Below are 265974 nucleotides of genomic sequence, written 5' to 3'. Positions count from 1 at the left end.
AAAACCGGATGGACCATCCAACTTGTCTTAGGCATTGAAAACCAAAATGGCAAACACAGCCCTATCAACCTTGCAAAGACCATCTTACTGATTATCTGGAAGCTTGTGCCAAAATTGGGAGAGCTGTCCCACAGACTAGCCAACAACTGTTTGACATAGTCATACTCATTTAATCGTATCTTATGGACAATGGCCGGAAGTTTACCACCCTGCCCGTCACGGGAATCGGAGCGGGCAAGGGGCCTACACAGAAAGCTCCATTGACTTTGGGTGTGATTTTATGTTTTCAGGACAAGCGAGGCCATAAAGTCCCATGAAGTATCTCAGACACCACCACCAACAAGACAGACCCAGCAGAGGTGGTGGCACAGTGATATACAGTCAGGAGGGAATTTCCCTAGGAGTTCTTAACATCAACTCACGGTCCCTGAAGTCTCTGCGTATCAGGTCAAACATGGGCAAGGAAATCACTTTCTTATTATCACTAAGCAAAGCACACTTTCCTTCCAATTATCACAGCCCTCAGCTGATGTATCCATTGAATAATGAATCAGTTCCATTGAACAAGAATTGGAGGAAGCACTGAGGATGGAAAGCTACAGAATGTACTCTGGGTGGGGATCATGGTTGGCTTGGTAGCACCGTTACACACCAAGCTGGCCAAATCCACAGGACATAGCTGCTAGACTGGGTTTGTAACAGGTGGTGAATGAACCATCAAGAAGGAAAAACATACCTGATCTCATCCTCACCAAACTGTCTGCTGCAGATGCATTATGATATAGAGATGCCGGCTTTTGACTAGGGTAAACACAGTAAGAAGTCTCACAACACCAGGTTAAAGTCCAACAGGTTTATTTAGTAGTAAACACCACTAGCTTTTGGGGTTTGCCCCTTCATCAGGTGATAGCCACTCACCTGATGAGGGGGCAAACCCCGAAAACTAGCAGTGTTTACTACCAAATAAACCTGTTGGACTTTAACCTGGTGTTGTGAGACTTCTTGCAGATGCACCTGTCCATGACAGTATTGGTCAGTCATTGTGAAGACAAAGTCCTATCTTCATATTGAGGATCCCTTCCCTCTTTTAGTGTGACAATTCCACCATGTTAAATGTGATAGATAAAAGTGGACATTCATGTTTGTGTGGTAACCTGAGACCACACTAAAGGTAGTTAATTGTGTTGTTTGAAAGAAAGATCTTCTTTACAGAAAAACAAAGTTTAACAATAGCAGTAACTCAGCAGAACAGTAACAGTAATAACAATGAAAAGAGGAGCACGAGTAAAACAGGTCTTCTTTGCAGGGCGCTCTCTTACAGAATGAAAAGCACACCCAAAGCCCACACATGCTAAGGACCCTCAATAAATGCCAGGAGAAAGGCTTATAAGAACACTCAGTAACAATTGTAAAAGCCCATTTGGTTCATGAATGTTCTTCAGCGAAAAAAAACTGCCATCATCACCTGGTCTGGCCTACATATGACTGCAAACCAATAGCAATGTGGTTTACTCTTAACTGACCTCTGAAATGATGTAGCAAGCCACTCAAGGACAATTAGGGAATGGTAATAAATGCTGGCCCAGCCAGTGATGCCCTCATTCCATGAATGAATATTTAATGGCAAATAAGAATCATGCAACAAAAATCCCTTCTGTAACATTGTTGTTTGACTATGTGCAGCTTTTCTCTTTTTGTTTTATCATAGGTAGTCCAAAAAGTTAAGGGGGGAAGGAGTGTGGTACCGTGATTCCTTTAATAGGCGTGGGCCACATGACTGGAGTATGAGCTTGTGAATCAGGGCCAATGGGGAACAAGGGTGCACATTGCTGGGGCTGGAAGATTGCAGTTGGAATCTCCAATAAGAGAGAATACAACCGTCTCCCTTTGACATTCAACAGCATCACAATTGTTAAATCTCCCACTATCAACATTCTGGGGGTCACTAGTGACCAGATACTAAACTATTAATATTGTGGTTGCAAGACCAGGCCAGAGGCTGGGAACCCTGCAGCGGATAATTCCCAAAGCCCGCCCACAAAACATGAGTTAGAAGTATGGTAGAATTCTCTCTACCTGCCTGGATGAGTGCGGCTCCAACAATACTCAAGAAACTCAACATTATCCAAGAAAAAGTAGCATCTCTGATTGGGACCCCATCCTCCTCCTTCAACACCTACTCCCTCCACCACAGTGCCTGCAGTGTACCATCTATAAGATGCACTGCAGCAACATTCCTTTGACAATACATTCCAAATCTGCAACCAAGGCCACTTAGATGTACAAGGGCACCAAATGCTTGGGAATAACACAATTTGCGTGCTCCCTCCAAGCTACACAACATCCTGACTTGGAACTACAATGCTTTTCTTTTTTTTCACTGTTGCTAGAACTCTTCCCTAACAGCACTGTGAGTGTACCTACAATACATGGATTACAGTGATTCAAAATGGTGGCTCACAACCACCTTCTCAAGGGCGATAAGGAATGAACAAAAAATGCTGGCCTAGCCAGCGACACCAATGTCCTGTGAAAGATTTTTTTAATTCAGGAAATATCATTGGAGTATAGTCTATAATAGAGTAGACTGTATATGGTCTGTGGAAGGGGTGTCCAGGAAGGATGTCAAGCTTTCCTTCCAGACCTATATCCCGTAGGAACCAGTCAGCTCAGCTAACCATCATGGTGATTGAAGGACAGAACTGGTTAAAACTGATAAAGCCGGAAACATTTAATGTCCAGGATGAGGGATTCAAAGAACTTCTATGAAATATCAGTAGATATTCCAGATAGAATTAGTTTCCCCAACTTTGTCAGGGAGGATGGAGGCCAGGTAAGCCTCTCAGAAAGAGTGTTGTGATACTCAGAAAGGAGACAGATCATTTCACGTGGATGACCTTGTTTTGGCAAGGAATTTTGCTGACAGACCTACCTGGGTACCAGGGAGAGTTGTGGAGAAGATAGGGCCAGTCTCATAGGTGGTGGAGCCACAGCGTTGTTGAGCAAAGAAGCATGTTGACAACTGATGCAAGAGAGTTGAGCTAACTCCAGGAGTCATACAAGTAGAACCTGCATCCAGTTTATAAGTACCAGCCTATGAATTAGAGATCTGGATGCCCAGAGAGGGGCCTCTGGCTCTAGTGGCTGAGGTAGAGGAAGGGGTCTGCACGGGCATATCTCCAGAGATGTCTAGCATGTCAATTCCATTAGTGGATCCTGTGTGATTGGCCAGTCAAATAGGTTTATGGTGTTCCACAGGGGTCCAAATCTCTGGACGGGCTGATGTTTTGATTTGTCTTTCCCTGGCATCCCTTCTGTAACATTGTTGTTTGACTATGTGCAGCTTTTCTCTTTTTGTTTTACCATAGGTAGTCCAAGAAGTTAGGGGGGGAAGGAGTGTGATACCGTGATCCCTTTAATGGGCGTGGGCCATGTGACTGGAATATGAGCTTGCGAATCAAGGCCAATGGGGAGCAAAGGGGCACATTCCTGGGGCTGGAAGATTGTAGTTGGAGTCAGGGCATTATTGGGAGTAGATCTGTATAGTTGTGCTATTGTAATGGCATGGTAGTACACAATTAGCACTGTTGCCTCACAGTGCTAGGCACCCGGAATCAATTCCCAGCTTGGGCCACCAACTGTGTGGAGTCTGCACATTCTCCCTGTGTCTGCATGGGTTTCCTCCAGGTGCTCCGATTTCCTCCCACAGTCTGAAAGACATGCTGGTTGAGTGCACTGGTCATGCTAATTTCTCCCTCAGTGTGCCCGAGCAGGTGCCGGAGTGTGGGAATAAGGGGATTTTCACAGTAACTTCATTGCAGTGTCAAGGTAAGCTAACTTCTGACACTAATAAAGAAACTTAAACTTTAAACTGTTAAATCCTTAGTTGTACATCATCTTTTCAGTCAAAAAATCTTTCATTTTGTCACTTGTTGCATCAAGTCACCTTGAGTTACGACAATGACACATTAATCTTTCCCTTTGTTTCTATTGGGTTATAAATTCTATCAATGAAAATAAATTTGAGTTCAAGAATACAGAACAAAAATGGAAATGTTTTCATTACTTTTACCCATGGAGATTGACATGAATGCAAGAGAACAACACCAGCCATGTCAGCTGGTGGTTGTAGTTCAATAATGTTTTTCACCCTGTGAAAAGGATCTTAATAGTACTATCTTTCTTTTGTTATTTTAACAGTGACTGCTTAATCATAACAATTAAACTTGCTAATAACTGTTAACATAAGTTAACATAAGTTCTTCACTGGTGTCGAAATCTCGACTTCTGAGTTTGACTTTAACACAAGATACTTAACTGACAGATTGTCCTTATTTACTTGATAGCAAGGGGCTACAATAGCCATAGACACCACTCCACTGGACAAAGGAAATCATTCTGGTTCAATAAATTCTGCAGCTCACAGTCAGTTGGACACAATCCAATTAACTCTGTTACAAATGACATATTTTACATATTGATCCAATAGAAAAATCTATGAGATCACGATACCTCATGGGATACCCCAATATATCACCCCTAAGCCTGTCCTCTAATTTCTTAGTCAGATACCATGTCCCTATTTTGATAGTAGCCTTGCAAAGCATCTTCATTAAAACAGTCTCACGTGCGTATCTCTTAATTGATAAAGGCGGTCAACAAAAGCCATATGGCCTTGTCAGTGAACATAAGAACATAAGAACATAAGAAATAGGAGCAGGAGTAGGCCATCCAGCCCTTCGAGCCTGCCCCGCCATTCAATAAGATCATGGCTGATCTGTCGTTGCTCAGATCCACTTTCCCGCCCTCTCCCCATAACCCTTAATCCCCTCTCTTATCAAAAACCCATCAACCCGCGTCTTAAAAATATTTAGCGAGGCAGCCTCCACCACTTCAACGGGCAGAGAATTCCAGAGATTCACCACCCTTTGAGTGAAGAAGTTCCTCCTCAACTCCGTTCTAAACCGCCCCCCCTTTATCTTGAGGCTGTGCCCCCTAGTCCTACTGTCTTTTTTGAGCGGGAAGAGTCTTTCCACCTCTATCCTATCCATCCCATTCATCATCTTATACGTCTCAATGAGATCTCCTCTCATTCTTCTAAACTCTAACGAGTACAAGCCCAGTTTATTCAGCCTCTCCTCATAGCTCAACCCCCTCAACTCCGGTATCAGCCTAGTAAACCTCCTCTGCACTCCCTCCAAGGCCAAAATATCTTTGCGCAGGTGCGGCGCCCAAAAATGTACACAGTACTCCAGTTGTGGCCTCACCAATGCCCTATACAGCTGCAGCAAGACCTCCCTACTTTTATATTCAATCCCCCTCGCTATGAAGGCCAGCATCCCATTCGCCTTCCTGACCACCTGTTGCACCTGCAAGCTGGGTTTTTGCGACTCATGCACAAGGACCCCGAGGTCCCTCTGCACCGTCTCCTGCTGCAGTTTTTCGCCACGTAAGTAATAGTCCTTCCTACCATTCTTCCTACCAAAGTGGACCACCTCACACTTGCCAACATTAAATTCCATTTGCCATTTCCTGGCCCATTCGCCCAGCCTATCTAGATCCTTCTGCAGACTCTCCACACCCTCCGCACAATTTGCCATTCCCCCAATCTTGGTGTCATCAGCAAATTTCGGCACTCTACACTCAGTTCCCTCCTCCAGATCATCTATATAAATGGTAAAAAGCTGAGGCCCCAGCACCGACCCCTGGGGCACTCCACTGAGGTTAACTGAATCTCTAAGGGATGTGGTCAACTCAACTTTTTTTCAGAGTATTCCCTGATTATAGATCTGATAAGTTGTTTATTGCCCACATAATGAAACACATGTCTATATTGCTTGTCAATTCAATGACTGAGCTTTTTATCACTACCTACAATTTCAAGGGGTGTCATCATGTTACCATTAATTCTTGTCAGTTCGCACTAAGCCCCACACCATAACTCATTCTTTAGCTAAGACATTAATGTCTTTCCGACTCTGTTTTGATTAGAAACTGTGAAGGCAGTTTCTAATTAAAACTCACTCTTATATCAATTATTTCTAATAGGTGTCTGGGTGAGGCAATTAAGTCTCCTTTATGGCCTTGTGATTCCAACAATTGGATGCTTTAAAGGAATGTATCTAACATATGTTTGGTATCAAAGGGGCACTCTGTAACTGTGCATCAAAGTTTCTTTGTTTAACTTCTGAAAATATATGAAGATAAATTTATATGTATGGACTACTGAAAGGTATTACATGTACCTTTAAAACTATAAAATATTTAAAACACCTAACTATAATTACTAACAAACTTGCTCCCCATTAACAAGTAAATTCTACATCTAAGTTGATTAAACAAAAGCCCGAGCAGAGTCTGGAAATTTTACAGTAGCCCTTTTCTTTTCAATCTTTCAACACTGGCCTTAATTGGCCTTTCATGGGAGAAAGAGGGCAGAGCAGATGCAATAATTTTAAAAGAGTATTCATTTCCAACCATGACAGCATCCACTAAGACCAAAGAACGCCTATTGAAATCTAAAGGGCCAACAGTGCATGCAAAATCTGTGGTTGTCCATAGAAATGGTTACCGACGTGTGCCATCTTTGAATCAATGAGCTGCAGGAACAATCTTCAATTAGCACTGCCCTTTTCCTGAAAGTCAAGGGAATGATAGCTTTCAATTTCCATATCACAGGTACTTTATAGGCCCCATTAGAGGATAGCACAAGTGAGCTGCTTTCTGCTCCACTGAGCCATTAACCAGGTGACTGATGTACTGTTCAACTGTTCCTAACAACACTTCAACTTTGGCACAGAGCAACTTCATCACTTTCAAAGGCAGCAGGATTTCCCCACGAGCATGTTTCTTTAGGATTCATAGAATAATCATCAATGGAATGATGCTATCAGAATATTGTTCAGCAATTTCAAAGCAAAAGGCTTTCAATCCTATAATGTGCTGGTGGGATGCGTTCCCAAATTTGAGATATTTATATTAGTATCTGCTTTCATTGTACTCATGATTCATACAATCTGTATCAACTCAAGTTTATTAAGATTTTTTTCTAAAACAGCAGAAATGTTCAATCTGCTGTGAGATGGCACGGTAGCACAGTTGTTAGCACTGCTGCCTCATAGTGCTACGGACCTGGGTTTGATTCACAGCTTGGATCAATGTCTGTATGGACTTTATACGTTCTCTGCATGTCTGCAGCAGGAGCAAAAGACATCTGCACACTGGCTTTATTTAAATATTATGAACAATTACAGAAAATAATCATAAAGGCTATTGAAATGCTAGTTTGTATATACACAGGTCAAGAATACAAAAGAAAAGTCAGACACTGAACTTATACAAAGTCCTGCATAGATCACACCTGGAGTACTGTCGGTAGTTTTGGACACCACACTTTAGAAAGGACATGTTGGCCTTGGAGACAGTGCAATGTTGATTACCAAGATGATGTCTGGACCCTGTGTGTTAAATTGGAAGTGAGTTTACACAAGACTAAAGGGCATAATTGAAAGCATAGAATCAAATTTTGGAATGAAATTACGAAACATTTTATGCAAAGGATGGTAGACATCTGGAACTCTCTTCTTCAAATGATAATAGTTCATTTTTAAATTCAAGATTGCTAGATTTATGTTAGCCAAAGAAATTAAGATATGTGGGGCAAAGGTATGTGGAGTCACGGTATGTTGCAACTCATCATCTCATTGAATGGTGTAACAAGCTTGAGGAAACTAGATAGTCTACTCTTGTTCTAACAATCCTTTTTTCAAGGATTGATAGGCCAGCCGGTCTTTTCTTGCCTGTCATCTTTGTACATGGATTGTACCACTGTCAGATCACAAAAGACTTGGCAATGGGGATGAAGTCAAAGAAACGTTAATGTTTCTGATGTTCCAGCTAAGCTTAACATGGAGTTGTGAATTTCAATTCAATCCAAGAGACACGTTGAACACAGTCCAGTTATTCCCGTGATACATATGTCATTAAGCCCATCTCAGTTCAGCCATCCAAACTAATCATAAATTCCAATTGCCTCACCATTACAGTGTCCATTTCCTTTTAAAAAATTTCAGGATGTTGACTTCCAATACTCTTCTTGATCACTCTACTTGCAAAGAATAAATACTCACTTTCAATCCTAAATTAACTTTTAATCTATCTATGCCAATTTGTGATTCCTGCAATTTAAAAGAAGGTATATTCTGGGTTTATCATTTTCATTCCCTTAGCCAGATTTTGTGCCTGTATAAGATTATCGGGTCAATGGCTCTTTTCTAGGAAGCATAGCCCAAGTTTTGAGTTGAAGTCATTGAAAAACGAAAAACACTTATCATTCCTTCAGTTACTAATGATGTGGAGATGCTAGCATTGATCTCTACATCATGTTACCACCAACACTGCAAACTGCTGGCACAAAGTGGAGAGGATCTCCAAGAAGATTGCGCATATCGACACAGACACCAAGTTTCCACGAAAATGCAAGAAAGCAGACAAGATACCGACTTCTTCAGTCACTAAGGTAGTGGCCTATGTCAATCTGAAGGGCAATTTGGTTACAAATCTGAAACAGGGAAAGCAAAACCTAAGAATGAACCCATTGGATTCTGTAAGGGATGGACACACGCAAGGGCTCGCACCCACTGATGACTGCACTAACAAAGTGCCAATTGTCAAAAATCAGAAATATTGCCGAATTTTTGAAAATAGTCTAATATGGCCGAACAGGAAAGAAAGCCGGGACCTGCACAAAGCTCTATTTGTCTTGTTCTTTTCTTTATAGATTTGGAAAAAGATGGTGCAGGGTGAGAGAGTGAACCAACATCATAACTTTCAATGTCTGTTCGTGATTGCAGAGAAAGTGGCCCATTCTGTCAAGAGCCCAATCATCTTTGTTCGCAATCCCAAAAAGATAAACTTCAGATTGTATGGATAACCTAGATGAGCAATTGACGCAGGATGATTGGCCAGAAAATGAAGATTGGGAGGTTAAACATGATATAACTGAGTAGAGGATTAGGAGATATCAGACTTCACTGTGAGGATTCAGACAATTATCTCAACGGCTTTTCCATGTTAAAGGAGATAAAATATTCAGACTTGAAAGCTGGGCCTATAAATACATTTTGGATTCATCTTACTGCTTACCTGATAGTTCTTGGGAATTACAATTGAGCCCATGTTAATGATAATTCTCTTACATAAAGGGATGAGGTTTTTTAATGTTCACTCATCATTTCTCAACCCCCATGCCCACCCCTCTCATTTTGATGCTCAAAGCAAAACAAGACACTATGAAGTCCTCATTTTGCGACAATATTTGGTGCTAGTAAGAAATCTTAACAGCGAGATAACTGGATCATATGATGTTCACGTAACTATTTGTTACTTAGCGAATCGTTCAGGCTAGTTTTCTCACTTTTTCATCATTACGCTAGAGGAATATACTGACATTTATCCAAAGTTCGAACATCTAGGAAATAAAATGTATTCATAATGTTGGCATCTTGTGTTTAGATGGTGTTGAAAAATCATGGAAATTTGTTGCTAAGCTAATTTGCAGATTTGCTTTTAACAGACATCATTACTTGGATTTTGCGGCTTCATGTACGCGTCGGATATTCAGAAATTCGAGAATTAGCCCATACTTTGAGATTTGTTGATAAACAAAAACTGTGATATGAAAGCAGAAAACTAGAACACAATTTCACACAGTGATAGGACACAAAGTCCTGATGTTAACTCACGAGAGTGAAATCTAGTGGCGGGATGTGTGTATGGTGTCAGCACGATGTCCCCATGCTGCCTCAAGCAAGAGGCTTGCGCAACCTTAACTCCTGGGCCTCATTTTAGTATGATGACTGGACTATCCACCCTATCACATCAACAAACAAGTGGTGCAACCATTTTTTCTGCACAATATCTAGCAGGGATTCTGAAGCCTATGTGAAGCAGAAATGAACCTCTTAAAGAAATGTTGCATTAGCTACTTTCAAATTTCAATGACATACTGCTGCAGGGAAGAGAATCTCTGAAATGAGTTGCATAGCCAGTCCCAGATATCTCCCTGGAGAAGGATATCAGAGTACTCTTTCTCATCACCTTCAAGTGCAGCCCCAGGCTGACTATCTGTCATGTCTGAATAGGGTATACACAGTAAAAAGTCTGACAACACCAGGTTTAAGTCCAACCGATTTATTTGATAGTAAACTCACTAGCTTTTGAGCTTTCCCTCTTCCTCAGGTGAAACCTTGAAAGCTAGTGAGTTTACTATCAAATAAATCGGTCGGACTTAAACCTGGTGTTGTCAGGCTTTTTACTGTGTATACCCCAGTCCAACACTGGCATATCCACATCATGAACAGGGTATTACAGAGCATTGTCAATAGTGTCAACCTGTGGTGCTAACTTCTTTATTGGAAGAGCTTCAGTGGTCATACAAGGGTGAATATTGCTCTTCATCTCATATTCTAGAGTCAAAGAACAAAGAACAAAGAACAGCACAGCACAGGAAACAGGCCCTTTGGCCCTACAAGCTCAGTGAGTGCCTTATTCCAGTCTTTTGTCGATCATCAACGTTTTTGTCTACCTCTAGTGGAACTCCACAATAAAGGGGTGAAAATTTTGGGAATTATATGTATGCCAGGTTAAGGGGGATCCAATTCAGGGACAATTTATTGACACCAATCAGCCTAAAAAGCACGTTTTTGGGATGTGGGAGGAAACCGGACCACCCAGAGAAAACCCACGCAAGCACGGGGAGAACGTGCAAACTCCCACAGACATTGACCCAAACCGGAGATCCAACCGGGGTCCCTGTAACTGCACAGCAGACAGTGATAGTCGCTGAGCTGACGTGTTGCCCGTCAGTTGGTCCAGATTAAGCATATACTAACGGACGTGAAGCACTAGGCAACTCTCGAAGCAACATCCAAGAGCAACCCTCGCATGACCCACTACGTGTATGCCCCTTGTTGGCCAACAAGGTGGACTGAATCACTTGTGGATGTAAAAGGAGACATCAATAAACATAAATAGACATACATAGTCATAACCACCAGACTGAATACCACCATACGCTCACCTCTGGTGAATCTATTCTGCCAGTAGGATAGGATGTGTCTAGAGATGTCCATTTTCAAGAACTTGGAACTGTAACAATTACAATCATGATGTTAAGATTTAGAATCTTTATATTTACGCGTGTCACTCCTACTCTTCCAGCTCCATATTAAAAAAAACATACTTTCTTCCTGCTCTCTCAGACACAGAAGTATACAGAAAATCTGAGTGGAACAAGCCAAAGCTATTCCTACAATTTTAACCTGTGTTTTATACCACACTTTGCATAACAAAACACTTTAAGGCACTTAACAAGAACAAATTAAAATGCTGACAGAAAAGCCACAGAATGTAATATAGGACAGGTGGTCAAAAGCTTTGTCAAAGAGGTGGGTTGTAAAGACTATCTTAAATAAGGAGGCAGAGGCAGAGAGGTTTCTAGTGGGAATTCCAGAAATTAGGACCATCTCAAGCTGTAGGCAACTAGTCATGGGAAAGCTTAAGATGGGGGACAAATATAATGCCAGGAATGGAAGAGCAGAGTGATCTCAAAAGCTAATAGAGCTGCAGGAGGTCACAGAGTTAGGAAGGTGGAGCCAGGAAGGAATCGAAGATGAGGATGAGGATTCTAAAGTTGACCTGCTATCAGATTGGAAACTGGTGTACGTCTGCAAGCACTGTGATGTGGGTTGAACAGGATTTGGTGTGAGTTCAGATATGGGTAACAAGAGTTGCTCATAAGCAAGGAACTAATGCTTACTTAAACCAGCTGCCCGTAAAGACTAAAGGATTTCCCTGAAAGATTTAGCAGGTTATCCTATTGCTAAACATGCACCAGTTTCTAAGCCAAAAGGACTCAATACTCTGGCAATTGTACCAAATTAAGTTTGGCTGTGACTTCTATGAATAAATCGATTCTTAATTAAAGAATCCAGCATCATGCTACTCTTAGACAAACACACTTTTTTTGTACTTGTTCTGTACAATGATCTGCACCAGACATTTACTAGCAGGAATAAGTTTAGGACAAAGGACAAAAATGAGCAACTCTTCTATTAATACTATGGTACAGCATTACTGCAAATTAACATATATAATTAGTGCATATGCTCCTCTTAATCCATAAAGCACTTAACCCTTTGCTGCTTCTTCACAATGGCAAATGCAAAGCCACCACTTTGGAACTCAAACTTGCATTTTGTCACTTCATTAATGGCTCTCTGGTGGGGTGGGGGCAGGGGCGATGGAGGTGGGTCAGATAGCTGTCTGGTGGGGATGGGGGGGTAGGGTGGCGAGAGGGCAGGGACAGGGGGGTCCACTACCACTCTGTGTGATCGGTGGGGGGAAGGAGGGTCCACTGCCACTCTGCTGTGATTAGTAGGGGGGGGGAAAGGTGGGGTCCACTTCCACTCTGCATGTGATCAGTGGGGGGAAGGGGGCAGGGGACCATGATCGGTCTAGGTAGCAGGTGAGTGGGGGGATAAGGAGGTCAGTTATGTTGTGCAGATGGGACAATGTCTGTGGGGCCAGGGAAAGGCATTATCTAGCCCAGGAGTGATGTGGCAGCGGGGCATTTTTTCTATTTTTTTTGCTGCGCATGCGCAGTTGAAGGCTCCGATCATAGCTGCCGTGTTTTGGGCACGATAAGCCCCACTCATAGGCTTCTGCAGCACGATTCAGAATCACTGCTATTTTTTTCAGGCAGAGTGCGTATGGGAGCACCTGAGAACGGGTCTAAAAGGCAGATCTGAAACACTCCCAGTTTCAAGTCCGCCCAGCACTTAGAATCAAAATGGTAAAATAGGGGCCATTGTGTAAGGAAATCCCTCCAAATCCCCAACGAACATTTTTAATAATGCTGAAATTTATAAAGTGCACTGTCACACATACTCAGAGTGGGAATACAGTCTTCACAACAGAAAGAGGTTCTTAATCAGTTTAGACTAGAAAGGATCATTTTAAGTATCACTTCCTGCAAGTAGATCGTTGATATCCATTGCAGCAAAAGAACTGCGGTCTGGCAGCCTTTGACACTGTGGGACTATTGCATGAACAAATGAGAAAACACAAATCTGTTTAAATGTTTTGACAGCTTTAGAGTAAGATTTAACAAAAGTTTTTTTTTGATATGTTTATGAAAATGTTCTTATATTTTACACAGCAAGCAAACACAGTTACAGATCCATGCAGTGCTTGCGTGTACATTCCAACATTCTGGCTCCCCGTGGCCAGGGGACAAGCCCCTGATACCCTAGCACCCACCCTGCCTAAGTCCCGTCTAACTGCACCGGTAATGACAGTAATAATATAAAAACAAAAAGGCAGAGGAACGCCACTGGAGAACCAACTGAGCACCCAAACAACCCAGGCTACAAACTAGCGAGCGGAGAAAAGAAAGAGAGAAAGCAAAGGAGAGAGGAGAAAAAGAGTGAAAGGGAAAAGAGAAAAGTTCTTGTGTTGGTCCCCACACCTCCGCAGAGCTGGTGAGTGTACTCAAGTAAAGGCCCAGGGCACGTCCAGCAATTGGTGGAGGTTGGTTCTGTGGGAGCACCCAGGGTCCTGGGGCCATCGGGTATCTACTCACCTGGCTCCAGCTGCAGCGTCCCAACATGCACTATAAATGGTTGCCAGGTCTTACAGAACTCATGTAGCATGCACCTCATCTTTTCCAGCTTAATGGTATGTACCACCTCCTTCACCCACTGTGAATGCGTCGGGGGGTGCACCTGATTTCTACCTGAACAGGGATTTGTCGTCTTGCCAAGAGTGCAGTGAAAGCTACAAAATCCACTTGGAATTTCAGCAGCGGCCGATTTAAAGGCATGGCACTACAGAGCAGCCTGTCCCGATCCAGAGTCTCAAATGTAGTTATACAGTGACGGGCAAGACCAGAACATATGTAAGAGGGTGGTGGGAACGTGCCGATACTGTTCATAAATGGGGCTTATGCCTGGGTACATCCTAGGAGTCTAACCCTAGTTAGATATGCTCTGTGAAGGAGTTTACACTATACCACACCCAGCTTGGCACATATTGAGGAGGAATGTACTTGATGCAGTACCATATCCCAAACCTCCTCCGAGAACTCCTCCCATAGATCTCGTTCCCATAAAGATTTAACCACTGATGGAGAGTTTTGTTGGGACAGAATCTGAGAATAAAAAACATAAATTATACCACGCATGGTAATAGGAGGCACTAAGAAGACGGCAGTGGAGGCAAAAGGTGGGAGCATCAGAAATTGGGGATCGGCCTACACACAAAGTCTCGAATTTGCAAATATCTGAAAAAGTGCATTGCAGGTAAAGCAAACTTATCCACCACCTACTGGAATGATGCAAACACGTCGCCCATGTACAAGTCCCGGAATGTTCTGATCCCATTTTTGACCCATATGTTGAGGGCACCATCCAACACAGACTGAGCAAGAAAATGGTTAGCCGATACTGGGGAGGCCAGCGGCCAAGCCTGAAACCCAAAGTGGCGTCTAAATTGCATCCAAACTCTAAGAGTTGACTTGACAAGTGCACCCCTAGTATTCTGGGAGGACGGAAAATTTACCGGGGACATATCAAGGCTGTGGATCAAGCTTTCTCTCACACCAGCACCATCTTCGATTCCACCACAAAAGATTTTTTAATTGTTTTGATTCCACCAGAACTTTGAATTTTCCCCAAAGAAATCAGTGGATGGAGAAAATTTGAGCTCCAGAAAAGTTAAGCCACGATTAGATAAACCGATGCACAAATAAAGCATCGGTGGGACTCCTAACCAGTTTACCTATATGGGGAGAGGGTAATGCAAACTGAAAACTGCACTGCTTCACATCTACAAAGCAAGTACTCAAGCTAATGTGATAAAAAGAACCTTGGTGACTAGCCACACCCAACTATATAGAACGTTAAGATCCTTGAATTGCGGGGAGGGAAAGAGTTGTTAAAGCCCATTTTCACAAATGCAGATTGTGACTGATGATTAAGCCGCATTTGATTAACTTTAGGTTTATTTATTAATGTCACAAGTAGGCCTACATTAACACTGCATTGAAGTTACTGTGAAAATATCCTAATCGCCACACTCAGGCACCTGTTCGGGAACACTGAGGGAGAATTTAGCATGGCCAATGCACCTAACTGACACGGACTGTGGGAGGAAACCGGAGCATCCAGAGGAAACGCATGCAGACATGAGGAGAAGGGGCAGACTCTGCAAAGACAGTGACCCAAGCCGGGAATGGAACCTGGGTCCCTGGCACTATAAGCTCCAGTCCTAACCACTGTGTTACTATGCCACCCATTATCTGACAGTATCAAGGCACATAAACTTCATGCTGCCTCCTCATCTAAAAGATTTCAATTTAGAGCTCAGTGCAAAGCACACTGTGGACTGTCAGCGTGTTTTAATAAGAAGCCCAGTAATGTGCTTGAATAGCATGATGTATGGCTCTGAAAGGCAGCCTCCACTGTAACTTGGAGAAAGTGCCAGATCACTGAGGTCGGCCCGTTGCCCAGTCCACCTCTGCACGCGGCATTCAATGCTATCTCCAAACTGTCTCTGGGTTCATTGCACCCAAATCGCATTGCACCCCACACACTCCAAAAAAAAAATCTGGGGTTGTTTCTCAGGAATCAAGTTGTTGGAGCTGGGAATTCTTCTGATTCTGCGCTCCCGACTCGGGAGAGAAAATTCAGGACATAGGCTGGAATTTTACTGCCAAGCCTGCCCTGGCTTGCAGAGCGCAATTCTCCGTTGGCCTCGGGTGGGATTTTGCGAGCGAGGTCGTAAAATGCTGGCCATAAACTTCATTTGCTTCACTGCAGTTTGTGCACTAACATACTGATAATGAACTCCAACCTATTCATCAAAAATAAAACTAGCCGATTGAATTTGTTCCAACTGGGCATCTTTAGGTAAGTGGAAACATTATTTTCAATCATTTTCGAAGCAAGAACTGTTTATAACAGCTAAGGAAAAGCCTTCTGTTAAATAGGTCATTAAAGTGTCTAAAAGCAAAATAGCAGATTCTGGAAATTTGAAATAGAAACACAAGATGCAATGTGTACTCAACATGTTGCAGGGCATCTGTGGAGAGAGAAACAGAGGATTGAGGTGATAGAGTCATAGAGATTTACAGTATGGAAAAAGGCCCTTCGGCCCAACCTGTTCATGCCGCCCTTTTTTTTAACACCAAAGCTAGTCCCAATTGCCCGCATTTGGCCTGTATTCGTCTATACCCATCTTACCCATGTAACTGTCTAAATACTTTTTAAAAGACAAAATTGCATCCACCTCTACTACTACTTGTTCCAGACGCCATTATCCGCTGTGTGAAAAAATTGCCCCTCTGGACATTTTTGTATCTCTCCCTCTCACTTTAAACCTCTGCCCTCTAGTTTTAGACTCCCCTACCTTTGAGAAAAGATATTGACTATCCAGCTGATCTATGCCCCTCATTATTTTATAGATCTCCATAAGATCACCCCTCAGCCTTTTACACTCCAGAGAAAAAAGTCCCAGTCTATCCATCCTCTCTTTATAAACTCAATGACCTGACCATTCATTAACAGATCAAAAATATCAACCCACATCAATCAGCAATTAACAAAAATGACTTGATGCACACAAGCAAGAAAAAGAAAGTTATGCTGATAGGATTGGATGATGGAAACATGGGGTGGGTAGGGGTGGGGGGGGGGCAGGGGAGGTGGTGGTTCTTGTGATGCAGTGCCCCTATCTCTGACTTCAAGTCCCATCACAGAACTTTATGACCACAGGAGGTACATTTGTGGTGTGGTTAAGCAGGATAATTGCCATCCTGTAAATATTTCTGCTGTGGCCATGGAGAGTGGGAGAGGTTCCTGCTCATCCGCAACCATGTGATTGCTGCAGCATAACAGCCTCCTCACGTTAATTGTGAAGTGTGAACCGTCCTCCTCTCTCTGAGGGACTGCTAGAGAGAGAGAGAGCAAGAGAGAGTGAAAGAAGGTGGGAAGAGGCTTGTTTGGAACATAAAGGATGGAATGGATGAGATGGGCTGAAATGCCGGTTTCTATTCAGTAAATTCTATCTGATACTTTATAACTTAAATAGAATCTCTGTAACAAAGCAAATACCGGCCGGAATTCTCCAGTTTCACACCAGCCAAATCTTCACTCACAGCAGTGGGCCAGATCGGAGAATTCCAGCCACAGAATTGAAATCTATGACAAGTTATTTCTGTGCTTTCTCTTGAGAAGTTCTAGTAATCTGTTCTTCCCCAAGCACAAGTTCTTTTTAAATCATTTTGAATTCTACTAGACTTGCAAATTTGGTGACAGTCTGCAAACTTTAAACTAATTCAAGTGTACATGGTACTGGCTATTGGCAATTGGCTGATGGCACTTCATTACATTATCCATGAACTAAGACTGTGAATGATTAAAGGGAAAAATATCTTTGGTCTCGACTCAACTGCAACTTCAATTTCCAGGGTAAAACCTCAGCTGAAAAGCTTATTCCCAAAGACTGAAGGAAGAACACAAAATCTCTTACAGATTTGATGCCTGAAAGTGTTGAGCCTGCAAGGAGAGCAACAAGTCTAACCCCGAGCTCTCACAAACATTTCAAGGGGCAAATTTCACCATCAGGACCCTTTGATGCCAACATTAAGACCCCCTTTGAGTGTTTTAATTTTGTTTCTGATTAATTGTGCATGCTGGTGAAAGCTTTGAGGGATAGCAGTGAAGAAATATGCACTGCTCCAATGGCTTTCTCAAAGCTTGTGAATTGATGTTGGACTGTTCATTTCCCACAACTGACATTAGACTAAGTGCTCTATAATCACAGAAGTATTACATGGTCTACCCTTCATTCTCCAGTTAGTGTATTGAAAGAAGGTTGAAAAATTGCAGTCAACAAGTCTCTGCTATCTCTTTCCTAACTTCCTTTACATGCTATTGATGTAGCAATTTATGCACCATGTTTGGAGGAGTTACTAGACTAAAAATGTGAAGGAATTGAATTAGCACAAAACTGAACTATTCTAAATTAACAATGGTGGTGCAATGATTTGGAAAAATCAAAAATGGTTTCCAAGATTTGAGAAACTAATGTATTTCTAAAATGGTGTCACACTTAAATAGAAGCACAGAATTTTCCAACATGTCAGTAGGATTTTGCTCATTCTTTCTCTTCCCATATGCTTGCATTTTTGTAACAAGACACATAAACATTTAGAAAAGTCTTCTAAATATTTACGTGCATGATACAAGCTGCATTCCTGTTATCTATTCAATTAGCCATTTCTCCAAAGAACTCAACTACATTTTTCAAAGGATAGCAGTGAAGAAATATGCACTGCTCCAATGGCTTTCTCAAGGCTTGCTAATTGATGTTGGACTCTTCATTCTAAGAGATTTCCCACAACTGACATTAGACTAAGTGCTCTATAATCACAGAAGTATAACATGGTCTACCCTTCATTCTCCAGTTAGTGTGTCAAAAGAAGGTTGAAAAATTGCAATCAACAGTCTCTGCTATCTCTTCCTTAACTTCCTTTAATGCTATTGACATAGCAATTTATGCACCATGTATTTTTTTCAAAACCAATTCAACCAAATCTCACCATACACAGCGACCCTTAATTTTCAAAATTAAGACAAAGACCCCAGTTTTATGCAGGAAGGGATTCTTCTGCATGAGTAATCTTGAGAGCCTGGGTGAGCAACAATGCAACACAGTGAAGTACAAAGAGTAAACATGGAAATAATTTGTCATAGATTTCAGCTCCGTAGCTTGAATTCTCTGACCTGGCCCACTGCTGTGAGTGGAGATTTGGCTGGTGTGGAATTAGAGAATTCTGGCCAGTATTTGCTATGTTACAGAGACTCTATTTAAGTTATAAAGTACCAGATAGAATTTACTGAACGGAAATCGGCAATTCAGCTCATCTTGTCCATTGCATGCTTTGAACTCCTGAAGATTGTTCCCTTTATGAGGTCCCAATTTTCACCCAAAACCCAGCTAAAAGTGTTGATTGGCTAGCATGCAGGTAGATAAGTTAGGGTGGCAGAGATATGATGCTGGGATAGTCCCTGGCAGTTAGGTAAGTGCGTGCCAGGGGCTGGGAGGCTGAGGGTTGGTGGGGCAATGTTGTGGAGGAAGATTAGCCCGAGACAATGGAAACCTAAAATGCTTTTTATGGATCTCAGAAGTCAACACAGAAAGATATTATGAACCATGAATCAGGGAAAAAAATCTGACAAATTAAAAAATGCAATTATAAAAGGCAAGCCATATGCTGAAACACGATTGTAACTACCTGGTACAGAAGAATCAGGTGTTTTCTGTGCGAGAAAACAATACCTAATAGGGCATTTTAAAGTCGGGAATATACTTTATAGGGCACACATGGACAGTATTTAATTAAGGCAATGGGGCCTCACCTGCCAGCTGGAGAACCAGCAAGAGCCCTGTGTCGCCTCCCTTGCAAGGTCCATCATACTAAATGCCACACTGAGAATGTAGGCAAAGAACAAGCAAGCAAGGCTCTATCCAAATGCAAGCATTATCTGTTTGGCAGTCTTTGAACAGATCCTGGTGTTGAGGCAGGTCCCTGAGAAGAGAGCAGATGTGGTGTGTCATGCCGTTGGAAAGAACAGAGAACAGAAGATAGAAAAGGCGAAGGATTGTGGATTTGATTAGATGGATTGCTGCTGTTTCAATGTTGCCAGGGCCTACCAGAGTGTTTAAAGGGATTGGAGAAAGGAGTCTCGAGGGATTCTGTTCCACTTCCCTGACCTGAGTGAGAGAGCATTGATAGCTCTGTGCTTTGTTAATGGTTACAATGTCCAGGAATGTGTTTGATGATGAACATGACTCAATGCCCAAAACAATTGGTTGCAAAGTAAGAGATCCTACACAGTGGAAACAGAGTCAAAAAGACTGTGAGTTGTCCCATGGTGCAGCAAGTATTGTGAGTACTCATAACTACAAGGTGCATCTTTGTTGCATCGATAGGTGAAAGTGAAAAGTATTGCTTTGTTTGAAATATCCTTCGCCTGTTAATAAGTATTTGAATTATGTTGATTTTAGTTGGCTTGTTTACAATAATTCTTTTTCATAGAAACCCTACAGTGTAGAAGGAGGCCATTCAGTTCATCAAGCCTGCACCGACGACAATCCCACTCAGGCCCTATCCCCATAACCCGACATATTTACTCTGCTAATCCCCCTGACACTAAGGGTCAATTTAATATGGTCAATCAACCTAACCTGCACATCTTTGGATTGTGGGAGGAAACTGATGCATCTGGAGAAACCCATGCAGGTGCAGGAAGAACATGCAAATTCTACACAGACAGTCACCTGAGGCTGGAATTAAACCCAGGTCCCTGAAGCAGTGCTAACAACTGTGCCACCATGCCATCCAAAAATATAAATTCTTGGTCAGTGGTTTTCTTTCCATTGACATCACAGAGATTCCTTTATTTTTAAGGGTTGTTGGAATTGACGGGGATCGTGACATGTTACAGTGAAATAGCACACCAGTCCATAAAGCCAATAATATTTTATGGAATTACTAGATAGGCATAATCATCGTCATGAGGATTATTTCAAAAATCTGTCTTTTAATTGGTGAGAGCGAGGAGCTGCAGTTATTTCTTGTGATGATGAGATGACGCCCGAGTAATGAAACAATGCACCACGGTCTGATTTACTCATTTGTGTGTCTGTCTTTGTTATCAGATGAAAAGTGTCTATCACTTATTCATAAAGACTCTGCCCTTTCAAGAAGCAATATCCCAAATGTAGCATTTAAAGAAGAAACTGATTGGATGTTTTATTTGTGCACTAACTTGAAGACGTGAGCCGAGGAACAGGTTTGTGGAGGTTACAGACTGATAATTGAATAGCTGTGAACAGCCTCAACAGTTACTATAGTAACAGAGTGCCCACGATGCTACTCTGAATACTAAACGTGGAGACCTTATTGGAGTCAAAGGTGGTGCAGAAAAATATGCACTATATTTATTTATATGATGATTATGCAGATTTTCACAGGTCTGCACCAAGGCTTTTCTATAAAATTCATTATTGTAAAACTTCCCTATCCTTGCAAGACAAAAATATTCATTGCATATTTTCTGTTGATTTTTCTGCTAACAGAAAACTGACTGCTCTCAGCATCAGTAATGGTTATTTACATTACCAACTGTTTCACTTATTAGAGCCTACTTGTCCCCCACTCCAACTGTTGCACTTAACTGTTGCAAGATTCTCGTCCTCATCTTTAAATTCCTTCCTAGCCTCACCCCAGCTCAGTGATCTCTTCCAGCCATACAGACATGCATACACTCAGTCATGGCAGCTTATTCCTTGATGTTTCTCTACAGCATCAACCTCCATTTCACTTACAATGCCCATGCTCACTGCGGTTCCCTTTACTTGCGTCTCCACCTCAATCTTCCCATTTTTGAATACATCCTGAAGATCTTTATTCTGACCATTTATCACTCTCTCTCCTGGTTCAGTGTTCAGTTTTATGTACTGCACTGCAATTCGGTTTGAAATGTCTGTAATGTGAGCAGCATTATAAAAATCTAAATGTTCTTGTTGCCATTACTTTCTGCAACCTCCTTTTTTCTTTTGCAATAACATAGTATCCCCTGTGAAATCCCCTTGTATATATTATATACAAATGTTATATTACATAACAAGTTTTTTAAAAATGTGATGTGAGCTTTGCTGGCTATGCCAGAATTCATTGCCCATCCCTAATTTCCCTTGAGAAGGTAGTGGTGAGCTGCCTTCTTGAACTGCTGCAGTCCATATGATGTAGCTACACTCACAGTGCTGCTAGGGAAGGAGTTTCATGATTTTGATCCAGTGACAGTGAAGGAACATTGATATACTTCCATGGTGATATACACCATGGTGAGCTGCTTGGAGGAGCACTTCCAGGTGGTGGTGTTCTCACTTATCTGATGCCTTTGTTCTTCTGGATGGTAGCAGTTGAGGGATTGGAAGGTGCTGTCTAAGGTGCCTTGGTGAGATTGTTCTGTGTTTATAACATATTTTGAGGTTAAAATGAAATGTGTAAAATAGAATTAAATTGTTCAGCACAGTTATATTTAACAAAGTATTTTGATGTAAATATTTTATGTGATCTTCTTGGAACATAAATCATAAATCATATTTTGGAAACTTAAAACAATTCAGCACATTGTGTTTACGATTGCTATTTGAAAGAGCAGCAGTGTTTAGTCCCATACTCCACCTTTTATTTGTAAACCTACAAGTTCCTCAGCTTGAAATAACTGTTCGAATCCCTTTCAAAGTTAATAATAGAAAGAGTTTCCATTAACACTTCAGGTAAAATATTTCACATGTTTATAACTCTCTGAATGAAAAAAAAATTCTGAATCTCCCCTCTAGGTGCTTTGCCAATGATTATAAATCTATGAGCTCTAGTTATTGTCTCACTCAAATAGAGGGAATAGTTTTTCTCTATCTACTCTATCAAACTCCCTCATCATTTTGAAACCTCGATTAGGTTACCTCTTAATCTTTTTGCTCCAAGGAGAACAGACCTAATCTTTCCACTCTTCTCATAATTGAAGTCTCTCATGCCTGGTAACATCTTGGTAAACAACATAAATGTCCACAATACCCTTTCCATTACTGCCTTGTTAACATTTCAATTTATCGGTTATCCTAAATATGTCAGTATTGTACTTCAGATTATGTTACCTTATACATGTGACATACTCCCTAGTCCTGTAGCATTCTTCACATACTTTTTTAAAGCTATATGTTGTTCTGTTGCTAAAATAATCCAGTCTATGTGTTATACTACGTATATCATATGTATTATACTATATGTCTTATACTACGTCTATCATTGACCTCTGATTTACTCTCCAATATTCCAGAGTGATATCTGGAGACTGTAAGCAATAATACAAGCAATTTTTTAAGGGTAGTACTTCTGAGCAACGCATATCACATATAAATACTTTACACCTTTGCATTACAATCTGGGTGCTTTGTTAAGGCAGTTATTAATCACTGCTTCAAAGTAGCTCATGATGGAATTCACTATCAATATGCTAACCATTCACACATCACTTTCTGCTGGGGCATTCTACCTGCGTTTTATGTGTGAACAATTTAATAAGCAAACAGAATGCTACAATAAATAACCAGAACAGTAAAAGACAAGACAGCATAGTCATGCTCAGGGCAATTGATCAAACTTCAGTTGGTTAATTATTTTACATGAATAATGCATACTCATCCTCAGAACAAAGGGTGGGAAGTGATGGAAAGCAACACTTTCATTTCTGCTACTGTACAAATTAGGTGCGAGGCAAGGTTTTGTTACCTTAAGCATCAGTCTCTTTACATAAACAATGATTGAGATGTGAAGAATGTGCTGATCCGGAAAGAACAGGCAAGGTGTGATTTGATTCAACAGAATGCAGTGGCACTGGAACGAACTCAGCAATGTTATCAAAGTTGACGAGTTCCTAGACAATGCGTGACTGCAGGAAAGGACGAGTTGATCTTATGTTCTTCATTGATGCAGGAGACGAAATCTGCTGCACCATAAAAGGAAACTTGAAACATCTGCAAATCAACCCAATTCTACAGTCAAAATTCTGCTATCAATCCACACCAAGAATAACAGTGTACTAAGGGAGGAGCTTCATGTGTAGCATCACATTGAGTGAGCACAAATCCTGACACAGTGCTTAGGGGAGGCAGTGGTGCTGTGGTATTGTCACTGGTGTAGTTTTCCAGTAGACCCAGGGAAAAGCTCTGGGGACTCAGGTTCCAATCCCAGCACAGCAGATAGTGAAATGTGAATCAAATGAAGAAAATTGTAAAAACCCCTCTGCTACCCTCACATCCCTCAGGGAAATAAATCTGCTATTCTTATCTAATATGGCCTACATGTGACTCCAGGTCCACAGCAACATGGATGATGCTTAATGCCCCCTCAAGGGCAATTAGGGATGGGCAATAAATGCAGTGATGCCCACATTCCATGAAAGATTTTTTTAAACAGCCAATTGGATTAATGCACCTGTTTCTCCGCTGTAATTGCTTTGTAACCTTTGTTTCACTGCAACTTTCCAATTTCTTGAATGGCACGGTGGCACAGTGGTTAGCACTGCTGCCCCAAGCTCCAGGACCTGGGTTTGATTCCTGGCTTGGATCATTGTCCGTATGGAGTTAGCACGTTCTCCCTGTGTCTGTGTGGGTTTCTTCCCATAATCCAAAGAAGTGTGGGTTAGGTTGATTGGCCATGCTGAATTGCTTCTTACTGTCCTGGGATGCATAGGTTAAAGAGATTAACAGGTAAATATGTGGAGTTACGGGGACAAGGCCTGGGTGGGATTGTTGTTAATGCAGACCTGATGGGCCAAATGGCCTCCTTCTGCATTGTAGGGTGTCTATGATTCTGGGGTTTTTAACGATTTCCTAACAAAATGACAATGGTGATCCTTCCGGGCATGTCTAACAAATACTTTTCAATCTGTTAAATTATGGACCAATCTGTTGTAACCGCACAACGATCAGTTGACCAGCTGTGGCTCAGTCAATTGGTCAGTTGCACTCTTGCCCCTGAGTCAGGTGGTTCAAGTCCCACTCCAAACACAATCAAAAAAATTCATATCAGGGCTGATACTCTATTGCATACTGAGAGAGTGTTGCCTTGTTGGAGGTGCTGTCTTTCAGATGCAGTCTTTAACTGAGGATCTATGTGCCCACTCAGTTGTAATGGAAATTCAGCAAGATGTCCTTGGTGTCCTGGTCAATGTTTTTCCCTGAATCAACATAAAACATGACATGGTCATTACCACATTGCTGTTTGTGGGAGTTTGTTATTAATACATTGGCTGCCCGGTTTCTGACATTACAAAAGTTGTTGCGTTTCAAAAGTGCTACATTGATTATAAAGCACTTTTGAGGTCATGAAAGGCACAATATAAATTGAAGTCTTTCTTTAATAACTGGATTGTTCTTATAGAGCTCTACAGTGCAGAAGGAGGCTATTTGGCCCATCGAGTCTGCACTGAACACAATCCCACCCACAACCCTATGTATTTATCCTAGTTAGTCCCCTGACACTGAGGGGCAATTTACCTAACTCACGCATCTTTGGACTGTGGGAGGAAATGGGATCACCCACAGGAATCCCACGCATACATGGGGAGAATGTGCAAACTCCACACAGACAGTGACCCAAGCTGGGAGTCAAACCTAGGTCCCCGCTGCTGTAGGGCAGCAGTGCCACTGTGCTGCTAAAACCCACACAAACATGGGGAGAATGTGCAAACCCCCTACAGACAGTCATCCAAGGCTGGAATTGAACCTGAGCCCTTGGCGCTGTGAGGCAGCAGTGCGGACCACCGTGTCAGCGTGCTGCCCAGACAAAGCTGTTGTGGCTGCTTCAGTCGCAATCCCCCCTGTCAGGAAAGCTGTTCGGCCATGATCCCAGGATCTTTGAATCATTATCCATATTTAGCTGAACGCTTCCCTCACGTTCAATCTGAAGTGACAAGCACTTTAAAAAAATGTTGCTGCCTAAATTGTCACGAAATGCTAATTTCTTAACTTCTATATGCTGAAACAGATCTTGGTTGGCTTTGAATGAAAGTTTCGCATCCTGTGTAATAAAGGGCTGTTGTGTTCGTTCAAGGTCACCCCCAAACAGTTTCGCGAAATGTCACTCAGCAGCAGGCAAACCCGCCTTGTTGAGTTCCCTTGTCAAGAAAGAAACAAGCTGAGGACATTTTCACTGCCTCGACGCATGTATTTTGTCATAAAACGCTGAATATTGTGTAGAGTCGCGGTTATACCGCACAGTGCCATCCTTACACGGCGCACGTGTCTAAAATGCTTAGAGGGGAAAAATGAAATTGAAATCCCGAAGACTTTATCATCAGGTAAAAATCGAATTTAGTCTGGCCATCCGTTCATTGTGTAAATAGATTGCGAACGCGGTGTGAATACAAACGCAGCCTTTGCAGAGGACGCCCCCAAATTGATTTATGCTCTTCGAGTCATTCTATTAAAGCTTTCTGATCTTATTTTTTGAATTATTTTTGTTACCCTGATATCTTTTCATCCCGTTCAGTCACAGGCTGGGAATTTGTCAATTGCAATGTTATGGCAGCGATAGTTGCTGTAATCTGATTACACCAGACGATCGACGCATTGAAGTATTATAGAAAAATCATTTTAACCCCCATCCCTATGGTGAGTCAAAGAGGTTTGTAATTCACCCCCACAACCCCCTCAAAATTGGAGCTGGAATCTTCTCGATTCCATTAGGAGGCGCTAGTACAAAGCGGCATGGCTTTAACTTATTCAAAGATTAAAATAACAACGCCGAATTGTTGTTATAAATCTGTAGGAACATGTGCAAAGTCTATAAAACCTTGGAAGATGACCACCAATGCGTCCATTATTTCTAGGGTCACTTCCTTAAGTACTCTGGAATGTAGATTATCAGGCCCTGGAGATTGATCCACCTTCAATCCCATCAGTTCCCCCCAACACCATTTGTCTAATAAAACTGACCTCCTTCAGTTCCTCCCTCTCACTGAACCCTGTGTTCCCTAACATTTCTTATCGGTGTTCCCCTTTGTGAAAACAGAACCAAAGTATGTACTCAGTTGGTCGACCATTACAAATTCCTGTCTGAGCTTGAGATGAAGTCAGGATCAACTGAGACTTTCAAAAGGGAATTGGATCAAGATTATAGGGAAAAAAAAGGGGACTGACACAAAATGAAATGCTCCTTTAGGGGGTCAGCACAGAGATGACCAGGCAGAATCAACCCACCCCCCGCCGACTTTTGTGCTGAACTATTTCATAATCTGCTCTCTATTCTAGCCTCTAAACATACATGCAATGTTCGTCACTGATCTGCAGGCTGTAGGAGTTGGAGCAAGAGACCATATCTCTTCATCTTCACTGTCTTCTTCCACCGACGGGGGAGACTATTTTGTGTATTGGAAATGGAAAATGGACAAGAGCTGGGTTATGGTGAGGGGAGAGGAGTCAGTGAAAAGTACATGCTCACACCATTCACAGTTTGAGAGTCAGAAGAGATTGAGAGAGGAGGGGGAAATGGAATGAGAAAAGGGGGGGGGGGCATGAGGTAAACAGAGACCCTCATTATCAATCCCTTCAGCACTGCCTACGTCCATAGATTCAGTGATGATCCTTCCCACAATATCGTCTCCGTGATGGTTGAAAAACCGTCGGTGCACTTGTCCTGTTCTGTTCTTTGCTGCTCGATCTTGTTCTCCTGAAAAAGAAACCCTTAAGTTTGTTAGTGATTATCCTGCAATATGTTTGCTAGGAGGTTGGATAGCTGCCAGTATATGCGAGCTGTGAGTTATGAGTGTAAGCCTTGCTATAGCGTGAAGTATGTGAAGGCGAGGTAAGGCATGTGAATGTTAAGCTTGAGTGTTGATTAATTGAGATCCTTGGTAAACGGGTGATGGGGATAGTGGATGAGGCTACACATGCATTTAATAGGATGTGCGATTTGAAAATATCTTGCTTGCTTTTGACAACTCATCAGATCATTAAACTTTTTCCTGCATGGAGAAACACTCCAGATATGATCTGTACCACTATGTGCTTGCCCTTTCTGGTTGCTGCATGCCTCACCTTATCACCTCTCCTATCCAAGGTTTCTTCCATATTATTTGTAAATTTTGAAACTTGCTGTCTCACAGGTTCAGCCACTTCTCAAAGTATCACAGCTTAGCTTGATTTTTGACAGTATGCTTCCCCTTGAGAATGTGCGTGCTGTCTTTAAGTGGCTACTTAGTGTAGCAGGGCTCCTCCTGATGTGTGAGGCCAATGAACAGGTCAGGGCGGAGGTTGGGAAGGTCCGGTGCAGGCTTGATGCAGCAAACTCTATAAACAGTAGGCAATAGGAACTTACTGCGAAGTTTCCACTTAACCCCACTGGAAATATCAGCAGCATTCCAGTGGAATCAACCAAACCCAGGCAAAAAGTGAAAAAAATTTAAACTCGTGAGTTATGCTAAAATAATTCAAATTTGTGTTTCCCATGAGTTTTTCACTGGTTTGAAGGTTTAATTCAGAGGATCAAGTTCCATCCATGATACCAGCCATAATACCCAGGTCAAAATTACCAAATGTCATTTGAAACAATTATTAAACTGATGCCCTCTCCGGCAAACTTTAAAAATTGCATGTTCATTATTTGAAGGCGGCTAGAGAAAATATGCATGGTAGCACAGTGGTTAGCACTGCTCACACAGCATCAGGGACCCGGGTTCAATTCCGGCCTCTACACTGTCGGTGTGGATTCTGCACATTCTCCCCATGTCTGTGTAGGTTTCCTTTGGGTGCCCTGGTTTCCTTACACTGTCCAAAGTTGTGCAGGTTAGGTTGATTGGACATGCTAAATTAACTCTAGTGTTGGGACATATGGGGAAACTGCTGGCTAATCAAAGGTTGGTAGCTCTCTGCTCAACAACAGCTCCCATCCCCAGAGACCAATATGCTGTGGACATATCACTGACTTAATGAGATGTGTGCACCATGCGCTGTGACTGTGCCCTAATTCAGGCACAATTCTTTTTCTACACCCTTGTTCTAATTAGTAGTTATCTGATTAATCATTTTGAATGCAAAGATAGCAAGTATCTGGATAAAGTTTTTTTTAAAATAAATGATTGGCAATGAATATCCTGTTTTAGCTGAGAACCAGGGTGTGAATTAGAACAGTTAGCTTAATTCAAATTGTTAATGAACTGTCTGATTCTATCCTTCCGACACACAATGATGCTATATTAAGATATAACATTCGGATACAGTTTATGTGAAAATCCAAAATAATCCTGTTGATTTATTAAATGTAGTTTGATTTCTCAGTGAAAGAATTTATATTTCCAAGAACACTAGGATCAATACACTTACAGGAATATTCATCTCGGGCACTAGATGAAGATTTAGCTTCTTTGCATTAAATCTTATTCAAAAAAAAATTTGTGGTTTGCCATACAAGTTATACTTAAGAATGAAAACGTCTTACGTCTGGATTGTTGGACTGTCTTACGACAACCAATTCAACTACTAATCTTGGAGATGTAAAAGCTACTGAGTGAATGACTTAACCCTTTATTTTAAGCAATTATCAAAGAAAAGTTTAGAGCCTTAAGCTTAAATAAAGGAAATTACAAGTGAATAAAGATGGAATTGGCTTATTTTGAGTGAGTAATTGGATTAAGGTAAAACAGCAAGGAAGCAGTGGCAGAAGTTTGAGGAGATATTTCATAACTCTCAACAAAGATATATTCCATTGAGGAAGAAAGACTCTGAGAAGGACAGAGCATCCAATGCTATATAAAGAAATTGAGGATAGTATCAAATTGAAAGAAAAGATGTACAATGCTTTTGATTTGATTTATTGTCACATGCATTGGGATATAGTGACAAGTATTGTGTCTTGAGCACTATACCGACATAACATAGCATTCATAGAATACTTAGGGGAAAAGGAAAGCAGAGGGTGCAGAATACAGTTTTACAGTCATAGCTAGGTTGTAGAGAAAGATTCACTTAATATACGGTAGGTCTATTCAGAAGTTTGATGGCAGCAGGGAAGAAGCTATTCTTGAGTCTGTTGGTGCCTGTTTTCAGACTCTTGTATCTTTTTTGTGATGGAAGAAGATGGAAGAGAGTATGCCTGGTGTGCATAGAGTCCTTGATTATGGTGGCTGCTTTTCTAAGGCAGTGGGAAATGTAGACAGAGTTAATGGATGGGAGACTGGTTTGCGTGATGGACTGAACTACGGTCACATCCCTTTGAAGTTTCTTGCGGTCCAGGCCAAAGCAAGAGCCATACAAAGTTGTGACACAACCAGAAAGGATGTTTTCTATGGTGTATCTGTTAAAAATGATTTGTCGTGGGCCAGACATTTGGGAAAGCTTTTGAAATCCAGCAAAGGATAGTTTGAAAAAATAGAGGGAGATATTGAAGTATGAGAGAAAACTAAAAACAGACAGTAAAAGCATCTGCAAGCATATAAAAAGGAAAGAGTAGCAACTGTGAATGTTGGTCCCTTAGAAAACTAGACTGGGGAATTAATAATAAAAAACAAGGAGCCGGCAGAGACTTTGAAGAATTATTTTGTCTCTAGCTTCACAATAGAAGACACAAAAAGCATTCCAAGAATAGTAGAAAAGCAAGAAGCCAAAGGCGGGGAGAAGCTTAAAACAATAACAATCACTGAAGAAAAAGTAATGGGAATTAGAGGTGGATAAGTCTGCTGGACTTGATGGCTGTAGATGGATTATTTTCAGTTTCATAACCTGTAATGCCACAGGGATCAATGCTGGGGCCTCAATTATATTTACAATCTATATTAAAGACTTAGATGAAGGGACTGTATTATAGTCTCATTTGCTGATGATACAATGATAGGTAGGATGCCAAGTTGTGAGGAGGACATAAGAGTTTGCTAAGGGATTTGGATTGGTTAAGTGAGCATGCATACAGTTGGCAATGGTGCATAATACGGAAAAATATGAACTTGTTCACTTTGGCAGGCAGAATAAAAAAAATTGCTTAAAGGGAGAAAGACTGCAGAATACTATGGTTCAGAGAGATCTAGATGTCCTTGTATTTGAATCATAAAATGTTAGTGTGCAGGTACAGGTCACTCAGAAGGCAAATAAAATGTTGATATTTATTTCAAGAGTTGGAATATATAAATAGGGATGTCTTGCAGCAAGTATACACGGCATTTGTGAGATTGCACATAGTGTACTGTGTACAGTTTCACTCTTCTTACTTAAGCAGGGATATCCTTGCAATGAAAACAGTTCAAAGAAGGTTCATTAGGCTGATTCCTGGGATGAAGAGATAGTCTTATGAGGAAAGGTTAAACAGTTTGAGACTATACTGATTGGAGGTTAGAAGAATGAGAGATGATTTATTGAAGCACTTACAATTCTAAGGGAGCTTGACAGGGTAGATGCTGTAAAGATGTTTCCCCGTATGGGGGAATCTAGAACTAGGGGGCTCTTGTTAAAAATAAGGGGTCTCCCATTTAGGATTGTTTAGGAATAACTTATTCTCTCAGAAAATTCTCTTCCACAGGGAGCAATGGGGGCTGGATCATTCAATATATTCAAGGCTGATTTAGACAGATCTTTGATCTGCAAGTGAATCAAGAATTACGAAGAATAAGTAGAAATGTGGCATTCAGGCTAAATAAGATCAGCTGTGACCTTATTGAATGGTGGAGCAGGCTTGATGGGTCAAATGGCTGAATTCTATTCCCATTTTGCATGATCTTATAAGAAGTCAGACAAAACAAAACATGAAATAATTGTTTCCTAACCTTAAAATTATTGTTAACAGCATTTGAATGTTGATTGTACAAAAAGTAACAGGTAATAATTGGGCCTAATTGAAAAAATAAATAATAAAGGATACAAAGACTATTCTGTTATGCCGTTGTAATTCAGCTGTAACTGATTGCTGATTATAATTTAAATTGAGATCAGTGTCTGAGAATGATATAAATTCGTAAGATTTTTATAGGATTAAATTTGTTAGTTGACAAATCAGCAGTATTTGATAGCCAATCTTGTGAAGAGATTAAAAGATGTGTGTTTGCAGTGAGTAATGATTGCTGAAAGCAAACAACCTCATCCTTCTAAGCAAGTGCAAATGAACTGCTTGGTTTGCCTTTCTCTATGAAGATGTTATTATTCTTCCAAGATATCAGAATGATGAACCTCCTTCATAGAGATCCTATTCATTACTCATGGGTCAATTGATCTTCCATATTGATAGCACAATCTGGACCAGATAATTTGAATCTCAGCTCCCTTGATCTCAAAGTAACTCGCACATCTAAATGATAAACCTATATCTGGCTGTATCTTTCATTTGCTCTGTTTGAATTAGCAATTTTGATTTTACAGAGACATTGGTGGCAATTCTCCCATTGCGACCTGCAACTTTTCTGGCGGGTCGTGGTGGGAGATGTGCGTCGCTAGCCTTATACCAGGATTTGCGCATGCGCTGGGAATGCATGCGCATCTCCCAGAGCCGGAGAACAATTGCCAGTCAGACCACACTGAAAACTGACGGGAAGGCAGGTAAGTAATTTTAATCTTTTTTAAATGTATTTTAAATATGTTTAGCAGTTCATTATTGGGAAATTTCAAGTCCCAATTGAATCTCCCATCCCGCCAAGAGTACTTCATTCCGGTGGGGTTTAGAGTAGCTCCCCATGTTCGGGGAACTAGCTGGAATGAAAGGTGGGGGGCAGTTAGGGCCCTCCCAGGGTGCCTGGTAGGGGGTGGTGCCCCCTGGGCATGGGTGTCCTGGCAGTGCCAGCCTATGCCCTGGCACTACCCAAGTGGCACCATGTCCATGTTCAGGAGGCACCTTGGCACTGCCCATTGGGCTTTGGGCAGTGCCAAGGGGGCAGGGCCTATTTTGGGCAGGGCCTGGGGCGATCGGTGGGTTGGGATGTCTTGCTGCCACTCGGCAGACAGGATTGGTTTGGGATGGAGGGAAGCCAGCGATTGGGGCGGGCTGGAAGAGGGGGCGGAGATCTGCCGGGTGGAGGAGCCTGCCTCCCAGGGGTTCTGACCCCAGAGTGGGGTTGGGGGGGGAAATCAGCAGGGGTGGGGGCTACCAGGGTGAGGGGGGAAATCGCCATTGCTGGGCGTTGAACATCAGGGTGCCCTGGGGCTGGGGTGGGGATCAGGGCTGGCATGGGATTTGTTGTGGGGGATGTGGATTGGCCAGGGGGGTTGCGAGAGGGGCAGCACTGCAGAGGCCCCGGGCTGGCCAGCAAACGAGGAGATTGACAGATCGGGACCAATGTCCATGCGCAGAGTTCCAGAGCTATCAAACTCCTGCGTGAATAGGCCCCAACCCCTTGGTTTTCAGTGATATTCCCGATTGTGATCTCTGCAATGCACAGAGTGGGGAGATTTACTGAGAAGCAGAACTAACAAAACAGCCAGGATTTCGAACAAGTCAGTACTTTTGGGAGAATTGCGGCCATTATTTCATATGAACTAAACAAAGAACATCTATAACTGTATTAAAGGGCAAAGAGAACAAAAGAAAAGTACAGCATAGGAACGAGGCCTTCAGCCCCCCAAGCCCATGCTGACCATGATGCCCTAACTAAACTAAAAAAAACCTTCTACCCTTATTCGACCCATATTCCTCTATTCCCTCCCTACTCACGTACCCATCCTTTGTTGCCTCTCAACAACAAGTTAATTATTAAAGTTAAAGCTTCTTTACTGATCGCAAGTAAGGCTTACATTAACACTGCAATGAAGTTACTGTGAAATTCTCCTAGTTGCCACACTCTGGTGCCTGTTCGGGTCAATGCATCTAATCAGCACATCTTTTAGAGGAAACGGGAGCACCTGGAGGAAACCCATGTAGATATGGGGAGAATGTGCAAACTCCACATAGACAGTGGCCTAAGCTGTGAATTGAACCTGGATCCTGGCACTGTGAGGCAGCAGTGCTAGCCATTCTGCCACCATACCACCACGTGGAGACAACTGAAGGCTAATATGTCAAAAACACCATCATAGGTATTCTTAATTTTCAAAGAAAAATCCTGAAATCAATTTTCTTCTCGAGTAACGTTGAGAACAGTTTAGTTTCTTTGGTACAGTCGTTTGGTAACCCTGATGATCTCCTGATTATAATTGTGGAGACATTGAGTGCAGCCAGTTTGCATACTGCAAATTTTCCTATTCATGGATAATCTTTTTTGTTTCTGTCTGCTAAGGAACAAATGTTCTCGAAGTCATTGCTACTCTTCAGAAAATGCTATGGAGCCTTTTAGGACCACATGAACGGGCAGATAGGACATGGTTAATGTTTCATCAAGAAGATGAGATGAAGATAACCTTTTATCAAGGATGTTAAACCAGTTTTTCTTGAGTTTCCCCTCCGGTCCAAGCAATATTGTGCCATTACTGTATCTTTAAGAATTTTTTAAAAAACTCATGTTCTTTGCTGTTCTCATAGTTTCAGTTGTTTTCATTATGGCACCAGCCGTCGGCTAGAAGTCCTTTTATTGCTACTTCAATGACTTAGATGCAGTTTTGTTTATTTTCACTCTGGGATCTTTTATGACCTAACATTGTGAGGGGGAAAGTGGATTGACAAGTCAAAGTCAGGTGGTTCCTCCCTCGGGAAAAGAATGTAAGGATTAATTTTCAGTTTTAGTTTAGAAGAGGGTGAACATCAGATCAAAAGTGGTGTTTCTCTCTCTCACCCTGGTATTATAGAGTCTGCTGGCTAGCTGGAAGCAAGGTTCTTGGCCTTCCTGGAGTGGAGAATCTACTGTTGGTGGTTAGCTTACCTGGAGTCTCTCGGTCCCTGCTGTTTTGGAAAACTGTTTGGACTTCAAGCTGTTCTGGGTGTATCAAGAGAGCTGCTACAAATTACAAGACTGGGAAGTCAGATTTTCAAATTCTTCACCCAGGGATCTGGGTTCCAGCATCACATGAACATTCATGTTTTGCCGTGTTAAACCTGTGGCAAGGGCTATTTATGGAATGTGTTTGATTGGAACATTTCTTATATCCATTAAGAGTTATACTGCATCATGATTTTTTTTCTTGTTTGTAATTGGTAAAAGTTATTGATAATTTTCTTTCTATACATGTTAACTGTGTTCTAAAATAAACTTTGTTTGATAAAAGCTCCTTAGTGGGTCATTCGAATCATACCTGAAGTGAAATAGCTCATGCTCACCCCAGCCAAAGTCAAAGTTCAAAACTTATGATCCAGGCGGACTTCATAAAACACTTTGGAGTTTCTGACCTGAATTATAACAACTGGGGGCTCTTTTGGGATTAAAATCTATATTTCTTGATTGATTTGGGATTACTGAACTCAATGGCAGTGAGTGATGAACATATTGGTGTTTTCTTATTGGGTGTTGTACTCAGGTTTTAATTGGGAGTGCTGTGTGGAATCATGGCTCTTTCAGAAGCTAAGAAGCTCCTGCACGTGGATGAAGTTACACACAGTAGTGTATAAAAGATGATTAAAACAAAACTTCTGGAATTGGAGAAAAAGTTTCAGTTGACATTACCTCATGCCGTAAGGAATGGGGAGATAATTGTGGCGACAGCTCAGCATTTAAAATAGCCAGAAACAAAGTCAGAATAATTGGAAATGGCTTAAACTCAATTACAAATGAAACTGCTTGAACATGAACAAGAATAAAAGCAGCTTGAATTTGAAATAAAGGAAAGAGAGAGAGTAGCAAAAGCTAAAGGAAGAGAAAGGGAAACCATTGCTGCAGAAAAAGCCAAAGGAAGGGAAGAACAGCAAACAAAAGAATTGAAACAGTTTGAATTGCAACAAGGAAAAGAAATAAAACTGCTTGAATTACAGGTAAGGGAAAACGAAGGGAAGGGACAGCCCTCGTGAAACAAAGAGAGAACAGGTAAAAAGCGAGAGAATTTGAATTTCAGAAACTGGCAATGGAACTGAACATCAGTTAAAATTGGTGGAGGTAAAAGGAAAAGTACAATGTGAATATAGTGATGAGGAAGATGAAAAGGAGCAAGAGCTTCATAGTCAAAGATTTGGTTGGATCTCTTTAAATATGTTCAAGCATTGCCAGGGTTTGATGAGAAGTACGTAGAAGCCTTTTTCATTTCATTTAAGAAAGTGCCTAAGCAAATAAAACGGTCACAGACCATGTGGGAATTACTGATTCAAACAAAGTTGGTAGTAGAACTAGTTAGGTGTTTGCATCATTACTAGAAGAGACATCTGGGAAGTATGTTGAAGTGAAAAAGTCCATTTTGGGTGCATGTGAACTATTAACTGAAACCTACAGACAACGGTTTAGAAACCTAAGGAAAGAACCTGGTCAAACATACATAGAATTTGAAAGGATAGAGTAATTTTGATAGGTGAATTAGGACTTTGAAAGTAGACCCGACGTCTGAAGTTCTTAGAGAAATGATTATTTTGGAGGAGTTTAAAAATTCACCTCCTGATGTAATGAGGACACATGTGCAAGAGCAGAGGGTTAAAACTGAGTGGTTAGCAGCAGAAATGGCAGATGATTATGAATTAGTTCATAAATCAAAGTTTGGTTTCCGACATCAGTCTCAGTCTGTGAGGGATAGAAACTGGAGAAAAGAGAAATCTTCAGATGGTAAAGATAAAGGCGATCTTGTGGGAGATAATGAAGTAAGAAGTCTCACAACACCAGGTTAAAGTCCAACAGGTTTATTTGGTAGCAAATGCAACCAGCTTTCAGAGTGCTGCTCCTTTGTCAGCACTCATCTGACGAAGGAGCAGCGCTCTGAAAGCTAGTGGCATTTGCTACCAAATAAACCTGCTGAATTTTAACCTAGTGTTGCTGGACATCTTACTGTGTTTACCCAAGTCCAATGCCAGCATCTCCACATCAGGAGTTAATGAAGACAGAATACCTCAGCTTAAAAAGGAAATACAGGAAGATGGAAAAGAAATGAAAAGCCTCAGATGTTTTCAATGTAATAATTAGACCACGTAAAGTCACAGTGTTGGTGGTTTATGAGAAGCATTACCAAGACTGACTTGGTAAAACAAGATAAGCAGTGGGGTTTGTTTAAGTGGTAAAGGAAAGCCCAGTTGAAGCAAAAGAGTTTCCAGTCATATTCTAAAGGCTCTCAGGGTGGAAGAAGACAACTTTAACCACTCCTGCCTTGCTCATCCATGAATCCTAATTAGCAACACTCTTACTATTGGCAATTTGAAATGTACACAAATTAAGCACCAGATCTTTCTCAGGGCAAGTGAAAAACTGACCTGCGCAATTTACTGGACCCGATCCATGTGGATGTCACATGCCAGTGAGTTTTTTGTTTTTTCACACAGGAGTCAGGTTCACAGAGAAGTTTGTGAACCATGTTGGAGATCATGAGGATTGTGGTCCCTGAAACGGGCTAATTAGAAGGCCCACTTTAATTCTCCAACATAGCATCTCAGCTCTGAACAGTTTTCAAAGACCCCTACACCTCATCCTTTACCTCCCTCAGACCCATCCACTTGCCCCCTCAGATTTTTCATCCCATATGTATCCTCCACTTCCCTTCAGAGCACCCATTCCACTCCTTGCCAACACTATGCACCCCATATATTCTGAATAGCTGTAGATTCTGTGCAATATCACTGGAAATGTATTACACCTCCATCAAATAAAAGCCCATATGTCATTGATCCTAGGGAAAAATGCATTCTGCCATGTGAACAAAAACCTTTTAATACTTGAAATCTTAAAAGCTTGCAAAAATCAACAAATCACAAACCACATCATAGGGGCAATCTGTTATTACAACTGATTGAAACTGTCATTCATTCTCAATTGAATTTAGTGCCTATTGTGCTGAAAGTCAATGCTGAAACTCAACCAAGTATTAATAATGGTTGCCACTATCCAAACAATAGAAAAGTCGCTGGGAAGGCAAGCACATACTATATTCATTTCAATTTCAAAGCAGTGTGTCGGTCAATTAATGTGAGTGAGTGGGTGGTTAGAATGTTTTAAAGTATCAAAACCAGCTTTTGTTGAAACAGCCAATTGCCATATAAATCACATTAGACAAGATGACAGCATGGCCTGACATAATAATTTACAATGTTTTTCACAGATTATGGCACTTTTTCCATAATGGAAAAGTTCTGAAATGCATGTGAACAAATGCACAAGCTGGTGAGTGTAGGGGACAACTTACCTTGAATAGGCATGTTCCTCTGATGAATCAGTGCATTAATAAACAGTTACATTATAATCCAGCATCGCATAGTGACTTCTGAAGGTGTGAAAACAATTACCTTTCAGAATGCTCCAGACTCCTCAGCTGAATTTCCACTTTCTTCGTGAGCCTTTCTTCTAAACCATCAGACAAAAATAGTGTGTGGGAGGAAATCGGGAAAACTCTGCCTCAGTAGGGTGGCTGTGTGTGTTTTGCACACTAGATATTTCCGAATGCAAAAAGGCCAAAGGAAAATGTGGAAGCTTTTGGAATGAGAAGGAAAATCAGATTTTCTCTGAAAAGAAACTAATTTTAGGCTGGAATTTTACCGCCTTGCCCACCCTGGAATCAGGGTGGGTGCAGCTCGCAGAACGGAATCCTCCATTGGCCTCGGGCAAGGTTGTAAAATCCCAATGTAAGTACGGTCATTCACAGACCGAATCGTGCTTCTAGACATAGGTGAAAATTTGGCCTGATGAAACCATGGATTTAAGAACTCCTAAGATTTAGCACATAATTTGTGGCCTCTTGCTATGAAAAAAAAAAGTCTAATTGACTGTGGGAAGTATCAGATTTGATCTCAATTGTGTCTTTATTTGTGGCACACAAGAATACCTAGTCTAACAGGATAGAAAGGTCATGGGTTGAAGGTCTGGCTCATTTTCCTTTCCCTATCTGACAACATTAGGGTTTTTTGTAGCACTTCCAGTGCTGAGGTGAGGTAACTCATCAGAGAACCAAGGGTATTTGCAGAAATCGGAAACGTCACGGACAGTTTAATGGCTAATGCAGGCAAAAAAACAAAAATTAAGCATTAGAAGCGAAGCAGGAACTCTCGCATTACAACACAACACAACATCTGATCACCATCCAAATGGTAAATTAACCAGACAGACCTAATTTATGTATGGAGCCGAGATATATTTCAGTCACATATCTGAGTGTTTTCCAATTAAAATTTAATTGATTTTTCCAATCAAGTTATTCTAACTGAATTGAAGTCAGAATGTTTTGGTACTTTTAGATTACCTTCACTTCATGTAGCAAGAGAAAAACATAGTTAATTCAAGTTGACATTTGTAGGAGAACATTGCTTTTGTTTAAACTGTTGACCATGGTCCTCAGATACCTCAAAGGCATCGAGCTGAATTCAAAGTCTAGAGAGGTTAAGCTCACTTTGTACATTTCCAGAGGAATTGCTATTGTTCACCCTAAGAAAAACAAAGACAGAGTCTGAATCCAATCTCACAGCTGGCATTCCCCAGCTCATGGCCAACACAGTGACAAACTCATTTAGAATCCAGGGAAAAGAAGCATTGCCAAAAATAGGTGCTGGCACAGGAGCCTCTTAAAAAAAAATCTACAAATCAGTTCCCCTCCTGCAAACCCTTTCCTATAATTGTTTTCAAAATCATACCCTGACCACTCAGTCACAAAAATGTTACTGCATAAATTAGGAGTGAGGATCAGACTTTATTTCAAAGGGACATGAACTAACTAAAAAATTCTATTTTTTAAATAATTGATTGACTGCAAAATTGGAGCCAGAGGCAAAGGGACGAAGCCCGCCATTCACCACGCAAGCAACTATGCGCACAGATTCTGGCCTTTGAATGGAGCCTTCACTCACCTGATCCAACACATAGTGGATCTACGGGGGGGGGACGAAGGAGAAAAGCAAGGTTCCTTAACCATCAGTTTAAACCAGTAAGTATTTATTTATTTAGTGTGTGCATAATTACAGAGATAAGCAATAGCCTTGTGAGTGAATCAGTGGAGTTCTTTAAGTCCACCTTAAAGTTTAGTCAGCTGGCACTCGTCGACAATGGGTCATTAATTGGACTGCATTACAGCTGCACCCTGGGTGGTCTTGGTGACCTCACTGATGTTGGGTGGCTGCACAGAGGCCTTATTCAGAAATGGTGCTTTTCCCATGTGAAGGCTAGCTCCCTGTTTGGCATCAACAGACTGGCGGCTAAAGTTAATGGGCATTGGTCTACTTCAAGGTGGCGTTAGGCTGTCTAACATTTTCAAGTCTAAGTTGTTTGTTGTCTCTCCGTATTGGCCGAGAGGGCACAGTCCAGGAATTCAATCAGATAGTCTGCCACATCTGCTCACCAATGGACTCATATTGTTGGAATAGTGAAGCAGACCTCTCTCCCAGGCAAGGTACATACATACACAGGGGTATGTCCCCTTGGACTGGTTCGGATGGCTGCTTTGTAGATGGCTGTGCTGAAGCAACTATATAGCAGCTTTGTGGGGATGTTTTGGGAAGGTATCATTTTAAAATTTTATCCAAGATCTTGCTGTATTTTTCCCAGTTGGCTTTTTGTAAGTACTGTCGCTTCTTTTTTGAGCTGATGATGATCAGTAGTTGATCCAGTCTGGATCAGAGATGGCCTGTGCTGGCTGTGTGGAAAGCTGAGCGGGATTTGATGTGATGCAGGAAGTGGATTACTGCATATTGAGCTGACCCAGTTCAAATCAGGAGAGGAGTCAATTTTCCATCTAGCAGAGTGAAAACTTGCTGGCTGTTTGGATCATGGATGAGAGCAGGTTATGCTGGCTGCCAGATCCAATTTGCAGGTTTTACACCATCTGCATTAACCGCTTGGTAACCCATGTATGTATGGTGGCCATTATGGTTGCCAGCTTAGACAGCTGGGTGTGACTGGATTGGGAGGACCTGTTGATGCCAACTAGCACCAGGGGGCTTGTAGATGTTTGCTGTTCGGAAGGTACTATCTTTGACAAATGTGGCATGGCTGTGCTTTGGCGTGTGCAGTATGACAAACCAGTCTATCTTGTACTCCATAGAATCCCTACAGTGCAGAAGGAGGCCATTAGGCTCATCAAGCCTGTACTGACAACAATCCCACCCAAGCCTTATCTTCAAAGCCCTGCTAATTCCCCTGAATCTAAGAGACAATTTAGCGTGGCCAATTAACTTAACTTGCTCATCTTTGGAGAGTGGGAGGAAACCAGAGCACCTGGAGGGAACCCACGCAGATGTGGGGAAAACATGCAAACTCCACACAGACAGTCACCTGAGGCCAGAATTGAGCTTGGCCCATGAGGCAGCAGTGCTAACACCTGTGCCACCATTCCACTCTTCCTGGCTTCATCTAATCGAAGATATGTTTCTTGCCTGCTGATCACTTAGATGGCACGCTGTTTAGTGAGGATGTTGACCAGGTATCTCTTCTCAGGTATATGTGGAAGGCATATTGGATGTAATTCATGTTCGTCAGAAAGTGAAGTAGAGATTGGAAAATATAGATGGGAGAGATAAAAAGCTGGCAGTAAAAGTAAAATAAACAATTTCAAATAATCTCCAACACCAACTAAGTTCTGAAGGATCGAGACTCCACACTTATAAAATTGAATTTTCTGGACCAGCACAGTTGTTTGGCAATAATTATCATGTTGTTAAAATTCACTTACTTCTGAATGCACCATCCTAACTTTTACTGGCACTTTTAGTGGGTAACTATTGAATAAGTACTGCAACCTCATTCCATTATCTTAATTTCAGTGTACGGTCTATAGTTGAGGAAAGCTACAGAAGAACCTGTAGAGTAGCAAGGTTTCTCTGACAATAACTTCTGGATTTCGCACTTAAATGTGGATGCGGAGACACCAGAAGTTGCTGTCTGGTTTACTCAGGAACAACAATGAGCATTGTTAGCCTCACCATTGTCTTAACCCCAAATTCTGGGCCGTTATCTTTGCATTATATCCAACTACTGTTGTAACATTTACAAATTTGCAAAGTGGGCTGAGAGGAGATTTCACTGATACTAATACAATTTCACATGCAGGATCGAGCATAAGAATTAGAGATGAAACTAAGCGGCCTAATCTAATACTGTGTGGCAATTTTAGGTTTTGAATAATATTAAAGCTGCAGAACAACACCATTTTTTTGTATGTGTAGGAGAAGGTTAAATGAATCACATATGTGGGAGTCCTCACACTGTGCTTTGAAATATATTCCAGACCCCAAGTGAGGAAAAATATTGAGTTGTTTCTTTCATTAAGAAACTCAAACCACATATTCTTCTTTCTGAAATACAGGGAAATTTAACTTTAAAAAAAAATCATCTCCAGTTTGTAGGCGTCACTGGCTAGGCCAGTATTTATTGCCCTTGGTGGTGATTTGTCTTCTTGAACTGCCGCAGTCACTGAGAAGTAGGTACACTCACTGTGCTGTTAAGGAGGAAGTTCCATGATTTTGACCCAGCGACAATGAAGGAATAGCAAAGAACAAAGAAAATTACAGCACAAGAACAGGCCCTTTGGGCCTCCAAGTTTGCACTGACGTGCTGCCCAACAGTACTAAAATCCCCTACTCTTTTGGGGACCATATTCCTCTATTTCCACCCTATTCATGTATTTGTCAAAACGCCTGTTAAAAGTCACTATCATATCTGTTTCCACGGCCTCCCCCAGCAGCGAGTTCCAGGCACCCACCACCCTCCGTATAAAAAACTTGCCTCATTCATCTCCTTTAAACCTTGCCGCTCGCACCTTAAAGCTGTGCCCTCTGGCAATTGACTCTTCCACTCCAAGAAAAAGCTTCTCACTATCCAATAGCAATATATTTCCAAATCAGGATGGTGAGTGATTTGGAGAGGAACCTCCAGCTGGTGGCATTCCCAGGCTGCTGTTGTCCTACTAGATGGTGATGGTCTTTGGTTTGGAAAGTGGTGCCTAAGGAACCTTGATGACTTCCTGAAGTGCATCTTGTAGATGGTACACACAGCTACCACTGTTTATTGGTGGTGGGGGAATTGAATGTTTGTGGAAGGGGTAGCAATCAAGCAGGCTGCTTTGTCCTGGATGTTGAGCTTCTTGAGTGTTGTTGGAGCTGCACTCACTATGGCAAGGGGAGAGTATTCCACCACACCCCGGCTTGCAACTTGTAGATTGTGGACAAGCTTTGGGGAGGTAGGAGGTGAGTTACTCATCACAGGATTCCTGGCTTTTGACCTGCTTTTGTGGCCACAATGTTTATATGACTAGTTTGATCAGATATCTCCCGGCAGTATGGGGTAACTAATAGTAGATTCAGGGACAAAACTATGAGATCCCACTTCCCTTATCATTGCCGGATAAATGACTCTCTTCATCGATATATCCAAAATAATAAAAACAATGAGATGTCCAACTGAAACATTAATATTTCCGCAGATAATGCTTGGAATGCTGAATATTTACAGCATTTTGTTTGGTTTTATTTCAGATTTCTGGCACCTGCTGTCTTATACTTATCTAATAAAGGACTTTCTTTTATTATGGCCACAATTTTCCCAAAAAAAGGGCATGATTTTCTGATTCCACCCACCTTGGGAACTGTGGCAGATGGGACAGAAAATTTGGTGGACCTTTTAAAGATGTGTTGACCTCAGGCAGGAACTTCCGATCTTTTGGCACGCGCAGATGGAAAATCCCTCCCAATGTGTGAGAAAACCGGAGCGGTCAGCACAGTCCGGACTGCAATTTTCCCTCTCTGAGTCATTTTTTGGGAGAGCGGTGAGTTGCACACCAATTCTGGGAGGGTCTGTGCCTAAACACATTGGTGAGCCTGGCTGCAAAGTGATTGGGCATTGTTTTTAGAAGGGCACCCCGATCTCACAACGCACAGGGAAACCCCTTTCCTCCCACATCCCCATGGACATTGGGACTGCTCCCCACGTCATCGGTGGCATGCACACCCATGACCTTCCCAATATGGATCGCTGGCATCGGGGCATTAGGGCCCTCCAACTGGGACCCCATTCATGATCCATGACATGCTTCACCCCTGCATGACCCCCCTTGTAAGCCCCCCTCCCCCACATAGCCCTTCTGTATAATCCCCCCGGCATAGTCCCTCCATCAACTTCCAACCTCCCCACACAGCCCTTCTGCATAGCACCTCTGACATAGTCTGCCCATCACTGCCCCACTCCCTGCATACCCCCTCTGCAGAGTACCCCCCCCGGCATAGTCTCCCCATCATATCCCCCACTCCTGCCCCATCCTCTTGGCACTGCCCCTGGCATGCCTGCAGCACGCAACTGGAACAGTTGGTTTGGCAGGTGGGTACTGCCAGCTAGGCACTGCTCAGCCATATCCCTGACCGCTCAAGGGCTTCAATAGGCTCCGAGAAACCCAGTGTGGCCCATCACACCTGGTCTCTGCTGGTGGAAACCCATGGTGATTCTTGCACCTGAAGGTCAGTAGGTCCCAACAGCTGAGAGAATCTGTGCATGTAGAACAAAGAATAAAGAAAATTATAGCAAAGGAAAAGGCCCTTCGGCCCTCCAAGCCTGCACCGAACATGCTGCCCGATTGAGCTAAAACCTCCTGCCCTTCCAGGGACCAGATCCCTCTGTTCCCATCCTATTCATGTATTTATCAAGACGCCCCTTAAAAATCACCACCATATCGGCTTCCACTACCTCCCCGGTAATGAGTTCCAGGCACCCACCACCCTCTGTGTACAAAATCTGCCTCGTACATCTTCTTTAAACCTTGCCCCTCGCACTTTAAACCTGTGCCCCTTAGTATTTGACTTTCCACCTTGGGGAAAACTTCTGACTATCCATTCTGTCCATGCCTCTCATAATCTTGTAGACTTTTATCAGGTCGCCCCTCAACCTCTGTCATGAGAACAAACCAAGTTTCTCCAACCTCTCCTCATAGCTAATGCCCTCCTTACCAGGCAGCATCCTGGTAAATCTTTTCTGTAACCTCTCCAAAACCTCCACATCCTTCTGATGGTGTGGCAACCAGAATTGAACACTGTATTCCAAGTGCGGCCTACCTAAAGTTCCATAATTTCTATATATTAGAAAGGGACTGGATCCATTACCAGGTGTGAAACAGATTTTTAGGCCCACATGCTATCTTCCGGGACTGTTGCAATCTACACCAGGTGCGGCGAGGTCAGAAAATCATCCCCAATGTGTCCTTTCCTGAAGCCATAAAAAGGACAAATAAATTACACTCCAAACACGTCAGTAATTAAACAATGTGTCCAATATCCTGGAAGAGATTAGAATAGTAACAACTGCAGGTTGAATACGCCTTCATTCAAAGAGCAACTTCAATAATGCACTTTTTCTTCGTAATTCATTATCCACTATGTATTGGCACTGCCTTGTTTAAAAGAACGACAGCATTTTGGATTTAAACTAAATGTATAAACAGTCCTGCAAAATCATTCACAGTTGATAAAAGCCAAAGTGTTAATTACTATAGTTAATTATCTTGAATCTACTGAGAGAAGAACAGATAACTAATTGAAGCACCAATCACTATTTTCAGGTGCTTGAGTATTGCAGAACAAAATGAGACATTTTGTTGTTGAAGCTGTTGATCTTGAACTCATCAGGACAGTTTGCAAGAATAGCAATATCAGGTGAAACAACAATTTATACTTTAAGAGAGGAGAGTGCTGATTGGTGGGCTAGTGGACTCTTATTTGTAGACACGTTGCCATGGAGAATGCACCAATTGATAGTAACTGACAGTGTAAATACAGTGCAAATCAGATTTACTCTCAAAGGCCATCAGTAGCTGAAAGGAATTTTGAAAACTATCTGATTGATGGAATAATGGAATTTGCAAGAAACCTCTTTACCTTCACATGGCAAAACAAACCCTTCTTTTTTAAAAAGGAGAACATTTTCTAAGTTTGCAGCTAAAATTTATTTGACACTCTGTCCTATCATTAGCAAGAAATATTTATTATTAAATTGCTTATGAAGAAATGCTCAGATTTTTATCCAAGCTAGGAACAAAACTGCCTTCCATGATGCATATTTAACCTACCTTCAATTGAAACATATGACCCAGAACTTCAAATCTCCAGGGGTTGGGTGGGTGGGGGCAGGGGGATGGGTGGTTGTACCAGAAGCTTCCTCACATACATACACACACACACACACACACACACACACATGCAGAATTCCAATGCAAAGGCTGTAGGGAAATTGTTCAGCAAGTTGAAACATTAGATGGACAATCACCCTGTTCCAAAAAATGATTTGATACTCTGATTTAAATTGGGGACTTTGGATAGTTCTGACTGTCTTATCAGGAAAAGTTAGATGAACTAAGCCATTTCTAACTCCTGGATAACGATAATACTGACCACTTGACTGCCCACCCGAACCCCTGATTACCCTTCTCATCCCTGACTGAACCCCACCACAAACCATCCCAACCAACGACCCCGTCAATTACCTCTTCCACCCTTGACTGACCACTTGACCCACCCTCCATTCAACCCCAACTGACCACCTGAACTTCTAATTGTTGCAAGTATGATGTCAAAGTGGTAATGGCCCAAGAACCATATTATCAGGTAAGGCATTAGTTGTTACACATTTGCTGCTAAGATTCTAATTATTGATCTTCAGTGAGATCTCGAATAAATATATTATTCAGTGTACCGTATTTTGGATAGAGTGCAACAGTGTTTGAGTGGAAGCAGCACACAGAATTTTAAAATTCAAATCTGAAGAGAAGTAACAGCTTATGTTTTTTGTTCCCTTTTTGTAATTAGTAAGTGTAAAGTCTGAGATTACCAGGGAGGTAGCTCCAAAGAAGTTACATCAAAGGCAAACCACAGGAACAATCGGGTTTATTCAAGAACTGTGCTCCTCGCACTGCAACCCTCAGGTGGCTGTAGGGGTGGCTTCTTGCCAGGTCACTGCCCCCTCTGGGTCACCTGACCCATTCTCTTAAACAGGCTATGTCCTGCATACATAAAAATAACTTCAAAACATATCAATAACATACCAGAGAATGAACAACATCAATTGAAATTTATTCATTACAATTAGTAAGTCTTTTCTCTTTCACTACAGTTGCTTCTTCTTTCTCCTCCTTTGTCCATTCCTTTTTTCTTTCTCCAACCTTCCATGCTTTTCTTTTTCTTTTCATCCATTTACTCTACTTTTTCTGTTTTTCTTCTTTGCCCCCTCTCTCTCTTTTCGTCTACCTCACATTCAAATGCACACTTTTATTGTTTGAATGTTTCCAGGCTGGTTGTCTGACACTCAGTGATGGAAGAGCCATTATTTCCTGCAATTAATCATTAGGAAGGCCAAATCTGTTACTTTTGGTCCTGTCACAGTCTATACAATGAGCACAGTCTCTATTCCCTTACTTAGCTTCTGTCCTTGTTTATATCAGACTGCTCACAATTTACCTTATTCAACTCTTGAGTTAAGCTTTTGACCTCCTATTTTCTCCTTCAGAAAGATTGTCTATTTCCACCCTTGTAACATAACCTGCCTTTACATTCAATTCACCTCAACTACTATTGAAACTTTCATCTGCAATTTTGTCACCTCCAGACTCAACTATTATAATTTTTTCCTCCCATTCACAACCCTCTGTGAATTTTGGTTCATTCAAAGCTCTCCCATCTTGCTCAAATTGTTACCTCTGTCATCACTGACCAGCCTCCCAAATTTTGAAAATCTCATCCATAAGTTTCAATTTCTCCAGGATCTTGCCCCTTCTCTGTCTTTGGAAGCTTCTCCATTTACTTGCCTCCTGAATTTTCTGCTCTGCTGACTGTGCCCTCTTGTGCAACCAACTGCTTTATCCACCATTGGTGGGCATACCGTCAGCTGCTTAGGTCTCATCTCTGGCATTTTGCTCTCTAAACCACACATTTTTTTTTCCTGATGCCTCTCAGATCCAAGTTGGGACATGACTATGTTTAAAGAGCTATATGAGTGCAAGTTCTTATTATGGTCATTATGGACATTCAAAGTTTGATCTGGAGTTATAATTTTTGGCAATAGAAGATTATGTACTGTTGTTAAACTCCACTCCACTAGGGGACAAAGATTTAAGATGCTTCGGGAAAAATTTAGAGGGGATATGCAAGGCACGTTTTTTACACAGAAGGTGGTGAATGTCTGGAACACACTACTTGGGGAGGTGGTGGGAGCAGATGTTATAGCAGCATTTAAGGGGCAACTAGATGAGTACGTGAATAGGATGGGAATGGAAGGATATGAACTCCATAAGTGCATATGGTTTTAGTTTAGGCAGGCTTCATGATTGGTGCAGGCTTGGAGGGCCGAAGAGTCTGTTTCTTTGTTCTTTGTTCGGGTATGTTTTGCACTTATTTCTAACTATTTGTGACTAAGTTGCACCATGCTGGGATAGAATTGTATTAAAGCGTGCCACAGTAAGTGAACACTGCACTACCTCTGGCCATCCAAGTTCAGTTTGGAATCAATCCACCATTACCACTCATCATTACCTTTAGAGTTAAATAGAGAATACTTGCTTCAGTAATGCATGTCCAAGCACTTTGATATTTTACTCAATATTCGACAACCAATTGGGCAGCTATTTTAATTAATTCCACATATCAGCTTTACAGCTGATAGTGAGATGATCAACCAAGGAGGAGCTTTTTCCACAAATAAAAGAGAAAGATGATTATTATAGAAATGTTATTAGAAAATCAGACCCCTCAAGTACTGAGAGTCGTGATCAAAAGACAAGAAGAAATTGTAAAATATCAACTTTAGGGTCGGGCGAGAAATTCACAAAAGGATTAACACAAAAACATCTTTCAGATTCATAATATAAAAGGAATACTTCAAAGGCAGTGGGTTTCTAAAGGAAAAATCATTGGTGAGATTGTAAACGAGAGCAAGTTTTAACTGTGTGATAGCATGAGTGTTAATGGATCAGTAGCGTACTGTATATTTATCCTGATGCCATCAATGAGGGAGGAGGAGTCCCAGTGTCTTTGCCGAGAGGGAGGCGGGTATTCAATTTCACTTTGAGATCAGGGTGCTGTTTTTAAAGGGTGCCTAATCTTTGGGAAGCCGGGCTTGCTGGCATGTTTAGCCTCCCCCCACCTCTCCAAACTGGGGCAAATCCCACCCCCCCCCCGCCCCCAAGAAATGACTAATAGACTGATAGATTCATGCCTGACATGCCAGTGTGAATCACATTGGTTTTCTTGCCCAAAATGACACGTAGAGTTAGAGAAAATGTATTAGCATGGATTGAAGGCTAACTGTCATATAGAAAACAGAGAGTTGGACTAAATGGGTCCTTTTTAGAGTGGAAAGTTGCAACTAGTGGACTACCGCAGGGATATGTTCCTGGCCCGCAATTGTTCACTATTTACTTTAATGACCTGGAGGAAGGAACAGGAAATAAGCTTTACAAATTTACCGATGATATAAAACTAGGTGGAAGGGCCAGGTTGTGATGAGGATGTTGTATTCTGCAACGGGATATAAATATATTGGGTGACTGGGTGAAAACCTGGCAAATGGAGTTTAATGTGGGGAAGTGTGAGGTGATGCCCTTGGATAGGAGGAATCTTAAGGCAGATCATTATTTAAATGGAGAAAGAGACTGCAGGTGAGTGAAGTACAGAGGGATCTAGGTGTTCTCGTGCACGAATTACAAAAAGTTAGCAGGCAGGTCCAACAAACAGTTAAGAAGGCAAATAGCATTTTGGCCTTTATTGCGAAGGGGTTGGAGTTTAAAAACAGGGAGGTTTTGTTGCAATTGTACAGGATGTTGGTGAGGCCTCACCTGGAATATTGTGTACAGTTTTGGTCTCCTTCCCTAAAAAGGGATAACACTGGAGGCAGTTGAAAGGAGATTCACCAGGCTAATTCCTGTGATTTGCTGGTAAATTGGTGGGTACAATGCTGTGGGCATCATGTGGCTGCAAGGGGTTCAGGGCTGTGAGCTAAATATCCAAGGGTATGTATCCTATCGATAAGACAGGCAAAGGGGGCAGAGTTGCCTTGTTAGTAAGAAATGAAACGAAATTGATAGCAAGAAGCGATGTAGAAGATGCAAGAAGCAGGTCAGAAGATGTAGAATCTGTGTGGGTAGAGTTAAGAAACTGTAAAAGTAAAAAGACCCTGATGGGAGTTATGTACAGGCCTCCAAACAGCCATCAGGATGTAGGGTACAAAATACACCAGGAAATAGAAAAGGCGTTTAAGAAAGGCAATGTTACAATGAGCATGGCGGACTTCAATATGCAGGTGCACTGGGAAAATCAGGTTGGTTGTGGATCCCATGGAAAGGAATTTGTGGAATGTCTATGAGCTTTTTGGAACAGCTCATAGTAGAGCCCACTAGGGAACAGGCAATTCTGAATTTTGTGATGTGTAGTAAGGCAGACTTGATAAGAGAGCTTAAGGTGAAGGAATCCTTAGGAGGCAGTGACCATAATATGAGAGAATTACAGGCCGGTTAGCCTGACCTGGGTCATTGGTAAGTTTTTAGAGTCCATTATTAAGGATGAGATTTTGGAGAATTTGGAAGTTCATGATAAAATTGGGCAAAGTCGGCATGGTCTCATCAAGGGGAGGTGGTAAGTGACAAATCTGTTAGAATTTATTGAGGAGGTAACAAGCAGGTTAGACAAAGGAGAACCAGTGGACATTACCTACTTGGATTTCCAGATAGCCTTTGAAAGGTGCCGCACAGGAGGCTGCTGATAAACATAAGAACCCATGGTGTGGATAGAAGATAGGCTGACTGGCAGAAGGTAGAGAGCAGGGACAAAGGGGTCCCTTTTCAGGATGGCATCCATTGACTAATGGAGAGCTGCAGGGGGATAGATTGAGGAATAGATGGTGATGAGGAAATGTTACAGAAAAGGAGTTGAGGCCGACATAGATCAACCATGATCATATTGAATGGTGGGGCAGGCTTGAAAGACTCAGTGGCCTATTCCAGCTTCTATTTTTTGTGTTTTTGTGTCATTTTTTTGGGAAAATTCTGCCTGTTGTCTTTGACTGATGTAGACTGGGAATTGAAGTCTTCCATCAGCGTATAACTATCAATATGGTAGTTAAAGGTAGAGAGGGACTGATTAGAGATCAGTAAGGGATCTACACATAGAGGTAAAAGGCATGGCTGAATTACTAACTGAATTCTTTACCAAGTCATGTTGAAGGCATAGTGAAAGAATAAGTAGTTGAGGCACTGGGTGGGCTAAAAATGATAAAGGGGAGATAACAGTTACGCTTTAATGAGTTTATCCATTGCTCACATTCATGTCTATTTTAACAAAGAGCACTTGACTTCTTACAGTAGGAACCTTACTGTAGAATAATAGGTTAATAGTTATGATAATGAGCTAATGATGTGTATCATGATGTAGTGCTGACATGAGCTGTTATGAAGGGGGATGTTTACCGAAATGCTTATTTTGAATATGGTGTAAATGAAGTAGTTTTGGAAGAAATCTACCTGAGTCAGAACTGAATCACTCATGAGCAAAAGGAAACCTTTTAACATAGATTAGTCCACAAAATACATGAAGAAACAGCCAAGTACTATTACTAGTGAGGACCTAACCACAGACAAAACTAACAAAAATTAGATACTATTGAACACCTATGGGGAAAAATTGGTAGAAGACTTATTCAGAGGAAGAATCAGAAGACTTATCTGGGTGAGATGCACACTGAGAACCGATAGCAATGTCAGCACCAGTCAAGCAATCACCTCTTGCACAGCCACTCAAAGACATTGAGGATTCTCAGAGAGACCAGCATTGGAAAATCTGTAAAAAGTACTTCCTGAGGTATCGAACAATGTTAGATTTGCATGCCAAAAAGTAGAAGCACTGGGTTAGTTAACTTTTCTACATAGTGGGGTCTGTGGCCAACAATGATCTAATGAAACAGATGGTAGAAGAGATCTCTGCAAACATTGAAACTGTCCTAAGAGGGTTCGATACATGCTTCAGCCCAAAAGAGATCCTCATAATTGAAAGACCGCGATTCAATCAGAGATCCCTAAGGCCAGGGGAACTCATTGAATTGTTCCTTAGAAAGCAGGCAAGTCCGTTGCAATGGGTGTGGTGCAATGAAAGATGAACCTATTGGGACCACATTGTAATTGGAGTTTGTGATAAAGAGCTTCAATTTTTTTTACAGACAAACGAAGGCCTAACACTCAGTCAAGCAGTTCAATATGTTAGGGAGGTTGAATTTAGCAAGCAAAATCAGGCTATAATTCATGGAAAAACTGAGACTTTGGATGAGTCTGCTAGTTGGATAAACATAAAGACGGCAGGTGTACCTACTCAGAAGCTGGCCAAAACAGGTAAATGGGTCAGAAACTCGACAGTAGCCATGTTAAAATGCCCATGGTGTGATGCTAAAAAGCAGCACAGAAGGCAGGATTACCCAGCAGGATGTTTCTCGTGTAAAAGGATAGGACATTTCAAGCAGTCCTGTGAATCTAACAGTTTCTTCAAAGGATGAAAACAAGGTGCAGACAATCCAGTAAATTGAGAACAAGGAAAGGAATGAGATTGCAGATTTCCTACAAGACGTATAGGATCAAGAACAGGAGTTTTGGTTAATCACTTTGGAAATCAGGCTTTGAAACTGACTTCAAACTTGTTACAAGAGCCAGTGTTACAGTAATAGCTGATCAGTTGGAATGTCTCAGGCACCCAGCCATCAAGTATTAAATTGTAAAGTCCAGGTGGTCCAGATCTTTAAGTAAACCCAGTCACATAACCACCACTCTTCACCAAAACAGGTGACAGATTACAGAGACAATTTAGAATCAGAGAATCACTATAGCGCAGGAGGTCATCATTTGGCCCATGGAGCCTGTACCGACACTCACTCAGGCTCTATCCATGCAACCCCACATATTTACCCTGCTAATCCCCCTGATACGAAAGGGGCAATTTATCATGGCCAATCAACCTAACTTTCACATCTTTGAACTGTAGGAAGAAACCAGAATATCCAGAGGAAACCCATGCAGACATGGGGAGAATGTGCAAACTCCACACAGACAGTCACCCGAGGCTGGAATTGATCCTGAGTTCCTGGCGCTGTGAGACAGCAGTGCTAACCACTGTGCCATCGTGCCATGGTGGCCAAGGGCATCAAACTGATTTTACTGGACCTTACATTGTCAGTGCAATGGTAGAGCCTTTTAATTTGTCTGAAATTAAGTTGGTGTCCACACTTCAATGCTATCAGATATTTGGCCTTCCACTAATGTAGTCTTAATGGTGCATAATCAAAGACAATCTTTACTGAACAGAACGTGTGTATGCAACTGGGAATTCTGGAAATAGTAATGAAATCCAACTGTAGGACAATCAGATATTTTTCATGGAAGGATGTCCAAAATCAGGAGCAGAACCCATAGATTTGAATTTAATAGCAGCTGGTGAGATTTACTCATCAAGTGGTTGGTTAGTTTCCATTACAGAGGCAGCTGTCACTGGATCCCAGAAGGAGAGTGTAAATCTCGCCATTCTTTTTGAGAACAGGCTGTAAAACTGAAGAAGATGCTGACCATCCACCGGAGGAGCTTCTAGATCTAGGCTGGCTCTTTCTGAAGAAAGTTATGTGAAAGAATCAGAGAATCCCGGCAGTGCAGGAGGAGGCCATTCAGCCCATTTAGTCTGTACCGACCATGATCCCACTCAGGCCCTATCTCCGTAATCCCACGTATTTATCTGGCTAACCTAACATCCCAGGAGATTAAGGGGCAATTTAGCATGGCCAATGCATCTAACCTACACACCTTTGGACTATGAGAGGAAACCAGAGCACCTGGAGGAAACTCATGCAGACACAGGGAGAATGTGCAAACTCCACACAGACAGTGACCCAAGCCAGGAATCACACCCAAGCCCTTGGAGCTGCGAGGCAGCAGTGCTAACCACTGTGCCACTGTGCCATCCAAGAGACTATTGTAGCAATGAGTGATCTGTTGGGAAATGCAAACCTGGTGATTGGTACACTTTTTGAATCTACTGCTGAAGCAGAAAAAGTCTCTGTTGCCTTATTTGTGGTTTATCTATGTCTTTTGTTGCACATTTGTTCCATTGACCCCACCAATAAGATGCATTGTAGATCGCTGGCTGAACAAGGTGAACTGTCCAAGGACAACAAACTACCTGATTCCATTGCAGCTTACACTGCCAGTGCAATGGTAGAGCCTTTTACTTTGTCTGAAATTAATTTGGCACCCACATTTCAATGCCATCAGAAAATTGTTCTTTCACTAATATTATCTTTCAATCTAAAAGCAGAGACCAGAATTACTGAGCTCTTACAGCTGAAATGACGTGTAGATGCTGGTGTTGGGCTGGAGTAGGCGCAGTAGGAAGTTTCACAACACCAGGTTAAAGTCCAACAGTTTTATTTGGTAGCACACACTTTCGGAGCACTGCTCCTTCATCACCTGCTGAAGAAGCTCGTGCTACCAAATGAACCTGTTGGACTTTAACTTGGTGTTGTGAGACTTCTTACTGTGTCTACAGCTGAAGAGTCCTAAACAGAAATTCCCTCTACATTCAGTCCTAGAGGTTCATTCCACTGTTGAAAATGGTGTGGTCTTATCTTTCTATACTCACACAGCCATCTCATTGTCTACAATGGAGCAGCCTCATGATGAGGCAAGTGTGGCACTATTGCCATGTTACCACTATCTATGGAATGTGCAAGTATTATCCTGTTGTAGGAAAGCCATATTTTCTTCATATCCTCTAATACCTACAGGATTTTCTTCATTCTTCTTCTCACCTTCTGGATTTGTTCATCTTTTAGAGGCTGAATACCTTTCTTGTCCTCGATGCATTAGTGCCTGATTCAGTTATACAATTCTTTGTTGAAGTTGAAGTTACTACATCTCTTCAGATCTTTAAACAGCGTGCTATTAGGGAGAAGGCTATTGCTTAGTCCTCATCCTGCTCAGTGTGGTTCTCCATATCCTGAAATCATCTCTCTTGAATTAGCCGTTCACTTTTCACGACCCTTACAGCTCAATTGCCATAGAGAGCACAGCCCAGTTGCCAGCAGTCATGGAAATCTGCTATCCCACTACACCAATGGTCTAGGCCATGAAGGATTGCATATGTCCACAATGCCCTCCTAAATAGGCAAGCACACTGTGGGAGATTGAAAGTCTTTAAGACAGTGACTTTTAAGGAGTGGAGTGAATGGGATGGGGGGAGGGGGGTGGGGTGTAGAATTGGGATTGGATAAAACCCATAATTATAAAGGAGAGTGCCACAAGTTCTAGAATATAATATAAAGAATTTACAAAATAGATTAACGTTATCATTTTAAAAATGAGATTATACTTGGGGAAGATTTAGAATAAAGGGATAGATATTGTAGAATAATAGGGTGATAGTTATGGCAATGAGATAGTCATGACATAATGGTAACATCAGCAGTCACATGCAGGAGCTGTGAAGAAAGATGGAATGGTCTGTGCATAGCAAAAATATAGAGGCTTATTATGTATAAAGTGTCAATAAAGTAAACTATCTGAGTCATTTGTCATGAGTCACTCATGAATAGAGGGAAACTCTCCAAATACAGACTTGGGCACGAGATAACCAAAGAGACATGCAAGTATTCTTCTAAATAGAACCAAGCCACAAACTACTTACCTCTTCCAAGACCTCTCTTAATGACTCTGGTAGCTTTAGAATCTTTTGTTCAAATGTCTAAAACCCACCAGTCTGATTTACACATTCCACTAATGTAAATTGCAGTTGCTTGAAGGTAGCTGCTTCTATGAACTCTGGAGCAAAAAACTATCTGCCCCCATTTCCAACCACACTCCCCTGATGAGAAAGGTAAGTACTGTATTGGGGGTGGGACTTCTGGAATCAGGGCGTGACATAATTTTGGCTAAGCCAGAGTTCCCTTTCCATTGGAAAATTCAAGTCTACGACTCACAAATGTTATTTTATGAATGTATCTTCAGTCAATTTAAGTAAAGAAGAAGACAAAATCAACCTTGAACTTGGAGCCAAAGCAGCAGGACATTGAAATTAAAATAATGAAGTTGAACTTTAAGGATGATGAAGCTAAATGAATTGTCCAAAGATGTGCAGGTTAGGTGGATAGGCCAGGGGAACTAGCTAGGGTAATGCATGGAGTTATGGGGAAAGGGCCTGGATGGGATTGTGGTCGGTACAGACTTGATGGGCTGAATGGCTCCTTCTGCACTGTAGGATTCTAAGTGAATTTGCCCCCCCAACCCTTTCCTATATTGGAGGTAATTAGAAGTAGGCAGAAAATGGTCATTACAAATGATAAAAATATAATTCAACATGGACAGTACAAGGCAATGTGTAATGAGCTGCAGTAATAAAATCCTGTTGTGAAATTTCCCTTCAGCTTAATCAAGTACTGTAAACCTCAATCAACCCCAAAAAATATTGGCCAAAATGTGTGGCTAACTTCCTCACATTCAAGCTCCAGCATGATTCAAACTTTATGGGCAAGGGACAGATAAAAAGGCACACCAATATTGTCGATCTATATTACAGATAATGGTATTATTGATTGAATTATCTTCCATCAAGTTCAAGAAAGCATTCCTTACCATATGATGGTACAAAGATATTTTTCACATTGTGCAGATGTGTGAATTGTGCAGATTATGTGAATCTTTAATTATTGAGTGATTTTTCGTTAACATGGGAACATTGATATTTGCAAGAGAAATTAGTTCCATAGGCTGTTCCTTTTCATTTTTGTAAAATAACTTGGTGTAATTCTTTCATGCAGTGCTTATAACTTCCTGAAAAACATGCTTGCTTTAATGTTATTTCAATATTTACATAAATTTGAATAAAACACTTTGAAACTCTATGGGCAGCTGAAATTGTTCCAGACTGATAACATTTTACTGAGGAATGAACCAAACATAATATTTGTTATGTTTAAATTGGGCTAAATAATGCAAAGCATTTGCATATCTTAAAGTTTATTTCAGAATTCAAATTTTGCTCTAATTATAGCTTTCAAATGAACTACATTGTGACAATGTGCATTCTTTGCCAAGTGGCTCCATGTGATACGCTCCAATAAGCTTTAGTCTATTGGGAAGGATCCTCTATTCAGCCCTACACCTTGCTACAGATACCTAGATACTGGCCTGGTAAAGACATAGTTTGGCTCATGCGGAATGCAATTTCTCTTTAGGAAGGTAACGAGAGACACTGATCCTAAGGAGAATATTTAGCGTAAAAGCCCAGAGGCTAATCAAATGTTCTAAATTTACATAAGCTGAGCTGTAGAAACAACAGTTCTACAAACTACCTCAAAGGCTTACAAAGATTTGGTGTGTTAGAGTGAACCTGCTTGGCTCCAAAGGAAGAAGACAATGGCAGAAACTCTACGACCTTGCCTGCCATGGAGTCAGCTCGGGTGCATGGCTGGCAACGAAAATCTCCATTGGCTTCAGGCGGGAGTTTCTGGTCTTTCTCGCACGAGGCCACAAAATCCCACCCAATGGGTAAAATGTACCTTTTGGAAGAACAATATTGGAAATAGCAGTTCAGACAGCATCTGTGGATAGAAGAGCAGTAAAGGTAAGATAAGAGCAGTAAGATCGACATATGTATGGACATATGAATTAGAAACAAGAATAGGCCCCTTGGCCCCATTCTACCACTCAGTAAAATTATGGCTGATCTGATTGTAACCTCAATCCCACATTCCCACCTCTGCCCCATAACCTTTCACCCCCTCGCTTATCAATAATGCTCCTGGATATACCAATTAGAATTATTGGTACTGGAGCCAGGAGGAATGTTGGAAACTCAAACAGGCAAAGGAAAACAGCAAATTAAAGACTGGTTCATTGAGGAAGATAGGAGAGGAAAGTGGCATCCCATTGTGCACTTGAACTTGGAGAGGAATGAATATTATCAGCAAGCATTTTCTAAATTAGGGTAAAGATAATCTAGACATAATGAAAGAAGCCATGGTTTCAGCACCCAGGGTATTCCAGGTATCAAATACAGAATAAGTTGGATAATGAATGAGTTAAAACCAGCTTGCTTACTGGGGCTGGACAGATCTGGGATGCAGGCTTTGTTAGTTCAGGGTAGTGGTTCAAATTGATGGCTGATGTGGTGGTGCAGGCTCATAGGCTGCAGCAACCCAAAAAAAATCAGAGGCCACCATAGATTCAGATGGAGCACAGGAAAGGTTTTCAAATTAGGGCCAAGTTTGATGGAAAAAGACATTTGGGATGTAACTGCTCAGGCAAACCGAGGCAATGTAAATGAAAAGAAAGTGAAATGGGTGCAGTTAGCTCATTCTACTTCAGGGATTGGGAAAAAGCAAGTGAGCATTCAAACCTCTCAATACAGTCTAGGTTCAAATATCCATCCTAGATTTGAAACATCTTACCAGATCACTTACACGCCTGACAGGGTCCAGGAATATTGTGGCATCACACCGTATACATCTTGTTTGCTCAAGGAAGACAATTTTTTTTAATCTATTGGCTAATATTTGCAGCTAAAGAGCCTTAAAGCCCAAGTTAATTCATGACTGCATCATAGTTGGTACGCTCAATGACTCGCTATCAGACGTCTTTCAATCCAAAGAGGAATTGACTTTAGAGAGGGTCAAACATGTCATGAGAACTACACCATAGCTAGGGGAAATATGATCTTTTTGCTTGGTGTGGTTGGATCTGCAAAGTGAAGGACAAAGGTGAAAGAATACACTGTGCAATGACCAAAAATTGTTGAGGGTAGTGTAAAACTGTTTGGTAAATGGGTTTAGGGAGACAATTAAATGCACAAGTCTGTACAAAAGCAAGGTGTAGAGTAAAGGCTTCCTGGTTATGTTACTGAGACAATGATGCTAATAATGATATAGGCATGACGTCAAGAGTCAGGTGACTATGAGGCTCCAAGAGAGCAAGATTCAGAGTAACCTGTGTCCTGGAAATTGTATCTATATCCTGAAAAAATAATTTCAAAAAAATGTTATGTACTGGCTATCTCACACTACTCGGAGAACATCTCAAAACATGGTGGCAGCGCTGGAGGCCACAGATTGTAATGTACAGTAAAAGCCTTTGAACAGCTCACCTTCACAACAAAGAAGTACAAAACCAAAACGTACCTTGGCAAGGGATAGAGAGCCTTGTGCAGTGTTGACAAACATCCAACAGCCACCACCCCTTCCACAGCAGAGTCTTGGAGGCGACAGTTTGAAAGGTATTGGATGGTTTCATGTTTGCAAGAAAAAGTTGATGATTACAAAGTCTGCACCGTTGTCATTGTATTTTGAGTCATAGTTGATGATGGTCAAGGCATCAAGGACACCTTGGTGTCTTATGATGAGCTTATGGGGGCTTTACTAAGTATTTAGTAAATACTAAGTATTTTACCTCTAAGAAAAATTTAATCATTGAAAGAGCCAAAGGTTGAATGAATCCATAGACTAGCTTCTTTTATCAATTGGCTAGTACTTGCAGCTAAGGAGTCTTAAAGCACAAGTTCATTCATTACTTCATCGTAGTCAGCATGCTCAATGACTCACAAGCAGATGTCTTTCAATCCAAAGAGGAATTGACCTTAGAGAAGGCCAAACAGTTTGCAAAGCAAGTGAAATTAAGGTGTAATCCAAGGAGATGTCGAGGCTTGGGAGGGGTCGATCCAGGATGTAGGCCTACAGCTGGGAGTCCTGCCCACCAAAAGGCCCACAAATTAACTCACTAAAACCAATGAAGTGATGGGAGAAATTCTCCCACCTTTGTTCCAGACGTGGGCCAAAAGATAATTGCCCAGCAGGGAGAATCAAATGTTTTAGCTGTGGTAAGATCTGCAGATCAGAAATGCAATTCAAAGGAACAAACCTAGAACATCTTCTCAACCATTCTGAAGTCCAGGAGATAGGAATTCCTACCTGATAATTTCCAAACAGAAATTAAAGATTCCAATGAGCAGTTCCTGTCCACAGAGCTGGAAGTCATAGAAATCATAGAAACCCTACAGTGCAGAAGTAGGCCATTCAGCCCATTGAGTCTGCACCGACAACAGTCCCAGCCAGGCTCTATTCCCCAAAACCCCACAAAATTATCATGCTAATCCCTCTAACATACACATCCCAGGACACTAAGGGGCAATATAACATGGCCAATCTACCTAATCTGCACATCTTTGGACAGTGGGAAGAAACCGGAGCACCCAGAGGAAACCTACGCAGACATGAGGAGAATGTGCAAACTCCACATAGACAGTGACCCGAGCCAGGAATCAAACCCAGGTCCCTGGAACTGTGAGGCAGCAGTGCTAACCAATGTGCTGCTCCTAAAATTACAGCATCCAAAGTGGGGCTCGAACCCACGACCCTGACATTAGAGGTCTCATTCTCTACTGACTGAGCAAGCTAGGCATAAATTCCAGTGATACAAAACAGAATTTAAACTGAACACCAGGACAAGAGTCACAATCTTATCAGACAAATTGGACTGGCTTCAGAACTGGCTTAAGAAAGTAAAAATCCAGTCCTTCAAATTAATGCTGCAAGGGCCAGAGGCGCAGATCTCAAGTGAAGGATCAGTTAACTACAACCTTTAGGTGTAAAGTTCAAGATGTTTTTTACAGAACCAGCACCTCACTGAGCTCGGCAGCTCAACGTGTTTAAGTCATTGCTGTTTAAGTCGACAGTCAATGGGGTCACAATAAAGATAGAGAAGCAATACACAGGAGTGAATTTCTGAAGTTAGCTAGAGGATTGACAGACCTCGAAACTTCAGTAGCAATTGAAACTTGCTTATTACACAGTGAGTCACTTTATATTGTAAATGAAACACTGTCCACTGGACCACAGGAGAAGATTACAGATCTCTCACTTCTCTTTGCAAACAGGCTAGAAAAGGCAGAAAGTGGAGACACTGAAAAAGATGGTAACTATCTGCTACAGCACCTTCTAGACCTTAGTTGGCTCTTTCTGCACAGAGCTCAGGAGAATTAAACTATTGCTGAAGCTAATAATCTGCTGGAAAAAGAGGTCCGAGATCTTATTACGCTCTTTGACTCCATTTTTAAAGTTACAGATCCCATTCTCTGACCAGACCAGGTTGACCCAAATCCATTCCATGCTTGTTCCAAAATCCAAATTCAAAATCCAATTGAATCCAATTCAAAGTCCCCAGAAGGGAGACAAACAAAGATCATAAGAACATAAGAAGTAGGTGCAGGAGTAGGCCATCTAGCCCTTCGAGCCTGCTTGGCCATTCAATAAGATCATGGCTGATCTGAAGTGGCTCAGTTCCACTTTGCTGCTTTCTCCCCATAACCCTTAATTCCCATGCCTACCAAAAACCTATCTACCCGTGTCCTAAATATATTTAGCGAGGTAGCCTCCACCACTTCAACGGGCAGAGAATTCCAGAGATTCACCACCCTTTGAGTGAAGAGGTTCCTTCTCAACTCCGTTCTAAATTGCCCCTCCCTTATCTTGAGTCTGTGCCCTCTAGTCCTGTTGTCCTTTCTGAGCGGGAAGAATCTCTCTACCTCTACCCTATCCATCCCCTTCATTATCTTATACGTCTCTATAAGATCCCCCCTCATCCTTCTAAACTCCAACGAGTATAGACCCAGTCTATTTAGTCTGTCTTCATAGTCCAACCCCCTCATCTCCGGTATCAGCCTAGTGAACCTCCTCCGCACTCCCTCCAAGGCCAAAATATCCTTGCGCAAGTGCGGCGACCAAAACTGCACACAGTACTCCAGCTACTCTTGCTGCCCTGTACAGTTGCAGCAAGACCTCCCTGCTTTTATATTCTATCCCCCTCACTATAAAGGCCAGCATCCCATTCGCCTTCTTGATCACCTGCTGCATCTGCAGGCTGAGTTTTCGCGACTCATGCACAAGGACCCCCAGGTCCCTCTGCACCGTAGCATGCTGCAGCTTTTCACCCTTTAAATAGTAATCCCTCCTACTATTATTCCTGCCAAAGTGGATAACCTCACACTTGCTAACATTGTACTCCATCTGCCAGGTCCTCGCCCACTCGCTCAGCCTACCTAGATCCCTCTGCAGACTTTCCACACCCTCTGCGCAATTTGCTTTTCCACTCATCTTTGTGTCATCAGCAAATTTCAACACCCTACACTCAGCTCCCTCCTCCAGATCATCTATATAAATGGTAAATAGCTGAGGCCTCAGCACCGATCCCTGGGGCACTCCACTAGTCACCAACTGCCAATCAGAATAGCACCCATTGATACCAACTCTCTGCCTCCTATTAGACAGCCAATCCTCTATCCACGCTATCACCTTACCCCCAACTCCATGACCCCTTACCTTCTGAAGCAACCTTTTGTGCTGCAATCCCACCATGGCAGCTGGTGGAATTTGAATTCAATTTAAAAAATCTGGAATTAATGATCTCCTGATGACCATGAAACCATTGTCGATTGTTGGAAAAATCCATCTGGTTCACTAATGTCCTTTAGGGAAGGAAATCTGCCGTCCTTACCTGGTCTGGCCTACATGTAAGTCCAGAGCCACAGCAATGTGGTTGACAACTGCCCTCCAAGGGCAACTAAGAATGGGCAATAAATGCTGGCCAGCCAGCAACGGCCATGCCCCATGAATGAGCAAAAGATCCAAGCTGTTTTAGTTATAAGAAGATGCTGGATAAACTGGGACTTTTTTCTCTGGAGCGTAGAAGGCTGAGGGGTAATCTTATAGAGGTCTATAAAATAATGAGAGGCATAGATCGGCTAGCCAGTCAATATCTTTTCCCAAAGGTAGGGGAAACTAGAGGCCATAGGGGAGAGAGGGAAGAGATACAAAAGTGTCCAGAGGGGCAATTTTTTCACACAGAGTGTGGTGATTGTCTGGAACAAACTGCCAGGAGCATAGTAGAGGTGGGTATAATTTTGTCTTTTAAAAAGCATTTAGACAGTTACATGGTAAGATGTGTATAGAAGGATATGGGCCAAATGCGGGCAATATTGATTAGCTTAGGGGTTTAAAAAGAAAGGCGGCATGGACAAGTTGGGCCAAAGGGCCTGTTTCCATGCTGTAAACCTCTATGACTCTGACAAGATGAGGCATTGCACACCACCCTGGGCTTAATCTGATGCTTGATTTCAGGGCCAAAAGGTCATAAGAACATAAGAACATAAGAAATAGGAGCAGGAGTAGGCCATCTAGCCCTTCGAGCCTGCCCCGCCATTCAATAAGATCATGGCTGATCTGTTGTGGCTCAGTTCCACTTTCCCGCCCTCTCCCCATAACCCTTAATCCCCTCTCTTATCAAGAACCCATCAACCCGCTTCTTAAAAATATTTAGCGAGGCAGCCTCCACCACTTCAACGGGCAGAGAATTCCAGAGATTCACCACCCTTTGAGTGAAGAAGTTCCTCCTCAACTCCGTTCTAAACCGCCTCCCCTTTATCTTGAGGCTGTGCCCCCTAGTCCTACTGTCTTTTTTGAGCGGGAAGAGTCTTTCCACCTCTATCCTATCCATCCCATTCATCATCTTATACGTCTCAATGAGATCTCCCCTCATTCTTCTAAACTCTAACGAGTACAAGCCTAGTTTATTCAGCCTCTCCTCATAGCTCAATCCCCTCAACTCCGGTATCAGCCTAGTAAACCTCCTCTGCACTCCCTCCAGGGCCAAAATATCCTTGCGCAGGTGCGGCGCCCAAAACTGCACACAGTACTCCAGCTGCGGCCTCACCAATGCCCTATACAGCTGCAGCAAGACCTCCCTACTTTTATATTCAATCCCCCTCGCTATGAAGGCCAGCATCCCATTCGCCTTCCTGACCACCTGCTGCACCTGCAAGCTGGGTTTTTGCGACTCATGCACAAGGACCCCGAGGTCCCTCTGCACCGTCGCCTGCTGCAGTTTTTCGCCACGTAAGTAATAGTCCTTCCTACCATTCTTCCTACCAAAGTGGACCACCTCACACTTGCCAACATTAAATTCCATTTGCCATTTCCTGGCCCATTCGCCCAGCCTATCTAGATCCTTCTGCAGACTCTCCACACCCTCCGCACAATTTGCCTTTCCCCCAATCTTGGTGTCATCAGCAAATTTCGACACCCAGCACTCGGTTCCCTCCTCCAGATCATCTATATAAATGGTAAATAGCTGATGCCCCAGCACCGACCCCTGGGGCACCCCACTAGTCACCAACCGCCAATCCGAATAGCACCCATTGACCCCCACTCTCTGCCTCCTATTTGACAACCAATCCTCTATCCACGCTAACACCCTACCCCCAACTCCATGTCCCCTGACCTTCTGCAATAACCTCTTGTGAGGTACCTCGTCAAACGCCTTCTGAAAATCCAGAAAGACCACATCCACCGGCTCTCCTCTATCCACTGCCCTAGACACATCCTCATAGAACTCCAGTAAATTTGTCAGACACGACTTCCCTTTAATGAAACCGTGTTGCGTCCGCCCTATCAAGCAATTCCCTTCAAGATGGCTCGCAATTTCCTCCTTAATGACGGATTCTAACATTTTACCTACCACAGACGTTAAACTAACCGGCCTATAATTCCCCGCCTTTTGCCTGGCACCCTTCTTAAACAACGGCGTAACATTAGCCGTTTTCCAATCTTCCGGCACTTCAAGACTCCACTGCCAATGCCTCTGAAATCTCTCTTAATATTGACCCTTAAATACCCAATCAAAAGGCCCAGAAAGTTACTCAGCTAAAAATTCTGATGGAACTGCAACTGGACAGCCCACCTGGCAATGAACTAGGGATTGGAAACGACAATGGCAAACTCAGCTCTCTCAACCCTGTAAAACTTACACCACATGGGCTGCAGCAGTTCAAGAAGGCAGCTCACCACCCAAGGGAATTTAGAAATGAGCATTAAATGCTGGCCCAAGCCAGTGAAGCTAACATCCCAAGAACTAACTTGAAGTCAATTTAGCTTTTTGTTGATGATAATAAAGGGGTGAATATGTCTAGTATTAAACCCACTGATGTCATGCATCAACACGCAAGAAGGCTACAGGAAAATTGTTGGTTGGTTTGCTTCCTTTTCAAGGGGTCACGATTGTCTAAATACTGAAAATTTCACTCTTGAATCAGTTTCCCTTAAATGTTTTTCACAGTCTTTACACCCTGGCCTTCACAAGGATCACATCCCAGAAGTCAACAGTCATGGGAGCTGATATCCTACTTCAATAATGTTTTTGCCTTCCGAGGAGTGGATAATGAGATACCTAAGTCCTTACATGCCCTTCAAAATGGTCAAAAACACTGAGGAAATGAAGCTTTTGGTGATGGCGACTTGGAGTGGGGAGATAGGAATAGGAAGGAAACTATAAATAGCACGTAAGGTTTACAGACAGTTGGAATGTAATGTGAATAGTTTAACAAAAGAAGGTAACAGATGGGGTTTATGCTATGCTTATACCATTAAGTAAGTAGTTAGATAGAATAAATAAAAAGAGGTGCTGCTTCAAATGGCTGATGGGTCACCAACCAAAGGGTGCATAAAAAAGATGATAAACAAACAAAAAGGTGACATGAGGAAAAACATCTTTATGCAAGATGTGGCTAGGTTTTGGAATGAACTGTCTTATTGAGCAGTAAAAATACATCCAAGTAGTAGATTTGAAAAGGGAATTGGATAGATACTTCAGGGAGAAACAAGTTGAAGAATGTGGGAAAAGAACCAGGAACTGAGACAAATTAGCTTATATGACAGTGTGGAGTTTGCATCTTCTCCCCGTGTCGGCATGGGGTTCCTCCAGGTCCTCCAGTTTCCCCCATAGTCCAAAGGTGTGCAGGTTAGGTGGATTGGCCATCTTAAATTGCCTCTTAATGTCCAAAAATGTGTAGGTTAGGGGGATTAGCAGGGTAAATGGGTCGGGCTACTGGGATAGGGCCTTGGATGCTCTGTTGGAAAGTTGGTGCAAGCACAATGTATCAAGTGGCCTCCTTCTACACTGTAGGGATTTTATGACTATTTGTTGAAAGAGCAAGCACAAACTAGATGGATCCAAATGCCTCCTCCTACGCTGTACTATTCCATGATTTTGAAAACATCACATTATGAATAAATGATATCCATTGATATCTAGCCATAAACATAACATTCTGTTCTCCTTCATGGCAACTGCAAATTGGGCAGTTTCAGTAACAAGGAGTTGATCTGCAACATTGGTTTGATGCTAAGATGCTGTTACACAGAAAGACTCACAGTGGCAAGGTGGTCAAGTAAAAGCAACAAAGGTTTTAAACGGGTTTTAGATATTGAACTTTGAAGGCAGAAGAAAGAAGTTATTCTCACTTGAACAAAAGACACGATTAATTTTATTCAACAAAGATCTCGTTGGGTGCAAGGAGAACAAAAATAAAATACTGTGAAGGGTTGGAAATCTGAAACAGAAACCAAAAATGCTGGAAACATACAGCAGGTCAGGCAGCACCTGTAATAAGGGGAACAATTTCAAATCAATGGCTTTTTATCAGGACTCTTATATTTGATGCACGGAATCATATTGTGCAGAGCTGGTTTAATGGAAGCAGTGAAAGTAATTAGAAGGGAAGGAATCCACAAACTACATGTAAATTAAGATATATTAATAATTATTTATTCATCCAGTTGTGGAATTTACTGGCGCTTAACTGTATTGAGTGATGGCCCATCTTTAGCACTCAAAATGGAAATAGGTACAGTGCTGATTTAACAAGAGTTGAGGGATTCATCCAAGAAAGAAGATCAGTGAAGGAGTAAGATGCGATGAATAATTTTTTTTTTAAACACAGTATAATAATCAACACCAATAAGTGTATTACATAAGAACATAAGAAATAGGAGTAGGAGTAGGCAATCCAGCCCTTCGAGCCTGCCCTGCCATTCAACAAGATCATGGCTGATCTGAAGTGGATCAGTTCCACTTTCACGCTTTCTCCCCATAACCCTTAATTCCCTTGCCTATCAGAAACCTATCTACCCGTGACTTAAATATATTCAGTGAGGTAGCCTCCACCACTTCAACGGGCAGAGACTTCCAGAGACTCACCACCCTTTGAGTGAAGAAGTTCCTCCTCAACGCCGATCTAAACTGCGTGTCCCCCCCCCCCCCCCCCCCATCTTGAGGCTGTGCCTGCTAGCTCTGCTATCCTTTCTAAGCAGGAAGAATCTCTCTACCTCTACCCTATCTAGCCCCTTCATTATCTTATATGTCTCTATAAGATCCCCCCTCAGCCTTCTAAACTCCAAACTCAAGGCTGACTTTCGTCAGCTTGTTCCTTTAAAGTGAATCATTATTCCAAAGAAAATGATGAGATTTACTTCTTACTTACTCAGTCTGCATTTTTCTTTTGTTTTTTGAAGGCTATTGTCTTTTTCATTGCACAAACCACTCCACAGCTTCAATGACCTTCGTCAGTTTGTTCCTTTAAAGTGAATCATTATTCCAAAAAAGATGATGAGATTCACTTCTTAACATCCTTTTCAGTGTAATTGTGAGACGATAACATTTACTGTAAATTACTTGCAATTTTAGCTTGATGGGAAGCCCACTCTCCAATCTGTGATGATTACTTTGGGCTTTAAGCATGTTATGTAGAAACAAACATCTCAAGAAGTTTAGATTGTCATAAGTGTACCATGCAGTCTCAGATCAAGTTGTAAGATTGGCAGATTTCTACAAGTATTTTCAACAAAACTAAAACTAGCAGCAAGTCAGGAGGCAGAACTTTAAATTGATGATTAATTTGTGTGAAAATCTTTGTGCTCATTGAGGCAAGCAAAGATTTTCATTGCTAGGTTTAGAAAAAAAAACTTCAATAGAACCAAATGGGCAGAAATTTCCTCCAACTAAATATTGGGAAATTGTCTTTGGTGCTGATAACAAACTCCATTCCTAAACCATTCACTCCATTCCTCTCCCTTTTAACCTCAGTTTGTTCTGCTGCTGAAACCATATTCATGTCTTTGTAACATTAACTATTCCAATCGCCTCCTAGCCAACCTCTTACATTCTCGCTTCTTAAATTTGAGGTCATCCAAAAGCCTGCTGCCCGTGCCTTTACTTGCCCTATATTCTATTTATCCATCAATTCTGTGCTTGCTGACCTACACTGGCTCCTAGTTAAACAATACTCCAATTTATAAAAAAAACTCATTCTTCTTTTCAAATGGCCTCACCACTCCGTACCTCTATAATCTCTTCCAGACCCATAACTCTCTGAGATATCTATACATCTGTAACTTCAATCTGTTAATCACCATTGAGTTTCCTCACTCCATCATTAGTTATTGGGCCTCCTGCTACCTGGTTGCTAAGGTCTGGAATTCCCTCAATAAGCAGCAGAACAAATTGAAGCAGGGACACAAGCGGATGATGTTACGGAAGTGAAAAAAGGGGATTCTTAGTGATAATGTGGCTAAGTGGGTGAAAGCTCATGGCAGGGTCAAATGTAACAGTAACCAATGGTTGTGAAGAGATTGGTTCAATTTCTACCTCACTTTCCTGCTTTGAGACGATCCTCGAAACTTAGCCCTTTGGCCAAGGTTTCCAATATCTGCCCTGATAGCTCCTGATATGGTTCAGTGCCAGGTTTTGTTTTCTTATGCTCCTGAGTAATTTTTTGAGACATTTTATTATATCAATGATGCTCTGTAAGTACACACTATTGTTGATCTGCTTGGAAAGAAGAATGATCTGAACCTTAGTTTCAGAGGAGCACCACTTTCTCCACAGATATGACAAACTTTTGATTTCTTATATGAGCAAAACTTCAGCTTTTCTGAATTGCTTACAAAGCTACAGCAGCTTTGTTTTTTTTTCAGTCCATTGTTCCAAAGTTGAGTTTGTGAAGTTGGAATGTGATGTTGATAAAGATGTAAAAAAATTATAAAAATGCTAGAGGAAAAAATATTATGTGGTCCTTTTAAAAGCTGGTATGTTTTGTTTCAGTGCTTGAGGTTTAAAATGCAAAGTACATGCTGAATCTAACCTGAAACATTCATATCAAAGGTCAGGCAACAGGGTTGCTTTGGTAACAGACTTCAGGCATTTGAATGTTTGAAATTTTCCCAATCAATTTAAAACAGACACTCAGCTACCAAGAATGTATAAGATTTGAATTTGATGATATTTAAAAAATCAGGCCAATCCTATTATAGGAAAATTGATAGGTCATCACAGGTATAAAAGAGAGTGCAAAGGGAGTAAAACATCAGATAGCAACTGCCACCTTTCAAGTCTTGAGAGGGGGAGAGAAACTCTCCACTCTGCCAGTTTTGTGTATGTTTTAAGAGAATGCACCATCTGACCAACAAAAGAACTACAGACAGGGAAATAAACTGAGAAACTCCAGAAGATTCCAAAAGACACAAAACTTGGTTGTATATTTTTTTGAGAGTGACTAATTTCTATTTTTGTTTTGGTTAATGAATGGATATTGTATTTATTTGAACAGCATTCCAGTAGAATCGTATTTTTTGATATGTTGCTTGTTTAGTTAAAGTTCCCTGTTAGTTAAATAAATTACTAAGTGTGAGTGTCAGGTATTTCTGTTAGTTAGCCATTAAACGTTACTGAAGGACAGTTCACCTTCCCACACACTTTTAACAATTACGAGGCGAGGTACTACTGTTTGGGGGAATTTGGCATCACGTCTCAAAAGGGAGACAACCTCTGATTCGCAACACCATACCCTCAAGAGCTTGGTCAGAAATTGTCCAAATACGTTTCACATAGAGACATCCAGCTCTGGATTTGACCCAGAGGTGAGTGGATCATGTTTACCTTCCTGTACTACTCACTACCTTAGTGCAGCTTCAAAGTAACAGTTTGTATTCCAGACCAATTTGTAACTATTAGACTCAGTAAAAATCTACTCCACAACCATTGGCAACATCCTTCCAAATGCTGCTATCTGTTGAGGTTATTTGTGCTCTTGTGCATCTAATGAGGTCTATGGCTCTTGCATTTTGGAATTGGAATACAACAATTTGTGGATGTTTCATGGGTGATCCTGATAATTTAGACTTCTAGGTTTCTAATGGGGTTAGAACACAGAAATATGCTCAGTTTCCTTGGAACTATGATGACGCAGTCTGGATATTGGATGGGAGATGTACATTGCAACAAATTGAGTAGTTTGCTACAGAGATTTGCAGAGAAACACCCTCAATGCTGAATCTGAAGTTAATAGGAAGTATGCACAAATTGACCTTTTGTGTAAATAATAAAGAAATCAATGGTGCACCATGAAAGAAGGTATGCCAAAGTGAACAAGATCCAGTGTAGATTTTTAGCATCATCAGTCAAGATACTATTAACCATTTTTAAAAGGTCTGGCACACCTATTAGACAATGACCAAGCTGAACTGTGTTCCCTAGGTGTGGGTTAGACTTCTGCTACAGGATCTTCTATAGTTATCACCACAATATATTGTGGTTCATTTGGCAGTAACTTGCAGAAAAGACCCAGAGCAACTCTAGCAGGCATTGCTGAAATGTCTCCAGTGTCTTTTGGTTGAAGCTGCCACTTTCCTTCCTTAATCCTCGAAAGCACTGGTTCCTTTATTCCCCAAAATAATGCTCCTCCTCGCTTCTATCACATTTCAGGCTGTGAGCATCATCAAGAATGACTGCTTCTAGCTCTTGTCCTCATTCTCCATTCCCATTTAACACTCCTCTCCTCTTCCACTCTATTTCACAAAACATACTTTTTCCCTTCTCTCCCCCTCCTGCCCAAAACATTGCTTCAAACATTTGCCACAAAAAATAGTTTTGTATCCAACATTGGATGCAGTGTGTCTTCCCTTCCCTCACCGTTCAAATAGGCTGCAATTATGTCACCCAAAATGTGGGCAGCATGAATGGGAAATTTGCAGATGACACAAAAATTGGCCATGCAGTTGATAGTGAAGAGAATAGCTGTCAACTTCAGAATTCTGTCAATGGTTTAGTTGAGTGGGCAGAAAGGTAACAAATGGAATTCAGTCTGGAATGTGTGAGTTGATACACTTGGGGAGAGCAAACAATGCAAAAAAATTTCAAGAAATGGAAATATATTGAGAGAGGTTGAGGAAGTGAGAGACGTTGGAGCGCATATCCACAGGTCTTTGAAGGTGGCAGGACAGGTGGACAAGATGGTCAAGAAAGCATAAAAAAGCTGCCCTTCATTGGGAGAGGTATTGTAGACAAAAACAGGGATGTAATGATGGAACTCTATAAAACGTTGGTTAGGCCACTACTGGAATTTTATGTGCAGTTCTGGTCATTAAGTTACGGCAAGGGCACAGTTGCTCTGGAGAGAGTGCATAGTAGATTTACAAGAATGTTGCCAGGGCTTGAAAATTACAGCTATGAGGAGAGACTGAATGGACTAGGTTTGTTTTTGTAAGAACAGAGGAGGCTAAGGGATGACCTTATTGAGGTGCGGAAAATTATTGAGGTGCCTCGGTAGGGTAGACAGGAAAGACTTATTGTTGTTGTTCTTTGTTATTTCCCTGGGTTGAGAGGTCAGTTACCAGGGGGCATAGATGTGAGGTAATTGTAGAAGGATTAGAGGGGACATGAGAGAAAACCTTTCACCCAGAGGGTGATGGACATTTGGAATTCACTGTCTAAACCAATGGCTAAGGTTGAAACACTCAACTCATTTAAAGGGTACCTGGATCTGCATCTGAAGTGCTGTAACCTGCAAGGCTGGAAATTGGGATTAAAATTAATGGTTAGTTTCTTTTTTGGCCGGTGGGCTGAATGGCACCATAACTTTTCTATGGTTCCAACTAACTCCAAAACCTGGCTTGTGATGCGGTGAACTCACCCAGCAAATCATTATTTCAACAGACAGCAAAGATCCTACAGGAGTGCTCATTAAAGGACTATTCTCCTCCGTAAGGATAGTTGCCGCTTTTAATTCTAGGCTGCTGCTTGACTTCTAGACCATTTATCTCCAATCCACTATTGACTTGTGAGTTCTGGGAGCACCATTTCACTGGCGCAAGACTTTGGCCTTTAGAAATATTTGATTCCACTCAAGCGTTGTCTGTCAGGTTTGCAGAAGCAGAGGGCTCAGCAAAGAAGATAGCAGTGGGAGCAAGAAGAAAGAAAGATTTGTATTTACGTAACACTTTTCATAATCACCAGATGTCTCAAAGTGCTTTACAGCAAATGAACTACCATTGTAGAGTGCTTACTGTCGACAGGCGGGAAACAAACTGACACAAACGTCAACAAGAAAGTCACAAGACAATCTTTTTTTGTGATGTTGTTTGAGGGTTAAATATTGACCGGGACAGCAGGGATAATTTCCCATATTTTCTTCAAAATTATGGCTCGGCATCTTTTACATTCATCTGGTCAGGCAGATGAGGCTGAATTTTAAAATCTCATCCAAAAGACTGTTGTTGAAATTTTCTGGAAGTTCACGCCAGTTGGATTCCTTGGTCCTGCTGCAGCGAATGGAGGTTTGACTGAGCACCAGGTTTTCAGTCCTCGCTTGCAGTGATCAGCTGGAAAATTCCGGTCTGCATTCCAAACTTTGCAGCAACCCCCTCGGTTCAGCAGGAGAGTATCAGCTTTGATTTTCATACTCAAGCCACGGAGTGGGACGTTAGCTTGTAAACTTGTGACTCGGAGGCAAGAGTCTGACATCAACTGGGCCATGGCTAAAGGTTAAACAAGGACAGTGATTGCATTAGTTGTTGCTGTCTAGGTCATTGTGGCCCTTATCCTTTGTTCCAGGGGATCATGCCAGGCTGCAGCATGTGACATCAGTGACATCAACTAGTTCACTGAATATCAAGAGGCACATCAAACCTACTTGACAAACCTACACATCAATTCTGATGGATAAGTGGGCAGCATGGTGACACAATGGGTAGCACTGCTGCTTCACAGCGCCAGAGATCCGAGGTCGATCCCTGGCTTGGGTCACTGTTTGTGTGGAGTTTGCACATTCTCTCCATGTCTGTGTGGGCTTCCTCTGGTTTCCTCCCACAGTCCGAAAGATGTACTGGTTAGCTGCATTAGCCGTGCTAAATTCTCCCACAGTGTACCCGAACAGATGCCGGAGTGTGGCGACTAGGGGATTTTCGCAGTAACTTCATTGCAGTGTTAATGTAAGCCTCCTTGTGACTTACAAATTAACTTTAACTTTTAACTTTAGATGTAGCAGGATGATACATCGTTCACTGAGGGTTTCTAGAGTCCAAGAAGTGAGATTGTGCGCTCCCCATCACTAGCCTGGAAGAAAGGGATACCACTCCTTCAATGTATAACATTTTGGTGGCTGCAGGAAGAGCATCATGCAGTGCTTTGTCCAGTTTTGTTGAAGCAGCTTTGAAACTTTCACCCTGTGCCTGTCCTCCCATTCACTTCTATCCTAACCGAGCGTTCAGGTCACTGGCTGGCTCCTTGGCAACAGAAATAACCCCACCAGACATAGCTCATGACCTCTGACAGGAACCTGGGTACAGACCCTAAGGTGGCTTCCAATGAATGCCGTGCTACCACCGGAAACCTTATTGAGGAGATCATGCTGAAACGTTAATTCCATTGTCCCTTCTGGTGGAGCCAGCCAGACAGCCATTCTCAAACTGCGTCATTTTAAAATACAATCGGAACGGCCCTTTACCACTTCCTGAGGAGAAAATGAAGGAGGGGAAGGAAAAAATAACACATAAAGAGAGTAGGGCAAGAATCTATCGGCGCCAATAGCTACCAGGCCTCTCCAACAATAACTCATGCAACAGCACTTCACCTGAATTATCTCTTCCTAAAGCACCAGCAGGGGCTTCAGGTTCCTGTTAATTTATGCTAGATTTAGCAGTGGAATTTGTGTGAAATCTGATAAAGCAGCATAGAAAAGTGTGCAAAATCAAACACAAGTTCATCAAGCCTCAGTGGGCCTCAACCTTTTGAAGATTCAAATTAATTAATCAGATCAGTGCAGTTTTTTAAATCAATTTGCACAATACTTAGATTGAAACCATTCACTACCACTGTGTATTAAATTAATCAATCAGTTTAGTCAGGCCAAATGGCATTTTTCTACAGAAGGAGAGTTGTATCCTTTTCCATCTTTAGCCTCGCACTGAAGGTAACATTGCCTCACTGGCTTATTATACCACTACTCCCCAGGTAAAGTTTTTTAAAGCTTATTTATTAGTGTCACAAATAGGCTTATATTAACACTACAGTGAAGTTACTGTGAAAATCCCTTGGTTGCCACACTCCAGCGCCTGTTTGGAAACACTGAGGGAGAATCGAGCCTGGCCAATGCATGTAACCAGCACGTCTATCAGATTGTGGGAGGAAACTGGAGCACCTGGAGGAAACCCATGATCCCTGAGGCTCATTGACTCTGTTTCCAGTTATTTGAAGAGGTCTCTCTCAGGTTAAGTGGAATCAAAGATTAGCAGGCAAAACTATCACAGAACATTACACAGAACCTGCCATTAAGAGCAAATGGTTTGGGTAAGGTCAAGGCACGTTCCTTCGAGAGGAAAAGGGGGGACCAACAAAGCCAGGGATACTGGGATGATGAAACTGAGGGTAAGGTGAAGCAGAAAAACACGCACATGATAGATAGCAGACTGATAACACAAGTGAGAACCAAGCTGATACGCGAAAGTTCGTAGGGGGATTGAAAAGAAGTAATAAGAGAAGCAAAGAACAAGTATGGGAAGAGGCTGGCAACTAAGATAAAATGAATGAAAAGTACTTTTGTAGGAATATAAGGTGGTAAGAGGATGAATGTGACTAATTAGGGATCAACAGGAAGATCTACTAATGGAGGTAGTGGGCATGGCAGAGCTACTGATGAGTACTTTACATCTACGTTTATCATAGGAGAAAATGATGCTGAAGTCAGAGTTAAAGAGGAGATAATTGAGATAGTGAATAGACTAAAATTTGATAAAAGAGGAGGTATTAGAAAGGCGAGCTGCATTGAATGCTGAGGTGTTCAAAATAATGCTGGATCTGGATAGAGTTGATGGGAGAAACTGTCCATTGGAAGGATTGAAAACTCGAGATCGCTGATTTAAGCTAATGACAAAAAAAATCAAAGATGACACAAGGAAAACTGTTTTACACAGTGAGCGGTCAGGCCCTGGACTGCACTGTCTGGTGGAGGCAGATTCAATCACACTTTTGAAAATGATATTGGTAATCATCTGAAGAGAAAAAAATTGCATGTCTATGGAGAAAAGGCAGGGAAGTGGTGCTAGCTGAGTTGTTCTTGCAGAGAGCTGGCGTGGACATGATGGGCTGAATGGCCTCCTCTGTGCTGTGTAACCATTCTATTATTTTGAGGTAAAGATATAACAGCAATACAAGCTGGCAAGGAAATTGTCTCCAGAAGATCCATCCTGGCAAGGACCCTCAATACAAGTTGGATTTTTCCCATGCTTCAACATTGTGTGAAGATTCACTGGCAGTGTTCTGAGCATTTCCATGTCTAGGGCCACCAGCTTTCTTCGATTGTCTAGGTCCTCAAAGACAACATCTGAGTCTTAGCAGCAGAGTTATTATGTGATCTTAGGTTTGGGAGCATTGACTTCTATATTGCTCCATTCCCTCAGCCTGGTTACTGCCCAATGTGTGATTGTGTGAAGACCCCTCCTTTGGCCTATGCTCAAACACACCCACTGTGCCATTCTCTGAGTTGGTGCTTGCTTTGGCCAGCTCAATTGACACAACACCTTCAGGAAGGTTGCCCTCTCCTTCCTCAAGTCTCATCTGAGCCTCAACATTTTTTTGCACCTGAAGTGAAAGAGGGGGATGAGGGTTAGCTTTTGGCATTAGGGGGAGCAGAGAAAGCAATTGGAGTTTGTCATTGCAGAATATATCAGGTGAGACTGAAGAGGGAAGAGAAAGATGGGAAGGTGTGAGGACGTTGTGCAATACATGTCCTCGGGTATTTCCTCATGCTGCAGTCATAACTCACCTTGTGTCTGTCAGATCGAATTCCCGTTTCTCCACTGGGAAAAAAAAATGTATGCACAGTTTTTGGCCTATTCCAGCAGTGGCCTACCCCTTCATGTTCTCTAACATCTTCTCTTGCAAGAAATATAGGAGTGTCTTGGTGGTAGCTTTCTTCAACTGTTTTGAGAATGTATCTTTTAGGCCAAAAGCTGCAGATGTTATGCGCAAGGAATCAGGTCAGATAAAGTGAGGATTGCAATAATATTGAGAGTAGGAGGTGAACAGTGTGTGTGAGTAGGAACAGAAAGAGGAGGCACAGCGATTATTGGAAAGTAGAAATCTGAGGGAGAGGAGGGTTGTGAGTAATCAGACTGTGGGTGGTGTAGGTGTGAGGACAAATAGAATATTTGAACTGAGAGTTGGAATTTTGATCTTGACAAATTTGGTAAAGTTTTTAAAATTATTTTACTGTTGCAACCAGGGTTTGGGAGTTGAGTTGTCTACATTGAACTCCTCAGCTATCTCCTCTTACTTTTAAAGCAATGCTCTCTGTTTATTGGTTAGAAAACTGATTGTAATTTTACCACATCACTGTTCAGATTGGAATTAACCAAGCACAGGTTGAATCTGGAATCTTTCAAGCTGTATGCATCAAAGACTGAGCTATATGGGCAGCATGGTGGCACAGTATTTAGCACTGCTGCCTCAAATCTCCAGGGACCAGGTTCCATTCCTGACTTGGGTCACTGTCTGTGCGGAGTCTGCATGTTTGCCCCATGTGGGTTTCCTCCGGGTACTCTGGTTTCCTCCCACTGTCTGAAAGATGTGCTGGTTATATGCATTGGCCATGCTCGAACAGGCGTTGGATTGTAGCGACTAGGGGCTTTTCACAGTTACATCATTACCGTAAGCCTACTTGAGACTAATAAATAAACTTTAAACTATTTGCCTAACTTGTGATAGACACATGCTTCCAATTGATGTTAATTATTACCAACACAAAAGGTCATTGCTGAAAAAAAAAACTTTTTTCCAAACTTATAATAGTTTGATTGTTAAAAAGAATACAGATCCACATTCGAAATAGGGTCTCCTTATTTAAGTTCTATTTTTCTGGAACACAGTGTATAACTTAATGATCAAATCAACCAGACTCTGCAATCACAAAGGAATTAAAGTTGAATGAGTACACTTGCAGATCAAGCTTTTTCAAATCCCTCGCATACTGAAATATTTATACCGCTCCACAGTAGGTATTGTACTTTGAAAGCAAAGACACTAAAATTACCAACAGAAGTGACATCAATGTCATGTACCAACATCTACTGAATGACTGCAATAGCACTTAGACTCGACAAACTGCGATAGTTGGGGACACAAGAAAAAAAACAAAAGAAGAAACCTCTTGAGTATAAAAATCTGTACTGCATTGTCATCTTAGGTTGCAGGTAAGCCATTCCAATCACTTAAGCAAATATTCCATTACATAATTGTTTTCAAACACTTAACAAGAAGGATAAATTCATTGTCAATTATATTGCCTTCATAGATTTTCCTGTTAATTGTTATAAAAATTATTTCATAAAAAGAAAGATAGAATAAAGATGCAGGAGTAGGCCATTCGGCCCTTCGAGCCTGCTCCACCATTCATTGTGATCACAGTTGGCCATCACAATCAATATCCTGATCCCACATTAAGTTTTGGCTGCTTAATGGCTGAAACGTGTATACTAAATACAAAATGGTACTTCATACAAGATCCAAAAAGCAAAACAACTTAATTCAAAAGGAAACAATAAATTTATCTAAATTACATTGTGGGGGAAATCTTCCAGCTGTTCACTCCAGCGGGGATGGCGCACCCCTGCTGCGGGTTTCCTGGTGACGAGGAGCAGATTCAGTGGTAAATCCCACTGGTAGCAGCTGGATCAGAAGATTCTGCCACCAATATTGGAATCCTCTTGCCACCAAGAAACACATCGTGGGAGACGGGGTCATCACTGGCTGGCCAACATCCATTGCCCATTCCTAGTTGCCCTTAGACGGCAGTGAGAATCAACCATATTGCTGTGGCTCTGGAGTCATGTGTCGGCCAGGCCAGGTAAGAACAGCAGGTTCCCTTCCCAAAAGGACATTAGTGAACCAGATGTGTTTGTCCAACAATTGACAATCGTTTCATCGTAATCAGTAGATTCTTAATTCCAGATTTTTTTTTGAATTCAAATTTCATCATCTGCCATGGCGGGACCCAAACCCGAGCCCCCAGAACATTCGCTGAGTCTCTGGATTAATAGTCTAGCGATAATGCAGACTCGGCTATCACCTCCCACCCATCCGGCAGAATTTTCTCCTTTTTTGACAATGTGTCAAGTCAAGTGTGAAAAGCAGTGTGCTGCCCGCCAGCCAGACTGCTAGCTTTGCCCACCACATTTTTTGACACAATGTCAAAAGAAATCCTAGTGGTAGGTGTGACATCACACCGGCAGAGCCCATCCTGCCAGCAACCTCGACCCCTGACAGGTCGGAGTGCTGTTTTTATCTGAAAACAATAAAAATAAAATAAAAACACAATTACCCCATGGAGCCAACTCCTATGGACCCGGAGCCCTCCCCCACTTCAAACCGCCCCAGCTGAAGCCTCCCGGCAGTGCCCTTGGCAATGCTTGGGAACTGCTGGGGACAGTGCCAGGGTACTGTCCAAGCATGACCCTCTTTCCCCTAGGGACTGTACTTATGGCAGGGACTGTTTTCCAGATCCCCATTTGTCAGAAACAAGGACAAAGGACATCAGAAAAACTCAACAAGTCTGTCAGCATCTATTAAGAGAAAAACAGAGTAAACGTTTTGAGTTCTTTGACTCTTCATCAGAACTGAAGGGAGGGAGAATATATTAAACTGTAGAAACTGCAACAAAAAGTAACAACTTTAAACAGAAGACAAATGGCCTGGTGTGAGAGAGGAAAGCGGGGGGTGGGGGGGGGTGGTGGCAGTGTTTGCATTGAGGCAATACATGTATGGGATATTCATCCCTCCATCAACAACACAATAACGACAAATTATGAGGTTACTATCACATAGCTGTTTGTGGGAAGTCACCGTGTGCACTGGCTGCCACATTTCCTACTTTACAGCAGAGATTATGTTTTAAAGATACATCATTGGTTGTAAAGCAATTGTAAAGTCCTGGCATCGTGTAAGGTGTTATCTAAATGTCAGTATCTTTTTTTTAATCTTTGAAATTTTAAAGGATTAACCAAAAAGAGGCATTCTTTAATGCAGAGATAACTTGCTTTTATAATCAGGATTTTGTGCTGATGAAGATTACGTCAGTGCCTGCAAAGGAACAATGTTGGTGAAGTTATTTAGTATGCAGGACCTAGTGCAAGAAGCTAATAAAGAAGCTTAACTTTATCTAAGAATTGCACAGTGGTGCAAACAAGAAAACTTAAACATGAGTCAAAGCTATTAAGTTGTATGATGCATTACAATTTACATGTCAATTTAAAGCAGTTTCCACTTGAAAACCACTGTATATTTTATAACTTGGATCCATGCTGAGGTGACATGAGTTTCTATGTGTGGAACAGTTTTTATTGACAGTGTTTCTTAAAATGTCTGCTACATGCTTCAGCAATAGCTTTGGGATTTCTTCTACTATTATGCTGGCATGCTTGTTGGACATGGCATCTGTGATGGTTTAAGAATGGTCAGCGGATGTGAAAGTTTCAATCTATCATATATTTGGTGAATGTCCTTCCAGTCAGAGTGCATGTGTGAAGTAGGATATAAATGGAGAGTTGAAATGTTGTCCCCTTCCACATACCAACTCCCAGAATGTCCTTTGTCACCCCATGAATTGCTTGTTGCCACTATTCAGTCGTGGGTTGTATGACCATGTCAAATGGTGGAAAATTCCATTGCTTGATAGGAACTCTGTGAACAAACTGTGTTCTACTGGCTCTATTGATAATCTCCACCAAATCCCATTTTGTAAATGGCACGTAGCCTTCAGCTACATAAAATACAAACTTGTCTTAGGTGTTTTTGTGATATATTGGAACCACGATCATTCCCTGAACCAGAATAATTGAGTAATTGTACCTAACTGTGATGAAGTCCTCTTCTTTGAAGACCTGCACTTTTTTGCAAAATGGTTTTATTTTAAGTATAAGTTACAATTTTCCCCCCTCGAATTATACATGGCATTTGGAATCAATGAGTATTTCCACAACTTAGGCATGGTTGTTAAGGCATCTGACCATGATGTATTGATGAGATTCCTTTGGGAGGTCTTTAAGCCCATAGTCCCTGCATTGAACTAGTTGGAGAAGTTGTGTCTGCAATCCCGAGTGTCAGGATTTTCTGTATAATCTCCTTAAGATATGGTAGATTCGATTTTGACTGCCACATTATCCAGGGTTTTTTTTTCCAGGGTTAAATCATCATCCTATACAGGGAACCATTTTGTAATTTATGGATCTTTTCAATTAATTGCCCATTAATTGAGTTCGCTGGTTAGTAATCCAAATTTATACGTAAAAGCCAATTGCAACACTGGCATGTATACTTTAATTTGCTCACCATTTCCCTGGGATGGCTGGTGGAGTATATATTGTTCAATCATCACCTTTTTCTTTGGCTCAAAGTATTTTTTGAGCACACTTACTGCTATATCAAGCAGATTGTGGCTTATTTGAGCTGCTTGAATATTTTTTGTTATTTGTTTATGGGATTTGGGCATTATTGGTTGGGCCAGCATTTATTGTCCATCCTTGCTAAGGATCTGGAGTCACATTTGGCCAGACCAAGTAAGGACAGCAGAATTCCTTCTCTAAAGGACATTAATGAACCATTTGGTTTTTATGACAATGATTTCATGGTCATCATTAGACTTTTAATTCTAGATTTTTATTAAATTCAAATTTCAACATCTACCCTGGTAGCATTGAAAACCTGGTTGGTCGCCAGAATATAACCTGCACTTCTGAATTATTAATCCAGTGACAATACCACTGTGCCACTGCCACCCTTGTCATCTGCCTACTTTGCTCTGAGCATACACGCAGCATTACCCAATTAAGAACAGTGAACATAGGTCAGTTACCAGACTTGCATAATCAAACACAGGACAATTAAACCATTAAAGGGATATTTTGGAATACACAGAAAAGATACATTCCACAGAAAGAAAAAATATCAAGGGGTAGAACCACTATCTGTGGTTAACTAAAAATGTTAAAGACAGTGTCAAATTTAAAGAAAAAAAATATAACTGCACAAGACAGGTGGAAAGTCAGGAGATTGGATAGAATATAAAGAACATCAAAGAATTTCTTGATGCCATCATTCAATTGTGGGTCGTATTGCCATGTCAAATGGGGGTAAATTCCATTGCTTGATAGGAAATCTGTGAACAAACTGTGTTCTATTGTCTCTATTGATAGTCTCCACCAAGCCCCACTTTGTAAATAGCATATAACCTTTTGCTACATAAAATGTAAACTTGTCTAAGGTTTTTTTTTGTAATGTATTGGAACCACGATCATTCCCTGAACCAGAATAATTGAATAATTGTACTTAATTATGACAAAAAGATTAATAAAGAGGGAAAAATTAAAGCACAAAAGGAAGTTAGCTAGAAATATAAAGATGTACTAAGATGCTCTATCGATATTTAAAGGAAAAAAGAGTCAACAAAGTAATTGTTGGTCTGATGGAAAGCGTGTCTGGGGAATTGCTAATGGAAACTGGTGAGATGGCAGATGAATTAAACAATTATTTTGTGTCAGTCTTCATTATTGAGGATATAATGAACATCCAGAAATGGTTGTAAATCAAAAAAATGGGAGGGATATAGAACATAGAACATAGAACATAGAACATTACAGCGCAGAACAGGCCCTTCGGCCCACGATGTTGCGCCGACCAGTTACAAAAACAATGACCCACTAGCCTATACCAATCCCTTTTCGTCCATAAACCTATCCAGAGATCTCTTAAACGCCCCCAAACTAGACGCATTTACAACTGCAGCAGGCAGGGCATTCCAATCCCTCACCACCCTCTGGGTAAAGAACCTACCCCTGACATCCGTCCTGTAGCTACCCCCCCTTAATTTAAAGCCATGCCCCCTCGTGCTAGCTTTCTCCATCCGAGGAAAAAGGCTATCACTATCCACCCTATCTAAACCTCTAATCATCTTATATGTTTCAATAAGATCCCCTCTTAGCCACCTTCTTTCCAACGAAAACAACCCTAAATCCCTCAGTCTCTCCTCATAGGACCTCCCCACCATACCAGGCAACATCCTAGTAAACCTGGCAACATCCTAGTAAACCTGAATGAATTCAAGAAAACAACAATCATCAGGGTGTCAACTTTTGCACCCTTTTTTGGGCATGAGACTTGTCTTGCCAGAAATCTGGGCCTGGTAAGATTGTGATAGGCAAGAAATTAGGCGCGAACCTGATTTTCTATCCAACTCACAACCTTACTGGCTCGCCCCACCCGATGACCAGCCAGATGAGAAGGTAAGATCACCCCGTCTGAATATTTTTAAGGTGGAGCTCAATAGATTCTTGATTAACAAGGGGGTGAAAGATTATTGGAGGATAGACAGGAATGCTGAGTTCAGGTTACAATCACATCTAATTGAATAACAGAGCAGGCTCAAAGAAGCTAGTGGCCTACTTCTGCTCCTAATTTGTTGAACACTACATATACTGAACTGTCTGTACAAAGCAAATTCAACTCACACAGCTGGACAAAAATAATGGCACAGATCTTTTGATCCCTGAATAGTCGTAATCCAAAGGTACCCTGGAAGATACGTTTCAATGCAGGGACCCCATTGGAATTGCCTGGGAAGTTTGAACGTCCAATGGTAAATTCCTCTATTTCCAGAAGCTTCCAAAAAAATTCTCCAACTCTGAGTTAGAGTCAGAGGTTCTGAACTGTTTCAGCATACTAACTGGATAGCAATGCAGAAAATGTTAGACAAAAAAAAAGTCGAACTCATGGGTGACTATATAGCTGACCCCCAGTTACTCACATTGAACCCCTGACAGAGAATTGGCATAAATGGGTCATTTGTGGTTGGCAGGATGTAACAGGTCGTGTGGCACAGGGACATACAAACCCCTCAACTGCACGGTGAGCAATCCCTTGACACCCTCACTCAACCATCCTGACTAACCCAACCCAACCTGATTAGCCCCCAACCTGACTCCTCTCCCTGATCCGACCTCACTTTCTGACTCCCTTACCCCCTTTCCTCTGAATACCCTTAACTCATTCTGACTAGCCCCAATCGGACCTAACCACCCTATCGGCTATCTTGAACTATCAGCTCCATCCAGCCTGACCACCTCTGATCAACCTAACCATTTCACTCTCCTACCATGTCCTATTCTACACTTTTACCCTCCCTACCCCCTTACACACACCTTATCCACCAAACCCCCTCATTCGCCCTGCGTGTTCACCAACCCGAGCCCCTTACCTACTTGTTTTGTACACTTACCTTCTGTCCATAAGCTGTTTTCAAAAATGACCTGGGACATTTAAACACTATTGGTATAAGGCAACAGTAAAAAAGAGGTTTTGTGTGTGCAATCATTCTCCGTGCTGCCCCCTACAAGATTTGCTGCGCTTAGCCAGATGTGAAGGATCCTCCATTGGAAGGCTACTCACAAAAATCAGGGGAAGGAAAGTCTTTATTTTTTGGTCTAATCAAGGTCAATAGTAGGGGCGGAATTTTCCTCCCCATCTGCGGCATGTTTTGCAGTGTCAGGAGGCACAATGTTGCCCTCAGTGGTGGGATTTTATGGTCCTACCGTTGCCAATGGGGTTTCCCAATGAACACATCCCTCACTGCTGGGAAACCCCATAGTGGTGGTGTGCTGTTGGTGGGAGTGTAAAACTAGAACTAGGGGCCTCAAAATAGGGGGAAGCAGATATAGGACTGAGTTGAGGAGGAACTTCTTCACCCAAAGGGTTGTGAATCCGTGGAATTCCCTGCCCAGTGAAGCAGTTGAGACCACCTCATTGAATGTTTTTAAGGCAAGGATAGATAAAACTTTTGAACAATAAGGGAATTAAGGGTTATGGTGAGCAGTCGGGTAAGTGGAGCTGAGTCCATGAAAAGGTCAGCCAAGATCTTATTGAATGGCGGAGCAGATTCGAGGGGACAGATGGTCTACTCCTGCTCCCATTTCTCATGTTCTAAATCCTGCTGGTGTAAATGCCAGCAAGATTTTGGAGAGGGTTTCCAATCCTGATGAATAAATCTCAGCCAATAAGTCCAAGGCCCAGCTATAGAGAGAGAGTAAATCCTTTAGCAAAGCCTGATCAAGGCATCAAAAATGACCAAAGAGAGTTCAGCATATAACTCTTAACATGCCATAGTGAAATACATTTATTTGGACAATTCGTTAAATCCTTATTTCGGGCATTGTAGATTTTAGTTACAGCGCTAATAAATTTTAAAGAGAAGTGTTTTGAGTGGTTTGTGGGAATTTGGCAGTCAGATATGCTCTCATTATAAAATTGCAGCAATGCATGTCACATTGAGTGCCTTCTTTAATGCAGGAGCAATGATACTTATATTGAAGTTTAATACAACAACAACTTAGGTAGTACCTTTAACATAAGCAAACATCCTAAGACATTTCAGAGGAGTATTTAAAAACAAAATATGACACTAGACCAAATAAGGAGATGTTAGGTCAGATGTTCAAAGAGTTTAGATTTTAAGGAGTGACTTAAAGGTGGAAAATTAGGTAGAGAGGCAGAGAAATGTAGGGAGGGTATTCCAGAGCCTGAGACATGGGTAACTGAAAGGATGAGCAACAAGATGGCATGATCGAAATCGGGGTGCTCGAGAGGCCAAAACTAAAGGAGTACAGATATCCTAGAGGTCTGTGGAGCTGGCAGAAATTACAGTTGTGGCGTGGGAAGAGGTCATGGATGAATTTGAAAAGGAGGCTAAGAATTTTAAGATCACTAGGCGGCTAAACTGAAAGCCAATGTAGGTTAGTGAACACAAGGGCGATACATGAATGGGATTTGGTGTGAGTTAGACATGAGCAAAAGGGTTTTGGATGACCTCAATTTCCAGGAGGATAGACGCTGGAATTCTACCGCCCTATCCGCCACAGAATCGGAACGGGCAAGGGGCAGACAATGGAAATGTCCGTTAACCACACGGCCTCGCTCAACCCGAGTCTGGAACATCCTGCCAAGAATGTGAGAGACCAGCCAGAGGTGCACTAAAATAGTCTAGGCTAGGGATAATAGGTGAGATTTTATGGCCTTGCTCGACCCGAGACTGGAAAATCCTGCCCAAGGTCAACGATTTTCCCACTGTCTGCCCTCGCCTGCTCCAATTCCCGTGGTGGGTGGGGCAATTGAATTTGGTAAACAAGTTTCAGCAGCAAATTAGCTGAGTCAGGGCAAAGTCAGGTGATGCTCAAGAGATAGAAATAGACAATTTTAGTGATGGCCCAAATATGAGGCCTGAAGCTCACCTGCGAACAAATGTGACACCAAGTTTGCGAACAGTATCACTTATCCTCAGACTGTTACCAGAGAGAGGGATAGATTCCAAAACTAGGGAATGGTTTTTGGAGTAGGGACCAAAATTGATCACTTCAGTCTTCCAAATATTTACCTGTTGGCAATTTCTACTCAAATGGCAGAGAATGTCGAACAAGCAATCTGATAGCTTAGCAACAGTAGAGGAGTTGAGACAGATGATAGTGAGGTAGACATTGATTTCATCAGCATATGTGTGAAACTAATGCCATTGTTTAGAATGATATCACCAAGGGATAGCATTGAGATAAGAAATAGGATGGGGCTAAGGATAGATCTTTGGGATGTAGGAGAGATACAGGTGCAGAAACAGAAAGAGGAGCCATTTACCATGTACAAACTGCACACCCCCATGTGCCATATTTAACATGAATGATTGATTGCAGTTATAAAGCGGTTATTGACACCTAATGGCAGGTCATCAATATTGCACAAACCTTAACCACTTTATTGGATTTTCAGAGCATTACAGCTGCAGAATGCAGTTATGTGAAGGTAGGGTAGAAGAGATTAATATCTTAACTTATGTGCACAAAATGAAAAATCAGCCAAACATTACAAGTGTCAATATGCTTCAGTGCTGTGAGACATGGGAATGGCATCAATCATTGTGCTGAACATGTCATTCACTTTCAAGCATTGAAGCTAATTTTTTAAAATTGCAAATAATGCATGCAGCTCTGTAACATTCCAGATATCCATACTGTGTGGTATTCAAAATATTCCTTATAGCACAAGCCATGGCATTTTATCTGCAACATACATATAGCTAGGCCATAGAAAGAAAGTTTTACATTTATGGAATTTCATGACTTTAAAATCACACAAACATCTTGGTGGCCAATTAAATACTTTTGAAATGTAATCACTGTTGTGATGTAAGAAACATGATGAGGATAACTATAACATAAGGTTGAAGGATACCAATGTACCATGCAAAATTAGGTGCAATTCACATGCCTATTGACTGGAGGATGAATTGCTTTTTTAAAATTCACTTGCAGGAACAAACAACTTTATTTACCATACTTTTTGAAGGTACAGATGTATTAAGCTGTGTTAAAAATAGCTCTGAACTGATAGGCCAATCTGAAAGTACCTGCAATAATTCTGCTTAATTAGTTACCTGGCTATTTAATCAATACAAATATGAATTGCAGCCCAGTTTAATCGTGATGTGAGCAATTCTTGCTATAAATGGACGGCCTCATCTCAACATTGTTGGAATTGATGATGGGGAACTGGCCAAGTGGAGCATCTGCTCAACAAATCCTGTACAGAGGCAGGTGGGTGGGCAGAGGTTGGGAAATGGCAAATGTGGGGGAGGTAGAGTGTGATTGGGTGCGGGGGGTGGTGGTTTGGGAAATAGAGCAGATGAGGGGTGTGGTGAGGGCCTAATGGGGGGAGTGGGAATGCTGTGGCTCCCATACTTAGGCAGTCTATGCCTAATCGAAGGACATCGTTCTGAGGAAAAAAGGCACAGCGCAAAGCCACCCTCATCACATTCTATCAGCTCTGCCCCTCGCAGGTAAACACCTCCAATGCCCACTCTGTTTACCCAAATGGTACCTTTCGGAACACACTTATCTCTCTTTAGGACCACATTGTCAATTCTTGGTGAAGATCCCAGTATGCAACCAGCAGTGAATCACAAGCTACAAGGAAAATATTCACAGGCAATTTCAACATACCACTAAGCATTACAAAGATATTAGTATATCCTCCTTTTCATAAGTGACTATTCTCAGCAACTCAAGAAACAGAAATATGAAATAATATGCTTCTACAGACAGAGAAGATAGCTAGCTTACTTCAATTCCTATGCAGGCCCAACATTTCTGTCATAGATCTCACATATTTCCAAGCCACTGGAAAATAATTAGGTCTTAAGCTCCTGTAAGTCTTTCCTCTTTAACTTCATAGTCCATAGTTTGCTGAAAAGCATTGTAATGTTCTATGTATGCTGTTTGTAATGGTAATGATTGAATTCATTTCCAGCTTGAAATCAGCTAATGAGTTAGGTCATTAATAATACCTCACCATAATTTCCTGGGACATTTGCTACCTTTGCTGCTGAAACCTGGTAAATTTGTTCATAATAGCTCAATTTCCATTCAAGTCAGTGCATTCACAAATCTTCTTGATTTACACTGGGCTACAGCAATTTAGTTTGAAAAGTAATGATGTCAGTGTATGTATTTAAATTTGTGAGTTCAAAATAACTAAATGGAAGATTCTTTCTTGACATTGTAATTCTGTCTTGAATGCCAGACTTATCTGCTAATTAAGAGTGAAGGTTGGGAACTTCAAATCCTAACACCTCGGCATTTTGGCACATGTACCTACCGGGAGCAGGCTGCAATTCAGCACATGAGGTGGCATGCTTCGTAGTGCTAGGGACCTGGGTTCGATTCCTGGCTTGGGTCACTGTTTGTGTGGAGTTTGCATATTCACCCTTTGTCTGAACGGGTTTCCTCTGGGTGCTCCAGTTTCCTTCCACATTCTGGAAGACGTGCTGGTTAGGTGCATTGTCCTGAATACATGCCGGAGTGTGGCAACTAGGGGAATTTCACAGTAACATTGCAGCATTAATGTAAGCCTTACTTGCGACTAATAAGTAAACTTTTAACCTTAATGTAGATTCATTTGGCTGAGGCTGGGGCCAACACACCTGTATGGAGATGAAAAATGTCACAGAGACCTGGATCATGTGACTGGGAGCAGACTACAATTGAAAATAAGAGTCCCAGGCAGGGGCAGGGAGAAGTCCCAAAGGGAGAAGAGACATGGATTGGTACCAAAATAAGAAGCTCAGACAGGGGAAAGAATGAGGAAGAGGTCCCAGTTAAGTTAAAAGTAGGAGATGGGCTCTGGTTAGCAGACCTTAGGTGAGGAGAGCTCTGAAGATCCAAGAAGGCAGCAGGAGTTTGTTGTATGAGTTGTTTGCCACTAAGGGCAAAGATAAACCTTTGGAGCAGTGGTGTTTTGATTAGCTTGGCTGAAGAGCTAAAGCTGCGATTGTGAATTGGTGTTTGAATGCATACTCAGAAATCCAGAGGAATGGAGTCTTAGGGACAGGATTGAAACCCTGCGAGATGGTCCATCATTGAGGCAGTTTGACTTGGTGCGAATTTTTGGAGAGAATTCCAAGGATAGATCTTTGTACATGAAATCAGGAATCCCTCATAAGAGAGAGAGAATCTCAGTGAGACTGATCAACTCACAGTGCTTACTGACCTCTAAGTGGGTTGTTGAGAAATCCGTGGATTTTGCCTTGGTTGCATTTGCCATTTATTGTGTAGTATGGTGTATTCGACCACAGTTACGCTGTTAACATGTACCTGATATTAACTTTGAATTTTAGAATATAAAAGGGACATTGTAAATTATTTTATCTTTCTAACCTTGTATAATAAACTTCGAAAACCAAGAAATCTGATAGCTCTATTTTTTTAACATCTGTCTTGAATCTCAAACATTCTCTGCTTTAAACAAAGCTTTATTGGTCTCTAACTGAACCTTAACAAAAATTTGTTGATCTGGTCAAGAATCATAACAATTCTCTGTTTTAAGATCCATCAAAACATTTCTTGGTCACTGCTATGTATTAGGTTGAGCGTATATTGTATGCAGAGCATGGGACACTGTAAATCCAGAAAATACGATTGATGACAGTGAGAGTGGGGAGAAGTTTATTTGGACAAGTTCTCATGTAGTTTGGAATTCTCTCCTTGTCTGAATTATTGCAGTGAAGTGGTTTCCCTGAAGCAGCTTGTTTTTTCCTCTCTCTGAGCTGTTTTGGGCTGTCTACGACAACAAAGTCTTGGGAAGGATTAGAGTCGGACAGAAGTGGGTGGTGAAAATAGGCCAGTTTTATTGTCAAGAGGCAGGCTGCTACTCTTCTTGGATACATACTAACATCAGTTAAGAAAGTAATGCTAAGTAAACTTTGCATTCTGTTGGTGACCTCTGGTATCCCCAAGGAACCGTAAAAGCTGTATATCATGTCTGGCCACATATTACATTTTGTCTCACAGCAATTTCAGGTTGGGTTCTCTTCTCTTCTTAGTGTATTCAAAGGATCTAATGCCTGCTTAATGCAGATGCTATGGATGCCTGAATATCACCTGAATCAATGCAGCAGTTCAGCATTGCTTTGGATGCAGAAACCTGTCCTCTGAAATTGAACCCTTTTGCAGCTGAGAAATGAGCAAAGAGAGGAATAAATTTGGCACTTGTTTGTTTCATATTCCTGAAAACTGACTGTAACTGATGATAACAAAGTAGGTTCTGATCACATTCAACATCATGACATTATTCCAGATGCAACATTATCAAATTGAAGTGAATTATCTGTCATGACACTCTCAATCTGCATTCACGCTGTTTGTTTAAGAGCTAAAATGATATTGATTTCATGGTTTCCTCAACCACCTTAAAATGTTCTAATGATTTAAGCGGATTTTCAGTGGCAGAATCATTTTCACAATAGGTGTGTGAACCTCATAAGCTACAAAGTGTATTTCTCTTCATATTCAATGCAATCATCATATCCTAGACATTGATTTACTTTCAACTTACCTGTGGAATAAAGTCTTCTGGATATTTTTATTGCAACACAGTTGGAAGGGAGACTGGTGGCACTGATGCAAAGTGTTCTTCTTATGGGCAAATATGTATTTGATTTCTGAATTTTGGCTGAACTGCTGTCCCAACATAATGATTAATGTGAAAGACAAGCCAGTTAGGTGCATTGGTCATGCTAAATTCCCCCTCAGTATACCCAAAACAGGCACCAGAGTGTGGTAACTAAGAGATTTTCATAGTAACTTCATTGCAGTGAAAATGTAAATCTACTTGTGATACTAATAAATAAGCCTAAAACTTAAACTTCTCCAAACATAAAGAATTGCTTAGCATAGGAATAAGTAGAGATCTTGAAGAAAGAATTATCAAGACTGTGATTTGTAATGTCTTATTGTTTGAGGCTGAAACATGGATCTTGGGAAAAGTGGACGTCCAAAGGCAAGAAATGTGGTTCTGGAGATGGATGAAGCGGGTCAGTTGAAAATAACACAGGAGCCATGAAGAAAAAATCTCAAAGGATAAAAGATCACCATCAAGAAAAGACAAGAAGCTTGGATTTGCCAGATGCTGAAGGAGGTGATTGAATGAAGATTCAAAGGATGTAAGCTGGGAGGGAGAATTATAACATTAGACAACTTGAAATTGAAAATCAGAGACACATTCTAGCGAGAAAAGTGCAAGATCGCGAAGCGTGGATAAATGACCTCAAGCAGATCATATTACTAACTGTTCATAAGTGGAATTGGCATTTGTCATTTTTTTTAGTCTGCTTTAGTCTCAACTAGTTTAAAGTTTATGAATTCTTTAAGCAGATTTGACAACCATGGCAATTGAGGCCAACTTTCAAGCACCTGAATAAGAGATATAGTGAAGGTTTAATATATAGTGGAAAATTAAATGAAAATTCAGTGCCATCTAGAATTGTTCATACATTCTCATGTGTAGCATTCGTCCAACCATAGGTCACTGCCCCCTGCCTTCAATTGGATCTCCTTCATGAAAACCCTCGGCAAAGTCTCCCGTAGGAACCTTTAGCTAGCAGTCAAGCACCCAAACTGAAATAAGTTGGCTTCACAAATGGGGAGAGATATGGGATCAATCTCCCATTTCCTATCTCTTGACAGATGGCAACAAGATGTATATTAAAAGGAGAGTTTTAACCCGTTGAGTGCTGTGACTATTTTCTCAACACCTGAAATCCTAGAAGGATAAAACAGTTTGAACCAATATTCTTATTTCCCCATTTTACTTGTGATTCATTTTGAAGTATACAAGACTAGTCCAAACAAGTATTCTTATTTTCCTGTTTTACTGTTTTTTTCTCCTCTGTGATGCAATCACAAGAACAGTCACTCCTCATTTACGCAAGACACACACACAAGAAAAGACGCACTATTATCTTTTTAACAAAAAAATGAACATCATGTTATGCTGATTCTTCAAGATAATAGTTGGAAATATTGCAGGCCTGAGGCTTTCTCTTTGGTGCACTGAGTGGATGGTGGAAATTAGAAATGGCTGCTGATGAACTCACAATGGCTGAATACCTGCAACTGCTGGTCCCTGACATTGCTCCAAATGAAGTTGTAGACAAGCTCCAGTGGTGAAGAAATGTTTTGCAGGTAAAATGAAATAGCCCCACTCTTCTGCCTTTCTAGACAGGATCCTCCATTTTACTGGATGAACTCTCTTCCCTCTGTGTTGCTTGTCACAGACTGCATGCTGCTTCTCCAATATATTGGTTAATAAGGCTTATTTTGCATAAGCCAGTTTCGGCCACGCGCCCATTGTATCAACGATTCCGTTATCTGCACAAAAGGGCTGCTTGCTAAACAATTTGAGACACAATGGAGGATATTTGATATCCCATCAACATTTCAGCTATGAATAGTCTCCAAATGTCTTCATTTGTACTTGTATTGCCTTGTGCCCTATATGTTCGAGCAGCCATTTTCACTTTGAGGGGGGCAGGCAAGTCATTAACACCTGTCAGAATAGTCTGTATTTTAAGTGTCTTCCTCGAGGTACATCATGACCTTTCTGTCTTTGTGGCTCTCCAAAACGCACAAAGTACCTGAACCACCCCCCTGCCCCAATGCACCCACCTACCCCACCCCCATCCCACCCTAACCATCCCCAGACTCCATCTTGTGAAGGAGTAAATTGTCATTTCATTCTGTTCTTTTTAAAAATTAGCATGTCCATTTATAAATAATTTTGCTGCCACATTATATAAATATAACATCAGCAATAACTTTATTCATTTCAATGTGAGGGCTGTTATAAGGCGTTGGTTATCAGGTGTTCTTGACGATTCTCTGAGGTCTGTTAAGGAAGTTTATGCTGTCACAATGCACTAAATGCTGCGATTAAGCCATCCCAATTTTTGCATCCATTTCTCATTGCAGTGTCCATTATTTTGCAACCCAGTTTGCTTTCCTTATGCTTTATAGCTGTGTTCATTACAAAAGTGAGCAAAGACTTGTCTTTGTGTATTTATATGTATAGTGTTCTGCAGGGCATGTAATTTGCTCTTGTGTTGTTTTTAGATGAGAAGTGGCATGCAATACTATAATGTGCTCCTAATTTCTCTGATAGACTCAAAAACATTATGCTACCATAGACTGTTACTTGTCAAAACCAGCTTTTTACCATTTATATAGATGATCTGGAGGAGGGAACCGAGTGTAGGGTGTCGAAATTTGCTGATGACACCAAGATTGGGGGAACGGCAAATTGTGCGGAGGGTGTGGAGAGTCTGCAGAAGGATCTAGATAGGCTGGGCGAATGGGCCAGGAAATGGCAAATGGAATTTAATGTTGGCAAGTGTGAGGTGGTTCACTTTGGTAGGAAGAATGGTAGGAAGGACTATTACTTACGGGGCGAAAAACTGCAGCAGGCGACGGTGCAGAGGGACCTCGGGGTCCTTGTGCATGAGTCGCAAAAACCCAGCTTGTAGGTGCAGCAGGTGGTCAGGAAGGCGAATGGGATGCTGGCCTTCATAGCGAGGGGGATTGAATATAAAAGTAGGGAGGTCTTGCTGCAGCTGTATAGGGCATTGGTGAGGCCGCAGCTGGAGTACTGTGTGCAGTTTTGGGCGCCGCACCTGCGCAAAGATATTTTGGCCTTGGAGGGAGTGCAGAGGAGGTTTACTAGGCTGATACCGGAGTTGAGGGGGTTGAGCTATGAGGAGAGGCTGAATAAACTGGGCTTGTACTCATTAGAGTTTAGAAGAATGAGGGGAGATCTCATTGAGACGTATAAGATGATGAATGGGATGGATAGGATAGAGGTGGAGAGACTCTTCCCGCTCAAAAAAGACAGTAGGACTAGGGGGCACAGCCTCAAGATAAAAGGGGGGCGGTTTAGAACGGAGTTGAGGAGGAACTTCTTCACTCAAAGGGTGGTGAATCTCTGGAATTCTCTGCCCGTTGAAGTGGTGGAGGCTGCCTCGCTAAATATTTTTAAGATGCGGGTTGATGGGTTTTTGATAAGAGAGGGGATTAAGGGTTATGGGGAGAGGGCGGGAAAGTGGAACTGAGCAGCGACAGATCAGTCATGATCTTATTGAATGGCGGGGCAGGCTCGAAGGGCTAGATGGCCTACTCCTGCTCCTATTTCTTATGTTCTTATGTTCTTATTCTCGTGTACTTACAGATCTATGTACCTCTCAGTGCTCTACACAGATTGGTACTTTTGCTTCGCACCACATCGCTGTCATGTGACATTGCATCATAATTACAACAATAGTGCCAGGTACATCTTTACTCCACAATAGGTGAAACCAAATACTTAACTTTCGCCATCTCTAGACTGATTCAAAACAATAAACATATCCAAATCTTACCAGCTCTGACAAAGGGTCATCCAGACTCAAAACATAAGCTCTGTTCTCCCTCCACAGAGGGTGTCGAACCTGCTGAGTTTCTCCTGAATTCTCTGTTTTGGTCCAAGTCTTACTAATTATTTTTGAATGCAAGTCCATAATGGAAAGCAAACTGGCAGATTAAAAAGTATCTTAACAATAATCAAAACTGCGTCATGTCAAATTATTTCCCATCAACAGTCCATGAACTTGACAATATAAACAACTTCAGCAACTAAACTCTCACCAAACAATCTCTGATTTAATTAGATTCAAATTCCAGCCAGCTTTGCATATTTTCCACCACTGACAGGTTAATCAAAGGTCAAGGTCTAAAAATACCTCAAATTGTAGCTATCAAACTTTTATGTTTTAAATGTTGGTGCTCTGACCTTTCCCAAGTTTGTGTAAGAAATAATGGATTATGATAAGAATTTATGTAATTTGAAACATAGACAAATTTCAACCCACCAGGTAACTATTGTCTGAGGCTGATGGTTACTTCTGGGGCTGATGAACACCTTGCTAATGGCAGCGTACAGTGAATGTAAGGACTTCCCATTACAAGTGCAATGTTTGTATGCAATCTTCCCTGCATGACGCGCCTCCTTTGCACCTCACACCTGCATCTTATTTTTCTGTTCTTATTAGCATTGTCAACTGTGACTAAATGTTTCATCTTATAACTTGTTGCCCCCTCCCACCCCAGTCATTCATGAGCCAACACTTCCCTCCTTGTGCTTTGCCGACTCCTTACGCCAATTGGAAAGTAAAATACTCATTACCCAATTGGATGGTGTCCACCAAGCAGCTTTCAATATTTTTTATAGAGAAATAGTCAAAGATTTTTTTTAACTATCATTTTTAATGTACTTATGATTTTTCTCCAGGGAGTCACACACAACAGTATCCTGGAGATTGATCTTTAATTCCTGGAGACACCACAGGGTTTGCAAGCCGAGCTCTCATGCAGTGCAGGATGAGGGATACCAGGTTTGCCTGGCTGGGATTCAATGGTTGTCAATCAAATAGGCTCACAGAGCCAGTTCTGTTCGGCAATTGTGATTAAGGGCAAAGAAAATACTACACAGCTTTTTGATGCATAGCTGCTACACAGCCAATTAAAAAAAGGAACATGCTGGAAATACTAAGCAGATCAAATCAGGTGGCAACTGAAACAGAATTAAAGCTTTAGGTCAATGACCTTTCCTCAGACTTCCTTTGGCTGTTTTGCCTTCCATGATACAAAGAACAAAGAAAAGTACAGCACAGGAACAGGCCCTTCGGCCCTTCAAGTCTGTGCTGAGCATGATACCCTAATTGGAATTAAAACCTTCTGTCCTTACTCAGTCCATAACCCCCTATTTCCTCCCCATTCAGATGCCTCTTAAATGTTGCTAATGTGCCTGCTTCCACCACATCATCTGGCAGCACGTTCCAGGTACTCACCACTCTCTGCATGAAAGACTTACCCCATACATCTCCTTAAACTTTCCCCTCTCAACTCGAACCTGTGTCCTTTTGTAATTGACACTTCCACCCTTGGAAAAAGCCTTTGACTATCTACCCTGTCTATGCCTCTCATAATTTTGTCGACCTCTATCAGGTCTCCCCTCAACCTCTGTCTTTCCAGTGAAAACAATCCTAGTTTATTCAACCTCTCCTCATAGCCAACACCCTCGAGACCAGGCAACATCCTGGTGAGCCTTCTTTGCACTCTCTCCAAAGCTTCCACATCCTTCTGATAATGTGGTGACCAGAATTGCCCAAATACTCCAAATGTGGCAAAACGAAGGTTTTATATCGCTGCAACATGATTTCCCAACTTCTGTACTCAATGTCCTGGCTGATGAAGGCAAGTGACTGGTTACTAAGTGACTGGTTAAAGTACCAATTATGCAAATCCTGACTTTATTTCATAAGCAGCCAAAACTTTCAAGGCTAACTCACCATGAGATAAAGCAGTTTTGAATCAGTATCATGCTTTATTGACTGTTATTGATTAGAGAATAATACATTCTCTGAAAGGAATGACCCAGTAAATTCTGTGGACCGTCAGGTCCGTGCACTCTGGTTGCTTCCACTGTCCCATACATGTTGAATTCCTTTAGTTACGTCCAAGTCTGGATTGCATTACCTACAAAACTATGAAAAGGGGAATCTATATACTGAGAGCTCTATACCAGATACACCTCATCTATGTATGAGTACATCACACAAGCCTTTTGTTAGCCAGTCATTCACTGTGATTGGAAGCAAGAATGGTGCCTGATTCCTTACTTTCAGAGTCAATGCACATTCATGTCTCACAGCAGCAGATATTGCCCAATTGCTTTCAGACCAGCAATTTTCTTTGTGCATCACCTTATTCCATCTATGACATTTAACTTAGCTTGCATCACCCTTCTGTAATTTATTTGGCTGTATTGTTATATTATTAGATTATGAGCAAGAGAATTATTAGCATTTAACATGATTATTAGAAACTAACACCTAACCTTCATTAGAAACATACCTCAGTCGTAAGGTAGGATGAGGAAATTTAAGAAATAGGGAAGAGTATAGAATCATAGAATTCCTATAGTGCAGAAGGAGGCCATTCAGCCATTTGGATCTGCACCAACCACGATTCCACCCAAGCTCTATCCCCATAAGCCTTTGCATTTACCCTAGTGAGTCCTATTGACACTAAGGGTCAATTTAGCAAGACCAATCCAGCTAACCTGCATGTCTTTGGACTGTGGGAGGAAACCAGAGCAACCAGAGGAAACCCACACAGGCACGGGGAGAATGTGCAAACTCCACACAGACAGTAACCTAAGCTGGGAATCAAAGTCAGGTTCCTGGCACTGTGAGGCAGCAATGCTAACCACTGCGCCACCGTGCCACCCATAAAGACAAGAGACTCTGGGGGTTATGTCGCATTTCAAAAAGCTAGAAGTTGAATAACAACAATGGCTGTGCAAGAGACAGAAGTGAAATGCAGAGGTCTCTCTATGCAATGAGATACAGTGGTGAATATGAGGGTTATTGGGTATGGTTATTAACAGCCACTTGACCTGTACTGGGTTGATGAAGAAAAGCATGCTCAGGGCATGGGCATCACGGTGCTGAAGATGACTGGGCAGAGAGGGATTAATTGGATAAGAGCCAGAATAAAAGAACCCCTTATGATGAATACTGTATGGTGGAGAGAAACTAGAATTAGTAAATAAAGAGAGAGAAGTTTAAAGAATAAAGAACCATGCTATTGAAGCAGTGAGAATTCCTTTTTGCACTGTACCATCCAGTTCCCAACATGAGTAGTATAATCTGTGTTAAACTGTAAATCACCGCCCAAGTGAATCATTGTAATTTGTTTGAAACTAGATGAACATGTCCTGATATTGATACTCAACTAAGCTGTGTTAGCTGCTAAGTCTGTTCCTGCTTCAAAAGGGGAGCAAACCGTCAAAACTCACAGGAACAACATGGGATAACAGGTTGCAAGGTGAAACTACAGGGTCGAAGAATCTGCCTTTTCATCTACTTGTTGCTTTCTTTCTGCCCATGGTATCACAACATGATTTGCTTACTGACATCCTATTAGGCATTGTTTATTCCTGGGCCAGAAATCATTTTAAACTGTTTCCTGAAACCATTCTTATAATCAATTACATTGTACATCACTATTCACAGTTTCTGTTTTTCCTGTGTAGTATCATAGGAGCAGGAGTCAGCCATTCAGCCCATTAAGCCTGTCTGCCATTCAATATGATCATGGTTGATCAACCACCTTGATGCCTTTGTCCTACATTATCCCCATATCCCTTTCTGTTATTGGCAGTTAGGAATCTCTCAATTTCTACTTTAAAAATATTCATTGACTAAGACACTCCTCTGGAGTAGAGAATTTCAAAGATTCACAACTATCTGAGCAAATCAATTTATCCTCATATCTGTCCTAAGTGATTGTCCCTTTATTTTAAATTGTGCCCCTGGTTCTAGACTGTCTAACCAAAGGAAGCATCTTAACTGCATCCATCTTGTCTATTCTTTCAATATTTCAGATTTTAATGAGATCATCTCTCATTCTTGGAGAATACAGGCCCAGTTTCCCCAATCTCTCTGGATAGGACAGCCCTAGCATCCATGGAGCAAACCTGGTGAACCTTCAATGCACTCCATCTATGGCAAAATATTGTTCTTAAGGCAAGAGGACCAAAACTGCAGACAGTACTCCAGGTGTGGCCTAATCAAGGTTTTATACAATTGAAGCAAGACTTCGCTACTGCTGTACATAAAGCAATAAAACCCAACATAGCACTTGCCTTCCTCATTGTCTGCTGTACCTGCACGTTAACCTTCAGTTCCTTATTGATGAGGACATCCAGCAGATTTTATACATCTGTACTTTCTAATCTCTTACCATTCAAGAAATACTCTGCATATCTGTTCCTCCTACTAAAGTGAATAATCTAACTTTTTTCCACATTATATTCCATCTGACACATTCTTGCCCACTCACCAAGTCTGTCCAAAGCCCCTTGGAGTCCCCTTGCATCTTCCTCACAACACATTCCCACCTATCTTTGTGTCGTCCATGAACTTAAAATATTACGTTTAGTTCCTGCATCCAAATCATTGGTATATATTGTGAACAGTTGGGGTCAGAGTACTGACCCACTAGTCATTGCATGCCAATGCAAGAATAACCTACATTTTCTTGCTCTTTGTTTACTGCCTGTTAGCCAATACTTGCGAGTATATTACCTCCTATGCGCCTTAATTTTGTTAAACAATCTACTGTGGGGGACTTAATCAAAAAGTATTCTGAATATTCAATTATACTACATTCACAGACTTCCCTTTGTCAATTATGTTAGCAACATCCTCATAAAACTCCAATAGGTTCGTCAGACATGACCTCCCATTCATAAATCCATGTTGGCTCTGTTGACCAGATCAATATTATCTGAGTGTCCATTTATCACATCCTTTATAATACATTCTAACATTTTCCCTATGACCAACATAAAGCTATAGTTCACTGCATTCTCTCTCCCTCCCTTCTTAAATAGTGGAGTAGTATCATTTGCTACCTTCCAAGGATTTAGAGGATTTTTAAAGATGATCACCAATTCATCCACTATTTCCATAGCTACATTTTTCGACACTCTGGGGTATAAATAATCAGAACTCAGACTTATCAACTTCATTTATTCTTCTTATTAGTAGAATTTTCTGTCAATTATTCATAATCCCTCATCCTGAAGATTTCTTGTACCTTCCTCAGTGAAGACAGACACAAAGTAATTATTTAGCTATTCTGCCATTTCTCTATTCCCCATTATAAATTCTCTTGTCTCTGCCTGTAATGGACTCACATTTATCTTGGGCAAACTTTTCCTTTTAACGTACTTACGGAAGCTTTTTACGTTTTTTGCTAGTTTACATTCATATGCTATTTTCCTTTCTTTATCAGTTTTTTGGTCCTCCTTTACTATATTCTAAAATTCTCTCAATCCTGAGGTTCATTCCTATTTCTGACAACATTCTAGGCCATTCCTTTTAATCTTATACATTCCTGAACTTGCTTTCTTGGTCACAATTGACTGACATTTCTTTTTGAGTTTTTGTGCCTGAAAGGAAGGTATAATTACTGCAAACTATGGAATAATTCTTTAAAGACCGGCCATTGCCTTTTTACCATCATATCTTTTAATGCATTTTCCCAATTCACCTCAGCTATTTTTCCCCACAATCCTTCATAACTTTCTTTGTTCAAATTTATCACCCTTCAAGATGTGTAGGTTGGATGGATTAGCTATGGTACGTGCGTGGGGTTATGAGGATAGGGCAGGAGAGAGGGCCTGTGTAAGATACTCTATCAGAGAGTCCGAGCAGACTTGATGGGTCAAATGGCCTCTTCTGCATTGTAGGAATTCTATGATAATATAAATTTCTATCATACTGTGGTGACTCATCACAAGGACCATAGATTAACCTATGTCTATTTCCAGTTCTCTGAACTTTCAGTAATCTTTAAAAGCATATATATTAATGTAATTATGAGAAATTTTCACTTTACAATATGACAATCTGACTATTCTTAAGGTTTACAGTCGAAAATATATTCGGTGTTTTACAACTAAATGATGGTTGTGTCTTTTTGACAAGCATTCTTTATCCTATGTTTATTGGTTTGCTAATAATTCAAAAGCTATAAAAGATATGCTCTCTTCTTACTTTCAAATAAAGTTAAATATGTGCTGTAGTGTAATGAGCTGCAGCACCTGGATTCTCCCTTATATAATCCTCAGACCAATGTCCAAGGCTGGACAAGTAATCTTCAGTTACTTCATTAATGGCCTACGCTCTATTATAAGGGACAGTACACTAATGATGGTACATTGTTCAGCTGTATTCAGGATTTTGGCCCAACGATGGTGAAGGAATAGCAATATATTTATATATCAGGATGGTGGGTGACTTGGAAGGGAACCTCCAGATGATGATGTTTCCAGGTATCTGCTGGTCTTTCTGGCTAGATGGTCAGGGGTTTGGAAGGTGTTGCTTAGTGTGTGCACTACTGCCACAGTCTGTCGATGATGGAGGGATTGAATGTTTGTAGAAGGGGTAGAAATCAAGCAAGCTGCTTTTGTAATGGCATTACTATTGCCAAGTCCCCCCACCATCAACATCTGAGGGATCATTACTGAATAAGCTCAAGTAGAATAGCTACATAAATATCACTCTAATTAAACCAAGTCAGAGGTCTGAATTCAGTAAGGCTCCCCAGAGCCTTTCCACCATTTATAAGGTGCAAGTAAGGACTATGATAGAATACTCTTTACTTAACTGTATGGCTGCAACTGCAAAAGCAACAATGCTCATGAATCTCCAGACCATCCAGAATAAAGCAATCAGCACCCTATCCACAAGTTAAAACATGCCCTGAAGTTTCCCATTCCTGGAACCATTCTTGTAAACTTCTTCTGCACCCTTTCCAATGTGTTCACATCCTTTCTGTAGTATAGCACCCAGAACTATACATAATACTCCATTTGAGGTCTTATTAGCAACTTACGTAAGTTCAGCATAACCTCCTTGCTGTTGTACGCTATGTCCCTTTTAATAAAGCCCATAATACTATATTAGCTGCTTTCTCCACCTGCCCTGCCACCTTCAATGATCTATGCACATATACGTTTGAGTATTGTGTGCAGTTTTGGTCTCCCCTTCTGAGGAAGGATGTTCTTGCTCTCGAAGAGTACAGCGAAGGTTTACTAGGTTGGTTCTGGGGATGGTGGGACTGATGTGTGAGGAGAGACTGACTAGGTTAGGGTTGTTTTGGGTGCAGTTCAGATGAATGAGAGGGGATCTCATAGAGACATAAAATTCTAACAGGACTAGACAGGATAGATGTGGGGGGAATGTTCTCGATGGTGGGGGAGCCCAGAACCAGGGGTCACAGTCTGAGGATATAGGGTAGGACAGAGGTGAGGAGACATTTCTTTACCCAAAGAGTGGTGAACCTGTGGAATTCATTGCCACAAGAAGTAGTTGATGCCAAAACATTGAATGTATTCAAGAGGTGGCCAGATATAGCTCTTGGGGTGAATGGGGCCAAATGTTATGGGTAGAAAGCAGGATTAGGCAATTGAGTTGGACCATCAGTCATGATTGAGATGAATTAGGGAGCAGGCTGGAAGGGCCAAATGGCCTCCTCCTGTTCCTATTTTCTATGTTTCTATATACATCTTTAAAAAGTTACCCCTTAATTTATATTGCCTCTTACTGGGAGATGTCTAGAAATGTCATGATTACTCCAAGAAAATTTAACATTATTTGGATAAACATAATTAAGCTAAATCCATCCTAAGTGATAGTTGAGCGCTTGTGTTCTTGGACAGCTGCTGTCAACAGTTAGAGTGACCTCAACAAATTAACTTTTCTTTTACAAAGCCCTGTGTGTGTATTGACTGCAAACCTGCTTAAATTGAAAAAAGATCATCTCAGTCAAAACTGAAAGAGGCTTATTTAGAAAACAGTCAGCACTTGAGGTGGGGAGCGTGGAATCAGCTCCAGAGACACATTCATTTAATCAAATCACCTCACTCGCCCTGTCGCTGTCTGTCATTGGGGATTACATTGCAAACGGGCTTGTCACAGAGATAATGGGACTGGAGTCTGAAAGCCAGAGGTGGACGTCAGTCAGTGTTTTTAAGTGGTTCAGACCACTTGACATACCAATCCGTAATGGAATGGGATGAGGATGGCACAGACCTTTGGGGGAATAGTCGGGGAGTTGTTGCCACACTGCTGGCGCTGAATACAATCACCACCTTTCCCTGTATTAGGATGGGAAGGAGGGAATGTGGTGGAGATTTAAGGCAGTGTTTAAACTTGAATCACAGGAGGTTGCTATGACACACTTCGCCCTCTGTACTGCTGCTGCTGCTCTCCCTCTATCTCTCTATTTTGCTTTCACGCATCCATTACAGTTAGAGCAGCGACCAAGCTAAAAAAAAACAGCCAAATCAGCAACCATACTGGGGGGGCTTGTGACGATCAGGAAACGTCGTGGATTTTATTGGTTTGCAGAAGGGAAGGTTCCTATAATATCTGGACTAGTGTCACAATTCTAAACAAAAAGCCGGGAATATAAGGTAAATGTAACACATGTAATAAAGAGACATCATTTTACACAGCACATTAAAGAAACCTGGATGCTTCCAGTAGGGTGACTGCCCCGGTTATATGAATTGTATGTGTGTGTGTGGGGGGGTTAAAACATAATAAACTTATTTCTCCACTTGTAATTGTGTCATTGCCTGGGAGACGCTTTGGGCTGTATGGGCTGACGTTTGGATTGTCTTTAAGCAGGCTGCCCGCTCCTTGTGCCGCCCGCCAGGAAGCCAGCACAAGCTGCTGTGTGCTATGCTTCTCAGTCAACATCGGCGGTGAGAGAGAGAGAGAGAGGGAGGCAGCCGACCACACGGATGAAAAGGCGAGATGGCTTCTCGCACCACACATCTCCAACGTCCCGTCGCCTCGAACACCGTCTCTTTCCCCAGAAAGGTAATCTTCTGGACATTTCTGATCGCGTGTCTCCCACCCTGGTAAGTATTTGCCAATTGTTTTTTTTTCTCTCGTGTGTGTGTGCATTTAACATCTTGACAGTATGATTAGAATTGGAAACCCCTCTATCCCCCCCCCCCCGCTTCTCCTCCTGCTCTCTCTAATCGGCGATTACTGCATTACTAACATTCCTCAATCGCCACACATTACATTCCTATCAGGTGTTCCACAGTTCCCGTTGTTATGAATGGTCAGGACTGTTCACATTTAAACTTATGTTTTTTTCTCTCTGTCTGAATATCGTAATATGTAAAACATCACATTTCAATGCACGCCTTTGGGCACAAAATTCGGGATTCCATCATCCACGTATATCCTTCAAAGGGGATCATAAGGTTTATCTGCATGGCTCCTCTCTCTCTCTATATTGCTTAAAACATGGTTTGACATGGAAGGGTTTGTAGAGGATGTCAGAAAGGAGGGTTATTCGATCCTAGCCGCGTCGCTGTCCGTGTACAGGTTTTACTGTGGTCGCCTTCACTTGCCTATTCCCCATGCCCATGTGTGCTCTCCTATGTAGGTCACAGTTAGCTTCATACCTGCACATACATATGAAGGCACCCTCTTAGTAAAGGTGGATTCAGTGCATCCTTACTTACATACTTTTGACAAATAAGCAGCAGTTGATACACACATACTTGCACACAACCCAGTGGCACAAACGTATGTGCCTGCAGAGACACACACACAACGCACGTAGATGCTTTGTTTGACAGCTATTCAACATGGAGTGCAAAGTATCCATGAATTCAGGTTGCACATCGTCCACCCAAAAGTGAGGTCAAATGGAAAAGTAGAGCAAAGTTTCTTTTTTTAAAAAAGAATGGCTCAGAGGGAATGCAGGCCCTGTCAGCTTTCTAGCTTTGGAAATCTGCCATGTGGTTTGGGATTTCCAAGTTTATTGATGATAGGGTGAGGACATGAGATGAGTGAGTGTTGCATCCAATTTCTCCTCATGCTTAATAGATTAAATACATCATGTGTGGCTGTCCACAACAATTAATAGGAAAAAAAGCATTTGCAAAACTAGGCAACACAACACAAGTTTCCCTGTATTGGGGTTACAGAGGACAAGTACTAGATTAAATTGATTTGATGGTTGAATATTGTAATTGCACTTTGTAGTTAGTCCACAATGTAGGCTACAAGTAGCTCCCATCTAACTATGCTCAGATCTCCATAACACAAACAATGATGTAGGGATATTTGCAGTTAAAACATTTGTGTAGGGATTGGTGAGAAGTACGCATGTTACTTTCCAAAATCAGTTCGCTCTTTGTGGATTGACTACAGAGCTTGACAAAAGCAGAAAAGTGGCCTGACATCACACCATTGCATTCTAGAGCATGTTGCTGATCTCTAGGCCTGGGGCCAGATAATGCATTCATTTTATTTGATGTCTTTTTTTAAAATCCCCCCAAAAAAGAGAAGACAAGCAATTTTCTTTGCAATAAAGCCTTTGGATACGAGATCAACATTCAGAGCTGCCTTTCCCTCCACCACACTACACACATAATTTAGAAGTACTTTCTTTAAGTTGGGTGAGGATAAAGACACATGGAAACTTTGAACAATGTTACACACTGAACAGTTTTCAAAAATAAGCAAATGTTAATGTGCTGCACTGTATATTTTTACAGAAACACTGAGACATCTAATACAATATTTTATTAGTTTCTGTGCTGCTTTTGGGCCGAAACTTACAACCTGACAACTTTAATGCTGAACCTCATATTTTAAAAATCCTACTTCATTTTTTTGATAATTTTAAGTTGTGCTTGATTAAGCATTAACATCATGGTGCCTATCAAGAATAAAGGAAAGCTGATCATTTTTTGACATAGTATTTAACTCAGTTATGACTGTGTCTATTACATAGTATTTAAAAGATTGTAAGACTATACAGTGGCTTTTTTTTTCATTAGTGAGTGCTAAAGCCAGGCAATAGCTTCTACAGTAGCTAAATGAAGCTCCCTGAGTCCTCTGTCAAATTTTGTCAGGGGCAGTCTTCAAAGATATGAGTCATTGGTCGTGCAATTGTCTCTTTATTACAGATGTAATGGTGTACTGAAGATTGACTATGACCATTTCCAGTCTCATATAATAACTAATATCTTAAACTAATATAATTTGATGTAATAATTTAAATCCAAAGATGTGCAGGTTAGGTTGATTGGCCATGATAAATGCCCCTTAGTGTCAGGGGAATTAGGAGGATAAATGTGTGGGATTACAGGGATGGGATCTGGGTGGGATTGTTCGGTGCAGACTTGATGGGCCAAATGGCCCATATGATTCTATGAAATTTACATAAAGTGATTTTAATAAGTTATGTAGTGCGCTGGGTGATGACTGAAGTTTGTACTGTAACTTTACCAATATGCTTTCAATTACAAAACAAACCATGCCATAAATTATGCAAAACTACAGTTCATAATCCACTTTTGACAGGTCTCCACAGTTGACCTACAACCTTTAGTTTTGTTTACGTAATGCTTTGTAGCCATGGCTCAGGAAATGGCACTTCTGCTTTGAAAGGACATTCATGTGTTAGTATGAAGTAAGTTAAGCAGTCAAGTTATCCTAAAAATAAATGGGAGAATGTATATAAAAGTTAATGTTATATATTCATTGGTCGCTCCATGTCTTCAGAGTCAACATCTTGCATGGTAATTACAAAAGCATATTCTGGAGCCTTGAATTTCACACTCCAGCACAGTACTGAGGAAGAGCACTGTCCAAGGTACTCCCTTCTGTATGAAGAATTAGACACAAATCTCACCTCCCCTTTTAGATGGTCATAAAAGATCACATGGCACTTTATCAACAGTTTTTCTTTGTATCCTGGTCAAAATCTATTCCTCAGCCAACATCACAATCAGATCATCTGCTCATGATCTCATTTGTGTTTGTGGGACCTTGCTGTGCGCAAACTGGCTGTCACTTCTCCAACATCAAAACTGTGACCACACTCTGCCAGTACTTCACTGGCTATAAGGCGTTCGGAGATTTCCCGAGGTTGTGAAAGACACTGTGTAAAATGTAAGACTTTCTCAATCAGACCTTCCATTCTTTTACTTGAAATTTTGTTGCTGAACCGTAAGGAATATGATTCATCCATCAAGGGTAATTAGTAATACTTTCATGTGCTGGTGTGAAATAAGACAAGTGGCAGAATGATCTAAGGATGAACAGCAACATAAAAGAAAAACTGAATGATAAATTAAAACAGAAAATTATGTAAATACTCGGCAGACCAAAGAAACAGGAGAGAAACAAAGTTAACATTTTAGGTCGGTTACCTTTCATTAGAGAAAGTTAGAAATAGGTTAATAGGTTTTAAATAGGTCAAATGAGGGAGGGTGGAAAAAGAAGGAAAGGGAAGGGTTACTGACTTGAAAAGTTAACTCTGTTTTCCCCCCCACAGATGTCAGCTGACCTACTGACTTCTGCAGCATTTTCTGTTTTTATTACAAAATGGGAGGTCTGTGATAGGGCAGAAGATGGAGAACATTCAAGGACAAGTTACTTGAGACAAATGATGTTGGAGCAGAACCGAAGAGAGCAGTAATGGGATAAACAAAGAAACAAAAGAAATAAAAACAAATTGCTGGATGAACTCAATGGGTTTGGTAGCGTCTGTGGAGAGAGAAACAGAGTTATTCTGTAGAGAAATCATATGGACTAGAAATATGGGTGGGATTTTATGGCCTCACTCGTCCCGAAACTGTAAAATACCATCTGAGGTCAACAGACCTTCCAATGCTCCATCCATCACCTGCTCAGATTCCCCTGGTGGGCAGGCCACTATTCACCCCACCGGAGAAGGAAAGTCAGTCTCAAATGGACCAATTTTTTTAAGGTCTGTCCCAAAGTGGTCACATGTGCTAGAACTCAGTAATGTGTGCTACTGGGACTGCAAGGATTTACAGGAAGAAGAGTGATGGCTGGAGACAGATACATCCCGGGCTTTTAGAAAAGGAAAGGATTGGAGATCTAAGGGAGGGGGAGGGGTGGGCTGGAGTGGTGGGCTTTGGAGGGCATGCAATGACGAACAACAGGAAGGTGATATCTTGGAAGTGCCCTGGATTGATGTGCTTTCCTTCACCCCCTCCTTCACCTGCCACTGCCCAGCCTTTTCTATCAATGGGGAGGATTGACTGCCCACAGATTGTCAACAAGTTGAGCAATTTAAGTCTTCACTGGGCCTAGGGGCGGGTGGTCTAATACGTGGCCTACCCACCCTCTGTATTGTGGGGAACAGGTTGGGGTGGGAGGGAGTAGAGCTGGGTGCAGCACATGACACCCTTTACATGCTCCTTGTAGAAAATACTTTGAGTGGGTTGCTGTAAAACCCAGCCCAAGAAAAATGAGATTAAAATTAATACATGCAAGGAAAAGGAAAGAAAATGTAAGAAAGAGATTATGGTTTGAAATTGTTAATCTCAATGTTAATTCAAAGAGTCAGAATGTACAGAATGAAGTGCTGCTCCTTGAGCTTACATTTACCTTCATAGGAACACTGCAGTAAGTCGAAGACCGAGATGTCAGTGTGAGCACCAGGTGGAGAATTGAAACAGCCACTCACAGAAATTGGTGTTCACAGTGCAGATTGAATGGAGGGTTCCATAAAATGGTCACTGTGGTTAACACTGTTGCTTCACACTGCCAGGAACCTGGGTTTGATTCCTGGCTTGTGTCACTGTCTGTATGGAGACTGCACATTCTCCCCGTGTCTGCATGGGTTTCCTCCGGGTGTTCTGGTTTCCTCCCACTTTCTGACAGACAGGCTGGTTAGGTGCATTGACCCAAACAGGCATGCAATTGTTGTGACTAGGGGAATTTCACAGTAACTTCATTGCAGTGTTAATGTAAGTCTCACTTGTGACTAATAAATAAACTTTACTTTATTTGGCCTCCCACAGAGCAGAATAGCGCAGACCGTATTGTTAGCAGTGATCATGGTGTGAACATTTGAAAGCAGTACACTTAAATTGCTGTTTCAAGTGGAAGGAATATTTGGGGCCTTGAAAGATGAGAAGAGAGGAGGTAAAAGTGCAGGTCTTATATCTCATATAAAACCGAGTGGAATAATGGATCACACTGTGCGGCATGGTGGCACAGTGGTTAGCACTGCTGCCTCACAGCACCAGGGACCCGGGTTCGATTCTGGCCTTGGGTGACTGTCTATGTGGAGTTTGCGTATTCTCCCCGTGTCTGCGTGGGTTTTCCTCTGGTGCTCCAGTTTCCTCCCACACTCCAAACATGTGCAGGTTGGGTTGATTAGCCAAGCTAAATTGACCCTAGTGTCAGTGGATTAGCAGGGTAAATTTATGGGTTTGCGGAAATGGTGCCTGGGTATGATTACGGTTGATGCAGACTCGATGGACCAAATGGCCTCTTCCTGTGCTGTAGGGATTCAGTGAATCTCGTGCGCTTGCAAGGAAAGGTGTTTTGGAAAAGGGATATTAAGGAGTGGGCCAGAGCATCGCAGATGGTCTTTTGGAATACCGAAAGGGAAGGGGAGGGATGTGTTTGGCTGCACCAGGCTGGGGGTGGCAGAAATAGTGGAGGATCATCCATTGAATACGGAGGCTGGTGGGGTGCAAGGCGAGGACAAAGTGAAGCCTATCATCGCTCCGGGAGGGAGGGAAAGGGGTGAAAGCAGAAGTGCGAAATGGGACAGACACAGTCACGGATCCTGTCATCCATGATGGGGGGGGTGTGCGGGAGAGTTGGGGTGGTGGGTGGGGGTGCAGGGAACAGTTGAGAAAAAAGTATATATCAGAAGCACTGATATGGAATGTTGCATCTAGACAAAAGATGTAATGAAAATGGAGAGACTAGGAGAATGGAGTGGAGTCCTCACTGAATCAGTCAGAAAATGTGGACAAGGTAGCTGAGGAAAATGAGTGGGATTATGGTGATTATTTGCTGATAGTCTCTCTCCTGAAATGGAAAAAGAGAGGTTGAGGAGGGGAAGAGAACAAGGAATCTTCCACATATCCTACAAAAAGGCAGACATAGCCATGAGTCAGTCGTGGCAAGACCTTTTATTTGGAGAAATTGAGATGAGGTGAATGAGAAGTTGTTCAAGGAGAGAACATATTTAGCTTGCAGAGCTTGGGGAAGGGTGGATGGAAACTGGTTGGACTATTCAAGAGAAAATGGAGAGCCTTCAGATTGCTCCGATGGGGATGGAGGTGTAGAGATGTCGGCAGCCCATCATGAAAAGGGGACAGTGAGGGCCATGAAATTAAAAAATGTTAAAGTAACAGAAGGGCATCAGAAGAGTCACAGATGTAGATGGGGAAAGACTGGACAAGGGGAGAAGGAAAAATAGAGTCAAGATTTGAAGGAATCAGTACATTGGAGCAGCAGCAGGATAAAACAAGAGGTCTAACAAAACTGTCCAATTTATAAATATGGGATGAAGGGCAGAAGCCAGCAGTTCAGTGTTAGTGTCTATGAGTTTTAAAAAGAATATCAATGTTATTTCATCATTGTGTATTCCATATCATAAATTCATCATTTTTACATTAACTAAATTAATAATTTGGTGTATTATTTTCCTGTTGCCTTCTGAATATCGAATGAAGTAATTCTTCTCAGGAGCTTTCTCACCATCAGCTGTTTGCCTTCTCACATATCCTTATTATTTCTCTCTCTCTTCTGGCTGCCCTAATATATTGTGTGAAACAGCAGATGTAATGTGAAAACTGTGGGCAGGAAATCTAACATAACTGGCTTGTGGCAGTAAATTTCCCAAAAAAGAATATCTCTTTCCTGTTGTATCTCACTATTGATTGGTGACTTCTTTCTTCGTATTTTTTGATCTCTTTATTTTCCAAGTTCTGGCAAAAATGAAGATGAAGACTATGAAGATTTGATACTTAACAAAACATGGGTATTGACTCCAAAAGTTTATGAAAGCGATGTTACTCTTATTTTAAACAATTTATTGGAAGGGTATGACAATAAACTCAGGCCTGATATAGGAGGTACGTGTACCTGAGGCTCCATTTAGATATATTTTCACTTTTAAATTAATCTTCCATTTATTTTCAAAATTTCATTTGCGTGACTCTAAATGAGAGATCTCATCCTGACAACTTGCTATGTTTTATTGCAGTGAAACCAACAATAATTGGTACTGACATGTATATAAATAGCATTGGTCCAGTGAATGCTATCAATATGGTAAGTGATACCAATATCAGTCTTCGCTTTTGTATTATTAAAGCTGTAATTCTAATATGTGCATTTCTGAATGATTTGGAACTTTGAGTCTTGAATAATTTTTTGGTCATTAGAACATAAGAAATAGGAGCTGGAGCAGGTCATTCAACTTCTCAAGCCTGACTTACCATTTGATAAAATCAGGCTGATCTGATTTTGACTTCAACTCCACTTTCCTGCCTGTCCCTCCCCCCTTCCTCCTTCCACCGTCCCTCCGCACCTGCCTCCATAATCCTTGACACTTTCATAAATTACCTGATAAAGGAGCAGTGCTCCTGTTGGACTTTAACCTCACGTTGTGAGACTTCTTACCCGAGTCCAACACCGGTATGTCCACATCATTCATAGATTTAAAAAGCTCAGTCCTGGTTATATTCAATGAGCCAGCCTCCACTGCTCCCTGGGAAAGAGCACTGCAAAGATTAACCACTCTCAGAGGGAAAAAAAAATCCCTTATTCTGATTCTGAAACTGTCTGTCGTCCTTCTAGATTCTCCCAGGAGGGGAAGCATCTTCTCAGCATCTAAGCTATCGACCTCCCACAAATGGGGAGGCACTGGCTTGTGGTATTGTGACTGGCTGAATAATCCAGAGATCAGGGTAATGCTCTGGGGATCCACTGCTGTCACATGTTTCCAATTGTTCACACTCTCCACTATCTGAGAACCTGCGGCAGGGGCATGCCATCAATGGGTCTGGATGGTCCTGTTGGTGGCGGCCAGAAAATCCTACCCTTTGTATCCTCCTCACAACTTGCTTTCCTACCTATCCTCCGGAAATTTGGTGACTTTCTGTGGTCAAACTCCACAAAACTATTTTGATAGACTAACGTTTCACACGCTAGAGGTACTGGCAACAATAAGCCTGGCTAAAGTTTATCATTCTTTAAATTCTTTAAATTTAAATTCAATCATGGGATGATTGGAGGGGGGAGGGGGGGAGGGACAGGCAGGAAAGTGGAGTTGAAGTCAAAATCAGATCAGCCTGATCTTATTGAATGGTAAGTCAGGCTTGAGAAGCTGAATGGCCTGCTCCAGCTCCTATTTTTTATGTTCTAATAACCAAAAAATTATTCAATCATGGTGCTTTATGGCAAGGATGGTATTTATTGTCCACATCTAATTGCCCTTAAATCACTGCAGCCCATGTGGTGTAGGTGCACCCACAGTATTGTTAGGTAAGGGATGTCAGGATTTTCACCCCGTGACAATGAAGGAATGGCAACACAGTTCCAAAGGAGGATGTTATATGATCTGGAGGGGAATCTGTGCATGCTGATATTCCTGTGTGCCACAACCTAGGGAACAGAGTTTGTAGGTTTGGAACAAGTTGTCAAAGGAGCCCTGGTGAGTTCCTGCAGTGGATCTTGTAGATGGCATGCCTGGCAGATGTGGTACGCCTGTTGTTGAGGGAATAAATGGCAGATGGGTTGCCAATCAAGTGGACTGCTCTAGATGGTGTCTTGTGTATCGGAGCTACAAGCATTCAGTGAGGAGTATTCTATCACACTTCCTACTTACGCCTTGAAGAGGGTGAAAAGATTTTGGGAGTTGGTGATATAACCCAAAAGTTGATAAAGGGTAGAACTGGAATCTGTTCGAACATACTTTTAAAAGATTTATTTAAAGGCTGATATGACAAATGTAGATCTGCTCACCCAACTACCACAACTTAAGTGTGAACTTTGTTATGAAAGCCCAAGTGAATCCCAGTAATTGTCCACCATCAGCATAGAATGAATATAACTAAAATACAATTAACAATCAAAAGGTAAGCTGCTTACCACAAAATACCCAGACTTTGACGTAATCTTGTACCCACAGAGTGTTTATGTGGCAGGACCATTTTATATCTAAGCACACCGGATGTTTTACCTTTTTGACATCAGTGCAGAAAAGCTTATCTTGCATGGGTAATTCAGATTCCTTGAATGTTCAAGTTACTCAGGGAAGCTAACTTTCATGTTTCCCAGCTGGCAAATCAATTTTCATGATTTAGTTTCTACTTTTGTTTTTCTTTGCACCTCTGTGCACCATACTTAGATAAGCCTATTGGCATACTTGAGACAGGTGTCCAGAAATTTGGATTTGCAGCACCTATATTTCAGGCTTTACCAGTCCTGAGGCCAAATAAGGCAGGCAGGAAGTGTTCACATTTTCTGACCAGAAATACACCATCACACTTATTTGAAAATTACATTGTACTGATGGTTGAGTCACACGCCAGCAACATTTAAAGCAATTTCTGGAGGTGTGGAAAACTTCTTTCTGGCATCATCCAAATAAAAGATTGAACTATTCAGTTGGCAGTTGCTGGAACATTATAAATTAATAACATCAGTCATCAAATTGAGCAGGAGAGATTGTGCCAGTCACGAGTTGATCAACTTCCTTTTGGAACATACAGTCAGCATGGAGACAGGTCATGTGATACAGCCTTTTGTGTGGATGTTAAATTTGGGATTTGACAGAGATGTTTTAGTCGCTGGAGGGAGAGGCTGTCTTTTGCTCTGACTCGGTCTCTCCACAGAATTCCATCTGAGCTTTGAAACCTATTTTCCTGAGATAAATGTGTATCTACATTACTACATCAAACAGAAATTCTCCATCAAAATCCCTGGATCTCTGCAACAGTGTTTCAAAAAGAAAACCGACATACTAAATGCGACTTTAAACAACCTTTATTGACTTTGCTTTTTCTTAATCTGCATTTAAACTTGGCCAAGTTTAACATCTGACACTCTGTAAAACTGTATTCTTTCTGCATGCTTTGGATTTGAGTGTGTGTTTGTGTGTGTGTGTTAGTTGGAAGCAGGACAAATTTAACATTTTTAATATTTTTGTGTGGGAGGGTTTTAGCTCAATATAACTAATCCCTTGCATGTTGAATGGACTCAGTCAAGTAAACACTGAATTGACAAAACAGTATCCTTTTAAAAACCAGAGCCATTGTTATAACCAAATGGGGAGAGGGAAAAGATGAAAAAGTCTACCCCTCCTCCCTTGGTCATGGGGTTATTATCAGCACAGACTTGATGGGCCAAATGGCCTCCTTTTGCACTGTAGAGATTTTGTGATTCTAAGATCTGGGGACTCGGGTTCAAATCCTGCCACAGCAGATGGTGAAATTTGAATTCAAGTTAAAAGCCTAATCAGGAAAGAAATTGGCCATCCTTACCTGATCTATCCTATATGGACAGCACGGTGACACAGTAGCCCTGCTGCCTCACAGCTTCAGGGACTCAGGTTCAATTCTGGCCTTGGGTGACTGTCTGCGTGCACATTTGTACGTTCTCCCTGATTTCCTTTGGGTGCTCCAGTTTCCTCCCAGAGTCCAAAGATGTACAGGTTAGGTGGATTGATCATGTCAAATTGCCCCTTAGTGTCCTAAAATATGTAGGTTAGATGGATTAGCCATGGGAAATGTGTGAGGTTATAGAGATAGTAAGATATTCTCTGTCAGAGAGTTGGTGCAGACTTGATAAGTGACAGTTTACTAAAGTGGTACAGTGCCACAGTGGTTAGTGCTGCTGTCTAACAGCACCAGGGACCTGGATTCAATTCTGACCTTGGGTCACTGTGGAGTTTGCATAATCCTCCACAATCATTCTCAACACGATGTCCCACAAGGATATGTTCTCAGCCCCCTACTATACTCCTTATACACCTATGACTGTGTGGCCAAAGTCCCCTCCAATTCGATTTTCAAGTTTGTTGACGACACCACTGTAATGGGTCAGATCTGAAACAATGACGAGATAGAGTGCAGGAATGAGATAGAGAATCTGCTGAACTGGTTCGGTGACAATAATCTCCCCCTCAGTGTCAACAAAATGAAGAAAATTGTCATCGACTTCATGAAGCATAAAGGAGACAATGCCCTTGTCTACATCAATGGGGACAAAGAAGAAAGGGTCAAGAGCTTCAAGTTTTTAGGTGTCTAGATCACCAACAACCTGTCCTGGATCCACCCCCCCATGCCAACATTGCAGTTAAGAAAGTCCACCAACTCTACTTTCTCAGAAGACTAAGAAAATTTGGCATGTCAGCTACGACTCTCATCAACTTTTACAGGTGCACCATAGAAAACAATCTTTCTGGTTATATCGCAGCTTGGGATGGCTCCTGCTCCATCCAAGACCGCAGGAAAGGACCGCAACAAAAGGTCGTGAGTGCAGCCCAATCCATCACGTAAACCAGCCTCCCATCCATTGACTCTGTCTGCACTTCCCGCTACCTCGGCAAAGCAGCCAGAATAATTAAGGATCCCATGCAGCCCAGACATTCTCTCTTCCACCTTCTTCCATCGGGAAAAAGATAAAAAAGCCCGAGGGCACGTAACAATCGACTCAAGGATACCTTCTTCCCTGCTGCCGTCAGACCTTTGAATGGACCTACCTTGCATTAAGTTGATTTTTCTCTACACCCCAGTTATGATTGTAACATTACATTCAGCACTCTCTCATTTCCTTCTCTATGAACAGTATGCTTTGTCTGTATAGCACGCAAGAAACAATACTTTTCTCTGTATGTTAAGACATGTGATTATAATAAATCAAATCAAATCAAGTGTTCTCCCGCATCTGCGTGGATTTCTTCGGGGTGCTCTGGTTTCCTGGCACTCCAAAGATGTGCGGGTTAGGTTGATTGGCTATGACAAATTTTTTCCCTTCGTGTCAGGAGGTCTAAGAGGGTAAATATATAGCATCGTGGGGATAGGACCTGGGTGGGATTGTTGTTAGTACAGGCTAGAAGGGCCAAATGGCCCCCTTCTGCACTGTAGATTCTACGATTCTTCAGAACAGCGATTTACTATATAAAGCATTTTGAGATATTCTGATATTTCTTTATAATTGATGCATAATGGCTTCCTTGTTGAGATATTACCTTATTACAGTTTATCAGAATCAAATCTGCACTTGATAACTAGGAAACAAAATTGGCATAATTAATGGCATGGAGATACAGCAGAATACGGAATTGCACAGATGAGGATGATCCAGTGATTCAGAACTGATGGTGCACGAAAACTTGGTCTGATATGTAATATTAGGAGGTGGACAAGATATTTTGTGTTATAAATAGATGCTGTGTCATAGATGGCTGTGGAATGTGATAAATATAAGCACAATTTGACTCGATAATCTGTGAAGTTGTGAGTGGGCTATGATGCACCTCACAACTATAGATATTTATCACATCACAGTCGCCCAAACACATTCAGTTTTTCTGCCACGCGCTTTATTTGTTCAGCCCTTAAAAGGACTCCCACATGGATTTCATTGAGACCTTGGACACCTGACATTGTACAAATTGTGAAACTATTAGGCAGGGAGGTGAAACATTTTGATGTACATTCTGATTATTGCACACCCTATTCAATATGATGATCTTGTACAGAATTTATTCTGTACAGGTCGATCGTCCCTTGGGAAAAATTGGCTGAGGGATGAAATGTTAAGAGATCTTTAAGGTAATGAGACGGTAAAAGTGGAGAAGAATAGTTCCACTTGTCATACGCACAAGATAGTCACTAATAAATCCAACAGGGAATTCAGAAGAGAGTCTTTCTTTAATCCAGGGAATGGTAAGAATGTGGAAATCGCAGGCATGAAGAGTAGTTGAGGTGAATACAAATGTAAGAATAAGAGCAGAAGTAAACCATTTGGCCCCTTTGGGCTTGCACTGACTTTTCACAAGGTGATGATTGATCTGTTTGTGTTCCGAATTCCACCCAAGCACCTGCTGCCTGATAACCTTTGATTCCCTTGCCCAACAGGAATCTATCTATCTTTGCCTTGAAAATACTCAAAGCCCCCACCTTTTGAGCCAGAGGCTGGAATTTTACCATTCTGCCCACCACAGGAATCGGAGCAGGCGTGGGAGGGACCGTGGAAACGTCTGTTGACCTCGGTGGGACTTTACGGTTTTGGAATGAGCGAGGCTGTAAAAACCCACCTAGAGAGTTTCAAAGTCGCACAACTCTCTGGTAGAGAAAAATTTTCCTCATCTCTGTCCTGAAAGGACAACCCCTAACTTTAAAAAAAAGTGTCTCCTAATCCTAGGCTTACCAGTATCGTATACTTAAAGGGTCAATTTAGCTTACTTGACTGATGGGTTGTTAATGCCGCAGAGCAACACCAATAGCGTGGGTTCAATTCCCGTGATTATAAGTTTTTCATGCAGACCCTGCCTTCTCAACCTTGCCCCTTGACTGAGGTGTGCTGATCCTCAGGTTAAATCACCACCTTCCACTCAAAGGGAAAAGTAGCCAATGATCACCTGGAACTATGGTGACTTTACCTTTACCTTACATTTAAGGTCTGGCTAAATAAATATGAGAAGGAGAAAAGAATAGAGAGTAATGCAGATCGTTAGGTAAAGAAGGGTGAGAGGAGGCTAATGTGGAGCATAAACACTGGTATGGACCATTTGGGTCAAATGGCCTGAATCAATGAATAAGAATGTTGAGCCTCATTTCTAATTATAATTATGTATTTATGTATAATATTTACATATTTTATTATCTATTTATAAGAAACATGCAGTTGATATGAATTTTGGTTGCTGTCATTGTTAGCATTAGGTTGAAATGCAGATGTATTCACTTACCTTGATCACCCAATTGAGGTCATTACACTTCTTTCAGCACTGCTGCCATGTCCTGAGGGAGATGCTTTGGGCATTAACACCCTTTCCACCTGATCCCATTCCTTTCTGAGTCTCTGGAAGGCTTCCGGGCTCCCCGTGGAAATATAGCATTTCTCCCAGTCTTCACTTGTGCCAAGGCCGCATCACTAAAGTGGGGACCGCTTTCCCAAGCACAATTTGACACAGAGTTACCCAGCAGTCTGCAGTGCATTAGTGCAGTTTCCCTCTTACAGGGACAGTGTCTATAAAAAGGGAAGGTTGCCTGGAGCATGTGTTTTGTGAACCACAGAACTCACTGAAAGTATTGCAGAAAGAAGCAAAGTGCCAAATTTGCTTGGGGGCACACTGAAAGTGAGATGTGCACACGAAGGATATGGTTTCACCAGCTTGCAAAATGTAACATCCACAGCCCCCCCGCTCCCGTCTCCACTCAATTAAAATACAGCACTATCCAATTACTAGCCCATTCAGTCTTTCACTTAGTTACTGGTTGGATTCCCCTCTGCAACCCCACACAAAGTCAGACCTGTACAGAAGAGGAAGGAATCTTCGGATAGTGAGTGTTGCAGCTGCCTCGAATCTTTAAGCTGGATTTCCCTTCCCTGCTGTTTGCACGACAGCCTCTCATGTAGTAGCATGTTGTTGGGCTGAATGTCTTACCTTTGCACATAATCTCATGCAATCCCACAGTTGCAGATTATAAATGTTATTGCAGGTGGAGTGCAGGTTTTTGCTCTTGCGCACCTCACACACCGGCCATGAGGGTTGGCTCCCAAGGGCAGCAGTAACAGTTCTGAAACCTTATATTTGAGGTAGGAGGCTCTGTAGCTGTGTCCTTCCCCTGATCTTCTACCAGCATACCTCCTTTTGTGGGCTTTGGTTTTCGCTGAGGCTCAAAGGTCGAGTTTGCTCAGCAATTAGTCTTTTATGTTCTTTTTTCAATGCCGGACCATCTCACCTGGTGCTGTTATGTTGGTCCTTGTTGCAGAACCCAGTGAATTCTTTGGGTTCTTGTTGCGCATCGCAAAAGGATTTCAAAATAGAAGGTCTTAGTTGACCAACTTTAATGAATTTTTGAGGCATTAACAGAGTTTAAAGTTTATTTATTAGTGTCACAAGTAGACTTATGTTAACACAGCAATGAAGTTACTGTGGAAATCCCCTAATCATCACACTCCAGCTCCTGTTCGGGTACACTGAGAGAGAATTTTGCATGGCCACTGCACCTAACCAGCATGTCTTAACAGAGACAGAAGTCTTTGGTAATACTGTGGACGTAATTCATTGGATTTTCAGAAGGCCCCCTGATAAGCTGCAGAGAGTGTAAATAAAAAGGTAGTTATTCAGAGTGCCAGAAGTTAGGAAGTGGTGTTCCACATGGATCAGTGCTGGGACCACATTAACAATTTGGACTTTGGAATCAAAAACAATTTCTATGTTTGAAGATGATACAAGACTTTGAGGAATAGTCAATACCAAAGAGGTTTGCAACAAATTACAGGAGGGTGTGAGTAAATTTGCAGAATGGGCAAATGATTGGCAAACGAAGTTCAGCACAGATAAATATGAGGCAGTTATATTTTGATAGGAAGAACAGGGAGGTCACTAATTACTTGGAAGCCTCAAGTCTCAGTGGGTTTGAGGAACAATGGGGTCCTGGGGTGCAAATATACTAATCACCAAAGGTTGTGCTATATGTTAGTTAGCAAGTCCATGCAAATACAAACCAAGAACTCAATTTTATTTCTAAAGAGATAGACTTGAAAAACAGAGAAATCATCCTAAAAGTGTTGAACCTTGGTTATTTCACATTTCAAGTTCTGCGTGCAGATCTGGCTGCCATATTATTAAAATGATGTATGGGCACTAGAGATGAAGAGCATGATTTACAAGGCTGACACCAGAACTGCCTGAGTATCCATCTCAGGAAAAGGATTGACAGGCTGGGTCTGTTCTCTCTTGATAAGTTAAATTTGAGGGGTGAACTAATGAAGATTCTTAAAATTATGAAACATTCTGACAGAATGGGGACAACTCAGGGATAGGTATGTAGACAATGGCTAGCCATCCATTTTATTACATGTTCCTCCCCACCTGCCACATCTTCTTCTATGTTGACAGTGGAACTGTAAAACTCTACCTACTATTTCAGCAATTCTAGACACAATCTGATCCTACAAATTCCGACTCATTTCACTGAAGATCCGGTGGACTGAGTCAGCTCTGCCCATGAGACATCAATTTTTAAGCAGGCTTTTAAAATCCTAATTGGATTTGACAATAGTAGATAAAGTTCATGTCAATATATAACCGCTTCCTTGTTTCTGGCTATGAAGGAAGGGGCCTGTTCATTTGAAGTGTACCAGCTGAATGGGTTGAATCCCAATTGTAGCTGAGATGGGTCTTGAGGCCTCCCTCTTCTGATTAAAGTGTGACACCATCCTTGGACTACCCGGAGGCTGTGTAGAGTTCAATACGTCAACTTAAATTTCTGATTGATCTGCAGTTAAACTGACTAGTGGCCTCCTGCTGATCCCACTTATTTTTGTTTAAAAAAATATATTTACACGTTTCATACTTGTCTTATTAACATAGTCTGCAAAATATTTACCCTGAGTGAATTTTTGAAATTATACACATGTAGGTTGCCTTCCAAGATTTCACTTCCAGAAATAAATTATCCCATCCACTTGTTGAATTATAAATGTATTTAGTATTTTTAAATTGTGTACAATTTTCTTGGATAAATGCAATTTTCTCAGGGGATAAATACAGATGTAATGCTTATTGCAGCGGATGGATGTCATCTTCATTATTGAAATAATTTGTGATTGCTCTGCTCCCTGTTCTGTGCCTCTGCCATGTGTGATGATCATTAAAGCTGATCTGTTCTTAAATTATTTTACAAGTGCGAAGGATATTTACTAATTCCCGTTGTAATTTATGAACGAGCTCCCAGCTCTCCCCAGAGGTGACTGACCATCTATCTCTTGAAAGTACTTTGTGCAGCAATGATTCAATTCACGCGGCCTTCACAGCCTCATTTCTTTCAGAATGATTCAGGAGTTTCTCCATGAATCAAAAACATGAGAGAAGTATGTCATATGACAAAGCCTCCACTGCCTGTTATAGGGAGAGAAATCTCTCTGTTTTATTTCAGTTTAGTAAAGCAGGTCATAGGGTCCCCCATCCTTCCATTAATGCCTCGACCTAACAGACTTTATGACAGAAGTGGTCCTGACACATTTATCGCACCCAGATATATCACTCGTGTGAGATAAGTGCAGAAGCATTACTACTTATAAATACGAATGTACATTGTATCAATTCAATACAATACTGTCCTAGAAGGTTAATTTGTTTGATGTTATTCAGGCTTTTAATCTCAACTTTTATTTGGATGCAAAGCTGAATATGCAGTTTTTCTTTGATGTTTCAATGACAAAAATGACAGACATTAAATCATATGATTGGAGACCGCCCCCCCCCCCCCCCCCCCCCCCCTCCCCCATGGCATGTTTCTCAGTAGTGCACTGTTGAATCACCCATTGCATCCAGTCCCTGCTACTGGGAAACCTGCGACGGAGGGGTTGCATTGGTGAGACCGGGAGATGCGGTTGCCGGCCAATGGCTTGCAAATCCTGCCCATATTAACTGTTGGGCTAAACGTTAAGGATTGATTTTGAAATTTGCACCTAGGCATAACATTCCTGATTGGCCACCAGTTATATATTTGTTTTGACATTAGCAGCAGAATGCAAACTTGTGCCCTTTCACGGGATGTAAAGTATCTTTCTTCACTGAATGGTTGAAAAATAGATGGCAGTTTTAACTAATGGATCATGTCTCCATTTGCTTGATTACTTAATTGTTAAAATTGTTGGAGGCAGATATTTCATGTCTTATAATTTGAGAATCAAGGTATATATAATATATGGCATCACAGTTACGTTTGCAGCTAATTTTGTCCATACATTACCAATTCTATAATTGCTCATGACTCATACTATAGAAGTGAAGGAAGATTTGCAAAGCTCCTGCTGGTCTGTAAATCTGGCTTTATCAGACTGAATGTCGATAGAGTAAGTTCAAGAATGCTAAATGCCTTGAATCCAACTTAAAGGAGCTCAGTATGAAAGCAGCTTAGTGAGAAGACTAGCACTATGTTTACTTAAATAAATAGATTGTTACTGACCCTATAGAACCAGATAATTCTCAATATGTGTGCTGGGTCAACAGACTTATCATTTGAACTCAAGCAAAATACTATTCATGATCTATACAGTATTTTACAAGGGGTCATGGCTGGTGAACTACCCTCTTAAGGAGATCTGACTCCCACTGCCCAAATTTCATGGGTGGCGGGAGACACCTGCACCCAATGTGTAGGCTGATAGGTTCATCCCTGTGGCCCAGTAAAAAGTTGGAGGGGTGTTGGTATGCCTCCTTTCTGGGTTCACAATACCAACTGGAGGTCACCCCTTACACTTTTCCCTCTTCACTCTACCCTCTGCTCCTCGGCCTATCCAATATGCACCTCCCCCACCTCCACCATCCACCAAACCCTCCCCCCTCCCTCCACCACCACCACCACCCCACCCAACCTTCCCCCCTCCTCACTTCACCTGGCTGCAAAACAGGCAGTGGCCACTACCTCTGGTGATACGTGTAGTACTGTAGAACTTACTACATCTGATGGGTCTAAGGCTGTACAATGTGGGACTTCGTCCTGAAGAGAGGCAGATGTCCTGCCTCATAACAACTCATGGACCCTTGCCTGAAAAATTAAAGTGGGGGGAGGAGGCAGTCAACCAGAGGTGAACTTGCCTCTGACATTTATACTAGGAAGCGGGGAAACTATCATCAGTTTTTAATTCACTCTAATGTTTCAGACTCTCTGTTCTGAATTGACAGTTGAGGTAACTCCATGGCTTTAACATTATGGGAAAGATAGTAATGTTTTAAAAGCTTTGTGTATAATATTGAAACTTCATCCTGAATACAAAGATTGATTACTTCACACATATTTGATCTCTTCAACAGGAGTATACCATTGACATATTTTTTGCTCAAACGTGGTATGACAGACGTCTCAAATTTAACAGCACTATGAAGGTTCTCAGACTCAATAGCAACATGGTTGGCAAAATATGGATACCGGATACATTCTTTAGAAATTCCAAGAAGGCTGATGCCCATTGGATAACAACTCCAAACAGAATGCTGAGGATATGGAATGATGGAAGAATATTATATACACTCAGGTAATTTAAGTTAACTTGTCAATATTTTTGCTAAAAGAAATAGGAAAAAAAATTAACTTGTTTCCAGGCTAACTGAATGCACTTTTTAAGAGTTGTAGAACAAATTCAACCATTTCATTTGCTTATTTTTTTAATGCCAGTAAATTTTCATTTTGTTGTAATTATTCCCATGGAGAAGGTAGAGAATAGGCTTTGATTCAATTCAAGATTATTTGTTTTGAACATGACCTGTGAAATTGAGATTTGTTTTTATTAATGACTGTGCAGAATAAGTCCCCTGTTCATTGCACTGCTAAGCAGAATCCTGCAGTAAGTGGCACATTCATACAGAACAGGGATGCCACAGATTGAATCACAAAATAATGATGATCAAGGTGGCATCAAGGACACTGTGATTGGTTTCAGAGTTCCTGGGTTAGAGAGAAAAAAGAATCATCCAGGGACCCTGCTCCTGAGCATTGCCCACGTCAAAGTGCGTGGGTATTGACTGAGGGCAGGACCAGGTTTAGCTGTGAACAGCTCACTGGCATTGACAGTCAAGGCTGCTTAATGAACACTGGCAAGGTGCTGCATAGTTGCTATGTGAAGCATGTTAAACCTTTGCTGCATCCTCCCTACGATGAACAATCTTTGTAATAATCTAATAATCCTAGTTTGCAGAACTTAATCATGACCCCACATTAGCTGAGAAATACAAAAAAAATCTGATTATTTTAGCTTTGAATTTCCTCAAGTTTGTCACTGTTTAACTGCAGTGTACATGTTGGAAGCCCTATTTACATGCATAAACAGGGTTCCATCACACTTTCATTCCAAAGAAATCATTGGCACAGAATATTTTGGAACACATTAGTTCGACTTTGTAACTTATTATTTAGCTTGTGAAAAAAAATAGGTTGCTGGAAATGTGAAGCCAACAGGGTACTTGGAACATAGGAATGTACGAACTCAGCCCCTTGAGCTTGCTGTGCCATTCAATAAGATCATAGCTGATCTGGTTGTAACCTCAACTCCGCATTCCTGTCTGCTTTTGACAATCTTTCACCCCCTTACTTGTCTTGAAATTATCTAGTTCAAAAGTATTCAAACACTCTGCTTCAACTGCCATTTTCACAGTAGCATCTATGCAGTGTTCATGTGAGTCTACTTATGACACTAATAGATGAACTTTTAGCCTTTTAGGAATGAAGTTCTAAATACTCACCACCCTCTGAGAGCAAAATATTCTCCTTGTCTCCAACTGAAATAAGCAACCCCTTATTTTAAAACAGTGACCCCTAGTTCTAGGTTCTCCCACAAGAGCAAATATCCTCTCTACTTTCACCCTGTCAAAAGCACTCAGGATTTTAAAGGTTTCAACCAGGCCGACTCTTAACCTGCTAAATTCTAAATTAACCTTCTACAAGCCTAGCCTGTCCAAGCTTTCCTCATAAGGCAACTCACTCATTCCAGGTATTAAAACACAAAACGCTGGATAAATGCAACAAGTCTGGCAGAGTCTGTGTAGCGAGAAACACAGTTAATGTTTCAAATCCACATGATCCTTCTACAGAATTGTTGGATGAAGTCCATCCACATGGATTTGTCAGCCTGCGGCTCCAACAATTGGCTCAATATCACTTCCCTGGTGATTGCAATTTTCCTGAGTTCCCTCCTCCATTCACTTCCTGATTTACAGCTATTTCTGGGATATTACTTGTATCCTCTATAGTGAAGGCTGTTCAATTCATCTGCCATCTCCTTATTTTCCATTACTAATTCCCAGACTCATTTCTTATCAGGTGAACACTCACTTTGTTAACTCTTCTTATTTAAATATCTATAGAAACTCTTACCACCCATATTTATATTTTTAGCCAGCTTACCCTTATACTCTAATTTTTCCCTCCTTACTAATCGTTTTCTCATTTTTTTGCTGTTCTTTATACCCTATCCAATTTTCTGACCTGCCTATCCCCCCAGTGCAAATATATGCTTTTTCTTTAAATTTTTAACTTCTTTCATTAGCCACGGAGAGTGGCTTCTACCCTCACATTGTTTTCTGAAATATCCCTTTAATTGTCTGCCACTGCATCTCGAGTGACCTAATTTGTCAGTTCACTTTCACTACCTCTGCTTTCATCTCCTTTATTTAAGCTTAAAATACTAGTTTTGAGTCCACTCGTCGCTCCCTCAAACTGAATGTAAAATTCAATCTTGGTGAAAAATAACATGAACAGAATATCTCCTCAACCAGTGTGATTTAAACATTAAGAAAGAAACCTAGGAATGTGCGAGAGGGGAATAGGCTGATTTACAATCAAATCAAGTATAGAAGGTGAAATGAAAAGGGGGAAGGAAAGATGGTATTAAGATTCAGAAAAGTAGGAAAAGATAATTTTGATTTTGAAAGTTTTGTATCTCAAAGAAGAATTTGTTGAGTGTAGGAATGGGACTCGATAGTTTAAGTTGTTCCCTTTCTGGGCCAGAATGTTTGATTGGCATTGTATTACTGTTAGAACATCATTAAAATGGTATTTGTCGCGTTCTAAATATGTATTCTAACTTTCTGCGGTGAGTTCAGTGTAGGTTTAATTTTCAAAATCTAGCAAATTCCCGAAAGAAAATTGTGAAATGGAGGGCAAGTGGCCATTTTTGCAAACCTAATGACAGAGCACCACAAATTGTCCAGCACCACGTGATGTTCTGCAATTCATGAGGTATTTCTTACTGGTCACGAGCTGCTAGATCATTTACACATGAAGAATGATGAGTGCTATTAAGCCTGTTGTTAGTTTGGCAGCAAATTCTGGGCCATTATATCTGTTCTCTCTTGCTTAGGTAATCATAAAGCACCATTCAATAATGAAGCCATAATGAAGTGGTATTGAGAGTTATGGCCTTTAACATGCTTTAGTTGGTTAGGTGATGGTATATTCATTCACAGCCTAATCAAGACCACAGCAAATTCCAACAAGCAACCATGGATATTTTTGCAGAAGGTTTAGATATTTTGACTAGTAATTTGAATTATTCAAATCTGTAACTTCAGGGCACTTCATTTATGGTAATGACTATTAATAAAGAATAATGAATGTGATATAGTATGCTGCTGGTAATAAATCAATGTTTAGATAGTAACAATCATGCTACAGAAGTGTGAAACAAGGCCCATCTTCAACAAAACGTCCCCTTGACATTCAATGGCATTTCTATTGCTGAGTCAACATTATCATCATCCTGGGGGTTATCATTGACCAGAAACTGAACTGGACTAGCCAGATTTATACCACGACAACAAGGGCAGGTCAGATGCTGGAATTTTGTGGAGAGTAACTCACCTCCTGACTCCCCAGAGCTTGTCCACCATCTACATGGCACAAGCCAAGAGTGTGATGGAAGACTCTCCGCTCAAGAACAAAGAACAAAGAACAACCCAGCACGGGAAACAGGCCCTTCGGCCCAACGAGCCCGTGCTGCCATCTTAACAAAGCATTTTCCTACACCTACCTTGCCCCGTGTGTATGCTAATTGTACCCCTATTGTCACGATTCAGGGGAGAATAGTGTAGGGTCAATTTGGTACACCAATCAGCCTAAAAGCACATCTTTGGGGTGTGGGAGGAAACTGGAGCACCCAGAGGAAACCCACGCAACCACAGGAAGAATGCGCAAACTCCCACAGACACCGGCCCAAATCCGTGTATCTGCACAGCTAGCAGTGATAGTCACTGAGCTGTTGTGGTGCCCATCTGCTGGTCCTGGTTTAAGCACACAACATGACGCGAAGTACTAGGCCACTCTCAAAACATCCAAGAGCAGCTCACGCACGACCCACCGTGTGCATGCCCCTTGTTTGACAACAAGGTGGACTGACACACCTGCGGATTAAAAGAGACAAAACATTAACATGTAGTATTACATTTCCAGTATCGTCCCGAGGCTCTGACCCTTTTTAAAACTGTCGCCTATAACCCTCCACCCCTGTGTCACTCATGTGCCCATCTAAGTAAACCTTAAACAAGAAGCTTGACACCATCCAGGAAAAAACAGCCTGCATGATTAGCACTCCATCCACCACTTTCAACATTTATTCCGTTCACAATGACGCACAGTGGCAGCAGTGTACTATGTACAAAATGCACCACGGCAACTCACCAAGGTTCCTTCCACAATACCTTCTCAACCCATGACCTCTACCATCTCGAAGAACAAGAGCAACAAATGCATGGGAGTACCACCAACTACAAGTTCCTCTGCAGGTTACGTACCATCATGACTTGAAACTGTATTGCTGTTCCTTCATTGCCATTAGGTCAAAATCCTAAAACTCTCTCTGACAGCACTGGGTGTACCTACACATGATGTGGAAATGCCAGCGTTGGACTGGGATAAGTACACTAAGAAGTCTCACAACACCAGGTTAAAGTCCTTTGGTAGTAAACGCCACTAGCTTTCGGAATGCTGTTCTTTTATCATGTGAGTGGAGAGTTCTGATTGCAAACAGGGCATATAAAGGCATACACATTTTACAGAATACAGATTAGAATGTGAGTTTTTGCAACTAATCTGCTATTCAAGTCTTAAAGGTTCGGACAATGTGAGTGGAGATAGCATTAAGCATAGGTTAAAGAGATGTGTATTGTCTCCAGACAGGGCAGTAAGTGAGAACTTGCCTGAACTTGCAACATCTCACTTATTGTCCTGTCTGGAGACAATACACATCTCTTTAACCTATGCTTAATGCTATCTCCACTCACATTGTCTGAACCTTTAAGACTTGAATAGCAGATTAGCTGCAAAGACTCACATTCTAATAAGTATTCTGTAATGTGTATGCCTTTATATGCTCTGTTTGCAATCAGAACTCTGTACTCACCTGACGAAGGACAGCGCTCCGAAAGCTAGTGGCATTTACTAACACATAAACCTGTTGGACTTTAACCTGTTGTTGTGAGACTTCTTACCGTGTATACCTACACATGATCAGCAGCAGTTCAGGACGATGATTCACTCTCATCTTCTCGAGGGCAATTAGAGATGGGCAACAAATGCTGATCTTGCCAGTGAAATGATGTCCTGTGAAAAAATATTTGTGAAAAGATTATCTTTCCCTTAATCCTAGAGCATTCCAATTATGTTTAAAATCTAAGAAATTTATCACATTAGACATGCAGCATGTTAAAGTATTTTAATGGTGATCTAGACAACTGGCAGATACTGTCTTATTTCCTTTAAGGGAAAATCTTAGAAAATAAAATTAGTTATATCAACAAGACTTATCTTTGATAATCTGATACAATCCCAATGTTATGATTGATTGCTAAAGATATCATGAAGTATAAGATTTAAATTTCTCCTTGTCTAAATAAAATTTGAGTACGAGTTGTGTGCAACATTCCCACCATTTGGGTTTTGCATAATACTTTGTTTTGTGGAATCTACCATCTCTTGTGTACCTTATGAAGCATCCCAAGTTAACTATTTGGTTGGAATTCTCCGGCCGTTCACACTAGCGGGATTCTCCAGTCCTGCTGGCAGCGCACCCCTACTGGCGGGTTTCCCACTTGTGTGTGGTGACATCAGTGTGAATTCCCACTGACAGCACTGGGACCAAAGAATCTCGCTGCTAACAAACAACTGCCACTTCATGCTGGCAAAAAACACATGGCTGGGAGGCCAGAGAATCTCACCGTTTATGTCCTCTGTGTCTTAATTGTGCAACACATGCCCATATCTTTGATTCATACCTGGCCCAGAATTTTACATGTGTCATATGAAGGTGAATACATTTCTTTTCAATGAGAGTCTTTCTGTCATAACGAAATTGCCCTCTCAATTAGTTTGATGCATACAATGACCTTTTACTATTTATAGGTTGACAATTGACGCTGAATGCCAGCTTCAACTGCATAACTTCCCAATGGATGAGCATTCATGTCCTTTGGTATTCTCAAGCTGTACGTATAAGTTTACAATATATAATTTAACTTCACACTTATAAAGTAGCACCGTCATCTGTTAAAATTGTGGAATGTTTGAAAGAGTATTTTGTCACAAAGAAAGCTGTAAAAGATTGATTTCAGAATTTTAGTGCATAGCAACATTTTCTGAGCTAATTTGTAGCAAATACAGTAGAAAGGGACGTGTTAATCTGTGGGATTTGTCAATAACTAACAGTTCAACGCTTCATTTAAACATAGAATCATAGAATCCCTACAGTGCAGAAGGAGGCCATTCAGCCCATCGAGTCTGCGCCAACCACAATCCCACCCAGGTCCTACTCCCATAACCCCACATATTTACCCTGCTAAACCTCCTGATATTCGAGTCAATTTAGCATGGCCAGTCAACCTAACCCGCACATCTTTGGACTATGGGAGGAAACTGGAGCACCCAGAGGAAACCTACTGAGAGAATGTGCCATCTCCATACAGATAGTGACTGGAGGCCAGAATTGAACGTGGGTCCCTGGCACCGTAAGGCAGCAGTGCTAACCACTGTGCCACCTTGCTGCCCCTTAGTGCAATGGAAACTCCCAGTTGTTCTTTATTAGTGATATCCATGCTCATCTCGAGATGCTCCTAGTTTTGAATCTGCCCGCATCTGGGATCAACAATGCAGAGGAAGAATATGGCGGGAGGATGGTGGGGCTGTGGGGCGGGGGTGGGAGAGGGGAAAGTAGATTTGTTACTTGCTCCTGCCTTCTAATTCTTTTACTGGCCTGTCTTCAGGCACAAGAAGATTAACCACACCAGAGACACGGAGGCACAATTTAAATTGCGGCTCATGCCTTGATGACATTTCGGGGATGTGCATGTTATTTTAATTGCGTGCCTTTCACAGTTTCCCAGCTTCAGCATAGCTGACAGAGCAAGTATGTAAGGCCCCATTCTTTTTTTGGAGTTACCATTCCTTGTGGGCCAAGAGGATAACATGGTCCTTTCACATCCATGGCTTCTCTCCTCCACTGATCAACTTGCCAACCTCACCAAACTCTTTTTTATCTTACCTTCTGTAGACTTGAAGCCCCCAACCAGTTTTGACTCTTGCCCACCAATGGTGACGTCATGCTTTAGTCCTTGCATGCCCATTCTCCTCCCAAGTTAAAATAGATCCTGTAATAGATTGTTCCCATGTACATGAAGTGATGGTGCCTGTACCCAATAGGTTTGATTCTCTGACCTCACCACAGCTGTCATTCAATGGTCCCACTGCAGTGAAAGGAGATTAGGCTGAGTGTCAAATTCTTTTCTCCTGCTGGCAGCAGCAGCATGGTGTGAATGCCCAGAGAATTCCGGCAAATAACATGTTCCATTTAATAGCTTTGTGTTTATAATACTAAATAGTTTTGCTTCACAAACACATGATACTGGTAACTGTAAAGATTTATTTCATAATCATGCTTCATCACCAACACATAAGTATTTGGGCTACTAAAGCAGTTCAGTGACTGTGCTTACAACATATTAGTTTGTTTCCTGCCTTTGCAAAGCTTTTTCTCCACAAAAAAGCACGTTAGACATGTGACAGTATACTGTCAACTTCCCTAGTTGGATGTAGTTGTAAACAAAATTTGAATCTTGACACTATCCAGAATAAAGCCGACTAATTGATCAGCACTCATCCATTAACCTAAATTTCGAACCCCATGTCTCTGATATGCACTATCTATTGGAATAACTCACCAAGGACCCTTCTGCAGCACCTTGCAAACTGACAACCTATATCAACTAGGAAAAGGGCAGCGGGTCCATGAATACAACTGTCCTTCCAAGCTCCCTTCCAATTCACACAACCATCCTAAATTGGACCTATATCACCATTCCTAATTATTGCTGAAGGAAAATCATAGTGCTCACTCCTTGATGGCACTATGTAAGGACGTTCACCAAATGGACTGCATTGGTCCAAAGAAGAAGGTCCATCTTCACTTTCTCAACTAGGGATGGGTAATAAATGCTGGACTTATCAGCAACACCAAGAATTAACTTAAAATATAATAATCTTTATGAATATATATATATATCTGGTTGTGTAATTATAATTACTCATTGTAATACACTGCTGACATTCATTAGACAGAAGGGCAGTGGGGAGTTTAATGGCACTTGTGAATTGCAATAGACAAGGGTAGAATAGTATTGTTGCTGGATTAGGTAAATATTCTGAAATTTTGCTCAATTGAATATTAATAAATGTTTATGCAGAATGAAACAATACCGTTAAGGCACAAAGCAAATGAACTCAGGTTCAGGATAAAGAAGCCAAGTTTAGGACATAGGCCAGGTGGAGGGACTTAATAAAATAAATTAGATGTTTGTTTTAGTTGTTGCCACCATGGGAAGATTTTGGCAGAATTCATGCTAAAAATACTGTTATTTAGCTAAATATAGTTCTCAAGGGGTTACATTCACAAAACATTAGAGAAAAGGAACAGAAATTTGAATCCAGGTGAACCAGTTTGCATTAGAAAATTGAAGTTCTTTCAGATACCCCAGTGAATACCTGTACTTTCAGCCTTTGCAGTGACCTATATATTTGAGCCCAGCGTACCGATAATATACATTAGGGAGGGGGATCTTGTTAGGTTCATAGAAAGGCTAATGGTGTATCCAACAATTAAGAAGATTAAGAAGATATACCTGCAATTTTACTTTAAATTAACTTGTAAGAATCGCTGACAAGAGTGCACAGGTTCATGCTGATAGAAGTTAAATTCCCACCTGATATCAGAAAGTTCTTCACACCAAGAATGATCAATCTTCAGATCGAGAAGTGGAGGCAAAGAAAAAACTTCAAAGCCTTTTAAGAAAGAATTAGGTGAAGCAATCATAAGACTGCAGTGTCTTTCTGAATAGATGGTGGGCTGAATGGCATTACTCATCCATAATTACATTTTGATTGAAGCTCTCCTCTGATTATTTGCTTCTGGATATTGAATAGATGGGCTAGTGCTGATGGTAGGGTGGTGTACTTGGTTTGTGGATTTAGCCATCTTTTCTTCCTTCATGATTTCTTCCCGAATAAAAGATGGTATGCTCACTCAAAACTGCTGTCTTAATAGAAAAATAGTGAACTATTTTTTAATCCAATTTTTAGATGGCTACCCCAAGGATGAAATCATATATCAGTGGGCGAGATACCATTCTATTATCTTTGGAGAGCCGCGCTTTTGGAGGCTGTATCAGTTTGCGTTTCTTGGATTGAGAAATACGACAGACCTTGTCAGGACGACTTCTGGTGAGTCACTTTCTGAAACTGTGAGCCAGCAAAATAATTCTTCCCATCAAAGGACATTGAGATTTGAGTACTTGTGCAGGCTCTAGCAGAGAGTCTTTGAGAACTGTGGACTGAAATATTTGTTTAACAAGAGTATTAGTAACAAGTTGGTTTATCCTGTGGAGTTTTTGTTCTGCGGTTGATAAAACTTGGTATTTACAATTGGAAGTGTCTGCAGTCATGCGCTGAGGCATGTAATGTGTGAGAATGTGAAAGATAACTGAGGATTAGTTTGTTGCTTTGGAACAAGCGAAGTATAGTCAAAACTTATGGGAAACTATCTGGATGTGACATGCCACTTTTGGCATGTATACGTGATGCAAGATGTCACTCTCTAGATGGCAGTTTTTATACACCTCTGTTTTGAAGTTGTATGAGTAATGTTGGGTTGCTGTGATGTCAGGTATGACAGGTATCAGCACACTTAGCATGAAGTGTTGTACTGATATGCTATGAAACAAATGGAACTGAACCGAAAATACATAAATTCAAGCATAATGATTAAGTGAGTCTGTACCATACCTGAAACCTTTGCCTGGCTGATCTTCTAGAAGCTCAAAATGGTTTGGAAATCAATTTGAGTTTGCCTTAAGGTGAATGTTGGCAAACATTCACAAATCACAGTTGCAATCTATGGCTGATGATAACGGAGTTCAAAATTATAATTTAACTAATACCTGTGGCAGGCACATGTAGTTGACTTGAGTTAAAGCTGGAGTTTCTTCATGGACAATTCATGCAGTACTGCCTGCTCCCACCTTGAACTCTTCTTATACAATGTACATGTTTTAATCGACCTGAAAGAGGTCTTGCCCACTGGGAGATGAACCAGTTGAGAATCCTGGTCAGCTCCATACAGGAGGCCCAATGGTTTTATAGGTGCCCATCAGGGACTTATGTGACCATCATTACACCTTCCCTGGGATTCAGAAAGCTGCAGCGGAAGTCAGATAGGCCAAGAGTTGCCAGCCTACCAGAGGCTAAACTTATCTCTGACCTTATCTTGCCTTTCCCAGTCCCAGACTTTGAACTGGGGTCCTTTGGTGACCCTTCAGTCTGTCCCAGTGGTCCTGCCAGCAATGAGGAACTGCAACCCTCCTGTACCCCCATCCATGCCCATCCATGTTTCTATCTCCCAAATGCCGCATCCTTTGATTGGGCACAGAGTGCTTGATAACAAGCGACTCATCCCTGGGAGGCCACTAGTAAACTCAACAGTTTTGTTGGGCCACCTTCCAGAGGTGTGGGAAAGCCTTCTGACTCCCATTTAATCCCTGAGCCACTGTTGAACTACAATAGGCTCAGGGCTAATGCTTCATGAATGAACCTCACTGACATCCTGTTGCTGGCGGCTAAGAATCATGTGTCAGCCCTTCCCACCCTCTATTTTAATAGGGGACTGGGAGGTTACCTTTGCTGGGAGACTGGGAGATCTTTACCATAGTAAAATAATAAGAAGTCTCACAACACCAGGTTGGGGTGGCAAGGTGGCACAGTGGTTAGCACTGCTGCCTCGCAACACCAAGGACCTGGGTTTGATTCCCGGCTTGGGGTCACTATCTGTGTGAAGTTTGCACGTTCTCCTCATGTCTGTGTGGGTTTCCTTCAGGTGCTCCTGTTTCCTCCCATAGCCTGAAGGATGTGCCGGTTAGGGTGCATTGGCCATGCTAAATTCTCCCTCAGTGTATTTGAACAGGCACTGGAGTGTGGCGACTAGGGGATGTTCACAGTAACTTCATTGCAGTGTTAATGTATTATCCTTAAATATAATCAAGCTACATTGTAATATAGAAAATAGAAAATCTAACAGATTGCCTTGGAGGTCCTCTTCCTTCATTTGGTAACATTCTTATTTCTTAATATCCTTTCTCTAAGTGATTCACTGATACTCAATGGCCTTTCATCCCATTGATGGAAGTCACGGACACAGTTCTCGTGATGTTCACAGATCAAGTAGGAACGTATACAGTGGGATTTGTAACTGCTGCGCTTATGTAAAGTGGACATTACCATGGCTGAGTGGAAAATATCAATGGAGTTTCTGGAAATATATAGATAGTGGTCAATTTTTAGCTCTTTAATATTGAATCTTTTGAATGGTAACCATATCATGAGGCAGTTAATGTACTAGTTTAATTCCAGTTGCAGCAGATTTCATCATTACCACCTTTCTTGTATGGTGGTTTTGATTTGGTATCTGCCTGTAGGACATTGCTTACTGTTTTGGTTGTTTGATTTTTTTAACTAAGGATGTGAGTTTTAATTTGGAAATGCCTCATTGCTTCAAATATCTGCCTTGGGGATTCAGAATGGTGTTAGACTCAGTGTAAATATAGTTCTCTGGAAATCAAAAAAACTTACCTAATTTCCATACAGTGTAATGCCACAACACTACTGTTTTTGCACTGTCTTTTTACTACTGTATGTCTATGCAGTGATGTTATAGCTTGGCATAGTAACCATTCTACACCATGCTAGAGTGGTATCATGGCTCAATCAGCTATAACTGCAATTCAAGCTTCAATATTGTATCTTTCTTACAGCTTTCTCTCAGGTCTCTGTTTTTGGAAGGTATATTGTTTCTTTGAGATGGCAGCACTCACAGGTTTGTTTAATGAGGCTTAAAATTAAAACTGAAAGGCATTGAGTTTTTTGAACACTCAAGTAATTTTTGGTAATTTATGAACATAGAACTACCTGTTTACAGGAATGAATCATTAATATATATTTGTACAGAACTATATGAGTATAAATGTTGCTTCAGTGATGCCTAATCATAATGCATAATAAACACCATTACAATGGTTAAATAATTAAAGCTTTATTTTTCTTTTATTTAGTTGATTGTACTTATTAAATTGCTTGTTGTGGTAGTGAAATGAAGTAAAGTAAACAGCATGTTATAGGTAGTGGTTTTGTTAATCAGGAGATGTATCTAGATAGTTTATAAAACATGTATTATTCTGGTATCTTTATATGTGGTCCCCCAGAGACAAGAAATCTTTTGTTTTATGTATAGATTGACTTGTCGACTTGTGGAATGGAAAAGCTTAAATTCTGAAAGGAAAGTTTGTAGGTATAAAGTTTTTAAAAATGTAATTGCTCTACTGCACAACCCCTTAGCACTGATTAGTATTGACACGTTATGTAGTGAGTCAAATTATATTACTGCTATGGTGTCTGGGATAATTGGAACTGTATCCCACAGAAATTTCCACAAACAGTAGGTGTTTAGATACCAGAAACACAGACGTAAATTATATTTGACCCATGGCTATTAGTGTGCATGCTGAGTGATTCAAGTACCAATTCAAGTGAATCGCCTGAATGTCTTTCCTTCTGGACACATGGCAATTTGCAGTTAATCTTCAGTAAATCCAATCCCCAGAGACTGATTCAGGTTCATTTAACAACTGTTGAATGAGCTTTGCTATAAATTTTATCAGCAATTTTATGGGCAAAACCCACCTATATGACACTCATTCTGGTTTAGTCTGTGATTTTCCTAAGTATTACATCCTTTGGGTTAGCATCAGTCCATTAGTGATTCTCCTGAATGACACTCCCATTGGGCTAGCCCTAGTCTTTCAGTCACCTTTCTTAATGATGCATCTACTGGTCTAGTGCCAGTACAGTGATGAGCTTCACGTGTGACACTCTTTTCTGTGCTACCACTAGTCTTTCAGTGGAGCTAATTGATAAGAAGATTTGTTCCCCAGATATAATACTGCCTTCATTATCTTTCAACCTTCCAGTCAGTACAGTGCCTCTAGAAGCTATTGAGAATAACAATCATTTTGAAGAATACTAACAGAACTTCCCTGAATAGTACAATGGATTTTGAAAATAACCAAGAAAAATTACCTAACACAAATTTAGTGCCAATGTTTAGCTCCATTTTGGTCACCTACTCTAAGGTTATCCAGAACACTGACATAAATAACATTATCGCTAGGTCTTCACTCCAGCAACCCACAAAGTGACAAAATATTGCAACTGTTGCATTGTATCTTGAATTATTTGAATGTGACCTATTCAGGAGTATAGTGATACCATGCAATATAACAAGTTCAATGCATCAATTCTACCCGTCAGCACAGGGTATTAAAAGTTTGGAATTTTTTCTACATTTAGAATGATGTTATTTAGTAAAGTTAAGTGATGATAGGCTGCGCATTTTAAAACAGGCAGGAATGTCATCCTCAGCTTCCTGGTGCAATGCAGACAAAAGTCCATTATTACATTCCATCACTCCCTGGCCTTTCTGATTTTCCCCTAGTGAATGCCTGTTATACATTGCTCTCTACCTGCCAGGAAATGAGGTCCAGTTTCAGTAAGCATTTTTATGGTGCTGTTTGTTTCTTTTAGTAATAGATTCTCTGGAATATAAGACAGTTGAATACTTTTGTTGCTGCGCAGAGGTTGATTTGCACATTATATAGACTTTGAACTTCAAGGGGAGAAGAAACAAAGAAAGGGAAGAACCTGCCTTTGCATTGTTGTATTGCTTGTGAAGGAATGCATTGAGATATGAGGAGAAAATTATTTGGAATTTTCATTTTCTACTCCACTGGCAATTGGAGTTGGCTTGTAAATATTACCTTTATTTATTAACACAGCACAGATGAATTTACTCGTTTGGATGTATATTCATCAGCAGCCCATCCTGTGGTGAATGGCAGGCCATTTTTAAAATGTCAGTGTCTCTCCTATCTCTGGAATGGATGGTAGCTGACACAAAATCAGCTCCATAAAGTGAATTGAGTAAAATTGAAAGAGTTTGGAGGGCTAGCAAGAAAGTAGGATTAGATTAAGTAGCCCTACTGGGAGAAAAAGACCAACACAGACTTTATAGATTGAATTGCTTGTTTCTGCGCTGTAACATTCGACAATTTTATGAAGTTAAGGAGTGTAAATAGAAGAGAGGGGAAATTAGTTATATTCGGAAAGCAGAAACTAATTGTTTAGCTCAAAAGCCACTTCAAATAAAAATAATCACTCTTGCGTACCTGAAGTCATTATTATTGAGTAGCAAATCTTTTCTCAGCAGTTGAGTTGTTTTCTTACAGTAATATTAATTGTTAGTTCCATTTAATGATTATTTCTCAAACAGGTTAAGGTTAAAATCAGAAGATTAACACATTATTAATTTTATTTGAATTTCTTTGAGATATGATTGAGACATGCTGAACATTCTGATATAAAGTAATTCAGCACTGCTGAAACTGAAGCACTTTGAATTGATTACAAAATCTTTTGTGAGGTTCATTCAATTCATCCCCCCCAATTCAGTGAGTTAACAATTTTCTTTTTGCAACTAACTAACTTCAAACAAAAGATTTTTGTTGCTCCCTCCCTCAGGTGAATTGACCACATCTCTGAATTTGGTTTTTAGTTTCAGCTGTTAGTCAGCTCATACGCAGAATGACTTTTAAACAGCTCATGTTGTTTGTTTTCTTTTCCCCTGTGGGAAAGATGAAAATAAAACATTTTAGCCTCAGTTGATGGGAAGGTGCATATTTTAAACTGAGTGTGTAACAACATACAAGTGTCGCGTGTGCTCCTTGTTTTACTCCAGTGCAGTTTTTTATTTGTTATCGGGGAAAACTTATTATCCCCATAATACTGATTCCACCTTGCTTGCCCTTTATTCATAATATTGCACGCATGCATCTTGAAAGTTTATTTATTAGTATCACAAGAAAGCTTACATTAACACTGCAATGAAGTCATTGTGAAAATCTTCTAGTTGCCGCACTTCTTCGGGTACACCAAGGGAGAATTTAGCATGGCCAATGCACCTAACCAGCACGTCTTTCAGACTGTGGCAGGAATCTGGAGCACTCAGAGGAAACACACTCAGACACAGGCAGAACATGCAGACTCCAGACAGACAGTGACCCAATCCAGGAATCAAACCCGGGTGCCTGCCGCTGTGAGGCAGCAGTGCTAACCACTGTGCCAACGTGCCACCCAATCACAATTGATACGTGTACTTTGGTAGTAAAATCACATAGCTATGTTATCATTGGAGTGAGATTGGCAGACAATCATCCCTTCAGACATGAATAAATGAGATGTATTTTGTTTAAATCTTTAGATTTCCCTTTAAGGCGATTTTGGGCTTTTGGTAATAATTGCCCAATCAGCACTATTCTAAGTGCACTGCTCATTATAGCATTCCACCTAGAAGTTGACTATTTTAGTTTCATAATGAGATTTGCAACATATCTGAAGTGCCTGCAGAAAACAGAGGATGCATAGGAACAATTCAGCATCCAGGGCAAATTTGGAAGCCTTATTAAAGAGTTGCTGTTATCACAGCAAGACTTATAATTGAAGGTGGTGAAAAACAGCTACTTTTATTATTGGCAGCCTTATAATGAGGCTGGGTTATACAAGAGATGTTCCTACTATAAAAATCAGGTCTGAAATTCACTTGTCAGGATCGCTTGTTTCACCAAGAGTTCTTCAATTGTCAGGGAGTTTATCTATGTGAAAGCCATATACTATATTTTCTTTCTAAATTCAAGGTATCACAGGCATTTAGATCATGACATTAGGGTCTACAGGCACTTTTTTTTCAGCTTTGAATGTATGATAGTACTTTTCCCATTGGAAAAGTAACCCATACGCTTCAACACCAACACAACAGTAATCAATGTAAGGGTCCATTTTCCTTTGCAGGAGGGAGTGGTAAGGTTAATTAATTACTGCAGCAAAAACACCTTAACTTTGTAATAAAGCATCTAATGTCAAAATACTCATGCCAGAATTTCCTAACTCCTTGGTAGGCTTCTTTTAAGATTCCCAAGCTCTCAATCAAGGCCAGACTTCAAATATTGTCCAATACCTCCCTGAACTCAAGAACAGCTCCTTCCCTGCTGCCATCAGACTTTTGAATGGACGTACCTTATATTAAGTTGATCTTTCACTACACCTTAGCTATAACTGTAACACTACATTTTGCACCCTCTCCTTTCCTTCTCTATGAACGCTATGTTTTGTCTGTATAGCATGCAATAAACAAAACTTTTCATTGTACATCGATACATTTGACAATAATAAATCAAATCAGTGCCCAAAGGATGGTCAGCTTACTGCTGTTAGATCTGTTCTGAATCTATTCCATTTAGCACAATTGTACACACAGCACAATGGAGGCTGTCCTCAGTATGAAGGCACCAAACACAAGGACTATGTAGTGGTCACTTCCAATAATACTATGGTGGTCAGATGCACCTGCAGCAGATAAATGAGGACAAGGTTAAGTTAGTGTTGGTGCCCTCACCACCACCTAGAATGGCAGCTGTGTTCATCAGAACTTGACGAACACAATGATTAGTAGAACTACTGAGCCAATCTTAAGTGATAGATGCTGAAGTCTCCCAGCCAGAATAGATTCTGTGAACTTGCTTCTCTTTGTTCTCTTTCCAACTAGTGTTCATTCATCATCTAAGGGTGAATGTTGGATGGCAATCAGCTCATATTTCCCTTTCCCATGCTTGACATAATGCCATCAGACCTCTTGGGAACGAGAGTCACAATTAATGTCTCCCATAGAGACCACCTCTTTATTATATACCCACAGTTCCACCTTATCTGGTGGATCTCCTCTTTTGCTGGATGAGGTCATGGTAAAATAGTACATCAGGAATGGTGATGGAGGAATCTGGAGCTGTAGCTGATACAAATAATTCTGAGAGTGTGACTGACTAGTTTGCTGAGTAACTCTCTCGATTTTGGCACAAGTCCCCGGATGTTAGTAAGGTATACTGATGGGTGGGTGGGTAAAATGGGCTGTGTGTCCAAACAACCTGGGTTTTATGGACTCCTCCTGTGGGGTAATTGCTCTGTGGTCTAGGTTATACATGGTTGGAACACTGTTTTTCCATTACTTAGGAAATTAACTTTAGCACATATACAGGACGCCCCTGCGTGTTCAGTCCTGGCTGCCTGATACGACAGGTTTGTCAATGCACATCCCCCCGCACAGGTTTCCCATGCCAAAGTTCCCTTAAGCGTTTCTGTGGGTGTTGGTCACCCTGGCAGGGATGCCTTTATTTTGTCCAAATCCAATGTGTAAGGTAATGTTAACTGGTTTTATTCTTTTCGTATTTCTTTGCTACATCTTTTCAGAGAGCAGTTAGGAGTTAAACACATTGCTGTCCGTCTGTAGTGCCATCTAGGCCAAATATGGATGGCACCATGGTGCAGTTGTTAGTACTGCTGCTTCACAAGACCAGGAACCCAGACTTGATTCCCGACTTGGATTGTTGCCTTTGTGGCTTTCCTCCGGGTTCTCCGATTTCCTCCCACAGTCCAAAAGACTATACCTGGTTAAGTGCATTGACCATGCTACATTTTCCCTCAGTGTACGCAACGAGGGAGTGTGGCGACCAGAGCATTTTCACAGTAACTTCATTGCAGTGTCAGTGTAAGCTTTCTCATGACACTAACAAATAAACTTAAACTTAAATAGATCATGAAGACAAGCTTCTTCCTTTAAAGAGCATTAGTGAACAGTTGAATTTTTGCTGCAGTCCAGCAACTTCATGGACATAATTACTGAAGCTAGCTTTATGTTCCAGATTTATTTAATTTAAATTCACAATTTGTGATGGTGAGATTTGAACTCACTGCTCCGGACTATTAACCCAGACCTCTGGATCGCAACCACTGTACTACTGCATCCAATAACTATAATGTCTAATGAATTAGCAGAGAGTAACTGAAGCAACTGCAAAGATGAGCTAAGTGTTTAACTTAATTAAGTTAAAATAAATTTTTAAAACTGCACAAAAAATGGGAAAAGTGGAGAATTGGAAAGGATATGAAAACAAGGCCAAATATGCTAAACAAGAGAATTAAGAAATCGTTCAACAAAGAGTGAGACCATTCAGTCAATCAGGCTTATACTGTCTCTTTGAAATCTATTCAATTAATCCTATAGCCTTATCTGTGTTTCTTCAAATTTTCCCACAATAAACAGAAATTTACAGTGATTTGTCGGTATAGCTTTTCTGAATTATGGAAATCAAGACTGAAAAGTATTGAAGAATGAAATTCGGAGGCACATGGAAAGACAGAGAAAAATAGTGAAAGGATTTGATTAGGCATATTCAGGCAAAATGGCACATTTAAGAAAAAATGAGAGTATGCAACCTAAAAATTGTAACTAAATATGGAAATCAGGCAGCATTTTTTTTGGAAAGATGAATAAATATATGGAATAAATTAGTAGAATTAATTGAACCTTCTCATCCCAGAGACCACCCTTTTTGCTCTACTATCTCCCATGAGAGCATATCTTTCCTTAAGTATGCTGCAGGTACAGACTTACCAAAACTTCCTTACTCTTGTACTTCAGTTCCCTTGCAATAAAAGCCAACATGCCATCTGCTTTCCTAATTGCTTGCATACTTATTTTCTGTGTGCCTTGTACAAATACAACTAAGCCCATCTGAATGTCAGCATTTATAAATTTCAAGTCTTTCTTGCTACCAGTGAATAACCTCACATTTCCCCCCATTATGTTTCATCTGCCTCCTTGTTGCCTATTTAATCTGTCTTGATCTTATTACAGCTTCTTTGTGTCCTCCTCTCAGTTTACATTCCCATCTAGCTTTGCATTGTTAGCTAACTTAGATACATAACTCTGTCTTTGGCTGAGGCCCCAGTGCTAATCCTTGCAGTATCCCACTAGTCACAGACTGCTAATTTAAAAATGCTCATCTTATCACTACTCTTTGAATCCTGTCCATTGACCAATCCCCTATCTATACTAATATATTACCCCCAAATCCATGAATCTTTACCTTGCATTTTTTTTTGTCTGGCATATTATTGAATGCCTTTTGGAAATCCAAGTACACTACATCTACCATTTTCCCTTTATCCTACTACATCTTCAACAAACTCTAAAATAAATTTATCACATGCTATTTCTGTTTACTAAAACCATGTTAACTTTTTAAAATCATGCTATGATTGTCTAAGCACATTGTTAAGGATATAAGCAAATTACTATGGATTCTGGAATCTGAAACCAGAAGAGAAAAGCTTTGACAAAGAGTCATCAGGACTCAAAACGTCAGCTTTTTTCTCTCCTTACCGATGCTGCCAGGCCTGCTGAGATTTTTCAGCATTTTGTATTTTGGTTTCAGATTCCAGCATCCACAGTAATTTGCTTTTATCCAATACTTGACTCACTGCCACTCCACTTCCAGGTATGCCTACCCTGAAGAAATACTGCTCTTCTCTCCAACAGGATTTCCATATGTCCATTCCCCCTCTATCCACCTTCACTGCTTTCCATTTCTCTCTTAGTGTTGGACAATGTATTTACCAAGACTCGCATCCACAGTCACATTTCATTCCTCAATAACTGTCTTCACCTCTGACTTACCCCATGTGAAAATTTCAACTCAAATTCCACCCCACATGTAACTTCTAGGATTACAGGTATCTCCAGGATATACAACATTCTTTGAACTGCTGTTCTCACTGCATCTTGAAAGCCACACTCACTGCCATGCGCCACCACAGGAAGACACTCAAATCTCTCTCCGACAACACAGCCTTACTCTCCCTCAAAGCTGTCCCTGTCCCCAGTTTCATTTCATCCTCTGCATCATTTGATGTCTTAACAAAAAACTTTTTCTGTTTCTTGCAACTGTTAAGAAACGCAAGCTTCAACAGCTTATCAACATCACTGCCCATCCCAGTCCCTCCACCAGTCCCTATCTCTCGACCTCCAACTCTTCTAGCCCTAGCCCTTGCCGTGCATTCACCATATCCTCCAACCTTCCCCTCTCTGAGACGAACAACTCAGCTTTGTACCCTTACGTCCCCACCTCAATGAATTCTGGTGTCGACATGATTTTGAACTCTTCTGAGTTTTGACAAAGGGTTATCTGGACTCAAAACATCAGCTCTTTTCTCTCCTTACAGATGCTGCCAGTCCTGTTGAGACTTTCCATCATTTTCTCTTTTGGATTGTTGAGGATATAATGCTTAATAATAGATTCAAAGATTTTCCTTGTGATTGATGTCAGGCAAACTGGCCTGCAGTTTCCTGTTTTCTCTGTCCTTTCTTGAATGTCAGTATTACATTTGCTAATTTCCAATCTGCTGGACTGATCTAATATCTGGGGAACTTTTGAAAAATCATAACAATGGCATTCACTATCATAGTAAGAAGTCTCACAACACCAGGTTAAAGTCCAAAGGTTTATTTGACAGCACAAGCTTTCGGAATCTCGCGCCTTCTTCAGGTGAGTGAGGAGTTACGCTCACAAACAGGACATATACAGACGCAAACTCAATCGACAACATAATGGTTGGAATGTGAGTCTTTACAGGTAATCAAGTCTTAAAAGTACAGACAATGTGAGTGGAGAGAGGGTTAAGCACAGGTTAAAGAGATGTATATTGTCTCCAGCCAGGACAGTTAGTGAGATTTTACATGCCTGGGCAAGCTGTGGGGGTTACAGATTGTGTGACATGAACCCAAGATCCCGGTTGAGACCTCCTCATGTGTGCGGAACTTGGCTATCAGTTTCTGCTCACCAACTCTGCATTTTCATATGTTGTGAAAACCGCCTTGAAGAACACTTACCTGAAAATCAGAGGCTAAATGCCAGTGACTGCTGAAGTATTCCCTGACTGAAAGGGAACACTCCTGCCTAGTGATTATCAAGCGGTGTTCATTCATCCGTTGTTATAGCGCCTGCACGGTCTCCCCAAAGTACTATGCTTCGGGACATCCTGTCCTGCAACTTATCAGGTAGACAACATTGGCCGAGTTGCAAGGTATGTACTGTGTACCTGGTGGATGGTGTTCTCACATGAGATGATGGCATCCATGTCAATATTCCGGCACATCTTTCAGAGGTTGCTGTGGCAGGGTTGTGTGGTGTTGTGATCACTGTTCTCCAGAAGCCTGGGTAATTTGCTGTGGACAGTAGTCTGTTTGAGGTTGTGCAGTTGTTTGAAGGCAAAAAGTGGGGGTGTCAGGATGGCCTTGGCAAAATGTTCGTCTTCATCGATGACATGTTGAAGGCTCCGGAGCAGATGTCGTAGCTTCTTCGCTCCAGGAAGTACTGGATGATGAAGGGTAGTCTGTCCGCCTTGTCCCATGTTTGTCTTCTGAGGAGGTGTATGCGGTTTTTCGCTGTGGCATGTTGGAATGTTGATCGATAAGTAGCACGCCATATCCTGTTCTTATGAGGGCGTCTTTCAGCTTCTGTATGTGTCTGTTGCAATCTTCCTCCTCATCTGAGCAGATCCTGTGTAAATGGAGGGTTTGTCTTTCGACCAATGCTATAAACTAGATCCTTGATGACATGTTTCTTCCTTCAGACTCATGGTGAACAATCATTGAAACAACCATTTGATGACATTAACAAGTTCCAGCCCACCATCAGACTCACCATGGACTACTCTCAGGAATCGGTTGCATTATCGGACACATGCATCTCCATCAAAGATGGTCACCTCAGAACCTCACTGTACCACAAGCCTACAGATAACCTCACGATGCTCCACTTCTCCAGCTTCCACCCTAAACACGTTAAAGAAGCCATCCCCTATGGACAAGCCCTTCGTATACACAGGATCTGCTTAGATGAGGAGGATCACAACAGACACCTACAGACGCTGAAAGATGCCCTCACAAGAACAGGATATAGTGCTCGACTTATCAGTCAACAGTTCCGAAGTGCCACAGTGAAAAACCGCACCAGCCTCCTTGGAAGACAAACATGGGACATGGTGGGCAGAGTACCCTTCGTCGTCCAGTACTTCCCCAGAGCGGAGAAGCTATGACATCTTCTCTGGAGCCTTTAACATGTCATTGATGAAGGTGAACATCTTGCCAAGGCCACCCCCGCCCTCCCACTTCTTGCCTTCAAACAACGCACAACCTCAAACAGACCATTGTCTGCAGCAAATTACCCAGCCTTCAGGAGAACAGTGACCACAACACCACACAACCCTGCCACAGCAACCTCTGCAAGATGTGCCGGATCATCGACCCAGATGCCATCATCTCACGTGAGAACACCATCCCCAAGGAACACAGTACATACTTTTGCAACTCAGCCAGTGTTGTCCACCTGATACACTGCAGGAAAGGATGCCCCGAGGCATAGTAGCATGGCACATTGGGGAGACCATGCAAACGCTATGACAACGGTTGAATGAACACCGCTTGATAATCACTAGGCAAGATGTTCCCTTCCAGTCGGGGACCACTTCAGCAGTCACGGGCATTCAGCCTCTGATCTTTGCGTAAGCATTCTCCAAGGCAGTCTTCACGACACACGACAAGGCAGAATCGCTGAGCAGAGACTGATAGCTACGTTCCGCATACACGAGGACGGCCTCAACCGGGACTTTAGGTTCATGTAACACCATCTGTAACCCCCATGACATGCCTGGGCTTTCATACTCTCATTAACTGTCCTGACTGGAGACAATACACACCTTTTAAACCTGTGCTTGGCCCTCTCTCCACTCACATTGTCTGTACGTTTAAGACTTGATTACTTGTAAAGACTCTCATTCCAGCCATTATCTTGTAATTTGAGTTTGTGTATGCCCTGTTTGTGAACACAGCTCCTCACTCACCTGATGAAGGATCAAGATTCCAAAAGCTTGTGCTGCCAAATAAACGCGTTGGACTTTAACTCGATGTTGTGAGACTTCCTACTGTGCTTACCCCAGTCCAACGCCGGCATCTCCACATCATTCACTATCACTGCAGCTACCCCTTTTAGAACCCTAGGATATAGGCCATCAAGTCCTGGGGATTTGTTGTATTTTAATCCCTTACGTTTCTCTAGTATTTTTTTCCCTGCTGATATTAATTACTTTCATTTCCACACTCCTGTTAGCCACTTGGAAATGCTTTATTTCTGGTTTGCAATTTGTGCTTTCTACTGTGAAGACAGACACAAAATATCTGTTCACAATTTCTCCATTCCCCTTGATAATTGTTCTCATCTCTGTCTCTAAGTTATCAATGATTACTCCAGCTACTCTTTTTGTTCACTGGAGAAAGCTCTTCCAATCTGCTTTTATATTCCTGGCTAATTTACTTTCATTCTACTTTTTCCTTTTTATCGACCTTTGTTAGCCAGTTGTTGGTTTTTGTAACCACTTCCGCAATCGTCAGATTTATTGCTATTTTTTGCAGGATTACAAGTCTCATTTTTAAAATCTAACTCCTTTAGTAAGCCATGGATAGATTTTCCTTATTGCATTTTTATTTTTTAATGGAATATATTTTTGTTGAACATTTTGAATTATTTCTTTAAAGGTTTGCCACTGTTTATTTATCACCAAACTTTTTGGTGTATTTACCCAATCAACCTTTGCCAGCACTCCCCTCATTCCTATGTTGTTGTCTTTGTTTACATTTAAGGTGGTTGTTTTGGACTGGAACTTTCAGACTTAATGTGGGGTTCAATGGTATTATGATCAATAATATCTATGTGAGATTACTGATCAACCCTGCTTCATTGCACAACACTAAATCTAAAATAGCTTTATCCCTAGTTACAGTGGAGGACTTTTGTTTAACTCATTCATGGGATGTAGGTATTAAGGGCAGGGCCATTAATTATTGTCCATTATTAATTTCCCATTGGAGTGGCTTGCTCAGCCACTTTCAGAAGGTTATTAAAGACAACCAATGTTGCTCTATGTCCAGATTCACATATGGACCAGAATGGGTACAGGTGTTAGATTTCCCTCCCTGAAGAATTCCAACTTATTAAATAGATTCCTGATGGGAAATAAAAGAGGGCAGTACCAAAGGTAATTTTAAGTGTCATATGGTAGCATTATTGCTTCTGAGTTAAAAATCCGCAGGTTCAAGATTCATTCCAAGACCTGAATATATGATCTAATTTGACATGCCACTGCAACACAGGCATTTACCTTCACTGTTTCACTGCAGACTTAATTCCATCAGGTTTTCCAAAAATGGCCAAGCCATAAATCTGATGGTACCTTCTGATAATGCTTTTGGCAATGCTTTGACATCTGCAGTGGGTAAGTTGTTGGAAGGTATTTTGAGAGACAGGATCTACAGTCATTTAGAAATGTAAGGACTGATTAGGAACAGTCAGTATGGCTTTGTGAGTGGAAAATCATGTCTCACAAATTTGATTGAGTTTTTTGAAGGGGGGTAACCAAGAAGGTAGATGAGGGCAGTGTAGTTGATGTTGTCTACCTGGATTTTAGCAAGGCCTTTGACAAGGTACCACATGGTAGGTTGTTCCATAAGGTTAAATCTCACAGGATCCAGGGTGAGGTAGCTAAATGGATACAAAGTTGGCTTGACAACAGAAGCCAAAGGGTGATTGTAGAGCGTTGTTTTTCAGACTGGAGATCTGTGACCAGTGGTGTGCCTCAGAGATTAGTGCTGGGTCCACTGTTATTTGCCACTTATATTAATGATTTGGATGAGAATCTAGGAGGCATGGTTAGTAAGTTTGCAGATGACACCAAGATTGGTGGTATAGTGGACAGTGAAGAAGGTTATCTCGGACTGCAACGGGATCTTGATCAATTGGGCCAGTGGGCTGATGAATGGCAGATGGAGTTTAATTTAGACAAATGCAAGGTGATGCATTTTGGTAGACTGAAACAGGGCAGGACTTGGGAAGAGCTACAGAGCAAAGAGATCTAGGGGTACAGGTTCATAGCTCCTTGAAAGTGGAGTCACAGGTGGACAGAGTGGTGAAGAAGGCATTCAATATACTTGGTTTCATTGGTCAGAACATTGAATACAGGAGTTGGGACATCTTGTTGAAGTTGTACAGGACATTGGTACACCACACTTGGAATACTGTGTACAGTTCTGGTCATCCTGTTATAGAAAATATATTTTTAAACTAGAAAGAGTGCAAAAAAGATTTACTAGGATGCTACCAGGACTTGATAGTTTGAGTTATGAGGAGAGGCTTGATAGACTGGGACTTTTTTCTCTGGAGCATAGAAGGCTGAGGGGTGATCTTATAGAGGTCTATAAAATAATGAGGGGCATAGATCAGCTAGATAATCAATATCTTTTCCCAAAGTAGCGGAGTCTAAAACTAGAGGGCATAGGTTTAAGGTGAGAGGGAAGAGATAAAAAAGTGTCCAGAGGGCCAATTTTTTCACAGAGGGTGGTGAGTGGCTGGAACAAGCTGCCAGAGGTAGTAGTAGAGGTGGGTACAATTTTGTCTTTTAAAAAGCATTTAGACAGCTACATGGGTAAGATGGATATAGAGGGATATGTGCCAAATGTGGGCAATTGGAACTAGCTTAGTTCTTTAAAAAAAAGAGTGGCATGTATAAGTTGGGCTGAAGCGCCTGTTTCCATGCTGGAAACCTCTGTGACCTCTTTGCTGCTCTCCCTCTATGTTGCAATGGAATGTCAAATTAGATTAAATATCAAGTCATGGAATTAACCTTGAACCTACGTCTTTTTTAATTCAGAATAAGAATACTGCCATCTAAGTTAAAATTACACTTAAATTACCTTTCTTATTGCCCTCTTTTATTTCAAATCTAGTTAACAAGCCAATTAGTCATTTTAATGTATATGTACAATTGTTTAAGCACAAAAATAACATTGATATATGTAAACCATATATAGACACCGATATCTGTATTTGTGGTGATTTGTATAAGGGCAGTCTATCTGACATTTGTATGGGAGAAGTCTGCTGTTTGTACATAACAACAATTGTTTGCTGTTTCTAAAAGGATTGTCTGCATTGTAGTAAGCATGTTTGCCATTTGTGGAAGAACTGTTGATAATCTGTTGAAAAAGATTAGATGAATCTACCACTTGTAAAAATGCTGTTGGTGATTTTAATAGGATTTGTCTGCCATTTGTCTTTGAGTTGATCTGGGCTCCTGAAAGATAAATATTACCTATTTGTGCCATAGATCTCTGTGTTCTCCAATTTTGAGGTTTTGAGATGGTGAACTGACAGAACCTCTATTCATTTTAAATTATTTGTAAAGCAGTACCTAAAACCCATTCCCATCAATGTAATTAGAGAACACTGATACATTATTCTTTCTCTACAATGAGTCCAGGATATATTAGCTTATCAAATCCTAGTAACCCACAGGATCGCTACAACTGGACAGTAATGCTTACATCAAACTGCCAGGGACCGCATGCTAGTACTGTTCCTAATTCTCTATTATAGTACAGCTGCAGCTATGAGTACTATTATTCAGGATTTCTGTTGCTGAAGAGAGACTAATGGCTGCCAAGGCTGCAGACAATTATTTTCTTCTTTGCTTGCCTTGTTCTGTTTTTTTTGGCAAGATCAATTGACAGTGGGATGTAAGCTCAGATTCCATCCCTCCCCATAGTTGCCTGTATTCCAACAGCCAGACCTTGGAGAGCTCACTAATCGTACTCCCCTGACTATAACTAGGGTCCCTACCTAACGTTAGCGGCAGATGTACTTGCCTCCAGCAATTCCAGCAACAACCACTGCGAAGTTCATCTAAGTGGAGCTGCTAAAAAGAGAGCTTTGATGTTTAAATTTGCTTCCATGCCACTGAGTGGAATGTCTGCTGCACGCAATGTCAGCTTGCAAAGAAATATTCAAAACATGTGTCAGTCAATGTCACAAATGTCTGGTTAAGTAGACTGAGTCTCTGTTGATTTTAAAATTGCCAACTCAACGGCTCTGATTTTAACAGAGGCCACTGAAGGTGAGTGCGTGCCACTTGGAATGTTCACCTTCATGAGCCCTTGGGCTTGTGAGTGAAGGCAGGTGAGCAATTTTTCTGGCTTTTTCATATCTTGCAGCTGGAGTCTTGAGCAAAGGCAGGAGAGGACTTTGAGTTGGGTTATCATTTTAGACTGTTTTAAATTGACCAAATGTGATGTTATTATTGGTAATAGCAGTGGCAGTTAAATGAGATAGCAAAGGTTTCATGCATCATAGTACTTAAAAGTTGAGAATGATGCTGCCCCAGTGTTCCTTGGGTAAAGGTTGTGACTGTTGTTCCACGTTGCCTCTATAGTTAAGTCTTGCTAACCTGCCAGATGCTCTCTGTTATATTTACATTTATCATTTAAATCCAGAGTGGTTTCAAGCCCCCTGGACACATCATAAAAACAAAAACTGCATCAGAATGTGTTCAATCACATTTTCTCCTACACTCCCCCAAAGCTAACCAGTTGTATTGGTGATGTGTACCTGTGTAGACACAAACAGTGTTTGGCCTGTATTCCCCCCCCATCCATTATTATCCCTTCAGTCTCAACGCAAGCTTCTGTTGTCTCTGATTTAATCTTGTAGACTTTGAAACTAAAGACCCCGCTGAACTGTAATCAAGTCTTAAAATATTGCTTTCTTTAGCTAGAGAATGAATGTAACTATGGCCTCTCAAAGCTAAGAAATAAATGTAGTCTACGAAGGCCCAATTCTCTAAAATAATTAAAGAGATTGTAAATTGAGCAAAGGAATAAGAATTCTATAGTGCACATGACTGCTGGTGGGGAGGCAATATTAAGATAGTTAGTTCCCCCTTTGCTTAGAAACAAAACACTCATTAGTCTGGTGAAGCATATCATTAGTTGCTACTAGATCTGCTGTTCCAGGCAAGGTTGTAGTTTTTTTAAATTTATGCCAAATACCTTCTGCATCCCTGTATCCTTACAGCTAGAATATCTTATGTGCAATTAGATCTGTCAGACCCAGAGAATCTCGTGAATCAGAGGAGCATTGCTGGAGAGGTGAACATAAGAAATCAGAGCCATAGGAGGCCATCCATTCCTTTGAGCCTTCTCCCCAGTCAATAAGATCTTGGATCATCTTTACCTCAACTCCACCATCCTACACTATCCCATTGTTACTTGATCCCCTTTATCCAAAAAATATGCCAACCTCTATCTTGAGTATGCTCAACAACTGATCATTCCCAGTTCTCTGGGGCAGTGAATCCCAAAGATTTACCTATCTTTGCATGAAGAAATATCTCATTTTACTCTGGAATGATTGAACCCTTATCTTGAGACTGTGCATCATGCCCCAGATATCCCAGCCACAAATTCAGCCAGCATCTACTGTGTCAAGTCTCAAGTCTCCTCAGAACAGCGGAGATTTATTGAGATTGTTTTATTGAGATTGCCTCTCATTCTTCTAAATTCTAGATGTGGTCTACTAAATTTTTCTTCAAAGGACAAACCCCTTATCTCAGTATCCACCAGTTTCCACAATCTTCGAGTAAAGAGCCTTCACTATGGTGGATAATTGATTCTAATGTATCGAAAGGTAAACTGTTATACCACTTGTTTTGTCACAATGGGTGGGATTTTTCTCCCTCTCTGCAACATGTTTAGTGATGGTAGAAGGTGGTATGCCACTCGCCATCCTGAGACTGTGCATTATGTCCTAGATATCCCAGCCACAAATTCAGCTAGTGTCTACTATGTCAAGTCTCAAGTCTCCTCAGAACTGGCGGGATGTTATGGTCTTATGGTTATCATTGGGCTTTCCCAATGAATACATTCCTCCCCACCAGGAAACCTATGGTAGGACTATGCTGTCAGCGGGACCGTAAACTCCCACTGGCAGAACGGCAACAAGATTTTGGTTTATATGTTTTTTTCAGAAGTGCCAGTTTTTCTGCTGTTGAAAGCAGATATGTCATCTAGCAGGTCGGCATGATTTGCACTATGCTGACCGAAATTGACTCCCAGTTTCCCAGCACTTTAATATTAAAATTTCCAGCTAAAAGCTTGGCCAGTAATAGTAAGCATAAAGGGAGAGAATGCGCAAAGCCCTGGTGTGAATGGGGCAAGCTTCAACCAATGAGAACAGAAACTCATTAAACTCAAACCCTTTTTTTTGTGATTAATCGATAGCTTTACTGACAGAATATACATGCTGGTAAAGGGCAAAACATTTAGATTATTTGTTACAATTTACAGTTGAACATAAATAAGAACCTGGTTCGAGCAAATAGAAGATTGTAGGACCCATCTTGTATTCCATATATTCATTTAATTATGGCGTAGAAAGGGAATTCCAGTTTGTGCGGCCTAGATAACTAAAGGGAATGGCCATCAATAGTGTTTTTACAAAAGTGAATGCTCAAAGGCATCGAGTCGGAGAAGCTTAAAGTTTGATATAGAATACAGTGCTGGTGAAAATTACAGTGACAGAGAGGTACGAGATATTGAAGAAATTTAAGCAGGAGGATGAACATCTTAAAATTAACTAGGAAGCAATGCATGTCAGCAAGGAAAGAAATGCTGGGAGAACGGATTTTGCCGACAATATGCACACAGCAGAGTTCTGAGCGAGCCGAGAAGGATTGGAAGCCAGGGATCAAAGAATTGTTTTAATTGAGTCTGGAGATGATATCTGATGATGGTTGAAGCAGGTTTATTAGGAGCAGAGGCAGGGAATTTTAACGGAGGTGGAGAAAGCTAATATTTGTGATTGAGATATTACAAGATCAGAAGATTGGCTTGCTGTTAAATAGAGGGTGAATATGTGAATAGTTCAGGCTTAGGCTGAAACAGTTGCTGTCAAGAGGGTGCAATAGAGGTGGCCAGTCTTCAAAGAAATCTTTAAACTTCCACAGACAACTAATCGACTGATGGATGTGTTGATAGTTAAATGTTTTTGAAAGAATGAGAGAACTGACAGAATTAACAAAGTCTATGTTTGATGTGGAGTTGCTAACACAGTGTGAGAACTCTTAAAAGATGTGTGAAAAGAGGTTGCAAGAGTGAATACCAGTTAGGGAGATTTGTACAGCATGCCAACATCACAGTTTGTTTGAGAAATGCTGTGAAAACCCCCAAAGCTTGGAGTATTGTTTGTTCTTGGCCCATTTTTACAGCCATGTCATAAACCTGTCACACCAATTGATGCTATATATACTAAAAGCTGCACAAGTATGGATCCCTATACAAAAAGAAACACACAAGTCTATATCACGCATGAAAATTACTTAGCACTGCTTTTCCAAATCAGTTTGCCACCGGAGTTAGAAACAGTGGATACAATTCTCCCAAAAAATTTCAGAGTGTTCTGAGAAACGATCCCCCCCTCACCCCACCACACCCAAATGAGCAAAACACACCTATCAGGTCACCAAAGGCACTCCCTTCAACCCCCTTTGTGAATCTCCACCCTCGCCCTTCAGGGCCCCCCCATTTTCAGCCTCCACCACCCCGCCATTTCCTCCTTCATGCCCCTTCTCTGGCAGTGCCAATCTGGTGGTGTCATCCTGACGATGCCAGCTGCCAGGGTGCCAGGAGCCAATTCCAGGATTCTGTCCAGCCACAGGACACTGTCCAGCTATGTCCCTGACCACCTGGGGGGCTCCAAGGGCTCCCATGCACTCTGGTGTGGTCACCACATCTGATCTCCATTTGTGGAGACCAGTCGCAATCCCCGCTGGTGCAACGTGAAGCTGGCAGGTGGGTGAATTCTGGGAGCCGGGTAAATCCAGCTTAAAATAGCAAATGCATATTTAAATAAAGATGTAAATATGTTAATTGGGTTTGCACTCTGAACTTCAGAATTCTCCCCAACACAAATTTCATTATGGCCCCTCTGGCAATAGTCTCGCCTGTGCGTGTGGGGCCGGAGAATCATTCCCAGTGGTTTTTAAATATTCATTTTCATCAAGCATTGCTGTTTTAAGTTTAGTGAACATTGGACATAGAATAAAATTCCCTGTAAACTCAGACAACTTGCATAAGTTTACTGAATTTCATATGAAATATATTTCTGAGATGCAATCAGATAAAAATTGGACATTGCAGGACATATTAGGAGCAAAAGCTTGTTTAAACCAATAGACATCCCAAGAAAAGTTTTAAAAAAGGGATAAGGTGGCGGAGAGGTAAAAATATTTATAGAGAATTGCCTCACTTACATTCTCCTCCCAAAAATGTCTAACTGCTCTGCTTACCTTGCTCTTTATTTTCTTATCAGCAAGATGAAAAAGAAAAGTTTCCCAATTGTAAAGATGTCCTAATTTGCCAGAGTTACACTATTTTTATTAGATTCCCGTTCTATATCCTAATTATGAAAGAACTAGGGAGAAAATGTAAAACCTGATTTATTCCAAACCTTTGTAATCATCCAAGAAAATAAGGTTATGCTAGGATTTTAACTTGGGGCCCAACGATAAAGAGATAGCACTCTAAACAATGGCATTGTGTTAAATATTTTAAGTAAAATGTGGTAATAACAATATTGATCTTACGTCAGCAATTAGCACAGTAAAGTTGCTGTTTGGTATATATTTTGATTATTTGTTTGCTTTCCAACTGAACGGCTGTCCATGGTGCTGAAATTTCAAACAACTATTACAGAAAAGGACAAGGGTATATTAGCATAGATTGAAGATTGATTAACAGTCAAAGCAGAGCGGGTCATTTTCAGGTTGGCAGGCAGTGACGAGTGGGGTATCACAAGGATCAACATTTGAGCCCCAGCTTTTAAAAATCTGTACTAATGATTTGGATGTGAGGACTAGTAAAATATTTCCACATTCGCCAATGACACAATGATTGGAGGAAATGTAAGTTGTAAGGATGATGCAGAAAGGCTTTCAAGGGGATTCAGACAGGCTAGTGAGTGGCCAGGAACATGGCAGATTGAATCTAATATGGTAAAATGTGGAGTTATCCAGTCTGTTAGGAGAAACAGAAATGCAGATTCTTTTCTTAAATTGTCAGAGATTGGGAAATGCTGATGACCAAAAGGACTTGGATGTCCTTGTTCATAAGTCACTGAAAACTAACATGCAGATGCAGCAAGCAATCATAGAATCACGACAGTACAGAAGAAGGCCATTTGGCCCATCAAGTCTGTACCGACAACAATCCTACCCAGCTACTATTCCCGTAACCCTCATTTACCCTGCTAATCCCTCTGACATTAGGGTCAATTTAGCCGATCAATCTTTGGACTGTGGGAGGAAACCCATGAAGACCGTGGGGAGAAAGTGCAAACTCCACACAGACAATGACCCAAGCTGGGAATCAAACCTGGGTCCCTGACACTGTGAGGCAGCAGTGCTAACCACTGTGCCACTGTGCTGCCCCAATCAGGAAGGCAAACTGTATTTTGGGCTTTATTTCATAAGGATTTGAATACAGGGGTAAAGAAGTATTGCTGCAATTGTACAAAGCCATGGTAAAGTCACACGTGGAGTTTTGTGTACAGTTTTGACCTCTTTACCTAAGGAAGGATATACTTAACATAGAGGGAGTGCAACAAATGTTCACTAATCCCTGAGATGGCATATTTTTCTTCTGAGAAGAGATTGAGTCAGTTAAGTTTATATTCTTTATCATTTATAAGTATGAGAGGTGATCTCTTTAAAGCAGACAGCAATCTTACAGTGCTCGACAGGGTAGATGTGTTACTAGAACTTGGGGACACAATCTCAGTATAAGAGATAGGCCATTTAGAACTGAGATGAGGAGAATTGCTTCACTCAAAGGATGGTGAATCTTTGGAATTTTCAATCACAGGGCATTGAGGCTGAATTATTGAGAATATTCAAGACAGAGATCAATAAATTTGTAGATATTAAAGATATCAAGGGATATGTAGATTGTGCAGGAAAATGCGATAGTAGATCAGCCATGATCTAGTTGAATGGCTAAGAAACCTCGAGTGACTCACTCCTGCTCCTATTTCCTATGTTCCTATAGTGTGGATATCTATGAAAGAGTTTAAAGGATCTACATATTGTTTGGACAATTTGTTTTAAGGGAGCTATTTTAATCTCTTGTGCATTGATTCTATCTTTGATATTTTCTGAGAAATATGCCTTTTGTGTCTAAAAGTATCACACTGCTTCCACCTGTAAATCAATTAACCTATTCATTTTAGCCTCACAGCTTAGCCCAGTGATATTTTCAGCCTTTCAAAATGCACAGGAAAATATGGTGCAATGGTTACATGTGATTTTCAGCGTACTATGCACCTCAGCTAAACTTTAAATTTTATGTTTTAGCATCACAAGTTAGCTTACATTATCACTACAATGAAGTTAATGTGAAATTTCCCTAGTCACTACACTCCAGCCCCTGTTCGGGTATATTGAGAAGATCTGCCATGATCTAGTTGATTGGATAGAAAACTCAAGTGACCCACTCTTGCTCTTATTTCCTATATTATGGAAATCTATGAGAGTTCTTCACTTAAAAGGCCTATTTATTGTTTGGGAAACTTGTTTTGAGAAAGGTATTTTAATCTCTTGTGTACCTAACCACATCTGTGGGAGGGAACCGGAGCACCTGGAGGAATCCCACAAAGACATGAGGAGAATGTGCAGGCTCTGCACAGACAGTGACCCAAGCCGGGAATTGATTCTGAGTCCCTGGCACTGTGAGGCAGCAGTGCTAACAACTGTGCCACTGTGCTGCCGGTTAACAACAGAGTCTGTGGCATGCTGACTTGTAAGGAGACCATTTTTGGTTCATTGTTTAGAACAGAGTGAGTTTGGCTCAACAGCAACATTTTTGTGCTGATCCATTTTTCCTGAGGTGACCAAGAGCATAAGTATGTCAGAACATAAGAAATAGGAGCACAAGGTCACGTGGTCCTATGCCTGGTCTACCATTCAGTAAGTAATGACTGATCTTCAACCTCAGATCCATTTTCCTGCCCTTTTGCCATAACCCTTACTTTAATACCATACAATACGCTATGGAGATGTTTATAAGAATGCTATTGAAAATGTAAATGTATTTGCAAGCACTTTTTATTAAGGGTTGAGTGCTGGTGTAATTATTGGCAGAATGGCTGGTAGGAGTGTTAATACGCCTGATGCATGCAGGGTTAATGATTATCCGTATTGATGTTTATTCAGCTCCTTTGTATTCGATAATCCTTGCAGACAATTTCCACGGTCGTGTTGCTCCACTCATTACTTGGACGAAAATATTCAAACAAAATATTACTGCAGAGAAAAAGGAACAGAAGCATGTTAAATTTAATGCTAATTAATTACCTCTGTTAAATTTTTGAAAGGGCACTCAGAACAAGAGGTTGGAATGAAAAGGGGTTGGTAAATGTTACTGGACTAACAATCCAGAGAAATGAGTTCAAACCGGACAATTTAAATTCAGCTGATGAAATCAATGCGGAAATAAATAGTATTGGTAATAGTGACCATTTAACAACTGGAGTGTTGTGAAAATCTGCCTGGTTCACTAATGTTCTTAGCAAATAAAATCTACCATCTTTACCTGGACTTGTCCATCTGTGACTGCCCTCTGAAATGATCTAGCAAGCCATTCAGTTGTCAAGAAGGAAGCTCACCACCTTCTCAGGTGCAATTAGATATGCAGAATATATGCTGACACTGCCAGTGATGCCCACATCATATGAATGAATAAAGAAGATATTGTTATAAGTGATCAAACTGATGAGATCACAAAGGAGTATTGAGATTCTTTTGTTCATTGACCATAACCCCATTGAACTGCTGCGGTCTGTGTGGTGAAGATACTTTCAGAGTGCAGTTGGGGAGGAAAATCTATGGTTTTGACATTGCAGCCCTGAAGGAGTAGCAGTGTTCTTAAGTTCTTTAACCCCTCCATGGTTTTGCCAATCCATACTGTTTCATCACCAGTCAATGTCTCAAAAGGACTTAAACTAATGGATTGTTGAAGTAAGGAATCTGGAATTGTTTCCCTTACTGTAGGGATGTTTCTCTTATTCTGTACTGTTGTGCACCCCAATTTTAACCACTTTGCCACTAGTCACCACACCTTCAGCTGTCTAAGCCCCAGGATCTGGAATTCCACCCCCTCACCCCACCACCGCCCCCCCCGCCACCCCCCCCCCCCCCATTTACTTTGCTGCCTCATTTTCTTCAAGACACTCCCTAAAACCTACCTGTGATCAAGTATTTGAACATCCATTTCAATATTTCTTCATGTGACTTGGTGTCATTACTTGGTTTTATAAAGTGCCTTGCGACATTTCACTATGCACTGAAATTGCTGTTTAACTCTAAATTGTGGTTTTTTTCTGTAGGAAACATGAATTACAGAAGCATGAAAATGATGAGGGGTTTGGTAGCGTATGTAAGAAGAGATGGTTTCCACTGTTGGACAGCCAGTAACTAGAGGACAGAGATTTAAAATAATTGGTAAATAAGCCAGAGGATAAGGAGAATTATTTCATTCATCAAGTTGTTATGAATTGGAATGCACTTACAGACAAGGAGGTAGAAGCAGATTTAGTAGTAACTTTCAAAAGAGAATTGGATATATATTTGAAAATGAGAAATTTACAAGGCTATGGGGAAGAACTTTTGTTTTAAAATACTTTCACATAATGTGGATGTCACTGGCAAAGCTAGCATTTACTTCCCATATCTAATTGCTCTTGAGAAGATGATAGTGAGAGTCTTCTTGAACAACTTATTATGAGTGCACGACAGTGGGAAGTTCCAAGATTTTGATCCAGCAATGATGAAGGAACTACAATACATTTCAAAGTCAGGGTACTGTGATGTGATGAGGAAGTTACAAGTGGATGGTGTTGGCATGCTTCTGCTTTTGCCTTCCTACACAGTAGATATGGGAGATGCTATTGAGGAATCCTCAGCGGATTGTCACAGTACATCTTTCAGATGGTAAGCACTGTTGCCATCATCTGCTGGAGGGAGTGGATGTTTAATGTGCTGAATATGTGCCAATAAGGCAGACTGCTTTGTCCTGGATTGTGTCAAATTCCTTGAATATTGCAAAAACTGCAATTCTCCTGACTTACCTCTTGGAGATGATGGAAAGAGTTTGAGGAATCAGGAGATGAGTCACTTGCTGCAAAATATCCAGTCTCTGACCTGCTTTTGCAATCACATTATTTATGTAGCTGGTCCAGTTGGGAATTGCAAATCAATTAATGTTAGTTCTGCTCTGTTGCACTGTTTGGGACAGTAATGCTGTTTAACTAGAATGTATATCTTAATCAACACGCATTGCTATAATTGGACTTTGTAATGACTTCAGTCAGGCCATTGAATTTGGCCTATTGGAATATGAACTCGCTGATTGAGGAGTCAACTGCCCAATCAGGGAGTCTTTTCCTTGTATTTAACTGGGAGTGTCAGTTCCTCTGACAGTCCGGAAAGTAGACTGCTGACTGATAGCCCTCTGTGTACTGCTGTTGGAATTATAAATAAAGGGATGTTGATGAAAGGACTTCTGCCTCTGACTTACAAAAAAAATGATTATTAACCAGAATTCTTTTTAGCTGTTTGGCTAAAGTGAGGCAACTAGGGTAACTCTACAACTTTAACAAATAGGAATAAATTGCCCAAATCTCTGCACAATTCATGGGGCTTCCGTTGTTAGCTCAGATAATTGACCATTGAACCTCACATCCATTATTCAGTTGATCGATTAAAAACGCTTACTTGTTGTATGTGAATCAATTGTTTTGTACAGTGGAATTATGTAAATCACTACCCGTGCTGGATTTTTCAGTATGTTTGGGTGCTGGGGATAAGACTGGGGAGGGTGAATGGGCGCACTGTCCCCTCAGTGACTTGGTCACTATTATATAACAGAGTATTTATTTGATAGCACCCAGACTGTTTTGAAGCTCACCTTAAAGGTGGCTTGCCACAGTTTGAGTTGCCACAATTTCAACACACAACTTAACTCGCTAAGCATTTACTGTCTGTACTGGAGATTTTGCATATTATAAGGAATTTATTTTTGGCCTTGCTGGCAAAAAAGTTGAAATTTTACCAATCACGTTGACCTGGACTTCTGGTTCCTGTTGCTGCCACTGAAAGGATAAGAATCCCCCTGGGGATACCAACTAGGCTTTCATGACTTGGATGGAAATAAACAATTTATGAGGTCGAAGTATCTCTGAATGCAGGAGTACTGCAGAGGCTAAGTTAACTCTGTCAGCATCCCTGGGGCCAAAATACAGGATGTAGTAGCCCTTCCTAGGCATGTCTGAGTAAACTTGTTTTCAGTATTGCCACTTCAAAGAGAGGCAGTGGCGAAGCTGTGCTACTTGCTACAGGCTGATCGATTGGCTACCTCCAGGAATGCAGTTGCTTCTCAGTAGCTATAAATGTCGCAACAGCTTTAACTTTATTTTCTGATGCAGGATATTTCCAGAGCACGTCAGAGGGAATCAGTCAGATCAGTGCAGAAATGCATCAAGCTCATCGCAGTTGGCAGCTTTACCAGGAAGGACACCTTTAGCAATTGCCAGTGAGGGGAAGAATCCACCAGCTATAGACTGTGTCAAACTTTTTCAGAAAGGCGGCTGTCCATGATTGAAGGGGCATTATTCATGGAATCAGTCAGACCATTAGCGATTTACTTGAGAACCAAATGTTTTTATGAATAGGAATGCCCTCCATTCTATAAAGGTGAAAATCAATTGGGGCAGCACAATGGCACAGTGGTTAGCACTGCTGCCTCTCGAGACCAGGGTTCGATTTCCAGCTTGGGTCACTGTCTGTGCAGAGTTGGCACATTCTCCCCGTGTCTGCATATGTTTCCTCCCAGCGCTCCAGTTTCCTCCCACAGTCCAAAGGTGTGCAAGTTAGTTGGATTGGCAATACTAAATTGTCCATTAGTGTCAGGGGACTAACTAGGGTAAATATTGTGGGATTGTGGTCGGTGCAGACTCGATGGGCTGTATAGCTTCCTTCTGCACTATAGGATTCTATGATTCTCTAAATAGTGACAACAGATATATAATCCTGCATGTGAACACTTGTTTCCCAAGGTGTATGACTTATTTATTTTGCAACGCTCAACTATTTTGCAACTCTCTTGCAGGTTGAGATTGCTGGCTTTTAGAATTGAATATCACTGCCCTCATCACTCTGACATTAATCAAAAACCTGTAAAATGCAACAAAGTATAGAGATCCAGACCATCACACACCCTTAATGAAGTATATCATTGACAGGATGAAGGAAGACTATAAAGGAACAAGGGACCAAAGCAGATGGATGGAGTTAAGTTTCAAAAACATTATTATCTAACTGATTCATAGAACAGGCTCATGTGACAGAATGGCCTGCTTAGTTCCTTCGTACCTAACAATATCTGATTTGGATTTTCCCTTTAAATCATTAGGCATAAGCTAGGCCATTTTCAAACATCTATTCAGCCTGCCCCTGTTGATATAGTTGCCAGTATGGCCTCATCCTGAATGCTTGGCTGAGCACCAAGGATGAAAAATTGACTCAATTCTGTAGGCTATATTTGCACTGTTGCAAAGTGAAATGCTAACTTTGTCTGATAGCTTTACAAAGTTAGAATAATAATTATTTTATACGATTCTCGAATGCCCGATTCCTTATTTGGACAAGATTAAGAGGTATTAAAAGCATTAAAGTGTTTGCATTAATATAACAAATGACTGTTTGATTGACTTGCCATTATTATTATTATAATATGGCACTTTGAGCTGTTCATAGTGAATACCTGAAGAGTAGGTGTGGAGGATAAATGGAGAAGGGGAGGTGAATAGGGGTAATGAAAGGGGTATGGAGCGGATATGATGGCTATGTCAGGGCATTGGCAAGGCATACTAAAACTAACTGTTCAAAGGTTCCTGATTGCACAGCAGTTTTAAGAATAGACTTAACTGGTGGGGTTCCTGCAGCCTTCAGGAATCCACCCACCTCAGGGAGAATGCCATGGGAAGGGAAACTTGAATGTTCAGTAGGGATTTAAATTGTGAATCAAACATCATATTAAATGCACGTTGGGTCGCAAGCCCCGCTCCTCACTGCTCATGTTCCCCGACCGAGGGAAAATGGCAAATAGCAGGAGTTGCTTTGAAATTGCAGTCTCGCGTGCTTGTTTCGGCCTCCTGAACAGGCTTGCTCAGCATCGGGAGGGGAAACTCCGGCCCTCTGCCTTTGGAAGGATCGGAAAGGGCCCAGCTGCACAATTCAACCAAAGGGCAAACTGAAAATGTGGTAGTATGCATGCAGCAACCTGATTCCAGGACTCAAAAAATTTAGGCTGGCCAGCCTCCTTCCGCCTCTGGGTGAGCAGATGGTTAACCTACCATTTTGTTACAGTTGGAAAGTCAATAATTCTCACTCACGGTAAAGGAAAAAAAGCACGTTAAACTTGCTGTTGGTGTTGCTTCTCAAATTTTCCTTAGTTTTTATTTTGGTGGATTCCCTGTCGTTTTTTTTCTTGCCATTTGATGGAATAGAGTGGCAGGCAAAGAAATGAATAATTCATTTTCAGGTCACTTCACAAGGCAGGAATCTGATGTCTGCTGTTGACTTCAGCAGTCAGATATTGTGTATTGTTCATTATTTGAAATGTGCCTTTGGAAAAGCTTGTCAAGTTACAACTGTTTTCTCAGGCTCACGAAACTGTGCTTGTGCTATTTCATTTCCCTTCTGCGGGCAGCTGCACTGGAAGCTCACACTGTGCTGTCAACCACTTCTTAGAAATGGATAGATTTTTAAAAATGAATGATAGACAGCTAGCTAAGAAAAAATATTTTCTGTTTCCTACGCTTCGCAAAGAATTACACGCAGTTCCAACTAAATCTCATTTATAAAATGGAAAACAGTAAAGTTCATTTTGGTGCAATTTCTCCATGCAAGGATGAATTTCAAAATGAATAATTCTATCTGCATAATATAATCCAAAGTAAAACTAATTCCAAACAGAATGCATAGTACTGGCAATGTTATGAAGGAGTGATTAAGTGGTTCAGTTCAGTTTTATGAAGTGGAGAATTAAAAATGTTATATTAATAAATCATATGGAAAGTCATGACCTAATTAAGGTCGTTTTAACTGAAAGAATCACTGGAATGCTTATATTTAGCATTTTCTAGCACTAGGATCTGTTTTACACAACTCTCAAAGCTGTAGATAACTTATAAAAATGTAGGATTTAGCAGCCGGATAGGCTGTTTGCTACTTTGACCCTACTTCAACTACCTATAGGCGGCATGGTGGCACAGTGGTTAGCAGTGCTGCCTTACGGCACCAAGGACCCAGGTTTAATTATAGCTTTGAATTATTGTGTGCACATTCTCCCCATGTCCTCCAGATGCTCTGGTCTCCTCCCACAGTTCAAAGATGTGAAGGGTAGGTTGATTGGCCATGTTAAGTTGTTCATTGGTGTCAGGGGGAATTAGCAGGCTAAATACATGGGGTCACGGCGACACGGCCTGGTTGGAATTGTCGTTGGTGCAGGCTTGATGGACCGAATGGCCTCCTTCTGTACTGTAGGGATTCTGTGATTCATCATTCAACAAGATTATGGCTGATATGATTATGGCCTCAACTCACTTTCCCTGTCCTCCTCCCATAGCCCTCTATTCCCTTGCCCATCAAAAATTTATTTCACTCAGCTATAAATAAATGCAGTGACCCAGCCTCCACTGCTTTGTGGGGAATAGAATTCCACAGATGAATGCCCCTGTGAGGGAAAGAAATTCTCACCCTCATCTTAACAGGGAAACGTCTTATTTTTATACTGTTCCCTCATGATCTTCCTTGTATCCATCCTATCAAGTCCCCTAAGGATATCATATGTTTCAACAAGTTCACTTCTCGTTCATCTGAATCCTAATGGGTATTGGCCCAATCTGTTCAAACTTTCTTCATTAATCCTTTATCCCAGAACTGAATCAAGTGAACCTTCTATGAACTGTTTCGAACACAAGTGTTTTCTTCTTCAAGTAAAGAGACCAAAACAGAACACAGTACATCATATATTGCCTCACCAAAGCCCTTTACAGCTGCTAAATAAAACTTAAGCTATTTTTATATTCCGTTCCCCTTGTAATAAATGCTACCATTAATTTGCCTTCAGAATCATTTGCTGTACCTGTATACTGGGGGGACCTTACCAAAAAATGGCAGAGTGTTGATTCCAGTGAGAAAACTGTGTGCTTCTCTCCAGCGAAACATGCCGGTTTTCTCTCCGGATCCTACTACACTCTGCCATATAAAAAGAGGTGATGTGTTTCACTCTGTCATGTGGAGAGCGGGGACCCAATATGCCAGCAAAGCTCGGCTGTACTGAGATTGGGGCACCATGTTTAAAGGGCGTCCCAATCAGACAAAGCAATGAGCTCCCTCACCCTCTCAATCAGAGATGGCACCCTTCCTCACAAACATTAGACCTCTTCCCCCAACCCCTCAACAGCCAGACAGCCAGTGCCACATCCGCACCTCACTTTCACTCCAAACCTTGGACCCTTTTCCCCCCACCCAAACACCCATCACTGGTATCCCCCCCAAACTTCCATTGCCGGCACTCCCTGGCCAAACGGCTAACATTGGCACCCCCTGCTCGCACGCCTGATCTCCACCACCACAAATAAATGAATCCATCCACCCCCTTCCCCATGAGGCTCCCACTGAGGTCTGCCCCTGCCACTGTCCCTGGCAAGGGTTGGTTCTGCTGGTTGGCACTGCCAGGTTGGTACATCCATGTTGGTGCATCCAGGTTGGCATGGATCCAATACAAACCAGTGCCAGGGCCAGGGATTAGGCCAGGTCACTGCCAGACCATGGCTCTCCCCAGGAGTCCTATACTCACCTTTATGCCCTGGGTGGAATCTCCACAACAGGTTCACGTCTGGGTGAACCTGCTGTAAACCTCGCCAATGTGACATCGCATCAGTGAGGTTTGAAAATACGTTGGGGCTCAATATCTGGCAGGGACGGGGGGGTTCTTTATTGATATGGAAATACATTAAAATGCATGTAAATAAAGTTCTTGCCCATTGCGGACATGAATCTGGCAAGTCTTGCAACTGCCAGGTTTCGCTGGATATTGAGGCCCACCACTGATCCCGTGGACGGTGAATGTGGACTAGAGATCCCGCCCACTAGCTTTTTGTGATTTATGTACCAGGACACCCAGATCCCTCTGTTTCATCAAGTTCTGCAATTTCTCTCCATTTACGTACAATGCTGTTTTTCTATCTTTTTGTCAAAGTGGTAAAGTTCGCATTATATTCCTTCTGCCAGATTTTTTCCCAGTCACTGAAATTGTTTACATGCATTCACCTTCTCTTGACCATTTACTTTTCGACCAATCTTTGTGCCATTAGAAAATATAACTACCATGCATTTAATTCATTCAGTCCAGTCATTTATATAGATTTTGCCGATCTGAAACAGACCCATCTATCCGTACTCTCTGCATCCTATTAGCAAACTAATCCTTTATCTGTATTAATATGTTACCCCTACACAGTGAGCTTTTACTTTGATCAGTAAACGTTGATGTGGCCCTTTATCAAATTTCTTTTAAAAATCCAAGTACAACACAAATACAGGTTTCCCTTGATCAATCTTTCTTGTTAATTCCTCAAGGAGCATTACAAATAAGTTGAACACGATTTCCTTTTCAAAAAACCATGTTGACTAAGCCCAATCCCGTTATGATTTTCCAAGAATCCTGCTGTGACCTCTGTAATCACTGATTTCAGCAATTTCCCTGCGGCAGATGTTTAGCTGACCTATAGTTTCCTGCTTTCTGCCTCTCTCCTTTCTTGAGTAAAGGCATTGCCCTAACTATTTATTAATCTGCTGGGACCCTTCCAGAATCTAAGGAATTTTGGAAGAAGATAACCAATGTCTCCACAATTTCAGCAACCATTTCTTTGAAGGATGCAGGCCATCAGGTCCTGTGGACTAATCATTTTCTCTGTACGTTTTCCCTGATGATTATGATTGTTTTATGTTCCTCCATGATTTTCAAGGATCTTAGGAATTTCTCTTAGGCTTCTGCAGTGAAGACAGCCACAAAATACCTGTTCAACACTTTTGCCATTTTCCTCTTTTCCATTATTAATTCCCAGCAGCCAGCGCTCGCTTTAGTTACTTTTTTTTCCCTTTTTCAATAATTGTAGAAACTCTTAATACCTGTTTTATATTTCTGCACTCTAATTAATCCAGCTTTAGTTTATTACTCAGTCTTTGTTGGTTCTTAACATCTATCCAATCTTCTAACTTGTCTCTAATTTTTCACAGACTTACACAGTCTTTTTTTAAAAATTGATACTATCCTTACTCCCTCTTTTAGCCATGGATAACGTATCCTTTGCAAAGATTCTTTCTCACTGGGATAAATCTTTGCTGTGAATTATTAAATATAACCTTCAAAGTCTGCCACTGCATTTTTGCTGACTTACTTCATAATTTAGGTTCCCAGTTTATTTAGAGGAAGGCGATGGCCTTGTGGTATCACTAGACTATTACCCCTGAAACTCAGCTAACATTCTGGGGAACCGTGTTCGAATCCCACTGCAGTAGATGGTAGAATTGAACTCAATAAAAAAATCTGGAATTAAGAATCGATGGATAACCATGAAACCATTGTCAATTGTTGGCACGACCCATCTGCTTCACTAATGTCCTTTAGGGAAGGAAAACTGCTGTCTTTATCTGGTCTGGCCTACATGTGACTCCAAAAGCACAGCAATGTGATTGTAACTGTGGATGAGTAATAAATGCTGGCCAGCCAGCAATGCCCCTGGCCCTCGAATGAATACAAAAAATTAGTCATAAAAAGTTGTATCTGTATTTAAGTTTAAAACATTAGTCATGGATGTACGCTTCTCACCTTCAAACTGAATGTGAAATTTTATCATGTTATGAACACTGTCCTTTACTGAACAAAGAACAAAGAACAAAAACAGCCCAGGAAACAGGCCCTTCGGCCCAACGAGCCCATGCTGCCATTTTAACATTACCAGTCCCCCCTCCACCCATGACCCTTATCTATGCTTATGGCATTTCACATTGAGGGAAAACTAATTTAGGGACAATTTATTACCTCCAATCAGCCTAATAGCACATCTTTGCTGCAAGGTTATTAATTAATTCTGTCTCATTGCACACTACCAGGTCTAAGAAACTAAGTTGGTTAGGAATATATTCACTGGAGTTTAGAAGAGTGAGAGGGGACCTTACAGAAATGTACAAAATTCTAACAGGGTGAGTCAGGGTAGGTTCAGAAAGAATAAGAACATAAGAAATAGGAGCAGGAGTAGGCCAACTAACCCTTCGAGCCTGCCCCGCCATTCAATAAGATCATGGCTGATCTGTCTTGGCTCAGTTCCACATACCCGCCCTCTCCCCATAACCCTTAATCCCCTCTCTTATGTCCCAATGGTGGGGAATTAGGGGTTGTAGTTTGAGGATAAGGGGTAAACCTTTTAGGACTGAGGTGAGGAAATTTTCTCCACCCAGAGGGTAAAGAATGTGTGGAATCACTACCACAGAAAGTATCTCAAGTCAATACATTGTCTGATTTCAAGAAGAAATTAGATAAAGCTTTTGGTGATAAAGGGTTCAAGGAATATGGGGAAGAGGTGGACCAGGATATTGATTCCAATGATCAGCCATGATCAAAATGAATGGCGGAGAAGGCTCGAGGGCTGAATGACCAACTCCTGCCTCTAGTTTCTACGTTTCTAAGCCCAGAATATCTGGCTCCCTGGTTGGCACTAGAATATACTGCTGTAAGAAATTGCATCAAATATATTCTATGAATTCATTTTTCCGGCTACTTTTGCCAATTTCAGTCAGTAGAGCTACCCCACCATCTTTTCCCAGCTTGCTGTCTTTCCAAAATATCTGATCCATTTTGAGTGCTAAAGAAGAGTATCTACTCAAAACATTTGCTCTGTTTCTCTCTCCAGAGATGCTGCCAGAGCTGCCCAATATTTCCAGTACTTTCTATTATTATTTCTGTATTTCTTTGCTTTTATATAAACTCTACTTCTAGGCTGTCCAGCATCAGTGTGGGCTAAGTGAAGGCCTGTCCCTTCTTAATAAAATAATGGGTAGCCCATAAAGGAAACCATCATGATGCAGCATCTAAAGACTCACTCTGGGGCTGTAAATAATACTTACTGCACCATTTAGGCTTAATGTGAATGCGATAACATGAACTCCATAGGGAATCTCTAATTGATCTTCCTGTGGGCCTCTTTGAATACAAGTTCCCTCAGTAATAGGCAATGACTGATCCAGGGTTTTATTTTATTTGTTATTGTTATAAATAGGCTTATATTCACACTGCAATGAAATTACTGTGAAAAATCCCCTAATCGCCACACTCTGGCGCCCCTTTGGGTACACTGAGGGAGAATTTAGCATGGCACCTAACCCGCACATCTTGGACTATAGGTGGAAACCGGGGCACCCGAAGGAAACCCACACAGACAAGGGTAGAACGTGCAGACTCCGCAGACAATGGCCCAAGCTGAGAATCAAACCTGCGTCTCTGTTGGTGTGAGGTAGCAGTGCTAAACACTGTACCGCCGTGCCGCCCTATTGGAACTTGTCACTTGAGCACTTCATAAGGCAGACTTTGGGAAGGGATTTATGTATGTACACCATAGAATAGTGGCTTTATTTTGTGTTTGACAATAAATATCATTCTTTTCCAGTCAGGCTTCCGGAGTTATTACAGTCAGGTTGTCTATTCATCAACTCAGTGAAAGCTTTATATAATCTGGACAGGTTTAGTGTCAACCGACTTGTGTTCGTAATGAACCGCATTGTCCAGGTAAAATATCAGACCAACTTCATTGTCAAGGAGACCAAAGGAATCGTGCAATATGAGGTTTCATTTTAGCATTCCTATGACAGTCCAAGTCTGCGAGGAGCAAACAAAGGCAGGTGAATTGTACCAGAGGTGTTGTCAACCAAGATGAATGCATTTAAGCCTGGCTTTGTCTGTAGGGGCCTGTCTTCATTGTTTATGCTTTGCATGGCATGCTGTCATTGCATAGGACACCAAGACAAGTTCCATCAAGGGCCAACCTGTGACTAAGAAGGTGAACACAGCATTCAGTTTTCTTTTGATATTGGATCCTCCCTAGCCATCACTGTTGACATTTGTTAAATTGATTTGCCTTCTGTGCATTGCTGTATTAAAAAAATGACAGAAACCTTCTTTGCCAAACAAAATGCCTATTTTTTTTACACAGTGGAAAGAGGCCAGCATTTGTACCAAGTGGCAGGTTTTCCAAAGTGCAGGTTCTTGTTTACAGCATACACGTGGCCACCTGCTCCTCTAACAACAGTTTTATGGTTTGCAAAAATAGACAATGACTTCATTCCATTAATGTGCAGGTAACTGACAACAAGAATTTCAAGCTTCTAGAAATAATTATTTGAGATAACATTCGTAATCACATGGAAAATTGTGGGTTGATTAGGTAAAAGCTGCATGGAATGCTAAAGGGGAAATTATGTTTAACTAACTTGTTGGAGACTTTTGAGGAGGTAACAGAAAGGTTCCATGGGAGTAATGCTGTACATTTCAGAAAGCATTCGTTACAGTACCACAACAGACTTGTGAGAAAAGTTATAGCTAATGGAATTAAAGGGAGGGCAGAAGCATGGATATAACTTTGGCTGCATAATAGGAAGCAGAGATTAATGGGCAATTTTTCAGGTCAGAGGAAGATTTGTAGTGGTGTTCCCCAGGGATTGTTACTGGAACCCTTGCTTTTTCTAATATATATTATAAATGACCTAGATCTTGATGTGCAGGGTACAGTTTCAAAATTTGCAGATGATACAAAACACATAGTATTATAAACTGTGAAGAGAACAGTGTAGAACTTCAAAAAGTGAAGTGGGGCAGATTGGTGACCGATGAAGTTCAATGTAGAGAAGCGTGAGATCATGCATTTAGGCCTGAAGAACAGGGAGCGACAATATAAAACAAAGGGTAAAATTCTTAAAGAGGTGCAGGAGCAGAGAGACCTTGGCGTATTTTTGCACAGATCATTGAAGGTGGCAGAACTAGTGAAAAGCAGTAAATAAAGCATATTGTATTCTGGGCTTTATTCATAGGGGCAGAGGATACAAGAGTAAGGAGGCTATGCTGAATTTATACAAGACACTGGTTAGACCTCAGCTGAAATATTGTGTATATGTCTACATACCACGCTATAGGAGGGATGAGAACGCACTGGAGAGGGTGCAGAAAATGTTTACAAGAATGGTTCCAGGGATAAGAAAATTCAGTTATGGGGATAGACTGAAGCGTTTGGGATTGTTCTCCTTGAAGAGAAGGAGGTTAAGATAAGATTTAATAGGGATGTTCAAAATCATGAGGGTTGGACAGAGTAGATAGGGATATGTTGCCTATAAAAGGATGAAGGACAAGTGGGCAAAGACTTAAAGTGATTTGGAAAAGAAGCAAATGTGATGCAAGGAAAAAGTGTTTTTGCACGCCAAGTAGTTCAGGAAGGCACTGCCTGGAAGCATTCAAGAGGGCGTTAGATGATTACTTGAATCGAAACAATGTGCAGGGTATGAGGAAAAGGCAAGAGAATGGGAGTAAAGAAAGTTTAAATATTTAAAGTTTAAAGCTTATTTATTTAAGTCATGATGCTTGTGAAGAGCTGGTGCAGGCACGATGGACCAAATGACCTCCCTCTGCGCTGTATTAATTGTGCGATTCTGTGAAGAATCAATCCATACCGGTGCCCTCATTCTGCAATGTACAGAAATCATTTGCGATATTACTATTTTTATCCGTCAGATACAAATTTCTGCTTGCATGATGACAGATATGGAAATTTGGATGTGGAGGATTATGCTGCACCATATTTGGAGCACTTGTGGCCTACATACTATAACCATAGACATAATTAAATGTGACAAACTGTGGCATGATTTCCTTTGGCAACAAAGATCAGGGAACTTTATTCCTAATCTGCTTCCAAGGTCCACCGTCATGGTTGGAAAAGCATTGACACAATAATCTGCCATTTGTCATTCTTGTACAAGGTGACACAGAAGGCGGTCTTTCCTCTGTTCTGAATATAGATTATTCTGAATATGTAACTACGTTAGTAACTTACTGCTATGTGTATTCAGAATCTTTGGGTCACATTCTCTTGTCTTGCTATCATTGGGCACATGGCAGCTTTACTGCGAACAGCAGGTAGCAGCTTTTGGAAAGCTGTTGTTCTCAGGATATCCTCCTCTAATCAATCCCAGTACTCACTGCACACATGCAAATCTTGTAGAGGGAATATTCATCAGATTGTTGTGATCTGACCTTGTTGACTCTGGTGAGCTCAACTGTCTATGGGGACAGTACAATAAGATCTGCAATCTTCTAGAAGCAATAATCTGAGTTCAGTAGAGACAGTTTTAGAATAAGTATAAATCTATGACTGCGACCAGCACCCACCCTATTCATGAAATTAATGGAAATGAACGTTGCTGACAAAACTCTTGCCAAATATCATGCGTTAAAATAATCTTTTGCCAACAAATCATTTTATAGATAGCTGACTTATAGGGTTAGTAACTCGGATGAATAGTGAGGCATCCACTTTAACTGTTTGTACACGGTGATTTATATCATGTTCAAGTCCAAAATCATATCCTTGTAAAGGAAAGATGATTAGGTTGAGGGCTGAGGAATTGTTTCAGATTATATCAATTCCCAATTTTGTTTTATGACAGAGAGGCAAATGTTTGCAAAGTCTGAATGCATTATACTTTTCTCATCTAGTTTAGTCAATTTGATTGATTAACTTTGAATCAAAAGACCCTTGAGACATATTAACTTCTTACAGAACCACAAAGTGGTGATCACGTGGTATGTTGATGTGAAACATCTGGAGGCAGTTTTCCTGAAGAAACAAAAATAGCTGAACAATAAATGATTGTGGTTTTTAAAAAGTTCTTTAAATTTGCTTCGGTTTTTATTTTAGAAGGGGGTCCTCCAGTTGTATTCCATTCACTGTTCACTGTACAACTTTTGATTAGTTGTAATATTTCTACCTTAGAGTTAGAAGAGAAGGGTTTTAGTGCTACTCTGGAAACCTCAGGAGAGTGAAGACTGGACTATTGGTCTTTAAATGCTGGGATTAATATCTAGAGTGGTATCCAATGGTGTTACCATTGTTGAATGCCCCACTGTCAACATCCTTGGAGTTACATTGATCAGAAAGTCAACTGGACTCGCCACATAAACACAGTGGCTACGTGAGCAAGTCAGAGGCTAGAAATATTGCAGTGAGTAATTCACCACCTAACTCTCCAAAGCCTGATCACCATCTACAAGGCACAAGTCAGGAGTGTGATGGAATGCTCCCCACTTGCCTGGATGGGTGCAGCTTCAACGACACTCACAAAGCTTGACATCATCCAAGACAAAGCAGCCCACTTGATTGACACCACATCCACAAACATCTGCTCTCGCCACCATTGATGCTCAGTAGCAGCAGTATGAGCTATCAACAAAATACGCTGTAGAAATTCACCAAAGATTCTTAGATCTTTCCAAACCCACAAAGAGAATCTGGTGGAATGGTGCGATGACAATAATCTTGCCCTCAATGTCAGTAAAATGAAGGAGATAGTCATCAATTTCAGAAAGCCTAATGGAGGACATGCCCCTGTCTACACCAATAGGGATGAAGTGGAAATGGTTGAGAGCTTCAGGTTTCTAGATGTCCACATCACCAATGATCTGTGCTGGCCCCTCCATGCCAAGACTATAAATAAGGAAACCTACCAATGCCTCTATTTTCTCAGGAGGCAAAGGAAATTTGGCATGTTTGCCCCTTCTCTCACCAATGTTTATAGATGCACCATAGAAAACATACTTTTTGGATGTATCACAGCTTGGTATGGCTCCTGCTCCGTCCAAGACTGCAAGAAACTACAAAGGATTGTGAACATAACACAGTCCATCATGCAAACCAACCTCCAATCCATTGACTTCGTCTACACTTCCAGCTACCTCGGAAAATCAGACAGCGTAATCAAGAACCCCACGCACCTGGGCATGCTGTCTTCCACCTTCTTTCATGAGGATAAAGATACAAAATTCTGACATCATGTACCAATCGACTGAAAAACAGCTTTTTCCCTGCTGTCATTTTGAATGGACCTACATTATATGAAGTTAATCTTTCTCTACACCATGCAACATCTTTCCTTCTTCCTATGTACTCCATGAATGGTATGCTTTGTCTGTATAGTGCGCAAGAAACAATACTTTCATTGTATACCAATAGATATGACAATAATACATCAAATCAAAACCAAGGGCAGCAGATACATGGGAATACCACCACCTGCAGGTTCTCCCCTAAGCCACTCACTATCCTGACTTGGAAATATGTCACCAGTGCTGGGTCAAGGTCTTGGAATTCCCTCCTTAATGGCATTATGGGACAACCCGCAGCACGTGGACTGCAGCAATTCAAGAAGGCAGCTCACCGCCACATTCTCAAGGGCAACCAGCGATGGACAATAAATGCTGACCAGCCACTGATTCCCATGTCCCACGAATGAATTAAAAAAATCCCCATCTGTGTAAAGCGACACTCGCTCAATGGTAGTATTCAAACTTTGAGACGGGAGGCCGCAATCTAGACCCTCTGGTGAATAGAGATCAGAATACCTACTCTCGACTTTCGATTAATCTCCCATCGGCATTCTGAGGATTGACAGTTGGACTTTGCATTCATAAGTGATAAAGCGAGTTCTTTAATCTTAGTGCAAACTCATCTAAGAGAAGGTACTCCAGCCAAAAACTGAGGAAGATGTTAATAAATGCCTCAGCACCTATTTCCCATAAGTGATTCAAGAATTTTATGTGAGAGGCTTGAGTTAGGATTTGTCTGGAGCTAAATAGAATATGATGTGGAGTTGCTGGCATTGAACTGGGGTAAACACAATAAGAAGTCTCACAACATCAGGTTAAAGTCCAACAGATTTATTTGTAACAAACATCACTAGCTTTTGGACCAGTTCCAAATAAACTATTGGACTTTGACCTGGTGTTGTGAGACTTCTTGCTGAATAGAATAGACAGGTAGATGAAGGGAGTTAAACAACATTTATTTTCTATTACAATTTTCCAGTTGATATACCAATAAAAATATGTTGTGACCAGTTACTTATCCCTGTAAATGTACAATCGAGTAAATAGTGAGCCTGTGCTAAATTAGCTGATCTCACCATGGGCTATAGTGGAATCTACTCCTGACCTTAGGATCTCAGGGCTAATGAGGGCAAAAATGAGCCAGAGTTATGGACTTGATGGTTATCAAGGGACTCATGTAGGAAGGCATACATGTGGGGATCCAGGTGAGGTCAGGATAAGACAGAATTGAATTGTGAAGTGTAATAGATATCTGAAAATGCTCTGATATATTTAATAATGTTCCTGGAAACAGCAACAAAAAAAATCTCGTGGGTGAAATCTTACCAAAAAATTGCAAAGTGTTGTTTCTGGTGAGAAAACCAGCAAGCTTCTTTCCGGAGAAACCGGTCGGTCTTCTGTCCAGATTCTACCACTCTGCCAAAAAAACATGAGGGGGGGGAGGGGGTGATTCATGGCATCACAGAGGGGGCAGGGCTTAAACATGCCGACAAAACATGAAGCATAAAAAAAATGTTATTTATTCTCACAAAATTACCCCAAATTATTTTAACATGTCACACTTTGTTTCACACATACCCCAGCTGCAAAAAAGATTAGATACAGGTAAAGATAGTAAATGCTTCCAGATTGTAGATTTCTGATCACTCATGGCAGTTCTGATTTCTTGAATGGATTTGATGCTTTATTGTTGAAGTTAGGGTCTTGTACTTGTTCACAGCAGGTTGTGAGGTTTCTTGTAGTCAAATATCCAGGAAGTTGGTTCATTGGTGAACTTTGGAAACTGTAAATATTTTGGCTGGTTGATGTCATGCAGCAAGTTTCTGAGTCTGATTCACAAATTAGCTGAATTGATGGTTCTGTTGGATCTGGTCAGTGAACTGCTATCATCTGATCTTTGAAAAAGACAAAAGAAACATAGATGTCTCATCATGTGGCTTTTCACAAGTTCAAGATCTTTTCCGAATAAGATGCTGTGGTCATGCAGATTCCACATCCTGTGCTGGGGGTTAACATTTCTGAGGCCCACCTAGCCTAATTTTGATGGGGGAGGGCATTATGATACAATGGGGGATTAATAGAAGTCATCTGCCAAAAATTGTGTTTCAATCTTCTCTTTTGTCTGGTATGAAACAATGGGACAGGCAGCCTGCAAGCTCCATAATGTTTTGTGTTGGCCCATCCTTAAGCAAAGAGAAGTGCAAATTCCCTGGATGGCTATGAAGTGACCTCAACTAAATCCATATCAAGTACTCATCAGAGACGTGACACTGACTAGCTCAAATGCCAAAGTGCAGATGATTTGCAGCATCACTTTTAATAGTTATTAATAGTTATTTAATAGTTAAAAGTATTCAACTTTTAAAAATATTGTCTGAAACTTCATAATATGATGTCCCTGTATTGGGCATGGCACTTGCCATAAAATGAGAAAGAGAGAAAAGAACAATTTAAGCAGTTGCTATCCAATTCCTAAAAATCTTGTTAGCTTGGAATGTCCAGTTTCAATGACAAAGTAAGCATTAAGTAAGAACAGCTCTGTACAATACGAAACCCCATGGTTTCCTTATGCATTTTTCTGAATATATTTGCCTGAGCAAGGCCAACAACAATGACTAGTAGTCATGCCTCACCTTTGACATACTAACACATTTCAAGACACTTCACAAAAGCGGCATGGTGGCGCAGCGGTTAGCGCTGCTGCCTCACAGCCGCAGGGACCTGGGTTTGATTCCCGGCTTGGCTCACTGTGCAGAGTCTGCACTTTCTACCCATGTTGGCATGGATTTCCTCTGGGTGCTGCAGTTTCCTCCCAAATGCGAAAGACGTGCTGGTTAGGTACATTGACACAATGTACCTAACCAGCACGTGCTGGTTAGGTGACACAAATAAATTAACTTTTAAAAAATGCGTCATAAAACAAAACATGGTGCCGAGTCACGTGAGGAGATATTAAAATGGATGATTGAAATCTTGGTCAAAGCGTTTAGCTTTGAGGAGCCTTTTAGAGAAGAAAAGCAAGGTTGAGATATCTTCCTCATGTTCCACAGAGAACTACTTCACTTCACTCATTCTTTGTATATCCAGGACGCTATTTACATGCTCAACTTGCCCACTGAGTGCTTATCTTTGAACTGTTCTTGTGAGGGAGCTGGTGAATAATGGCTCATGCTGTGAAGTGCTGGAATAGCAGCATTCAGAGAGACCCAGCAATTCTTCATCCATTGCTTCTCTGGGCAAATATAGGAAAAAAAACAGAAAGAATAGATTGTTGAACAGGGTGCTTTCATTAGATTTCACTGTGCAGTTTCCTGAGAGCTAGCGCAAAAAAATAGCAAGAAGAGAATAGGGTTTAGGATAAATCTGCAGCTTACTCTGACCGACTCTATGGGTGGGGTTTTCCTGCCTTTCCCGCGAACCAGACCTTCCAGTCCTGCTGATTGCACGCCCCCCGCCGAGGGTTTCCTGGTGGACTCAATGGGCAATCCCATTGACAGTGGTGGGACCAGAAGATTCTGTTGCTGGCCAACAGCGGGCCACCTCCCGCTGCTGAGAATCATACCATGGTGGGGGGAGGCGTGGGGCGGGGGGGTGCTAATGGGCAGAGAATCCCGCCCCTGTTTTCTAACCCCAGGAAAGAAAAGGTCTTTCCTTAGAAAAGGTGACAAGATAAAAGGTTAACCATCAATCACAATTATCTTGTACTTAAACAGGAAGCAGAACAGTTAATAATCTTTGGCGTACAGTGTAATACAACTTGAGGCATAGCTTTCAACACTAATGACAGACATAGGCAGCGAGCGTGAGGGTTTTTAATGGGAATGTAACAGGTCAGGCTCTGAATCAAGGATCTAACCGAGATAAAGGCAGTATTGCTCTGTAATTTAAGTACTTTAATAGAGTTTGAAGGGAGGTTACTGCAAATATCTAACATGTTTGGCATATTTCCAGTGTTGAAACGTTTAGCCTGCACCATTCAGTATCTCCATCCTGGCCAGATCAATAAACTTTTCTCAAGCATTAAATTGCCATCCATAGGGTGATTGATTGGAGCTAAATGTTCTGGCCATCTCCTTGAGGACCTGTGTCACTCTACGTAAAATAATGCTTAACTTGATAAAGAAATGCATCTCCACCTTCATTGGTAACCTTGGGAGTTTTGAATTTTCCTGCAGACCTCAACTTTCAAGGCATTCTTCAATAAACTAGCTTTCTATTGTGCATCGAACATGACTTTTGTATTGTGCAGATTTTTAAATCATGCAGTAATGTGTTCCTTCATGCAACCACCCCCACCCCACCCACCTCTCCCACCCTGTTCCCCCATTGTAATAGGAAACTCCCAAAGACTGGTATTTATAATGACATAAGTGCTAATGATTAAACTCTGGAAATAATGGAAAGATCAGATAATTTCTCAATGTGTGAGTCAAAATTGAATGTTACCATTTTTCACTCTGGCATCCACCTGAACAGTAAATCCAGCCTGGGGCTGGATTTTCCACACTCCCACTGTGTGCGTTGCAGTGATGGAGATTGCCCTCCATTGGCCAGCAGCAGGATCTTCCAGTCCTGCCGCTATCAATGGGTCTTCTCATTGTTCACCACCGAGGAACCTGTGGTAAGGCGTTGCTGTTGGCAGGACCAAAATATCAGCCGGCGGGAACAGCCATAAAATTTTGGCTATTGTATTGGCACTATTGGCTTTTCTGCCTTTGAGATATTCACTTAAAAAAACCTTTACAGATTATTGATATTTTAATGATGATGGAGATTTCTGTGGCTCATTAACCACAAACAAATTAAATTATCGAAGGACTTGCTAAAGATCCCAGTGGAGGAACAGATGTTCGACAAATTGCTGCCCAAAGACCAGTTAATCTCTATATGCCCCATCCATTAATTATCCAGATTTGTTTCCAAGCATTTAATCGTGTAAAACCTCGAACAGGAAAGGATTACTATTAGAGATCATTGCTGAATCTTCTTTTCCCCAGTAAACTTATGTAAATCCATTCAGTGAGAATATTAATCTATAAGAAAGTATTAAATTGCAATTAAATTTGCATTTTGTCAGAAGCAAACTTTTATTCGAGAACTTGGGAAGATAGTTACAGCAATTTCATAGTCGGAGGAAAGAGGAGAATATTGCAACATTACTTACTCTAATGTAATCATCATAAATCTAATAGACACTATTGTAAAATTTCAAATTCCACATTGACAAAGTAGCATTAAGTTTATAGCAGTCCAAAAAATAAGCTTCTTGATCCAATGAAGTAACCTGTAATAAGGCTATGAGTAATATCATAAAAGCAAAATACTGTGGTTGCTGGAAATCTGAAATGAAACTGAAAGTGCTGGAAATTGACAGGAGATGTGGAGGAGAAACAGAGTAAATGTTTTGAATTGAATATGACTCTGAGGAAACCTTGGGCCGGATTTTCTTTGAACGGGGTTTCCCGTTTTTTGTTTCCCTCCCCCTTGCTGGGAACACCGCAGTGAGGGTTCACCATTGGCAGGACCAGACCATGGGCAGCATGGTGGCACAATGGTTAGCACTGCTGCCTCACAGCACCAGGGACCCGGGTTCAATTCCCAGAGTTCCCTGTCTGTGTGGAGTTTGCACATTCTCCCCGTGTTTGTGTGGTTTCGTTCCGGTTTCCTCCCACCTTCTGAAAGACATGCTGGTTAGATGCTTTGACCTGGACACACACCAGGCTGTGGCGACTAGGAGAATCTCACAGTAACTTCATTGCGGTGTTAAAGTGAGCCTTACTTATTAATAAGTAAACTTTAATTTTTAACTTTAATAGAAGATCCCACTGGCGGAAAGGGCCAAAAAATTTCGGCTCATAACTCTGCTTTCCTCTCTCCACATTAACAATATCATGGGGCCAGAACTTTACATTGGTTGGACTGCCACTGGAAGTACAGGAAATAGCAGAGAAAGGCGTCAGACACGTGCCCTTATTTTACCGCGCAATACTTTGGTTGGTGAGCAGAGGCAAGTGTGCACGCCAACAGTCAAGCAGGAAACTTAACCCATTAAAGGACTAATAGAATACAATTTTACCTGGCCTGTCTGCTTTCACTGTTGGCGGAAGGGCCAGTTGGTCAGGCAGCCTTTATGTTCCAGCTGCAACCTTTATCCAGGGAGGGATGAACTTTCCAGGCTGAAACCAGGTTTGAAAAGGTGCCTGTGGATGGAGGCTTGTGTTTGAATTTGCTGCCTGAACATTCTTTGTGGCATTTTTCCATCGCAATTTATTTTTTACATGTTTTTAGCTTCCTCAGACCATCCCACAGCAGCCGTTCCACTGAGGAGCACATTAGAGGCATCAGCCCACACCCTGCATTTTCTCGCTGCCCATCCTTTTCCTGTACTCCTGGCAGGCTGTGTGCACATGTTTCCAGGTCCGCCGAGTACGTGTCCGGTGGGTCAAGAATTCAAGCCCGTGATTTATTCTGTAATGTCATCATTATAGGGCTATACTTTGCCGACAACAATTCTTGAAACTTTCATTTTTGAAACATTAAATAATTTAAGTTTAAAAACAACACCACAAAAGTCTTATCTGAACTGCAATTGGTCTGAAAGTCAAAGTGATAAAAAAGGTTCCAATGCAGATGATCCCAAGAATGACCCTGCCTGAAGTCTTCATTGCTATTGCAGGCTGATGTCTGGCGTTGAGTGCAAAGTTAGCTGCGGTGCAAATGCATGGCCTAGCCAAAACTGAAGGACATCTAAATATTCTGAGAAAACTGCAGCTTGCCCATCTGTAGCATCAAATTCCATTTTAGCTAAGTGGTGGGAAGGGAAAAAATAGCAAGAGGAGGATAATTGTATGCTCAGTGAATGTTTAATTATGTTCAGTTGCTGGGCATTAACTGAGGATTCACTTGTGCTTCTAAATTTGTGTTTCATAAGTCTGGAGGTGTATGTTTTACAAAGTGCATCTCTCTAAGTTAAAGGCTTATAATGTGAAGATTAGCTTCTAGTTCTGTTCTTCACCCCCGGCTCTCTAGAATGGAAAAGAGGGAAGGACCAAATGAGGCCTCACTTGTCCTGTGGAGCTTGGAGAAGCAGGCCTGTTCCTTATGGTTTCATATCAAAATTTGTTTTCAATGTTTGACCTATTAAGGGGTGGTAGTTATAGGACGGATGTCAGGGGTAGGTTCTTTACCCAGAGGGTGGTGAGGGATTGGAATGCCCTGCCTGCTGCAGTTGTAAATGCGCCTAGTTTGGGGGCGTTTAAGAGATCCGTGGATAGGTTTATGGATGGAAAGGGTTTGGTTTAGGTTAGAGGGTCATTGCTTTTTAACTGGTCGGTGCAACATCGTGGGCCGAAGGGCCTGTTCTGCGCTGTAATGTTCTATGTTCTATGTTCTATATTTTTGTCAGTGTCATTTATGCTATATCCATCACCATTTTAATAAAACAGGCTTGCATCTGCTGTGTTCAAGGCAACACATTGCACCGATAGATCCAAAAGCGAATGTTTGGTATATGCAGAGTCTAATTTTATTCAGTTGTCTCTGATAACTGGAAAAATAAAAATGCTTTGTTTCAGTATCAGGTCAAAGATTTTTCAGGTCCCCCAATCGCAGGGTTGTGATTCCTGAAATTGCACCCTGTAGCATCCACTTTAGACCCATAAAGTGGGTGGGGAGGTGATGGCCTCATGGTATTATCGCCAGACTATTAATCCAGACACTCAGCTGATGTTCTGGAGACCCGCGTTCGAATCCCACCACAGCAGATGGTGGAATTTGAATTCAATAAATATCTGGAATTAAGAATTGACTGATGACCATGAAACCATTGTAAATTGTTGGAAAAGCTCATCTGGTTCACTAATATTCCTTAGGGAAGGAAATCTGCCATCCTTACCCGGTCTGGTCTACATATGACTGCAGAACCACAACAATGTGGTTGACTCTCAACTGTCCTCTGAACAAGGTCAACCATGGATGGGCAATAAATGCTAGCCAGCCAGTGACACCCATGTCTCATGAATGAATTAAAAAAAATGTGTTTAATAATGTTCAGTTCCTAGGCTTATACTTATGGTTTACTTTGCAGCAAACTATTTGACATTCTGTGTATCATGTTGGCTTTCAGGACACAAGAAAACATAACAGAAAGGTGATTTGGCCAGCAAACTCACTCCTGCCGTGTATTCAAATGTAGGCTTTTCATATTTAATCTCTTTTGGCTAGGGATTGCAATTTATTTCACTCTGTCACCACAAAGGTAATTAAACTGAAGTCTGGAATATTGATCTTTACATCCCTGTTGTACAGCACTGGATTTTCTTTTCCCTGCAAATCACGTATTAGAGCTGTCAGCAGCCCAGAAACTGTAATAGTCCAGGAGTACTTTAATCATATTTGCTTAAACTTGTCCACACGATCTTTCATCTAACCAGGTACTTACATAAGGCTCTTATGAACTTTTCTCAAAATAGCATTAACTATTTTCTCAGACAATCTGTTCCACTCCTGAAGACAGTGTCTTCTAATCTTTTGCGTCATGTTTCAAAATTGTAAGATTGTTAATTTTATCCCAGTCCTTTGTTTTGGTGTTATCTATACCTTCTCAGCATTTGGTGCTGTTTATTTTTAACCTCCAGTTTGTTTTTTTCTGCCTGTTCTCTTTACCTACTACCTCTCTAGAAACCATTAATGCTGCACTGGATCATGGTTCTCTCAGCTTTGGTTAAATTGAAAATAAATGCCAGTGGGATTTTTGACTGAAAATGGGGACTCAAGGCCAAGCCTGATCTTGTCCCTACCTGGCCTGTATGCACATGGACTATCAGCAGAAGTCACTAGTCATTAGAAGAATTGAAAACACAGGCTACACTTTTCCAGCTCAAATCAGGTCACTGATGCTAATGACTAATCTCCTTCAGACTAACTCACTCAGCACATACTCATTGCCAAACTTGGTTAGTGCTATTAAGTTAATGCTTTGAAAAATGTGTTTCAACTTAAAGAGCGTAATTTTTTTTTTAAAAACTGCTTTGATATACAATACCGAACAAACTTGCAAAGATATTATAAAAAGGTGCAAGAATTCTGATATGGGTATAATGGACAGCTTTAATTATCCTAACATAGACTGAATAGTAAGAGTTTAGGGGTCGGGGGTGGGGGTTGGGGAAGTTCAGGCTTTTTAGATTGTGTTCAGGAGAATTTTCACCATCAAGCTATTTTCAGTCCAATGAACCTGGTTCTGAGGAATGAGGGGGAGTCATAGAATCATAGAAACCCTTCAGTGCAGAAGGTCCTAACACAACAACTCCAGACATTTACCCAGCTAACCTACACAACCTGGGACACTGTGGACAAGTTTGCATGGCCAATCAACCTAACCCGCACATCTTTGGACTGTGGGAGGAAACCAGAGCACCCGGAGGAAACACACACAGACATGGGGAGAACGTGCAAACTCCACATACACAGTGACCCAAGCTGGGAATCGAACTCAGGTCCCTGGAGCTGTGAGGCAGCAGCGCTAACCACTGTGTTACCATGTTGTCCAACTGAGCTAACTGAAATATGTATCAGGAGGGGAACATTTAGGAGTGCAGTGATCAGAATATTGTATGGTTTAAGTTAGCAGTGGCAAAGGGCAAGGAGCAATCCAGGGGAAAAACTAATTATCTGGGAGAAAACCCAACTTCAATGGAGTGAGAAAGGATCTGCCCAGGTAAATTGGAATTAAGGATAGCCAAACAAAGCTGTAACAGAACAATGGATTGCCTTTAAAGAGGATATAGTTCAGTCACAGTCAAGGTACACTTCCACAGGGGGAAAGGTAGGATAAAGAAATCTGGAAGCCCCTGAATGATGAAAGAAACAGAGACTAAGATGAAGCATCTGATGGTGTCGGGCTGAATCTAGAAGATTGAGACACATTCACATTAACCAATAAGGAGAATATGACAGCGAGTAGTGTCAAGGTAAACAGAATACATGAAGCATTTGATCGAATTAGACTCAGCAATAGTGAATCATTGGATAGGGTCAGATAAAAAGGAAAGTAAAAAAGCATAAATCAGGATTAATGTGCACATATATGAAAGCATGGTGGGTAGTTAATCAGATTGGTGAACTACACACACGAGTTGACAAATAGAACTATGATATTATTGCCAAAACAAAGACCCGAGCTCAAAGAAGGACAATACTAAATGTTAAATATTCCTGGGTACAAGGTGTTTCAGAGAGACAGGAAAGAAAGTAAAGGGCGAACTGACATTATTGATTAAAGATGGTATTACAGTATTGAAGAGAGAGGGTGTTCCAGAGGGGTCAAGGGCAGAATCTCTCTGGCTTGAGGTAAGGAATGAAACAGCTGCAATAACATTGATCAATATCGTATAGAGATTGTCAACTAATGAAAGGATGCAGAGAATCAATTTTATAAAGAAATTACAGAGAGGTGCAAGAATTGCAGAGTAATTGTAATGGGGAACTTCAATTATCCAAACATAGACTGGGATAGGAATAGTGCAAAGGGACAAGATGTGTGTGAGTTTCTGGAATTTATTCAAGGTAGTTTCCTGCAGCAATATATTTCTGGTCCAACAAGTGGACAGGCACTGTTGGACCTGGCTCTGGAGAATGAGTTGTCCCAAGTGGATTAAATATCAGTGGGAGAGCATCTAAGGGACAGTGACCATTGTATCATCAGGTTTAGGTTGGCCATGAAAAAGGACAAGGAGCAATCCAGAGCAAGGATAATTAATAGGGAGAAAGCCAACTTCAGTGGGCTGAGAATGCATTGGAGTCGAGTGAGTTGGAATCAACTGTTGCCTACAAAGATGATGGCTGAACAATGGGCCACGATCAGAGAAAAAGTATTGCAGGTGATGTCAAGGTATATTCCCTTGAAAGAGAAAGCTGGGACAAATAAATGCAGAGTGCCCTGGATGATGAGGAAGATAGAGGTGAGAATGAAAAGGAAGAAGTACGCGTACAACAGACGTCAGTTAGAAATGCAGTGGAGATTCAGGCTGAATGTAGAATGATTAGAGTGGGAGTGAAAAAACAAAGAAAAGCAAGGAGAGAGCATGAAAAGAGACTGGCAGCTAACACAAATGGTAATCCTGAGTCTTCTGCAAGCATATAAATAACAAAAGGGTGGTAAAAGAAAGAATGGGTCTAATTAGATATACAAAGGGCGACTTGCACGTCGCGCTGGGACAAATAGTGGAAGGATTTAATAAATACTTTACATCTGTCGTTACGAAGCAAGAAGATGCTATCCAGGCCCAGGTGAGAGAGAGAGTAATTGGTACACTAGAAGAAATTAAAATTGAGAAAGAAGAAGTTTTAGAAAAGCTATCTTTACTTATAATAGATAATGTGCAAGGAGCAGATGAGATGGATCCAAGGATACTGAGGGAAGATGGAAGTAGCAAATCTTCAAATCCTCCTGATACATAGGAGTGGTGCCAGAGGACTGGAGAATTGTGAATATTACATCCTTGTTCAAAAAGGATAAATCTGGCAACTACAGACCAATCAGTTTGACTTGAGTGGTGAGGAAAGTTCTAGAAACCATCGTTGAAGACAAAATCAATAGCCACTTAGACAAGTGCAGGATAGTTAGGGGAATTCATTAAGGGAAAATCATGTTTAACTAACTTGCTGAAGTTTTTTTCAGGAGGTAACAGAGAATGTTGATGAGGGCAATGTTGCTTGATGTGGTGTATATGGATTTTCAAAATGCATTTGATTTGGTGCCGCACAACAGACTTGTGGTAAAATTCTAGCCCATGGAATAACTAAGAAATTAGGCACTTGAATAATAAATCGAGTTATAGGAAACAGTTCAATTCATGATAACTAGTTTTTTTTCAGATTGGAAGGAGGTTTGTAGTGAAGTTCCCCAGCGATCACTGTTTGGACCTTTGTTCTTCATGTTGCATATTGATGACCTAGACTGTGGTGTTCAGGGATTGATTTCAAAAATAAGATAGTCTGTAGATTAGAACCATTATCAATTGTAATCAGGATAGCCTTGCACTTCAAGAGAGTATAGCCACGCTGATGGATTGATTAATTAAGTGGCAGATGAAGTTCAATGCAGAGAAGTGTGAGGCGATGCGTTTTAGCAGAATGAACATGGAGAAACAGAATGAAAATAAATAGAGAAATTCTAAAGGAGGTGTGGGATATTGGTGTATAGGTAAATGAATCATTGAAGATGGCAGGGCATGTTGAGAGAGCAGTTAATAAAGCACACAGTATCCTAGGTTAAAAGGGGCATTGAGTATGCAAGTAAGGAGATCATGTTGAACTTGTATAAGACAATAGTTCGATAATATCTGGAGAACTGGATTCAGGCTTAAACATCATACTTTAGGAAGACATTGGAGATTCACAAGAATGATTCCAGAGTTAAAGAATTGTAGCTATGAGGGTAGATTGGAGAGATTGTGAGTGTTTTCTTTGGGGAAAAGGTGTCTGAGAAGAGATTTGTAGAGTTATTCACGATCCTAAGGGCAATGAGTAGGTTAAATAGTGAGAACCATTTTCCACTCACGACAGCATCAAGAATTAAAGGGCACAGATTTAAAATAATTGACAGAAGGAGTAAAAATGATGTCAGGAAGTTTTTATACCCAGAGAGTGCTTAGAGTCTGAAATGAAGATCCAGGGAGGGTAGTGGAGGCAGGTTCGATTGAGGTACTCAAAAGCAAGTTGGATTGCAGAAAGAAAGAATGTGCAAGGTTATAGGGTTTAGGTAGAGAAGTGAGACTAAGTTGAATGCTCTTTCAGAGAGTCAGTGCAAATATGATGGGCCAAATGGCCTCCTTCTGCACAGCAAATAATCTGTGGCTCCTGTGTTCAATAAGCTTTGCTACCCTAATACTTTGTCAAGAGATTCAGTGTTAAAGCATAAGGAGGACATGAAATTATGGAACTTATCCACCAGTTCCCCATTGAATACACCAGAGAAAGCTAGGGTTCATGCATTCAGAAGTGGATAGTGTGATGATACTGTGCCTTTAAGAAATGTGTTTGTATGACCTTTCTTGTGCAGGATTTGTTTTAGCAGTTTGCTTCATTATCACTGCCATTTTGCCTCTACCTGGCAGCCTATGTTGTTACTGTGGCAGCATAATTAATCTTAAATGTAGAAATGGTTGTTTTAATCTGGACTAATGCTATTATTTTAATGTTTTTCAGAGTGGGGCTTCATTAGGTCAAGTAAGGTCATATGACATGGTGAGGCTAGCCTCACAGAGAGAAATCCAGCTCAGTTGCTGTTTGAGAACTGTAGAGGGAAGAAATAGCACCCAGTCTCTGGATCTGAAAACTGGGATCTGACAAAAATTAGGTCTTTTCCCCTGAAGTTCTGCTGCTAAGGTAGATCTTTCTCTGGGAACTGTTGTATGGGAGTCAGAAAACAGGTATATTTCTATATCTGTTCAGAGGGATCAAAAACCTGGAAATCTAGCATCCAAGTGAGCATATCTGTTTACTTGGTGCCCATTTGTTCTGAAGTAAAATGTATGCCTTTGGGGATATTGCTTAAATTGGAGCTACAGAGGTAGATAGCTGTTAAGAATTAGATTTTGTCATGTTCAAGTATTTTAATTGGCAAAAGTTATGCTAATTCTTTTTTATTATATACTAATTGTATTCTTTGAGCAAGCTTATTTTGATATCTACTACCTAGTGGGTCAGTAGAATCACACCCTGGAGTGAAATACCTTATGCTTGTACTAACGCCAAAATCAAGTAAAGTTGAAGTGTAAGCCAACTTCATAATAAACTTGGGATTTCTGATCTGGTCCCAAACAATATTCAATTGTGTGATATGTTTTAATTATTATCAAACAAACTGCATTTTGTACTGAAAAGGTACTTTTACAAATATGGAGACCTGTCCTTCAGATTTTAATTATTGCTGGAGATTTTTAAACTTAAAATTAAAGTTTTTTTACTAATCATACGAGCAGAATTTATGATTCCCTGGCCTGCTGGTTTAAAGGCAAGGAAACCTGTAGACTTTCCAGATGGCTTCCACTGCCCTCCCATCCACCCCACCTGTCCACAAGTTTACAATAGGCCTGCCCCATCTTTGCTCCAATTGAGACCTTTAAGTGGGTAATAAATAACACTGAAGGGTCATTTTCTGCCTGGCCTCAATTTTGATGCTATTGGGAGGAGTTTAGGAGCAGGAGAAAACTAGGCATGTCATCTACTCCGACCTCCCTCAACTGTTTCCTTTCCTTATTTGGCACAAGCTACAAGACCTGTCCCTTATAGATACTTCCTTAATTCCAGCTTCTCTATCTAGAGCCCATCCCTTTCCCCTCGCCTCTCTTGGCCTGACCTCCTTACACTGTGTGCGACCACCCTCACCTTACCCAGTCCTGGACTCTGGCACATTGACTGTGGGGACTGTTTGTAGTCCTAGTCTTGGCCAATGTGACCAAAGGCACTGCTTCTAAGCCAGCAATTCTCTGAATCAGGGTTTCTTCCTGAGTGAGAAACAGAAGTCCCATCTCCAGGTAACTAAAGTCCTTGGAGCATTAAGTGGCTGTAGATCACTGGGCATTCATTTCCTGTTGACTCTTTGTGTGCGAGGCGGATAATCCCAACATCTGAAAAATCCTGTACATACCTTTTTAATATCTTTTCAATATCTCTCTCTCTCTTTTACTGATCCCATTTTTCATTCTGTTTTGTTCCATTTTCTATATATGATTACATTGAATTACATATTATAGCTTGTGCTTAGAGTACATGTCACAGTGAGGTTCTTCAGTCTGACTGGTGGAAGAGACATGCCATTGTTGCCTTTCTCTTAGAGGTCCACAGTGCCATGTTGAGGGTGCTGCACTGAAATGGTTTCCGATTATCTTTGGTCGTTTCACCAAAGATTTCAATAAAATGGCGGTGCGGGCTCGTTGGGCCGAAGGGCCTGTTTCCCGTGCTGTATTGTTCTTTGTTTTGTTTTAAAGCTCATTCAAAGTATATTTAAAAGTTTATTTATTCGTGTCACAAGTAGACTTGCATTAACGCTGCAATGAAGGTACTGTCATCTGAAAATGCTAGCGAAACTCAGCAGATCTGATAACATCTGTGGAGAGAGAATGGAGCCAACCCAAGGGTCATCCAGACTCAATGTTTTCTGCGTTTTCTGTTTTTGTTTCAGATTCCAACATTTGGCCTTTATCTTATTGCGAAAATCCCCTAGACGCCACACTCCAGTGCCTGTTCGGGTACACTGAGGGAGAACTTAGCATGGCCAGTTCACCTAATCAGCACATCTTTCGGGCGGTGGGAAGAAACCAGAGCACCTGGAGGAAACTTGTGCAGACAGGGGGGAGAATGAGCAGACTCCACCATGACAAGCCGGGAATTGAACCCGAGTCCCTGGCACTATGAGGCAGCAGTGCTAATCACTGTGCCACCATGCCACCCTTAGAGCTGTATGCGTAATGAGCTGTTGGCATTGTTCATTCAGCACTGGTCAGAAAATCAACACTAATGTTGTTTTATTATGGGCGGAGGACTGATTTGCCACATTCATTTTTCTTTTGTAGGAGATTACGTTGTGATGTCCGTGTACTTTGATCTAAGCAGACGAATGGGCTACTTCACCATTCAGACCTACATCCCTTGCACGTTGACTGTTGTTTTATCCTGGGTATCATTTTGGATCAACAAGGATGCAGTACCGGCTAGAACATCGTTAGGTAATTATATCACGACAACAATTTATTTTTAAGATGTAAAAATAACTATTTTTATCCCTTCTAATTTTTTTTTAATATACTGGGGAAGAAATTACTTTGCATGACACCATTTGTCACTGCACAGACGTATCTAGTCTGAGTGCGAAGACAGTACTAAGATTGATATCAGCACAGCCAAAGCAGTGATCTTTGATAATATTAATGAAGATCGCCGAGTGAGCACGCAGACCATGACCCACAACACTGCCTGCCCAGGGTTTTGACTTGTATGCATTGTGCTGTCAAGAGGAGATGCTGTCGTGGTGATGTCACTGGACTAGTAATCTAAAGGCTTAGGCTAATATTCTGGGGATATGGATTCAAATTTCACTGCAGCAGCTTATGGAATTTGAATCCAATCAATAAAATTTAGAATCGAAAGGTTGGGGGGGCAATCCTCGACAGGAGCGGGGTCCGTGTAGAAGGTTTCCGGCTTCCGACCGTCTCTGGCCACCAGATTGCTGGCATCGTGAGCTCCATGCCAGAAAACCGCATGGAGCTGAGTTGAATATTATATTTCTGATTTCAATCTTATTAGCGGGCCTGGGACTGAAGTGCCTGGGCCCCCTAGCGTCTCTCTCTCTCTCTCCACCCCCTCCCCACACTTAGCTGCCTCCGCCGGAGTGTTTCACTCCAGTCGGGGTCACAACTGCTGCCTACTAACTGGGAGCTGGCAGCCCGACCCCACTGGAGTGAAGGGAGGCCATGGAGACCCCTCAGGAGGTCAGGGGTAAGGGAGGTGCCACCTGGTAGTGCCAGCCTGGCCCCTTGGTACAGTCCAAGGGGAAATGTCCAGGGGCACTTCGGCATTGCCCAGTGGGCATTGGGCAGTGCCAAGAGGGCAGGGCCTGTGGCGGGGGGGGCCGATCAGTAGAGGTAGGGTGTCTCACTGTCATTCTGTAGTTGGGTCAGTGACAGAGAGAGGGTGGACTGTGATCGGAGCTGGCCATCGAGGTAGTGGTAGTGTCGGGGCTGGGGAATAGGGGAGGGACTCATCTAGACATGTCCAGGAGGCCAGCGATCAGGGCACGGTGGAGTCAGGGACAGTGATAGGGAGTTGCTGCGCAGGCCAGTGATTGAGCTGACCAGTGATTGGGAGGCCGGGAGTCCAAGAGTATTGCACATGCTCCGATCTCCATTATGAGAGATCAGCGCATGCGCAGTGGTCCACTCAATACTATGCTGCTGGCCTCTCCAGTGGAAATAGACCCCGCCACCTGATTCTTATTGAGATTCACGCTAGTGCACTCTGTGATACACAGAATGTGGGAGGTTCATTTTGAAAATCCTGCTTAAAAAATCAGCGGGATTTACTCCAGTTTTTACGAGAATTCGGGCACTTAGAATTTTTTTGGAAGAATCTCGGGCCTAGTCTTGGTCATGATGATCGTGGAAACAACTGTTGGAAAAACCCATCTGGTTCACTGATGTCCTTTGGCGATGGAAATCGGTTGTCCTTACCTAGTCTGGCCGCAGCAGTTTGGTTAACTCTTAACTGCCCTCTGAATAGCATAATGGCCAACCTCCCATCTCTTAATTTTCTGCTGCCTTGACAAAGCAGTCAGCATAATTAAGGATCCCATGCACCCCGGACATTCTGCCTTCCACCTTCCTCCCTTGGGAAAAAGATACAAAAGTCTGAGGTTATATACCAACCAACTGAAGAACAGCTTCTTCCCTGCTGCTATCAGACTTTTGAATGGACTTACCTTGCATTACGGGTGGGGGCAAGAGACTAGCAGGCCCAGAGACTTCAGCCCCGGACCCACCGAGATTGCAATTATATTCAAATCTGCATCTAATATGCAGCTCGGCACCGATTTCTGGTGTGCAGCTGACGGCTCTGGAAATCCTGCGCTGGGAGGCACATGGAGGTCTTGGCGCCCAGCGGGGACCCCACGAAACAGCCTCCGCTAGGGTCTCCCAGCTTGCTGCACTACGAAAGCAGCATAACAAGATGCGAGAATCACCCTTATAATTTTGTCAGCAAGGGCACTGAATTTTGAATGAATGCCAGAGATTGTCTCATGACCTCACAGCATTTGTTTTCTTTATTTTTATATCCTGTGGAGTTTATGGCATATTCTACAGAGCACAAAAAATCAAGAGAAAATATCCTTCAATCCTTCAAATCCATTCTATTCAAAGATTATGCACAATTTAAATTTTATGAAGTAGGCAATTAACCACAGAATGGAAAACTCATTTTTTTCATAATTGGTCAAAAAATTTCCCAGAATATTAATTTAACATTGCAATCAAAATTTACTTAATTTCCTTTTTGTTTACAGTCCATTTGATATTGGTGGTAGTGAGCATCAGCAGGGCCCCAGTTAATAAATTCATGACTGAGTTTATACATAATGTATGAAAATAATATAGCCAGATAGACTGCTGTACTACGCCAAAAAACTGCTGAAGATCGGCCATTATTGTAAATTAATTATACATAACGGAAGTGTAAAATTTGATACCACGTCAGTATATGCCGCCTGGGCAACACAGTGGCACAGTGGTTAGCACTGCTGCCTCACAGTGACAGGGATCTGAGTTTGATTCCCGGCTTGGATCACTGTCTGTGTGGAGTTTGCACGTTCTCACTGTGTCTGCGTGGGTTTCCTGCAGGTGCTCTGGTTTCCTTCCACGCCCAAAGATGTGCAAGTTAGGTGGACTGACCATGTTAAATTGCCCCTTTGTGCCAGGAGGACTAGCTAGGGTAAATGCATGGGCTTACAGGAATAGGTCCTAGATGGGATTGAGGTCGGTGCAGGCTTGATGAGCCAAATGACCTCCTCCTACACTATAGGGATTCTATATTCTATAACTTGTGATAGCTACATGATTTGCGCTGATTCTTATCAATCAACTGTTTCAGCAATCTCAAGCTGAAACAGCAACCTTGACCTTAAAAGTGAAATGTGTGGAGCATTAACATGTCAAATTTCAACATTCCAGACAATATTTCAGTTCTGAACAGTTTTTATTGTTTGTTTATTCTGTGTTGTGGAGGTATTTTGGTGTGATTCTTGCTTGTATAAAATCATTATTAATATATTATCCCCATATAAAGGCATTTTTAAAAGCACCAAATAACCCGAGGACACCTGAAACAGTTTTCGTCCAGTGAAGTACTTATAATTGTATTCTCTGTCATATTAGGAAACATGCAAACCCATTTTCACACAGCAAGCTCCTACACACAGCAATGGAACGAGTTACCCGAGTATCAGTTTTTAGGCATCAGTTGAAGGATATAAACGTCAGCCAGGACATTGGGAAATCTCCTCCATTCTCCTTTGAATAATGCCGTGTGATTTTTTTTTCCCAACCATCTGAAAAGGACAATCTGCTTTGGCGTAGCACTTGAAATATGGCACCTCTGATTGTGCCATGCTCACTCAGTGATGCGCTGAACTGCCGGCCGAGATTACGTGCTCAGGTATTTTGACTGGAACCTGAACCCACAACCTGCCACAGAGGGGAGAGTGCCAAGGCTGGATCTATATTTATACCACTGTGCAGCCACAGGCCTATTGTAAATTGACCGACAGTCTGCACAAATTAGTCCACTCTAGCACCTTGACACAGCGTCACCATTCTGCATTATAACAATGACCTTTCTGTCTGTACTCGCCTATTACTTGGTCTTGTGTGGCCAGAACATCAGTCACTATTCCTGACTTCAACTGGACACAGTTCTTCACAATTTATAGCATAATTCCCAGAACATAAACATATTTTAGAGCACGGTGATAAAGATGGAAGTCCCTCTGGGTCTAATGTTTATCCACTGAGCAGAATGAATTCGTAACACACTGAGGACTTTATTATCATGTGTTGCTGGCCAGTTATGTTCATGGGATGAATGTTAAATCCAGTGGGACCACCAGCACTTATCCTTTACATAGGAGCTGAATAGTTTCTGTGATGTGCAGAACTCAATTGCCATGCAATCTGATTTCAGTTTTAATCCTGTGGGACCTATTACAGACAGTCATTTAGCTTTTAAAGTGGGGTCCAAATGGGTAGTTATGTCTCCCTATGCTGGTAAATTTTTTGACAGGCATTTAGTCTCATCGATTTGTCACTTAGCACATCGCCAGAAAACAATTGAGTAAATAAATGTCAATACTGTCTTTGTAAAAGGCATTGCATGTGCCATCACTCACAAGCTGTGACTTAAACTTTACGTGTCCATTTTTTCCAGAATCATACTGTGAATTGACTGCAATAATTAGTAAAATATTTTAGTTTTACTGTTGCAGGATCTAATGAGACCATTGAACTTCATTTCATGAGCAATTGCCGGGGAAGAGAAGGGTGATATATTTAGCTGCCAAACCAAAAAGCACAAACATCCATTATAATAGGTATATAATTAATCTTCCTGAGAAAGCAGTTAATGCAAATCATTTGAAAATAATATTCAACATTAGTGATGACAGCTCATTAAAAGAAAAGATTTCGTAGAATGATACAGCACAGGAGGCCAGTCAGCCCATTGTGCTCATGCCAGCTCTTTGACAAAGCTATCCAATTAGTCCCATTTCCCAACTCTGTCCCCATGACCTGGTAATTATTTTTCCTTTAAATATTTATCTGATTCCCTTTGGGAAGCTGATTCTACCACCCTTTCATGCACTGCATTCAAGGTTATGTCAACTTGAGACGGACAAATTATGTCGTTATTTTGTCCATCACTTGAAACCTACGTTCTCATGGTTACCGGCCCTTCTACTACTGAAAACATTTACCCCATTAGAGCTATTCATGCTTTGGAACGTCTCTGTCAAATCCCACCTCAAAGTTTTTTACTCCAAGGAGAACAAATCCAACTTCTCCTGTCCCTCCACATAATTGATTTGCTTTATCCCTGGAACCATACTCGTAAATCCCTTCTGTATCTTCCCTAAAGTCTGGGCATTGTTGTTGTAGTGTTGTTTCCAGAATTGAACACAATACTCCAGGTGAGCCCAAGCCTGTGTTATATAAAGGTTTAGCTGAATGTCATTGTTTTCGTACTGTATGGACCGGATTTGCACAACTGAGGTAGATAACTTGCCCACTTGGCCAAAAAGTACACAGAAATGCACAGTTTTCACTCTGGCAGGTGGGTGGGAACGGGGTGTGTATGCAACAGACGTGAGATAGAGCAGTGCCCATTGACTCTGGGAGCAGATCGAAGGCCCACAGGGGCAGGCGAGTACGAAGATGGGTTAGCCTCAGTTCTCTAGGACATTGCCCCTCTTGGTTTGAAAGGCATTAACCTCTTTCACCCTCACCTCCTCCCAACACTCCCTTTACCTACCCCCAGGTAGCTCCACATAATCTTCATGCCACCCCCATATCCAGTTACCCAGTATCCATCATGGGTGCAAGTCAGGAGTCTACAGTGATGAAAAAATAAACTTCTAGCAATCTAATGCAGATCTCAATCTTTCACAATTGATAGTGAAAAAATTCCCATTCAGAAGTTCTATTCAGAACTTTTAAATCTGCTCAAGTGGATAATTTCTTATAAAAGCAAACAAACTTCTATTCAGTCGCATCAAAGCCTGCTAACAGGGCAGCACAGTGGCACAGTGATTAGCACTGCTGCCTCACAGCTCCAGGGACCTGAGTTCACTTCCTGGTTTAGGTCACTAACTGAGCAGAATCTGCACATCTTCTCTGTGTCTGCATGGGTTTCCTCCGGGTGTTCTGCTTTCCTCCAAAACATGTGCTGGTTAGGTGCATTGCAAAGCTAACTTTTCCCTCAGTGTACCCAAACAGTCAGCAGAGTGTGGTGACTAGGAGATTTTCACAGTAACTTCATTACAGTATTAATGTAAGGTGAGTTATGGCACTAATAAACTAAAACTTTAAACTTTTATTCTTTAATAGCCTTTTTAAACGGTCAGTCAAACTGTGAATGCAGAATGCCTGTTGAAATAATTGTAGCTTTATATTTCAATCACCATCATTCTCCATAGCAATGTCACTACCAATTAGAGTCCACTTACCAACCAATCTTCAGTACAAATTGTTGTTTTCCCCTTATACTGATATTCTTATGAAGTGTCCTGATGAGTGCAGGATGAAAAGTTTTGACATGTCTCTGTTTTCAACAATACTCAAATAGCTTCTTTCACTCCTTAACCACATCATCACTTTCCAATGCTGAAATGATTTATTTGATAAATACTGCTGCCCCCTCTATTTGTTCTTTAAAATTTCCTGAATACTCTGCAGTCAAGAATATTAAGCTGTCAGTCCTCCCCTTCTATTTTTCCTCTATTTCATGATCCGAGATTATGAATTGTATCGACGCTTACCAGCCTGATTTATCATGCTGCATGCACTTATGCAGTCCAAACCCATATTGGACTGCTCACATCTATCTGCTTTCTAATCCTTCCTACTCCATTTGCCATTCATGTTTCCTAGTCCCATGCGTACCATTTTCTCCTTGAAAACATTTCATCCTGGTGCTTATATATTGGCCAAATTAGTTTATATCCTCCTCTATACTAGTTTGAGATGTCCAGGCACACTTTGATCCAAACTTACCTTTGTAATTGGCATGTGACGCATCACCTTATGGAGTGGAGGTGGTGGTTTCTCACAAAATGCCCAATGGTGAAGAGAAGCTTTGCATCAAGATCCTTGAACAAAGCACAAATGAACAATGCACAGATAGAGAAAGAAGCTCTAGGAATCAGTTTTGGAATCAAACATTTTTACCAATACGTTAATGGAAGGAAATTTACTCTATTAATGGATCATTGACCAATACTGAAATTGAGTACGTGTTCACCTTGTGCAAAAGTTCAGAAACTGCTGCCACTAGTGCCATTATGATGTGAGAGCAGGACTAAGCATTTTTTTATATAAAGTCAAGAAGGATTAGCGAGGAACTAGATTACCAGTGAGAAGTGGATATGTACCATTGTCAGGACCAGTCTCCTACACCACACAAACCTGAGACAATGTAATATAGAGAAGACATGTGGACCCGATTTTGGCAACCAAGCAGTTTGGCAGAGACAGAATCAGTCTAGAGTCCACAACACGCTGTGCCAAGTGAAGACCTGGACAATCTCTAAACAATTGGGAAAGACAATAACTCAGTACTTCAACACTGACTGTGTAAACAACCAAACTAAACCAAAAACACAAGAGGCTGCAGTCAACAAAAGCAGACACCCAAGGTTCATGACCAACCACCCAGAAATCAGTCCTCCGAAACATCGAAACTATTGACTGTTGTGTTTATTAATTATTCATACTGAGAATTTTCATTGTTAATGTTATACGGTGTTTCGTCTCAGGAACGTTTGATATGAAGGGGGAGGAAAGTGTTATGTATTTTAGTTGTTCCTAGATGGAACAACTAGGAACCAACTTAAGGACCAACCATATCACGTCCTGATGACATCATTGGCTGTTTATTCGGGCAAATGGGCAGTCTATTCTAACAGCCTGTAAAGTAAACACCTTTCCAATAAAGCTCTTGTTAGTTTGTTTGTACCTTTATGGTCTGCAGGCTTGTCCTTTAAAAATGCCACATTTCTTGAGTTATTTATTTAGTTTTCTGGTTAGCAACTGTTTCTTCTTGCTAAATAAGGCCTTTTCCCATTGCTCCCTTTGTTCTTATTTCTTTCTGCACCGTCCATCTGCAAATACTTATGCTTTCTAAATATTTGATTTCTCACATCAGTTTATTTCCTTTGATGAATATACAAATATTTCTTGATGATTTTGAGATGTGCATTACTTTGATTTTGCCAATGTTGATTTTCATTCCAAAGTTCATGGCTGCTAATCTATCTACTGGTTCTTATATTTCTTCTGTGCTTTCTACAAATGCTTTGACATCTATAAAGCTAATTGTGGTTATCATTTGCCTCCCGCAATCTTAATGTCAGATTTTGTGCCTTCAAAGGCCTCTAATACCATTATGTCTGCATAGATATTGAAGAGGACAGGTGATAAACAATACCCTTGTCAAACTCCTCATTCAATTCAGAGATGTTTTCAGGGGAAAACACATCAAGAAACCATGGGTACAATTGCAGTGTTGCAAAAGGTGGAAGAAAAGAGAAAGTGGGCTGTTGGTGAATAGAGAGACGTGATAGAGGATACTGATGTGGGTTCTGAACTATTTTGATCCAGTGGAACTGGAGTGAAAGGGACTGTCTACATTGTAGCTTCACTTTCCTCTTTATGTTCCTCCTCTTCCATTTTTTCTTTCCCTCCTTATAATCCCGCTGCTCAGCTATAGACCAGTGAGTCATCCATCGTGGCAAAGTTGCTCAAGTGTATTACCAAAGATTTCCTGGTTCAGCATTTGGAAAGCAGTGGTATAATTAGACAAAGTTAGTATAGATTTACAAAAGAGAAGTCATGCTTGACGAATCTATTGGAATTCTTTGAGGATGTAACTAGTAGAATTGACCGAGGAGAACTGGTGGATGTGGTTTATTTAGACTTCCAGAAAGCTTTTGACAAGATCTCAAATAGCAGACTACTATGTGAAGTTAAAGCCTGTGGGATTTGCAGGTAATGTCTTGAGATAGATAGAAAACTGGTTAGCAGATAGGAAGCAAAGAATTGACATAAATGGGTCATTTTATGATTCGCAGGCAGTGACTGATACGATACCGCAGGGATTTGTGCTAGGACCCCAACTATTTACATCACATATTAATCATTTGTAAGAGGGAACTAAATGTATTATCTCCAAGTTTGCAGATGACACAAAGTTGGGTGGTGATGAGCATGAAACTGTTATTACAATTGTGAAATTCATTGTGACTTCTAGCATCTGCATGTGTGCAGAAATCCAGAAGACTCTGTCAGTGGTTTTCTCGTTGCTCTACTGGGTACGCTGTTGAAGTCCCAACAGTTGGAGATCAATTAGAAGTTACTGAACTGGTGGGAAATTCTCTTTTCTTGTGCTGTAATATCAATGTTACCCTCCTCCCCAAAAAAATCCTGCCTTATTAATGAGGTGTAACTACTCCTCTCCGGTCCTGGCAAATCAATTTTGTAATTTTGCTCTGCCTAAGTTTCCCACTATGATAAAAGATCTGTGGTTTTCACATATCATGAAAAATGATTTCATTTCTGCTTTCATTCTGCATGCCCCAACCTTTATTTCTTGCTCTGTAAAATTGAAAAAAAAATGAAGGGTAATCAGTGCATTTTACTTCCTGGTTTGTTGTCTGTGAGAATTCTTCAATGTGATTTGCTGCTTACCCTGTTTGCTGATATTACTGTTATTGGATGTTCAGTGTCAGATTCAACTTTGATTTGATTTGATTTATTATTGTCACATACGTTAGTATACAATGAAAAGTATTGTTTCTTGTACGTTATACAGACAAAGCATACAGTTCATAGAGAAGGAAAGGGGACAATGCAAAATGTAGTGTTATAGTCATAGCTAGGGTGTAGAGAAAGATCAACTTAGTGCAAGGTATTTCCATTCAGAAGTCTGGTGGCAGCAGGGAAGAAGCTGTTCTTGATTCAGTTAACATGACATGACATCAGACTTCTGTATCTTTTTCCTGACGGAAGAAGGTGAAAGAGACCATGTCTGGGGTATGTGGGGTCCTTAATTATGTTGGCTGCTTTTCCAAGGCAGCAGGAAGTGTAGAATGGATGGGAGGCTAGTTTGCGTGATGGATTGGGCTACACTCACGACCTTTTATAGTTTCTTGTGGTCTTGGGCAGAGCAGTAGCCACACCAAGTTGTGATACAGCCAAAAAGAATGTTTTCTATGGTGCATCTGCAAAAGTTGGTGAGAATCATAGCTGATGTGCTAAATTTCCTTAGTCTTCTAAGAAAGTAGAGGCAGGAAAGATAAAATCCAGATCGCAACGATCATTAACTCTTTGCAGGTGGCTTTCTTCAAATCAGCAACAAGTTTCTTCACCACTAAATCCACACCAATATGTTTTAAAGAGTCCCTACACAATAACAGCAATGTATCAATTTTAGTTTCCTGGGATTGAAATTATTTGCCAGATGACGTGTTTGTGAAAGAAATATTGGGATATACTTAAGTTCAGTAAAATGTCATTACTAAAATGCAATTTGTTTAACATCAAGCAAATGTTAACATGAAGGTGAAAGGCATAAACAAATAGAACCTTTCATTATCATTTTTCTACAGCAAGTTATAGTTTTAAATACTGAATAAGGGAGTTTGACCACTTATCATTCTTCATGGTCTTACTTTCATTGCAGGCATCACAACCGTCTTGACCATGACTACACTGAGTACGATCGCTCGTAAATCCCTACCCAAAGTTTCCTATGTGACCGCTATGGACCTCTTTGTGTCTGTTTGCTTTATCTTTGTGTTTGCTGCACTGATTGAATATGGGACCTTGCACTATTTTGTCAGTAACAGAAAGCCCAGTAAAGACAAGGACAAGAAGAAGAAGAATCGAGTATGTACCCTTATCATACTAATATTCTTAGACACAATTATTGATGATTGGATTTATAAATGTGATAAAACTATGCTGCATAATAGGTGTAAGCGCAGTAAGTAGTCTCACAACACCAGGTTAAAGTCCAACAGCTTTATTTGGTAGCAACCTGATGTTGTGAGACTACTTACTGTGCCTACTCTAGTCCAACACTGGCAACTCCACATAATAGGTATAAGGCATGGAAGCACATCTTCAAAAGCTTTGTCATAGCTTCTTGCTGTAGCACTGACTCCGTCAAAGATTGTGATGCTGCACATTTTTTGAAAAAAAAAGGTCACTATACTGAAATATAGCATATGTTTGGAAGAGAAATTTTCTTTGGGCGCAAATATGGCACATTTTGACCTTCATAAGCCCTTGTTCTTTTTCCATTTAGAATGGAAATGTAGCCCATTTTATGAAATATGGTCATTTAATTAAATGATTTGTTCATCCTTTTCTGTGGCATTGTAGTGATCTAACCTTGAATTGCCATGAGGAAATGCAAAGTATGTGTTGTTAAAGTTTGATGCCATCACATGTTTCATGTTTACATCTCTATCAAACCTTTCACTGGACCCAAACCAGTTTTTACAATCTTTGACATGAGAGTTAACCAATGTACCTGTTGGCTGTTCATTGTACCAAAATAATTGTGTTAATCATACCATCATACTTTTCAATTAATGCATTCAAAATAACTTTTACACATTTATTACTTATGAGCAGCAATAAAAAATAAGGAAATGTACTCATGCTCTGTATAACTAATAAGATGCATTTTATGAAGTTGTCAACACCATGCGTTCAATTCCAAATGCCCTCAATGTATTCCATCCATGAATGTGCCAGATTATTCAGCAGGAACATTTGTTACCTGTTCTACAATGAATTTCTTACTACTTGTTAATTCTTTGAGTTGTCTGCACTTCTTTCTACTGTATTTCCAGATTTTATTTGCCTTGTCTTCATAATATGTCCCTTTAAGCTTTCATTAAATATTTTTATTCTGTTTTGTTTTCTTAAACAAAAAGCTTCTTCGGATGTTTTCATCAAAGGTACTTTATATTTATTTTTACAATAAAAATAAATATATTTAATTTTTGAATGTATGTTTGTTTCTAGAACAATGTTTATTGCTCAAATGTGTGTCCTCTCTGCCAGAGATAGGATCTGTCTATGTCTATATTCACCAATGAGTTGATGTTATTACTATCACAAGGAAAATGTATCTTCTTTGCCTTTTGAGGTGGGGTTCAGAATAATTGGAGGTTCTTTGCTCAGGTTTTATTTCTTTCTGTTTCCAATGCGCACCTTTAATAGCTAACAAAACAGAACAGGATGCACAAACTTGCAACATGTTTCCAAAGCCCAGCACAGCTTTGGAGGCATGGATGGTGTCACATAAAGGAAATCTCATAACTTTGCAAGTGTATTTCTCTATTCTTTATGCATCTTTGTGATTACATGTTTATCACTGCAGCTGAACATTCTTCTATCTCCCATCACCATTCTCTTCCCCTCCCTATGTGACTATTTCTTGTTGTCATTGTAAACTGATACCAAAAAACTTTATTTAAATGGTTGACATTTTGAATATAGAACATAGAACAATACAGCATAGGAACAAGCCTTTTGGCCCACAATGTTAAGCCGAACATGAGGTCAAGTTAAATTAATCCCTTCTGCCTGCCCTGGGTCCATATCCCTCTATTCATTGCATTTTCATGTGCTTATTTAAAAGCCCCTTAAATTCCCTTATCATATTTGCCTCCACCACCACCTCATAGTAGATAGAAATTCTGATCTGCCAGTTAAAACCACATTTGAGTTCACATAACTTGCCTAATTGTACTAAGATTGTCCTTCTTATATCATTTATGTAATTATGTTGATTTAGGACGAGCTGCAATATTTAATAATATATGCATGAAATCACCAGAAGTGACCTCAGTAATTGCTAGCGCAGGTAACTGTGCGGAGTACAGAAGCAGTCTGTACTCAACACACCTCGTCAATAAAACGCCTTTAGCTTGTCAGCCTCCATGCCTCCCAGCATCAACCTTGCGGACACAACTGAGAAATTGGTGATAGGGGCGTTGAATAGTTCTTGCTAGCCACTGAGGGAGCAGGAAAATATCTTTGAGAGAAAGGAGCTCTCCACGTGTTCCGGATAGAACGGGCTCAGTGGCCATGAGTCACGATCGCCCTCCGAGGTGATTAAACAGCAATTGCAGAAGCAAGAATAGTGCTGGAGGTATGTAAAATACGGATTGAAGCTTGGGTTGTTCCCTGTTTTAAAAGAGAAATGTAAGGTAGCTGCTGAAAATACACTGCAAACTGCGCACTAAGTGGTCCTCCCGTCAGGAAGAAAATAACAGGAGTTTTCAGCGCCGTGGGACCCTTCGATAAAAGTGTGAAGCAATGGAGCTCCGATGCCAAGCAGGTTCGAATATTTTGTGCAAGCAAATAAAATAACCGAAGATAGTAAGTTCCCCACATGCTTGAGCATAATGGCGGGGAAAAAGTTTCAGAAGTGTATTGCAGCCAGAGAAGCTAGGCACTAAGATGTATGAAGAAATCAAAGAGATTCTGCAAGCGCACTATTCACCAAAGCCTTTAGTGATTGCAAAGCACTTCTGATTTCATAAACATGAAGAAATGAAAAAGAAAAATCAATTGTACAATTCATGGCTGTATGAAAAAAGACTTGCCGAGCGCTGTGAGTTTGGTGATGTATTAAATGATACAATTCGGGACAGACTGGTCTGTGGTCTAAGAAGTGAGGAAATACAGAAACTGTTGCTAACCGAGAGTAACCTTGCACTAAAAGAAGCCATAGAAATTGGTGTTTTGATGGAGCTGTCTGCAAAAGAAGTTCAGCAACTGAGTTTGAATATTCGAGTATACAAAATGTCAGCTGAAGCGAGAACTAAGAGTTTTGAAACTCAAAGTCATACATGCCACAGATGCCTGAAGACAGGACTGTCAGCTGTGGGATGCTGGTGCAAGGATATTGAACGCAGAAGCTGTGGAAAAAAGGTGACATCAACTGTGCATGCTGGATCAAAAAGCAAGTGTTGGGCAAAAAGTATTAAGAAGCAAGAGCAGAACAAAGCAGCATGTAAACAGAACAAAGAAAAAGCATTTTATTCTGTGCAAAATATTTGAGAGAAGTGAGACGCTTGGCAGTCTAAGGATGAATTGTCATTGAATGTGTTAGCCATTTCTGGTTCTATGGATAGATACTGCAGAACAGGCAGCCAGTAAAGATGGACGTTGACACCAGACAGCAGTCTCGCTGGTGCCAGAGACTATCAACGAACAATATTTCAAGATACATTCCTTTTGAAACCTTCAAAAGTAATGTTGAAGATATACACTGATGAAGTGGTTCCATCGAAGGGCCACATTGACATAGCTGTACAACTGAATGGACAAATGGTAGATTTGTCTTTACCTGTAGTAAAAGACAATGATCTGGCATTGATGGGTCGAGCATGGTTGGAAAAGATTTGACTCAATTGGGCCGAAGTTAACTTGATGGCTGATGCAGAATCAGGTTTCCAAGAATGCTCAAGAAATATGACAGTGTGTTTGATGGAGAACTGGGAAGAAATGAAAGACATCACAGTTAAATTGAAGAATAAAGAAGGAAGCTCAGCAAAAACAAGATAGAGATTAACTTGGGACAATTGGTGAAGACGGGAGTCTTGAAACCTGTCAATAGTAGTGAATGAGCTCCACCTACTGTACCAGTTATTACAAAAGATGAATCAATACGGATTTGCGGAGATTTCAAAGTCAATCTAAATCCAATATTGTATGTAAAACATTGACCCCATTTCAATGACTTGTTTGCAGGATTGGCAGAAGGGCAGCATACAAAATTGACTTAAGTCAGGCATACCTACAAATGAGTGTAGACCAGCAGCCTCAAGAACCACTGATGATTGTGACACATAGATCAGAACTTTACCGCCCCGCTTGCCACAGGAATCGGAGCAGGTGAGGGGGTAGACCATGAAAGGTCCGTTGACCTCGGGCAGGATTCTAATGTTTTGGGATGAGCAAGGCTGTAAAATCCCACCCATAAGGTTTTGTGTCAGTACCAAAGATTACCATTTGATATCATATCAACTCAGGCATTGTTCCAGAGAGCAATGGATCAAACCTTGAATGGGCTACGTGGAGTCCAGTGTTATTTGGATGACATTCTGGTTACTAGTAAAGACAAATAAGAACATTTTGGAATCAGGATGCCATTCTTCAAAACTTGGAGGACTACAGACTGACAGTCTTCAAGGACAAACGCAAACTCTTTCAGTCTTCAGTCAAGTATTTGGGACATGTGTTAGATGCCACGGGTCTTCACAAATCTTCAAAGATAAAGGCTCTTATAGAAGCATCCGCACTCCCAAATGTTAACCAGTTGTAACCCTTCCTAGGGTTCTAGAACTATTACAGATTTGTTTCAAATTTAGTGATTATTTTATAGACTGTTTGCCAAAATACAAAGTGGAAGTGGTCAGATCAGTGCAACAATGTGTCATGGTGGCACAGCGGTTAGCACTGCTGCCTCATAGCAGCAGGGACCTGGATTCGATTGCCAGCCTTGGGTCACTATCTGTGTGGACACTGCATGTTCTCCCCGTATCTGTGTGGGTTTCCTCAGGGTGTTCTGGTTTCGTCTCACAGTGCAAAAGACATACTGGTTAGGTTGATTGGCCATGCTAAATTGACCCTAGTATCGGGGGGATTGGCAGGGTGAATACGTAGGGTTATGGGGATAAGTTGGGATTGTTGTCAGTGCAGGCTCAAACGGCCTAATGACCTCCTTCTGTACTGTAGGGTTTCTATGATTCTATGCTTCTATGCTTTTGTGCAAGCCAAAGAGGGGTTGTTCAAACCTGAATTCCTGACACATTTTGATCCAACACCACCTCCACAGTTCGTATCTGACACATCTCCCTATGGTGTTGGGCAGATGGTATTCCACGTCGTGCTGTTGGGTGAAGAGAAACCCATTGCCTTTGCATCCAAAGCATTGAGCAAAGCTGAAAATAACTATACACAAATTGAAAGAGAAGTCTGAAGAATTATCTTTGGATTAAGGAGATTCTGCTAATTCTTGTATAGAAGAAAGTTCACACTGTTGACAGACAATCATCCATTAACAACAATTTTCAGACCATACACAGGAATTCCATCATTGGCAGCAGGTAGAATGCAGAGATGGGCATTGCTTTTGTTTGCACGAACTTACACCATTAAGTACTGATAATCAAGTCTTCATTGTAATGCTGATGGGCTTTCTCGATTATGATTATCAAGTCTCTCATCAGCAAGTAGTTTGAGTGGAAGCATCTACTAGTTTGAACAGATAGACCATGCACCTGTCACTTAAGGACAAGATAAGAAGGAGACCCAGCGTGATCCAATGTTCTCTGAGATAATGGAGATAGTGCTAAGACGCAAGACCTCAGAACCAAAACCTGACTTGAACTGTACTCCACTAGAAGATTGGAGTTATCTGTATTTTCTCTGGGGACTCAGAGTAATCATTCTGTCACCATTGGGAAGATGAGTATTGAACAAATTATATGAGGGGCATTGTGGAATTGTGAGAATGAAGGAGATAGAGAGGTGTTATTCCTGGTGGCCTGGATCGGACGCAGAAATAAAGGGTAAGGCAGGAACATGTACAATCCTGAAGGTGTGAACCCTGCCCTGTTAGCACTGTTACATTCTTGGGAGTGATCAGAAGAGGTTGTCAATAGATACACACTGACCTTTTGATTCAGGACCTCTTGAAGGAGACATGTTCCTAGTCACAGAGAGAGTGATCATTGTATGGTGGAGTTTCTGTTGCAGATGGAGGAGGAGAAAGTGGGTTCCCGGACACGCGTCCTTTGTTTGAATAGAGGGGAGTATGGTAGGATGAGAGAAGAATTGGCGAATGTGGACTGGGGGAGCGCGTTGGAAGGTAGGTCTGCTGAGGAGCAGTGGAGGATCTTTAAGGAGATCTTGGTGCTCAGCGGAAATTTATTCCGATGGTCAAAAAGGACCGTAGGAGGAGAGGTAATAAGCTGTGGATAACGAAGGAGGTGAAGGAAAGAGTTAAATTAAAAGCGGAGGAATTTAGAGTAGCTAAGAGCAGTGGGCGAGAAGAGGATTGGGAAAGGTTTAAATGTCAACAAAGATTGACAAAGAAGTTGATAAAGGAGGGTAGGAGAAGCTATGAAGCTGGGCTAGCACTTAATATAAAAAAGGATAGCAAGAGTTTTTATAAATATATAAAAAGGAAGAGGCTGGCTAGGGTGAACGTTGGTCCTTTGGAGGATGAGAAAGGGGACCTAGTGGTAGGGGATGGGGATATGGCTAAGGTCTTGAATAACTTTTTTGTTTCTGTCTTCACGGAGGAGGACGTGAATAATTTGCCGGGTGTTAGCGATGGAAAGGTGGTAGGACTGGAGGGTCTTAATGACATTACTGTTACTAGAGAGGTGGTGCTCGACAGACTGGAGGGGCTGATTGTGGACAAGTCCCCAGGACTGGATGGAATGCATCCGAGGGTTCTGAAAGAAATGGCGGAGGTTATAGTGGATGCCTTGGTGGTTATTTTCCAGACGTCGCTGGATTCCGGGGAAGTGCCGGAAGATTGGAAAACGGCTAATGTTACGCCGTTGTTTAAGAAGGGTGCCAGGCAAAAGGCGGGGAATTATAGGCCGGTTAGTTTAACGTCTGTGTTAGGTAAAATGTTAGAATCCGTCATTAAGGAAGAAATTGCGAGGCATCTTGAAGAGAATTGCTTGATAGGGCAGACGCAACACGGTTTCATTAAAGGGAAGTCGTGTCTGACAAATTTACTGGAGTTCTATGAGGATGTGTCTAGGGCGGTGGATAGAGGAGAGCCGGTGGATGTGGTCTTTCTGGATTTTCAGAAGGCGTTTGACAAGGTACCTCACAAGAGGTTATTGCAGAAGGTCAGGGGACATGGAGTTGGGGGTAGGGTGTTAGCGTGGATAGAGGATTGGTTGTCAAATAGGAGGCAGAGAGTGGGGGTCAATGGGTGCTATTCGGATTGGCGGTTGGTGACTAGTGGGGTGCCCCAGGGGTCGGTGCTGGGGCCTCAGCTATTTACCATTTATATAGATGATCTGGAGGAGGGAACCGAGTGTAGGGTGTCGAAATTTGCTGATGACACCAAGATTGGGGGAAAGGCAAATTGTGCGGAGGGTGTGGAGAGTCTGCAGAAGGATCTAGATAGGCTGGGCGAATGGGCCAGGAAATGGCAAATGGAATTTAATGTTGGCAAGTGTGAGGTGGTCCACTTTGGTAGGAAGAATGGTAGGAAGGACTATTACTTATGTGGCGAAAAACTGCAGCAGGCGACGGTGCAGAGGGACCTCGGGGTCCTTGTGCATGAGTCGCAAAAACCCAGCTTGCAGGTGCAGCAGGTGGTCAGGAAGGCGAATGGGATGCTGGCCTTCATAGCGAGGGGGATTGAATATAAAAGTAGGGAGGTCTTGCTGCAGCTGTATAGGGCATTGGTGAGGTCGCAGCTGGAGTACTGTGTGCAGTTTTGGGCGCCGCACCTGCGCAAGGATATTTTGGCCTTGGAGGGAGTGCAGAGGAGGTTTACTAGGCTGATACCGGAGTTGAGGGGGTTGAGCTATGAGGAGAGGCTGAATAAACTAGGCTTGTACTCGTTAGAGTTTAGAAGAATGAGGGGAGATCTCATTGAGACGTATAAGATGATGAATGGGATGGATAGGATAGAGGTGGAGAGACTCTTCCCGCTCAAAAAAGACAGTAGGACTAGGGGGCACAGCATCAAGATAAAGGGGAGGCGGTTTAGAACGGAGTTGAGGAGGAACTTCTTCACTCAAAGGGTGGTGAATCTCTGGAATTCTCTGCCCGTTGAAGTGGTGGAGGCTGCCTCGCTAAGTATTTTTAAGAAGCGGGTTGATGGGTTCTTGATAAGAGAGGGGATTAAGGGTTATGGGGAGAGGGCGGGAAAGTGGAACTGAGCCACGACAGATCAGCCATGATCTTATTGAATGGCGGGGCAGGCTCGAAGGGCTAGATGGCCTACTCCTGCTCCTATTTCTTATGTTCTTATGTTCTTATGTTCATTGAAAGTGGCCAGCAGTTGTCATAATGAAGTCAACTTCATCAGAAAAGATGATTGAGAGATTAGGAGAAATCTTTGGTAGATTTTGCTCTTCTGAGCAATTAATGTGTGATAAAGGACTGCAGTTTGTCTCTCAAGAATTTGAAAGTTTCTTGAAACAGAATGGTGTACAACATATTAGGTCTGCACTGTACCATCCTGGTACAAACAGATTAGTGCTGCGTTTTGTGCAAACAATTAAGCAAACATTACAGGCTCCCGGAGAACAAGGTGTGTTGACCAAATGTCTATATCAATTACAACTCACATAAAGGAGTACTGCTCAATCAATGACAACATTTTCTCCAGCATTACTGATGATGAAACAATTACATTCAGCATTCAAAGGCAAAGGAAATCATCCAAAAGAAACAACAAGTTCAGATCGAGCAGTGGGAAAACAAAGCTAAATATTGTATCTTCTGCCAAGGACAAAATGGTCTGGCTCAGAACGACTACAGGAGTTACTGCCACTATCATCGGAGAGACTGGACCTGTCTCATATACCGTCCAGACCTGGGATGCTGTCTTCTGGAAAAGGCATGTGGACCAGCTATTGGTGGAGAGAGCTGATCCATTGGAGATACAACCTGCAGTGAATCCAAATTCATCCTACAAGGTTCTAACCTAAAATCGTGACATTGACAGAACCTATTAAAGAAGACAACTCCTGAATTTCAGACCAAGCACAGAGTCAACTTCTAGTTACAGTGTTGACATTCATCAAAACAACCATTGGCAACAGTTGTAAAAAGCCGAAAACACCCACAAGTTACAAATAGTGCCAAGAAGCAGACGCCTGATGTCCACTGGCAACCACTCAGAGAATGACGACCTCCAATCCATCTGACTTATTGATTATTGCTGGATTATTCTTCATGTTGCACATGTTTAAATTTGTTGTAGATGTTCAATTTAAAGAGGGAGGAAATATGTATTCATGCAGATTTCGGAGAAGCAGCACTGTAGCTGCACCGAGCACTGTATAATAAAAATGCATGACGTCACCGGAAGTAACATCATCAATCGCTAGCGTAGGTAACTAGAGTACAGAGTAAAGGAGCAGTCTGTACTGAACACACCTCATTAATAAAGCTCCTTTAGTTTGTCAGCCTCCATGCCTCCTGGCATCAATCCTGTGGATACAACAATGACCTCCTTGGTAATTGACTCCAGCATTTTCACTATGACAGATGTTAGGCTAACTGGCCTGTAGCTTCTTTCTGTCTGTTTCCTTCCTCGAACCAAGGAGTTACATTGGCTATTTTACAAACTGATGGGACCTTTGCAGAATCTATGGAATTTTGGAAATGCCCAGACATATCTGTGAAAGGGGAGCCAGAGGTGGGGGTAAATACCCAACCGCTGTTGGCTATTTGAAATACGCAAACTTCCATATCGAGGCAATGTTGATCATGGTTAAGAACCTGACAAGCCATGCAATTTTTGCAGAATTTTTCAGTTGTTTCAAGTCTGGCCTTTAGTGATATAAACGAACAATTAAACTAGCCTAAGATTAAAATAAAGCATGTAAGGAATAGTTTAAATTAAATTCTGATAATTATGTAAAAATTTTCAAGCGTGTTTCAGCGCATTTCATTCCAAATTAACTTATCTCTGAAAACTGTTCTAAGCTGAACCACTACAGTGGTAAAACTGAATGTAAGATGTTCTTTATTTAAGTATGGTGGACAGACTGCACTTGTTCAATTTTGGGAATGTTTTGTTTTCAATAGACATAGTGGAAGTATGATAAAGTCACTGGGTTGATTTTCGGCCTGATACCAGTGGAGTTTGTACAGGCAAAAACCACACGGATTGCCAGTCAGTCTTGACAGTCAGTATTTCATGTGTTGCTATAAGCAGCCCATGAAATGGTTGCAGTATAATCTTTACAGCCTTCTGCATTAAAGTGCCCATTTGCTTTATCATTTCCCAGTACCTTTTAAACCATTGCTGACACGAAGTGCCCATCTATTCTGACAGGTTCCCAGCATCAGCTTGTATATAAGCTGAGAGATATATAAAATGCTTTGGCTGCAGCAAGTCCCACATAATCATCTGTCAAACAAAGTGGCAAGCATTGCTAATGGTGTCCTTGTTAAATAAGCATGTGTTTGAACAGACCTATCATAGAACCCCAACAATGCAGGAGAAGCTTTAAAATTTAGAGTTTAGAAGGACGAGGGGGGATCTTATTGAAACTTACAGGATACTGCGAGGCCTGGATGGAGTGAACATGGAGAAGATGTTTCCACTAGTAGGAAAAACAAGAACCAGAAAGCACAACGTCAGGCTAAAGGGACGATCCTTTAAAACAGAAATGAGGGGCAATTTCTTCAACCAGAGAGCAGTGAATCTGTGGAACTCATTGCCGCAGAAGGCTGTGGAGGCCAGGTTATTGAGTGTCTTTAAGACAGAGATAGATAGGTTCTTGATTAATAAGGAGATCGGAGTTATGGGGAAAAGGCAGGAGAATGGGGATGAGAAAAATATCAGCCATGATTGAATGGTGGAGCAGACTTGATGGGCTGAATGGCCTGATTCTGCTCCTATGTGTTATAGTCTAAGCCATTTGGCCCATCAAGTCCACAATGTAGAGATGCCGACGTTGGACTAGGGTAAACACAGTAAAAAGTCTCACAGCACCAGATTAGAGTCCAACCACTATCAAATAAACTGGTTGGACTCTAACCTAGTATCAAGTCCACAACACAGTATCTTACCCAGTCCCTCTCCCCCACTCTGTCCCCAGAACCCCAAGCGTTTCCCATAGCCAATATGCCCAACCTGCACATCTTGGGAGTGTGGGAAGAAACCAGAGCACACAGAGGAAACCCACACCATGATGGGGAGAATGTGCAGACTCCACACAGACAGCCAAGGTCAGAATTGAAGCCGGGTCCCTGGAACAATGAGGTAGCAGTGCTAACCACTGTACAACCTTGCCTCCCTGTGTTTCCATCATAATTTCACTTCACCTGACCAACAGAATTTGAAGAAATAATCATTATGTGCTTTAGGAAACAAAGTCATTTTGTTCATTGAAAAGAAGTTTATGTTTTGCAAACATAAATCTTATAGACTAAAATCATACCAAAACCAGTTAGCGAGTCAATTAGCTCTTTTATTAAGCGGTTTGGCGAATAGGTCTGAATTAGGCTCAGGAGATCAATATTTTAAAGAGTTTCAGATGCCCAATGTAAGATTCATTCTCATTGTAACAATAACAATCGTACATGTGGAATCAGTGGATTTAGTTTAAATGCTAGTTAAAATGCCTGTAAACCATTCAGAAGTAAGAGACATTTTCCAAAATTTTATTATTTGGGAAATCCTGTCCATGCGTTTTGCCTCAGTCAGCATAATAAATAATTTAATGATTGTCTACCGTGATTCAATAATAGATACAACACCAGGAATAGGTCCCATTTATTAGCTTGAAAACACATTTTGTGAAATTATATCATAAACCAATAACAGCCCTTTGAATTTTTTTTCCTCAACTTCACACACCTCTGTGGGCTGATTGACTTTTATCAGTCTGTAATCTCTAATGTTCCAAGGTAGTTAATCTCCTTTTGTGCTCTGAATCATTTAATCAAATCATTCACTTCACAGAAACAATCAAATTCACTGTCTCAGTCTTTTAATTGTGTCATTATGCCAAGAGCTTAGCTTTTGAGAGACGTGCACATTAACAAATCTCGACGATGTGCCTCTTCTCGAGGCTTTGGACAGAGCAATTGATGATAGCTTACAATCTAATGAGATATATTTTTGTCTTCACTACCTGGGTGGTAATCTGATGGAATGGGTCATTCTTCCTTTATATAACCCACCTGATTTTCATTCCATAAAGAAGCATAGAGTAGATTTTCAATTTGCTTCAAGGGCATAAAACTTGCATTATGAATCAGCAGTCCATTATTTTCACTTCCACAAAAAACGCTGTCTTGTTTTTACAACCGTCAGGAATTGACATTCAAAGCTATCTTTCAGTCTGGGTGGTCAAATTCAAGTCTACCTATATGTTTTTAAACTTAATGGAATTTTAACACCCCACCCGCGAAGGGAATTGGAGTGGGTGAGAGGCGGACAATGGAAAGGTCCGCTGGTCTTGGACAAGATTTTATGGTTCAGGGACAAGCAAGGCCATAAAATCCCACCCACCATCTCTTTTCTAGGCCAAGCCTTCAACAAGCAGTTAAAGTATGTATCATATTCTAACTAAAAATGAAAAGTTAAGATGCCAAATGACCACAACAAATATAAAGATTTAGGAAGGTTAAGGTGTACTTTTTTTGGACTAAGTCCTTGCCAGAATGGGAACCCAATTTACAAATGAGTGAGCTTAGCTCCGGCTCTTTTACTCAACCACAGCATTCAAATCCCACTTTCACATTGGGGAAGTGGGCTGGATGACGTGCCCATCCTGTCAAAGGAAGGATTTCTAAATAAAAGGACATGGATCACAAGAATGTAGCAGAACATGGATTTTTGTGATTGTACAGCAACCACAGGAATGGTGAGGAGACATTGGGAAGGCTGATCCCTGAGTCTCTCACACTTATCATGAGGCTCTGCTGCAGCATTTGAGATATTGTGGCAAGGTTAGCTCTTTCAAGGATGGGAGGAAGAGGACAACCTCTTCTTGGCACAGATGGAAGTAGCCAAGGAGATCAACAGCATAACTGGCGACCCTCCAACTAGAGACAGTGCACCCACAGGATCCAGGACCTCAGGAGGATGAGAAAGGTGATTGACATTATCCTTCAGCTGTCAAACCCCACACTCTGATTTTTCCAGCATTCTCCTGCACAGCACTGCTCAGAAAACCTCACCATGCAGCTCCATTCATTCCTCTCTCTCCAGGCACCTCCTCACATCCCCAACATGAGGTATTACCATTCACACTCATTGTATTGCCCTCTCGATTCCATTCAGCAGTCACCGTACACAAATGTTGCCCTTGGCTCCTCTTTACACAAACCATTATGAACACACAGACATGGTGTTCTGCTTTCATCCCATGTAGGAGCACATGTCTTGGTGAGAAGCATTTCCTTGCTGCCTACCTTCACCGTATCTTTTAGAAAGCTTATGCAGCTCCACCTTGTACCTCTGATGAGGGTAGGAGTCATACCACTGCCAACAGCCCCAGCAGCAGAAGGAACAATGCCAGCAGCAGCACCAACTGCCTTCTCCTTAGTCACATCCTCCATCTCAGGACAGAAGCAGATATTCAGCAACTGGTGGCCCTGCGGGTATCTTGCTGGCCAACTAAACTCTGAAGGAGATTATATTCCAGGAAATTTTAAATGATAGCAATGACCCACCAGGATAGCCTGGATTTCTGGTGCTCAAACTTATTGAGAGAGCTGCAGACTCTGCCTGAGACAGCTTCGTTCCAGATAGATCTTGGTATCTACCCCTCACCTCCTAACTCCCCTAACTCCACATTCTACAAGGCACAAATCAGGATTATGAAGTAATACTGTCCTCCTGCCTGGACGGGTGCAGCTTCAACAACACCGTGCAGGACAAAGTGGCCTGCTTGATTGGCATCCCATCCACAAACATTTATTGATGCACAGTAGCAGCAGTGTGTACCCATCTACAAGACACACTGCAGGAATTCACCAACGCTCCTTTGACAATACTTCCCAAATTCATGACATCTACCATCTAGAAAGACAAGGGTAGCAGATACATGGGGACACCACCACTTGGAAGCTCTGCTCCAAGCCACCAGCTGTCCTGACTTGGAAATATATCACTGTTCCCTCACTGTCTCTGATCAAAATCCTGGAACTTCCTCTCTAACAGCACAGTGCTTGTACCTATACCACATGGATTGCAACAGTTCAAAAAAGCAGCTCACTTCCACCTTCTCAAGGGCAATTAGGGGTGGACAATAAATGTTGGCCTGGCCAACAACGGTAGCATCCCATGAATGGATGTGAAATAATATCTGTCAAGCAGTGAGAGCATTCTCTGAGGGAAGAATTGCTTTCGCACAATAGTTTCTCAATGGCCATGGCTGAAGCTCTTCACTTTCACTGATCAAGCTTGTCAGTTTCACTAAAGAAGCGTATACTGTTATGCGCTCATCTTAGTGACCCATACGAGTTGCTGACAATTGTTTGAAATTAACTTGGTATTGATTAAAAGGACTTGGATAGCTTTTACCTCTTAGATCATAAGCACAGGTCACAAGTGGCAAAGAATTAATGGACACATTTCCTCTAAGCAACCCCATGACAGTTACAGTTTTCAAAAACTTTAATTTATGCAGTGCAGCAGCTTAATAAGAAGGACATAAACAGCTAGACCCGCTGTAAAAATTGAACTGATCATTAATTTGAAATGAGCGATCGGAGAAATTCAGAGCCCCTAATTTCCAGCTCAGTGGGACTGCTTTTGCCTGTTTGCAATCTAAGCAACGCAACCATCACTGAAGCATCTTTAGGAATTGTTTCCTTTTCCTACTCCTGCATTGTTAAAGTGAGAATGTCCTCAAGATCTATTCTAAATACCTTCCTCTTCCTCATTTGCATACCACCCCCTTGGCAGTATCAGCTGCAGAGATGGGAATCATCTTTTACATATGCGCGGATAATGCACAGCTCTACTTCACCACCACCTCCCTGGGTCCCTTCTCCACCTTTGCGCTGTCAGTTAAATAACAGAACATCTAAATTGTTGTCTTCAGCACAAGTCTGTAGATGGGATTTCCTGCAAAACCCACCATGTGTTTTGGGGAAGCAGCCCACCATTTGTTGGTGGCAGGACCTTCTGGTTGCACCATTGTTAACAGGATGCTTCTCTCACGATCGAGAAACCTGTGGCGGGGGTTGCACCATCAGTGGGCCCAGGAGATCCTGCCAGCATGAACAGCCAGAATGTTCAGGCCTATTTCAATCAACTCCACCAACTGCCATTGACTTAGGTTGACATTTTGCAGTCTCACCACCTTGTTTGATCCTGAGCTTGTTTCTAACCTAACATTCCTACATCGCAAGAAACACCTACTTCCACCTCCACACCATCAACAGATTAAGTTCACAAGGGGGAGGGTGGGAAATGGAAACCATTTTTTATGTCTTTTTCACCAGGTGATTTGATTCAATACTTCATTTCACCTAGAATTTTGTTCCCCATTTGCTATCCCACACCAAATCCTGCTTGCTCATTCCCCCATCCTCATTGACCCACAGTTGTTCCCCCTCCCCCATCCCCATAGCATTACAGATCATTCCCATCTGTATATTATAATACATCCATCATCTCTCTTCTCACTATATCTGTAACCTCTTCCAACCCTTCACTGACCGTGTATCCATATCAGTTTACTCCATTATCTGCAGCTGTGCATTACAATCCCTAGAGCTCAGAAAGAGGCCATCCGGCCCATCGAATCTCCAAGACTTTCTGAAAAAAACATGCCACCCAGAAACTCCCCTCTGCCCTACTCCAGTATCCTGCCCATTTATCATGGTTAATTCACTTAATCTGCATGTCTTTGGACACTAAGAGGCTATTTAGCATGGCCAATCCACCTAACTTGCACATAGAATCCCTACAGAACAGAAGGAAGCCATTTGGTCCATCGAGTCTGCACTGACTGCAGTCCCATCAAGGCCCTATCCCCATAACCCCATGTATTTACCCTGCTAATCCCCCTGACACTAGGGTCAATTTAGCATAGCCAATCAACCTAAAGCACACATTTTTGGACTGTGGGATGAAACCGGAGCACCTGGAGGAAACCCACACAGACACGGGGAGAAAGTGCAAGCTCCACACAGACAGTGACCCGAGGCTGGAATTAAACCTGGGATCCTGGCACTGTGAGGCAACAGTTCGAAACACTGTGCCACCGTGCAGCCATGCTTAGGGTTTCCTTCAGTATATCACTGTGCTTCTTCATATCACTCCGAATTTCTATCTACAGCAAATCAATAATGGGGAGAGATCAATTGGGTAATTATTCAATAGAAAACAGGATGCTTATTTTCAGGAGAACTCATTAGTTCCAAAAATGTTCTGGGATGTTTTTCTGTGTTAATCACATTATAAAAATGTTTGTTTAAATCATTTTACATACACAAATTCCCATTGAAATGCTATTACTATTTTATTGTAGGGTTGTGACTGGGACAAGAAGGAGTATACAATAAATTCTAGCCCCACTTCCCAACAGCTCGTAACAATAGATACAAATTCACTCACCAAAATAGCTAATTGTTTACCTTTGTTGCTGCTATGCTCAGCATAAAAAGCCTTTAACCAAGTTTCTTCAATAAACATAAAGTAATTGATCTACTGTAAAAGAAAATCTTTTAAAACAAATTGCAAGACAGATTAACACAATTTGTAATTTGGAGATATAGCAAATTTCCCCTTCTTTAAAGACAAATATCCCAACACGTACCCACTCACAATCACAAAAACAGGACAAAATAAACCTGGCGTGGGATTTACCATGCAACTGGATATGTGCTTCATGCTGGCAGAAGGTGTCCTACCATTGCACAGTGATAGAATCTTCTGATTCCAGTGTTGCTCATGAGGTATCCTGTTGAATGCAGCCTTCACCTCCGTGAAACTCATGGTAGGGGTGTGCGGTTGGCAGGACTGAAAGATCCCAACGGCATGAATGGCTGCCATGGTCTGTGCAGAGGTTGAGAATATTACTTAAAAAAAGGATGAGGTTCAAAAAGATCTCAATGCTGTTGATCTAGCAGGATTCTGGCCACTTTAAGAACATAAGAACATAAGAAATAGGAGCAGGAGTAGGCCATCTAGCCCTTCGAGCCTGCCCCGCCATTCAATAAGATCATGGCTGATCTGTCGTGGCTCAGTTCCACATTCCCGCCCTCTCCCCATAACCCTTAATCCCCTCTCTTGAAGTCCTTTCAGATGGATTTTTGATGACTCTTGTTTTGTCACAACTTTGCCAATTTAAAAAATACAGATAAGATTTTGAGAATTTTCTGACTGAATGTTAACTCACGCTGAAATGCATGTAACACAAAGGGTAGGTAGTGATGGAGAGGGAGAGAGGGAGAGAAAAAGAGAATCTTCCTTTTGCAGCCTTCTGTCAAGGTACAAGACTATTCTGACTCAGTTCAAAATGAATAAACCATTCTGAGAATACTTCTTCCAGGGCAGGTATTTTCAACTAGTCAGTGTGGGTTTCCAGCATAGCAACAGCAGTTCCTTTTTAACTCAGATAAACAAGTAACTCTTCTCTCACCAAAGTTAAAGTTTATTTATTAGTTACAAGTAGGCTTACATTAACATTGCAATGAAGTTACTGTGAAAATCCCCTAGTCGCCACACACCGGCACCTATTTGGGTACACTGAGGGAGAATTTAGCACGGCCAATGCACCTAACCAGAACATCTTTAGGACTGTGGGAGGAAACCAGAGCACCTGGACGAAGTCCATGTAGACACAGGGAGAACATGCACACTCTGCACAGACAGTTACCCAAGCCGGGAATTGAACCTGAGTCCCTGGCACTGTGAGGCAGCAATGCTAGCCACTGTGTCATGCTCAGGTATCCTAGCTGGACATTTTGTTGTTGACCTGTGGATTATTGAAAAATGAGGCATACTCATAGCCCAGAATTAAACTTGTAGACTTTTAGAGTGTCCAAAATGTCTCCAAATTTACAAAAAGCAGATTCCTCCAGTAGTTAAATACAACAGCTAGTGAACACAGTAAGAAGAATAGCAACGAGCTGCCTTTTTGGTAGTGTGTATGAATCATAGAATCATAAAATCCCTACCATACAAAAGAAGGCTATTTGGCCCATCAAACCTGCACCAAAACAATCCCACCCAGGCCCTATCCCCCTAACCCCAACTATTAATCCTGCTAATCCCCCTGACACTAAGGAACAATTTAGCATCCACCTCATCAACACATCTTTGGAGTGTGGGAAGAATGTTGGCCAGAGCAAGATGAAAACATTCTATCTTTTAAAAATCGTAACTGTGGGATATTTAACTTGCACCTAATCACCAGGAAAAATGGATAGGACCCCAGTTAAACATTTAATAACAAAGTTCCTTCAACCTAGACTTTAATAGCAACCTAGACTACACATAAGGTTGAAGTTGGGCTTGAATGAATAATCTTCTGATTTAGAGGCAAGAATGCTGTCAAGTAAGTCAATCTGATACAAATCTGAGAGAAATCAAGATGAGAAACAGGGACCCATTGAGTTCACAATCTGGTCACAAAATCTTCATTTATAATCCCTTGGAGATAAATGTGCAAACATGATTTGAAGAAGCTATTGTGAAACTGTTGGTTCTGGGAAATTTGAGGAATTGCAGAAGCAAATGCAAGTGATCTTCAGCGCCTTCTTTCTGCATTAAGTTTTGTCTTCACTTTAGCAGAAAGAAACGCTAATATGTGTAAAAGTACATACATTGGCCGAGATTCTCCAATGTTGTACATGGCTGGGATTCTCTAATCCCACTGCTGTAAATGGAGATTTGGCTGGCTGGTACTACAGTGGAGAATTCCAGCCTGCACCTCTGAATGTGGGTGGCATGGTGGCACAGTGGTTAGCACTGCTGCCTCCCAGCACCAGGGACCCAGATTTGATTCTCGCCTTGGGTCACTGCATGTGCGGAGTCTGCATGTTCTCCCTGTGTCTGCATGGGTTTCCTCCGGTGCTCCAGTTCCCTCCCACATTCTGAAAGATGTACCCAAACAGATGCTGGAGTGTGGTGACTAGGGAAATTTCCGAGTTACTTCATTGCAATGTTAAGCAAGCCTACTTGTGACAAATAAATAGACTTAAACTTAATATATGCTTTAATGAAACCTACCTCCTACTCATCACTTCATGGACAAGTATGTATCAATGGATCAAACTGCATTATATCAATGCACCCCATGGCTGAAGGTGCTGCTTATAAAACTGGAGAAACTAATGAAGGAGATTTTCTTCAGCTCCTGAAACTACAAAAAAGATTATGTACAGATCCTTATTTGCATATCTTAATAATTGAGAGAATATCAGAGACAGCATAGGATAATTAAATGCAAATTTTCTTGACAAATGCATAAAATACTAACCACCAGAGTTCAGTGAATGGACTTTCTTAGAGCTGATGAGTGTTTCTAAAAATAAAAACTTTGGATCTTTTGATTTCTAATCAATCTTTCTGTCTGTCTATCCCTGCAGTCAATTTGTTTCTTTTTCCTGCTGATTTTTCCATAATCTCTTCGCAACCTGGTCAAGTTGAACTATAACTTGTAAAACGTCTTGAACTCTTACCCTTCCCATTGGATAATGGGAATTGTTATCTTTTCTCAAGCAAGTCAATCTCATAGCATTAATTTCATTTGGTTCTCAGTTTAGGTAGAACTAACGTAATGCCTTCAGCTTTTATCTGATTATTAACAGTGCCTGAAACCAGCAATCCATGATCAAAAGCATTCCTAAAATACATCTATTACATAGGAAAGTATGAAAGGCTTTTTACCTGGGCTGTGTGATATTATAATGAATGCATTGTAGGAAATTTCAGTATTACTGCAAAATGTGATTGAAACCCACTTGGGAAGGTTCAGAACCTCTGTATTTTATTTCAAAATGTAATCGCATGTCATTTAAGTTTCTCAAATAGGTTTACTCAGGGTGCTTCATTCCTTGTGGGAAGCTGCATTTATAAGTAGATTATGTTGGGGAATCAAGGCTGTACTACATCCTTATCACAACCTGTACTTCTGTTCGCACTTCTTTTCCACTAGGTGCACAAGAATGTAGAATCACTTCTATTATACCACACTCTGTGCATTACAAGTGAACAAAGCTATAAATTATATGCTTTAGGGGTGGGAAAAATGTAAAGTATTATTGTGCAGCCCAAAAGACACTAGGACATAAGGGAGGGTCATAGAGTCATAGTGGTTTGTAGCATGGAAACAGGCCCTTCAGCCCAACTTGTCCATGCCACCCTTTTTGTTTAACCACTAAGCTAGTCCCAATTTACCATACTTGGCCCATATCCCTCTATATACATCTTACCCATGTAACTGTCTAAATGCTTTTTAAAAGATAAAATTGCATCCACTCTACTAGTTCCTCTGCAACTTATTCCAGATACTCACCACCTTCTGTGTGAAACAATTGTCCCTTTTGTATCTCTCTCCGCTCACCTTAAACGTATGCCTTCTAGTTTTAGACTCCCCTACCTTTGGGAAAAGGTGTTGACTTTCTAACTGATAGTCAACATCTGAAGGTGAAATGCATTTCAAACTATGAGACAAAATAGGCAATGGTGGAGGCTAACCCATTTTACACGTTGCTCAATTTTCTTTCCCATTGTCTGGTGTACAGTCAATCACACTCTGCTTGTAGTGAAGCGAGGTACTGCTATGAAACCAAGAGCTTTCCCTGTTGACCGCTGAGTCAGTCTATAAGACGATAAACTCTTTGGTCTTTGCAAAGAGAGCACTGATCAGCTGTCAATTGTTTTAATTCAGCTGTGAACCACAGACTATAGGATGTGGCTAATACCTTCTGTGACAGATTGAAAGATACATGGCTATGGTGACTTTGAGGGCCATTAGCACAGTGTATCCCTCAGTCTAGTTGGCAAGTCTGAATCTTCGTGGCTCATAGTTGGCTTTTGGTTAACATGGTGTGTTGGTCCCAATGATGTCATCAGGCTACATCTTCACTCTTTATATTTGTTCCTTTCTTTTCTAGAGCAGACAGCTTTCCCTGATGGTTAAGGGGAGGAGGCAGAAATATCAGGAATGTAGCTGCCATATTAAGCTCTCGCTATGTGAGGATTATTAAACTGAATACCCATGAGTGGCACACATGATTTGTTATGCATCTCTTCAACAGACATTGGAGGCCAAACATAGAAAGCCAATCAATCTCTTTCAAGTGTTATGATCGTGACCTGATAAGTTTAAGCAGAGATGACATTACTGCACATATTTATTGTTCAGGCAATTCTTTGTGTATTCATCCTAGTATTTTATCTTAATCCGGTTTACAATTTTCAGGCCTATTCTCAATCTATGAACTGAAGTACCCTCTGCTCCTATCATGATTCAAGATACTGTATTTATCAGTCTCATATAACGTAAGTTAACTTTAGCAGAATCAGAGGTGTAGTGGTAATGTCACCGGACCAGTGGTTCAAAGAACCAGGGTAATGTTCCAACCCAACTTTGGCAGATGGTGGAATTTGAATTCAATAAAAATCTGAAATGAAAAGTCTAATGATGACCATGAAACCATTGTTGATTGTCATTAAAAGCGCATCTTGTTCATTAATATCCTTTAGGGAGGAAAAGCTGCTGTCCTTACCTGCTCTGGCCTACACGTGACTCCAGATCTACAACAATATGGTTGGCACTTAAATTGCCCCCTCAACTGCAATTAGGGATGGGCAATAAATACTGCCCGTCCAGTGATACCCACATCCCATAAAAAATATATTTTAAAAAAGGTGCAACCTCTGATTGAAGAAGTTCATGTATGCATGCATCATGGGATTGTACTGCATTCCTGTATATTCTATTTTACAGTGGTCCTTGTAGAAAGTGCAAAATCTCTTGTAGAGTATGTCCAAATCACCACATAGCAAAAGAGCTGCCTACAGAAACCCCACCAGCCAACTTGGGAAGTGAGGGGTGTTAGTGGCAGCGTTTGGAAGGGGTGTGTACAATCTGAAGTTTGCTGTCTAATTGGTGGGCATAATCACCACATGTTTATGAATTGATACTGATTAATACTTGAATTTAACACAGATGGCATCTCATTGAAAGGACAGCAGCTCTAACAATACACATTCCCTCAGTATGCCCAGATTGAAAGGATAAATGTTCTCGTTGTAGGAGCAAAATCTTGTTTTGAGTAGATGTGTGTGCACAGCTTAGACTTACAAATCATCCAATATTTATTATTCTGCAGTGATGTGTTTTCTCCAAGTTTGGCGACAAGGCAAATTGCCAGATACAATCAAGGAAATTTAATCCTGTGTCGAACCTAAACCAGGCATGATATAAAAATGCTTGATACTGGACACCTTCTTCAGCAATGACACCTTTTATCTTAAAAGAGTGGCATGGTGGCACAGTATTTAGCACTGCTACCTCACAGCACCAGGGATCTGGGTTTGATTCCCAGCTTGGGTCACTGTCTGTGCTGTGTTTGCACATTCTTCCATGTGTCTGTGTGGGTTTCCTCCGACTGCTCTGGTTTCCTCCCAAGTCTAAAAGTGTATTGCTTAGGTGAATTGGCCATGCTAAATTCTCCCTCCGTGTACCTGAACAGGCACTGGAATGTGACGATAGAGGATTGTCACAGTAACTTCATTGCAGTGTCAATGTAAGCCTACTTGTGACACCAATAAATAAATACGTGCACAATTCCTCTTTTGAGTATAATTTTTTGTTCACAAAAACCAAACCAAAGTTTTTTTTTCTTGTAATGGTTATAGGCACCTACTGTGGATATCCGTCCTGGATCATCTGCTGTCCAGATGAACAATGCCTCACACCTGCAAGAGCGGGATGAAGAATATGGATACGAGTGTCTGGATGGCAAAGACTGCACCAGTTTCTTTTGCTGTTTTGACGAGTGCCGCACAGGAGCGTGGAGGCAGGGGAGGCTACACATCCGTGTCACCAAAGTCGACTCGTATGCTCGTATCTTCTTCCCCACAGCATTTGGTTTATTTAATCTGGTCTACTGGGTAGGCTACCTTTATCTGTAAATAGAGGGAGCAGGCAGAAATATAGGCATTTTCTCCTGATGGTCATTAAAAGTCACATATAAAAATAGTTAATTGGAAAAATGTTGTAAATTTTAAGCATGTCTTACACAGATTGGTGATTGAAAATTCAGTGCATGTTTTTAATTTCTGGGCCAAAATAGCAGTGGATTTTTTTAAAAAAATTCTGTTTTTGGAGGACTGTATTATACATGAAGCGCGTGGCAAGCCAAACTCAATGGCCTATCTGTTTTCTTGGCTCAAAAATCAGCCGAAAAAGCACTTTCAGAGTCAGATTTGCACTGGAGTCAGGTTAATGGATGCCTATGGCTTTGGAACAATGCTAGGCACTATGTTTTTCTGAAGTAGTGGGCAAAGAAGTGAAAAAGTCCGAAACAAACTCATCTATCTATGATTTATTTTCATTGTGTTTTGTATTCTTTGTGATGATTTGGGCAACTGCTATTAGTGAATAATATTGGAACAAATTCTTAAATGAGTGGATATGATGGAGCCTCATTATGGCAAGGTATACAGTCAAAACCGAAATGATATCCAAAAGAGAAAATGCTGGAAAATCTCAGCAGGTCGGAGCTTTGACAAAGGGTCGTTTGAACTCAAAACATCAGCTCTTGTCTCTCCTTACAGATGCTGCCAGACCTGCTGAGATTTTCCAGCATTTTCTCTTTTGGTTTCAAATTCCAGCATCTACAATGATTTGCTTTTACCAAAAATGATGAAGTGTGCAGAGCGTCTGTTAACGAACCCAGAGAAATGACGGCTTAACAAGGAGGGGTCTTTCATCAGAACTGAATAAGGAAAGGAGAGAAAGTTGCATTATTCTATTACAGATGCTGGTGTATGTTTCCAATGCCATTTTATTCCCTTGACTGTAAGGCCTTCTGCCATAATAGAGACTGTTCCCATGGGAGATAAAATTATAAATTTTAGCTGGTTGAGGAGATGTAGCCGGAATAAGGAGGAGCATTAATAAGAAGATTTAGTTGTTACGTGTAGATGATGTTTCACTTATGATTCCACCCATTTTTTAAAATTAACCTTTCCTTTTCATCGCATTGCCCAGCAAAGGAGACAGGCTGGTAACCTGCCCCTAGGCCACTGCCAGTTCTGCCCTATAACCAGGTGTTAGGAGATGAAGTGGGCTAAAGAGTCCGAGGATGGAGGACATGAGCTAATCTTTTCTGTTGTTCACCATGGAGAGGTGCCCTGGTCTATATTTAGCACCTCCCTTCCAAACCCCTCCACTTCTTCCCTTTATCTTCTGAGATTGAAATGTCTGTTATGTGGACAATTGCAGCCACAGGTTGAGATTTAACCCGTGTTAGCAAGAGTTACAGCACAGGTGCTGTATGTATAAGTATTGGTACCATAGTGCCATTGTAAGGATCACAAATGTACTTCCTATTTTGAGATCTGACCTTAAGTTTCCCAACTTCCTTGCACACTTTGTGTGTTGCACTGTTAAGATACTGATGTACATCTTGACAGTTTCATGTAAAGTTTTAAACAATATGTGTACTTAAACAGCTGTAGCAGCCTCATAGTTGGTGATACTAATAAAAATTCTGGGATAGCCCAATCCAGATGTGCCAGACTATTCATTTATGCCTGTTTGCTGCAACATAAATATCATTGATTGTGAAAGAACACCGTTGTTTTCTATGGAGGATATTCATTGCTGACCTCATGGTGCCCAGATATTTTAAGGATTTCATCACTTGTCATTGGATATATGTACCAAGGCAGTGTGCTTGCTAGCGTCAGGAATTAAGTAAAACTCCCTGGCCGGAATACTACCAAAGAAAACTGTCAAATTTGTGTGAAAAAGGAGCAAATCGAGGCAGTTTTCCAGCGTATTTCTCAAAATGAATCTCCCTCACACTGTGTGCTTCAGATGCCACTAGAGGATTATCATTCCATACTAAGGGGCAGGGCTACTCCTGCTGAAGAGACTGAAATCAGCGCGAGGAGCAGGACCCTGAGCATGCGCACATTTCTGGGAGATCGCTGGCTTCAGCCAACAACCGCCACCCCCTCCTGCTGTCATTGCTGGCCTCTCACCCCCTCTCCCTGCCCACACCCTGCACGAATATCACTGGCCTCTCATCCCCTACCCCCCCCACCACCCACAGATATCACTGGTCTCTCAGTCCCCACCTCCCCCCTCCCCCGTTCCCTCCCCTCCCACCTGCCACCCCCCGCCCCCCACCAGGGATATCGCTGGTCTCTCACCACCCCTTAACGGGCACTGCTAGCATCATACCCCATCATCCCCCCTCTCCCCCTGAGGGCATCATTGGCCTCACACCATCTCCCCTCCCTCCACCCCCTCCCAACGGACATCGTTGGCTTTCCCATTCCCCACTGACCTCGGTATCGCTGGCTTCCACCGTCCCCCACAGACCCAGACATCGCTGCACTTCCCATTCCCCCACAGACCCAGACATCACTGGACTTCCCATTCCCCCAGTACGCTGGACATCACTGGACTCCTGATCTCTGCCCACCTCAATTCACACTTACTAGCCTCACTGCTGCCTTACACACAAATAGCGCTGTGCTGTCATGCTCAACCCCTGCCTGTGAACATTCCCCCTTGTTGTTTGAGAACTTTGACCATTGCACCCCCTGGACACAGTTGAATATGAGCCAATCAGCACCTTGGGAGATGGCTCACTCTTTGTTGAAACCAGGTTCCCTTTACATTTCTCACAAGGAAATTTCACTACCGCGCCCATAAGTGGCCCAAACTGACTGCGCTTGCACTCCCCCAACAAGCCAGAGCTGTAGATAAGCTGCAATAATGGACACACAGCCAGCCACACCAGGAAGATGGCTGGAAAGAAACCTGAGGTTCTGACAGGCTGACCAAGCCCGCCTGATGGACGCGGTGGAAGAGAGGTGCCAGCTGCTGTTCCCCACTCAGGGCCGTCGCCCAAGAGGTCAGGCTGCAAAACGTTACCGGGGGAGGCCGCAGCTGCAGTTAATGCCAGGGCCTTGACACCTCAGTCCGGGGAACAGTGTCAGAAGAAGCTGAACGACCTTCTTCGGGCAGCAAGAGTGAGTGTGCATCCCATTCTGAAACCTGCACGAGTGCTGTACCAACAGTGGCAAACCGTGGTCAGACACCTGAAGGGCATCCAACAATAGACCCCCGCATCCCCCGAAGAACTGCATCCAACCCCTTCCCCCCACTTCAATCAGCAATCGTTTTGTCCAAAACAGACAACACAGGCTCCAAAACACAGGCACACATTGCACCTCATGCACTTCAAAATATCCATGCTTCCAATGTCCCCTTTGGAGAAAAGTGCCCACAACCAATGAGAGAGGGCACAGACAGATGGCGGAGTGCCTGAGCTGTGGCACCTGACAGTCTGTGAGCAGCGGGTCCTGGAGCTGGCAGGGGGAAAATCAATGTCTAGGATGGTAACCGACAGCCAGGTGGGCATCCGACATGCTGGTGAACATCAGCTTAACCGTCTCCCTAAGTCTTCTTTGAAGTAAATGCTATGCCGCGCAGGCTGCTTTCCCTCCCTTCCCCTCGTGTGCGTTCTTTGTTACAGTCCTGGATCTTGATGCACCAAGCCCTTCTGGTGTCAGCCCCCACCCCCCGCTGCCCTCCCCCCCCCCCCCCCTCCCACCTCGCTGTTCATGAAGAAACTCCCCAGGACACTTTGGAGGGAGGCCCTGAAGAATCCTCACGTACAGCCGAGCACATCACAACCGCTGATGCACCTTGGGTGGAGGTGGACGTCCCAAGATCTTACGATTTGCCCCTTCGTCACATCAGGGCATCTCAGGGCCAGCGGGATGAACAAGATGGTACAGAAACAGAGTCGTCCGCAAGTCAGCCACAGCCCTCCAGGCTCCGGCCACCCAGGGGCATCACAGACAACGGGGTGTGATCACAGCTGGACACCTCCACCTCCGATATGCATCTTGGGGGGGCCACCTAGAAGAAGCAGTAGGCCACACAAGATTAAAGGTGTAGATTCACTGAGAGGGCACGAGTGAAGGTCACCAGTAATCAAGGTGAAGTTTTGTTAAATGTTAAGAGCACAATAAACTGTTATTTGCCCTTCACAGCTGTGACTATCCTGTCTCTGATTCTCCCCCCACAGAACTGAGTGTTCCCCAGTCCCATACTTTGACAAAGGGTCTCCTGGACTCGAAACGTCAGCTCTTTTCTCTCCTTACAGATGCTGTAAGACCTGCTGAGATATTCCAGTGTTTTCTCTTTTGGTTTCAGATTCCAGCATCCGCAGTAATTTGCTTTTGTCTATGCATCGAAGCGCTGAATGCTGCTCGTTCTTGGTGAAATGTTACAGACTGCCTGCCTTACTTTCCCACCATCCACCAGACCTTTAGACAAACAGGACCTCCTGTCATGTCCTCCTCACCCCGACTTATTGCCCCACACACTTGTATTCCCAAACAGTACCATGCCAGTCCCATTAACCGGTTGTGGCGTTTCTTGGGTTCGGGGTGATGGGATGAGAGAGGGTGGGGAAGGGGAAGGGGCATGCCATTGAGGTTGTAGGGGTGGCAGCTGCAGTGGCTCCTGTGGTGGACTTATGTTTGGAGCAGCCCTCACACTGCACAGCACCAGCTTTCAGAAGCAGGCTGCTATCAAGGCTTCCCTCGCTGCCCTGCCCTGCCGGACACATGCCATCACTGCATGCCCTCCATCCTCTGGTTCCCGATATGACAGGACGTCCATTTCAGCCTGTCACCGCTCCTCCCCCTGTTCTTCCTCCTCCAGCTGATCTCCCCGCTACTGCGCGATGTCATGCAGGATGCAGCACACAATGATGATGCATGAGGCATGCACAGGGTCATACAGCAGGGCACTCCCAAAGTGATCCAGACAGAAGAACTACATCTTATCTAGGGATATTGAGGACCTGGTCAGGAGGAAGAGGGAGGCGTACATTAGATCTAGGCATTTGAGGACAGAGATAGCGTTAGAAGAATACAGAGAATGTAGGAGAGAACTTAAAAGGGGCATCAGAAAGGCAAAAAGGGGCCATGAAATGGCTTTGGCGGGTAGGATTAAAGAAAATCCTAAGGCATTTTACTCCTATGTTAGAAATAAAAGGATGGTTAGAGGGAAGATTGGTCCTCTCAGGGACAGAGGAGGGGAACTATGCTTGGAGCCTGGGGGAATGGGGGAGATCCTGAATGAATACTTTGCGTCGGTATTCACGCAGGAGAGGGGCCTGATGTCTGGTGCTGTGCTTGAGGAGTTTGAGGATCCGTTGAGGGATATAGTCATCACGAGGGAAGAGGTGTTGGGACTTTTAGACAGTATAAAGACGGATAAATCTCCAGGGCCTGATGGCATCTATCCCAGGCTGTTAAGGGAGGTGAGGGATGAAATTGCTGGGCCTCTGACGCAAATCTTTGTCTCTTCTTTGGACACAGGTGAGGTCCCAGAGGATTGGCGCATTGCAAATGTAGTACCGTTGTTTAAGAAGGGTCAGAGGGATAACCCAGGGAATTATAGGCCGGTGAGCTTGACTTCAGTTATAGGCAAGCTAATGGAGAGGATCCTCAAGGATAGGATGTATGAACATCTGGAGCGCTGCAATCTGATCAGGGATACGCAGCATGGCTTCGTTACAGGGAGGTCATGCCTTACGAATCTAGTGGAATTTTTTGAAGAGGTGACAAAAACGGTTGACGAAGAACAAGCCGTTGATGTTGTCTATATGGATTTCAGTAAGGCGTTTGACAAGGTCCCTCATGGTAGGCTGATAGAAAAGGTGAAGGCTCATGGGATACAAGGCCAGGTATGTAGATGGGTGGAGAACTGGCTTGGGAGGAGGAGACAGCGAGTAGTAGTGGAAGGCTCCTTTTCCAATTGGAGGCCTGTCACCAGTGGTGTGCCGCAGGGCTCGGTACTTGGACCTCTTCTATTTGTGGTATATATTAATGACTTGGAAGAGGGGGTAGGTGGTGTGATCAGCAAATTTGCTGATGACACCAAGATGGTTGGATTGGCGGGTACTGAGGAGCAGTGCCTGGCAATGCAACAAGACATAGACAGGCTGGTAGATTGGGCAGATAGATGGCAAATGGAATTTAATCCGGAGAAATGCGAGGTGATGCACTTTGGCCGGAATAATGTGGAGGGGAGTTATACGATAAAAGGTAGAACTATCCGGAGTATAGATACGCAGAGAGACCTGGGGGTGCAAGTGCACAAGTGCCTGAAGGTGTCGGTACAGGTGCAGAATGTGATGAAGAAAGCGTATGGTATGTTAGCCTTCATAGGAAGAGGTATAGAATATAAGAGTAGGAGTCTGATGTTGCAGTTGTATAGAACGTTGGTTAGGCCTCACTTGGAGTACTGCGTCCAGTTCTGGTCGCCGTACTACCGGAAGGATGTAGAGATCCTGGAGAGAGTGCAGAGGAGATTTACCAGGATGCTGCCTGGTATGGAAGGGCTGTCTTACGAGGAAAGATTGGATGAACTTGGGCTGTTTTCCCTTGAGAGACGTCGGCTGAGGGGGGATCTAATAGAGGTTTATAAGATTATGAAGGGGATAGATAGAGTAAAAGGTGGTAAGCTTTTTCCGCTACAAGAAATGGATAGAACGAGGGGTCACGGGCTTAGGGTGAGGGGGGCTAGGTATAAGACAAATATTAGAGGGCAGTTTTTCACGCAAAGGGTAGTGGGGGTGTGGAATGCACTGCCGAGTAAGGTGGTGGAAGCAGGCACGCTAGGGTTGTTTAAGAGTCACTTAGACAGCCATATGAGCGGGCTACATATAGGGGGATATAGTAGGCCTTACTGAACATTGTAGGCTTGGGAATACGTTTTGCCTCAGGAATGTTAGTCTTTGCCTGTTTAATAATGAATTTTTTTGTCTCCACAGGCATTTAAGTCCAGCAAGGGGCATGCAGGCGGCAGGTTGTAGTGGGCTGCTCTTGGATGTTGCTTCGGGAGTTGCCTATTGCTTCATGTCGTTAGTGTGCTTAAACTGGACCATCTCGAGGGCAACATGACAGCTCAGAGACTATCTCTGTTGCTGTGCGGACACATGGATTTGGGCCTGTGTCTGTGGGAGTTTGCACGTTCTCCCCGTGGTTGCGTGGGTTTCCTCCGGGTGCTCCGGTTTCCTCCCACATCCCCCAAAGATGTGCTTTTAGGCTGATTGATTGGGTACTAAAATTGTCCCTAAATTGGACCTCCCTGATCCTCGCACGTTAGGTATAGACTAAAATCATGAATAGGTCACTGAGATAGTGGGACGGCGGCGCGGGCTCGTTGGGCCGAAGGGCCTGTTTCCCGTGCTGTGTTGTTCTTTGTTCTTTGTTCTTTGTATCTTGAGTAGACCTATGCACCTCTCTTTTACGGACCGTTGGCAGTGTGGGCCTCATTGTAGTGGGTCTCCGCCTCGTTGTCGGACCTCTGTACTGAGCCGTGATCTCAGTAGGTAGTCCTTGTCCCCCGCGAGCCATCTCGGCATCCTGCGTTGGTCTTCAAAAAGCCCAGGGATGTCCAACTGCCTCAGCACAAAGCTGTCATGGACACTGTCTGGATGGTATGCACAGACATGCATGATGCTCATTCAATGGTCACAGACGATCTGGGCCTTCAGGTGTGGAACCCTTTGAGGTTGATGCATGGCTGCCCCTCACCTCATGAAGACCACAGGGCAATGTGTGTCCCATCCACTGTCCCCTGGACATGGGTCATCTCTGCAATGACGGTGAAGCCTGCAGCCCAAGTCTCCTGGTGAGCCTGCCCAACATCAAAACTGATGTCCTGCCTGGGCATACAAGGCACTCGTGACCTGATGAACACATCGGTGTACTGAGGCCTGTGAGATCCCACAGAGGTCGCTGCCACTGGGTGCCTGAAATGATCCTGTTGCGTAGAGGTTAAGGGCTAATGTCATCCTAATCTCCACTGGAAGCGGGTGGTCATCTCTCCCTTCAGTGCTAGGTGTGCAAACAACTCACACAAGTGCCGGACCATGTCTTTGGATAGGTGGAGCTGGTGACGGCACATAACCTCCAACAGCCCCTCCAATGAATGCCTGGTCCAGCACTACCTTTGCCTTCCCATCCTCCTTCTAGCCACCCTTTCAGGAGGCTGCTGTCCCACCTCCTGGCCTTCCATGGGAGCCCCCTCCCCTCCTTCCTGAGGGTCTGTTACTGGCTGTTCCTCCCGTGGCCTCCCCACGCCCTCCACCTCCTGAGCCACCACCATGATGCCAGCTCTAAATCAATCTGTTCGAGATCCATTTGGCACGGTGGGAGGGGGTTACAGAGAGAGAAAGATTGATAGATTCATGTCATTGCTTGCCTCTACCCCAACACTCCATTAAAGGGCCTCACCTTACAGCACCTGAAGATCTCCCAGAAGCTCCCCACAACGGGCACCAAATCTCCAGGCCTGGCCTTCAATCTCCCCAGCACTCCAGGGGCTGCAACTCCATAAAACTTACCTTCTTACTCCTGTTCAACACTGCCATGCCAAATCCCAACTTTCTTATAGCAGTTGTGAACTGCGGCTGTGTGACCTTACACCAGAGAGCTGGGACACGCTAACAAGGGTGGAGATCGTTGTCGCGGACCCGCTGATCAGATGGCAAGGTATGTAAACACATGCAAATATCCATTACGCTGATTTTCAGCTTGGTTCCGTTGGCGACAAAAAGCTTGGGTTGGGAGACGCTATCAGGGAGGGAATGCAAATCCTGTGAATCGGCCGACACGAGAATCTCTCGGCCTACTATGCTAAAAAACTAACACATGGAATGATGGAATCGCCTACCGCTATCCTTTTGCTTTGAGGCACATGAGCATGTATCACCTTCAACTTTACCACCAGGTGTATGTTAAGGCATGCAGGCACATGGGAAGTCAAAGGTCTGTATCCACACCTCATTTTCAAATATCACAGTGTAATGGCACAAAGGCAGTATTTATCCAAACTATTGCCAGTGGGAAAATTTTAACTGCTAAAACAAAGGAAATTTGTGATTATGTTTTGTGTAAGAAACTTACAGCAAATGGCATTCTAGATCTTTTTTTGTGATCAGATCCTCAACTATTCGTATGGATTCCCACATAGGGGATACATTATTGACACACTTGCCTGACTGTGATTAAGCAACTTATAAGAGTGGAGTGGGATGGCTGGAGAATCCTTTATAATGTTGCCTATTTCAGTGTTTAATTTTTCAATTAACAATTGCAATTTTTAATACATGTTTTTACTGAGAATTTTCCATTTTAGATAAGATGTAATGATTCCCTAAATTCTAGTACAGTACAGAATAATCATTATTCCACAAATACATAGAAAAAAGACCAGCAGATATTCATGCAAGTGATTCAAATTCTCAACCACTGTCATCATTGTAGTTGGCATCTCCTTTCATACGGATCATGAAATGGCAACATCAGAGATACCAACACAGAAAAAAAGAATCCAGTCTTTTCCAGGACGTGTGATCTGTCTGTACCTTCATAGGAGACAAGTAAAGGTTCTTTAATTCCAAAATAACAGAAATACAAAATAAAATCACAGCAACAATAGTTCTAATGGGCATTTTGCTCTTCCACAATGAGGAGTTATAAGGCCACACCAACCATCTCTAAACCAAACCATCAACGTTCACCCTACTATAGTGCCACTCAGCTACAAATAAAGCGAAGGGTACCAAAACACATACCAAAAAATATATAAATGCAAGGATTACAGCACATTACTAAAAAAGGTAAATACCATACAACCCTCATGTCATATATTATGCCCATGCCGTCTTGATGATGCCAACTGCGCTAAGGGGTGGGCCCTAGCGGGAGCTTCATAGGGGTGGGATACATTTAGATGTAGTCATAACTGGGAGCGAACACAGGAGCTTGGGATGTTGGTGATGGCCGTTGGGAGGGTGAACGATTGGAGGTGAGGAGTGGCTCAGACTGCGGCAAGGGGCCTGTGAGCAAGGGACTGATGATTGGGAAGAGGGGGGGAGAAAGGGCAGATGATCAGGTGGCTGGTAGAGAAGTGCCAACTCATATTGGGAGTGAAGAAGGGAGACCCTGTGACCTCCGTGGTAGGCTAGCAGGATGGGTGGAGGGGGAGGGGCAAGATTTATTCAGATTATGTTTGGGGTGCCTTTTAAATATGGAATCCTGATTTCTGTGCAGCCAGGTTTTTCCGGTGTAGAAAGGCCCCCTATATGAAACCATGACCCTTTGATTTTTTTTTATCAGTGTGTGATAAGATCTGGAGAGAAAACTGGCATGTTTCTCCGGAGACAAACACACCTGTTTGCTCGCCTGAAACAACATTGCCATTTTTTGGTAAGATTTTCCTCCATTGAGTGAAGGCGAAGGTTTGACTTGGTTGTGATTGTTTGTACTCAGCCTGGTGAGGAATAAACGTCCTAGGAATTGGAGTTAATACCAGTCAACATCATCCCCGTGTGGTATTGTCCATCAATGTGTTCATGACACTGGAAAGCAACAAAGCCAAGCCGTGAGATTTTCCAGAACGTAATTTCTGACACACCTCGCTATCCAAAGCCGCCATCCTAAGCTGTCAGCTAGCTTGAGCAAGGGTTCCTGAAAAGTACCACTGGAACCTTGGTAGTCTGCAATGTATTACATGGAAGCCATCAAGTTTAAAGCTTTATATAAATATATATATATATATATATATATATATATAATTCATTACCTGGAGCAATGCAATTTATTACCAGTAAACTGCTGTCTGTTAGTGCCCAATATCAAATAACTGTCAACCTTCTTATACTGAGAGAATTCCCATTGGTTATTCTAGTTGGCATTTGAATGGATTTCTGCAGTAATGTATGATATATTTTTGGTGCCAGCTGCCAATGCAGGAACAGCGCAGCATTTATGTAAATGCTTCTTCAGAGGTCATTTGGATGATAGCCACAATATCTGTGATCCTATTAGAATGGAAAGAACAATAGTTACATTTAAATTCCCACTTGTCAAATGTTGCATTCTCAATGTTACCAGTATGTTGATCCTTAACTCATCTAATGCTGTTGAATTTAAGTGAAAATCTTTTTCCTTTGGAACCTTTATGAAGCTAATAAAAGTGACTGGCTGCATTGGTTCTAGTTTGTGAGAGTGGACGGGATTTTCAGGCCCTTCCCACCGGCAGGATCTTCTGGTCCTGTCCAGGTCGACCGCCACCGCCGGATGAGCCATGCAAATTTCACTGATTTCGGTAGGAGTGGAAGATTCTACATGTGGCCACAGGGAGCCGGGAAATTCCAGTTACTGAGAAATTATCACCGAAAATTTCTGTCTGCCTTTGTAGTTGGGATTTTCCGGTGACACTGAAAGTGAATTCTCCATTCTCACTTGCAGCGGAGCGGCCACAGGTTAGTACAGAAAATCCTCCCCTACGACTTTAATATCATAAAACTACCAATAGCCACACTTTGCATAGTATGTATTTTCAAACATTGCTGAGAGGGTGCTACGTTTTGCCGGTTAATTCCCTTATTAAGAACAGTCAAAAAGGGACTTCATATGAAAACATTATTAAGTATCTCTGTACTAGAACTAAACTTCAAGCTAGGACCTGGGTGGGATTGTTATCGGTACAGGCTTGATGGGCCGAATGGCCTCCTTCTGCACTGTAGAGATTCTAAGAATCTACGTTTTTAACTCAGGGGGTGTGTAATTGACCCACTTCTAGTTTTTGACCACAGTTATTCTTAAAAGGTAATCTCTGGCATTCTTGCATCTATCCTGATAACAAAGGCTTCGCAGAGACCTGTCCTCTGCAGGTGAAAGGAACATATTCTGAAATGTTGCTGGGATGTATCACAGAGTACTCTTGAATAACACATCTTGCTACTTAGCTCATTTTCTTTTGCAGAATGAATGTCTAATTTTCATACAGATTGTGATTATAGGGACTTTGCGTCATTGTGGTTCAACCCAATTTCTCAATATTCTGTGGCACCACGCTTTGTTGTTTCAATATGTTCCTTCTTACTCCCTAATAAAAATTGAGGTTTGCTGTAATGGCCAGAAATTTATACAGTAGCTTATCAAATCATCAATATGTCTGAAAGATTTTCACATCAAATCGCTTTTTAAAGTAAGTTACTTTTTGGTTTGGCAAACAACATGTGGGATAATTGACCAAGGTATCTTTATTATTGGTGTTGTTTGTTGGAGGAGGGAGACTGGACCAGCACCAGAAGGATCCCCTTCTTATGAGGCAGAAAAGGCCGCACTTTAATTTCCTATCTGAAAGATGCACCTCTGATAATGTCATACTTCGCCACTACTGCAGCTCTCAACGTAAGAACATCACAGAGGAACACAAAAAGACAGGAGGATGATTAGGCTAGTCAGGTCCTCAAGCCTGCTCTGCCATTCAATAAGATCAAGGCTGATAACAAAACAAAATACTGAGATGCTGAAATAATAGTAGAAAATCATGGAAATACTTAAACCAGGCAGCAAATATAGAGATAAAAAGAAACAAAGTTAACATTTCAGATTGATAATCTATCACCAGAACTGAGAAAAGTTAAAGATTTAAATGCTTTTCAGCAAACATAAAGGAAGGAAGGGTGGAAATAAAACTAACAAAGGGATGGAAGGCAAGATTGATTAAATGCAAAAATGCTCATGGAGCAGGGATAAAGGTAGTGGCAATGGAACAAGTAAAGAAACAAAGGAACAAAGGGTATGTCTTAGAGGAGGTGTGAATGGCAGAATGGTGAACAGATACTGTTTCAAAGCAAATACCTGCAAAGGGAAAGGAAACAAATTGGGGGTGAGGGGCGGGGAGAGTGTGTACAGTCTGAAATTGTTGCACTTATTGTTGAATCCAGAAGGTTATAAAGCCTCCATTCGAAAGATGCGGTATTGAGCTTACATTGAGCTTTGCTGGAACACTGCAGGAGGCCATAAACAGGAAGGTCAGCATGAGAGCAAAGTGGAGAATTAAAATCCACAGGCAAACAGAATGTAGGAGTTAAAATGCATCACCACAACTTTTCGGTGAAGTTCCACCATGGTATTAGTGAATGGCATCTACTTTCTCAATGAATCTCACAATGTGCATGGTGGTATAAAAAATAGATTATATTTCAATTGAACTGAAGTAATAACAATTGATGATGTTCTGTTGTGAATTCCAGCAACCATCAAGGGTACACATCACACTGATAGTCAACATCTGTAATGACAGCTGATGCCTGTACAAAGATGGAATAAATCCAGCATAACATTTTTCATAAAATCAAGATGTATAATGAAACATTATAGTAATAATTCATTATTTAGATTAAAACCACTGAAATATCACTCTTAAGATTAAAGTTGGCATGGTGGCACAGTAGCACAGTAGCTAGCACTGCTGCCTCACTGCACCAGGAACCCGGGTGACTGTGCGGAGTCTGCATGGTCTCCCCTTGTCTGCATGGATTTCCTCCAGATGCGCTGATGCCGGAGTTGAGGGGGTTGAGCTATGAGGAGAGGCTGAATAAATTAGGCTTGTATTCATTAGAATTTAGAAGAATGAGGGGAGGTCTCATTGAGACGTATAAGATGATGAATGGGATGGATAGGATAGAGGTGGAGAGACACTTCCCGCTCAGAAAGGATAGTAGGACTAGGGGGCACAGCCTCAAGATAAAGGGGGGGTGGTTTAGAACGGAGTTGAGGAGGAACTTCTTCACTCAAAGGGTGGTGAATCTCTGGAATTCTCTGCCCGTTGAAGTGGTGGAGGCTGCCTCGCTAAATATTTTTAAGACGCAGGTTGATGGGTTTTTGATAAGAGAGGGGATTAAGGGTTATGGGGAGAGGGCGGGAATGTGGAACTGAGCCACGACAGATCAGCCATGATCTTATTGAATGGCGGGGCAGGCTCGAAGGGCTAGTTGGCCTACTCCTGCTCCTATTTCTTATGTTCTTATGTTCTTATGTTCTTCGGTTTTCTCCCAAATCTGGAAGATGTGATGGTTAGATGAATTGGCCGTGCTAAATTCTCCCTTTGTGTACCCGAACAGGTGTCGGAGTGTGGCGACCAGGGGGTTTTCACAGTAACTTCATTGCAGTGTTAATGTAAGCCTACCTGTGACATTAATAAATAAACTTTAGAAGATTTATAGCATTATGTAAATCTCTCAAGTGGGTTTTGTGGAAACCATTGGTACCGGCACAAGTAATATATTAAATATTACTTCTGCACTTTATTCAGCCAGGTTATATCCAGACAAATTTGCCCTTTGATTTCTCTTGAAACGCCATAGCGTGTGAAGCAAAGTAATGCACAAAACAATGCCAGTAAACAAGGGTGTTCCATTTTTCAAAGAAAATCAGAACATTCACCAAAATAAATTTACTTATATAAGTGATAGAACCTCTCATCAGTGAAGTTATTTCTAGTGTTTAGGTTCTGTGGTTCTCAGCCCCCCAACATCATAATCTAGAAAAGTTCCTATCCTCTTAGCAGCTTTACTATACTGCTTCCCTGCATTTTACAACAATAATCAAAGTTTTCCAGAAACATAAGAACAGGATGAGTTACTTTGAAATGGGAACTATATTGTACTGGTTGTCCTTGGTCCAATTAATCCTTACCCCCTAACCTTGCTTCACTTGAAGGTGGGACTTGGTATTCACTCCCTTGTGCCATGCCACCAGTAATAAGTGCATAAAGGAATTCCAATTAACTGCCTAGCCCAAAGGTCACAGAATTCTGTGCCAAAGTAAATTATGCAAAATGTCTAATGCACATTAATTTCTGGGCGTCCGTTTGGGTAGGAATTCATACTTGTTTTGAATTCAGTAGTTACAAGTTGCACTGATGGCACTGCCTTGACATAATGCGCAACTCATAAATTTTCAGGATAATAATTTTGTCACGGTGCCAATTTCGAATCAATCCAGGCTACCCATCATTCTAAGCATTATGTAACAGCCACATAATGTCTTTGCGATAGAACTACGCAGCATCTATGCAGTATATATTATTGAGCAATCATAAAATATATAAAGGTAAAATTTCAGCCCTGGAGTAACTTTCTTTGCATTATGAAGGAATAACCTCCTTAAGAGTATGTTTACGCTGCCAAGGCCAATCTCTCCTCCTGCTATTTTCAGTTCCACTTCTACTTCCACAGGGCCAAAATAGCTGTTGGATGTCACTTGTTGGAGTCACAGCTGGTTCCCCAAATCAGGTTTGTCAAGGTCACTGTGCTATTTAACTTTTATGCCACATGTTTGTCCCAACTTGCAGCAAGTATCATCAGTGACACCTCCCAGTTTGTTGTCCACGGTTGTGTCAGGGGGCTTATTAAACCAGGACGGACAGCTGCATCACATTCCTCAAAGAACAGGATGGGAAAACAGTGGGCTTCACCTCCTTGCCCAATTCCCATGCGTTTAAGGTGCCACATGCTGCACCCTATTACCCTACGTACTCCCTATCACCAGCTTGGCATCGTTGTCAGTAGGAAGCAACACTAACCTCTATTTGTGCAGCTTTGTGTGAAAATCTGAGCTTGGTTTCCAGTCATTAGTCACTCATCCTGCAGTAATCTTCTATAACCCCTCATTCTAATCAAACTTCAAACATCGCTGAGAATAGAAATGCCACAACATGCCCATTGGTTTGTTGCACTTTTAAAAAGTGATGGGTCGGTGTCGGGTCAGAGATTAAAGTACAGAAAATCTGGAACAAGAACCAAATAGGCTGGAGCCAACACCCCACATCATTTTGCAAATTTAAATGTTACAATTAGGCTTCTGCCTTCATTTTAACATTCATTCTATATATAATCACACACGATCAAGTTGTCTCGACCCTGGGAGACTCAGCCTAAAGGAGGCAAAGTGACTGAATTCAGGAGGTGAGTAGCTTTACAGCAGGAATGCTTCCTCCAGGCTCAACAAGCTCCATTGTAAATCTTCCACTCTCCACCCCCTCCTGCCCTCAAGCCTCCCCACCACCATTGAATCCGACTACTATCTGCTCACCCCAACCAATGTTGGATCCCCCACTCCCTAATTGGGGCCCCACTCAGATCACCATGTGACACTCCTCCTGAAATTGGGGCACACGGACCTCGGGATAACCACCCCAACCATCTTCAGACATTCCCCCAACAATCAGGATCCCACTCTATCTCCCCTCCATATTCAAGGCCTCAGGGTATTTTCAGATCCTTACTTCTGCAAGTGGGACAACGTCATTGGACCCTCTCTCCATGATCTGGACCCCCTTGCCTACCATTGAAACCAAGGGTTGAGGCCTCCATGGCCTTCTGGTGAATCCTTTTCTATGACTGGGATTTCCATCCCCCCTCCATGATTCAGATAGCCCCAGTCGGGACCTGCTGAATTTCAATGATATCTCTCACTGCTACAATACACTCTCTACTCTGATAGATTTTAATCTGCTGATTGAAATTCTTGTTGGAAAGGCTTAATGTTTTTCAGGCACGACCCCCACCTAAAGGAGCTTAAAGTTAAACTGTGCACGATATGCAGGAAACACATTCTTTCACATTTGGCAAATGTACAGCAGCCACCAATCTCCTCTCCTCCACTTTCCCCCTCCCTTCCAGCCCCGCATATAACTCACCTCCAGCCTTATCTCTGAGCCTTAGTCTCAATGATAATTACTTCAACAGAATGTCATCAGAATAAACACTCAAATGTTGAATTTCGCTTTGCGGTTGGTGATAAATCAGCTATACATTTTCTGCTTCTATTTCAAATGTTCACATTTGCAATTTTATTCTTTTCACCTTTGCTATCTGCTGACTAGTTATTCTATCAACCTTTAGTTAACCTCATTCAATGCATTCTGAGGAAAGTGAAATGCTGTCGTTGAACTTTTGCTGCATTAATAGTCGACACGCAATAGTTTCTGATTTTACTGATTTTTTCTTCATAGCAATTGAAAGAGACCAAAAAAACTCCCAAGCATGTAATATTGTCCACGTTTGATCATCTATCATCTGTGACAATGGATCCTACTTAAAGCACTTGCACAATCAAAGTTCATTGTACAGAAACTAGGTGACTCCGTTCTTCATTCTACACAACTTCCATTCAGAAACCAGTCAAGACTGATTGAGAAAAGCTTTCTTTCAGTTGTATGCCTACATAAGTTTCAAAGGGAATATATTTGTCGGAAGAATGTGTATAATTCAGTAGTCTCACTCAAAGAGGTTTTAAAAAACTAGTGTGGGAATTGGTCCTGTAGATGCTTCCAAAGTTTGGGCCACTGCACCTCATTGCAATATTGCTGCGGTTTTAGTCTTTGCAATACTTAACATTCAAGAACAAATATCTCTCACTTTGAAAGTCTCGACATTTAGGTGGCAATTTATTAGAATGCACCATTTAACAAAGTACTCTTAGCAGTAACTGTTCTTGCTTGACTTTAAACCTTGCTTTTGCATTGGCCATTCCCTCTGATGTTGAAGCTAACCTTTGGGCTAGAAGATGAAATCTCATCAAAGTGAACACATTATGACAAGGAAAATGACCTTTTGCAGCATCTATTGCCACTTCTATTCATCCAACATGTTCAATGATGTTAACACGCAATTGCTCTTTATGATCTAACCTGAAAAATAGTGCCATGACTTTTTCAGGAATAACAGTTGTACAATTTTACCTGGATGAATAATGCCCAATGAACATACGTAGTCATTTAAAATATGTTAGAATAAAACCTATACATTTTTTGCAATATATAGTAGTGAGGAATTCTCCATATCACTCAAAACCAGGCTAATTTTTAAACATTTTAATTATTTGTAATCAGTCAGGACCATTTAAGTTAAAGTCACAAAGATGACAGCAGAGGCTTACAGGATATTTTGTAATATTTTTCACTGCATTATGGTGCTTTCTCCATAGGATGCTGAAATGTATCTGAGCAAATACACAAGGCTGTTAACGTAAGGATCAACTCACTTTTAAAGGACAGATCTCTATGATGACTCATTGTATTAAGTACCAATTTCTATGCGAACATGCAAATAAGAAGCATGCATAGGTCACTCTGCTCTTCAAGGCTGCTGTACCATTCAATAAGATTATGGGTGATCTGATTATAACCTCCATTCCACATTCCTGGCCATTTCTGATAACTTTTCACCCTCCTATTAATGAGGAGTCTATTTCTTTTTTCTATCCAGCTCTGTCTTAAAGATATTCAAAGACCCCGGTGAGATCTTCTAGTGACTGAATGAGCTCACCTTTGGTCACCAGCAGGATTTTCTGGTCCCACTGATGTCTGTGGCATTCTGCATGGCTCGCACATCCCACTGCCAGAGAATCTGTCACAGGAGTTTGTCTTCAGCAGGACCAGTAGATCCCATCAGTGGGAAGGGCTGGAAAATCTGGTCCTCTGTTTCTACTGCCTTTTGAAAAAAAGTTCCAAAAGATGCAAGACCCTCCCCTGTCTTTATCGAGTAACCCGTTATTTTTAAATTATGACCCACTAGCTCTAGATTCTCTCACACGAAAAAAACATCCTCACCGCATCCATTCTATCAAGACCCCTCAGTATCTTAAAGGTTTCAATCAAGTCACCTCTTAACCTTCTGAATTCCAGTCCAAATAAGCCGAACCTGTCCACACTTTCCTCACAAAACAACTGGCACATTCCTGGTATTAGTCTGGAAAACCTTCCCTGAACTGTTTCTAACATGTTCATATCTCCTCAAATAAAGAGACCAATAATTTTCACAATACTCCAAGTGTTTGATTTGATTTATTATTGTCACATGTATTAACAAACAGTGAAAAGTATTGTATCTGGCACCCATACCATTCATGGAGAAGGAAACGAGAAAGTGCAGAATGTAGTGTTACAGGGATAGCTAGAGTGCAGAGAAAAATCAACTTAATGCAGGGTAAGTCCATTCAAAAACCTGACAGCGGCAGGGAAGAAGCTGTTCTTGAGTCAGTCAGTACGTGACCTCAGACTTTTGTACCTTTTTCCTGATGGAGAAGGTGGAAGAGAGAATGCCTGGGGTGCGTAGGGTCTTTAATTATGCTGGCTGCTTTGCCGTGGCAGGAGGAAGTGTAGACAGGGTCAATGGATGGGAGGCTGATTTGCATGATGGATGTGATCTCACCAGTGCTCCGTACGACTAAAGAATAAGCTCCTTACTTTGTAACCAATTCCCAATTATTTGCTGTACCTATATATCAGCCTTTTGTGATTCATGCAGCAGGACATCCAGATCCCTCTGCACCTCAGACCTCTACAATCTCCCATCATTTAGATAATACAACACTGCTGCTAATAGTAACATCTGAAAACATTTTACACTTAATTTTCAGAATGTTCCAGAAGCCTCAGCAAGCTTTCCATTTGCTTCACGAGTCATCGACTTCCAAATCCCCACATCACTAGATGATAATGATGTGGTGATGGAAATCTGAACTTTGTAACATATTTAAAATTAGGAATTCAACATCGGCGATGCATGATGTGCGTTTGGTGCACTCAACATTCCGGATCCACAAATGCCCAGGAGAAAACGTTGCAAGGTTGGGAATGCAGCGGTCAATTAGATTTTCTCCAAAAATAAACTGAAGGTGTTCTTCCATGGATTGAGACAGGCTTCCAGACCCTGACAGAAATTTGGCCCTATGGGCCCTTTCTGACAGCCAGAGTTACTAATATAGGATGACATGAAGAGTTATGAATTGCAGTCGAGTTGATGTCTGTTTACCAAGTGCCCATAGACTGTTGATTCCCAATCAATGCACAATAAGGTTGAATTTTCTTTTTGATGAATGACTGAAAATGAGATTTGTTTTTAATCTCTTATGCCAGTTCAGTTTTATTTTCCGCTGAAATAAATTGAGGGGCATTGAATCAGTAGCTGATGAGCATCTCTGACTATCAATCAACACTCTATTTCTTTTTATGAGCTGCCCAGGATAATGTTGCTGTAGGCATGTTGTTATCAAGTCAACATTTATCTGGTTCTTTGACTTCTTTGTCCTAACATGTTGTAAACAGCAGGAGTAGAGAGACTTGCGTGCTTTCTTGAATTCAAAGCTTAAGGTGAATTCATTTGAATTCACCTTAAGCTTTCAGTTTAGCTGATGTTAGCTAAACAGGGCAAATACCCACTCTGACGAAGGGTCATCTAGACTCTCAACAGTTGGCGCAGTTCTCTCTCCACAGATGCTGTCAGACCTGCTGCGATTTTCCAGATTTTCTGTTTTTGTTGCAAATAACCCACTTATTCCTTCTCATACTGAAATTGTCCTCCTTCAAAGAAGGAATCTCTAAATGAATAGCTGACATTATATTTGACATTAAATGGCCAGCAGGACCTACGTAGCAGTTCTAAAACTCATATCGATGTTTGGCAAAAAAGTATGGCAAAGTTTTGTCAGTGTGAGGGAGCTTTTCACTTTGACAGCTGCCAAGCAAAACACAGCTTCTGTGATTGAAGAAAGTTCAGAAGAAAGTGAGAAGTGGATTGTCAGGTGGATCTGAAAATATTTCCATGCATTGAGTGTTTGATGACTGTGTTATTTTGCCATAGCCTTGCGTTTAGTGGGTACCTATTAGTATTCTTTATCTTGACAGTATGAATGATTCCTATAAAGACAATAGCCAAACAATTGGCCATCTCCTTCCATGCCCGATGTGTATCAGTAATAATTGGAGGATTTCCTCTGATCCTTAATTCATAGAATCCTACACTGCAGAAAGAGGCCATTTGGCCCATCAAATCTGCACTGACCATAATCCCACCCAGGCCCTATCCCCATAACCCCATGCATTTACTCTAGCTCATCCCCCTGACACTAAGAGGCTATTTAACATAGCCAATCCGCCTAACCCACGCATCTTTAGGTTGTGGGAGGAAACCGGAGCACCCTGAGGAAACCCACGCAGACATGGGAAGAACGTGCATACTCCACACAGACAGTGACCCCAAGCCAAGAATTGAACTTGCATCCCCGGCGCTGTGAAGCAGCAGTACTATCTACTGTGCGACCATGCCGCACCCCCAGCACTTTTCCTCAGTGCCCATGTGCTCCATAGTACAGGTTGGCAAAATTAGACAATCACTGAAATGGTTTGCAATACATGATTAACCCTCACATGTTCACCAACTGTTCATTCACCGAATGATAATGATTGTGATTTTGATACACCTTAGCATTGAGATGCTCCAGCTGTAAATCAACATATGTGTATTGCCAATCATGTTGTGGTAGACTTCTTCCAACTGACCACAGGAGACTCAGGGATTGTTTACAATAGTTTATTCATTATTCAAGCATGGGGGAGGGGGGTAGTGTGGGGACAGGGTAATTTCCCAGAGAAACCTCTGGAGGAACACCCTCCTCTGATACAGCTCTAATACAGAGATCACAGAAAAACCATTCAAATACAGCTCTCTGCTCCAAGTCACAAAAGCAGACTGCCATACAGTTAGTCCGTACACAGAACATTCTTTTAAAATTCCAATTTTGCCAATGTAGATTTATTATTAAACCTTCAACCAAAAGCTTGTTTGTAATCTTTTAACTAGAAGACTGTTTATTCTCAAGCAAGTTTGCTGGTGAGTTCTGCTGATCTCAAGTCCTTAATGAGAAGGCTCACAACACCATGTTAAAGTCCAACAGGTTTATTTGGAATCATGAGCTTTCAGAGCACTGCTCCTTCATCAGATGAGTTACCTGATGAAGGAGCAGCGCTCCGAAAGTTCATGATTCCAAATAAACCTGTTGGACTTTAACATGGTGTCGTGAGCCTTCTTACTGTGCCCATCCCAGTCCAACACTGATATCTCCACATCAGGTCCTTAACGAATAGCATTTACCTAGTATTGAACCTATAGAATCCCTATAATGCAGAAGGAGGCCATTCAGCCCGTCATGTCTGCACCTAATCTCTGGAAGAGCAACTTACCCGTGCCCATTCCCAGTAAAGTAAAGTTTAATTTATTAGTCACAAATAGACTTACATTAACACTGCAATAAAGTTCCTGTGAAATTCCCCTGGTCGCCACACTCCAGTGCCTGTTTGATTCAATGCATCTAACCAGCACATGTTTCAGTCTGAAGAAGGAAACTGGAGCACCCGGAGGAAACCCACACAGACGCAGGTAGAATGTGCAAACTCCACACAGACTACTACTACTACTACCCAAGTTGGAGTATTGAACCCAGATCCCTGGCGTGTGAGGCAGCAGTGCTAACCACTGTGCCACCATGCTTATTCCCATTACTCCACACATTTACCATGGCTAATCCACCTAACCTACACATTGTTGGACACCAAGGGGCAATTTAACATGGTAAATCCACCTAACTTGCATATCTTTAGTCTGTGGGAGAAAATCGGAGCACCTGAAGGAAATCCATGCAAACACAAGGAGAACACACAGGCTCCACAGAGTCGCCCAAGGCCAGGATTCAACCTTGGGTCCCTTGCATTGTGAGGCAGCAGTACTAACCACTGTGCCAAGTGATCCAAGTCATTTTAATCTAATGCAGGGGTGTCTGATCTATTACCCCTTTGACTAAATCTATTTACTCTTACAGTGACATCCTGCACCATAGGAAATCCTGCTATCCTAGCAAAGCTCAATATGTTTCTGTCCGTTCAGGAAGAGCACAATAAAGCCTCCTATCTGACATGAAGAACACCCCATAATCTCTCTGATTTAGTGGGTGGCATACTGAGAGATATTAGACATGTCACCTGTTTCAGTGTGGAGGGATCTGGTTTCAAAGAAATTAAAAAGCAAAAGCAAATTACTGCAGAAGCTGGAATCTGAAACAAAAATAGAGAATGCTGGAAAATCTCAGCAGGTCCGACATCATCTGTGGAGAGAGAATAGAGCCAACATTTCAAGTCTGGGTGATCATTTGTCAGAGCACAGGCCACAGTTGCTTTCACAGTCACTGACTGTGCAGTTGTTACCCTATATGTTAACTGTAGGCCTGTTTCTAATAACTGAGAGTACTGTGGGCACCACACACACACACCATCGATGCCAAACACACCGCTCTAGGCTTAGGAAGGAGTAGAAGAAACCATTCTGGAAGATCCTATGTGTGCAAAGCCTCTGGGTGTGAGATTTCTCCCCATCACCTCTTCCCCGTTTCAGCAGCTTGCCTGCCTCTGCACCCATCTCCCTCCCTTCACCTCGTGCTGCAACCTAAAGCTGACTTCTTAAAGCAAAGTTTATTTATTAGTCACAAGTAAAGCTTACATTAACACTTCAATGAAGTTACTGTGAAATCCCCTCTATCTGGATCCAACTAGGGTGCTCAGCGGCCTTGCCGTCACAAGCAATGCCTTTGCAATGTGCCGATCCGCTCCCTGACTACTTTGCCAAATGTAAGCTACTCCTTCAAACACCCAGTCCTTCCACAAACTCAAACTGGAGCAGGTAGAAAATAATCAGCAACTAACCTGCAATTGTTGATGATCCTTGTGGGAGAGGGGGAGGGGTGGGAGGGGGAATTCTTTTCTGCTGAATGTGCATTCAGCTTAGCATTTTTAAGAGACAGTGCTAATTTAATTGGCATTGTCCAAAATGGCAGGTGGTATCAAGTCAGTGTTAGACTCCGACCAACATTAAAATTTGCCTATTTTGAATACTTTGAACTCCATCTCTCCATTGTAGAGTTAAAAGTAGCTGATCTTTGTAATGGAAATGAATAGTGTTGGGAGCTTAGTTCAGAAAGAATGGGATGTCGCAGTTGTGAACAGTCCGGTTCAATCTAAGGCAGTGGCAGACAAAGGTATCTGAATTGGTAACAAATGCACAGAAGTTGGCTGAAGATCATGACTCCAGTCTTCCCAATTTTCTAATGAAAAGATTGCAGTCCATCCAAAGTTGGATTTTGGATAAGCAGTCAGACAATGCAGAGATACTGGACTCTTCAAGAAAAGTGGTGAAGAGACAGAGCTGGAGTCTTCACAACATGTGTAAGAGCTGGTCCCATATCTATGGATGATGCCACCAGAAACTTGGAAGTAGACACTGAAAAAGAGACAGGAAAGATAAATAATTTGAGATTCTGAAGGTAACAGTGTAGGAACAAAAAGGAAACGTATGGCAGGGGAATGTATGTGAGAGTGGAAGAGTAAGAGTGCTGTACATATGTATCATGATGGAATGTGCTCTCCATCAATCAAATCCTGATTTAATTATATTGTCAATGAAGATCACTGCCATCAGTCTTCTCTCCCATTAGTAACATCGCTACAGCTCTCATTTTATGCAGGAAAGAACGTAAAATTACCAACACATAGATTCTTGTTGCAAGGACAGTATTTATTGTTCATTCCTAATTGCCAGTGAAAAGGTACTGGTGAGCCTTCCTCTTCAACAGATGCTGTCCTTCTGATGAAAGTACATCCACAATGCTGTTAGGTTACAAGAGTATTTTGACCCAGTGCTGAGGAAGGCACAGCAGCATATGTCCAAGTAGAAATGGTATGGAACTAAGAGATAAGGTTTAAAGCTTTATTTATTTATTTATTACAAGTAGGCTTACATTAACACTGCAATGAAGTTACTGTGAAAATCCCTAGTTGCCACACTCCAGCGCCTGTTCGGGCGCACTAACAGAGAATTTTGTATGGCCAATTCACCTAACCAGCACCTCTTTTGGAGGAAACCAGCACATCTGAAGGAAACCCACGCAGACATGGGTAGATTCCACACAGACAGGCCCTGAAACCAGGTCCCTAGCGCTGTGAGACAGCAATGCTAACCATTGTGCCACCGTGCTGAGATGATGGTATTCTTAGGCATTCGCTGCCTTTTTTCTGACTTTGAGGTGGTGCAAGTCACAAATGTGAGAAATGTAGTGAAAGAAGACTTGGTAAATTACTGCAATGCATTCTGCAGCAGTTAACATTGCAGCCACACTCCACCAGTGTTGTAGGGAGTAACTGCTTGAGGCGGTAGATTGGCTGTCAGTCAAGCAAGCTGCTTTGTCTTGAATGGCGTTGAGCTTGTTGAGTGTTTTTGCAAGACAGTCATCCAAATCCCAACAACAATGATTTAAATCTTTAGAAGAAAGCATCTAAGATGAGTGGCAGCATCTCTTCTATCTCATAATCAGAGTCATTTCTCTCTCGCAGATGCTGTCAGGTCTGCTGAGTTTTTCCAGCATTTCCTGTTTTTATTGAAGTTAAAGGTGGTATGTTTCTCTGATAGACATCGTCTCCTAAATCAGGTTAAAGTCCAACAGGTTTATTTGGTAGCATGAGCTTTCAGACCGCTGCCCCTTTATCACTCACCTGATGAAGGGGCAGCGCTCTGAAAGCTTGTGCTACCAAATAAACCTATTGGACTTTAACTTGGTGTTGTGAGACTACTTAATGTGCCTACCCTAGTCCGATGCTGGTATCTCCATATCATTTCCTAAACAACATCAGTTACCAATATTTGCTCAATACTCACAAATATGTATACAAAGAAATGTTCTCAATGACTAAATGCTGTAACTGCAATGCAGCTCACAAAGTTACTCTAGTGTTAGACTAGGTAATGATTATAGGCTGGGACTATCCTTCAGTGATGGTAATCTGGTGAGACAATCATTCAGCCTGCCCCTTGAACATTGCTGCAACTTGACCTCGTTTCTTGGGTTGGGTTTCCTGAAGGATACCTGTCAGGGTTCAGACACGATTCCTGTTGCCAAGGTGGAGCCAACCATCATCCAGTTGGCAAGTTAAATGGGCAGGAGCATCCCACAGGGTAGAAGCTTGCCACTTGAGTCAGATTAACAGAGACCAATGTCTGTAAAGCACATTGAATGAGGCCAGAATGGATAGGAAGAAGGAGAGGAGGCTATCACACAAAGGCCTTTGCTTAAGGCCTCATCCTCTCATCTAAAAACAACTGACATATTTCTTCTCCTTCACTAGTTCTTCTATTACCAACCTTATGGTAGCCCCAGGAAGCAGTGGAAGCCTGATTGCAGGGAAAAGAAGCTTCCAAAAGTCTAGGCCATATCTCCAATGAGCACTTCAGTGCTGAGTGAGGCAGGGGAAAGAAAATCAGATGGGGAGACAATGGTTTGGTGGTATTATCAAAGGATCATTAAAAGAGCAGTGCTCAAAAAGCTTGTGTTACCAAATAAATTTGATGGACTTTAATGGGGTGTTGTAAAATTTCTTACAGTGGCATTATCTGTGATGTGGCTTTGGACAGGGGTAGGCACAGTAATTAGTCACTTGATGAAGGGATAATGTTCCAAAAGCTCGTGCTACCAAATAAATCTGTTGGACTTTTACCTGGTGTTGTAAGACTACTTACAGTGATATAAACGTTAGACTATTAATCTAGAAACTCAGCTAAGGTTCGGGGGACCTGGGTTTGAATCCCACCATGGCAGCCGTCATTTATTTTTGAAGCCACGATGTGCTCACCCAAAAACCTTCTGTGCATCATTTATTTAAGGCTAGTTCATAATCATTTTATAGGATGATAAGTTGTGTCAAAATGCATTAATACATCACCTGTTTTTAAGGACTTTATGACAGAATTGATTCATGTTTCCTCCCATCCTTCTCTCAAACAAATAAAGCTTTTAATGAAGATGAACTATCAAAGTGTTATTCTTTAAGAAACACAAATACCGAAAGGATAATTTCTACCACGTTACTTTTCAAATATCATAGGGATGACAATGTCACATGGCCAAATAGGAGAAATACTTAAAGTAATAAACATTTCAAATTCAAAAGACACATTCGTAGGGGCCGTGGCATTTAAACTGCCTCCAGCACAGTTGAACCAAACCACAAAGGAACATAAAGGTTGACGTCTTGATATTATGCTCAGGGAGCAACCTCTCAACAGCAGCATGTGCACAGTGCAGAACTGATGGGCACGCAGAAGCAGAAGTAAAATATTTAAGAAAGCAGAATTATCACAGCCCTGAAAATTATTAATATCAGTCCCAATAACTTGTTTCCTGACTTCTCATGAATTTAAACTGACCAGCCGATAGCTTATCTGCTCTTCTCCATTAAAAAAAAATGTTTTAGAATAGTCACACTGCTATTGCTACATAATTGCTCTCAGAATAATGTTCTTGCTGCTGTCTCTTCACAATCTATGACTCCTTTTGCACAGGCCGCCAGCCACAGATTTCCTGCTGTCGCCAGCTATACCAAACTTAAGTTGTTGTGTTTGACCTGCCGATGTTTGCCCCGGATCTGAAGAAGATAAGGAATTCATTCTGAGGGAGAGAGATAATTGCCCTTGACCCTCAGTAATCCAGTGCCTAGCTCCGTTCCATCAAGGAATGAAAGGTTTTCTTCATTGATAAGAATCTCTCAGCTATGAGTAACCGATCCACAGTGCTTGCTGACAATTATTGATGAAAGTTTAGCATGTTTATGTGATATTTCTCTGACCACTACCTCAGTTAAAGCTGTAGCTCATTTACAATAAATAAATGTATTAATGCTATTAGGTTTTAGCATCAGGCAATTTTATTCATTAACACATTCGAATGAGCAGGTCAAATATTTTATTTTAGAGTAGTCATAATAGACAAGAAGGTTACATATATCTATATACATAAAACCCTTTGGATGAACCTACTATATTCTGAGCTTGACCTCCTAAAGTTGGAGCCACCCGTAACTATTGAAATGTCCTGACATTTACACTCAAAGTGGAGACAACACAAGTAAGTTATTCAACAGCTTTTCACCCCAGTGTTTTACCACTACCGTCAAGCTTTCTTATTTCTCATCGTGTGAACAATATAGAAAATTCATCTGTTGACATAGTTTAGCCTATCTCAGCTGCTTTTAATCCTGCTCCCTATTCTAACTCACCCAAACAGATTGACTTGCTCAATATTTCTCCCACAGTAAGCCAAAAAAAAATTGTGAATGTGTCTAACTGCACTCCTGCACTTATTTTAACCTTAATGCCTGTGTAAGCCTAAGGCCTCTTAAACCTACAATCATTAAGTTAAAACAGCAGACAAGTCTATTTGATATGAAGGTGTTAAGCAATTGTCTGTTATTATGACCCACTGTAATTTCAAAAATATGATGTTTATAATGCTTGTAATATGTTTACAGTAACAAAATAATTAAATTGAATAGTTTGTACTCCAAAGTTGAAGCTGCTTTGTAATGCACTCTGTCATTGTAATTATAATCTATAAAAATCCAATATCATTTTCATTGTTATTTCTTCGCAAGTGGGAGAAAATGAAGTCAACTGTGTGGACATTAGAACCACATTAGAAAGCAAAGTATGTATCATGTTCATGGAAAAACAAAGAAAGATGTTTCTCCAATGTTTAAAAATCTTTTATATATTGACCCAATGTTGATCTATCATGCACAGAGACAGTTTTGGAGCTGCAACAGACTATTTTGAAATCTGCTGAGAAAAGTGTCTATTATTTTCCAGTTCAACTACTAATGAATGTTGATGTACGAAAACAAAACACAAATCAACTCTTCAGCCTTGCTAGTGGAATAATATGGCTTATGCCAGATAACGTATAACAGTTGGATAGTTTTCAGTTTTGGGACACAGCGCCTAATCTTCCCTGATAACATGAATATAGAAAATAGTGGATTACACAATAAAAATAAATTGATCTATTTTTAAGCTTCACCAACATTACAGATGGCAGAATCGTACCAGAAAATGGCAGAGTGTTGTTTCTGGTGAGAAAACCAATGTTTCTCTCCAGATCTTATGTTACACGGCCTAAAAAAAAAGGGGCGTGTTTTTTGCTAGCATACAGGGCAGAAGGTGGGGGCAATCAAAACCAGGTTCCACTGATATTAAGATGCCATCCTTAAAGTGTGCCCCAATCATAACTGGAATAAACCCTCCCCTCCACTGCACCACTCCCCCCACCCCCACCACCCCAAGCCCACCATGGAGGTCTCAGAGGCTCCACTCCCCTGTTTGGATTCAGCACTTCTCTCCTCCCCTTCCCCCAATCATTAGCCCCTTACCTAATTATCAGTCCCCTCCACCTGCCTTCCTCCTATAATCGGCCCCTTCTCAACCCACCCCAACCCCCCGATCATCAGCCCCTTCCCCCACCCCCACACAGTCAGAGGGCACCCCACCCCACCCCCTCAAAGGCTATCACTGACTCCTCTGGCTGCCCCTGGCCCACAAGCAAGTTCAAATAAGTCCCCTCCTGAATGATAAGGCTCCCACTGGGGGCCACCTCTTTGGCACAGGTTGGCTCTACCAGGTTGGCACTGCCAGTTTGGCACTGCCAGGTTGGCATGGGCATAGTGCCCACCTGGCAGTGCTGACCTGTGCCGGAGGGCAGTGCTAGGGCAATGTCCCTTTCCCTTGCTATGCTCACCTTTATGCTCCTGGCGAGACTCCTGCAACAGGTTCACGTCTGGGTGAATCTGTTGTAAGCTGCGCCACGTTGGTGGGGGTTTGAAAATACAGCTTGGGTCAACATGTGGTGGGGTGGGGGAATGGGGGGAGGTGGGGGATGTTAATAAAATACACTAAAATGAGGTTCCTGTTCTTTGTGGGCTTGAAGTTAATTATGTTGTTGGCGAGGAGTAACGAAAATCAGAAATTGCAACCTTTCCAGTAAGATTTGCGAATTCTGGGTTTAGCTGGATCTTGAGACCCCGCCACCATGCCTGCAGATGAAGAACGTGGTCTCAAGAGTATCCACAGAATTGGACAGGATTCTCTGGCTCTTCCCGCAGATAGAATCTTCTGGTCCTGCCGATGGCAATCCCCTGCAGCAGGTTTCCTGGTGTTGGGAGGAACGAGCCACGCAAAAGACTGTAGATATCAGCGGGACTGGAAAATCCCTCAGGTGGCCAATAGTGAGCTGTCCCCACTGCTGGGCAACACACCACTGGGCGACTGGAAAATCCCCCTTGTGAACAATCTTATCATTTTTACCATACCACCACCACAACTGTGTTTAAAACAGACTTAAAATCAACATTTTAGATTTCATCTTCAGCCTTTCTCCTGAATTTGTTTGATCTCTGTTCGAAGCAGATTGCAGAGGGGATTTAACGCAGTAGGCTTGTTGGCTCATAAACACAAACACCTCCATGAAAGTATGTTATTGCTGAAATCCTTCAAGTGAAATTATGACTGGCATTATTATTTTGATTACAGAGCTACACACTATTAACCAGGAGAAACAACATTTATATATTATCTATATGTGGAGATGACATAAAGGGAGAATTGCAGAAATGCCAAATGCCAAGAGAAATTAGATATAAGGCAAATATGTTAAACAGGAGCACAGGGTGAATAAATTAATGAATATATTAGAGTGCGTTTTAGGATACGCAGAGAAATTTCAAAGGGAAACAGCATATGGAGAAGTGTAATGGTTACATTAAATATAATCTGTAAATTAATCTGCAAGCAGGTTAACTTAATTCCATTAATTAAATTTGTGTGAAAATATGAAGTATTAAAAATGAATAATAACATATAGCATTTGTTTAACATCTCATTGTGATTGTACTTTAGATATAACTGTATAAAAGTACCAGGTTAATGATCTAACATCTATCATAGAATCCTACAGTGCAGAAGGATGCCATTTGGCCCATTAATTCTGCACCAACCGCAATCCCACCAAGGCCATATCCATGTAACCTCATGCATTTATCCTATCTCATCCCCCTGACCTTAAGGGGCAATTTAACATGGCCAATCCACGCAACCCATGAGAGGAAACCAGAGCACCTGGAGGAAACTCACGCAGAAAAGGGGAGAATGTGCAAACTCCACACAGACAGTGACCCAAGCCAAGAATCGAACCCGGGTCCCTGGCACTGTGAGACAGCACTGCCAACCACTGTACCAGCATGCCACCTTATATATGAGTCTAAGTAGTTAAAACTATTCTGAAAATACCACAGGTGGTATTTTGTTGAACTGGATATCTTATGTTTAATGTATATCCAGTAAGGATAGAGAAAAAATACTTTGCAAAGTTGCTGCATAGCATCATCACTCAAATATTGATTCCCCACCCCTCTGATTGTCACCCTGAACATTGCTCCCCCCATCGGCTGACGGTCCCCCCCGCCCCCAGCTGATCATCCCTTCCTCCCCACCCCAGCAATCCGTCTCACCCCTGCACCTTCCTCCTTCCCGGGTGCGAGGTTGATTTCGGGGCCAGGAAGATTGCCCAAACCTGATTTTTCACCTTTTGCCCAATCGCACCGGCTTTCCACGCTGATCGACTGGCACAGCGAGCGGGTAAAATCCTATCTGAAAGGTTCTAGCAGGATTCAATTATCCTTTTAGGTTCACACATTCACAGAAAAAATGCAAATCTTTTCTTCATTTTCCTCCAAACACTTCTCACCGTGAATTAAATTAGATTGGACACATCACCCACTCATGTTGAAAATTAAAACTTGTTTTCCATTCCTGTGAAAAGATTGGCTAGCCACATTTTAAGTGAAGAGAGAACCTCTTTCCTGGTGAGAGAAAACAAAGACCAACTATTAAAAATAGCTTTCCACTTTGGGAGCAGGTTTTGCAACTATCTTAGATAGCATATGTTACTTACTTTCATAATTTACAGATGCTTTGTGAACGAAATTCTTCACTTTGTACAGATATACAAGTTGCTCTCAATGGCATCCTTCCATCTTGTTAGACATTGTTTCGCACTGTGATGGTCAACAGCAAGCATTGCCTAGTGTGGATCAGGAGGCTCATCGCGGAAAGGCAGTTTCTGCCACATTCATTTCAGAGGAAGGCAATGGGGTGAGAGGGTGCATCGTTTGCCTTCTTCATTTTCACGCATTTACATTTCATTATCCTCCCCCTCCTCCATATATTAGCCCCCTGTCCTGTATTCAAACCATGCCAAAGTGAAGTTACATCAGCGTTGCATATGACAGTTCAGCCAGATCTGAACCTGTTGTGCAGAGCCCCCTTGGAGGTGTAAAAGTGGGACCTGGTCAAGCATTGCCCTAGCAATACTTCCTGGCACAGCCATGGCAATACCCATTGGTTGGCAATGCCAACCTGGCAATGTCAATCTGAGTACCAGAGAGCAGTACCAGGGTGAGCCCTCGGGGGCGTTTCACGTGTGGGAAGTCATCTATTTGTGGCGGTGAGCAGACACTGAGTGAAGAGGATGCTGGCGATGATTGCCGGGGGAGATGGGGTGGATTTCTGGTTGATCAGAGGGGGTGGGGGAATGGCCACAGGCATCTCCACGGTAGTGGGAGTTCGAATTAATATTTGTTTTAGTTAGTTATCGGGGAAACCTTTAAAAAACGCACTCCAATCTCAGTGGAGCGTGTTCCCCACTTCAAGATTCCTCGCTTTGCCACTCTTTATTTCAAAGAACAAAAACAGCCCGGGAAACAGGCCCTTCGGCCCAACGAGCCCGCGCTGCCATTTTAACATTAGCAGTCCTCCCCTCCACCCATGACCCTCATCTATTGTTTATGGCATTCCACATTGAGGGAAAATTTCAACTCTTAAAGAGACAAGATCTGGAGAGGAAATTGGCAGTGGATCTGGAGATTTCCACGTTGGTTTTCTCACCAGAGTATTCTCAACTAACACTCTGCCAAAAATTCTCGTAAGATTCCAAAGTTCAACTTTGCCAAGTTCTGGTTTTTTTGGAGAAAGGTCAATTAGAGGTCAATTGCCCAATCATTAATAATATCTTCAAATTGATATAGCAAGTGGACTTTTAAATCTCGTGACTTTTGATTGAAAACCAAATAAGATGAGCATTTAATTAATTGGTAATTCAAACAGCAGAATGGACAGCAGGTTAATTTTAACTTTTATGAAGGCAGAGGTCATAGGAAGTTCAGTGTGGGTCATCTCGCCTTGTCTCACCCGTTGTTTTTGTATGAGACTGCAAAGATTGGATGACAACTGTCAAGTTGTCAAGTGAATCGCAGCTTAAAGACTTGGATCTGTACTGTAAATACAATACAGCAGCATATAATTAGAAATGACATGACAATGATATAAATAGATATATAAAATGTATAAACTTAAAGGATTATTTTATCTGACTGTTGATAGATTATCTCAGTTCAACAGATTAGGGAGGACCAGAGATATGTATTTAAACATCACAAAAGTAGGACAAAGCCGGTTGCTGCACAGTTTTTCTTTCATATTGCAGAGATTAATGAACCACTGGGATGATTTGCGGGGCACATAGTGCGTGCTGGCCCTGCATACCTCCAGGGAGGAGCCGGACGAGTCTTGCCTGTGAAAGAGGTCACATTATATAACATACAAACAAAGAAATGAAGAGCAGGAGTAGGCCACTCGGCCCTTCGAGCCTGCTCCTCCATTCAATAAGATCATGGCTGATCTGCTGTAACCTCAACCCACATCAACTTCGGCACAACTTGTGGGCCGAAGGGCCTGTTTGTGCTGTAGTTTTTCTATGTTTTTTTTTCTATGTCGTTCACGTTCATGCCGACCCCAATAACCTTTCGCCCCCCTTGTTAATCAACATTCTATCTAATTCTGCAAGCCAGCGATTACAGGGTTGTTGTGCTGATCAGTGATTGAGTTGGCCAGCGATCAGGAGGCCAGGCAATGGGATGCCACTGCACATGCGCCAGTCTGTGCTTTGACAGGTCGACGCACACGCAATGGCCTGTCCAGTGCTGTACTGCTGGCTCTCCAGCAGGAATAGGCTTGCCCCCAGCTTTTTAAGGAGATTCACGCTAGTGCACTCTGCAGTTCAGAGTGTGGGAGACTCATTTTGTAAGTACCACTGAAAAAAACAGTGGGATTTATACCAGTTTCTATGCAAATTCGACACTTAGAATTTTTGGGGGGAGAATTCCACTCGTGGTCTCATGAGTGCCTGCATAATGTAAGAATAACCTTGCTACTTCTGTAATCCATTCACCTCCCAATAAGCAAAAACATTCTTTTATCTTTCTCTAATTCCTTGCCCGACTAGCCTTGTGAAACCCAGATCTCTCTGCACCACAAGAGCTCTGCAAGCTCTCACCATTTAGATAATAAGTTGCTTTTTCATTCTTCATGCCAAAATTGACAATTTGACATTTGCCCACAAAGTGCTCCATTTGCCAGATTTTTACCCACTCAAGTGGATTAGCGGTTAATGTACATGTCTGTCAAGCGCAGAGAGGAAGTTTCCAGATCTTTTCTTGCACGTTAGTATTGTTTCGCTTTGCCTCTCCCAGAGATTACATCATATTGGGTGGTGACAGAGGTCACAGGAAGTTCAGTATGATTCAGCATGGATCTCATGAAAAATCAGTGGACGTAGCCTATTCCCGCTGAAGAGTCCGGCAGCGTAGCACTAAGCGGGCTACTGCACATGTGACGATCTCCGCTCTGACAGATCGGCGCACGCGCAGTAGCCTCCCATTGCTCGATCTCTGGCCAACTCGATCAGTAGCCAGCACAACAACTCTGGATTGCTGTTTTGCAGAACTCCCCCCCCCTTCCCTCCCATTTGCTGCCCCCCCCATATGTGTCCGAGCCAGCCTCAAAAACTGCCCCACGGCAGCCCCAAATCACCCAGCCACATTCCCCCCCACCCCCTCCATTCTCAACCACACCCTACCGCCACAGTTCTGTCCCCCTGGAGGATCTCCATGACCCCTCTTCATTCCAATGTGAAATACTCCTGGTGGGGGTGGAGAGGTTAGCGGGCCTGGAAACTTCAGTCCCCATAATGTTCGTGGATCCATCACAAATGACCTTTTTTCTGTAAACAACGATAGTTGTTCCCTTCAAAGACACTTCTCTGCGACAAGGCTTTCTGGCCTACCTGTGCTTGAATCCTTTGAAGAGTTCTATGAAGAATCGATTTTTTTCCTTGCACAAGCAATACAAGGCAGAGCATAAACCATGCTTTTCTCACATGACATTCTTCAACTTACTTTCCTTAGAAATCTGATATATAGAAATTTGAACCTTAATTCTTATAAACTCTCCAAGATGGCGGATATAAAACTCTATGGTGTCCAGCACTAGTCAAGCAATAGCAGCCACATTGTATCATGGCTACAGCGTGCATTATCCCCAGAAAATACTGTTGCAACTCACCTTCCATACCTGCAGCCTCTGGAACCTAGAAGGACAAGGGAACTGTTGCAGGGGACATTATCACTCTTAAGTTACATGCCCTTTTGCCTTGAACTCATGCTGCCATTCCAAGAATGAGTTTAAAATTAAACAGCGCTGCTCCATATCCATTTTCTTCCTAAGTTGATACTTTCCTTTGACATCCATGGGTTGTTTTTTCTATGTTAAAGATGATTGGTACTGCATTAACATCAGTCCCAAAATGTCCACTGAGGTGACTTAAATCTCCTGTTTGTTAAAGGCAACAAATACTAACTAGCCTCTGATTGAACTGAAACAGGCATCCTGTAAGGTGAGTTAGTTGGAAACAAGATAAAATCTAGTGAAGATTAAGTGGAGTGAAGAGGAGTTGATTTGATCTCAAGGGAGTTTGCCTTCTTTTCATCTGAATGACCTACTTCGCTCAATCTATTCCCCAGTAACTGCCGCAGCGTGTAATGATAAAAACATAGTTATACAATACGAAGGTTACCTAGTTTTATGATGAAGAAGTGAGGGTTCAACTTTGTTCTGACTTTACAACCACTGCAGTTTTCATGCAAGAAATAAAAAGTGTTAATTAAAAAACTTGGTGGGTCATATATTTGTCTGATTAATTACTGCTAAAAGTACTTCAAACACGTTCAGTCCCTAAAACTTAACCTGTGCAATGCAAGAATTGTTGTTATCAATTGATTTGATAGAAACCATACTGCAAATATAATGGTGGAATTTGGATAAACATAAGAACATAAGAACATAAGAAATAGGAGCAGGAGTAGGCCATCTAGCCCTTCGAGCCCGCCCCGCCATTCTATAAGATCATGGCTGATCTGTCGTGGCTCAGTTCCACTTTCCCGCCCTCTCCCCAGAACCCTTAATCCCCTCTCTTATCAAAAACCCATCAACCTGCTTCTTAAAAATATTTAGCGAGGCAGCCTCCACCACTTCAACGGGCAGAGAATTCCAGAGATTCACCACCCTTTGAGTGAAGAAGTTCCTCCTCAACTCCGTTCTAAACCGCCCCCCCTTTATCTTGAGGCTGTGCCCCCTAGTCCTACTGTCTTTTTTGAGCGGGAAGAGTCTCTCCACCTCTATCCTATCCATCCCATTCATCATCTTAAACGTCTCAATGAGATCTCCCCTCATTCTTCTAAACTCTAACGAGCACAAGCCTAGTTTATTCAGCCTCTCCTCATAGCTCAACCCCCTCAACTCCGGTATCAGCCTAGTAAACCTCCTCTGCACTCCCTCCAAGGCCAAAATATCTTTACGCAGGTGCGGCGCCCAAAACTGCACACAGTACTCCAGCTGCGGCCTCACCAATGCCCTATACAGCTGCAGCAAGACCTCCCTATTTTTATATTCAATCCCCCTCGCTATGAAGGCCAGCATCCCATTCGCCTTCCTGACCACCTGCTGCACCTGCAAGCTGGGTTTTTGCGACTCATGCACAAGGACCCCGAGGTCCCTCTGCACCGTCGCCTGCTGCAGTTTTTCGCCACGTAAGTAATAGTCCTTCCTACCATTATTCCTACCAAAGTGGACCACCTCACACTTGCCAACATTAAATTCCATTTGCCATTTCCTGGCCCATTCGCCCAGCCTATCTAGATCCTTCTGCAGACTGTTGCGACTAGGGGATTCTCACAGTAACTTGCAGTGTTATCGTATGTCTAGTTGTGACTAATAAATAAACTTTAGCTTTACACTTACAGCTTGATCCCTGAGGTAGCGACAGTAAGCAGAATTGGACAATATCATTTGAACATACAAACATCTGCTTTTCCATCCAAGTGAAGTAAGGAACATGATTCGAAGGGAACAGAATGTGAACAGCTAATAATCAAAAGCAGGAAAAATATTAAAATTAATAATGGAATGAGCTTTAAGCATAAAGTACTTTGGTCTTGATTTATCTAGTGATAAAGACTGTATTGCTATTTCAATACCACAAATTTTCTCCTATTACCAAACCAACCATTTCTCACAGAAGACATTGACCCTTTATAAATATTGTTACACTCGCTGCTTTGCTTTCCTTCTGGTATGATTACCCATGTATATACCACCAAAGTGACTGCTGATAAAAGTCATCAAAACTCAGCTTGATCTTATCACCGCTTGACAGTCATGTGCACCCAATTATTTTCATGATTTATTTACAATAAGAAGGGCTAGATTGAAATATTATCCTTCCACTACTGGGAAATATAGTTGAACCCAGTGGGATTGAAATACTTCTCCCCACAATTATTTGGCACTTCTGTGAAATAATTTTGAGGTGTTTCCTATTCAGCTGTTAATAGGTGTAGGTTTATTGCTTAAAACTGTTAATAAATTGACATTCATTGGTACAGAATTGCTAGTTCCCTCCAGACAGCCAAAGACATGCTGGTTAGGTGCATTGGCCATGCTAAATTCTCCCTCAGTGTAGCCGAACAGGTGCCGGAATGTTGAGACTAGGGGATTCTCACAGTAACTTGCAGTATTATCGTATGTCTAGTTGTGACTAATAAATAAACTTTAGCTTTACTTTACTTTGAGAGCTGACAGGATTTGCTAAACAGAAATGTTACGTAGATGCAATTGGAGATATTTCCTGAGGGTATTGTTGTGGCAGAATGCAAAACTGCCCTCTGCGCCGAACTTGCAGAACATTTTACATGGGTCATGTTCATATTGAAGCCCATACAAGAAGTAAAAATGTCATCAAGAACAACCACTCCACATTATTGAATACAAAACAGTTATAATATCTCTTCCAGGCTACTGTTTTTTAGAATACAACCCCATTCAAATAACTTGGAACTCAAAACAAGATATATCTGAGAGTAAACTGTTTTGGTCATGGCTCTAATTGTTTTGGATAGTTAATGTGATTTACAAGCCCTGAGAGAGTGCATTCAATCCATTTGGAAACCGCAGACTATTGATCAATATGTACATAATGGAAAGACAGTAGGGACTACTGAACAAGACTAGAGACAATGCAAAAGATGATATGCTTTTGAGTCCCTTTGGTTTACTGATTAAAAGTCCCATAATTACATCACAACAACTGCTCTGGAGAAAGGTTATATGAAGATGGAGGACAAACTCTCGCTAATGCTGCAGTGCATTAAATAAACCAAAGAAAAATTGTAACTAATTCTGTCATTTTGTCATGCTAAGTATTTTTGAAACGTTGACCACCAGTCAAACCTCTGGCGAGCAAGAAGAGGATGTTGTCAACTTGAGGGCCAAGGCTCGTTCCACTATAATCAACAGACTCCCCACCTTGCCAGGACAGGAAATGAACGGTCTGCCCTCTGGATTTCTGGATGCCCTCCTGAAGACTATCTAAAGTAGGGTTGTCCCTCTAAACACCAGGTTGCATTCCCTGAAGGCACATTGGATAGGATTTTACTGCCTTGCTTGAGCAAGATGGAAATTCCCAGCCGACGTCAATGGACATTTCTGTTGTCCATCCCCCATGCACTTTGAATCTATGGTGGGCAAAGTGGTAGAGTTTCGATGATTGTTTTCCAAGGTATTGTGCACAAAAATGGGAACAGTGAATCAGGACAGAATCATAGCATTCCTACAATGCATAAAGAGACCATTCAGCCCATTGTGTCTGCACCAACAACAATCCCACCCAAGCCCTATCTCCATACCCCACATATTTACCCTGCCAATCACCTTGACACTAAGGAACTCCTGCATCAGACATGAGTGCACCCACTTGTATGTCTGGTGTTTATGGGATATGTTCCCAATCAAAGACAGAGTCCACACAATGTGACAAGCTGTGTTAACACCTCCAGAGGTCCCTTGACTGACAGAGTTTCTGCTTGTTCCTGTTAGTGGGCCTGGGATGGAATATCCAAACCACATATTCTGCCCAGCAGATAACTGGCAGGGTGACCATGGTGACATCAGTGGGATTGGAAGCTGCCCTCATTAGCAATCCCTCAGTGGTCGCTCAGCAGCAGGGGGGAATGTGCATAACACAAGCAGCAAGCCAGCACTGACTCCTAACCTGAAGATATCCAGATCATGACAACCTCCCCCACACAAACCCTTGCACCCATGAAGCCCCCCCAACCCATCCCGCACCATGGCAGCTGATGCGATCCCCCCGCTCCCATACCCCGGGGATTGATGCTCAGTGATACTCATCTCCTTGCTTCCCATCGATACTGCTGTGCCCGAACCAGATTTTAACAGCGCAATACTACTCCCCGCTAACATAACAGCACAATGGTGAAGTGGGGAGATTCCATGAGGGGGGAACGATAGTGTGCCACCCTCACTAATGATATTGAAATGCATTCAAATTCATGCTAATAAGTCTCATGGCTACAAAAAGGAGTTGGGAAGACAGCAAACTATTTGATGGATGTGAATCTGATTTTTAGCCTTGCATCTTCCCACCTCACCACCCTGGTCGATGGGTGGGACGAGGTGGCAAGATGGCACCCACTGTGTTTGACTGGGATGCCAGCACTTGGATACAGTCTGTGAGCACTGTCAAGCTTGAGAAGTTAATGCTACAGTAATACTCTGTATTCTGATCAATGAATACCCCTCAGGTAATATTACTGAAAGCTTATTTAAATGTCTTCTCGTGGCTGTTTGTGGGAACCTATAATGTGCATTTTCTCTGCTATGTAATACGTTGAAATTGGTGAGGTGTGTGGTGAGGTGATGTGGGTTTTGTGTGTGTGGGAGTTTCCTGGTGAGTCAGTGGATTTGATTTCATGTAGTGGGATATAGTGAAAAGTATTGTTTCTTGCACACTATACAGATGAAACATACCATTCATAGAATACATAGGGGAGAAGGAAAGGAGAGGGTGCGGAATGTAGTGTTACGGTCATAGCTAGGGTGCAGATAAAGATAACTTAATATTAGGTAGGTGCATTCAAAAGTCTGGAAAATCTCAGCAGGTCTGACAGCATCAGTGGAGAGAGAAAGAGTAGAGCCAATGTTTCGAGTCTATATGACCTTTCGTCAGAGTTCTGACAAAGGGTCATCTAGTTTGTAAAAGTTGGCTCTGCTCTCTCTCCACAAATGCTGCCAGACCTGCTGAGATTTTCCAGCATTTTTTTGTTTTTGTTTCAGATTCCAGCATCCGTATTATTTTGCATTTATCTTAACATTCATAAGTCTGATAGCAGCAGGGAAGAGGCTGTTCTTGAGTTGGTTGGTACATGATCTCAGACTTTTGATTCTTTTTCCCGATGGAAAAAGGTGGAAGAGAGAATGTCCGGGTTGTGTTGGGTCCTTCATTATGCTGGCTGCTTTTCTGAGGCTTTGGGAAGTGTGGACAAAGTTAATGGATGGGAGACTGGTTTGCGTGGTGGATTGGGCTTCATTCACAACCCTTTGTAGGTTCTTGCCGTCTTGATCAGAGCAGGATCTATTCAACCCAAGCTTTATCCATCTCTCTGTCTTTATCTTTCTCACCTCCAATTTTTTTAATGAACATTTAAGTCTACAAAATGTGTAACAGATAAACCAGCAATTTGCTCTAAACATTTTGTGATAATGTTTCCTCCTCTTTTCTCCTCATTTCAGTTCAGTCAAGAGATTGTGGGGATAGGGAATTGGGGCAGCCATTCACTGGCTTTTTCACAACATTAGAAAACAGATCAAGGTAAATTGTTGTCCAATTTCTCCTCTTCATTTTGGAAATTCAGCAAACTTTATCTCCACTATGGCAGAGAGTGATAGATCACTGGGGTGTTACTCTGCCATCAAGGCTTCTTTCTTTCAAGTGAATAAAAGCATAGAAGGTTGAAAATGAGCCTGGCTTTCCCCTTTGCATTTTGGGTAATCTTTTTAAATCTGCTCCTTAGGCATTTAATCACTTTGAGCCAGCCATCGATTGTAAACAGCAGCTTTAAGGAAAGGTATTGATACCACTCATCAGGGATGGTGGCATGATGGTGATTTCACTGGACTGGTAACTCAAAGGCCAGGAACTAATCCCCTGGGGGATGTAGGTTCAAATCCTGCCGTGGTAAGTGGGTGTAATTTAAATTTAGAACATAAGAACATAAGAAATAGGAGGAGGAGCAGGCCATCCAGCCCCTCGAGCCTGCCCCGCCATTCAACAAGATCATGGCTGATCTGAAGTGGCTCAGTTCCACATTCCCGCTTTCTCCCCATAACCCTTAATCCCCTTGCCCTCCAAAAACCTATCTACCCGTGTTTTAAATATATTTAGTGAAGTAGCCTCCACCACTTCAACGGGCAGAGAATTCCAGAGATTCACCACCCTTTGAGTGAAGAAGTTCCTCCTCAACTCCGTTCTAAACTGCACCCCTCCCCCCACTTAACTTGCGGCTGTGCCCTCTAGTCCTGCTGTCCTTTCTGAGTTGGTTGGTACATGATCATAGAATTCTAGTATTCTATGTATTCTTTGATTCGTAAATCTGAACTGAAAACTAGTCTTAGTAATGGTGAACATGACTACTAGCATTAATTCTCGGTAAAAACCCATCCAGCTCACTAGTGCTGTTTGGAAATGAAACTCTGCTGAATTTACCAGATCCACAGCTAAGTGGTTGATTCAAAAGTGCCCCTTGAAATGGCCTGGAAACCCACTCAGTTCAAGGTCAATTAGGAATGAGCAACAAAAATGCTGGCCTTGCCAGCAAAGCCCACATCCCAAGGAAAGAATAAAAAATAGTCAAAATGTCCATAAATAATTGCTTCTTTTGATAGTGTTAATTAATTTTAATGTGAGGCAAGTCGAGAACAGAGGTGTTAAAATCCATTGTTAACATAATTTAGCAACAAAATATGACATCATTAATACTAGCTGGATGTCTCTGACAGATTGGTGTTTCACTCTCATTAATCATTTTGATGTATTCAACTCTACGATGCATTCGGGTTCAAAACAACACCGGCTAAGGCAATAGCAAGGTACTTGCTTTGGAGTTTAGAAGGATGAAGGAGGTTTTTATTGAAACTTACAGGATACTGTGAGACCTGGATAGAGTGGATGTGGAGAGGATATTTCCACTAGTAGGAAAAACTAGAACTCAAGCGCACAACTTTAGGTTAAAGGGATGATTCTTTAAAACAGAGATGAGGAGAGTGGTGAATCTGTGAGACTCCTTGCCGCACAAGGCTGTGGAGGCCAGGTTATTAAGTGTCTTTATGACAGAGACAGATAGGTTCTTGATTAATAAGGGGATCAGAGGTTATGGGGAATGGAGATGAGAAAAGTATCAGCCATGATTGAATGGCGAAGCAGACTCAATGGGCTAAGTGGCCTAATTCTGCTCCTATGTCTCATGGTCTTATGGTCTTATGGCACCGCAGGTCCTGGAAATCTGACATGAAAACAGAAAGTGCCAGAAATGCTCAGCAGGTCTCGCTCAACCTCATCACCATCTTAAATATCCAGACCACTGCCTACACTTTCCCTGTCTTTGATGTTGCAGGGCAAATTCAAACACAATAAGGATCAGCAAGCATGTTCAGCCAGGGTAATGCTGGAGCTCAGAACCCTCACTCCACCTGAGCAGATAGCTCTTGAGCTGGCCAGGGAGAAGGAAGAGCGCGCCTGCGCTGATGGTGAAGTGGGGGCAGTAGACAAAAATGAGAATTCTCAAGACGCACTGTCATTCCTCAAGTCTCAAGTGAATGATTAATGTTCTCTCTCTTTATCCACTGTAATGCATTAATGTCATCTCCCTTCTCTTGCAGGCAAAGCAGCTGAACAGACCGGACCATTCTCATGTCCTCCAGTCTCACAGGAATCAAGCAACTCTGAGGAAGACTTCTCAGCCTCCTGAGGAGGCGTCGCAGCTGTCACGTACACCATATAACTCACCTACACATTGGATCTAATAGTCACAGAGGCACCATCGTAATCTGATGCCTACAGAGGTTTGATTTCAGAGCGATAATAAATTTCACTTCCGAAACAAGCTCCTTATCTGATTTCAGAATATTGTGGTAGATCTATATGATTTGAGTGCTGTTATGTACGTGGTTTGAGTTCTATTGTGGGAGATTCAGGCATCATCGGAGACTATAATGGGTGTTTACAGCATTATTGAAATGACTGTGAAGAGCTCTTCGTAGTTGGAACATCACTGACTTCTCATGCATGCAATGTTAGGGAATTCATCCTGCTCTCCTCTTGCCCAAAGGGATGGGCAATAAGTGCTGACCTAGCCAGTGATGCTGGGATTGGAGTTTATTACCACTGCTTAAATCAAGGGCTGGACTTTCCAACCCTTGACTGCGCTGAGGTACCAAATTCCCTCTTCTGGCTGCCAGTGACAGTGGGGCATCAACGACCAGAGAATCCCAGCCTTTCTGGAAGCATCATATTACAGTGCTGCCCCTGTGATCATTAGCTCCAATGTGCAAGTGAGTTAGACAAATGAGAAAAGTTCACATCCCTTGAATGAATTATGAAAATTCTGTTGTGAACTAAAATCAGGGCGTGATGGTCTACAAGTGTGCATGTGTTCTGTAAAGAAGGTAGGCAGAAAATTCACCATGAGGAGGACTTAACATTTGGAAGCAGGTTACTTAGTTTTGTTGTTGACTATAGATTCTTGACAAAGGATCCATTTCTCGCATGTAAGCTGCATTATTCACCCTTTCCTCTCTAACAATGAACTGTTATCATTCAACAGGGTGAGTAGGATCCTCTGGAAAGCAAAGCTCGCCATAGATTTATGGCTAGATAAAGGAGGCATTTCAATTAGCCCTCCTACTCAGAAAGCTTTTACTGAAAAGAATGCCACAATTAATGAAAAAAAAATCCCTAACTAAATCTCTTCAGGTTCAATGTTGAAAACACATTTCAGTAGATCAGCAAAGTCCTTGGAAATTACATTCTAACCTCTCAGGTTCTGCTCACTCACCTTCCTGTCTATCAAATGGAAGGCCTCACCATAGTATTGTTTTCCATCAAACTGTACAGCCAAGGGCTGATGAGCTGAAGGGCCTGATTTACAACTTCAGTTTAGGAATCACATTTCCTGACATCAGTTTCTTGACTTCTAAAATGCTGTGCCTTCACCAAATATTTTGGTCTCTGGGAGTTTAGGTACAGGCTGGAGTCAGAGTTGCTTCCATCCAAGGCAGGCCCAAGAAAGTAATGGAGCTGGGAGTGGTGGGGGTGGGTTGGGGAGCAGTGGTGGAGGGAGGTTGGAGGTGGTGATTGACGAGAAAATAAGGTGAGATGGCCCACCTTCATTTACTGGGACATTTTCCCAATTCAATTCCTGACTGTTAGGCTGTCTAGACCTCACTCTTCACTCCACCTCACCACACCTCCCCCCCACCCATGGACTCTCCATTTCTCTATGCGCATTCCAAGCCTCCACATATCTCCCATCTTCCTTCCTTGTTTCCAAATCAATTCATGGTTGTTAGGTTGTCTAGATGTCACTCCACCTCACCTCCATCCATCATCCATGAACTCTCCATTTCTGTATGCCTAGCCCATGCCCCACATATCTCCCATCTCCCCTCCATGCCCTCTCATATTACCTCTTCTCCCCCTTTGCCCACTCCCTCTCTCCCATGCACATTTCATGCTGAGTCATTCACAGT

The 265974-nt window shown here is 41.7% G+C and overlaps 1 protein-coding gene across 2 annotated transcripts; it reads left to right on the top strand.

Annotated features, from left to right (window-relative positions):
• The first annotated feature begins 101931 nt into the window (after positions 1-101931).
• Positions 101932-222863, top strand: LOC145351766 (gamma-aminobutyric acid receptor subunit gamma-2-like). 2 transcript variants are annotated; one of them, XM_080201386.1, is made up of 11 exons: positions 101932-102276; positions 102494-102729; positions 109601-109749; positions 109881-109948; positions 121680-121900; positions 127756-127838; positions 130981-131121; positions 187675-187827; positions 198101-198306; positions 199365-199388; positions 221000-222863. In XM_080201386.1, exons 2-11 carry the CDS (start codon positions 102623-102625, stop codon positions 221273-221275), a joined length of 1428 nt encoding a protein of 475 aa, XP_080057512.1. In that variant the 5' UTR covers positions 101932-102276; positions 102494-102622; the 3' UTR covers positions 221276-222863. The 2 variants fall into 2 exon arrangements, with proteins under 2 accessions (XP_080057512.1, XP_080057513.1); XM_080201387.1 differs by having other exon boundaries at positions 102491-102729.
• Positions 222864-265974: the final 43111 nt, after the last annotated feature.

Source organism: Carcharhinus amblyrhynchos, chromosome 13 (assembly GCF_965287045.1).
Source record: "Carcharhinus amblyrhynchos chromosome 13, sCarAmb.v2.hapA, whole genome shotgun sequence".
Classification (NCBI taxonomy): Eukaryota; Metazoa; Chordata; class Chondrichthyes; order Carcharhiniformes; family Carcharhinidae; genus Carcharhinus; species Carcharhinus amblyrhynchos.
This window is presented reverse-complemented; position numbering and strand designations above follow the sequence as displayed.

Bases quoted from the DNA above. Each gene is read 5' to 3' on its own strand.
- LOC145351766 (XM_080201386.1), top strand. From the start codon at position 102,623: ATGGCTTCTCGCACCACACATCTCCAACGTCCCGTCGCCTCGAACACC. The intron at 131,122-187,674 runs GTGAGTCACTTT...TTTCTTTTGTAG, and splicing joins CCTTGTCAGGACGACTTCTG to GAGATTACGTTGTGATGTCC. The intron at 199,389-220,999 runs GTACTTTATATT...TAATGGTTATAG, and splicing joins TTCGGATGTTTTCATCAAAG to GCACCTACTGTGGATATCCG.